The sequence below is a fragment of the Odontesthes bonariensis genome, chromosome 4 (assembly GCF_027942865.1).
Source record: "Odontesthes bonariensis isolate fOdoBon6 chromosome 4, fOdoBon6.hap1, whole genome shotgun sequence".
Classification (NCBI taxonomy): Eukaryota; Metazoa; Chordata; class Actinopteri; order Atheriniformes; family Atherinopsidae; genus Odontesthes; species Odontesthes bonariensis.
The window spans coordinates 8113963-8388207 of NC_134509.1; the positions used below are offsets into that span (position 1 = coordinate 8113963).

General features: G+C 40.6%; 3 protein-coding genes and 1 long non-coding RNA gene across 10 annotated transcripts; 3 read left to right on the plus strand and 1 right to left on the minus strand.

Annotated features, from left to right (window-relative positions):
* The first annotated feature begins 419 nt into the window (after positions 1-419).
* tyrp1b (tyrosinase-related protein 1b) lies at positions 420-5403 on the plus strand. The gene is made up of 9 exons (XM_075464375.1): positions 420-433; positions 1127-1485; positions 1668-1776; positions 2282-2495; positions 2836-3040; positions 4247-4414; positions 4686-4865; positions 4958-5104; positions 5183-5403. The coding sequence occupies exons 1-9, from the start codon at positions 420-422 to the stop codon at positions 5386-5388; spliced, it is 1602 nt and encodes a 533-aa protein (XP_075320490.1). The 3' UTR covers positions 5389-5403.
* A 4379-nt stretch (positions 5404-9782) lies between these two features.
* LOC142378359 (multiple PDZ domain protein) lies at positions 9783-71132 on the minus strand. 2 transcript variants are annotated; one of them, XM_075462770.1, is made up of 44 exons: positions 71047-71132; positions 70221-70311; positions 69439-69605; positions 66148-66375; positions 65911-65979; positions 65676-65798; positions 65381-65464; positions 62052-62159; positions 61831-61933; positions 61629-61720; positions 61219-61432; positions 60868-60942; positions 60144-60223; positions 59763-59909; positions 57991-58176; positions 57636-57797; positions 57062-57271; positions 52915-53082; positions 49844-49967; positions 46792-46990; positions 33657-33962; positions 32124-32282; positions 31175-31352; positions 30233-30343; positions 28959-29024; positions 28564-28635; positions 27989-28076; positions 27140-27348; positions 26781-26872; positions 26550-26673; positions 26308-26394; positions 23779-23853; positions 23333-23677; positions 23039-23122; positions 18950-19143; positions 15633-15780; positions 15461-15532; positions 15113-15209; positions 14948-14988; positions 13434-13556; positions 13008-13112; positions 11845-11948; positions 11606-11729; positions 9783-11189 (listed from the first exon to the last, which is right to left on the minus strand). In XM_075462770.1, exons 2-44 carry the CDS (start codon positions 70231-70233, stop codon positions 11043-11045), a joined length of 5703 nt encoding a protein of 1900 aa, XP_075318885.1. In that variant the 5' UTR covers positions 70234-70311; positions 71047-71132; the 3' UTR covers positions 9783-11042. The 2 variants fall into 2 exon arrangements, with proteins under 2 accessions (XP_075318885.1, XP_075318884.1); XM_075462769.1 differs by having other exon boundaries at positions 15113-15224.
* A 2010-nt stretch (positions 71133-73142) lies between these two features.
* On the plus strand, positions 73143-204777 carry adgrl3.1 (adhesion G protein-coupled receptor L3.1). 6 transcript variants are annotated; one of them, XM_075462777.1, is made up of 26 exons: positions 73143-73787; positions 89363-89443; positions 107443-107608; positions 115439-115652; positions 132259-132368; positions 141411-141425; positions 142541-143329; positions 157875-158285; positions 159483-159586; positions 160867-161052; positions 162366-162404; positions 169884-170067; positions 174511-174633; positions 174834-175039; positions 178344-178520; positions 179461-179670; positions 184190-184410; positions 187052-187118; positions 188247-188338; positions 192308-192476; positions 193696-193824; positions 194405-194498; positions 198896-199024; positions 200088-200105; positions 200754-201056; positions 202205-204777. In XM_075462777.1, exons 3-26 carry the CDS (start codon positions 107449-107451, stop codon positions 202846-202848), a joined length of 4794 nt encoding a protein of 1597 aa, XP_075318892.1. In that variant the 5' UTR covers positions 73143-73787; positions 89363-89443; positions 107443-107448; the 3' UTR covers positions 202849-204777. The 6 variants fall into 6 exon arrangements, with proteins under 6 accessions (XP_075318892.1, XP_075318887.1, XP_075318888.1 ...); XM_075462772.1 differs by lacking the exons at positions 73143-73787; positions 89363-89443; positions 107443-107608; ... (1 more) ...; positions 132259-132368; positions 141411-141425 and having other exon boundaries at positions 142550-143329; positions 193696-193875; XM_075462773.1 differs by lacking the exons at positions 73143-73787; positions 89363-89443; positions 107443-107608; ... (1 more) ...; positions 132259-132368; positions 141411-141425 and having other exon boundaries at positions 142550-143329; positions 193696-193875; positions 198986-199024.
* Positions 204778-213069: 8292 nt separating this feature from the next.
* LOC142378361 (uncharacterized) lies at positions 213070-228366 on the plus strand. Its single transcript, XR_012769605.1, has 4 exons — positions 213070-213467; positions 220161-227179; positions 227718-227903; positions 227989-228366. It is a non-coding gene; the product is annotated as an uncharacterized LOC142378361 (long non-coding RNA).
* Positions 228367-274245: the final 45879 nt, after the last annotated feature.

Sequence of the window (274245 nt, forward strand, 5' to 3'; positions counted from 1 at the left end):
CGCGTTTCTTTCTTCGTTCCTCTCGGTGTGGATTTGTCTTCAGTTTCCCTGTACAAATGAAGGAGAATTTTACTCCAGTCACCTGTTTGCCTCCCCACATGGCAAACCATCCGACCGTAACACAACATTTTCTTAAGTATAACTTAAGAATGAATCCCATCTCACTGTCTTTTCTGCAAGTGATCACACATGCCGCCGTCCTTTGAGCTATGATCACAAGGCATATGAGCGAATGTTTGAGAAAGCATTCAAGTACCCTCAAGTGTTGTGTAGCCCTCTGTGTGTGGCGCTGCATTTGTGCATTAGTGTGAACGTGCTTACACAAAGGTCCGGTCATGTGCTCGATTGCTATTTAAGACTGCAGAGGGAGATGGGCCGACTCTTTGGGGGGGCTACAGTTTTGCAAACAGAGGAGCAACATGCACAGTCAGAGGTAAGGGAGCACATTTATACTAATTATCTTTTACACAATGAGCTGCTAAAGCTCTTAAAGCTTAACATAAGACTGACTGCTTCAACAAATTTTACAAACAGTATGCAGCTATATTGACGTGAGAAGCCGTTTTCCTGCCAAGGCGCAAACAAGTTAAACATTTCTATGGCTGATTTTCTTTAGGTTTTTCTTATCACAGTTTCATTGTAATATATCGGCCTTGCTATATGATTGAGCTGTGACACTCCATTCATTCCTTTGACAAACTTTAAAAGGCATAATCTAGCTACAAAAAAAATGTATAGGAAATCATCATTTTAAATCTATTGTTAAAGCTTTTCTTGTAAGACACTTGTAAGAGTTGTGAGCTAATGGCTTTGTGAATCATGAATAATGTGCGGCATTGCCTCCAGGGGCTTCTAAGAAGTAAAGCTTAGGGGAAATAGTTTTGGAGGAACTGGCTTTAACAAAAGACTGCAACCACAACGAGTTTTCTTGAGTGTTTTATAAGTGTACATTGGCTGAGTATTGAACTTTTTTGTCTTCCTTTTACCAAACATGTTCTCGGAGGACTCAGGCCCCTCAAACATTAAAATTATGTTCTCAATGTCCAAAACTGTCTGTAGTATCCCTTATTCTCTCGGCTAAAATACCTAAAATACCTCGTTTCAAATTCTTCCCTGGTTGTGCTAGCATTTGGAGAGTGGGTCTCCTGGTGGTGACCTTTTGTGTCAGCCTATCGTTCGCTCAGTTCCCCCGGGAGTGCGTCACCGTCGAGGGGCTGCAGAGCGGACAGTGCTGTCCATCCCCTACAGGGGTGGCAGGGGATGAGTGTGGCTCCAGCACAGGAAGAGGGCAGTGTGTGGCCATCGCAGCCGACAGTCGGCGGCACGGAGCACAGTACCCGTACGCTGGGCGTGACGATAGAGAGAGGTGGCCGCTGAGATTTTTCAACCGCACCTGCCAGTGTAATGGGAATTTCAGTGGCTACAACTGTGGGCGATGCAGACATGGGCTGACCGGACCAAACTGCGATCAGAGACTCTCTGTGGGTAAGAGAACGGATGCTGTTTGGACCCTAAAATGTCAAAAAAACCTGTGATGTCTTCCTCCTGCTGTGCTCTTTAAGAGCGCACAGGTCTACATCATCCAGGAAAATGTCTGTGTTCAATTCTGATAACATTTTTTCTCTTTACACTCAAAACCACTCATTCTTTTGTTAACTTCACACTAGTAAGGAGGAATATCATGCAGATGAGCACAGCTGAGAAGCAGGCTTTTGTGAATGCTTTGGACCAAGCAAAGAGGACTGTTCACCCTGACCTAGTCATCTGTACAAGAAGGTACATAAGTATAACAACATAATGACATGAGTATTAATAATTCATTATAAGGCCTGATTTCAAAGGAGGGTAGATTTCTAACCAGCTGGTCTTTGTTCTTGCATTGACATCCAAGATTTACCAAAATATGTTTTAACTCTATTCGAGTTGAGGGGGGCGACAGAAAGCTTTGTGACACAGATAGGGATAAACCCATTCTTTTTATTTACTTTTTTGTTGATTGCCAGTTACGTCACATCATTTCTTGTGAAAGTCTTTTATATTAGCTGCAGGGTGTATGTGCAAATTAGGTAGGAGCAAAGGGACTTAAACTCTTGTAAGTAACACTAGGCCTACATAAATCTGTGAATAACCTCCTTACAAATCAGCTGAGGATAGCATCAGATTAATACCCCCCTTCACCTAAAATCAATCAGGGGGACTTTGGGGGATAGACTAATTGGCTAATTCTTGTCAGTGTCGAGAAAAAGACAAAAAAAGAGTGACATCCTTGCCTTGTCTGTAGGTACCAGGAGGTGCTTGGGCCTGACAACAACACCCCACAGTTTGAGAACATCACCTATTACAACTACTATGTTTGGAGCCACTACTACTCTGTCAGCAAGACGTACCTTGGCGTAGGCCAGGCAAGCTTTGGGGGCGTGGATTTCTCCCATGAGGGCCCAGGCTTCGTCACCTGGCATCGTTTCCATCTGCTGCAACTGGAGAGAGACATGCAGGTGAGAAAGATTTAAAGAAATGAAGGAGAAAGAGGAGGATTGGAACAGGAAAAGAGCGAGGGCATCGGGCCTCTGGGATGATAGAGTGAGGGGATAAACGAAAGGAAGGGATGGAAGCGTGTATGAATTTCTTTAAAAAACGGAGTGGGAAGTTATATAGCAGGAGAAAGGGGGAGCGAATAGTAACGACACAGATAAATTAAGAAGGGGGAAAGTGGCAAAAGATGTGATGAAAAATAGAAAGAGTTAAAAAAAAATAGTGGAATATAAGAAGGAAACCGATTAAAGTGCTTTCTTTCATAAAGTGCACATTTAATCAATCCATTCTTCGTCTGAGCAGGACATGCTGGGCGACCCCACTTTCGCCCTGCCCTACTGGAACTTCGCCATCGGAGGCAGCGACTGCGACATCTGCACCGATGACCTGCTGGGGGCCAGGAGCACATTTGATATGAACTCCATCAGCTCCAACTCTGTGTTCTCTCAGTGGAGGGTCATCTGCGAGAGTGTGGAGGACTACGACACTTTGGGCACAATCTGCAACAGTTACGACAGCTACACAAATACTCATTATACCTAACTGTTGAGTCGAGCAGCGCTGCTGATATACAACATTGTCTCAGCTGCATGAGAAAAAGAGGGCAAGGAGCTTGTAAGAAGACATGTAGAACATTAGCTGCTATAAATAATACCTCACAGCTGTTGTGCTCAATTCAATACTTCCTCGCCTATTAGTGCAGTTTGTTTGAAACTACTGGTTCTCTAGTCGTTAGACCTTGCCTTTTGGGTTGCTCTGCGTATCAGCTTCGCATTTACGTTTTTTTTTCTTTGGTCGGTGAGCTGAATTTTTCATTAAAGAACTTTGGAGCTTACAATAGATTTTCCAAGTGTAGATTCATAACGAGTTACAAGATTTAGAGTAGAATAAGGGGACTCTTATGCCGTAATGTGTTAATACTGCATAAGCTAGACAAGGTGATTAGATTTGTAGGGATCGGCTCTCATTCCACACTGGCACAAGATTAGTCTCAACCTTTCGCTTTTGTCTTCAAACATACCAAGTTCATGTAGCGCTTTCTTTTTGGCTTTGATTGTGGAGTAAGTCAGTAATTGTTTTAATTCAGTAACAAAATCACCTCAAGAGAGTTGCTTTCTTAATTCATTAGAGAAAACAGTTGTTTGATGACTGGTAGAACATTGAAGTGGCCAACATTTGATGGATCTGTCTAATTTTGCCTCTTGGAGAGTCATGACAGGTCTGGTATTTCCTGGGCTAACAAGCAACAGCTCCTTAAATGGGGTTTTGGGGGGTGGGGTGGGGGGTGGGGGGTTGCCTCATTTGTGCATCAACATTTGTGTTGAAGAAAAGAGTCTGGCAGTCTCCTGCTTTCTTTGATCTAAGGGAATAATCTTCAAACACAGAGACAAGTCGGTGATGTAGCCCCCCTGCTTGTGTGTAGGAGAGAAACCACAAAAAAAGAAAGATAGATCATGCATGCAAGAAAAAAAGAGAAAAACTTCAGTCACAAGGCTCCCACTTGCTACTGTTGACTCTTATTTAAAAATTGAACAACTTAAATGCCACCCTGTCATGTTTCAGACTGATCAAACCAGTCAGGGCTCCCACACAGAGTTAGAAAGTGTTTTACAATCATATTTTTTTGTGATTCTGAGTTCTGCTTTGTGTTGTTATGTTTCACTTAAGTCAGCTAGCATTACCTCTGACCCTGCATCCTGTCTTCATCAACAAGGTTCAGAGAGCAGTCCTATCAGGAGGAACCCAGCGGGAAACGTGGCACGGCCCATGGTGCAGAGGCTTCCTGAGCCCCAGGATGTGTTGGACTGTCTGGAGCTCAAGACCTTCGACACTCCTCCATATTACTCCACCTCCTCTGAGAGCTTCAGGAATACCATCGAAGGTGTGCAGCTATGTGTTGTTGTGGCAGTTTAACGGCATCCTCCATCAATCAAAATGGGAATTTTGAGACTCACTTGCTCAGAAAAATAAAGCTGCTCAAGTTCTGTGTGACAGTATAGATACAAACCCAAGCCAGGAACTCACACTCACTCAGTCATCCACCCACATGCACATATGGTACGCTCCGACACAGCATTTGCTGTTCCTAATTTTGGTAAATCTCAGTTTTCATGACTTTTTTTGTTTTATTTTTTGTGTCCTGTGTTTTCTAGGCTACAGTGCCCCCCAGGGGATGTATGACCCCGTCATCCGCAGCCTCCACAATCTGGCCCACCTCTTTCTCAATGGGACCGGTGGACAGACACACCTGTCACCCAATGATCCCATATTTGTCTTGCTGCACACCTTCACCGATGCAGTATTTGATGAGTGGCTCCGCAGGCACCAACCAGGTACACATAAGCTGATACACAAAGAGACAAGGCAACAGAATCCACTTAGAATGACGAATACATGGGTAACAACAATTATTCCCCTCCTGCAGGTGAAATCGTTTACCCTGAGGAGAACGCTCCAATTGGACACAACAGCAGGTTCAACATGGTTCCTTTTTGGCCTCCTGTCACCAATGCTGAGATGTTTGTGTCTGCCCCAGAAAGCCTTGGATACTCATATGAGGTCCAGTGGCCAGGTGAGCAGCACACATGCAAGCACACACTGAGAAAACTCATTGGCCCTTAATGACCCTCCCTCCTCTTTCCCTGTACAGCTCGTGCCTTCACATTGTCTGAGATCATAACTGTGGCTGTTGTTGTGGCGGTGGTGGTGGTAGCAGTGCTGGGCGGCGCCATTGCCTGCGTAGCGCGAGCTCGCACGTCCCGCTCGTCCGAGGCCCTGGAGCCCCTGCTGGGGGAAACTTTCCGAAGTTACTCAGAGGATGACAGGAGGCTGGACAAGTCCCAGTCTGTCGTCTGATCCCCAACCTTTCGAGAGCGAGGCCTTGACATTTTCATGCATTTGTTTCACCTTTTTTATTCACCAGTTTCCTCTAATAAAGTGAAACTGGTTTTAAACCCAGTACCTGTTGTGTTTTTGTCTGTATTTGCTATGCTCAGTCGGGCTGGCCGGGTTTAGAAGGTCTTTGGCAGCATCTATGGGGAATCAAACTGTAGCTTTGGGGTCAGACTAAACCGAGACTTTTAACAAATGGACAACCAGATGCTGAGAAACACTGTAAGAATACAATTTACGTCTCTTTTGCTCTGCCACAGATTGTTAATTTTCTAAAATTATAGTATACCCTCCTTTGCTGCCAACTACATCTTGCTACTATATTCATGCAGACTATGTTAATCTATCTGAAAGATAAATGGATAATGCCATACAGACACTTTAATGCCCCGTGTTCCCATTCCTTTGATTTTGTGCTTTAACTTGGCCTGTCATTATGTAAACAACAGACATGGCTGTAGAAACAGACCACAGACTGGTCTAATACAGGCCTTTTTAGCTGCAGGTGCAAATTTGTTTGTCCCAAGCCCGAGGCCATCTGGCAAATCACTCCACTTAATATTAATCTTCTAACCAGTGAGCCTGATTAAATCAGAACCAACCACGGCGTGTTCATAGCAGCACACACACACCCTCATGTGGATGTGATGCATTACTGCAAATGAAGCAAAGCAACTCAAATCCTTGTTTATTCACGGCCCATTTGAACGTTTGCAAAGGGAAAACTATGCGCTTAACTCCTTTTCGAGACAGCCGCTTCAACACTGAGCTGCCTCAGTCTGACATTTGTGATAGTTGGTTCTAAACACATATACTATCTCATGAATTCTTTTCAGTTCAAACCCACTAAGATATACAATAAACTTTAATAAAATCTTCAAAAAACTGCAACATTTGACAAATTGTTTTCAATTTTGTACAGCTTTATAGGACAATTGACTTGACAAAATGTTACATTTTGTCATTTCAATAGTTTAGGGAAATTGTTTCGTCTCATAAAAGTCATATTTAGCACCAACGCCAGATTCCGAAAGTGTTACCAACCAAAAACTTGGTAAATAGCTGCATGGTGTGCAGAATTGTTTTTAGGAAACTCAGTATTGAAGGGCTAAGGGTTAAGAAACTATCTACGGCAGTTGAACAGTATCTAAATCACTGCACCCATTTCGTGTTTTACAGGGTAATGTTCATCTGAGAGCTATAACATAGTGCAGTGTCTTAAGTGCACAAGTAAAATAAAAAATAGTAACAGGAAAAAAAACATGCTTTTGCTTCAGATTCTGCCTGAAAATACTGTGGGACCACCTGGCCCAGCGTAAATCTGCACAAAGGCGCACAGAATGCAATATTTATCATCCCATGTTGCATTTCTGGAGGCTCAAAGGCTGCCGAAGCATAAACATGTCCCCAGTAGTTTTCTTTGGGGATTTGGGATGCAGCTTCATTTAAATATTTCATTAGTACACATTGTGGCTTTCAATGACAGAGAGGGGCATCTCTTTTTAGACCGAGGCGGAAAAAGAAACGTGTGAACTGTGAACTATGGATTAGCACTTTTTAGTTTAGTGAGATAATTTAATAGCTGGTCTTTAAACTGCATTTAAAAAAAAAACACTATTTCAACGTCACATTCTTGTTAAATAAAAAAAGGTGATTTTAAAACTCCAAAACTGCAGGATGTGCAGTGGTTCTCAATCCTAACAGCATGACTGAGCATGATTATTATTTCCTGCTTCGGGCTACGACACTGAGCAAGATGAGCGACATGCTCACGTCTCTGTGCCAAGTTTCCAATCAGCCCTGCTCGTTTAATGGTGACAGCCCAGACTCAGTGTTGCTGAATGACATGGAGAGCACCTGAGTTCATAGCTGCAATTAAGTGTAAGCCCTCACTATGTACAGGAGTTACAGTGACTCTTCCTGTGGGGATATTTTTGTCTTCCTTAAACGGTAGCGGGATATTCAGACTCAGCACTGGACCGAATTACTTAGGATTGGCATTTTTGCAGCGCAGGAGGATATCTTGAAAAAGAGCCTCAAGGGAATGGATGGAGAAGAAGCAGATTCTTTTTTTCTTTTTTTTTTTTTTTGGATCCATCTAGAGTTGGCTGTTTTTTCTGAACCTCCAGGTTACACTGTAAAAGACCCAATCCTGTGGGTTTATTATTATGGATAGATGTGGCAGTAAAACACACACAGGCCATCGCTGCTCTCCTGAGAGAGAGGATCATTAGTGCCTTTCAGATGTACTTTTATGGAAAGTTACTGTACCTTATTTAAAGCTGCAGCATAAACTACACTGTAGCTTTTACAGCCACAGACAGTACTGTGTCCTGGGAAAAGCGGGTAAGAAAGGTTCTGTATTCCATATCCACCTAGAATAAATTAGAAAAAACAAAATACGTTCAGATGTTAAATAACTCCTCTAAGAAATGTATTTTATTATAATCAAAAAGCTACAATACTGTGTTACCATCCTAAAATGCACAAAAGCCTTTTGCCATTTCTCCATTTCTAAAACCCTCCTCATGCAAGCAGGCGAGCAATTGTTCATCTGGAGCAGGATAAACCGGATTGTGATGGCCGGATTTCAATAAAGCTTGCAATGTGAACAGATGGCTTTGATTAATGCAGACGCTCCAGACAGGATCTCCCGAGAAGCCTCCTATTTCCTAAATGAGACATTTGTGAGCAAACGCATTGTTTGTCAAGTTGTCGACAGTTTCACTGGTGGTTTAAGTGAAATTTAGCTGAATTAACAGGAAAAAAGTGCAAGGCTTTAGTCTCCCTCTTCTTTTTAGTTTGGAATATTTCTTTGTCCTAACTTTGGAGTTACTTCTTTATCTTTTTCTAGAAAGCTTTTTCGTCCGACTAATCCCTCCTCTTCGCTCCTCTGCACTCATTATTTGTAATTGCATAGCTCTGACTTCCCTGTCATTCCATGTGAAAATTACTTTATCCTATTACCTTGACTAAACCTGAGTGATTCTGGAAATGCATTAAACTTTGACAAAGACAGACAGAAAAGCTAGAAATGTAGCAACAATGAACATAACCACAACAATAAACCACGTCCTAGGTGAAATGCTGTTCACTAATGTGGAAATAGATTAACTGGCTGAGGCTGGGCTGTTTTTATAATCATTTTCATCTTTAAAACTTGACTATATTTAAGATACAGTACAGTGCAAAATTTGTATATTTTTCATATATATGTTTCCAGCAAAATGGGAAATAGGTGCAGAGATTTATTGAATAATGTACAAATATTCATGGAAATACAGTACATAAGGCAAAAACAGTTTGTACAACAATAACAAGCTTGAAAGTCAGTAGTTGGTGTCACCACCTCCATTGCTCATCACAGCCTGAACCCTTAGACAAGCTTTCTTATCATTTCTTTAGGCAGTCTTCAGGAATAGTTCTCCAGGCTTCTTGAAGGACATTTCAAAGCTCTTCTTTGGATGTTGGCTGCCTTTTGTTCTGTTCTTTGTCAAGGTGATCCCACACCGCTTCAATAATTTTGAGGTCCGGGCTCTGGGGAGGATTCATCACTCGTTAAGACCTGTTGCCACTGATTTTCAACCCAATTCTTGTGTCATATGGCATACCTTAGCCTTTTTCCCCTGTTTCTCTTCCTTAAAACGGGCTTCTTGACAACCACCCCTCCACGGAGGCTCCAGTGAACAGTAGATGGATCAACTGAAGGACTATTTACAGGACCATGTGCATTTGTGTCAGGCGTTTGATGGATTTTTTCTTGAGGACATCAATTTCTGATACTGGTCATCTGCTGCAATAGTTTTTCAGGTCTTCAACTTCCTGTTTTGTCTTCCACATGTCTAGCAGACTTTTTAAGGACACTATAGCATGGTGTACACCATGCTGAGACCATGCCACTAAATTTGTGTTTTTTGGGTTTTATCATAGATGTAACTAAAGAATGTGAACAATTTTGATGTCCGTGACAGGTTGCTGATAACAAAGTGCCTAAAGAAACAACTTATAAAAGTTTTTTTTGCTAAACTGTAGACACAACATTTCATCCAATAAGTTGGGTGCCTTTATACTGGAATGATTCATAGGTTATGCTTAAGTGGTTTAACAAGCAAATAAACAAGCAACACATTTCTCTGGGACAAATGAGTAAAAAAGCAGACAATGTCCAAAGAAAAACCTTGAAATACCTTCAGAAAGCAGGAGAACTATTACTTAAAACAACTTTAAAAGATTAGAAGAAAATCTGAGTCCTGGGAAGTAAAATATGATAAAGAACCGAGGGGTGGCTCAATACTTTTGCACAGTGCTGTATTTATTTTACAATGACATCATTTGTAGATGTATTACAGAAACAGGTTAAAAAGAAAAATGCAAATTTTCTGATTAAAAATTCTCCCAAATGAACAACATGATGACGACAACCTTAAGCCTTATAGAGCACATCTTTCCCTGAATATATTGTGTCTTATTGTAAAAATATGGAAGTAGGCCTGCCTGAGCCATCTCTAACATCTGGTTTAGGTTTGTAATGCTTAAAGTAAGGATGTGTTATTACTAGTTACTCATTTTTCTTACTTTTAACATGAAGTGACATCTCAAACATTTTTAAAAAAAACAGCGATTATTATCAATATTCCTTTCCTTCCTTAAATTTAGAATGAATTACCATGAAGAAAACAGCATGACAGTGTAAATAAATCCATATAAAACAGGTATCAGAAGCTTTCTAAATAAATAATGTACATGACACAGTTACAATACTTTCTCAGAGCAATAAGAAAACAGTTGCTCAAGTGTAAGACTATGAAAACACAACAAAGCAAGAAATCAGTTAATAGCTGATACTCAACAGCTGCTTTTAACAGATGTAACAAAATGCATGTTTACTACTCTATCTGCTTCACATAAGGGGGTCCTTATTGCTAATCATCAACACATCATGTAAGATAATTAATAATCAAGAGATCGTGACACATCTTTAATGATCAGAGCATGAGAATGTAAAGAAAAGTTAAACGGGCTGTTGAAGCAAATGTCCCCTAAAACCTTATTGCCACATAAAAGATTGGCAGAAGCACTTGGCATGTCTTTGGTCCTAGGAGTTTCTCACAGTATTTAACTCTGAATGAACAAAAGTTAAGGGACAGTGGAAATACTGCACATGTGACAATGTTTCTTGAGATATCGGGTCCATAATCATGCGGTCTGAGTTCAGCAGTTTACTCACGAGTTTGTTTGTGTGGACAAGAATGCACATTCATGCACGAGTATTAGAAAGAACCTATTACCTACTTTTGGTACTGATTTACTGATTTACTGATTTATGGGAGCATTTCTCGTGTTTTTGTTTTTTTTGACAGAATGTTTTGCTCCTTCATGAGAGTGGTATGAAGATTCATATCACGGAAGCAGATGACTTCCAATAAGACCTGCATGCACACACACCCGAGCCATCTTTGGAGTTAGAGGTAGCTTCCCAAAACTAAATACAGAACAATTGAAAACTTTTCGGAAAAACTGCTCTTTATTTTCCGCGCTTGTCTCGTCACGCCTGTGTGACGCCGTTTCACAAAAGGCGGTGATGCCCCCACAGAGCTTTTTTGGTAAGATGGAATGTCTCAGGAGAGCACGGTGAGCACAACGGTTCCTTTGGTCTTTTTCAGGATGTCCACAGCCTCAGCATGAGTCACGCCCTCCAGGCAGTGTCCATTCACAGCGATGATCTGATCGCCACGTTTCAGCCTGCCGTCCTCGATGGCTGCCCCCTGCAGGGTGCAAAGAGCCCGCCGTCAAGAACACGCCAGAGATCACAAAGGGTTTCAAACACTAAAATACATTCGGTATGACAAATGTAAAGAGAAGAAAACCTTAATGTCATCAGCTGGTTGCAGCCTAATAAAATGTTGTGTGTCTCAAAGAGTTCAGCAGGTTTTACAAACCATAAACAGGATAATATTGTAAAACTTTTGTGTCTCTTTTCTGAACACAATTAGGAGAACGCAAAGGGCGTCTGTGTTTGAGTTCAAAGACACACAGTGAAGATGGTAGTGAGGGCCGAATGCTGCCTGTTGGTGTGCTTTCATGGCTGATGATCTGTTTTCATCGGATCCAAAGCAAATGCAAAGATATGATGTTGAAAGTGAGAAGTCCCGAAAAGGAAACCTGGCAGATGTTTTCTCACCTTGCTGAAGATAGTTTTGATGTAGATCGGAAGGTCTCCGTGAGGGCTGCCAAACCCTCCTACAATGCTGAAGCCCAGGCCTGCCGAGCCTCTCTCCAGAGTGATGGTCTTATATGTGCGAGGACTGCGGGGAGCAGAATGCAAAACCATCAGTGCTTGTTACTGAATTTGCCTGCATGCATTTTTCTGCAGTAAAGGGAGCTGAGGTCTGTCTTTTTAGGGGGTGTTAAGATTCTCACCAGAGGTTGTTGTGAGAGCAGGTCTGGCTGTTGGGTTGGCCTGACGATGAAACATGCACACCGCTGTGATCCTGTGAGCTGCATCCGTCAGAATCTGCTGTCACCTGGTCACAGACACACAAACACACACAGAAATATGAAGAGTACAGTGGAGAAATGTTGTGCTCTTTCGATATTAATATCATCATCTATCAGGAAGGAGTCTGATTGGCTTCCTTCAGTCTACAGTGCATGACAACAACAATGACGAGTCAGTCTTGGAGTACATGAAGAAACAGATGGAGACAACGTAGATCCATAGAAGAATTGTGGCATATTCTTTATGATGCCCTCCTGCCAGGTTTATAAACATAGAAGAAGAAAAAAAATTGGACACAGTGTACCTGTAGGCAAAGTATATTCTTAGCAAACACTGATTGGATTTAGAGTGTGGTGTATCACTTTCAGCCCATGTTTTTTTGCCTAAAACATTAACAGAACTGAAGATAAGCCTTTTTACCCCTATTACCCCGATTTCTATCTCAGTTGAAATTAAGAACATTTGTTAAACAATCAGATATTCTTTTTCTGAAACACATTGTTTTACTTGCCCTAACAAGCCCAATTCCCAAAAAAGTGGGACGCCGTGTGAAATGTAACAAGATACTGAATGCATTGATTTGCAACCTCTCAACATATCAAATGCCGAAAGTAAGACATTAGTAAAATATTAAATTAACTAAATATTGACATTTTACTATGCAACAGGTTAATAACATGGTTGGGCAAAAAAAGAGCATCTTAAGGGGGCAGGGTCTCTCTGAAGTAAAGATGGGCAGAGGTTCAACAATCTGCAAAAAACTACATCTATAAATTGTGCAAATTACTCTCCATGACTAACTGACACACGAGTCCTGACAAGCATTTCATTTTCACCCCAGCGACACAAATCTATCTAGATGCTTATTGCATGATTACACAAGAGTTCTTGGACTTGTTTTCTATGCTCAATAATGTCTTGGTGAGTTTGCTAAAAGTAAAAATGACCTGGTGGAAGTGCGCTGGGACACATCACTGTCTTTCTTTGACAGTGCAGGGGAAAAATTTGCTGACCTTATCACACAGAAACTTTCTGCCTAACAGCCATCACGTACTGACTGCCGTATGTCTCAGTGTGACACTACCTGCAGACTGATGGCGCCGGTGGCGTTCCTCAGCAGGGCTCCAGCATGGTCATGAGTCATTCCCTCAGTGGGCACATCATTGATGCTGAGGATCCTGTCTCCTGTCTGAATGACACACGTGCACACACAAGCACACTTTTACTAATATATGCTTGTTCGGACACTGCATTAGATTTGATTGAATCTCTTTGCAGGTACTCTAACCTAGCTTACTGCCACTACAAAGACAGCTACGTCAAAATATTGCCCCAGAATATTCTCCCTTCTAACTGATATGCATCACAGCTAAAAGAGCTTCTTTTTTGCAAAAAAGAGAAGCAAATCAAAAGTGAACATTTAACTCTTAGTTCTAAATGCAAATGATGACAGAAGGTGAACTGCCATTATGAGATGAAGAATACAGTAATAAATCGTTGCAGCGCTCACCTGTAATTTACGAGTTTTGGCGGCCAGTCCATTGGTATCCATGGTAGCAATAAAAAGAGGTATGTTGCCATGGGGACTGCCCACTCCACCAGCTACACGGATGCCCAGGGAGTCACACGGATCCTGTGGCGATACCACAGATGCATTAAAGTCCTTGTTAGTTAACAACTGTGAGTCATACGGCACATTTTGCACATGATGTTATCATCTGAAGAAGCTCATAGAAAAATAAAGCTTTCATTTCTGTATCAAATCAAATCAAATCAAATTTATTTGTATAGCACATTTCATGTACAAACAGTTCAAAGTGCTTTACATAAAATAAAAGCATTGCAGCAGGGAGTGCAAGAAGCATTAAAAATACATAAAATAATATAAAGAGAAACAAATAAAATCATTTAAATGAATTTAAAATCAGGCAACAGTCTAGATAAGTTAAAAGATATTTCATGCATAGACACATGAGAAAAGAAATGTTTTTAACCTGGATTTAAAAATGTCTACATTTGGTGAAAATTTAATCTCCACTGGCAGTTTGTTCCACTTGTTTGCAGCATAACAGCTAAATGCTGCTTCTCCATGTTTAGTTTGGACTCTGGACTGGACCAGCTGACCTGAGTCCTTGGATCTTAAAACTGGTGTGATGTGTTCAGATCTCTTAGTCCGGGTTAAAACTCTAGCAGCAGCGTTCTGGATGAGCTGCAGATGTTTAATGCTCTTTTTGGGAAGTCCAAAAAGAGTGTACTCAATGTTACAGTTCTCAGAAACGTACCCTGTATGGCATGGAAAAAAGGCCAAGAAATACCGGACACCTTTGTTAAATACTAGAAGTACAAATCATCACAGGAAACTTTTTTATAAAATTGTATTTTTTTGGGGGGCCATGGTACAGGAAAACAAATAAGCTCAGCTGTTGGTAGGTAGGTTTGAGCTGCAGTGGAGAGGTGGCCCTGCAAAAGGAGTCTGGTTCGAAGCCTGGCTGTGACCTTTTTGTCTCGAGTTTGCATGTTCCCCCCTGTGCCCACGTGGGCACAAGTCAACAATCAGCTTCCGTGAACATCTGTCTCTCTTTGTCTTTTCAGTCTGTAAGACACCGACTGCACTGTCAGACCCCATCAACATTATTTTCAGCTTATTCAGCATGTTGAATCAGCCATGGGTCTATCAGAGAGAAAACACGCATAATTAACTGTTCAGCAGAGTTGGAGAATCCATGATTTCACCCAGGTAATGCGGTTTCTTCTCTTTTTTGTTGTTGTCTGATTTTTGTACACTTCTGTCACTAAAGACGCAAAGATTCTATTTTCAAGGCACAGTTAAAGCAAAATAAGCAATCGCTAGAACGTTCCTGCACCTCATTTCTTAGTGTGTGCGGTCCATTCAAGTAAGCAGGTTATCTTTAATTTGGAATTTGTCACATAAAAAGAGAAGAAAAAAGTTGTTGCACCGACAGTTTCTGTAACAAATCATGGGAAAGTAATGAAAGCAATTTTTGATACAGATTTTTGCCTTACCCTTTGCATTATTACTGTTCTGATGTCAGGGTCTTGAAGAGCTGCAGGAGGTAAAAGAAATGAAAATCATACTTTCTCCCCATAGAAAGTTGTCGGATTTAAAGATTTCAATCCAAATAGTGAGCAGGATTTATGCATTTCACATAAGTGAACGCCAGTGCTTACTGTAGCTCCCTGTTCTGTTATTGGTCTCCCTCTGGTGGCTAAAGGACACATCACATCCACTTGGGGGTGTCAGAGTGGAACAGTCAGAGTCTTCGCTCTGGATAAAACACAACTTAAAATATTCCTAAGTTCACAAAACACTTTTGTTAAAATGGTGCACGAGACTAATACCTGTTGTGCAGACTACAGTAAAGTGACTGAGCTCCAGAATTTAGGGCTGTCTTTCATCATAGTTTCATCATAGTTCAAATTAAAACATGATCATTTCTCCATCTGATAACCTCAGGCCTTTCTGTATTTTCTTCCCTGTCGCTGATAAGCTCCAGTCAGCCAAATCAAATCATTTACCTGACTCCGCTGTGAATACTGCACACCGGCTTTGAAACGAGCTACTTCCAGGTGGACTGCACCACTGCAACTCTGGGAGTGACACATTTCATATCAAGAGGAGGTCATAAAAAATGCACAACATGCCGCTTATTGGTGTGTGCTCTTTTGTATAAGTGTGAATGAGTCAGACCTGTAGAAGCTTCTGTGCATGCTCCTGCGTTGCTGCACGGACATCCTCCGCATTGATTGACAAAATTTGGTCACCAAGCAATAACCTGCCATCTGAATCTGCTACACCTCCTCTGATGATATCTGACACAAAGATGCCCGTGTCATTGCTGTCGGAAGAGAACAGAGGTAAAAAACGGTCAACCCAAGGTTAAAGAATACATTTGGTCAGCTGTGAGCAGGTTGTTTTTTTTGCATAACTTTGTAACACACCGTGCCAGAAAAATGATGCAAATGCTACTAGATGAAGAGCATGATAAAAGTAAGAACCCTTCAGATATTGGTGTCTCTGCCTTGAGCTCTGTAGGGTCTCCAGTTGGTGGACTGAAGGTGCACCTATTTTCATAAAGGAGGTACTGCTGAATTCCTTCAATTTAGTTCACGTAACCCCTTAAATGTGGATTCTAAAATTATTACCTGTCACAAATGTTTCACAATTTCACAAAAAAAAAAAAAAAGTCACAGCCAATTTTCTCTAAAAACAGAAAGACCAGTCATTAACTGAGCACATAGGGCCTTTGCCTCTGCGACATTCTGCAGAGTGACACAAGGACCAAAAACCTTGTATAACATAGCCAGCGAATTCAAATTTCCAGAGACCCTCCACCCATTGTAGTTAAATGCTGAGCTGCGTTCAGCCAGGAACTTGCTACGAGACAAGCCGGAAGTTCAGATTGAATCTTGAATTGAATTGAATCTTATATCCAGCCAATTTGAGGGTGATGCATAACAGGAACAAGACCACATTCACAGATCCAGAAGAGGCCCGTCTGTATGCAGAACGTCTCTTCGGTCAAGGAAACAGCTGAGACACGCACCTTAAAGCCCATCGCCTTCGAGAGTCGGTGAGGGCAGTAAATATCAATTAGATGGGAGACAGAGTGGACTGTCACCTATAGACTAATACATGTCTATAGGTGAAAAACATGATGTGAGCATAGAGTGAGTAAGTAACCTATAGCGTAAACACACTTAAGGGAACAATCTCTGTTTGATATAATTGCTGAATTTGAGATCTTGACATGATAGGGCTTTTTTTTCCTCTTTCTTTTTCTCCTCTTTGTTTGTATTTCTATAACTCAGAACATTTCCTTTTGGACAGTTACTTTGTTTTTTGTTTCCCCACCAGCTGGAATGCAGATTTCAATGGCAGCTTTACATGTTTTCCTGAATGAACAGGACATTACACACATGGGACTTTACTTTAAAGTTAAGATGTCAGGGCTACTAGTCACCGATGGGTGGGCGGGAAACTACGCAGGGCCATTTGGTGTGTCTGAATGAGTATAGGCCCTACAGTTTGGACTTTTATGTTGTGTTATGTTATGACTACTGACTTTGGAGTTTACATTTTCTTTCAGTGTATGCAATAGAAAATACTCAATCTTAATTTTGAAACCAAAATAGGTTTCGTTGCTGGATTTTACAACTGTAGTTACTAGGTGACTATATTTAAGGATCAACAGTTCAACCACAATTGGTTGCTACAGTTGGAGCTTATTCTCTGTTCAGAGGGTTCAGACTACACATTACTAGTAAAACTGACAATTTTCTGATCTTTTATGTGTATTAGTGTACTTAGGGTGGAACGGGAGTGGGAGGGGGAAGGGAAGTGAGTGGAGTGTCATTAAGTTCATGGTTACATATACCCAGCAGAGAGAACAGAAAGAGAGACCAGGAGATGCCTGTAATCAGCATATGTAATGCACAGCGAAATGCAAAAAGGTAAGCGGCGGGGGGGATAGCATTTTGCATATGGAATGTAAATTGTATTAATGAACCATTCAAAAGAGGCACAGTGCCTGCTTCATCTTAAATAACTGCTAGCTGACACACTTGTTGTTTTTTTTAACCAGAAACACATCTGAAGAAAGACTTACACTAAACTTGGGTGCAGGTGGATACAGATATACCACTTCAACTTTTCAGAGAAGGCTAGAGGAACGGCCAGTCTGATTCGTAGGGGAGACTGTAACTGTAACGACCCTCTCTGCTTATAAGCTGACACTCCCCACCATTTAATTCTGAACTGAAGAAGCCTGTCGGATAAGAAGTGAAAGGTCTTCAAGATCCAAAAAGAAGTCCAGTTGGCCTTATTCAAGCTCTTATGATCACCATGACCTGGATGACTGAGAATCTTCATCAACAAGATCACACATCCTGTCAACAAATGTGGTTTAGGTCTGGGAAGGTTGCAGCGAGCTTGAGGTTAACAGTGAGTTCTGAGAAAAATGGCATTGGTGGCTATTTGATTAATCTTTGACCCACTGACAGAAAACTGGCAAGTGTTATTCTTCAAATGCTGCATTAAATGCTGCATTAAATGCAGCGGTACTGGTTTGTCAGAGGCAAGCTGAGCACTATGACATAGCTGCTTTGCAAAGGTTAATTTATAACAAAGAACACATGCCACACATGTTACTTCACAAAGATCTCAGCTACAAAACATAGCTCACATTTACAGCTGCCTTTGGCGCACATTAAACCTTGAATGATGGCGTTGACTCAGGTTGAGTTTGGCTGCCTAAACTCAGTCACATATCCACCAGACATGGTCCAAATCTACATTTTCTTCGAGCCACTCCTCGGCATCACTACATTTGCCACAACCCATGTCAAAGCCGGCATATGACATTTGGGCCACATCTGGCTCATACAACACATTCTATAGAACAACTTAAATGCAGCTCATGACCTTTGGGCCAAAGTCTTCTCCAAATAACACTTACCAGTGCTGCGACGGAGCTGTAAGCGTCATAAATATCTCAGTTCAGGCACAAGTGTGTGTCATTTTAATTGATTGCACTTCACTCCATGACCTCACAGCGGATACAGAACAGCCACCTTTCTCACACACATCTTTGGGGATCTGTCTGAAATTAAATCATAACTTTAAGAGCTTTTTTTTTTTATTGATTTTTCAGTGATTTGGCTTATTATAATGACCAGACATTTATGAATCGATGATACTTTGCTGTGGTTCTCATACCAAAATCACGTTTGTGCTTTATTAACTTTTTTTTTTCTCATGCTCCCCAATTTCCGGGAGAAGATTTCCCCAGTGGCAATAATGTTTTTAATTTCCAAGACAATTTTGGCGATGAACCCTTTGAAAATCATTTGTTCGTTTATTAGTACATGAGTGTAAAATTAAAATCTGTCTTTGTGACACCAAATTTGCACACAATATTTGATAGTTTCCCATCTAAGCTGCACGGGGTTCAGCTGTGAGCCTAGCAAGCTGGAGGCTCGTCATTTGTCAGAGCATCATGACTGTACCTCTTCCCCACAGTGGTGAACCCCAGTCCCTCTCCAGGACGAGGCCTGAGCTCCAGACTGAAGACATCCCACAGATCCTCCTCCCTGTAGGCCTCCTGGTGCCTGAAGACACTCAGTTGAACCCGCTGGGTGGTGAGCCGCAACACAGCGATGGCCTCATCATGTGTGGCCTGCCGCAGGTCTATGCCATTTACCTTGGGAGTAATGAGAGTGAGATTAACGGTAGAAAGTTGTGTGCAGTGTTGTATAAGATTGTGTTAAAATGCATAGGCCTACATTTACGAGAGACGTTTATATTGTCTGTGAACTTTGAAACGAAAGAGACAGTTTTTAGTTGACAAACACAATGCTAATATTGCTCCTCCATGTAGCATTAATCGACATTCTTGACCCTGCGGGTGAGAGCTCCAGTAGAAGCCACAGAGCTTGCAAATAATTTCTGCACCTGTCACAGATATACAGTAGCTTACATACACTGTGTAAAAACACACGTAACCTTTTTTTTTTTTTCCAAAGTTTGACATGAAACCAGACTAAACATTTCCTGTTTTAGGTCAGTTAGGATTACCAGAAATATTTCTATTTGCTAAATGCCAGAATAACGAAACAGAGAATTTATTAGAGGATTTTTTTTATTCTAGTTTACAGACACTAAGATTACAATGCGCTTAAACAGTTTGGGAAAGCCCAGCCGATCATGGTGTCAAGGCTTTGAAAGCTTTTGATAGATTAGTTGAAAACATTTGAGTGTGTGACAACATGACAAAATCAACAGAAATCAGCCAAGATATCGGAAGGAGAAATGTCGACCTGCAAAACCTTTATCCTTGGGTACAATTTCCAGATGCCTGAAGGTGCCACATCACACAGCTCAGGAAGGAGACAGGTTATGTGTCCCTGAGATGAATGTGGTTTGGTGCGAAATGTGCGTATCAACCCCAGAACAAAAGCAAAATACGTTGTGAAGATGCTGGCTGAATCAGTTTTGCTGCAGGAGCGACTGGTGGACTTCACAAAATAGATGGCATTATGAGGAAAGAACATTATGTGGGAATATCAGCCAGGAAGTTAAAGCTTGGGCCCAAATGGGTCTTCCGAATGGACCACGACCCTAAGCATAGGCACAGCCAAATTATTCACAAAGTGGCTTAAGTCAGTGTTTTGGAGTTGCCATCACAAAGCCCTGATCTCAGTCCCATAAAAAAAAGTAATAATAATGAAGTAATAAAAAAAATTCTTTCTCTCATTATTCTAGCATTTGGCAAAGAGAAATCATTCTATTAATCCTAACTGACCTAAAGCAAGAGAAGTTCAGTCTGGTTTAATGTCACAGTTAAGTAAAGCAAATGCACAAGTTAATTTGTAGACGTGTAGAACTGCACAGCAACATTCCCACTGTAGACGGCACGACAGAAACTGACAAAAAGTGGCAGAGGACAATTCAGAGGATACAAAAGTGAGAAATGAATGTGAACTAGTTCATAGGACTGAGAGAACCTAGTTCAGAATTTCAAATGGTGAACCGTGAACATGAATGTGTTCAGTTCTAATCCAAGTGAGCTGAACTTGCACAACACTGGTTGTGTATATGGAAAATATTCAATCCTCAGTATCTTTTGATAATCACAAAAAAGAGGTACGTAGCTATCGGTACACAGAAATAAAAATATTTTTTAAGACTTTTCCCCAAATTTAGAATTTTATATCCAAATCAACTCATTTTAACAAGGGATTCTGAAAGCTACCAAAACAAATGTTTTAACAATGTTAAAAAGGCTAATAATGCAGTGCCACATGGTGCTGCTTTTGGTTTTAGTTTATATGTGAAAGACAAAAAAAGGGAAGTAAAGAAAGTCTTTACAACCTTCCTAAATAACAGACAAAGCAAAAACAGCTTTTGAAAGAGCTGTGCGCTCTCCACGCCTTCCCTGATTTATTTAATATCTTTGTCAGCTGGCACTAACAGGGATGAGCCCGCGTATGTCGCCTGTTGTAACAGGGTCAACAATGATCTGTCATACTGTCATTATGTACCGCTGAATTTTGATATTTTCCGTCTGGAACAAATGCTCTTTGAAATTACAGAAGATAAACACACACACACACACACACACACACACCTACTGCTGTTTGTAGGCCACGACGCATCCACTGTTATATTAAGTCAGCTCCCAGCTACCTACACCACAACTGTCATTCACTGACTGAAAGTCAATGTTTTGTCAAAGAACCCTCAGTCATGACAGCTCATGGTTTGCTGGATTTTATCACTCTTTCCAGGGATTCAAACAGAACGAGACTGAACTATAATTACATCCCAAATTTTATAATTTGTACTTGTATTTAACAGTCCCATGAGTCTACACTAATGAGAGTGAGACTGTCCACAGTCAAAGTCACTGCACTCATTGGCCAACTCCAACATGTTTAACTTGTACAGCTGATTACAGGAGGTGGAGCTCCTCCATTAGAATTGAAATACAGCTGTTGCACAGACACTACAGACTTTACTTTACTTTACCACTTTCACCTACCATACTCTAGTCTAAGACATCTTAAAGGGATAGTTTGCCTCTTTTGACATGAAGGTATATGACATCCCATATTAGCAATATCATTTATTAAGCCACCTGCCGATAGCTGCACCTGTACGGTGTTTGCTGCTCGGAAGCAGGGGACTGCTCGGTCTGCACTTCGGTCAGCACGGTTTACACAGCCCGTAGTGATACGAAGGTAGAGAGAAAATAGCGCCAAGCGATTGTGAGGTCTGACTTTTTCTGGATGAACGATTTTGTGCTGCAAATGTATTACTCTTTTGAACGCATATTGTTTTGAGAAGCAAAACGCTTTTTTTTTTGTGGCCCCAGCCAACTAGAAGGACTACCTTCGTCAACGTCAAAAACGAGGCTGGAACTCACTAATTAATTGACATTAGTTTGTAAAAATCTGTTTTCACTTTGACATGAAAGAAGCTTTTTTTTGCCAAATAAGCCAAATCATATTGACTATGATTTAAATTTCTAAAAGCAACAAACAGGAAAAACATCCAAGAAGAGTAAATACTTTTTTATAGGCATTGTATAAGCTTTATGATAACATTTACAGATGCTTTGTTCTTATATATAAATCCAGGTCTATGCATGGAATCTGCACGGTATCTTTTAATTTATCTAGACTGTTGCTTGTTTTTAATAATTTCGATTTCCATCCATCCATCCATCCATCCATCCATTTTCTATACCCACTGAATCCGTCGGTCGGGTCACGGGGGGGGGCTGGAGCCTATCCGAGCAGTCAATGGGCGAGAGGCGGGGAACACCCTGGACAGGCTGCCAGTTAATTTTGATTTCATTTTAATTATTTTATTTCTTTCTCTTTATATTCTTTTATGTATTTTTAATGCTTCTTCCACTCCCCGCTGCAATGCTTTTATTTTATGTAAAGCACTTAAAATTGTTTTGTATATGAAATGTGCTATACAAATAAATTTGACTTGACTTGACTATAGAGGGTTTTTTAATCTATTTTATAGAGTTTCGTAGATATATCTTTGTTCAAAAACCTAGCTTTTCCTGAAGCTTTCTATACTTGAAGTCACTGAAGTTTTTAACCTGCAGGTTGCACTTTAAAGCTTTCCACTAAAAACTTTTTATTTCTCAGCCTATGAACAAACTAGAAACACAAAATGAAAACTATTTGAGATGTTTAACCCTCAGCTCTCATGGTAAATGACTGACTTTGCCCTCGTGTTTCATGTCTAGGCTTTGCCTATGCTATGCTGATGTGCGTCGCTCCCGTCTCGAAGGGTAAAACAACACGTATATATCCCCAGGTTAGAATGGGTTCATTCTTTTTTTTTTAAATCCTTGATAGAATAGCGTGTTGAATTGCAAGCAAATAGTGCAGAAATTAAAAACAACACAGAACCTGAGTGATGGAACTATTATAGAATGTCTCCAATCAGAACAGGTCTTGAAAAATAAACACAATAAATATGGTAATAATAAAAATAAATGATCCATACTGTTTAAGTAAAAAATAATTCAGACTATATCTGAGTTTTTCGGTGTGTGTGCTTGTGTGTTATACCTCTAATATCTGGTCTCCAGCCTGCAGTCTTCCATCTTTCTGTGCTGCTCCTCCATCATTCACTTCATGGATTATTACTGCCCCCTGGTGTAAAATGCGGAAAAAAAACAGTCATCATTTCCATAATAAAAGAATATATTCACTATATTTCCTAACTTGAGGCTGAAAGACTTTCTTTTTTGGGGTTATCAAGGATGGATAAAACATTTGATGCCACACTGTGCACAAATAAAACAAATGAACTCTCACAAGAAGTGTTCACTGAAATTTCAGATATGACATTCCTGTTCTCACCAGCAGAGAGTCACATCCTCCGACAATGCTGAGGCCCAGGCCTACATTTTCTTTACAAATCTCTATGGTGGTTTCTCTTCCCGCAACCACTGGGCAGCTCAGGGGGTCAGAAGTTGTGGGATTGGCGCCTAGCCAATCAGAACGCTCCACCGAAGAGGACTGCGCGGTACTGAGAGATGAAGAGATGGGGGAGGAGACCCGAGGGAGGCGGGAGGGAGCAGCAGGGAGAGAGCATGGGTAGGAAAGTGATGAAGGGAGAGGTAGAGAAGAAGAGAAAGAGAGACTCTTGGACCGGCTGACGGAGAGCTTGACAGTGACCCGGTGCTTGAGAATCAAACTGGACACCTGAATACAAAGAGGGCAGGCGAGTCATAAATCATTAAGTCAGTTCAACCTTGGAGAGCAGATAGTGCAGCGTTTCTGTGTGTGTGCATATGCGTTTGAACCTTTTCCAGCGACAGTCCAGCCACAGGTTCATCACCCACTGCTAGGATTCTGTCTCCAACCTTTATCCTGCCGTCCTGTGAACAGGGACAAGAATAAAAATGTAAGATAGGCAAAATGGATGAAAGACAGATGGAGGGGAAGTTAGATTAAAAAAGTAAATCAAACACGCCCTCTGGACAAATATCTGCATAAGTGCTGCCTGGGGCCATACATGAAAGCTCATTAGCACATGATGACATCTCTGTTTCAGTGTTAATTTAGTGGAAATATTTCCAGATATATTAGTACACCATTGATATATCATTTTGATAGACAAGCTATTGCCGGTCAAAAAAACTCAGGCTTTACAGAATTGAAAAATTATTTAATCATGTGCAACCCATGTGCTGAAATAATTCCAGCAAGTAATCAAGTAATTCCAGAGATGAAAGTTAGGAGAGTTATGAGATCTTTGATAATGAAGCCTAAAATCATGGAACTGAAATTGTTCAAAGTTACATACACCCATCGTGGACTTGCATGTCATGGAAATGTTTGGCTGTGTGTGATTTTCAACCGGGTGGGGCAGAATGGTTTTAGGTCTGTTTCTTTCTTTTAGCCAGACTTTGCCTTTTGCTTTGTGGGTTTTCTTTCTGTATCCTAATTTACTTTGAGTTTTATTTTGAAAGCATTTCTTTCTCTGCGCAGCTTAATTTGATTTGTTTGCTGCCTTTGGGTCCCACCTGTGTAAAATGTAAATGAGAAAAGAATACATTTGAAAATCTCATAAACTAACAATTTCACAAAAAAACCCCCACAGAAAACACTTCAGTTGCTGAAAATTAGACATTTTTACAATAAAGTTGGGTGTAAGTGATACTAAATGCATGTTACAACTGATTAGGTTAATTTGCAACACGTCAATAAAAGGATTGGGTATAAAAAGAGCACCTTCGAGAAGCAGAGTCTCAGAGGTTCAGCTATCTGCAAAAAACTGCTACGAGAAATTATAGAGCAATTCCAGAATACTGGAGACATCTCTGTGTGCAAGGGACTGTGAAACACCACTGTCTTCTCTGGGCCACAGTTCATCTAAAATGGAGGCAAAATCGAAATTTTGTCAGCACTCAGTTCAATAGCCTGCATCTCTGATGGTTGGGGGTAATGATGCCTATGAACCTGTACATCTGGAAAGGCACCACTAATGCTGAAAGGTACATACAGGTTTCAGAGCAGCTTACGTTCCCATCCAGATTAGATTTCAGCAAAACAATGCTAAACCACATACATCCAGACCTCTCTTCAGCTAAAAACATTCAGAGCATCATGAAACTCAAAATATGGCAAAGAACACCCAGGACTGTTGAACAGCTAGAATTCTATATCAAACAAGAATGGGATAACATTCCAGCAAATGGTCTTCTCAGTTCCCTGACGTTCCCTGACTGTGGTTAAAAGAGGGTGGAATGCTAGACAGTGGTAAGCACAGCCCTGACTCTGTCCCTGTAATCTCCTTGTGACCCAGGATTTTTCCTTGTTCTCTGCCATGTCTTCTCAAACCCTTCTAATTTGTTCTTTTTTCTGAATCTCTGAATATCTGAGTCTAAATCCTGTTTTGCAAACCATGTTGCTTCAGATATACATTTGGATTTCTGTTCCCATCAATGCCTTTCGTTGGGTTTTATAGTTTAGGTTTGTTAAAGTTTCTTTATTTCTCCATCTGACTGGCTACATTTCCGCATTTTTTATTTTTCCAGGATTGACACCGTCAGGCTTAACTTAAATTTGCAGACGTACAAAGAGAAAGCCCTCTGAAGGGAAATTTGACGGTCAGATTAGAAAAGTTGTTGGGCCATAATGATCAAAGATATGTTTGAATAAGTACAGATGAGGTATTCAACCCCCCAAAAATCGATGTACCAACTTTTAATCATGGTGGTGGTAGCATCACTGTCTGGAGTTGTTTTGCTGCCAGTGGAACTGTACATTGTACAAAGTATCTCAGACTTCATCAGAATAACCTCAAACTGTCAGCCAGAGAAGCTGAAGCCCAATTTTATGTTCCACGAGAACAGTAAGCCCAAAAAGCCATCAAAAACTAGTTTTGAAATCGATAAAACAGGCTTATATCAAACTTTCAGAATGGACTGCCTATATTCCTGACCTCAACCCTTGTTAAAATTCACAGACAGCGCTTAAAAGTCAGGTTCATGCCAAAAGAGCAGCAATTCTGCCAAGAAGAGTTGATGGCTTCCAAGAGTAGTACATCTAGTAGTACAAGTAAAATTTTGACCATGAGTTAATACAGAAAAGAAAACAAAAACTTTGATGTTTTTATTTCTCTTTTGAAAATGTCTGTTGCAGAATCATCATGTCCCAGAAAAAGAACTGCTCAAAGAAATAACTGAAGCTCAGTATTGTCATGACATGGTTGAGGTGTAGTGCTGTGGGCTTCACGAAGTAATGAGATCTCTGTATGGACAACTTGTATATGCTATTGTAGAAGACGGTGAAGAGCAAGATCAAGTCATTCTGTGATGGTGCCCCACCTTACTGGCAGTGCCGTGCTGGATCAGGGACCTGACTACCACTCCTTCTTTGTCGTCGATGAGGCAAAGGCCCAGACCTACATGATCCTAGAGAGAGAGAGATGAGATAACCAATGCAGACAGCTAACCACACATTTGATTTCTTTACGTCCTGTGCTGGTGTCTGGTACAAGAGGTCTGACAATGGTTAAAGCCAAGACATGTTAAAACTAGACACTCTACCAGCGGTGAAGGTGTTGTACCTGAGGTAGGAAGATGTGCTCCACGTCTCTGGATAATCCCCCACCCTCTGCAGGCCCTGGCTGGGAGTCCACTGTGTCCTTACACTGCCTTCTCATTCCCTTGTCCATTTGACCCCCTTTATTTCTAATAAGACCACAAATAAAAAAAAAATCTTGATTGACTCATCAAGATCTTTATTATTTTCTTTTCAAGTTAGAGAATGTGCAAATAGCACATGACAGTCACGTTACCTGATCAGAATGATCTTGCATTTAGATGGAGTGTTGCTGATGATGGTGGAGGCATTTTGGTGGCTCCGGCCGTACAAAATCTGACCATTAATCTGAAAGAAGCATAATGTCAAGCACTTTCTCCTAAAAGAAAAGAAATCGTCTTCAACTTGTCTGTTTCATCATCTCTATTGTAGGGTTGCTTGTTTAAAAAAATAAAAAATACTCTACTCTAAATACTTCAAATGGTCATTTTTATGATAAATCTGCGGCAAATACACAATTCTTCTTGTGTTTTTAATGCCTCAAAATCACAATTACTGCTGATTTGTCTTATTTTCTATTGGTTTGTAAATCGTTCTGCTCCGTCTCCTTCTAACCTCCAACAGCTCATCCCCAACCTGTATCCTCCCATCCAAACCAGCAGGCCCTCGAGGGTCAACGTCTGCAATCTTGACACTCATGCGGGCCCTGGAGCTGTCCTTGTTGTCTGCAAGGCTGATTCCCAGACCGGGAGCAGCGGGGTCCTTCTCCAGCTCAATCATGTGGAGCTTTCCCGACAGACTGCCGTAGCGCTGAAGCATCTTTTCTAGGGGAGAGTTAACAAACAGGAGGTTGTTAGGAGGAGAAGCAGATGGGTCAACCAAAAGGTTTGGCATACCACGTGTAATGGCTGACACATGGAGACAAGTGGAGAAGTTTCACAAGCCGGAGGACAGCATGTGTGGTGCTGCTGCATTTTGCCTGACAGGGATGTCAGACTTGTTGAGGAAAAAAAGAACAATGTCTGTGCTTCAATTCAATTCACTTTTGTAGTATTTCATAAAGGAAAGACATTTAGCACATTATAGCACATTGGGTTGGTGATTAAAAGAAAGAAAAAAAGGCTGCTCACACTTAGTCTCCTGTCCTCATATATTCACAATTAGTGCAACTGTATACATAAAAAAACATGGATGTCACTTTGAATGTTATAACTGTAAGGTATCTTGGTCTGGCATGACATCTGTCTTTCTGTAAAGGATGGTTCTGGGATTTCTGTGCTCTAGGAGATCATTAAAGAAGCACTGAAGCTCAGTTCGACAAGCTTTGATGAAAGGTGCCACTTTGATACTTACGGTTCGTTTTCTCTCAGTTAGGAATCAAATGAATGTGTGAGTGTAAAGTTTCCTGAGCCTCTGGGCTTCGTAGGACCCCTATATATGTCTGTCTTTATGATGCACACTTACTCCTGCCGGTGTCGTCCCCATCTTCAACTGCCGTTGTGACATTCACGGGGCTTCTCCGATCCATTTTTTCGGATGTTGGCGAGGGTGCCTTGGGGAGAAGGTTTGCATTATTGAAAAGGCAGAGTTTGAGATGCCTCAGGGGTCCCTCAGGCCTGAGTAGAACGACCCCCGAGGCTTGTTCAGTGTGCTTGATGAGGCAGAGGCAAAAAAAAACCAAACCCCAAAACAAACTGACGAACTAGATGAATTAATGAACACGGTTTTAATGTCAGCTAAAAATAACATGAAAGATGACCAGAATCATGCATTATTTTGTAGCAAACTTACAAGTTCATGGGAAAATAACTTCAAAAGAATGCACTGTGTATTTAGAGTTATACATCTCCATCAAAGAGGAAAAAAAAACCCACAAAGGGTTTTTAACAAACAAGGTAGCTGCAAGGGGACTTTGAACTTCAGGGGTTCTATCTACAAATATGCACGTTAATTACTTTCGTTGCAAGTTGTTTGGGTGCAAATACAAGGCTGCTTTTAAGATGCTGCATACCTGTGGTAACACACAACAATGTACCAACCTTAAAGGGTGTGGGAGTGAAGGGGTTTGCAGGGGAGAGACTAAGGAAAAGACTGCTGAGAGTCTCTGGTTCCTAAAATCATGTAGGGGAAACACAGATATGGTTCTGCACACAATGCTTCCAAAACAGAAATCAAAATAACCCCCTTTCTTCAGCCTTTTTGGATTACTGTGTGGGTGTCAATGACTCATCAAGCTATATACAATACAGTGGATATATAGTCTCCATACACTACAGCCATGCACAGCCAAACCTCAAAGCATATTAAGTCTCTACACTTGAAAAGCAGTGGAAAAGGATCATTATCTCGAGGCTGGAGTATGCTCAACACCTCAGTAATTTCTCTGAAAACAAAAAAAAAACGTGGCAACACACTGAGGAACGAGCAGCATTACCTTGCTGTTGTGTGAGTTGGAAACCGATGTTGGAGTTAGTCTTTCATGATTGACGATAGTAGGAGACTGTTGGCAAAAAACACAAGACGCGGAGTAGACAGGTGAGACCTATGACCTTCAAACATGAAATACAATGTTGGTTATATTATCAGTCAAAGCTTTTTCGATTTCATTTGTTTTTCTTCCAAGTGGAAAAAGTGGTGAATTTTGACCCACTCCTATTGACGACGTTGCCCGTAGAGGTTTGTGGGCATTTGTTTAACCCCAGCTCTCTGAAGGTCCAACAGAAGCATTTTAATTAGGCTGAGCTCTGGACTTTGACTGAACCATTGCACCACCTTGATTCTTTTCTTTTTCAGCCATTGTGCTGTAGATTTGCTGCTTTGCTTGGAATCCCGCCGCAGCCATTGTGTTACACAATTGGTATCAGGGGTTTCTGCTGATACGCTGTTGGTTTTCACCAAACGTGTGTATTATGACCAAACACCTACACTCATGGCTTGTTTGTTCGCACAGAATTTTTCCCAGAAGGCTTGTGCTTTGTCTTGTGCGTCATTCTGCCACTTGAAGACCAACAAACGAGATGCTCGCACTTGCTTATGATTAGATAATTACGTACATCTGACTCTCACTCTCTTAATTCCTTCTGTAGCAATACACAGTGCTTCTGCATTTTGGCTTGGTTTTGTTATGACACAGTGTAATATTTTTCATGATGTTGTGATATGTAAAACCACAGGACTGAAAGCGGACCTGCTGTCTTTTTCACTTAACCATAATTGACCGGAAAGAATTCTGAGGCTGTAAATACACCTGCTGTTTCACCTCACGTTCACGTAAACAGCCGTCTTCATTTCGCCTGTGTAGTACACTTGTTACGCCAGATTACCAGAAGCTGCTTTACAGGATGTTAACAGAAGCACTCTGATAAACAGTGAACACGGATTCAATGAAAGAGCCTTTTTTGACCTTAAGATCACGACAGAAAAAGCAACAGCGGCGGCATCGTAGATCGTACGTAAGGCTCCTAGACTGAACACGGAGGGAGTAACTGACGATGAAAAACCTGGAAACATCAAAAGTAAGCCTTACACTCCCCCCCACCATATTGCAGCTTGCGTACACGTAAAGGTCATTTCTGAGGACGCACAGAACTGACACACCAAACGAACACAGGATCACACCAGGCAGCCATGATAAACACGCGTACGTGTCATTATCAGCTTAAGTCGACAGAGATGTTCGGTGTACAAGTTGTTTCTGAGATGCTGTACCTGAGACCCGTGCTGTCCGGCCTGCACCAGGAAGACCACAGAGTCTCCAGCCCTGCGAATGGCCTCGACTGCCTGCTCATGGCTCGCATCCCTTAGGTCCACACCACTCACCTTGGCCAAGAAGAAAGATATTACAACACATTGCAAATGCGGTCATTGTGGGTCAGGAAAACCTTTTCTCCCCAGAATGTTCGGCTGAAAAACTTGGTTTTATTTCTTTTCTGAAATTCTCTGAAAAATCATTGAATGCCAGGCATTTTCATTCACAGCACTCCCAAAGACAGCTATTGAGAAATGATAAGACATTTTTAGTTATTTTTTTTGGTCTGTGTTGAACGAAAAATGCTTAACAACTACAATAGAGTGACATGTTTTCCAGGCTTCATCTGCCCAGTGTGGGCAAGTCTGTGCTCACAGGAGCCTCAAATTTGGTCTTCTGCTGTTATAGCTTATTTGCCTCAAGCTTCTACATTTTGTGCATTCTGATTTCACTCTGCCCATTCCAGAGGGGAAAAAAATTGTTTTCTGAGTTAAAGTAGCCCTTTTTGTAATCTCAAACCAGCCTGACCTTTCTTGTCTGATCTTCCTGAGATCAGCAGCTTTACCACCTAGAATTGGCTCTTATTTTGTCCTCAAATCTAAAAAAAAGCACTTCAATGATTTTATTAATTGTACTTAATGTCAAATTAACAGTCCATCAAATTGAAATACAATAGAGATCAAAACCGGCACAAAATTGCTGTTGCAGCACACGTACATATATTACATACTAATGCAGCAAACACATACATTCCTCTTTGGCTTTTCAGTTCATGTGTTGTCTGCTCACGAACACTCACATTTGCACAAACACACCATTGTTTCCTTCCGTGTCTAATGCATGCGTCTCCATCTTTGTGTCTGCAACACACCATTACACACGTCACGTACAAACACACATACCTCTAGTATCCTGTCTCCAGTCCTGAGGGTGCCATTATGTGCTGCCGGGCTGTCGGGACTGATGTGCTTAATGAAGACACCCCTCATCATCTCTCCGCTGCTCAGTCTCCGGCCCATGCCTCTGCCTCCCATTATGCTGATGCCCAGGGACTGGCCTGGTGCTCGAGTCAGCCGCACTCTGAAACACACAGCAGGATGCATTTCACAAGTATCGTAGAGCTTGATGATCCTACTACAAGTACAGCCACAGTGATGAATGTGTGATCCAAATATTTCTGCAAAAATGCCCAAAATGGGAAAATGTATGCTTTTTTTTTTTTTTTTTTTTTCCTTTCAGTCTCCCACTTTCCACTGTTTAGTCGTGCTTATTGAATTTCTGGGATTAGGGCTAAACAACAGAATATTACAACCGCCAAGGAGCCACACAAAAGCTGTTTCTTTTTTTAGTGTGCAGGGCATATTATGAGATTTATGCAAGTGGGACGACGTCACAAATGCAGTAAATGCAAGCTGGGAAACTAGTCTCTTTCTCTGGACCTGCTCATGGGAAGTCTGTTGTGCTGCTCTACTCCTTATGTGGACATAATTTGGGCTGAGGCATAACTCAGTGACAGTGAGCCCCATCTGACCCAGTCTTGTCAAACAACTTTCCCCGTGACCAGTTTAGGGTAGGCATAAAACATACATGGTTAGATCTAAATATTAATGCATGCATTAGAGATTATCTCTAACAACCGAGAATAGTACCAACCCAGAATTTTGGTGAATCCTTAAAATACACGCTCACATCAACCAAAGGCTTCCCTGTACAAAACAACAGGTGAAGTGAGACTGGGCTGAGTACAGAGGTGTTGAAGGGCACCACAGACAGAGTTTGAAAACCCCTAGAAAACGAAAACTTAACCAAGTTTTCGTTTTATATTCAGTGAATATTAGTTTATTCACTCACCTTTTAGGTTGATCCCAATACACTGTGGCCTGAGAATGAAGCTCTTCATCTCGCTCTTCTTTACCATCCACCTTTACCTGCACTTCTGCCTCTTGCACAGCCTCTCTGCGTTTTTCCTCTTTCTTATTCTTTTGAGGTAAAGATTTTGGAATCTGCCAACTGTTGAGGTGAAAAAAAAAACCACACAGACAGGAGTAAATCATTTGGATTTAATGCGATACTGAGAGGAAATCCTTATGATTAATTGTCTACAAATGCTCAACGAAAACATTCTTCTGCTGCAGTCTCAGATGTGAGAATTTGCTGGTTTGAGCTGTTTTCTGTCATGCAAATTGAATGTTTATGTTAACTGTGGGCATTTTTAACTCTTTTCAAAAATGTTTTAATCCAGCATCATTAACTCTTGGTGTATATGATAATTATTAGTTGGAGCCTAAGCTCTCAAGGTTCAAGGTTTCAATTCTTGACACACAAGTTACTATGACCAACTTGTTTTGATGGGCCTCAAGACTATACATTTCTACATATATTCTGCCTGTGAGGTCCCAGTAAAATGGTGTCTTAAGGTTTACGTGTGCATGTGGGTGCGTTAAAGTATCTCTGTTTACAGTATATACAATATGTGTCAGTGTCAAAAAAAAAGCTGTAGAGAAGGAAAGACTTTTTCATGAATATGTTTAACGGTGGAGAGCTGTAATAAGCCCAAGGATGTGAGTGATAGCACTGCTATATGCACAGCAGGAGCCCATAGCCAGTAAATGTTCAGAAGAGGGCAGAACAAATGGCTCTACCAGGGGCTGAAAGAGAGTGGCCAGGAGAGGGATAGGATCCAGGCAGGGAGGAGAAGCAAAATGAGGGAAAGAGCTAAAGAACCGGGCGAGATGACAGAGGGTGAGATGAAAGACAGATGTAGTCACACACAGACAAAGAGATAGAGATGTGATTGAAAGATAAGAGAGACGAAAAGGCTGAGAGAAATGGGAGGGAGGGAGGGAGGAGAAAGGCAGAAGCATGAAGATGGAGTGAAAGTAGGGACAGACAGAAGCGAAACAATTCATTTTCGCTGACAGTCAGCACTGAGATCCATAAGCGAACAGCTAAATATAACCCAGAGATTCGACGCTGGGAGAAGCTTTTGACTTAACCACGGAGAAGAATGGAGAGGAGAAAAGAAGGACTGGAACAAAAACACACACGGTGCTGGCTGCATACTGAAACACAAAGTTTCCTCATGGATATGATTAATTAAAGGGACAGATAATAACTCAGATCATTGAGCTGCTGGGTAACTGAGTGAAGTGTTACAGCAAAGCAAAAAAAAAAAAAATCAAAAGCCTTCTTTCAACTCAGTAAAAATCTCAGAGGGTATAGCTATTCCACAGTGTGAATTCTCTACAGCAAACATCAATTTGTAATAAAGCTGGAGCCTCAAAGTCTAACAAACTCTTTGACAGCTTTATATTGCACTCTCGAGCCCAAGCAGGCATTAGGTGACCATAAATAACAAGCTGAAACCTTTGGCTCTTATAGTACCTTAAGTCTGAGGCTGGGGTGATCTTAGGAGCTATGGCTGGGCTTTTGAATGCAGCATTGAAAGAAGCAGAGGCCCTGACTGTGGGTGGATCTGGAGTTGGAGCTTTAAATTTCACTGAAGCAAACGGTCTGAGAGTGGATGAGGCTGGCGGACTGGAGGACCTGGCCGAAGTTGATGTAGGCTCAGGAGAAGGAGGTGGTAAGGTGGGCGAGGAGGAAGTGCTGTCTGTTGAGATGGAGGCCAGAGGGGGCAAACACAGACGGGTTCTGTGCTCATCCACCCGGTGAGCTGGTACATAGGTTATGCTGAAAGTGGGGGTGGGGTAAAAAAAAAACATTTTAAACGTTAATCACTTTTCTTTGTCCTCTTTTTGTAATTCTGAATCAAGCGAGAGAATAATGGTGAAGAAAGTAAACAATCTGTTTATTAGGCACTATTTGATCGGCTTTACCAAGGGTATTCTCCTGTTAGTTCGTATCATATGTGCCCTAAAAGTTGAGAGTTTTGTGACTGTCGAATGTCTTTTAAATTTCTGCATAAATAAGACCTAAACTGGATTTCTTCATTTACAAAAAAAGAACCAGCTACACAATTACACACAGGCTCCGAGGCTTAAAGACAAAAAAAACACGCTGAGGCTTTCAGAAGTTCAGTTTAAGAGCCTGCTGTTCAAACAAGTGGAGATGACATTGTTCAATGTTGTATTTTTTGTCACTTTGGAGCCTTCGAGCTAACCTCGCTCATAACGTTGGTATTATGCAACAGGTCACCAGCATGCTACACGGAACATTTGCTTCTAGCTACTTTACTTTCAAAACCTTTTTGTTCATTGATACTTATCTAAACTGTTGGTTGGTTTGGATTGTTGTCAGGGGTGAAAAAAAATGTTGACAGTACTGACGGCTGAGTTAGAGTTATTAACCAAAGAATGTTCTGGCGCTTAACTTTCTCTGTGAGAGATCACCATAGATGTAAGTATATCTGAATTCACTGCACTTCTCCAAATGACTTTAGCGGTGATGAATCATAAAGATATAAAATCAGGATTGAATCAAAATAGAGCATCAGTCTGGAAATGCTTAAAGCGACCACGACAGGTTGAGCCGTGTGACAAAAGAAACAGGAAAATATGTGGATGAGATCAGTTTTATTGGGAATTCAGTTGAATTTCCAAACTCTTATATTTTATTGTTAACGGAAAAATGGACTTTTGAAGCATGCGTGGAGTGTCGTATAAATGCAGGGATGATTAAAAGCCCAACACCATTATCTGCATGTGGTAGTTTGATTTTTCAGACACTTGGTTTTGTACAATTTCAGCTGGAGTAACACGTTTACATACATTTTGAAATTCTGGTTTCGGTCAAACCGTGCTCAGCGACCTGTCTGCACTCTTGAGCTTGTGTGCTGGTCTGTGTGTTTAAACCCAGCAGGCTCTGGAATCTGCAGGGAATCCTGTTGATTCCTGATTGTGTCGGTTGCGTCTTATCGCTGATTATGATTCCTTCCTGTATCGTGATTTTGCTCTGGTTTTTGATGTGGATATTATCCATCCTTCCACCCATTAATTTTCTATACCCACTTAATCCAATTCAGGGTTGTGGGGATGTTATTATTAGATGCGAGATACTTATGATGCAGCATCCTTTCTAACAACTGAGTTTACGCCCTCTAACAGAGGCATAACCCTTTATAGCCCTAGTGTCATAGTTAGGTCATTCAAAGCCGTTTTAATTAAAGGAGTGTAGCACCTAATGCCTGGGTGTAAACTACACTGCCAGCCTCATAATGAGTGGTAAAAGACCCTTTGCTTTCAGTATCTGGGATGAATATCCTTTGTGGCCAATATGCATTTTGGAGATGCACTGGAATGCCAGATAATCAAATGACACAATTAGGCAGGATTCCCCAATTCATGTTTCAGGGTTGATGCCTTAAATGGGTTGATGCTGTGCGATGCTCAATTGAATTGTTGCTCCATTGCTTCCCTTTGTTCAGGATTCTTGCTGTGGAAAGTTGAGGACAGTTACACTTTTTAAGCAGATGCCAGCCAATGAAATCGCTCAATTTAATATCCGTCTGAAGTTGTGACTTACAATCTCTACAGTTCCAGACATCAGTGATGCCCGGAGTTGACCGTTAACACGTTTCCACACAAATCCTGCCTTCAAGCTGCCCTTATACATCGGCCAGTACGCTAACATGCGCACACTGCCTCCAAGTTTTCTTCCCAGTAACTTCTCTTAAGTTCTGCCTATCAGCTTGGATTTTAGCCCATTGCTCTGAACATAACAGCTACAACTTTGGTATGTTGGTGGGTTTCCTCACATGAACTGCCTACCACAGGTCCTACCGTGACATTTCTATTTGTTTGGCATTTTGACGAGGCCGCTCCAAAACATAAACTTTATTCCTCTTCAACATTTTGAAGTCACACCACATGTTCGGCTCATGTTATCTTTCTTCAGGGCATACTTGCTGTTGAGATTCAGCATATTGAGATTCAGCATATTGAGATCACACATATTTGCATGTACATTTACATTAAATCAATTAGCAGGCACTTTTACCTAAAGGGACTTACAAGTGAAAAACAACTCATAACACATTAACAGTGAGGGATCCAGGTGGAAGTATTAAGTGCTAGATGAATTTTAAAAAGACAGAGTATAAGTAGGATAGGAAAAGAGGTGCAAAGTGAGTTTGGGTTAGGTGTGTTATGGTGTTAGATGTGTTAGGAAAGGAGGAACTCTGAGAACAGATGAGTATTTAAGAGATTCTTGATGGTGGAAATGGACGACTTATCTGATAGCATTTGGTAGCTTGTTCCACCAATGTGGAACAAAAACAAAAAATTGTGAATGGGGACAGTAATGCCAGATTATATACTTTAGAAGAACACATAGTTTGAGAAGGAGCATAAATCTGTACAAGTATAAATAGCTGGTTGCAGACCCTGAAGCCACTCTGTAGGAAAACGTTAGTGATTTGAAAATAATTTGGGTTGTCGCTGGAAGCCAGTAGAGGTCAATAAGCAGTGGGCTGGTATGTGCCCTTTCTGACTGATAAAAACGCAAAGCGCGATGCCATGCTCTGGGCCGTCCACAGGGGTTTTTACTGTGTATAACACTACTGCAAACAGAGCATTTCAGTTGTAGAAAAGAGAGATAACTACGGATTTCGTGAAGAGCTTAGTGGCTTTCTGAGCCAGATACAGTCAGATTTTATTTATTGTTTCCATCTTGCAAGATGCAAAGCCACATGACAGATTCAACATGTTTAGAAGACGATAACTTATCATCCAGTCATGTGCTGATGTTTTCCTTTGGACGGTTTCAGAGAGAAAAAGTTTCTAAACAGCAGAGTTTTGTTTTCTCTGAACACATCGCTTCCTTTTCAAACTTAAAAGTTTAAGGTTGGACTCGTCTGTCTAAAATTTATTTTCAGAACAGCACTCACTCACAAAGGAATGTTAAAAATAAGGGTAAGGCTATTTGCACCCCTGGTACAATTAGCACTGTATAAAGATTGTACCCTGGTGCAAATAGAAGTGAATGCTATTTGTACCCCGGTGCACTCAGCAATGTGTTCTATTGATACCCCGTCTGGTGCAATTAGAAGTGTATGCTATTTGTACCCCGGTGCAATTACACTGGCATATTGATCACATAATTCAATTTTAATGCAAAATCTGCAATGGAAATGCCTCTTTTATGATACTCGCATTCTCATTAACAGAGCTATGATCTACTTATTATAAGACATTTTTTACATGACCATGTAGAAGCTTTCTACTCAGAATTGCGCCTTGTCATGATGAGAAAGATTTAAATTCCTCAACCAATCTGTTATGTTAAACTCCATTTATTAAAATGGCCTTTGTGCTCACGAGCAAGGTGTTTTTGGTGGTAAAATTCACGGGGTGTGAAGAATCACAGATCTATAAAGAACCTTCTTTATAGATCAGTGGTGTGAATAGTGTAAGGCTATTGTACCAGGGGTGCTAATAGACATTCAGAATAATGTATGCTATTTACAGCAAAGTGTGCTATTTACACCCTGGTGCACTAGCTAATTGTTGCAATCAAAACTTCTGTTTGAGAACTGAATTGTTTTTCAAATTGCGCACCTTCTCTGCAGAGACGTTGGTATGCGCACTATCACTTCATCGGGCAAGAATCGAACCCTGGACTCCTGCATCTTTACCCAAATCGCTTACCACTACGCTAGTTGATCCTATAACATATCTGTGGTGTGCAGGTAACTTTATAGTTAATATGGCTGAACGTCATGATCGCGAAATTTCTAAAAACTAACAAACTGACGGTTGTAATGTGTTCACTGAACATCGATTATGAAAATAAAACACGTTTCCATCTAGTTTTTAATTGGAAGAGATATTAGTGCCGAAACCTTGCAGTATTCTTCACTTTCTGATGACAAAAAACGGATGTCCGCCATGTTTTTTTGTGCAAGCCAGCAGCTTTTATTTTGGTGTTACGTCACGGGGTGTGAATAGCTCAGCTGTGTGGCCAAGGCTATTTGTACCAGGGGTGCAAATAGACACTCCGTAAAAAAGAAAACCTCGCTCTACTTTGACCTTCAAAATTAAATGGTAACCGCAGAGGCTCCAATACTTTTGCCACTCAAAGATGCAAAGAAGATTTTGCTTAGAAAAAAAAAAAGGACCAAATATCGCATTTGCGTCTTATTCATTTGTGTTCTCTTCACTGACGTAAAAGATTTGCATGAAAATACGGGGATGTTTTTTTAAGGTCATATTTCTACAGAAATATAGACAATTAGAAAAAATCCACAATATGGATGTGCCCTCCTCCAACTAGAAAAATAAAAAAAAAAGATTTCTCACTTTAGATAGCCTGGGTCTGTTCATAAAATGATGCTAGTACAATATGTCAAGGACATTATCAAAGCCCCCTCGCACCCTCTGTTTCTCTTTTTGTTACATACAGCACAAATTCAGTATGAATGTGCTCAAAGAGTCAATTTCCCTGTTATGTTCGGGGTGCTGGATTGAATATGGAGCTGCTCTAAGCTGCTGCAACTGAACCTTGTGGACAGCCTGCCACGTCTCAAAAGAGGCAGTTTGATTGTGACGAAGCCCTCATCCTTCTTCGTGTCTCACTGCCAAAGCAACTCATCTGCCTCCACTTGCTCTTAGATAGTCTTAAGTGCTGTCAGAAGAAGGCAGAGCGGGAACTTGTGTGCGCAAAATGAGTGTTTGTGTGCACGTGCGCGTGTGCTGGAAGAAAGGATAAAACAAAAAAAAAAATCCATGAAAAAAAACGCTCCTTTATCTTTTTTTTATTACACTGTTCAAGGTGAGATGAGTGATGAATTATTCAGAGATATTTCCCATAGCAGGATTAAGGTGTTTTTGGAGGTTAGACCATTGACAGGCCGTGCATGCGTGTGTTAATGTGTGTATATGTGTGTCTTTAAAAGCAAGAGAGAGAAACACTGAGAGAAAGTTGAGTGGGCGTTTTGCAGGGCAGAGAGGTGGCGGAGGTGGAGCACATCCCCAGTCAGCCAAACAAGCCTTCTCAATGTGGAGCCATAACTGCTGATGTTAATACAAGTAATAATTTACCCACTTTCCCTTCAGGCAGCTTTTAAAAATGTCATCATATAATCTAAACATGACTGTAGCGCCTCAGTCAGCATCGAAAACAAGGCCGAAACGGACACAAGATCACTTATCGGTATGTGACAAAGTGAAAGTCATGTCACAGAGCACATATCTTTATTTATTATGGACACTCGTTCACTCATTATGCTCATTCTTGTCTGTACAGATCTGCATGGGTAGATCTAAAAATGTGAGTGGAATTCAATTAATCCTTCAGGAGTTGATTGATTTCCGCATTCCCAAAAGGTTTTTTCACTCAAAACTTATGGCGCTTGTGATTTCCAAGCGTAGATGTATTTAAACTATGACAGTACAAGTAGTGCACATAAGTGTAATATAAATAGCTGTTCTAAATAAGTGACTGGGATCTGTTTTGAATATGCCACTCATGTCCTATATCAAACCCCTGGGGTGTCTACAGTCGGGAGTGACTAGAAAAAGAAAAAAAGCACTGTGCTGGCATTGTTAATCGGAGGTTTTGGGTTACACGTTTGAAGAAAATCAATACAACCGTACAATTTTTTTTTTGCATCAAAAAATGATGAAATGCAACACATTCAAATTCTGTTTTATATTTCAACTGTATATGATATCATGTGCATCAATACAGCAAACACAAATGTTTGTGTCAAAATAGATATACATATATGTGGACAATTATACTGTTAAAATGTTTTAGAAATATACCACAAAATATGAAATTTTCTAATTCCTATTTTGGGTGCATAAGTTTGGCTAAACAACCCAATTTCACTGTAAAACATAAAAAGTTACAGAACACTGTACTAATGCCGGGGGACAAGAATCGTGCTCTTTTTTTTTTTTATATCCCTCGCCATTTTTACAATTATGTATTTCAATGAGAGGTTTTTTTTTTCCGACTGTGTATTTTTTAGATGGGGCAGGACTCGCCAATTGGAGAGCCAGGCAATATCTGAAATGGTAAACTCACTCCCCAGTTTGTGCTGAGAGTTCTGTGAAGAGGACTACATGGTGATGTCGTCATCACAATGAAAGAACGCTTTAGGACACTACGCGGCTTATTTTCTCCGTTTCGTGACTCGTGAATGACATGACTGCTGCTGCACCATTTAAGGCAACCAGGGCCGTTTCTTGCTATAGGCGAACTAGGCGAATGCTTAGGGCCCCCTAGCCACCAGGGGGCCCCAAAGCTGCATGTTCAGCCTCATCTAAGGAGAGTTAAAATGTCCTGTATTTATCTGTAGCTATCTCATGTATTTATTAAATCCTTTATGTTCTTAAAAAAAAAATAACGTAGGATATGAATAAAATAAACTGCAAAGATGAACTGTGGCGTTATTAGGTCATATTTGTTGGACAGCACTGTCACACATTGAGTCATAGACATAATATATAATAACACGTACAATGTCTATGCATTGAGTGGCGTAGCGGGCTACCAACAGGTATGACGGGAATGATTGACATCTATCCATCATTCCAGTCAGCGAGGAAAGTAAACAAGACGAACGCACATTCGCGTGGAAAAACGGAGGAAGAAAAACAGGCTGAGGATAAAGGTGAGGCATGTGTTGGGTGATGTTGGGTGATGTGGGCTGGATAGCTGGAGGTGTAACGTTTTGTGTGTTTATTTTTCCTGCTAGCTAGCCCCGGATAAATGTTATGTTGCTGGCTAGGATCTGTTCGTAATAAACTCTGCTTTAGTCTTTGCTTTATGAAAGTTTGCTTATAGAAAATGAATATGTCACATGTGAATGAGCAGTCTGTCCTGCCATGGGAATGACAGATTCTAGCAGGGAGGGAGGGCATGTTGTTGTCCTGCTCTGTCATTGTTCAGTGGAAGTTGTCTGATATTTGACATTATTTTAGCATTACTTAGGATTAATTTACTAACTTTGGTATTTATTTATTGGCCTCTAATTAGAAGTGTGCTACTGTTAATAATTTAAAAGTGATATATAAATATCAGGCATCATGTTGATTATTTTAGAATATTGTGGCAGTGGATCATCTTTCCTAGTTTTATTACTTTAACTAGTACAATGTGTAAATTAATAGTACAATTAATGCAGAAACTTCTTAAAAGTGACAACTTTGTAATTGGGTACAATCTTTAAAGGGGCGCTGTACATTACTTTATTTTTGAAAAACACTCAAAATCTGGGAGGAGGCTCCGGGGAAGACCCAGGATACGTTGGAGAGACACTAGCCCCTTTCACACTGAGGAAGAACCCGCGTTTAATTCGCGAATTTAGCGTGTCCGCTGTTCCTTTCACACTGACGACCCGGGCTGGCGTGTCAACTCGACTCGCCATTCGACCTGCGTCGGACCCTAGTCTTTTTGCCGAGCCGAGTTTGATGTGAAAGCAATTGACGCAGGATGGACGTGGGCGTGGCGTGACGTGAGGAATTTAAAAGACAGAATGGACAGCTGATTCAGAACAACAGCGACAGGTGAGGACAAGTTTCACTCAGTTTTACTTCAAGTTCGAGACATTTTTGAAGATGGCCAACTGGGGAGACAAGGAGGTCCGCGAGCTCCTCAGCCTCCGAGCAGAGGACGTTATTTACCGCCACATGTCGGGGACGGTGAAAGATGGACCTCTGCTGGAAGGGCTGGCGAGAAAGATGGGAGAGCGCGGTTTGGGGTGGAAGCCACTCTGCCAACCCCATTGCCATTCAGGGCAGCATGGAGCTCGCACCCGCTCCTCTTCCCACACCACCGTGCTCCACCATGTAGTGCTCTTGTATTCTCCGCATATGTTCTTCGGCGGCATCCCACGTTGTGACCATCCACACCCCGTAAAATAACATCTCCATGAACTGCAAATACAATTGCAAAAACAAGTCCTCAAGGTGTCCCGCCATCGTTGGTTTGAAAGATTTGATCCAGACAGGTGTATTTAACCCTACCTCCGACGCATGGCTTGTGCCTACGTCATTGTACACACCCAGCATTTCATGTGTTTCGTGTGACGCTCTGCCACTAGGCAACGCCCCCTGAACTCGGCTTCAGGCGACACAGGTCACCTAATATGCCAAGCTTTCACATTGCTCGAAGCGGCACGAAGTGGCAATTTGGACCCGCTAAGGTAGCGGGTCTCAGTGTGAAAGAGGCTACTGTCTCTCGGCTGGCCTGGGAATGCCTCGGGGTCCCCCCGGAAGAGCTAGAGGAAGTGGCCGGAGACAGGGACGTCTGGGTTTCTCTGCTCAAGCTTCTGCCCCCGCGACCCGATCCCTGCAGAAGCCGTAGATGATGGATGGATGGACTAAAAATCTGTTTTATTTAATGATTGTTTTTTCTTTGTATTATAGGTTTTTTTTAATTAGTTTAACTTGCCTGAGTGGTTCACCTTAACATGTTTAATTTTAACAGTAGCCTGTTTTGCTCAAGTGTAATAGATCTTAGTGTACCATCTAAAGGGTTAGGCATCTCTTCATTCCAGTTTGACAAACTAGGGGCCCCCAAACAGCATCTTGCTCAGGGCCCCCGCAAAGGTAGAAACGACCCTGGAAGCAACGAGTCAAAACCAGTGGGAATTTTGTTTCTTCTGGTGTTCCCAGCGCATTTCAGCTTTATTGTCCCAAATAAATAAACAAATGCTTAATGCCTTGAATCGGTTGCGCTCCTCTGCTTTGTTCACATCAATCTGTCACGGTATATGGTTTCAGATGTTATGTTTTGTTTGGTTCTTGCTCAACTCTGTTCTATGTTTACTGCGTTTTATCTGGTTTCACCTCCTCTGGTGGCCTGCCCTGGGTTTGTCTCGATTCTTCCCACCTGTGTCTCATCAGCCTGTGTGTGTATGCTTGTGGTCCAGTTGCGTTGCGCCCCCCCCCCCCCTTTAAGTCTTTCCATTTTCCCTGTCTGTCCAACCTGTTCATCTAATCAGTGCCTCCAGTCTGTCATGTTATTGTGTTCAGCTGTTGTCGAACTCCCTTCATTGTTCTTTAATTATACTCAAATTATTAATTAATTCATTATTCACTCATTTGTAAAGACCTGCCTGGGACTCACTGCACTATAAGTTATTTGGTAAGTTTTAATTCAAGTCTGCCTCCCATTTGATGCATTTGGTTCCTCAGCTTATCCTCACATCATAATGATAAATATTATCTTAGACAAGATACATCCTACTCCTACAAAAGCAACATTAATATATGCTTTAGATTGCTTAAAAAAACATATCTTCAAAAGGTCAACAGAAAGTAAGTGTTTTTTACAGGTTTTGCTACTTTATCCTCAGCCTTTTTTCCTTTGGTGCAATGCATTAAGGTCTATGTCTGCTGAGTTAGTGACCACTGGTGATTATACATTACTTTTCACATTGCAAATTTGGGGTACTTTGAGTACACCATCTCAGGTATATAAAAGCTACATTTGGACATCACTACAAAATGGTAATCTCACTATATCCACTAAGTAACGAGGAGTGACTCAGCACCAGAGAATGGAGATTTCTTACACAGGTGAGATGGTTAATTTTAAGAAAATCCATATTTTTGTTCACTCTAACCAAGTACTTTTTAATGCTCATCTTATCTGTGGGAGAAAGGGGTTCAATGAGCAGTGCCCGGTGAGACTGATAAGCGCAGCTGAAAGGCATTTTCAAATCAACCTTACACTCTTTAAATGTAGTAATGCGCTGAGGCTCAGGACAAAACCGCATGCCGTCCACACCAACATTGTTTGATGTCAGCCTGTGTATATTCTATGGACTATTTGTGGGTTTTGAGTGTGTATAAAAAGGAGAGCATGTACCTCCTCTGGCCCGGTACCAGTGGGGCACTCGGTATCATTGTGTTGTTTGACATTAGGTTTGCATAAACATGCTCATGGAAAACAAACCACAGGCTGTCTTGTGAATATCCAAGCAGAGAAAAACAACACAATATTAATGAAACTACTGCTACACTGACAAAATGTTTTGACTGTATTTCTATATATATTTGGTTATTTTGTGTCGACGTAAAGGAAAAAGGACAGTTTCAAGAGCTGCTGTAACTAAGGCTACATGCTTCATAGCCCAAAAGAGTTGGGCTATATGCAGCACACTTAAATTTCCCCAATGGTGTACTTTTAGTTGTGGAACACTGTTAACTTCTCAGCCTTTGTGGTCACGATCATGGCTGTGTAGAGGGTATGCCAGGGTACAGCCATTAGGAGCATAATGTTGATAGTGTAGATGCTAGCCAGCTAGCTAGTTAGCAAGGTAAAATGGCAGAATTTTAATGCTAACACCGATTACTTGTATTGTATGTTTGTTTGGTGTTTAACCTATTTTTAAACAAGAACCAATATTTTATTTCCAACCAATGGCATTTTATTTTGTTTTAGGAAATTTTTCACTATTTCATCTTTCTCTTAAAATGTTTGGGACATTTTCCTTTGTGACCTTTCAGTTCACAAAAGGAAATTCATCACCCCAACTGTCAGGAAATAAGTCATGTAGATACAGTAGGCGTGTGTTTCTAAAAAGATAAAATACACACAACTTTCATGAATTTCTGGTTTCATGAAACCAAAAATGGCAATGTATTTTCTTGGCGAGACAGCTACCTTGACTGTACTCAAATGTATTGATTTGTTCATAGTTTAATACTGATTTCATTATAAACAATAAGAGAGTAGTCAAACTCATAAGATAGAACAATACCATCCGCACTGATGAGAAAGCTGGGAGGACTTTGAAGATTTGATTCTTTTTTTTTGGTTTACATCTCTTATTCTGTTGTCACTTCTCTCTGTCATTGTAGGCCAATAACGTCTCATACATGTCTCTTTCGCCATTATGTTCGCCCTGGACAGGATCATGTGGACACACAGTTTGTGCAACACTGAGAGATCTGATCTGATAGTATTCTTGCATTATGATTACACTGCTGCACTTTACTTTCATTTGTGGTGGCTCTGCTTAACTTCAGCCTGGGTAGAGCTGGTTCAAGTGAAAACGTCTGTACCAGGCCTTAAAGCCGTTAACATCACAGGCTTTTATTTCAAAGCAGATAATTAGTCTTCCCATAGTCAGAGATTGGGCAGAGGCACTAATGGTGATGGCTCTGTTCTTGTCCCAACAAGCCATTTCACTGTAACTGAGACGTTTCAACAGATTTTTATCTATTTTTTTTTTCTAACATACGTGTCAATAAATCTTGGTTTTAACCTCTTCTTTCAAAATCAAATAGCAGTTTGGTATTTATGTGAATTATCTATTAATTACCAAAGTAATGAAAATATGAATGTGTTGCATTCAATATTAATTTAACTGCTAACACGTTGGTGTCTATCCAATTATTATCAAGTAACATTGCAGTGAAATTTTGAAATATCGCTTTAAAGATTTACAACGCATATAAAATTCACTGCCTCCTGGCCAGTGAATTCTCTAAGAAAATGAAATGAGTTTTAAAATGAGTTTAAAAAAAAAAAGAAGACTGTAAGGTATTTCCATCTGTCCTTAAACGTATGAACTCAATTGAGAGCAAAACTGAAGCACAACTTCAAAATGTCCATGAAACAACCTTCATGGAAATACCATTAAAGGCTTGACATTAACAGTCGCCCACACGCTCAGAGCAGCTCATGAACCAATCAAGGCCTGTTGTTCACTCTCCAAATCATTTAATTTCAAACACACAGTACAATTAAAATAAAAACAACAACAACTGGGCAGTAGGTATGCCTACCAAGGAAAATTACTTTATTTTATCAATTTTATCATTATTATTATTTTACTTGCATTTGAACCTTTATTTTAAGACCTGAGTGCTCGGGTTGCCACACATGCTGCGCTTCTACCAGTGGGATTCATCTGGACTTTCAAATGCAATTAAATGTGACCCATGATTTTAATAAGTGACAGCTTTTCTTTCGAAATGTGGTAGGTTAACTGCATTTTAATTTGCTAGTTTAGTCTCTTCTGCAAAGTGATTTATAGACTCCTGCCTTCCAAATGCTGCTGGCACAAACGCTGAAGTTCTATCAGTGCATTTGTATCTGCAAAGTTTACACAAACCGCCTGAGCCAGTCCTGTTAGAACGTACATCTTTCACTTTTTCAACACTAGATCACCTTCTGATTCCTAAACTTATCCTGATCAGAAATTTGGGACAATAGTGGCACAGGATGGGTCTGAATTACCTTTAATTTTTTATCTCTATCAACTCCTCGGTGTTACCAAGAGAACTGTTTCGTAAAATGATAGCAACTTCCTGGGAAGTAGAAGACCTCATTCTGAAGGGAAGTTCTGCGAGTGCATTTATGGAGTGGCATTACATCCAGTTGAGTTAAAGCTGCAAACACGAAGAACTACTGGTCATAGTTTGGGCCTATGGAGTGTGTTACCAGTAATTCTTTAGCATAGTTCCCACTTGACATGACTGATGTAGAGTGCTAATGTCGAGAATATTTATTTTCCAAGACTGAAACATTTTACAAATCATGAAAAAAACAATTGTTTTCAGCACAGAACTCTCCACATATTGTAACGCTGTGACCTCACCTTATTTCTGGCCCTGTGACAGAGTGTCTGCGGAGCATGGCTCTGGCCTGGGCACTGGTCAGGTTGGAGGTATGCTCTCTGTTGATGGCCAAGATGGCGTCCCCCACCCCCAGCCTGCCATCCTGGCAAACAGAGCTCCCCTGGACCACACTGCGCACCAGTATGCCTGAGCCGTCCTTGATAGCACTCACCGACATCCCTGCCAACACGCACACAAACACATAAAAACACACACACACACAAGCACATGAAAGCACAGATGAATCGAGGGTTGGCTAAGACCACTTTGATCGCAGGCCAGTCGCCCAAATAAACACCTGACAGTGGCAATAATCAGCGTAATCAAGACAGACACAAGGCAGATTAGCACACAGACCTGGCCACACACACGCTTGAGATTTGCACGCCATCGGCTTCCACAGTCACACTCACATAAGGTGCACGGACACGGTGGCGCATACTCACACCTACAGAGGACACAGGTGACTGGAGGGGTAACACATGCCCGTTGCACAAACACCTGACTTTGGCATTATCAATTTGCGCACTAGGTGGATTACGACACTTCATTAATGCAAACAGGCAGAGGTAGGTAAATCAGGCATCACACACGTGTGCACACCTCACGCACGTACAGACACTGCCGAAAGGGGAGGCTGTAACAAATTAGGCCGTCTGATCTAAGGTGGTGGCAAACAGCCTTGCTATCTAGTCACGATTCACATCCACAACACCATGGTTGTATATAATTTGAAGCTGGTCAAAGAAATGACTTTGTACTTATTTTTGGATCAAATAAACAGTTTATTGTTTTTTTTTTTCTGTTTTGTTTTTACATTCAAATTACAATACAATCATAGTGCCTGGAGTACAATCAACTTGAGACACAACCCCTGCCGCTTACAGGACAAACAGAGACATTTCAAAGGTAGAAATAAAGCTGATTGTTTCAAAGTCAAAAGTTGCTGAAGTTCTACAACACTACTATTAACTATTACACACTCTGCAAAAAGAATGCTTAAGTATAACTTATGGAAAGTTCCCATTGTTCTATTAAAATGAACTTTCTTAACAGTACCAAAGGCTTAAGTACAACAGGTTCACAACAACTGATTCGCAAAACCAGAGAATAAATAAAGACTATGTATGCTTCTTATTGTCATTTTGAGATGAGCACGGTAAGAAAGAAAATACCACATTTGAATTTTTTTTCTCTTAAAACCTGCTCTGAGAGACGTCCAGATTCTCTTGAACAAACCAACAATAAACTGAATTTCTTTGCCAAAACTGGACATTAAAATCATAGTCATTATAGAAACCTATTATATATGGAATCTAGTAGTAAGTGGAAGAAGTTGCAAAAATAAATATGGTACCACATTGTCATTCAAGCACTACGGATACGGACTGCGACTGTTACTGTGAGTAGTTAAGTAAGAAGGTAAATTTAGTGTCATAGGGGCATAAAGTTAAGATAAAAGATTCTGTTTAACATCTAACACAAGAATCATGTGCAATTTTTGTTTTGTATCAAATCTGAGTGTCAAAATGACAAATGGTGTCATGCAAAAATATGGGCATCCAAAGAGATTTGAGCTCCTAGATGATTTTGTTTCAAGTGTCAGACTTTTAAGATCAAGTGTGAAGGATGTGGTGACATCTAGTGGTATAAACTGCAGGTTGCAACTAAACAAATGGATTGATTACAAAAAGGGACGGACTGATCATGCTTTAAGCTTATGCTACAGTCAGTGGCACAGGGAGCATTTTAATGGTAGAGGGAGGAATGGACCGAATGAATTATAAGGAAATACTGGAACCTGTTCAAATGCTAAAGATGAAAAGAAGATATGTTCTCCAAATAACTCAACACAGAATGGACTACCTTGTGAGGCACAAGCTGGAAGATCTGCCATGTCCCTCACAGTCCCTCAACCTTAACAAAATTGAACATGTGTGGATACTTGAAAGAGCAGTACTTTTATGGCAGCTGGGCAAAGACACAGAGCCAGAAACCTTTCACAGGAAGAACGAGTAAAAATAACGAGGACAAGACGTGAAGGACCATTAGCTGTCAAAAAAAGGCATTTCTAAGTCTTTCTAAGGTTGGTACACAAACTTTTGTTTTGGGTCCCATTCCTTCTATTGATTTGAAAAAAAAAAAAAAAAAATGTTCAAGAGAGTAATAAGCGAATAAATTGACCTACCCCTTTGACAGTGACATTTTGCTGAGGGGTGCCCAAACTTTTGCAAGACACTTTTTGCATCACATCACAAATCTTCAAATTTAAAAAAAAAAAGAAAGCAATCCTAATCTGCTAACCCTCAAGATGTGAATTTTCAGAAGACCGTGCTTCATTTCAAATTTCAGCAAGGGGACCTAAACAGTTTCAAACAAATGAGAACCAAAGAATGCAGTGATACTGTGACCTTGATTTTCTCTACCACAAAAAAATTTACATAATTTCAAACTTTCTTTCTGTCTCTCACACTGACAGACACGCACGCACACACACACACACACACACAAGTACTGTGGCGCCTCACCCGAGCATGTTTCCAGAATACAAATGAGTTTGTTTACTTATGCTTTGCATAGTGCCTTTAGATAAAAGTGCAGCATTGCCTCGCACCCTGCCATTTTCCTGCCATGTTTCAACAGCCAAACATTTGACTTGCAGTTAAAACAGTTTATTCTCATCACTGGGGTATAAAAAGATATTTAGCTCAACAAACAACTTAATGCACCGTACAGTATATCCATGGGTTTCAATCGGACTTCTAGACATTCTGTCAAATTACTTTAAGCATTCATTCAGCCCCTTACTGTTTTCCCCACACAAATACTGTTCACAAACGTGCGCACACACACACACACACACAAACAAACACACACAGGTATCATCTCCTCTCTCAGGTAAGAGGAACACATTACGTCACCACTCCTCTTCAGGGCAGTCGTCATCACCCCATCCTATTAGTGTCATTATCGCCATGCCTGCGATGTACACACACCAAGACACCATCATCATGAGAAAGATGGAGAACATACCAAGGCTACGGTTGCCCCGGACAACAGTGATTGTCCTCTCAAAGCTTGTGCGAGGGGGCAGGGGTGGGGCTTGCTGGCCGTTGTCATCTTCCATGGCGCCGAAGCGATGGCGCAGCTGGTCTTCCTGAGAAAGAGACGACAATGGACGGAAGAGTGAGAGCCTGATGGTGGGGCGAGAAATTCACAAGTGAAACACAAGTTTAGAGTCGTGCTGGCGACTGTGAGTGGATTATCAGAATTGTTATGAGCGGTGCTCTGGGCTCGTACGCTAATACGGTAATAACAAAAAAGGGTGGATGTGCAAATGTAAATAAAAACAGAATGTATTCAAATCATTTGCACACTCTAAAAACAAAAAGATTTTTTTTAAATGGAGAACATTAATTTTTTTTCTCAAAACATATGCTAACTTTTAGCTAAATCTTATGCGAATGGCTCATCACTGAAGCTAGAACACAGGGAGAGAAAAGACTAAAAGTTGTGCAATGCCAGAAAAAACTGTGAAAAACACTGTTGAGCACCTCTCAATAAGGTCTAATGGTAACCTTATTGGGTTACCATTAGCCTTATATGGGTTTGAGCAAACAGTTAAACAAGTTCTATGGAGTATTTAAAACATTAAAAGAGTCAGAGGATTCAGAAATATCTCTGTAAGGGGCACGAGGGAAAACCAATACTTAATAGTGGTGGTATTCTGGCCCCCTGGCAGCACATGAAAAACTGACATGATTGAGTTGTGGAAAACCATTGTCACTGAACACAGTCCATCACGGCATCCACAGGTGAAACTGTACTGCGGTGGAGGAGAAAACCACCTTGACTCGAAATGACAAATTATTGTTGGAAATCATGGACACTGCATCATCTGGGCGGAAGAGGAGAGAAACCATCCAATTTCCTATTAGAGCATACATCAAAAGTCAACACCTGTGATAGAAAGTGGGCACATTTGTAGACATCGGCGAGGGCGGCATTAATGCTGACTAATGTAGAAAGGTTTCAAAGCAACATGTGCTGCCTTTAGGATGACTGATTTCAGGAAGACAATGTCAAATCCCGTTCAGCAGGGATTACTACAGCATGACTTCGAAGTCCAACAGATTGGGTGCTAAAATGGCCCCTACACAGGGGTCAAGTTGCCACCGTGGAAAAGTGATTTCAAGCGTGGCGCAAGAATATTATTCAAGGAAAGCAGGTACTTTATGAAGAAGAAGAAATCTCAGTTTTGACATTTGATGAATTTTGAAGTCAATATAGAGTTTAAATAGCAAATAAGTGCATTCTGATACATTTACATTTCACACAGCATCCCAACTTTTTAGGAAATGTCATTGGATGAGATATCAACGTTGATACATTATCGAACGCTAATGAGCAAAGTTTAAAATTTTCACCATCTTAGCTTACATGTCGGAATTCTGGTATGTGGCAGTTAGAAGCGAACACAAGTACAGCTGAGGATGATAGTGTTAGTTTTTACAAAGTTGACCTGCTGGTAGCTCTGGAGGAAAAGTCCCTGGCTCATCGGACTTATCATAACTTATCCTCTATGGACTTGAATATATGTTTCAGCTTAAATGGGAATCAACCCGACAGCTGCCAAGGCACCGTACATCACTCTGAACTACTGTCAACCTTATGGTGGTGCAAAATAGGCAAGTTAACAGGATTCATCCATAGTGTACTGTGATTTATTATTTTTTTTACAGAAAAGATAATGGAAATCCAACCAATATATATTACTACTGCTGATGTAATGCACCATAAAGGTAGGTTCAGCTACCATGAGACCAACAGTGAAATACAGGGAGGTGGTGTGCAAAATAAAAGGGATTTATATCATATATAGAAAATTAAGCAAGTTCTTGATGTCCAAAACTATCACTACAGCAATGATTCTGGTGAAACAAAAAAATCATGTCAGAACTATTCACTTTCTAGGACAGTTGTTCTCAAACCTTTTTCTGAGATGTCCCCATTCAGAATCCAAAAAAAGGTCTCTCCATATTTTTCTCCTGGTCATCTCCCCCTGCAGTGGCTCTACGCCTCTCAAGGAGGACCCTCCCCTTTGCTTGAGAAACATTACTAAGGTGAAGGCCTTTGGAGTGACTCTAAAATGTAAAACATGGAGAAAAGTAGACTTCTCATATCCCCTCGGGCACTAAATAAGGAAAAAGGGCAATGAGGAGATCTTTGAACTTTCACAGTGAGCACAAACAGCACCGAGGTTCTGAAACTTCCTCTGCAACAAGCTAGTTTTGGATGAGAACACCATGTGAGAGGCTCCACGCAGAACTTTTTGTCCGTGTGTCAGACCATGTGTCTTTGCAAGCAGTAAGTACTTTCAGACAGAAAATTGTTGGCAATTAAATTAAAAGCGAGTACAAAAAGTTAAGGTCGCAATTTAAGTCTCTGTCACAGAGCACTTTCTCTATACCTGAGCTGGTGATACTGATACAACCAGCCTCTTCACTCCCCACTAAAGAACGTGAACAAAGAGAACAGGCACTGACACGGTAATCTTCTTTAGAGCAGCTAAAATGGCTTCCCATAGAATCTCAGGTTTGCATGGCAATGAGGAATTCTTCCTCTGCAATAGACTGCACGATCTACACTACAGCAGTGTCACTGGCACTGTCACTGCAGAGATGTCTCCCTCTGAGTTTAAAGCCTTAAGCAACTGGTGATTTTACCAGAATTCTGAATGATGATGATGCAGGATTTGACGACGAAGGCAGATGATCTTTTGTACAGCTCAAGAACTTGATGGAACATTTTGAACGTACAGATTTGACTGTATTATATTTCTCGACTTATCTTCTGCACACACTATCCACAGAACAATTGGTGCCTCAAAACTCACGAGTAAATAGATAAATAAATCAACTGAACAATATCAAACCAATATCTGTTTTTTTTTTTATTGTATTTTTTTTATTTAAAATGATAATGCTGGTGTTTTTCAACCCATATATAAGTGACAAATACTTTACTCTCACATGAACCAGAGCTCTCTTCTTTTCTAACCACAAAAGGAAACAAGTGAGAAGGTTTTGTTTTGTATGACATACCACGTGACACGGCGAGGTGAGGCTGTTCTCTTCGGAGTTCCAAGTCGTGTTGATATTAGCCTCAGCTGGCTCCGCTAGCAGGCTGACCTGAGTGTGGCTGTCGGTGTCATCGCACGAGGCCCGTGTGCTCCTCTCTGAGATTGGCGTCAAGCCGCCACACAGTTCCAGCTGAGAATATAATAATATTCCAAAGATAAAGCCCGGGACATTGGGAGGAAAAAAAAAGGCTTGAAAAAAATGTCTATGTGGCTCAAAAATGAGTAAATTCACCCTGAAGCAAACAGGCTACAGCAGGTGACTGTAAATTAGACACCCTGCACTCCTCTCCCCCTCTCTCTCCATCTGTAGTGTGGTCGAGGATTGTGTTCATCTCTCAGCTACATTAAAAATGCAGAAGGCCTGTAACTGGATTCTATGTTCCTCGTTACCAAGCCACAGTCCACAACAAAAAGGAGAAGAAATACAACACCGTTCTAGAGGAAAAAATATATTTCAGTAATTATCTTGCATATCTTTGGAAATCTAATTCTCCTAATTGTGGTGTATTTAACAAAACACGAACCAAAACGCAGAAAGCTGAAAGCAGTGTGTGAAAAACACACTAAACACACCCTCACTGCTTCCATAGGATGGTAAGTAGCAGCCAGGTGTTCCTAATCAAAAGTTCTTGATTAATTGATCAATACCTCTAGGAGCAGTGAGCACCTCTGTAAAAGCAGAGGTTTTGGCAGTTTGCTGGTCTGCAGCATTCAGGTGTGCGTTGACACACTGTCAAGGAGGAAAGGCGCCTTCAGTGATCTTATGGAAGCAACTGTTGCTGCTCATCCATCTGGGAAGGGTTATAAGGCCATTTCAAAACTATTTGGCATCCATCAGTCTACAAAGAGAAAGATTATTCACAAGTGGAAAACATTCAAGACAGCTGCCAATCTTTCCAGGAGTGGACATCTTAGGAAAAATTCGAAGAACTATGGTTTTGTTGGAACTGAAAGCCTTTAAATCCTTTAAAAAGAACATGGCAGCACAGCTTAGGTTTGTGAAGTTGTATCTGAACAAACCACAAGACTTCTGGAAAATGGGCCTCATGCAAGAACATTTTCGTATTTTTATTCTAAATTTCTCTTACTTTTTTCGTAAGAAGGTCTCGTACGGACACGCCACGTCAGATTCAACAAACGCTCTTATCTTCGGAAAAAGTGTGTAAACGACCTGCGTAAATGGTGAATCCCACCTGTGCGTATATTATTGCATGTGCACGAGGATAGTAAATTTGCATACTCCACGCCCAAAATTATACCAATTAAGGCTGTGCTTCCTCTCTGCTGTGCCAGGAAGTGTTGAGTCATGAGAATGTCATCAAGGCGCAAAAAGAACAACTTTAGGAGCTCTGAGACTGAAGATCTGCTTTCATGGATCCAAAAAGGAAAATCTGTCATTTTAGCAGTGTCAGCAGTGGAATTACGGGACCTGCTAAAGTGAAGAAATGGGAAGCAATTATGAGTGCTGTTAATTGTCACCTGTAGTTCGTAATGTCACCGAAATAAAAAAGAAATGGTTTGATATGAAAATGGCTTTAAAAAAAAAAAACGTCTCGCCATGGCCAGCCGCTCCATGACTGCAACTAAAGCCGTGCAATCAGTTGTTGCCTCATCATGATGGCACTTTGATGGGGGGGTTAAAGCTGCAGTCGGCAGGTTTTCAAAATTGCGAGTCTAAAGTCGGAAAATTCGAACTGATACAACTTTCAGGTCCCTCCCCCAACCTCTAACAAGCTCCGAATCGCCCCCCAAACCCCTCCCCCTCTGTGGACGAGGTTGTGCACGTGAGTTCACACCAGTGTGAGCGCACACAAGCTGGGGCAGACTCACGCTCAGCAGCTTGTGCACAAGCTGTGATTGACAGGTAAGATTCCTCCACCCTAACTTGATTGGTTAAAAACAGCCGGGAGCGCTCGGTTTTTGCAAGCATGATTACAGGCTTCAGAGGGAGCTACAGATTTCGTTATTTTTCCTAAACAGCCTATTTAATATTCTACTTCCAGAATCCCATGACAGTTCAAGCTAATATGACTAAAAAAAAGTTGCCGACCGCAGCTATAATGAGGGGGGTCTTCTGGCGCCACACCTTCTGGTCTGCCTGGGCTGGTTCAGGTGGAGACCCTCATTCATGGCAATATTGTGCAAATCTGGCATGCCTTCTCTGGGCTATAGAGCAGTTTGCCCCCGCTGTATGGAGACACACCCACCTGGCCTTCAGAGTGCGCTCCACGACAGGAGCACGAGTGCTTTGATGTGTATATGTGTCTCGTGCTCCGATTATGATTGGCAGTCCAGCCACGGCATGAAAGTTCCTCTTAATGTGTACTTGTTGGACAGCGGTGTATGGGAATTTGATGTACCATGGGTGATAACCTGATGAGAGTTTTGATGACCAAGGGGAGCGCACGACTCACAGATGACGGGGACACCCCCGATCTGTCTCCAATCTCGCTCTGAAAGGTTCCCGTGGCCAAAAATCAAAGGGTGGTGAGGACCTGGACGTGTGGTGGAATTGGGTTTGATCTGCATGTTTTTCTCTGGAGTTGTGGCTCTAGCAAGCTGCATATATGCAGCAGCACAGTCCTTGGGAATCTTAATCGCGATGTCAGCCATTCGTCTGTCTCCACATGGATATCTACACATTCTCTTCCAAGAGCATGACGCACTAAGGCACCTAAAAGTAGAAAATCAGCCGCTGGTTACGCTTCCCATTGACCTTGTTATATACAGAGTCAAATGAACCTTCAATTTGTGCGTAATTCAAGTCAAACAGAATAATTTCAGCATCATTTTGGGGATAATGTATATATTTATTTATGTTCGCTTCAAAGTAATTAAATATACAATCCATTAGTCAAGCAAACTTGATTGGAATAACAGCGGAGTATTTTACGAATCTCCTACGACAGGTCTGGATCACTCGTGAATTCTGTTCGTACCTGAAAGAAAACGTAAAATACGAAAAGATTGGTGAATGCGCAAATTCTCTTAAATCATTCGTACGGACGATTTAAGAACAAATCTGTGCGTACGAACGGTTCTTGCATGAGGCCCAATGTTCTTTGGACAGTCGACATAAAAGTGGAGATGTTTGGTCATAATCCACGGCGTCATGTTTGGTGAAAACCAAACACAGCACATCAACCCAAATGCCTCATACCAACTGTCACGCATGGTGGTGAAGGGCTGATGATTTGGGCTTGCTTTGCAGCCACAGGACCTGGGCACCTTGCAGTCACTGAGTTGGCTGGGAACTCATCTGTTCAGCAAAGTTTTCAAATGTGAGGCCATCTCTCTGACAGCTAAAGCTTGGCTGATTTTGGATCATACGACAGGACAATGATACCAAACACAGCAGCAAATCTACAACAGAATGGCTGAAAAAGAAAGAATCAAGGTGTCGCAATGGTCCAGTCAAAGTCCAGACCTCAACCTAATTGAAATGCTCTGGTGGGAGAGAGCTGTGCACGAACGAATGCCTGAACACCTGAATGAACAGAAGCAATGCTGTAAAAAAGGGTGGTATAAAATTCTTCCAAAATGATGTGAGACTGATAACGTCACACATAAAATTATTGCTTCTAGTTATTGCTATTATGGATGGGTCTAAAAGCCATCCATTCATGAGGGGTATTTAGTTTATCCCACACTGCCTCTGCATTTGGCTCAGTTTTTGTTAAATAAAAAATGATAATGGGGTATAATGCATTATTCTTTCTGAGGTTGTGTTTATCTCGTTTTAAGACCTGATGAGGGGCAGATTGTTTATGTTCCGATATTTCAAGGCTATGACGAGAGAAGGTGTACTTCTCCTTTTCACATGATTGTCTTTGTTATAACTTTGTTTGAGAAGTTAATCACAAAAAGTACGATCATAATAACGCTAATCTCCATCTTTTGAAATTCCTTTTGAAGTCCCTTATGATGATGATGATGATGATGAAAATGCTTCGTAAGATGTGATAATGTAACTATTCTGTCATGATATAACATTGCTTTCTTTAGAGGTTTGCTTCTTGGACAGTGTTTTTCAGACGAGACTTCATGACATCCGAAAAAATACAAATGGTCTGATGAATATGCAAATATCTTAAATAAGCCTCACTTACTGGAAGGGGTTTGGCAACACCAATGCAGACAGGGCCATAACCAGTGGATTTTAGGACATGCACAGCATAATCCAGACTGGAGCCTTCCAGATCATTTTCGTTAACGAACATCAGTCGGTCACCAGGTAGAAGGCGGCCGTCTCGGTCTGCGATTCCTCCGGGCACCAAGGACCGGATTATCAGAACCGTTTTAGTGGCATCCTCTGGATCCTAGAGTTTAAGGTTGGAGAGAGTGTTAGTTTCATTTCAAATGTACACGGAAATTAAAGAGATAATAGAGAGATGAATGCAGGTTCAACAAGGCGATAAAAAGGCTAGTTAAACCCTCGGAAAGCAAATTGGTCATTTTTTTTGTGACTTAGAAGCTTTAATGTTGATGGTTGTTCAAGAGTGGACAAAAAGGTGAATTGATTCATTTTAAGCAGAATTTGACACTTTATAGTGTCAGCAGTTTTATAAAAAAAATATACCCAAATAGTTCATTCATACATTCATAGCATCCACTTCTCGATTTTCCTGGTGCTCACCCTACCTAACCCTAAACCCCAGTCTATTTCTATTTGTAGTCTCTGACCTGGTAGTCGAGGATACTGAAGCCCAGTCCCGAATCGCCTTTCTCCAGCTCGACCACTTGAGCCTCTTTCTCCCACATGGCCAGAGGAGGCGACATGGGGGGCACGCCGCGCTTTGTAATGTCCTCAGCTGTAGGACAGGGAATGACACAACCCTGGTCCAGCTGGGGCAAGCGGACAAATGAAAGAAGATGCATTCAAAAGAGGCGCGTCAGTGGCATTTTTGAGTCATTTTTAAGCGTAGATTATGTGTAAAAGTGTGACACGCAAAGTAAGTTTAGACTTTTGTCAGGCGAAGGATTTCCATGCTAATGCTTCACGTCTCCTGTTCATTGCTTGCTCGGTTTGCGCCCTCACCTTGTCATTAAATTCCGCCAGCAGATCCTTCAGGCTGAGACGAACATCGTCATCCTCTTCCTCATCGCTGTCAAGAACTGAAGGCGGCACAATGCGAGAGCATACGAGGTATACACACACTGGGAGCTCCTTCAGAATGCTGACAACCTCCTTATGTGTCGCTCCAATGAGAGGGATCCCATTCACCTGTCAAGAAGTTATGATATATCTTGTAAAATATAATATTTATAAACTATTTGTGTATTTAAAATATCTTAGATGTGTATTTATTGGTGACACTCGCTGCAACCCAGTCTAACTACAGGATGTGTGACAGCCAGGTTACTCCCCAAGTGTTTTGTTATTTTGTCAGTTGTTTTGGAAAGAGCAGGTAAGTTTCATGAGACGTGATGGCTGACCTGAACCACACACGTTTTACTTTCTTAACCCAACCGTATGTTTATGCCTGGACCTTACCATAGACTTTCAATCACCAATATCTTTATTTTCAATATGAGATATTTTACAAGGATGAGATAAAAAGGCAAAATTCCGCAAGGTCAAATCAATGACAAAGGATCCAATATTACTTCACAAAACAATGTAAAGGTAAATGAACACATCAGAGTCAAATGATAATTTCAAATAAACATAGTAGCATTTAGCTGTGCGCATTCACACCCAGAAAATATTTTTACTATAACACATACATTCCGACAGCCATGGATGGAAACATATCACAGTGAATTGGCAGATAAACTGCTCCTCCTCCTGAGCAACAGCACTTAATTTGTCCCCCCCCCCCCCCCGAGTCATCTGCCAATATATTACATGGAAGTTCTTATTCCAATTCACTTTTTACTTTCTGTAATTGTTTCACTCAGGTGGTATCTTGCATAATTTTCACAACTTTAATCACGAAGAAAAGGTGTTGGTCCCCGCAATCGCGTATTTCAAGCAAGTATTTTATTGAACTGAACCAAAAGGTGACAGGAATTTAGAAAATGTAGTCTCATGGGGCTTGAGAGCGTGGATTATTGTGACAGGACACCACTCATAAGTCCTTACAAATGTTTTTGGGCATGTTAAGAACGGCAGACATGCCTTATGTCATAGTTTCATGTACTGTAAAGCAACATTTTTTATTTTAAAGCCTTCAAAATGTAGTCCTTACACAATTTATGAGCCTTTGTGACGTGTCTACATTTTGTGCTGTGATGAAACGGTTATCACACATTCTGGAGTAAGACTGTTTCAATATATGAGTATTCAATGCTTTAAATCTGCCAAAGAGGCCTACATTTTTTATTTTGGGTGACATTTCAGGTTTGGGTATCGAGGAGTATTAAGTAGCCACTGTACATTGAGTCATTGCTAGAACAATTCAAGCTATAAGAATTGAACTATTTTGTGGGATTTAAGTACAAGTATCTGATCTGTTATCTGTCCATTTTTTTGCAAAATAAATAACAACACTGTGTAATATGTTATGTGTTAATGTTAGGAGGTTTGACAGAAATTTGGGGCGTAGGAGGGACCAAATTACTTTTAATTATGTCCTGATTTGTGAAACATTAGAGCTGAAAAAGGGTGTAGTTTCTTCTTCTCATAACTGTACAGTACGTGGCACAGTAATCGGTCCCACACAGCTCATATCTCAGTTCCTTTTATAAAGTAAATGACCTTCAAAGGGGTCACTTTCAAGAAGAGCTCGAATCCATATTTTAAGGTCAACTAGTGAAGGACGGGTTATAGAGCAGCTGATACAGTGGGGGAGACTGTATCAGAGTTACCTCCAATATCTGATCCCCGATAAAGATCTTGCCACTTTGGCCAACAGGCCCCTCAGGTAAAATGGAGCACAGATAGTGATGTCCTGCCCGAGCCTCCAGACTGATGCCCAGACCACTTGTCTCACTGAACCGCTCCAGCTGACACACCTAAAACAGACGGAACAAATGATAGGAAACAACAAAAAGACGAAGGTTTAGATGGTAAGAGATGCACAGAGGGAAGCCTTTAGTCTGTTTAAAAGAGTGCTTTTTATAATGTTGAATTATTAACATGATACAAGATTTAAACGTTTTTTGCATACATACAGTATTCGTATTTTAGCCTTGTTTTTTTTTTTGCATGGTAAAGTTAATGTTTATCTTCATCAAAGAGAGACCTACAGTCACTTCATATCGGGGTCCAACTGCATGCTGCCAACTCTTCCTCAGGTTTTCCTCTTCATCAGCAGTCAGTTTCACACCTATAGAATGTACACACATAAAATAATCATGCTCATACACACAAGTATATGAAATGATGCGCGCACACACACACACACACACACACACACACACACACACACACACACACACACACACAAATTAAGCCCCAGATGGTCCAATCAATAAAGAATGGGTCCTATATAAAAAACATCTCCTTGATTCTATTATAGCAAGAAGACAACATGACTCTCCTTGTGGCAAAGTAGAGTGTCAACACACAACCACTTACACAGGCACACACACACACTTACACACAGACACCGCAGGCAAACAGGCATGCATATTCACATCCACCATCTTGTGATTTCCTGGCAAAGTAATGTTTCCTCGTTCATCTATTAAAACCTCACAGCAATCAGGGCTTATTTTGACTGCGCTCTCTAATCAGGCCCAAAAATTCTTGTCTAAATACAGCCATATATGCAGGCAGGGTTGGAGAGAAATCATCTGGAATGAGCTGAATGAGTTGGATAAACACATGATTGCACAAAACTATAAATAGAGTCCCATCAAAGAGCATGGTTCACTGACACATCGCTGTTCCGTGATCCCAATCAGCATATCAGACAAAGTCCCATGATCCAGTTCTGCACTACTGTGCTGTATGGGAAGAGGAGCCTACCGTCTCTGGAATCGTGTCGCGGTCGTCTGCTGGCATATGCGGCTTGCCGGGAGATTTCACGCAGAGAGCAAATTCCTGGGAGATGGAGGAACGAGTTTGAGAGATGAATGCACAAACACACTTTTATTAAAGAAAAAAGAACAATGTGCAGGAAGGCAACAACAAAAAAGTCCAACACTGGCTCAAAGAAGCACAAAATCAGTCGTAGAGTCTGTCTGAACCAATACCCAAAAAATCGAATCTGTTATGGTTTATCCAAACAGTGGAGGATGCATAACTTTAAATCACTTCAAACCTCCCTGTATTACACCACTGTGCCAGTAGCAATGTCTCCTTGTCAGCGCAAAGCACCTGTCTCTTGAATCTTTTTGAGGCCAGCTTTGTTGGGGTTGCCAGCGTGGAAGCTGTGTGCGTGTCGGAGGGGCTTCAGAGGATGAAGTGGCGGCAGGATGTGACTCAGACAGGCAGCTTTTCTCAGCATCCTCAGCCTGACCAGGGGACCTGTCCTTCGGAGCACTTCCATGACACGCTGTTCACTGCAGCCCTGAAGGCTCACCTCATCTACCTGAGGGAGGAGACAAATGTAAGATCCAGACAAGATGGAAAGTAAAAACAACAGATGATGCTGGATGGTGATTTTAAAAAAAAATCTCCTTTAACAACTAAAATCAGAAGAACTGAACATATCTTTGAGATTTGTCATTTTAAATGTCTTCAGAGAATAAAATGTAAAAAAGCCATCTGTTTTTAGCAGAACTTACAGACAGGATGGTGTCTCCAATCTGCATGCGTCCATCTTGATCCACAGTACTGCCTTTCACAATGCCTTTTACCATCACACCGGCACTGTAGACTGAACAGATTCCAACAAACACACAGCTAATTGTGTAAATGTATAATTAATCATTTAATTCATTATCCAATAGTCAATTTTGCCCCAATTGAAACTTGTTAGCTCCATACCAGAGTTTAGGTCTCCTACATAGCTCGAGACGGTAAATCCCAGACCACGGCTGTTTTTAGTGAACTCCACACTGAACTCATAGTCATCGCTTGAGTCACTGAGCTGAAAAGGCAGAGAGAAACATTTTAGGCATGACAACAAACCTCCCTTACACGTCTAATAGCTCTTAATAGCAGATTATATCAAATATCATGCACATGCAGCACTCGCACAGACACACCTTGCCATCTGAGCTGTCCTGGCTGAGAACAGGAGAGGAAAGATGATTGTCCTTGGTAACATCCCTTGCAATAAGCAGTTTCACCTTGCTACCAGCATTTCGCAGCACCTGGGCCAGGTGGTCATTTGTGAACAGATGAAAAGGGATAGTATGGGAGCAGGAATACATAACATGAAAAATCTGTTGGCAGCCAGCGTTCCTGAAAAGACGTAAGCTGCTGGGATGTAATTGCATTCCACATTGATATTTAATGTTTGTTCTTAATTGATTTATTTTCAGTGTACAGCACTTTAGTTAACAGCAGGTGTTTTAAATGTGCTTTATGAATGAATTTGACTTGACCACTTAAATAGACCTCTCAAACCCCAAACAACCTGTTCAGGGAATGTTGGCTAAGGGAACTTCGCTTTCTAAAATTCCTCTATTTGGAACACCCTGCAATGTCACAAATGAAGACAGCGCTCTCTCCATGCCTTATGCTGGTTACCTAGTTACAGGAAACATCTCTTCCATTTGTTCTAGCTGTTATAACAACAAATGTTAACATGTTAACACTAACTTTCCACTGCAAAACAATGTTAGCTTAGCTTGCTAATAGGCTGGGTTTTATTGTTTAGAACATTTTTTTTTTTGGCAACTTGACCTCTTACATCTCATCAATAGCATTATTTACTAAAGTGTTTACTAAAGTGTTATCGGGTCTGCCAACTTTTGAGTTCAGCTTGGAGTGACAAAGATTGAGGTGTGCGCATGTGCGTACATGGCGGCCAGTGTTATGCCGAGAAGTGCATGAAGTGCATGCCTGCCGAGATATGCATCCCCATTCGCTGGAGCGCGCGTTAACCGGTTCAGGTGTGGATTATTACATTTATCCAATAAAGTAACAGTGATAAAATTGTAACGACCCAGAATAAAGTTAAAAGCACACAGTTGGCTTGTTTCCTCCTCTCCCTGTCAATCACTGGACCGCAGGTCATGTCACTCAGGTGTGGGCTGGTGGTTGGTGGAGAAGAGCAGGGCGCACCTTATTAACAGGCAAGGCAGGCAACTGCTTGGAGCCCCGAGCCACTAGGGGCCCCCGAGAGCTGAGGTGCATTCAATCAAAGATTGTCTAGTTACTTTATCTTTATTGTCTAGTTACTTTAGTCTCAAACAGTGGCGAACGTTCGTGGTGAACATGTTTTCTTTGAACAGTTAAATTTAAATGATTTTGTCAAAGATTGTCTAGTTAACATGTCTTTGGATCTGGAGGACATAGTATCAGCATTTGCACAAGCCAAGGCCCGTAAGCAGCATTTCTAAAAGCAGTGCAGACTGTAAATTGGGCTTATGAGGAACTTACTACTGTATATACTTTGTAAATATGTACTGTAAATATTTTGTACAAAGTTTATATTGGGTTTTCAAAGTAATTTGCGGTATTTTATTCAATTTTTGTTTTATTTTATTATTAGTCTATTTTAGTTATTTATTTATTCTTTACATGTATATTCTAAAAATAACAATGTTTTTCATGTTTGGAACATGTTTGGAATAAAAAGAGGTTTTATTTTGGACCTGTTGAAATTCGCATCTGTTAATTCAATCAGATAAACAAATTTATGATGTAGTTATATCATTCCATTCCAGACTCTCTTTGAAGCATGATCAGCAGGGGATGCATTTTTCGGTCTGCCGAAGTAAGGCATCCCCTGCTAGTCCCGCGAATGGGGATGCATTTCTCAGCATAACACCTGAGGAGGGTGAGGGCATAGGGTTGACGATCCCCTCAAGGCTCTTAACGCTTAATTATGTTTGTGTATAAAAGGTTCTAGAGGTGTTCCTACTATGTAGTGTGTCTTTTTCTACAGTTCCGAGTTCTTGTTCAGCTCTGTTTTCATTGTTAGCAGCAGGGATATTACACTAAGAACAAATTAGAGCTGGGTTTATGGTATATTGTATTTTACTAACGCTTTTTTTTTATGTGCGTTAATTAACCAACTCGTGACTCACTTGTTTCACAATGAATGTTTTTGAATGGTGAAAAACTATATCTTATCTACCCGAGCCTGCTCTTCCTCACCTGTCCAACTCTTATTACACCCCATCCGTCTGTTGCACTCTCCATCTCCTCTGTTCCCCTGTCCTCTTCTCCTCTCTCCACCCTCCAGCAACAATAATTCACTTAAATTATTTTCGGTCTTATGATTACTGTAGATCCTAGCTTGCTATTGCTTCTATTTATTTACCTATATTACGCACGTATTCATGATATCTTCTCTGATGGTGTCCCTTCTGCTGTTTGTTGTCGAGGCACCGTGCCGGAGAGCAAAATACGAATGTACCAGATATAGACAGTCTACTGCTTCTGTGACATAATTACAAATCGAACATTGTGATATCATTATTTCTGATGGGTTTAATACGTGGGTTGCAACAGATCTGTTATCAACATTCTATTGTTAGATCCGAGGCTGTTCAGAAAACATTTGTGGCTGCATCATCATTTGATTTGAATAATTAAAGCCGTCTGAACAGTTTTAAACCTGAGGACTGCTCCTGTCAAAAATTCAAGAAAGGGCCGTTAATTTATAAGAATGAAATGGAAAAATGCTGAGAAAGTTTCAGAGCACGGGAGCCACATTACCCTTTCCACAGAAACTCACACACACACACTCCAGTGAGCTGTCAGCGAGCAGATGCTGCAGCAACAGCTGACTGGCACATCTCTGATAAGTCAGCTACACCATTCCGCAGCGTTCTGCTCTGATAACTGGTGTCAGAAATCCAACAGTTGTTTACAGTGGATATCTCTCACTTTCACCTGATTGTTCTCAAAACCTCAAACTCGCACATAGTGCTACTCCGTCTTTACATGTGCCCCTTTTTTTTTTTTTTGCAATACAGTGTCATTAGTTATCAGTCATCAGTTTTTCACTGCACGAGAAGATTGATGCGTTCCGTGAGGAAATGAGGAATTGCGTGAGTCTCACGCTCAATGTGTAACCGCTGGCTGTTTCCCTCTTTTTATTTGGAACTCAGGCAAGCTGCAGCAGTTGATGGATAATCTTGCTTTTGAACTTAATTTGCAGTGATAAACCATTCTTCAGTTCTTCCCCACACTGGTTACAGTTCCTTTTGATTTTGAATTGAGTGTTTTTGCTGCTGAATATTACTTGTATTACTTAACATGGTTGATTCTATTTGGCAACCAGAACGCTGCACATATGTGAGATGGAATGATAACTGCTATGTGAGATTAAGTTGTTATTAATCGACGGTTTCTTTAAGCATCGTCCTTATGGGTAAAGACAAAAGGGTGGAAAACCTTTTTCTATGTAATCGCTCACCTGTGCCACCTGCTCGCTGTTCATGCCTGCCAGTTCTGTATCTCCAATGCGCAGGATCTGATCTCCACTACGCAGACGACTATCCTGAGAAACATCATATCAACAAACCGAAAAACTCAAAAACATTTAACATAAGCACAGCATTTCAGCGTATAGTATGTTTTAAGCCTTCCTTAATTAACTCAGGAAATGCCTTGAGATTTTTGCAGATCGAATTGCTTTCCTTATAGTGGAACTGTAGAACGGAAAAGCAATCAGTGAACTGTGATTGAGATTAATTCACAGGTAGATTTACCCTTCCAGCTGCTCCTCCAGGCAGAATGGTCTTGACCATGACACCTGTGCTCCTTCCTCCTATGATGCCAAAACCAAGTCCTTTCCCATCATTGATCAGCTCTATTATCTCCACATGACGCCTCTAACATGGCAGACGAAGGGAAACAGAAAATAGAAAGAATAAATAAACAAAGTAAACTAGTGCCTTTTAATGGTCTTTAATAGGAATACCACACGTGCAAAGCTTACTGTACCTCGTGTGCAATGGAAGAAAGGTTTCTCCCCATTGACATGGTGCGGGAGATTCGAGGGGGAGTGCAGTACTGAAAAATAAATGCAGCAAGTAAAGCAAAGCACACTTGAAATAAAATCTTCATGAGATCTATTGAAACACCTATTTGATGATAGTCAACTTGGCTTGATTTTAATCATGTACAGACAATCTTAAATGTAACATAATCTCTCCTTTATCATAGCTATTCTCTACATACCTGGAATTCCGTGTGAATGGAATTGTCAGGGTAGATGTCTGTGAGGGACAGCTCTCGTGAGCCTAGAGAGGAAAAGCTGCCCTCCCTCTGGAAGGGTCTGGCAGTGCTGGGCCGTTGGTTCTCCACAGCCCATGTGTATGAGTCACTGTGGCTCAGCATCTTTGAGCCCAGAGCTAAGCCCTGGCATGGGCCGCAGTTCATGGAAACAGACTTGGAGATTCCCTTCCCCTTGTTAGATCAAGGGAGCAGTAAGGAAAGCATAAATTAGACACGTGAAAAAGTGGGAACAGGGGAATGGAAGGGATGGATTAGGTCGTGGGAAAAAGGCAAGATAGAGAGTGGGGACTGAGGGATGCAGGGAAGGCAAAAGGAAAGACGGAGTGGGAGATGGGTGAGGTAAATGAAGAGATGGGAAAGGAGATTAATCAAAAAGTGGCGATATTCATTTAAAAAAATGAAATATGGAGTCATGGAGGAATGGCATGAAGTTGAGAGAGGAGTGGATGGAAATAGAAAGGATGGAGAAATTGAAAAGGAGACATTGTGAGACAAAAACATGTGAGAGGGAGAGCAGGGAGATGAGCATTAACAAAAAAAAACCAGAATGATACATTTAAAATGGAGCAGAAAGGAAAAAGATAAGTAGGAACACAGGGATCTGAGATAAAGACTTCTTTTTAGTTCCACAAAACTGTTACCCTTTGTCTGTTAAGCTCTTTCTGTTCCAAAGTTTTACAAAAAACGTTCAACGAGTTGCCAACTGTTTAAGCAGCCGACGCAGAATAAAATCATGCTATCAAAATAATCTAATGGGCAACTTCACTCTAGTTTGATTTGCCGTCATATTCTTGTTGCTATGGATGGGAAACCATTTGTTCATTTAAAAAATGCAAACTCTCTGTGTCAGTCCTTTAAAAAAATCCAGACCTTGGGCACAGTCCAGTGCCACATTTCCTGGGCTGCAAAGATGCTAAATGGCTGCAGGCTTGTGCAACATGGCTAATTTAATAAACGCTTGTGTGTGGAGGCTGTGGGTTATCTTATTAGAGTGCACAACATCGGGCAGTTACCAGGCTATGGTGCTCAGCACAAACGAGTAAGTTAAATGCCTAAACGGTGTCATACATTTCTCCCACAGTTGAAAGAAAATGTAAACCTTCTGCAGTTATCAGTGTTTCTGCATTGATCATTCAGAAAACATGGTCCAATCTTCAAGCAAACACTGTGTTGACTAAACCAACACAAACACACAGAAAAAAACTGTTATGCTTTTCATATGAAAATCATTCATAGAGCAGCCTGTTATCTTTTGAATTTATTCAATCGTAGACTCAAAAAAGCAACAACTGCTATCAGATGTTTAGCTGCATAAACAACGAGGAATTGTACACTTGTACAGAATTATACACTCCTGTTACAGAGCTACCACAGTTCGGTTTTGTTTGAGCAGCCCTATACAGATCATACCACAGCATCTAAATCCTCCTTCCATCGACGCCGCTCATTCACTCTTTTTCATATAGCAGACACATGTGAGTACTTAAAAAGATGCAGACATTTCTGAAAGTGTTTGCTCTTATCTCTGGTCTCTCCTGCAACAGCTTCAGGATTACTGGGCAATTGGCTCAGTCTTTGCAGGATACTCTCTTGTCTTGAGATTGCTCCAATTGTTCAGCTGTTAGATTCATAGATGCTTTTGCAACTTCTTCCAGCTTTGCACATTTCTGTAAATATTTCCTCAAAGGCCCAGAGAGAGCGGTTGTAATCGAGGCCTCCATTTGATAACATCAAGCATTGTAGTGATGGAATAGTCGAAGTCTTTGTAATTTTACATTGAGGAACAGTATTCTACAATTGCTTCACTATTTGCAGATGACTGAACCTCTGCCTTTCTCCACTTCTGAGAGGCTGCCTCTGTAAGGCGTTCTTTTCATGCCCAATCATTTTACTGATGTGCTCCCAATTCACCTGTTTAGTTGCAACATGTTCCTCCACCTGTTTCTTTTTAATGATAAAATGTCCCACTTTCATGGGAATAAAACATAGATTTATTAGATTTTGAAGCCATTGCATTGTGTTTTTATTTGCATTTGACACAGCGTCACAACTTTTTTGGATCTAGGGTTGTACATAAATTCTACCCCCTTTAACATGTACTTTTAACATGTAACCCTCCCGACCGGCATAAGACATCCCTTCCTGATTCTGTTCTTGCTGATAGTCTCTTTCTGTTCAAATGGAGATTTTCCTCACCACCCCATGTTCAGAAAGTGGGACAAAGAGAAAATTTGATCAGATCCGTTGGTTTTCTTTGCGGGTCAAGTTTTTATGGACCGGAATTTTACATCACATTTGATTGAATTGTATTATAAACAGATTGAATTAGATGGTATACAATTTGAATCTTATTGAAATTATGTTCCTTCTCTTTAAAGTGCATTAAGACGATTATAGTTGAGAATTAGCACTATAAACTGATTTGAATCTAATGAGCCCTCACCATTTGCGGGTGAGAGCAGCATAGTCTAAAGGTAAGCAACCAGCAATCTCTTGCACAAATGTTCAGTGTCACAAAGATCTGTGGATTAGCGCTTCCTGCTATGCCCTCCTTGCTCCTTATAAGCATTTGCAATCAAGTCAACTCTAGTCATCACGCAGCAACACACGGATATGTAAGGCATCAACGTGCTGACGCATCAAAACTTAAGCTGTATCTGAGTGGGGAACAGCATAAGGAAAATGTAGGAATTGTACAACTTTTGAGCCTCAATTGTGAAATCTATGTATTTCGTGTTCTGCCATGAGATTTCTATTAATACTTCTATGGAGAGCTCAGTGAACATGTCGAATATGTTCTTGTGCAACCCAGAGGTCCAAAAGGATCAGCAGGACACGCTCGGAGGTCCCGGGTTCGTGTTCCATTGTGTTAGACCTGCTTTGACGGCACAATGGTGCCCAACCTAATAGTAAGCAAGTGGTGTAAGTGTTATGGCTGACCTATATATATACATATTAGGCTTTATATGGGATCATAACTTTTGACAATCCTATCGATGATTTTTTTGCCGACTTCTTATCATGATACAAAGCCACCAAACCCCCACCCCCCTCCCATCCCCTTCTCCCTTCTGCCCTCCCACTCTATCTATCATACAGCTTTAGTGGTAAGCTTAGGTAAGCTGATTACTCATCCAGTTTGGTTCCTACATTCAGTATTTTGGGAATGATTCCAGCTCCTTCCTCATCAGTCAATATATACCAAACACCCACACACTAATGCTTGTGCTATACCTTTGGCGGGGGCTTCCGCTGAGCTTGCTGCAAGCTGAGTATGTGAAGGAACAAGGGGCTCTGCAGGACAGTCTTTAGCAGGGTTAGTTTCTCCTGAGTGGGGGCCTCCCCCCTCTCCTTCAATTTGGCTTGCAGCCTCTCCACAGCATCCAAGGCACACTGAGTATCTGCAGAGGAATTCATTGTCATTTGTGTGATTCAGAAACAGGCTTTTCTGCAGTTTGGCTTAGCATTCACATGCTGCGGCAGCTGCCGGCTGACCCTGACACAAAACTCCAACCTTGATGTTAAGCTATTAAATGTCACAACTTGTCAGTGGTAAAGTAAAGGAGCAGATAATGAAAAGAACTGTGTTTTGAGGTTATCAAGCAAACTGCTTCCACGTGAGTTCTTTAACATGTTGCCAAAGCAAAACGAACGAAGAAACACTTAGTTGTCTGTTGCACAACAGAGCAAAATCTGCATGCTGCATCTGTTCGTGTTATCCTCGTTCATTTAGCAGAATAGCAGCTAATGAGCGAGAGCCACAGCTTCTGTAATTGTATGTGGCAGACGGCTAAAGCCCTGTAAACTCTTCAACCCAAAGTTTTGAAAGGAGACTGAGTGCAGCGCCACCTGCACATGTAACTACTCTCTCCTGTCTTACTGAAGCAAGCATGTCTGACACTTTAATTGTAAGCCTCAGATGATGTCGGAGGCGGGGAGTCTTCCAAAGGCTACTGTGACATTTTTAAATGAAATTAAAGTGGCCTCTGCATTTGAGTGTGACTGAATGGACTTACCCATGATCTCCATTGCTGCCTGACAGAATGTTTGAGCCACTTGTGTTCTTTGTGATGTCTCAGTTAAGTGTCATACTTGTCTGTTTGGCTCCTGTGACGTGAATAAAAACAAAAGGTGCATGAATTGAAATGATACAGATTGTAAAAGGCCAACTGACGTTTTTGTGATAATGTCTTTGCAAAAGATTCTCCCTGGCAATACGTAGTGTGCCCCCTACCCTTGAATAATAATTACTGTACAAGGAATTATCTTACATCTGTTCGGCATGTATCATTTTACTCCTCCATCTTCTCCTCCAAGGCTTGTGCCATGCTTGCAAGCAAGCGCCTTGCTTGTCACCTAATGCTCTTTAGTGGGATTTACGTCTTCTCCAAAAGGCTTTATCAGCCAGGGATGGTAATTAACTGCGACACATGGCCTCCCCGACCATTCTGACTTGAGGGGGAAGCCTGTATAGCTTCAAAGCATGATACAAGTGACATGATTTGATTTGCAAAACGATGGCCTGGAAATGACAACGTCTCATCTGCAATCTAATTAGGATCAATTGATGGTCACCAGGGATATATGCCCTTCACGGCAGCCTAATGAAATCTATAAGTTCATTTCAAAGCGATGCTGACGGCTTCCTAATTTAAAAAAAGACAGATTATTTGTATATCTTAAGGGAAATCTTATGCAGAGCCATCACAGCAATCTTGTGTGCAATCTAAGAGGCATTCGGTTATTTTCCTCCCTCCCTCCCACAAACATGACCCGTTCATTTCAACTATATCACTATGACGACCGGACAGACAGCATTAGGTGCAGAGAGCTTCGTCTCACCTCCATTGCAGCACCGGCAGACGATCAACAGGTCCCTAAGCTCACACAGAACAGCCACCACCACCTCCAGTCCGCGGGGGAAAAAGTTACCTTTGCCGAATAGCAAGAATGACACTCACTGCTGATGGGACAAGTCATAACAGCTGACTGTGAGGCGCTGAAAGACATCGAGAAGGGACATGAGCACTTTATTCGCCGGCGCACGGTGCACTGCGCATGCCCCCCTCTGAGCGTCAAGAACAAAGAGCTCATCCCTTTGGACTGATGGAAAAAGAAGTGTTCCTCAGTAATCAGTGGAAATAAACACGCCCTGAAAATGATGCGCGTGAATTTAATCAGGACGCCCAGGTAAAGTTGTGAAGAAGCCTATGATTCCCTAAAATACCACAGCCTTCATCAAAAAAATATAATTTCAAGAATAATTTATTTTCTAACAAATGTGGGATTGCCTCGTAAAAAAGAGATATCAGGATACCGCACGAGTTATTAAAGCCGGGTTATCTATTTATTATGGGGCTGTAATGGATGTAGGCTGTTTATTTACTTAGGTTATGCATGTGCCCTTACAAGAAAGAGCCTACATATTCAATCACCTGGAAAATGAATGAATTAATAAATTTCCATGTTTAGACTTAATCTTCATAGTCTTTTATTCATCCAACATTTCTGCCTCATTGCTTTCATGCATTTGTAGTTTCCCCTCTCAGGTCAGAGCGCTATCAGGCAATGTGATTCAGTATGACCTGTTACACTCAGTCCATTTTTTCTTTCTTTCTGTTGGCCAATAGAAATCCGTTCATTTAATGACTTGTCATTCCAGGGAGCAATTGGAATAAATGACTGTGATTTAACTCAAGTAGCAGACACTACTCTGGGCTAATTTAGGCATTTATGGCTCAGCTACTCCACTGACAAGTGCTATGTGGGTCATACATGGCCCAAAGGTCAAGAGTTGGACCTAACTTTGATAATGGCATTGTTTGGGCCAAATGTGGCTCAAATGTCAACTGATATGGACATATGAGTAGTTTTTTCATACCTTTTCAAATGCATTTTTTTTAATAAGCAGTAAGGTCGTCAAGGGGGAACTGATTTGAAACATGCACAGTAGATAGAGACTAATAAATAACCTTTTTTGGGGGTTGTCTTTGTTTAGTTTCTTTTACTTTTGAATTAAATGTATAATAAAAAATAAATTTAAAAAAAGTTACAAGACAAAAGTTTACTATACACTACTAAAACACATTTAAAGCAACCCTGATTGGTTGAGAGTAACGTTAGCCGACCTTGACGCCATTTTGTTGGTGGTCACTTGTAATCCTGTAAAAAAAAAAAAAAAAAAACTAACACTTTAAGATGTTTCTTTGTCAGCTCCTGTTTGGTTACAGGCAGAAGCACCATTACTGTCAGAAGTCAAAGGTATTTGGGTGGGGATCAGAAAACGACCACGAGGGCTGAAATAAAATATACCATGTCATCCTCCTCGACGCCATTTTTACACTTGCACTTGCAACAGCTCCTACGACCGTTTCCATCGACTGTTCCTCGAACCAAATTATAGGTGATATCTAGATGAACATTAACTCGTGGGCTCTTTTTTAGGGTGCACAGTCTTCACAAACTCTGATGGCTAACCGTAGCCTAAAACCCCAAAAGAAAGCAGACTTGGTATCTGGTAGACATCCCTGGTTTATATAGTCACACTTGTTAGTCGACGCCAAATGTGGGCAATCGAAAACTTCACATGGGGCCCATATTTTGAAAATAAAATATTCTTGCTCTGTCTTGAGTTAGATGAAAATGAGCAACTGGAGTTGTTTCAAAGCAAGCCAAATCTTCAGCCAGTGTCACTCAGATCATGCAGCAAATCCCGAGTAAAAACTAAACTGAGCGTCCTAGAATGATGCCCTGTGATGTGGCTCTTAAACTTAAACTCGCCAACGGGTTTCGTAGCCCGTGTGTTTTCACACGGCAGGTGGAGCCCTCGGTCCAGATATTTAGGTGTGAAGTCCAGTTCCGTGTTTTCCACCAGATACCCCACTCCGTCTCTCCCTCTTTCACTTCCCGCATCCCCAAGGCAGGAATCATCACCCGCTCTCCAGCCCTCTACCCACCCTCTGCTCCCCGCCCGCTCGCGACGTAACGCTCCTCTCGCCGGGCTGCGCTCTGATCAACCGAGCGTTCACCGCGCCTCTAAATTGGTTTGTCATTTCTGACCCCTCTCTCTGTGTTGACCACGCTGATCTGCTTCGCTGCGCTCTGCGCCTGCAGACCCCAGCAGAAGTCAGTAAGAACATAAAGGCAGCCGTGATACACAGAGAGGCAGGCAGGAGGGAGTGGAGGACGGGGATACAGACAGACGGATAGAGAGGGAGAGAGATACGCCTCTGTCCTCCCCCAGCACTCCGCTGGGCTCACAGTGCGTTTGGACGGACGCGGAAACCTTCCTCCTCCTGCGCGAGCGCTGATCGGGATACTGATCACGCAGCTATTGGCTTATTAAACCCCTCAGCTTTATAAATATTCCTTCTCTCAGGAAGGATCGTGCTCGTCGTTTTGCGGCGGCAAAAATTAACTAAAGAGTCGGGAGTCGAGGCTCCTACCCGGCAAGTGAAAGATAACGACTGGGAAGATATTTTTGTGTTGCGGGGACTGTGTGAAAGAGCGCAAAAAAGGTTATTTCTGACTCCTCTCTGCGCTGGATGTGAACATACGCGCCGACAGCTCAGGCTGGAAGCACGGTAAGAAATCCGCTGTTTATTCCTTCACAAACAATGTAGATTATTATTTGAATTTTTTTTTAGGCATCACTGGTGAGCGTCGGTAAATCTCTCGGCTGTATATCAACCCGTGTCTCTCACTGAGGTGCTCTGCGGGCTACATGGCAGCGCTGACTTTGGTTCTCACGGATGCCTATGGGAATGTGGCCTGCGATTATCGCACTTAAGGGGCCGCCGAAACTGGCCTCAGCGGACGAGGATGGAAAATGGAAAACAGGCTCATAGAGATGATGGTCCAGCGGCTTGTGGCTGCATGGGCGTCATTTGGGTGTGAGGTGTCGCTGTAAGGCGAAGCATTAAGCAATGATACCTATTACCTCCACAGAACACAATCAATTCAATCTCATTATCCCATGACAGCCTCTCGGCCTAGGTGCACACGTTATTATTATTATAATAATTATTATTATTATCATTGTTAATCATACCGTGGCCGCGTGTATCTGCCTCACTGCAGGGCTCAGTGACAAATCACACGCTTTGGCGTGATGGATGACAGACTAAGAGTTCGCCTGGCTCCCCGGGTTTTTTTCGCTCCCAATTTTTATGCGGCTGTCATCCGAGTATGTGGGAATGCAGTCAGCTCATTTTGGGGCCGCTCTCGTTTTGTCAGCCGCAGTCTAAAAATCCGGAGTAAATCCAGCGGTCTCCGTAAGAAAAGCAGCGTCCAGCAGAACCGCGCACCCCAGGACACGTCAATCATGCGGATCCATGAGTGAAAGCCGTGGCTTTTATATACAGAAGAGGCATCCGAGGTGCTGGGTGACCTTGGTGTGAAACTGAAAACTATACTGAAGGTGGCACAGTCCAGCTGAAAACAGTGGCTTGGGCTTTTTGTGAGCGTAGAGATGCAAATAACCACAGTCAAATCCGCACTAATGATTGACCAAATCTAAACATTGTTCTCCCTTGCAAATAATTGCAGAATTCTGGCAATTGGAGCCCCCCTCTAATTGTCACTCTGCTGTCTGTATCTGCCCGGGTGGCTTTAGGCTGGCCTGTTTGAATCACTGTACCCTCAACATCCAAATGGCCCTCAACATTCTGTGCAAACTCTTTGTGTAGATCTCAGTATTCAGTGCATGTACGTTGGACTGGTTGACAATATGTTGGCTCAGTGCAGCAGCAAATAAAGGTGTCTCTAAGGAATCCACTGAGCAGGTGGGGAATGGTCAGTTTGGGCAGTCGATGCTATTGTCTACACTGGAGGAATTATAGGTTTGCTTTGCTGCCATTTTGGCCACAGCTGTTATCAAAACAAAAATGATGATAAAAACAAAAAACAGAGCTTTGTCTCAAAGAGGGATTTTACATCTATGGATGAGATGAGACATGTTCGTATCAAGTAAACCTTGGAAATTGAGATGATTGTTTTGTTTTGAAAATATGAAAAGAACAAAATCCCAAATACTGTATTTGTCTGTCACGTATATCTGATTTTTAAATCGTTTTTAAGCAGTGGAGAAATCAAGCCTCAATGATTTTTTTTGTCCAAATTTGCACCAGCTACAGGCAATCTTTTTTTTTTTAATCAATATCCCGACAGGCTCAGGTCGCCGCTCAAGAGTGAGCCACATGATGTTGGTCAGACATCTCACTGTGAATGCAGTGTTGTCAGAGAAAACGTAAATGGTTACGTACAGTAACGGCACTCTGATGTTTCGATGCCCCTGATGCTGTATAATGTTGCAACAGCAGCAATCAAGCTTTCGGCTTTCTGGAGGACTATCTGTCCTCCTTTAATGAGGTCACTGATTCCTTTCTGTTTCGATGCACTAGAAGAGCAAATATCCTTGCTGAGAAAAAAGAGAAGAAAAATAACCCCATATGAATTCAGATGGCTGTGCTAATTCGCATTGTTTTGCTTGAGTGAAAACCTAGCTGTCTTTGTTTGAAGCTGGTAATATAAAACGGGATTTGGTTTCAATTTGGAAGATTCCAATCGCAACATCAAACCATCTCAAACGGAAGGAGCTTTTTATTCAAACAAAGGACCATGCGTTTGGCATCTTGTGCAAACATCAAAACCTCAAGATAATGAAGATAAACCTTGGCAGACAACATGATACATTAGAGACATACAACATCAGAGAGTCACATGCGAGGATATTAAGACAAGCAGGCACATAATCAGTTTTGTAACAACTGCAGCTGCTTGTGACTGAGGTCGATTTGCATTGTCAAGGGTTATTAAAGAGTCGAACTTCAGCACTTGTGCAATCAGTTCTGTTTTCTGGGCACACAGAATCCAGGAATTGAATTCCCAAGAACTGTCTTAACAAATGTTTCTTGAAGAATTTGTAGCCTTCTGTCGAAATTGCTTGCATTTTTTCAGTGGAGAGCATTCTCTGGTGTGACAAATGCATACCACTGCATCGGCACAGAGAGACCAGTCAGCTGAGCGGCACACAAAAAAGTCTTCTCACTTGAGCTCTTTGTTGGTCCTGGTTCAGGATTGTCCACTTGAACGCTTACCACCACAGCTCTTTCAAAGACAATGTTGATAAGAATTCTTTAGATGAAGATATTGTTTTGAAGAGGTGGTTAATGTGTCTCTGACTAAACTATTTAAAATCAATTATGGTCAGTTGGCGGCGTGGCTTGTGTGCAATGCAATTTCAAGTACTGCATTATTGTTTGTGAGTTGTTAAAGGCCAAAACCATGAAGATGCTCTGAGATGCACTTGTGACTGGAATGTGATGGAAGGCCCTACATTGGTATATCCACATCCAGAGTGTAGGAGGACAAGGATGTTACCAGGATCTCACTGAACAATGAAAATAAATCCTCCTGGCGGCTCCATTGGTGGCAAGGCCTGATGCCTTGCGACATTTGAGGAAGATGAGGCATTATTGAGATGAGCCTTTTTACCTCAGGCCTCTTGTCGTAGGTTGCTCTAAACTAGACGTCACCAGCATTGAGGTTCTAAAGCTAGCTGAGTTACTGGATGGGGAGCGTCCATGGGTTTATTATCTCTGCTGTTTCACCCTCACTGTGACTGGGACCTCAGCCCTCATCCTCTGGGTGTTTACAGGTGCACTGCGAGGCATCCTGGATAGATCAGTGTGGCTCAGCCCCGACAGCCCACAAATATGAGCAATGGTGGCCTCCACGAGACTGGACCAGTTGCTCTTGTCCAGTAAGAAATTTCATGGCCGTCTGGCTGGCTGTTTGCTGTGGAGTCTTTTCAGCCCTTTCCGTCAGGGCCTTTCGTGGCTCTCTCCTCCCAGTGAGAGGGCCACATTCACTCTGTGTGCTCGTCTAATTGCCCTCCCATTGAGAGTAGGGGTGCAACGGATCAAAAATCTCACGGTTCGGATCGTTCCTCGGATCAGAGTCACGGATCGGATCATTTTTCGGATCAGCAAAAAAAAAAAAAAAAAAAAAAAAAGACAAATAAACATGTTTTGTCTTTTTGTTTATTAACACTTTTAAATTATTAAATTGAAATATATAAAATCAACTTAAAGTGCACAATTAACATCTTCTTTTCAACATAATCAAAGAAAAACAACTTAAAGTGCAACATAAAAACACACCGATAGCGTTTGTGATCGCTTTAGCCCGGTCAGATTGTGAAGGAAGGGGCTGCCTAAATGCCGCGGTTGTTCACCCGCTTTCGGTTTCACTCCTGTCAGTGAAACACCGGGGTGATGTCGCTGCAAAGTCTGCACCGAAGTCTAGCCTACTTTTATTTTCCATGCCCACTGTTCTACATGTTTTACGCTGAGGACAATAAATCACAAACGAGCCATAGGACTGTTTGCTTATTGAAGAGGGAACTGTTGTAGACTTTTACCCAGAGCGTGGAAAGTAGCTCTGTCCCTGGAAACTAGCAGGAATGGTAACGGCTGTGTGAGGACTGAACATGCGCACAATTTTTTTTTTTCATAAAGCAATCCGCGGATCATGTGTGTGCCGAACCGAAATAATTGATCCGAACGGATCACGGATCAATGATGATCCGTTGCACCACTAGAGATTGCTACCCAGAGTGGTTGCATCGCTGCAGCCATCTCCCTCCTTGGTTAAACACGATGCGAAGAAATGCCTAAAGCTCTGCTGAATGTCTTAATCTTTCAACTGGGTTCTGTTCACTGCTCTGCCTGACGCTGCTCTAATATCTTCATTCCTGGGGAAGAGAGCAGTAATGACAGTCTTTCAGTTTAGGGCAGAGGAGCTTGTACCTCAATTGTAAAACGTTTTTTCCTTGTGCCTTTAAAAAAAACAAAAAACTAAACAAAACCACATCAGTCATGCTAGAATTAATCTTTTTTTTTTCAAATAATAAAAGATTTTTCAGAATTTTTTCCATTGTTATGCATCTTAGAAGGTACTTGTTTGGAGTTTCACCCTGTTCACCAGTATGAGGGAAACACAACTCCATGTCCTCCCTACTAGCATATCTCCTCCACAGTCAGCGTCAGCCAATGACATTGCCCAGAGTTGAATGACTGGGACCATGCCTTTGAAGGGATTAGAGCACTTGGGGGGCTGTCCACATGCTCACTTTCCGATGGCACAGTTTTAGGGGTGGTGTGGTCACATCTATGAACATATCAGTTGCAATGTGAGGTCGGTGCTTCTTGCTCAAGGTAATCTTATTTGTGGATGAACTGGGGATGGAACCACCAACCTTCTGGGTGGAAGATAACCATTCCACCAGCTGCTCTATGTCATATGTGTTACTGTTTGGGGCAGCGGCGCTACATTTTCTACAAGTACTGTGTAGCTTACAAAATTTCAGCTTCCTATGTGGATTTTAGTACTATGCCAGTTTGTTGAGCATTGGTCATAAGTTATAGAGGGTGGCTGGTTGATTAGAAGCCTTTATTTAGGGGTCACTGTATAGCTCAACTGGTTAAGCTGGTGCCCCTGTAGTTACTCAACATAACTGGCCCAGGTTCAAGTCCCTCCCTGGGGTGCTTTGTTGCATGTCTTCCCCCACTCTCTCTGCTGTGAAATAAAGGCTGTAAAAATAAATAAAAAAACAAACCTCTATAGACTACATTTTGATCCATTGGAGTGTGCTGACACAAATGGATTTTCACTAAAACCGTCCTGTTGCTGGGTCTGACATCAACTTAATGGATAGGTGAGATACATGCTTTTTCTCTTCATGAATCTTGTTTGCAGTTTTAATCAGACTATGGGGAGATGACGTTACACCCGAAACCCGATTCTGAGGTTTATGAATTTTATGTTGCTAAAGCTACTGACTTTTTACCTTCTGCCTTTTGCTGATGAGGGCTCAAGGTGGGCTTAAGGTGGCTGAATTCATGCAGAATTCTCTCTTTCCTTGAGCCTCCATGAGCCTCTTTCCCGATTCTCCATCTGCTTGGACAAGACAAGGGGGCTGAGAAAAGCAACCAGCTTTCTATGAATGGGGATCCTTCCCAAAAAGAAACTCTATGTCCTGCCAATATCCATCACACTAGGTGGTGGATTGTATTATGGTGGTGCATCATCGCCAGGGACTGCGGCCTTCAGTGTGCTGTGAGCGCATTCTACCAGGGGTATGGCTACCTCATGGGCCTTGTTTTGGGGCTGTTTGTGTGCGGGGACTATGTGGAGCTGAAACTTCTCTCACCACTAGGTGAGGATTCTTAGCTGTGCAGAAGACTGGGATGGGCACGAGGTGTTGACCTTCCCGGCTCGATGTGTTATGGGCTTCGAAGCATGTGATTTGAGAGCAAGTTATATCCCCCATAGACAGACACTGAGCTAGGTGTAAAAGAGCATGTTTGGTTTTCGGAACCCTGGTTCTCATTGCACTGGTGAGCACAAGCATGCTTGAGAATACCTGGTGCAAGTCCAGGGGGAGTTGGATGATGATGAGAAAACTCATGGTTTGTCTCTTTACAAATGTGTCAGTAGCGCTCTGGTGGTTGGTCACGTCAGAGGACGCCTCCCAAAGTAAAAAATAATTCACTCAGCTTTCAGAAAACCAGGCTTACTCTGGTAACTGAATGCTCCTCGGATCCAGTTCTCTACTTAGTCAATTTATGCGTGGCAAGGCAAAGGTCAGTGCCAGGGAGCTTTGTAGATAAACTGAAGGTGGTGTTTGTTATGCCCATAGAGACAACCGGCCTTCCTGCATGAATAATTGTCACCTTTGTGGCTAAAGCTTTACAAAAAAAAATCATGAAATTATAATGTGTTTTAATGAAAATAGAGCTGTAGAAATTTCAGTGCTATTTCATAATGCAATGATGATTCACAATCCTAGTTTCAGCCTCTCTGAGTGCCAAGCTTAACCTAATTCAAAAGCCCTCTCCTGAACTAGATGACATCTCTCTCCCGCATTAAAATAATGAGCCCAGATTCTTGCCTGTCTTCCTCGTCCACCTAAAGTGCTCGGTCATGTGTTAACACATCCTTCCTCCTACCCTCTCCTCCGCTCAGAGAATAAGCCAGGCCTGCTGCATTTTGCACCATTGACTGAAGCTATGCGCTTCGTCCTCCTGTCTTTATGTGTGAAGCTCATGTGAGATATCATTCAACTCTATTAGTGGTTCACCATGCGGCAGGAGTATGCAGCTAGTTAATTATGCCAGGGAAAAGAGGAAACTAGCAGTCGACGACTAGCCGTCACATCTCAGGGCATTCACTGACTCATTGCTATTATGACTTTGACCAGAACTGTCTCAGAAGATAGATGTCTTGTTCTGCGAACATATAGATTTATTGGAAGGTTTTCTGCTAGAGCCACATCGCTATTTTGGCCATCTTTATTTTCTGTATGGTTTGAATGCTCATTGTTCACCTCCCTGCTAGCGTCAGGTGTGATGTAGTATTCATGGAGCGCCGAACGCACTTTTTAATTCCATTTTTCTACTTTCTTTAGAAGCTTATAAAAACGTTTTAATGGTTGTGTCTCAGTTTTCCAGAAATCCCTCAGGTTTTAGAAGGCATTTGCAAACAAAACCTTTGGTCTGAATGGGTTAAACAATTTCAGCTGAAGTTTGATACAAAATCATCTGATCACACACATGGTTGACTCTAACCCACGGGCTTTTAATTGTATCTAATAACTGGAGCTGAAATCTATAGTTGATCCACTTATTGGAGTATTGACCAGAGGGAATTAGTACTGCTTTAATACATTATAGGAGCAATTTTTTCAACAAACCATGCAAAGTATTAATTTGTTCCAGCACCTTAATTAGGGTGTCCGCTGCTTTCTATGGGATAATTGACAGTAAATTGATAGATTATTTTTATTAAGTTGGACAAAAGGAAAAAAAAGGCCCTTTAAGTTTACCGAGAGATCTCAACAGCATCTTAAAACTTTAACAGCATCTCCCCATTTTATGACACTTTTAGTCCCAGTTGGACATTAGATGAGTCACAGTTGCCGCAACATCAGGAAGGGCAGTGATCTGTGCTCAGGCTGAAATTCTTAGCTTGATTTATTTATTTATTTATTTTTTTTACTAAGCAAGGCAACTCGACGAGTCACCAGATGGACATGAGCAGAAAAATGGGTCAATGTGATAAACTAAACAAATATCATAAACTTGATATTTTGGAGTCATTTTCATAATAAGAATAAAATAACAAAGTAGTCACATGGAAAATGGAAGCATGCCCCTAAATTTATCGCATCTTAAATCCGTAAAAAGACTGAGGGATTCAGCATTAAACTACCGACTATTAAAATCACTTGACTGAAGTGAGCGACTGATTGAAGTTACTGTTTTAAGTAAAACAATCTCCTCTGAATGACCTCTGACATGGAAAAAAAAGTCTCTGCCTTGTCAATGAAATTTCAAACTATTGATTGGCCTCCGTAGCAAATTCAGCCTGAGAGCAGAGTACTGAATGCAAAAGAAGTCTCCCTGAACCCCACATTTTGATCGCAGGATGAAGGAAAACATACTGATAAAAACTAAAGTATGCCAGTCGCCATGCAAACAACTACTGGGCTTTTTGGAATTATGACCTCCGGACGAACAAATCAGTAACAGTGGACGTGTTTTGCCTTTGTTGTATCCTTGGAGAAAAGCATTACACCGACTGTGAAGCATGGTGTGGGAATATTAAGCTTCAGGGTTACACCGTGACCACAGGAATCTGGATAGCTTCAAAAAGTGCTTGATAGTAATAAATGATAAGGAGGCCATTCGTCCAACAGTTGAAATGTAACTGGAAGTGGACTTCTGAGCACGACAGGGATTCTCAGCGCACTAATATCAATCAAAGCCTTTTAACTGGAGTTGGCAATGCAAGCTTCTGAATCAGATGGTTTTGCTTACTTCCTCCATGGAAAAATAAAGCACCTTTTCCAAAAGAGGTTGGGATGCTGTGTAAAATCCAATTAATATCAATAATTTAATTACTTGCAAATCATTGTAACCATATATATATAAATATAATTTTGAAAAAGGTACAAAGACAACATAGTATATGCTGAAACCTTGTCTTGAAAAATAGGGAGAATTTCACAAGTGGAAAAAAGTTTTGGAATTCCATTCTCTGTGCGTCATATTATCATTAATAGGTTTGAAGAATCAGAAGGAATCTCTGTATTTATGGGACAAGGCTGTGGACCAATATTAATGGGATGTGGTCTTGGGGCCCTCGGGCAGCACTGCATAAAGATCAGGCACGATTCTGTCGGAATCATTGCTGATAGTTCTGTGGAATGAGAAGATTTTGAAAAAGTAATAAGAAAAGTGTTTTTTTTTTTAAATCATCTTTTTTTTTTCACAACAGTACCGATTGAAGTAGATGTTTGTTCTAATAAAATCTCTTGCTCTCTCAGTTGTTGGCTATCCCTCTTTCACAAAGACACAAACATTTGTCCTTCCAGTCTAACATCTCCTGACCACTCTTCTCTGTGCCCTTCACCTCCCTGCGCACCACTCTGAGCTGTCACCACTCAACACACACACGCACGCACACACACACACAAGCATTTCCTTATACTTATGCTCCAAAAACACATTGCAGCACACATAAACTACAGAGTAACATGTATGCACTCGTGTGGTTACACACACGCGGAACCTTGTACATTCACACTTGAACTTACGGCGATTTGCTTGCAGCTGTATATTTACAATAGTGACACACAAATTGCTATTAGGGAGCTGAATGGAGAATCAGTGTACAAAGGCAAAAGCGATCGTAAGAAGCTCACTCAAAGGTCTGCCGATGATTTTGTTCTCTGCAGGAAAGCATTAACAATAGCACTCATCCCCTCCTCCCAGCTCAGTCCATTTAAACAGTGTGTTTCTGTGTGTTTTATGTGTTAAGTCAGTCACCACTGTATTGATGGGAAATTCCTTGCTTTGTTGTTTGTCGCCTGACTATGGCTTGCTTAGACCTTGCCTGTTCGGAGAATGGGCTACATGGAAATGAGTCATACACAATGTGATGCAACACAGCGGATCAGATTTGAATTATGGGGCAATGAACAATGAGGTCATCACAGGGCTGCGGGCATAAATCTCTCCTTGCCGCGGTGTATAAGACAGCATTTCTTATCAATTAAGGAGGCTTTTGCAAGGTTTGAAAATGCCAGATTGTTTAAGGACTGTTTCAGCGATGCAAATGAAAGACAATATTAGATTACTTTATTGGATAAGACAATAGAAGGGGAATTCTGGTTTTATGAATAGTTTGTACTCCAATTACTTTAGTGGTTACGTCTTGTGGCACCTAACTATGACTGTAGATCATGTTTTCATGCTGTTGAATAGGTGTAGGTGTGCTTTTCAAGCATTTGCCTGCCTCTCAAATCCACTGTACTGCAATCCAGTGATATTTACCATATCCTTTCCCTCCTCAGCAGATTGTCCGCAATCAGCGTCTACTGTAATACCATCATCCCCTGGCCCCTCTTAAATTTCCTGCTTACTGGGCTTTTACTTTAACTGCATTATGTACATCTTCCACTGACTGTTCATCTGGTTCCCTTCAGCATAAACCAGGCTGAAAGATCTGACTTGAAGCACTTTGATGGGACTGGTCATTTGATGGCAAATTTGAAAGAATGATATTTTCATTTTTGGTGCCCGTTCAGTGGCACATCTGTGATCCTGACTGATATCGAATGGCAGTCTCATTCCAAGTCTTCGGGAGTGAGAATATGTGCCGGGAAGTATCGATCCGTAGCTCAGCTGTTGGTTTAGTACGATGGGCCGAAGGAGGGTGAAGATGACTAGATGGTATACTTCATGTAACAAAGAAATATTCAGATATAGTTGTCATCGATGGAAAGATCATTTAAGTTTACATCTTTTGTGTGCTCTGCATGTTTTCTTCCTTATTTCGCTAGAAAAGCTTCGTCTGGAGTGTAAAAGTAGTATCTTTCTCTGCCTAAGCTTAAATCTCCTTTGACTGGTTGGTCTCTCTGAGAGAGCTTTGTTCAAAACTTCTGGGTTACTTTTAGCACATTCAAAACGTGTGACTCTAACATATGCTGCGTGATTCAGAGTTTTTGAAATTCCAACTTGTTTCAGATGAAAGCACCAAGCCCCCTTTGGCATGCATTGGTCCCCGCCAATTTGTCTCTGAAGTATCTTTCACATTGTGTAATAAAGTCATTTTACCACCTCTGTGTTGTGCAAGGGAGCCTGATAGTGTCACACAAAGACGGATGACTACCACTCTGGCCCTTGGGCCAGCTGCAATAACTTACATGAGCCTCATGTCTGTTTTCTAACATTGTGAGAAACTCCATGTATGTTCTCCCTCAGTGTGCTTGCACTCTATCTGAAGTGGCTCTCAGAGATGGTGTGATAAATGAGATGACATCCATCACAGATGAGAGTGATGGTATTGGTCTAGGGCCTTAATTGCAGGGTAGAGTCAGACACGCCTTTGATGAATGATATTTAGTCTTTAAAAAACAATCTTTGTGTAAAAACAACGACTGTAAGCTATTTCTGAGGTTAAAATGATAGATGCTGTATATATCTGTCTTTTTTTTTCCCATTTGGTGTGTGCCCGCGCACCCATGTATTGTAATATCTCACTGTCCAAGCTTGAGAATAGCTGATTACTGTTCAGCGGTTCACAATAACTTGACAAATCAGCCGTTGTTACGTGTCATCATGCACACCTTCTTTTCCCCATTTTCGCTCCGTCTGTGTCTCGTTTTTGAGGATTTATGTGGGGCACATAGACAAGAGTCTTTAATTTTACGCCTGGGTGGACCATGCGCACTATTGCTCCATATTCCTCATGCTTTGATTGGAAGATTGGAAGCCAAAAGGGAGAGCTGTGGTTTTTACATGATCTTATAAGTGTCCCCGCCCTTTAAAAAGATGGCTTTGGATTTGCCATAAATCTCCACCAACAGGCATCAACACAATTTCTGCTGACTTATGGCACAATCTTTAATTTACAGCATAATTACAAAGGGTTATCCATAATAAAAAAAAAATAAAAAAACATCATGAAAGCAGAGAGTCATCCTAATTACACACAGAGAACTGATGAATTATGTGGGTGACGGGAAACATTCTCATAGAAAACATGATTGTTTTCCTGTGGGAAAGTTGACAGCCTCCATTCGTGTGAAAAACTTGTCCTTCTCATCAGGAAGATGTCGAGCCTAAAGACAGAAAGGAAAAAAAAAGAAGAACAACAACCCGTCTGTCCATTGTTTACTCAGGCTACGCCCATCACTGCCCAAAAACCCATTTGCCCAGTGCCTATCTTAAGTCGCATTGAAAGCTGCAAATGTTCATTGTCACTGCCCTCCTGCCTTCATCAAATGATATTAAAGTGTACCCTGTCTTCAAAATGGTGGTCAACTGCTTGCTAATGTAAGATCCACTGTATCAGGGGAGACCAGAAGGCAGTTTGGATGAATGTAGTAAAAATGGAGCCTTCTGTTGATATCAATGCAGAAATTATTCATGGGCTGATGTTGTGAACAAAAGCTCAGCAGCATCAGAAAAGAGATTTAGTGAAACTACCTCTTCCACTCCCAATACTATTGCAAGGCAAAAATCAGCTGCATTAGATCATTCTGCAAAATCTTATTCACAACACTGAATTGCAACATTTTTTAAACTCTTTTTTTTTCTATAATTATGGTCCAGAGTAACTACATTATTGTTAATGTTAGTAATACATGTGAAGGTCAAAAAGAATATTTAGCAACACCTGTATGGTTCTGTCTCTGTTTGTTCTCAAAATGTAACCAACAGCATTTCTTTTTTTGTCATTCTCCAGACATGAAACATTGAGATTAAAGGGGCTGCATAATACTCATAATAATAAACGGCCATAGAAGTTGTTTGTTCCTGCCCCTCAATAAGGCTCACAGTGGCGGTCCTGCTGGGTCCCGCCCTCCAGGCGGCAGAGGGGAAATGGACTCAAATGAGTGTTTCCACATCAGAGACGTCATTCTGGTGTCTTTTGTTTTAGAAGGGGGAGGGTGGATGCGGCAGTGAAGTGCCGCACTTTCAGCCACGGGCCTTAGTGTGATGTGACATCGAGGTTAACAACCTTTCTGTCAAAAGTATGCTTCCATCGTGGTCACCTTTTTTACACTTTATATACAGTTGTGCTCACGACCGGTAGAGGTTACCTTTTTCCTCATGCAAATTTATATCCTGTATCTGCCTGCATGAGCAAACACCACTTGGGCAGGTTACGCCGACGGTCACAATTTAATAAATCTGCATAAGCAATAAGGGGTAATACGAGTAAATTAAAGTCTGATTGTGGCTTTTACTTACTCTCTAATTCACAGTTCTGATGAGGAGCAGATTAAAATGTAATTTAAAAAAATATTTTTCAATTCCCTCTCTGTCCTGGTGATAAGGATAAGGAAACTTTATGTGATATCAGGAGACCCCAAGTTGCTGTTCAGTTTGGCTGAAATTACTGACTGACATTGGGGATGTTTTTTCCTTGTGGAAGTTTCAGAAAACAGTCATGGGTCGAAGGGATCACATTTCTCACTACATGCAATAACAGCAGTACAATCTGAGTTTTCCTAGCCCCTCTTTCCGACCCCAAAGAAGGAAACACGACTTCCTGTAATGGCTGTGAATGTGAGCGCCAGATATATGCTGCTCAAACTGAAAAAATTTCATTGTATTGACAAAGGATCCTGTGCTGATCTGTCTCTACTCGACAAAATATCTGATTTCATCCAGATGTTGTTTCACGGATATATTTCCTGGAAAGTTGTTGATTTGTGCCCTCCGACAGCTGAAACGAAATTTAGGATTTAATGAAGAATTCCTTTTCAGGGGGCTGAACAAAGAGGTAGTGCACTGCTGATGTGTGTAGGGCCCTTTTCAGTGGCTGCATCTTTGATCTCCTCTTGCCTCTCTCCCACTTGTTCGCGTAAACGAGTCCTAATGAAAATTCTCATTCCTTGCCACGTTCCACTGCTAACACAATCCTTGTCCTTCACTGCCTCTCCTCTGAATCAAAGCCCATTTCTGTTCCACCTTTCTTCCTCCGTGCCTTTGTCGCTGATCCCGATGTTGTTAACCAGTTCAGTGTGAACAAAGTATGCCGTTTTCTGAAGAAAACAAGGCTGTATTGGTGGGTAGCTTATCATTTGATTTATTTCTCACTAATTATCTGTTGCCTTTGGCGATGTTCCTGCATTGCAGAGCTCGCCTACATATATGACATTTAGCATTTATATTCATACACATGAGCATATACATGTACAGTACAGTAAAGCCATTTTTTCCTGCAGTCTCTGCCAAATAGAGAAACTGCTCGTGGCCTCCTGTGCAGGCTAATAGACCCAATTACTGCAAAACCCTACCCGAGAGCTCCACAGAGGTCCAGGCTCCGACGCTCTGTGCGGATGTGTGTGTGTGTGTGTGTTTGTATGTTCCACTTATTTTTTGTGTGCCTGTGAAAATCTTGCATGGCACACAGATAAAGACTCGAAGCAAATTCAAGGCCAAACTGATACAAGCCATTTCCTGGGCTTCATCAGCTTTCAAAAAAAAAAAACAGCAATGCACGCAACACGCACAAAAAACACACTGCAGTTGGCATGCCAACAGGTGCGCAGACATAAACTGTGTGCCGTGTCAACCACAGTGGAAATGCTTAGAATAGACATATTTTCACAAAAGAAATTCAAGATGCAGGAATGGTTACGGAAACGTACACATACTTCGTCTCTTCAGCTGTACTGTAGAAGAGCACAAGCCCGGTACCTTGAATACTGATACATTTTTGTACCTTCTAGTCTGGAACTTTGAACAGAGCCATGAACAGAACCATTCTGTAATCCCAAACACTGGCCTGTACCTTTTATGTTCTGGTGCAGATATGTATCCACTGGAAACAGCCATCGCACCCACAGATAATTTAGAACGCTGCGTCTTTAGCATCTTTTCATAGAAAGGAAAAGACTCTAAAATCGATCACCATAAAGAATTATCAAGATAACAGTTGAATAAGCAATCTGTTAGGATTGCTGCTTTACCGTATCTGCTTTTGCATTTTGTGGCCAAAAAACAGAGGAAAAAAAAAAGAGGAAAGAAAACAAGAAAAAGAAAAAAGGGAGAAAGAAATACTATAAGCATTGTGTGACCAAGTCCACATCAACACTGGTAGTTTTCGAAAACAGGTTTTTCCCCTAAAAATAAATATTCATATAAATATAAAAAAATATATATATATGTACAGTAAATGTATATATAGATATAGATATGTGTGTATGTGTATACAATTTTTTTGACAGGATTGATATATATATATATATATATATATATCTCATAACAGTTTACTGCACTTCAATTTATAGGCGAAGAAGTGAAGTCAAATGCAACAACATCACTGCTAGGTCACCATTGCCATGTAAACAGAGGGAATCGGAGCATTATTCTGACATTTCTCTGTGCGTTGACACTGATCTGTGAGATTAGACCTTATATGTCCTCATCGAGACCGTCTGATGGTGTGAAGAAGTGCTAGGAATGGAAAACAGAGGGGTTTTATTCAAGAGGGAGAACAATTTTGTACATATAAGTACACAGGGATGGAAGATGCAGAGAGATACAGAGGGAGATAGGGAAAGGAGAAATGACAGAAACAGAGAAAGATATGACACTCTAAATATGAATAACTGCCTTTCTGCATTCTACAAAGAGAGCTAACAATTTCCCTCGTTCCTGGCATTTGACAGTGAAATGTTACCCACATAAACCAGCTATCACGGCACAAGAGAGCTTTTTTTTGCTTTAAACTGCCAGCGAGCACTGAGATAGACTATTATAGACTTCGATACCCTGACACTTAAGAGGTCATTATGAGGCAGAGCAAACACGTGTGCATGGATACACGGGCATAGACCCATAAACACTAAACAAGCAATCAGAAGCCAAAGTGGCTTGTGAACTGTCTGGTTCTTGTGTTTGAGTGGGTTATGGCTGTTCACAATCTGGAGGGGGCCATTATTCACATGGCACCCCACACTCACTACATATTATAGCTATCTGTCTCTATTGTGAAAAATGACAGCGACTTCAGTTCAGTGAGCTTGAATAACCCCCAGTCTGTTCTTTCTCTTCCTCCTCTCTCATCTCCGCAGGTCTAGGACATCGAGCTGGCACTGAGATGTGATTCTCTGCGGTTTCATTTTACTTTGACAAAGGAAAGCACACAAAAGAAGGTGAGAATATGTGTGCAGAAGCTTATATACACACAAGCTTATTGTACAATGATCTTAAACATATTTAACCGGGGTTGTTGTTCAGAATGTATTCTTATTAACAGAAGGCATATTTAGGCCTTAGGGGTTAGCCACGCAAAAGCGCACACACACACACACCTGGTGTGCTGTTTTTGCCGACTCTACTGTTTGAATTATGCTTTTTTAGAGCCCAAATGCGACCCAGCATTCTCCCCAGAGATCTCGGGGCTCCATCTGTGCCAGGAAGTGCTCTAATTGGCCTGACAAATGTGTCCTCTGAAACTGCTAATCCAGTCTGATATGACCGCGCTTCAAAAGGAATAGGGAATGGCATGCAATATGCAGCGAATGCAGCAAGATGTGAAAATAGGAAATAACAGAATAGTGTAGAATTGGAAGTGTAGAGACAGCTTGTACTGTTCACCCCTCAGGAGCAAACAGAGTTTGAATTAATTGCGATCAGCACACTGTTCATTGAAGGCATCAGCAGGAGTTTAACCACAAACGCAGACCTTCATTTGCCCATGAAGCCACTCACCACAACTTATTTACAGTATATTTACAAGCTGAGCAGGACCTGTAAAATGTCGAATTTACGAGCTCCCTTTTAATTAGAAATACTGTCTCCTAGAGTTGGCTGATGAATTGCACATTCAATTTATTGGCAATGGAAAGAGTTTGCAGTTGTTGGATATTGACATGCCTGCTAGAGTATCAAGCTTGACATCCGTTTTTCACTAAGACGAGAAATATATTGCATCTTTGCCTTATAAAAAGCCAGAGGTCATGTTTTCATGTGCGATCTTATTCTATATTGATTGAAACGGCTGAGAGTAATGTGAATGCGGGTGCTCTCTCTTTCTACTGTATGATTTTTTTTTCTTTGTAGTTAGTTTTATCCGTTTTAATGGTGAAGGTCATTTCACTCGAGTTGCCCATTGCTAAGATAAAAAAAAAAAAAGAGATGAAAGATAGAAACAGGAAAATAATTGTGTGGGATTCATTTAAAAATATTAGTTGCGTAAATCTGAAGGCTTCTTCTGAGGTTATGTCACAGTGAACAATTTTACAGTTTTTTACAGACAATTTTTCAATGTGTCTTGATTCATTTCAGGATACAACTAACATGTGCTTTTGATGTTTGACCCACATGAATTTGATCGTCCATTTGAACGCACTTCCTCTCCTCTGTGTTTCCTTGACTCTCATGTGACTCTGAATGCTTGCTTTGAAATCTAATTTTGAGATATCAAGGCTGCATTTTGTCTTTATTTCACTGGAACAATGAGTGAAAAGAAAGAACAACAGGAAATGGGATATATCATTCTTCGTATGGGGGGGATGTGTTTCTTTCCCTAGGTGAAACAGGTGTTTCCTGCTCCACATGCACAAAGTCACAACCTTCATTTACCATATTACTAATGAGAGCTCAGACTGAAATACATTCCATATTGGTTTTATTGGTGAAACAATTATTACATGTGCAGTGAGTCACACACTTAGCACTCGTGCACGGACAGATAAGTGGACAAACAGTCTGCTGGACGTGGGGCACTTGTATAAAATATACTCTCTGTTGACACCATGGTTGACATTTCAAGTATTTGTACCGAAAAAACTAACACTAACACAGGGCCAAGCTTTTCAAAGAATAAATATGTATTTTTCTGATTTAAATGCTGAACTAACCATCATAAAGCATAATGATATCTAGAATTACAGCTGTGGAAGCAGTACTACAAATCGTCATATACACATGGATGTACAGGCACACACACACACATTTTCCTCTAACCTTAACCATATCAAACCATATCAAACCATATTGTCATAAAAACATCAAACAGTTGTGATAAACAACATAATACCTGGTGTGTACAAACACAAAATTAACTTAACTACTGCAATTTAACATCTAACCCTAACCTAATCCAAGCTGAGGTTGGGCCCAGCGGTTAAGTTCCAAAAAAATCTGTTAGATCTCACAAGTATGATAGGCTCCTGAGTTTTGAACCTAGCAAATATAGTAAAACAAGCCCACACACACATACACACTCCACCTCCTTGTTGCCACCCCCTTGAACATGGGCTTATTGTTTTACAAACTGACCTTTGCCTTGAGTTGAGAGGCCTTTGTCCTGAGACAATGGAGCCCATATTGTAAACCATGCCAGTCAATGGCGACTACACAGCTGCCGCAGAATGGGTGCAGATTGTCCAGGGTCCAAGTTGAAGGCTTAGAGGCAGGCACTTGTGGCAAGTGTGTGTTGTCTGTGCTGGCGTATTTTTGTCTGCACTGTTTGAGTCTGTGGGATGGAAGCCTGTTTTCGAGAGGCGGCAGATGGACCGGTGCAATTAGACTCAGCCTTCTTGTGTGTAGAAGTGTACTAGCGCACACAAACAGACACATGCAAACCCACACATCCACATGCAGTCAGTGCTGTGCATGATGCAGATGTCTCTGAAACACTAGACTTGACAGATGCTGTAATGGTGAGTTGAGTTCTATCTACTGGGGCTAAGTGATAAATCAATGTTATAGATTGTTGACGTTTATCAAGACGATGTCGACAGATTTTGTTGCCCTTCATGTGCATTACAATGAACGAGATTTATCAAAAAACTATTAGTGGGATTATTTTTACATCTAATTTATGTCTCCTTGTCAAATTAAAGGACTTAGTTGTCTTATCTTTTAGTAAATTATTGTTGATGGAATAAAACAGATCATTTCAATACATATTTCTGGGAGATTATTGTGGCAATTAGTCTCTATCCTTTCATATTTTGTTGGCAAGGTGATAAGTGGAGAGCTTATTTTGCAGGTGAAATAATTGGGAGAAAAATATTTTTTTCATTCTCTTTAGTCGCATCCATATTTCAACAAAAATGGGAACAGAACTGTGATAAAAGACCGCCTTTCCTCGAGCATCTCTGCGTATACCTTCAGCAATCATGTATCAAAGTGCAGTAACTGACAGGCACGGAGGAAGCAAACCTGTGACTGAAAGATCGGGGTTTAAAATCTTAGCAGCGTAGTCGCTGTTAAAATCTTGGCGCTTAAATCCCTTAACAAGTACCATCAGGGCTACGACCCACATGCACTTAACCTTTAACCTTTGCAGTGCGGCAGCTTCGTGCTCAGTAGTGCGATACTGTGCTGCACAGCTTCCAGGTGTGACAGTGTTAACGTGTGAATGTGATCCAGCTTTCTCTCCTCTCGCCTGCCTCCCCTCAGTCATTCATGCAAACATGAATGTGTTCTCTTTTCAGTCAATGAGTCAGATTAAATGAAGCTTATGATTTGATAGCTTACAAATATGTGTCATTTTCAGCTATTATTCCAGGTATGACTTTCAGCCATTTCATTGCAAATTTGTTGTGGTGCATCACTCGCAGTCAGGATGAATTCTGTTGGTCTCACTCTTGCTATCAAGTGGCTTTGTATCCTGTTGACTGTGCTGTAGATACCAGTCGTTCCCTTATGCTCTCTTCCTTTCCTCCTAAGATCGGCACATCAGGGAAACAAACACGCACGCGCACATAATGAACACACACAGCTGAAGGCTCATGCAAACACCTACACCAAAAGGCCTTACAAGAGCAAAGCATTGACACCTGAGTGCAGTGGTACAAGCCCCAGCACCCCATGTGCAACGCGCACTCACTCACACATGCACGAGCTTGACAGGAGGGAATAGCTCACAGAGATACTCTTTGTCAACAACTTGGAAAAAGCAGCTATTTCGGGCCACTCTATTCCAGGTAGGATAAGCCATCTTATTTGTGTGAAGAGCCTTTATGAGACAAAACAAGTCGTGACAGCTACTATTGCCCTTTCTTCCCCTCTGCGTCATCTCCACAGGCTGTGCACTCTGTTGTCTTCGCCCATTTGTTTGCGTAGAGTCTTGCTTGTGAACCTGCTCTAGTCATGTTGAGTAAATTGTGAATATAGATTCCCAACTGGCTTGGTGCAATGATGAGCAGATGCACTCACAGATGTTTTGCCTCTATGTGTCTGTTTACCAGTTCAAATATCCCAATTACATACTATAGAGGTTTGTTCATCTATTGAAGCAATCCAACGTAGATTCTAACAAGAACACTTTTAATGAAGTATTAAAAAGCTGAGTTACCTTCATTTTTGGTGGAAAAGTAAGATTTAGTTTTGGTAGCTATAGTAAATATCCCAGATTTTTCACTGTTCTCGTTGATACATCCTGCGTGTTGTTGTGCAAATATTTACGGAATGCTTTTGGGGTTTAGATTTTCATATTTCAAATTTACAAATAAAGGAGTTCTTTGTATACCACATCGAAGAAGAATAAACATGGTGAATGTGCTCCTTTGATGCATGATCAGTTATTGTAGGCGAAGATGTAAACTCCCTCGACGTCCATATGTAATCCTCACATTCAGTTCATGTTTTTGGAACTTGAATCTATCCAGAAATGCTATCCTTTTGAAAGGGAATCAATGTTCAAGACCTGAAGCTACAACCTGAATATGAGATCTAAGCAGCATAAAATGAATTTTTGATCAAAAATACTTCACACTAGCACAATTAAGCATTGATGAAACACAGGGTGAACATGGGTGACACACCCTGGATTTTTTAAATTTTATTTTGATTTTCCAACTCCATGAAAATAAACTATTTTCTAACTACAACTTCTTTACTTACTGTGATATTAAACCTGTTTTGAATTCTAAAACTTACTTCAAAGTCAAAGTACAGGAAGATATTTTTAATTTTGCACATCACAGAAAAATTGTGGTTTCAAAATCATGAGAAAATGAGCAGTGTTCAAAGTGTTTGTTTCAACAGAACCAGACTGCTTAGATATGAAATCACAAGAGCACACTGCAGATATGAAATATTATCACTTTCCAGCTGTGGAAGTTATCAACAATAAAAATTTAATCAAATTGTGCAGCTTAAGTCCTATTGGCGCAGATGTCCTGCTGAGGATTCAGCTGAGATATTGGCACAATATGAACATGCCAGTGGGGGACAGAGAGACTCGATACACCGGTCGCAATGGTGTACCAGTGTATTTATTAACCTGACCTCTCGAGTAAAATTTAGTGAAAAATAACAGGTGAAAAATTAGGCAGTTGTTGGCAGTGATCCTCAACCCCACACTGGTTCCAAAAAAAACCCCATCAATCCAGTAACCACTTACTCTTGAAACTTTGGTTCTATATGTAGGCGACTTCAGTAGTGTGCTGCTGACACTGCACAAATTTAATCCACAGTGTGTTTTTCCAGTAAGTGCGTGCACATACAGTTTTGTAACAATCACAGTACAAGATCCTTAACTATGCCATGAATCTACCGAGCATACATCTGATTATCGGAGCTGGTTGTAACCTGTCCAACATCTGCGGTGGTCTTGTTTTTCAAATTTGCTCTTCACAAAATTAATCCAGCTCTTCTTCTTCTCAATATTTTTCTGAAGTTCAGCTGGCTGCCCAAGTTCTGTAAATCCTGGCATTAAGGGAAGATGTATTTCCATAATGAAGGCAGAACAGTTAGCTCACTACTAACATCCACACAGGTGAATGAGATGGTTGTCTAAGGCTAATTCATTGTAGTAGGCGTATTTATAACAGTGGCAGGGTGAACTTTTGGTTACCTTAAATCCTACCTTAATATTACTGAACAAAACATTTATGAAAGTCTGCTGAACACTCCAACTGCACAATTCTGCAAAACATAGTTCTGAGTCTTTTAAAATGTTTTAAAAGAGTTATTTTTTAAAGGCGGGGTAGGGGATCTTTTTCTGGAACATTTTTTTACATATTGCTTGAAATACTCTTCACACTCCCATTGCAACCAATTAATTAAAAGTTTTGACACAAATATAAAATTTTTTAGTGGCCTCTAGAGCGTACAATCTAGGAAAAACAGTATCCAATCATTGTGAACGGACCGTTCACAATGATTGGATACTGATGCCGTCTATCAAACCGCAATCTGCTCACCCCTCCTTCCCCCTGTGCACGTACCCTGCTCCGTGAACGAATTACGCGTCCAGAAGCTTGGCAGGAAGCTAAACTAGAGCAGGCTTGGCTAGCACCTAGCATTATTAAACGTATAGTTAGCATATACTAAATACTAAATACTAAATACGGCAACGATCGATGCTTGCTGTCAGAACAGCGCTCGTGCACCTTCGTGCTCGTGCGCGTTCATGTACTCTAGAGGCGTGCCTTCGGGGGGAAAGTGAAGAAAAGGGTTGGGACTTTTTACCTGTGTATTTTCAAAATGCAGCTTCGCTGGACTCAAAATCCAGGATATCCTACCCTACCTTTAACACATGCAAAATGTTCCCTTGCTTTATTTTTATTTGAAGGACATCAAACCGTGCCATGGCAAAGTAACACGAACATACAGTAGTTAAAAGAAAAATATCACCGTGCTCTATCGTCTAACTCGGGTGAATTACTATTTTCAATACACATGCCTGCTCCAGGTTGTTGATTAGAACATATCAGCCCATCAGGGATATGAAAACTGCAATAAGATCCAGACCTCTGCCCTGTGTGATTTGAATATGAAATGATAAGATTATTGATTTTGGTTGTTTGGATCCCCCACCCCAGGTGATATTGTGGCAGTGCAATCACTGTAGCTGACATTTAGCACTGTGTTTACTTTTGCTGTCTCCATTGATTGCATCAAAATTGCCGCCCATACATCCTGCAGGAGCTCATTGTATCATTAGTTTTAGAGAAGTGATGGATAGAGCTTATCAGAAATGCGACAGTGGAGATCTTTGCCGGAGCAGCAAATAACCACTTTGCCCTCCAGTCACAGAATCATGGTTCTTGTGCGCTTGCATTTCAAATACCTTTGAATCTCGTTGTAAGGATGGCTGATGCCATTCATATGACTGTTGGTTAACACAGGTATGATAATATAGGAAAGATATTCATAGCGTTCTCCGTTAGAACTTAAATCCAGTGATATGGTAAACCATTTTATGTGTGAGCTGAAATCTAAAGTTCAACCCAGCAGGGAACAGTAATAAGCCTCGATTTTTATGTGTTAATGTTCCAGGTACATTTCTAGCACTGTATAACCACCGCTGTGCCTCCTCAATGCCAGTAAACTTTCAAGAAAATCTCTTGCTCAATTTAGATTTTCGAACTAAAAAATGCAACTAACGAAAGACATTATATGCTCATCGCTGTTCTGAGCAGCACTGCTGTCAAAGCAGCTCAAAAGAGGCTGTAATGTTTAATATCTTCTTTGTTAAGTCTGAGGAAGATTTCTCCATATGTACAGCAACCTGTTTATTTAAAAAAAAAAAAACTTTTTATACACAACTCAAGGTGACAATCTGCAAATGAATGTACTCTCCTCTTAGGTAGATTTATTTGCATTTCTAATGCCATTTTCTCAGCAGTTAGACAATTCAGCCTTAAGTGCCTCCTTTTATATTTATATACCAGTGTTGGTGCTTATGCATTATTAAATTATGAAGAGCCTGGTAAGCACCCCAGAAAGGCTTTTTTTAAAATAAATATTTAAGTACCCTGATATACACAGATCATATCTGCCCTGTACTGCAATGGCTGCAAATGTTTGGTCCTAATGCCCCACACAGAAATCATCTTTTCCCCAGCCAACTGAATCAAAGGGATCAACGAGAGTTTTTGAAGTTTGCTGATTCCGAACATTTTTTTTTTTTTGCATTTTTCAGGGAAAGTACCTTGATCTACCATGAGAGAAATGGGAGCAGAAGTCTCATTTTCTAGGTCTTTTGTATAAGGTTAGTTAGAAATGGAAATAGAAAACAATGGAGACAATAAACATTTCTAATCTTGTTTACCGAACAAAAGAGGGAAATGGGTTTGTTGGGCAGATGACAATGAAGACAGAGGAGGCAAAGAAAAAAGACGATAAGAAAAAGCAGCACAGATAAGATGTGTTTAAACCAGAGAAATAAACTGGATGGAAGACAGCAGTAGAAAATGAAACCAGAAGGAATTGTCCTGAACCAAAAAAATAAATGATAAATACGACGATAAAGCCCTACAACAAGAAAGGTGACAAAGATTTGAGCGTATCTTCCCACTAAACAAGCCTGGTCCTTTCATTAAGGTTTAAATCTAGGCCATGAGTGTCCTATCCTGCCTGTTTGCCTCCTCTTTAAAGTAGCATTATTCACTGCTGAGGTAGCTGTTCTTCATACTGTACGGGGCAAGTTTCTCTTCTCCTCTTCTCTTGCAAATACAATTGCACAGACACACACAAACCCTGCCTCTGCCTTTAAGGCATGGCTTTGACATATCCACTGTGACAGTACTGGGTTTAGAACACGGTGACAGAGTGGAAGAGAGGGAGATGGCGATGGGGGAGCGAGAAGGTGGTATGAAGGAGAAGACAGATGAATCAAAAGGGGAAAGCAAAAGAAGTGGCAGTGGAATCAACGTCAGTGCTTGTCTCATTGACATAAGTAAGTGTTTCAGGGGCAGTTTTGCAAACCAATAACTTCCCCTTATGGGTTACTCGGTTCCAGCTCCATGCAGGAGGCTGCATATTAATATACCTGTTTGACTGTGAAGGCTTGAAGATGTATGTATATGGCACAGTTACTTGTTTAGAGCATCCATTTATTGAGCAAAAATACAAATGTCCTTTGTCAGTTGCGAGGCACATTTTCACAATTCATGTATTCTTTTTTTTCCCTTTTTGGTCTTAGTTTTTTTTTTTTTACCACAATTCATGTATTCTTTTTTTTCCCTTTTTGGTCTTAGTTTTTTTTTTTACCACAATTCATGTATTCTTTTTTTCCCTTTTTGGTCTTAGTTTTTTTTTTTTTTTACCACAATTCATGTATTCTTTTTTTTCCCTTTTTGGTCTTAGTTTTTTTTTTACCACAATTCATGTATTCTTTTTTTCCCTTTTTGGTCTTAGTTTTTTTTTTACCACAATTCATGTATTCTTTTTTTCCCTTTTTGGTCTTAGTTTTTTTTTTTTTACCACAATTCATGTATTCTTTTTTTTCCCTTTTTGGTCTTAGTTTTTTTTTTTACCAGAAAAGTTAAGATATACCGGATCTCATCCAGGAGTCTTGGTCAAGCTAGCAGCACAATTTCACATTAAAAAAAAAAAAAAAACTATCCCACAATAACAAGGGATGCTTGAGGGTTTGTTCCTACAGTGTACAGAGTCTTGGAACCATCTCTATGCAGAATATTTTTTACAAAGATGAGTATTTTGGTCAATTTACCTGATATGCCAATATGAAATGGTAATAAAACAATATGCTTTACTGCTCCGACAACCTCAGTCAAATCAGATAGAACGTAAGCCATTTTCATACAGGAACTTTGGTCCGAACTTTTTCCAAGGTTGCTGTTCACCAAAGCACAGCAGGAGGCGTTCAGCTGGAGATGCACTCTCCCGGCTGGAAATGTTAGGAAGGAGGTTGTGGGGGATGGCTGTCAAGAGCACAAAGGAGGCAGCCTCTACAATTGTGCTGTGGAAATCGCTATGTTTTCTTTATAACACTTGAGAATAACAGATGAGGCCCCTAGTTGTGCTGATACGGGTACTGTATGTATCTGGGGGTATCCATGATGGCAAGGAGTGAGCAGGAAGCAGCATACAGACTAGTAGAAAGGACAACATTTCACCAGCACATACTAACTAGGCTAACTGGCATATCGGCAGGAAAAGCTCCAGAGTATTTGCTGGCACATTTATACACATTGCTTCATCCGATGATGTTCTGGAGATTTTACTAGGCAGCTGGGTGGAAAATTGCTCCAGAAAGTCTGGAGGTAATGTTGTGGACTTTTGCATTCCCTCACTGTCTCAAGAACTTTTCACGACTCCAGTGAATATGAGAAAAAGCTTTAAAACACTTTATCCATTTCAAATCTGGGGTGACATTTTATGCTTTCATTTTTCAAGCCAGATGTGAGGTGAGCATTCTGAATCTGAGAAATGAGAGGTTTTTGTGGGCAATTTTATGTGTTTAGAAAACCCCAGAAAGACAAAAAACATCAACGAGTCACACTCACTTTCACTTGATAACTGATCAGGGGTTTAAACCTGGTGTTGGCTACAAAGACTCTTTAACACCAGGGCTGACAATCTCCTGAACCGGTAATATGTCGTACTTTATGCTGGTTTTACTCTACTTATGCATGTTAACAATTTATATGCTGACATTCTTGCAGACAATGTTGACTTTTCACATGAAATGCAAATTGTTCAATGGGAGCATGCTTTCTTAGTCAGATAATTCTGTTACACTCAATTGTGACCAAGTGCTATTAGTCATGTTGTGGCCTTTGTAGGGAAGCATAATAGGGCCTATGTAAGTTTGATGCACATATACTCATGCATATTACATGAGTATACATACATATTACATTATGAAATTGAGCTTATTGAAACATTATCTGATGTCTAAAGGCTTTGTTTTATTAAATTGTGTTATAATATTTGATGCCACAGATAAACAGTGAGATAGAATATAAGTGCTTTATTAATTTGCTTTTGGCATTCTCACTGGCTCTACTCCGTCTCCATCCCTATGTCACTCCTGCCTAATTCCTCTTTCTTTTATCAGTTTTTCTGAGCTCTTTTCCTCCCTGACCTCCTCCAGGCATATCCTACTTCATCTTCTGCCCCCCCCCCCCCTTATCCTTCATCTTCTCTTCATTCCCCAACCATCCCCTCAACTCCACTTCTCCTCCTTTTTCGATTCTTCGTTGCATATCTCCACCTTAGCAAAATCTTGTCTCACGAGGGAGGCAGTGTGCACAGACTTGATTAGACTGGAGCATTAGAAAGTTCAGAGCACGGCAGAACAGAAAGTGGTGTCTAGCCGCCAGGCAGAGTGGAATCAAAACGGATGTGCCTTGCACACGAGGTCGTTTGGCGATGGATTTTCAGGGTGGTTTCAGTGCATCGGATTTCTGGGAGTGTCCTTAGAGCAGCCAGAGGCAGCCATGCAGAAACTGCAGTGGGCCGGTCAAAGCCAGAGCCTTCCCCAGATGTATAGCGTGTCTAACATAGAGGAAGAGAATGAGATGCTGACTCCAAAGCTTTGAACTATTTGGAGAGGAGATGATTTTAAAATGATATGTCATGTTAGAGACACATTTGTGCAGATGATAAACATTTTCTTTTCAGAGCAACAGAGGGAAATGGACTGATATGACAGTACAGCCTTTTTTTGAATATTTGTCTCATGCAAAATGCAAAGGGGACCAGATTCAGCCTGATCTGTGCTGCCATGTCCTATTATTCATCAGCATATCGTGTTAGAAAAAAGATGTTTGGACTAAATGGTAAAAAAGAAATGTGTACATTAATCTAAAGATTTAAGAAAAATGACCGAAAAAACAGCCTTTACAATACATAGAACACAATGTCACTAAATTGCCACCACCAATCTTCCCGGTGAGGACATTAAATGACCAAAACATGTCACACTGATGTGGGGGTGACCCATACCTTGAAGGCTACTCTGCAGCACTCTGCAGTTCTTTGCTGCTCAGCCGCACAAAGGATTTACAACCACTGTATGAAATAAATCGCCAGCCGGGCTACTTGTCTTCCAGGCACCGATGACAATTGTGCACATTCCTATAGTCAACCAGCCCCTCACCCACCTACTCACACACGTCTGCATGCATCAGTGTGTGCGTATGTGTGTGTGTACTGTACATCATTACATGAAAATTGCCAGTGGGAACAACCATACGGCTTTCTGGTTGCACCAGCTTGATATACACTTTCAAAATGAGAGACACTAGCTGACATGACTGTTTGTCTCGTTGAGTTTAGATTTGGCCAGAGTAAAACATGTGACACCAACTCATTATTAATTGTGATTTTAATGTGGTCCGAGGGGGGATTGTATCCGAGCTTCCCCATGCTCAAAACCTCCAGACACATGCAACAGTACAGAAACGTGTTGTGGTCGAGATGTCAAGACATTCACATTGTTTGGAGCAGACAGTTTCCCTCAGCCTCTGGACACACCGTGGGGCCACTTGCTGCCAATCAGCATTTCAGGCCTTCTACTGAAAATCGCTCATTATGGTTTGTGTACATGCTTGTTGTACATTGCTCTTCATATAAGTGTGCATAAGTTGTAATAGGTGTGCTGGTGTCTCCAATTATTGGCCACAGGCCAGTCTCCCACCAGCTTCCATCCTGGTCAATCATCTCCTGCTCAATGCTGCAAGATTAACAACCGGGCTTTGTGTGTATGTCTCTATGTGTGTGTCACATGCATGGTCACTCCAATCAAAATTCTTCCAGCTTGTCTACCTGCACTGATGATGATTTGCCACGCTGCTCCCACTCTCTTACCAACACCCCCCCCACACAGACACACACACAGGCATACACACAAAATCCATGGTGGTTAAACCTACCCTAGCAGGCCAACTGGAGGTAATTTACCATAGCTTGGCGGACACATGCCATTTTACTGAACATGGTGCATAGCCCCCCGAGCTTTGCTCTGCACTGACGTTTCCCTCCAGCAGAGCAAAGAACGAACAACTGAGGAGTCTAAAGAGAAGGAAGCAAAAAACAGGTGAAGAAAAACAAAGTGAAGCAAAATGGCAAGGTGAAGGAAAAAAAGCTGAGTGCTTTCCTTTGCAATTCTGGTACACTGAAAAACAAACTAGTCTGACTAAGTGCATGTACATGGTTGTAAATTTACATGAAACTTTTTTTTTTATGGAACACATCAATTGCCTTGTCTGACTGTGCTTTGTCAACACATATCTCAATAAAACAATTCTACAAATTGGAGGGTTTATCTTATGAGGATGCATTCAGTTTTCTTTCACCTCTGAAGAAACTCTTTTCTGCTTGTCTAATTTAGGAGAGTATGGAAATTCTGTGTCATAGCTTATTCTTTGCTTTTTGATGTTATTATTCTAACTACTGAAATGTAATGTCCTTGCTGCATTCTTTTTCGGCATATACACAGTATAGACTACAAATACAGCATGGACACATGTAAGAGTGTCTGCCTGCAGGCTGAGGTAGTAGGGCATCTGGTCTCCAAGTGATGAGCGTGTGTGTGTGTGTGTGTGCGTGTAAACTGGGGGGGATTGGGGTAACAGGTGCACGTGCGTGTGAGTGTGTGCGTGTGACGCATGTTGACAAGGTAGCCCAGACTGGTCAGCACTCATTAGCGAAAGAAAGAATCCCCGAATGAGAAGTGCTGTGACAGGCAGGACTCTCGTTAAGAGACTGCACACACACACACACACACGCGCACGCACACACACACACACACACACACACCCCCACATTTACAGACACATTGACTCAGGCTGCCTTGGTGAACAGAATGAGCCAGACATCAAGTAGTTCATGGATGCATGCAATATGGTGTGTGAGTGGTGCGACCTTGGCGACAGCGTTGTTAATGCCGACGCTGTAGGAAATGAAGATTCAGGGCAGAAATATATAGGACATAGAGTTCCTGTCACTTACACATGCATGACGACCAGGGAGTGGTCTGTTTTCTTCATTCTCTAAAGTACACAATGTGTGGGGACTTTTAATTGGAATAACTTTACTAACAAAATATAAATCACAAGTCTCTTGTGTCAAAGATATTGAAAATCTTATGTCCGTTTGGCAGCAAACTTTTCAAGGCAAAAAAGGATCAATTATTGTTAGATTTGGAATATTTTCAACAAAGATTAAACAGATATGACTGAAGTGGAGATGGATGGAAGCAGCAGATACATCTAAGGACATAAATCCAGCGACAGATATCAGTTTTAGTCTGGCTCTGCCCATTAGCTGATGTTGTGTTCTGTTGCTATCTACTTGGGTGTGGCTCCAAAGAGAAGAAATGTTGAGCTCATTTTTAAAAAATGTGCCCTTTTAAACTGAAAGTAGGTTCACAGGTTCACATGATGTCTGCCAGACCTTATGCGCACAATCTTTTGATGAATACAGAGTGTAAACACATCACATATGTTCTGATAATTAGCATAATTACTGGCTGTTTATTCGTAATATTCCAACCTATCAACAGATTAATATAATGAAAGGAAACAGGTTACAAAAACAAGGCACTGCTTGGGGCAGTCACCATTGTCTATTCATTATGGACTCTTTGGATGGAACGTATTTTTATGTCATTATCTGAGCATATGGGAGAATGCAGCCCTACTGAATTATGAACATAACTAGACTGATTTGACTTTGGATTAGTCCCGGACTGCTTCAGGCTAACACGTAACTATTGTCTGTGAAGTCACCATGAGCTCAGAGGAAATGAAAGGGTTAATTAACCAATGGGTGTGGTGGCGGTGGAGCATACGGGGTGATGGAATAGCTTTTGAATTATGAAACAGAGGAATGCTGTGACTGGTGGCGTCCGGCCATATGTTGCCGTGTGCCTCCTCTGTCTAGCTGGGGACAGCTGGTCAAATTGCTCATGTTCGACCGAGTTAGGGTCCAATCAATCAAAATGGGGCAGTTTGCGCAGTTGTTTAAGCGGCGGCAAGAATAATGCACAGGAGTGTGTTGTGAGTCTATCATTTTAGAGCCATTAGGGATTTGTCAGGAACTGTTAGCTGAAATGAAATCTCACTCCCATAGAATCGGGTACAAAAGCTTTTATTTAGGCAGCTGAATGTATTTGAATGTGCGGCGTTCAAGGTTATTTTTAAGAAAGCCTTAAAAGGGATGCTCTGAATCATGGAATTTGAAGCATTTGTGTGAAAAAGCTATGCTGTAAATATGACGCGTACATTTTATACAATTGATCAGTCATTTTCTTTTCACACCAAACTTGTTTGACAGAGATGAATTCAAAATAAAATCCTTTAAAACATTTTGTAACTGTACCTTACAATTCTTTTGTTCATTCCGACAATGACAACCGATCAACCAACCTTTAGAGAGCATGCGACCTCAAGTGGTCTTGAGCAACTGCATATGAGTTGTTGGTATCATCGTAAAAAGAATATATTTTGTATATATTTTTAGATTTAATTTTTAACCCTAGCCAAGTAATGTTGTCATCCAAACCCAAAGGACAAATTTGTTTCTGTAAAGTGTTATTTTTTATGTAAACCAAGAGAGTGAAGCCCGATTTATAGTCGTCCGGGAAAGGCTACGGAGAGCCACGGAGACCCTCCCCGAGACGCTCTTCGTCGCTTGCGTGCGTTGGCCAAAATTCCTATCTATCCGTCGAGGAGACGGAGACTCGCGGAGACCGGAAGGGTTGTGATTGGTCGGCTAACAACATAATTTCCGGAATCAGTTTTCCGGTTTAGCTCCTTTCTCTCACAACCACAACACCGCCATTTTTGAAAGAGTTTACTGTGTGCCGGTCAACATTTGATCAAAATTATTTGCATTTCAATATCAATGAGCTCCAACTCCAACAACAGTCTTTCTCTCTCTGTCGCCATCGTTCACTGTGAGGAGTGGAACGGAGCCGGAGGGTGAACAATTAATCAACGACTTTCACGATAGACGTCGCGAGATTAGGTCGTCTAGCTTAGCGACGCCTACTGATCGGGAGGTGAATTGCCTTGCGTATCCGACATCCCGACGGAGAACTTCGAAAGGTTTAGTAGCCTCTGTGTGACCACGGAGTCGGATTGACGGATAGCGACGGAGTAGCATACCGAGGCTTTGAAAAAAAAATGTTGCAGTTGTTGAAGGAGCTGCACACAATCACCACATCCACCTCTCTTCTTCCTCCATTAAAAAAAATGTATTACCGATGAAAAGAAAAACATGAGAATGACATTTGCTTCAATGTCGAAACACTCATGGAAGTTGTATTTGGCTCTTTCAGCCTAGAAGACACCCCTATGGGTTGTATTTAAGGGTATGCACAAACCTATTTGGATGTTTTGAATAGAGTCTCTGTTGGCCAAAAAAAGAGCTGGAAACATAGAAAACAATATTAGATTCATGGAAAAAGGACCCTAAGTTCAATTGCAAGATTTTATATCTATAAAGTTTTAAAGAGAAAAATAAAGGATGAGGGCTGTTCTGTGATCCAGAAGTAAAAGATTATGATCAAAGTTTATAAAAATGACCTGATTGGATAAAATGCTTTGACTTCTTTATGATGGAATGCAAATCAAATTGACCATACTGCTCAGACTCAGTTGAAATTAAGTTCAGCTTGAATTGTTATGATCATAATCTTAAATTAATTTTCAATTTCAAGGATTTATTTTTGACCTCCAAAAAAGAACCCCATCAATGAAGCTCTGGATGACTCCACAGCGCTTATCTTGCTGTGTGTCTTGGGTCTGTTCTCAGAGATTCAGATTCATGCCTGTAGGTATATCTGTCTGTCATGCCAATGTGAGGCTTTTGTCATTGACAGTGTTCAAAAGTGACGTTTGACACATGATGGATGTAAAAAAAATAAAATAAAAATAATATATATATATATTTTTAATATATATAATTATAGCTATTATAGAAATAACTTTGATATATATCAGATTTATTTCAAAGTTTCATTTGAATAAATGAAAAAACAAATATTGGTAACAGTACTTATCAAAAGTTTCTATGGGAGAGAGTTTGCCAAAGCAGTGATTTTCTTTCACAGCATGGCGTGATGGAGATAGTTCACTATTGTATTAGTCTCTGCTGGGCCAAAATGATATGGCCGCACTGATCAATAGTCTCTGTTACACATGATTTATTTCCCATGACTCTGGCTGTCTGCTTTGCTCCATCTGTCCCCAGCTCTTGCAAATTTCTGCTGCCTGTCTCTCTTAAAGTCACACACACGCACGCACACACACACGCACACACACACACACACACACACACACACACACACACACACACACACACACACACAAACTTGACATGCCTGTTTATTCAGAGCTAAGTCTGTCCTCCCCTGAGAACAGGGAACATTTAGGCACAAAATAGGGCTTCTGTTACCTTTGAACTATTCGCATGAAAAATTATGTTTATTCAAAAAACGAATAGGTTGATTATATAATGGCTGTGTGATGCTTTGGCCCCTTCTGCATACTTAAAAAATAATATCAACAAACAACTTCAGAAGAGGAAATGTGTAAATTTCCCTCTTTGTATCACGGAAAGGGTAAATTTGTGGGTGCAGGTAGAAGGTAATTGATTTATTTGTTTGGCTGAGTGAGTGGGCGAATGAGCCAGTGATTGAACAATGCTGGTCTGCTTAATATGTTCTGAAAAAAAAGGGAAGGGGAAACAAGGCTAACCAGCTCAACACTGCTGGAACTTATCTCAGAAACCATCATCTTATTAATTGTTTATCGCTGATGGACCATGAAATGAACAATTAGATCGGAACATCACTATATTTCACACTTTGATGTTGATGTGGAATAGTAAGTGAAGTGAATCCTGGTACGCATAGAGGCATCCTCATGCAAACTATAAGTAATCGGAATTTAGCATTTAGTGTTTCCATTTCCCTCGCAGATTTGTTGTGCATTGATTATCTGGCATATGATCTGTTGCGTTGTGAAATATGTGTTTGTAAAATCTGCCCAACAAGAATAGCGGTTGTTTTTGAGCTGCTCTACATTTTTCACCAGTGCAGTGTTATTCAAGCTGTATTGGATCTGTTAAGGAGCAGCTTTTGAATTCCTTTTGAATCAGTTTTAACGAATATATAATCACTCATGAATAAATACATTAGATTCACTTATATATTTTGATGCAGTTCAACAGCTTCTTTGAATTGTGTTTGCTCCATTTCATAAATTGAACACCAATGTACAAGAGACTGCTTTTTAATTTCTTAAAGTCTTGATAATTCATATTTTCGTTAATAATCAGAAAGATGATCTGTTGTTGAAGGGGAAAATATATATATATATCAAACTTTAGTGCATCTTGAACTGCAAGTAAATCCATTGGCCTAAATGAAGTGTCATAATGTGGCAGCCAAGTGAGCAACTCTTTTGTGACTGTGTGTGTCACTTTACAGGCCTGTATGGTGTCAGGAACACTGAGCTGTGAGAGAAACAGCTCACCACACGACTGTCCGGGCTCAGCAGGAAGTACCTCCACACACACTTCCAGGTCAAACTCAGACGTCATGTGGGCCAGATGCCTACTCTTCATCTCAACCTTGCTTGCTCCCATCGCCATTGGTAAGTTCACATTACTCATTCCTCAGTATTCCAATTACCTTGCGACTTAAATGTAACGATAATCACTGCCTTATTTTCACACTTAGCAGAACTTCTGCCTTAACAATAAAGATGTTCAGCGCCTTCTTTTATGTCACAATTGGACTAAAAGCTAAACTGAAACACACACAAAAAACGAAGCTGACCGTGTCGCCTAGATTTGTACATTTTTACGAGTACCAAACTGATTGGAGAAAATATGAAACAACATGAAACCTTGACATTTTTTTTCTAATGGAACATCATCGCCCTGCTGTGGTGTCTCTGAAGTGTAAAATACAACAACTTTGAACAAAACCTCAGCATTTCAGAAGACCAAACGAACAAACAAAAAGGAAAAAACAGAAAACACAATGACTAGAAAACAAAAAAAACCACGACAAACTTTCACAAAACACAATGTATATATATATATATATATGTAAATTCTGTAGTTTTCTGAACTATTTTGGGTGCTTTGCATAAATCTTCAGGCACTTAAGTTTATTTAACAAGCACCAATTTATCAGGAGGTTCTTTTCCACATATTTTTATCTAGTCAGAGGGCAAGAAAAAGTGATACCTCGAACTGAAGTCTGGTATTTCATGGCACTGCTTTGACTCCTCATCCGCCCCCACTTACCCAAGGACGTAAAAAGAAACACTGCAGCTGCGATTCCAATGAAACATTCACTCATTCGTTAATGCACATGTATCCTCTACCTTATTAATGTACACATAGTTAGGCTGCCCACACATGCACCAGTGGAGATGCAGTGCCAGTAGGTCATCTATATGTTCCCTGCTCTCCCCTGTGATAGTGAGCTTTGAAGACTCCAAGAGGGAGCTCTGGCCCACTTGGACTTAATCCTATTAATGGCTGCTGTCAATCACAATTTGGAACTTTGTACTTGCCCACATGCCTGGTGCCAGGCTTGCGCAGATGATATGCTTTAAACACTGAAATACTTTGGACTCACATGGACAGTTTCAGGCACACACAGGGAGTGCTCACAAGCAAGCAGCCACTGAGGGCTTTGCTTCAACACTGAGAGATGAGTCTCAGTCAAAAGCATTTGCATCAGTGTCTGAAGGATAAGTCGACATATGCAAATCATGGTGTTTATACTTGGAGGGATTTGCTGAAACAAAGACAGTTTAACTCTCTGGACACATGGAAAGCACTTCATCTTTCCCACTAAGCTGAGTGTTGTCATTATTACGGGATATTAGAGAGTTGTGAAAAAATAACCAAAAAAATAAAAATAAATAAATAAACAAATAAGTAAAAGTGACAGCAAAACATATTTTTGGGGGCTTTGAAGTGATCTGGTACAAGCAGTTTTACCAGAGTGGACTTGTTGAGCGGGTTGGGCCTTTAAAGTTGGTACAATTGCATTAATTTAAAAGAATGTGGAAAACATTTCACAATTTTTTTCATAAAGGGAAGTGCTGCTGCTGCTGCTAATAATAAACAAGAAATCAATCAAAAAATCAATAAGATACAATTTGCACAAGTTCATTATATTCATCATTGGATGAATATTTGTTAAAGCATCAGACAAGTATAGAGGGTGACCAATAGCATGATTTCATTAAAAACCGAGAAAATATGCATACATGACAATATTCAGTCTGGAAGTTGTCACAGGCATCCAAAAGGAAGATTGTCCCTGACAATCATCATGACATGTCAGCTTTGGTCTGCCCAACGAGTGTTTATTTGGTGGGCAGTTATATTCTAAAATCTATATTGGTAATTGGCTGTATGGACAGTTTTCACAGTGCATACTAAACAGTCTCAGTTCCCTTAAGCTTTTTGACATTTTTAGATTTGAGATTAATCTTAGCATGAATTAAATGTATTCTAAATCGACACATGATGTTCCAATTGACAAAGAAGCAATCGTTTTGTTCATTTATCAAGGCAAAATTTCAATGTGCCATGAAAATATGTGTAGAGACTTTCTGTCATAACAGTTGCAACTGAGCTTTGTTGCATCCTGCTTTGATCTTTGACGCGTGTGATGCCTCGACAACTTCACTGAAGTCCACCTGTGCACAGCTCAACTCATTAGACATAATTAAGAAGAGGCAAAGATCGACATAAGGCATCACGAATTATAGTGTGTGTCAGAGTGAAAACTAAACCAAAACTGGTGTGGAGAGAATTGTCTAGAGACCTGTGAGACAGGACTGTGTCGAGGTTTAGATCTGGAGAGGTACACGAGAACATTTCTGAGGCATTGAAAGTTGCAAAAAGCTCAGTCGCTCCCATCTCTCAACAGCCCAAGTTCTAAAAAAGTTGGGATCCTGTGTAAACAATAACAGGATGCAATAATTTAGAAATCCCATGAACAATACTTTATTAACAATGGAACACTGAAAACATAGTGAATATGAAAAGTTAGACACCCTCCAGGTTGCTGTAATTGCTAAATTTAAAAGACGAAATCTCTAATGGTATGGGGGTGCGTTACTATTGAACTGGCAACCTGCACATCTGGAAAGACATGAATGCTGAAAGGTATTTACATCTTTTAGAGCAACATTTGCTCCCATCCAGAAATAAAATGGAGGAAGTGTTAAGCACCAACATACTTCCTGAATCTGGCTGCCTAGCCAAACTGAGAAGAACAAGAAGAACAAATTATTCACAATGACATGTGTTGACATGTTTTGAGGGAACCAGTCAAGGAACATCCTATCATTAACAGCCCTACACTCAAGCACGGTGGTGGCAGCACAATTATGTACAGATATGTTTCTGTGACAGGGCAAAGCAGTTTTGAGCAATCTTGAATGTTCAGGATATCTTGCTGGAGTGAAAGTTTTCATTTTAAAAAGCAGCTGTCCCAAGGGTATGGCAAAACTTTCTGCTGGTATTGTATGATACCTTGTTTTGATTTTTATCTCTTGTCATAGAATGTATTGAAAAAAAAAGAAAGAATAACCTTTAGAATATCTTTTGCTCTTAAAAATGTGTATTTATTTATTTTACTCAGAGGACACATATGTCAGACTCCAGCACTGGCCAAATGCTTTGGCAGTTCAAGTGAGATATCACCTTTTAAATCTCTCTCTCCTTTCTCCTCTCACCCTCTCATTCTCCGTCTTTCTATCTATCCACTTCTTTCGCCACTCTCTTGTTCTTGGCCCAAATGTAGAAATCAATATCCTTTTGTTTCAGCCCCCTGAGGCAATGAGAGTGTCTGAATAAGATTGTCTGTACTATCAGCAGCTGCCAAGTTTCTGTCACCACTTACACAACTAATGACAGATGCATTAACATGCACTTACAGCTCAACATTATTAGATGTGGGCAAAGGCAGGGAGCTAAACATGGGAACATACTGTATGTGGCTGAGTGCATGTGCAAAAGGTGTGGCGTGACTGAACATTCTCATTTGCAAAAAGGGCAAATATACATAGAGGGAATTGTTTTTAGTCAGATTAAACACTGCGTTACTATAGGCGAGGCAGCTGATGTAAAAACATGAGCTAAAAGGTGACAGATGAGACAGGATTATGTGCCAGTCATGACATTTAGTTCTGCTTATGGTGGCAGTGTTTTTTAATTGACTTCACCTTGGCACTTTATTACCAAAAATTATCATTTTATGAATTGTTTGATGATTTCAAAAAAGTTTTCAAGAAATATTACTTCTATATTGGCCATATGGTTGGGATATGATTCAAGACCCATAAATGTAACTGACATCCCACCCTGGCACACCTTCATTATGACTAACTTAAACTTTAACACACAAGTGATGCCCAATTGACAATATTAGGGAGGTTTTGCTGATTTGCACCATGCAAAAAAAAAAAGTAAAATGCCATTTAGTTTTCACATTTGGATGGTTTCATCATGAAATTTGCCATAAAGCATTGGGCGATTAAGCTGCACCATTAATTTTGAAAAAAGAAACAAAACGCCGTTAAAAAATATTCTCAGGTGGCGAGGCTTATACACAGCATGAGCTGTCATGGAGCAATTCCTGTCTCAACTAAGTAAACTCAGCTCAGACATTCTGAAAAAGACCTCCTGCTTGCCTGGTGAATTTGGTTTGCTTTTTTCAACCCAGAATCTGACTCATTCCAGCTTGAAACGTGAACAGTGAGGGAACAAATTGACTCTTTCTCTTGAGCTCAAAAGAGTTTGAACTTGCCAGTCACCAGATTCAGCTTTATTTGTTACATGTACAGTCATGTGAAGAAGGAATTATACCTTCCATCAATGCAAAGGCTTTATGTAATAATAAGAGAAATTATCTATCCCATATTTCAAGATTTGGTAAATGCAACCACAGATAAATGCGGCTTGCTCAGTTCTTGGTTCTTTGAAAAGAACTCAGCCAAATTGAGGAAACTGTGTGAAAACAAAAAGTACACCCTCACTACTTCCAAAGAAATGAACAGAGTATGTAGCAGCCAGTGGTCGTTCCAGCAAGTTCCTAACCAAGGTGAGACTGTTCACTGTTCAGAGAAACTGCTAAAAGCCAAAGCGCTACATCTCAGACTCTACGGGCTTCAGTTAGCATGTTAAGTTTTAAAGTTTATGACAGTACAGTTAGAAAAAGACACAGTGGTGGAAGGGTGAAGATTTGGTCTTACTTTGCAGCCACAGGACCAGGGCACCTTGCAGTCGACCATGAAAACCTCTGTATACCAAAGTATTCTGGAGTCAAATGTTTGCCCATCTGTCTGAAGGCTAAAGCTTGGAAATTAGGTCATGCATCAGGACAATGATCCCAAGCACAGCAGCAGCAACAGAATGGCTGAAAAAAAGAAAAGAATCAAGTTAATTGAATGACCCAGTCAAAGTCCAGACCTCAACCTGATTGGAAAGCTGTGGCGGGACTTTAAGAGAGCTGTGAATAAACTAAATGCCTGCAAGCATCAACGAACTGAAGCTTCATTGTAAAAAGAGTGGGCCAAAATTCCTCCACAATGATGAGACTGGTAACATTATACAGAAAACAGTTACCTCAATTGAGTTGTTGTGCAGTTCAGTTATTGCTGCTAAAAGCAACAAGCTATTCAATCATGGACTGTACTTAGTTTTGTACATACTGCATCTACAGTTTGATTACAATGACACGGTGTAATAAGTCATGTGTTGTTATTCATCTAAAGATATATTAACCTAATTTTCTTTTCTTTTTTTTAATACTATATTTTGAAGTTTTCAGTTATGCACAGTACAACTCATTCCAGCAGGTAAAGTAGTATAAATAATAAATACTAACAAATAAGTAACAATAATAGTAATGATAATAATAATGATAATAATACTATCAATAATGATAGTAATAATAATAATAGTATTTAAGAAAATAAAGAAAATACATAGAATTATTATAATAAAAACAAAAAAATGCAATTATTACATTGTAATAGATGTGTCAAAGACATCTTAAACAATGTACCTGGACGTTATTATCAATTTATAATTGATAGTTCAAGGCTTACAGAGAGTCCACAGCTGTTAGGGGTAATGTTTCAACATACTGAATAAAAGGTTGCCAGATCTTTAAAAAGGTGTCATGTTTATTTTTCATGACGTGTGATTTTCTCTAAAGGTAAACAGGTCATCATTTCTGATATCCATTTCGATATAGAGAGCGATGAATCTGACTTCCAGGTTAACGCGATGCATTTTCTGGAAAGAAGTAAAAGCTATGTCAATACATTTCCTGGAACTCTGACTTCATTTGAAGTTTGTTACATTGCCCAAAAGACGGAGTCCTGGATGGTTCTAATCTGTTAACTGTGCTGCTGCAGCCTTTGCTAAGATGCTGTAATAAAATAAATATTTTTTTTCTTACCTCAGTATCACGTATCCTATTGACCTAAATAAAGGTCAATACAAATCAATAAAAATGTTATTATGGAATACAGACATACCCCTCCTTTAGATTTAGAGTGCAAATGTTTTTGTGCTTTTGTGTTATAAAGTCTGCTTTACGCCCAGTGGGTACACTGCAAGGCAACGCTAAAAGATATCTTATCCAAATCTTGTCTAGACAGCTTCCTCACAATACTTTGCATTGATCTCTTGCATGCTTCACTTAACTCTTTCTTTCATATATATTCCTCCTCACAAAGGCCGTCGTGATGCAGCCATTGAAAACTAGCAAACTAACACTTTAGTTAACAGATTGTTGCCCCAGTGCCCTAAGTAGCGAAGCTTACACACACAGAAACCAAAGATGCCCCTTAATTCTTCACCGACTCCGGAGACACACACACCCAATCTGAATGTGTGCTTAAGGTCTAATCATGGCCTACGGCGATGTTCCTACGTGTGTGCGCAAGTGTCTGTTCATCAAAGAGGACATTTTCAGTAAATGTCACTTATATATCAGTCCTATCTCTAAGCTATGGCCTGCCATTATCAGTGTTGTGCCCTCAGGTACCAGCACCGCACAGATATAGGCAACAATGGCTGTGAATTTCTTCCTTGAAATTCCACCACACTGAGCATTTGTATGCACGTGTGCCTCTGTGTGTGTGTAAGATGTGGTGAAGGGCAGTATTAAGTTGAGCCCGAGCAGAGTGTCATTGAGCTCATTCAGATTCTTTGCTGCATATGTGTCACCATGACGCTCCCCTAACGAATGAAAGAGCCAAGGGAGGCAGGAAAGGGTTTCTATGGTTACCGTCACAGGGAGAACGAGGAAGGTGGTGGTGCGGCTCGCTTTTTGGAGATGTTTTAGGCCTGTGTCTGTCGATTGTTGCGCGTGTTCATACACGCACATGTGAATATGCTTTCAGGAACTAATTTAAAAGGTTCTGACAGGTTAAAAGGTCTTAAAATGGAGGAGCAAGCTGTTTCAAAACTTTGCCTTGACACCAGTTTGGTCCGAATTTAATACATTGTATTGATTCAATAGTCAGAATTCATAATATGTATATTGCTCTGGATGTGGCACATATTCTCAGTTGAGTTTACTCAGGAGGAGCTAGCTGTTGACACACAGTATCTTGTATAACATTAGAAATAATACAGTCTACTTTAATATCAAAGAAAGGTTTAGGTGATGGAAAAAAAAAGAAAACTCATGTGAACACCTCAGCTAATAACCTATCTATCAGGGGATGTTGGTTGAGCCTCCCAGGGACTGCTGCTCTCAACAACAAAGAATAACAACATCCAAGCTACACCACAACAACCGAAATCCCTGGGAACATACAGCCCCACACCACCGACATCACACAACACTTTTACAGCAGCTCTGTATCATAGCTCGGTTTTCTGTGGGTGCCTTTTTCCACAGTCGAGTGGATGGCACACAAACAAAAATATCCACGAGTTCAGTAGCCTCATTGACAATGGAATTAATGAAATGTTTCCTATTTTACTGGAGTGGACGCATGCATCAAGCTTAATACTTCTGGGAATAATTGTGCATTGCCATCTTTGAGTAATCTCTGCAGCTCTAAGTGTCTGTTAAAATGGCCAGGCAATTATCCACTATCTGCAAAGATGTCCAAAACAGCTAATTACAAAGCAGTAATTACCTATTCGGTTCACTTGCGACAGTGGGCATGCCCTCGTGAAAAATCTACACTGATGCTGTTGTTTTCGTGTATTTGGGATAATCAAGTCTCTATGACAGGAGTACAAATAGAGTTTTGGTTAAAGACATTTTATTCTTGTACAATTTAAGCCTCTACTGCGCAGAGATACAAAGCAGCCCTACTAACAGATCTGGGTATTTTGGTGGTTCAAAAGCAAAAATGAACTGACTGTCATTAGAGCAAGTAGCAATCTTGTGATGCTAATGTGTCTTTTTGTGTGTCCAGTGTATGGCCGTGCCCCTATCCCCATGGCAGTTGTGCGCAGGGAGCTGTCTTGTGAGTCCTACCCTATCGAACTACGCTGTCCAGGCACAGATGTCATCATGATCGAGAGCGCCAACTACGGCCGCACTGATGACAAGATCTGCGACTCGGACCCGGCCCAGATGGAGAACACACGGTGCTACCTGCCGGATGCCTACAAGATCATGTCACTCAGGTCAGTCTTTGTGTGCATGTGTCTTTGTCTGAGTTTATAGGTCATCCTGGTCATGTGTCAAGCTCTGAATTGCCAACATGACAACCTGCTTTTAAGAAGATCACAGGAAACAACATCTTAAACACAACCCCTGCCAATCTTCGTGTGAAGGAATGGAGGACAAAAATTATAGTAAACCCAGAGAATCCAGTGTAACTAAGCCTCATACCTTGCAGTTCTGCCCCTCACACTTCCTGTACATGTACTATGGCACAATACCACAAAGCTGCAGGATGAAAGTGAGTCAGGTAACACCTACCCCGCACGCCTCTCCAGCGTGACTGCCTCCTTTCCTGACAGTGCTTTCGGGGTGCACAATGAGCGAGGGCGACGAATGCTTCACAGTTCATTATCAGTTTGTCACTGACTTAAATGCTCAGTTTTGATTTTTATTGCTTTTACAATTGCAGATGTTCATTTTATGTCTCTGGTGTTTCTTGTTATTAAAAATGACAAATGTGGCTTGATAAATACGGGTTAGGTGTCACAGTTATAGTAGCCAGCAATGGTCTGATTCCTATTCTTGTTTGGAAGGAGGATTATTAAATGAGTGTGTGTTTAATTGTAGCATATGTAAGTGAAATAGGAAACGGTCATGATGGTGAACTTGTATTTGCCACCGGTAAATTATCTTAGCAGTTTTGTGCAATAAATAACGCCTTACAAGAGTGTAGGAAAAACCATATTTACCCAGAAAAGTTTGTCACGTAAAGTAAGACAGTTATGACGGAAAGTGTTTTTTTTTTCCCTTTCAAGATGATTAATATGAAAAGTTTTCATAAAAAAATAAAAAAATGACAAAGCAATGAACAGAGAAAAAAAAACATCAAATTAAAAGTTGAGATTGAAAATTTCAATTTCAGCTTCATGTAATTTAAAGATCAAATTAAATTAAACTATATAAAGAACACCATCTGGTACCTAAATTATGAAAAATACAAGAGGTGTAAGTTTTCAGTGTTTTTGGAAATTCTGTGAAATTAAATACCTTGAAAAAAGGGATTTTTTTTTGCGGCCAAAGTAAACTGCCTATTAAAGGTGTCTCCTACAAACATATGCTCCTGTTTTTTGTCTTCTAAATTTGACATGAACCTGTGGCGAACGTCGAAAAGTTATTGCGTTGAAAACATAGAATAAAAGAAAGGGCAAAAACACCATTAAACTTCCCCATTCAATATTTAACATAAAATCTAATTTTTGTATAACAAGTCCTTAGGAATATTTCTGTTTGAAGATGCAGATAATGATAATAAAATGACAAAATAATAAAACCAGAGCTTTGTTTAGGATGTTGGAAGTAACATTTATTTTGTTTTTTTTAAGTGCATGGAAAAAAGGATATTTGCTCACTTTAAACAAAATAGGCAGAAATGCTGTTTTCATTGCACTTATTTGTTGAGGCACCAGATATAATAAACCTGTCTGATTCTGGCAGAACTCTGAATCTCCTTTCTGTAATTGAGTTTGTATTTTTGTTAACAGACAGGTGCACTCTTTCAGCTACACTTGAGTATCTTTTAATATTGTTTAAAGCACTAAAAGATTGCTTTCTTTTACAGCATTTGCACTGCTGGAAGTAGCCTGAAGTGTAGAGCTGGAATTGGTCTTTTGGTGTTTGGTTATCTGTGCTGGAAATAGCCTTTTTATTCCACTGTGCTCTCCACAAGGTACAGTGCTAACTTTTAGGGCAGGTATGTTGGTGATAACTAACTGGAAAAATATTAACAGGACAAAGATAGCAGTGATAAAGCAAGGCTATCTTAAATTAGAAAGTCTGAATATAAATAATTCATTCACGTCACCATTAGTATCAGGATTTTTCAGATCATGTGTTCCTCTGACTCTGAGTGCCTCTCCCTGCTGTCCCATTATTTCCTCTCTCGTCTTTCTTCTGTGTTTAATATTGCTGTCATCTTTCTGTCTTCTGCTCCGTTCTCTGTTTCTCTATCAGACCACCTGTCTCTGACATGTGGTGGAGTTGCGATTGAGGTTGCTTTGGCCCCTGGCTCGGTCTCTCTGAACGCTCTGTCTGCCGCAGCTTGTGTGGCCATTCTCCTCCAGCCGCTTCCATCCATTATTTATACGCAGGCACACGCGCACGCCCACACACACAGACACGCGCACACAAACGGCATGCCCCACACACAGCATACACTGCCCAGGGGCTCCACCAGACTTTAAGCTCCAATTAGCAGAGCCAGAGGCCAAACTTAATCTTGAGGGATCCTCTATGGAGGTGACTCAGCCCCGAAACAACTGTTTATCACATATATTTCAGGTGAGATTGTGTGTGTGTGTTGAGAGAGCCTGTGTGGTGAGACTTTACCTGGTGCCGCACAAGCATCAGTGTTAGTGCACATGCCGAATGCATGCATTTTTTGCAATTGTTTATTCACAGCGAAGGCTTTATTGGGGCTTTCGCACAGACTGACGAAGGCTTTTTGTGTATTCAACTTATGCTCACACAGTACTCACACACTCCCTCTTCTTCAGTCTGTTTCAGCCTTTATGGTTTCCAATCTATCATTCCCTCTATGTCTGTGTCGTCTCTGGCTTTCAAGCTCAGCTCAGCTGGTTGATAAAATCAGAACATGTTCTGCCTGCCCAGTGTTTCCTCGGTATCACATTCTCTTTGTTTTCCTCTCTACCACACTCCAAGGCCAAGGAATGTGTGGGTGCGTGTGTGTGTGTGTGTGTGTGTGTGTGTGTGTGTGTGTGTGTGTGCGTTTGTGAAAGCGTGCATGTTTCTGTGCGTATGTTTGTGTGTGTGAGCCCATACCACATAATTGGTCCTGATATCAAAGCCTCATATCTCCAGAGGGTCTCACAAGGCTTCTCAGGCAACCTAGAAAGGACCTGATACAGCTGCATTTCCCAGATTATCTCCCTATTGGGATACACTGGGTTGAAGAGGAAATGAAGCCGTGGCCATGAAAGTTATGCCTAATCTGTTTTAGTGATATACTGGCCTCAGTTCAGTGACTCACTTTGTTTTTATCAATGTTTTGAACCGAAGCACCATGATTTCAAAATGGCTACTGAAATTTTTTTCAAGGTCTTGCTGCTTACTCAACTTCCTTTTTTAATGTTTTATCTTCAATAATAAAGTCTCCCCGATTACATCCCATACGCTCATGAGTACACCCTCTTTTAATTCTGAGGTTTTACATGCACATCAGGACTTAGAAAAATATCATCCAATCCTCACATGGTCTGAAAGGAGACATATTATGCCCTTTCTTTTGCCACTAACTGACAAAATTTATTGAGGTCCGAATGAAATGTCGGTGAGATGATTTGGACAAAATAACACAACAGCTATTTTTTACATTTAAGGACACGGAGTGACCCACTTGACTCCACTCCATCCATCTCCCTCAGGGTCTGCCTCTGTTGAAACCGGTAATAATTGATAACCCTACGTTATTACGTGCTACAGCTCCAACTTCTAAGTGGTAGAAAATTAAAGAATCGGATTCCTCTTCAGATTTCCATGTCGGGATGTAAAGAGTTGTAGCTTTTGGGTTTTTTGCACTTTCCCTAAGCGTTACGCGTTCTGACCTTGGGCTGAACTTGATGGGACATCCACTGCTTGGAATATTGGCACCTCTCTCGAACGTTCTCCACTTGTGAATAATCTTTCTCACTGTAGAACGATGGACTCTGTATTCTTTGGAGATGGTCTTGTAATCCCTCTTGGATTGATGGGCAGCAACAATTGCGTCTCTAAGATCATTGCTGATGTCTTTCCTCCTTGGCATAGTGTTAACACACACTTAAATCTTTTGCTTTTAAACTTTTGCTTTGATAGAGGTGCTCACACTTACTGATGATCAGTTAATCAAGTACATTTCATTAGGAAAACCTTGCTGCTGTTTATAAAAATGTTTTTACTGTGTTTTCACGCACTTCTTCTGCTTTTGTGAAATAGATACTGATATGGTGTAATATGTCATGTTGCTGATCTGAGGCTGCATTTACCTGATTTTAAAACCTGATTCTTCTTCTTATGATCATCATTATTATGCTATGATACGCTAAAGCTTAGACATTAAAAAGGGTGTACCTTCTTTTTCACATGACAGTCAGTATATGATTAGATTGACTCTGTATTAAAGCAGCCGTTCACTTCTGCACGGGCAGAGTGCTGCGAGCCCAAATGTTGAAATAGTGATCTATTAGCATTAAATGACTTTATGGCGTCTACAGAGATGCTTCTCAATGCACTCCCTGCCCCTCACTGATACTTGAGTGCCTCATGAACCAAGTACCTTTCAGCTCACTCTCTCTCTCTCCCAATCTCCCTCTTAATCCCACACACATGAATACTTGAGGCTGAAAGTGTGGACAGCTCAGAGAATGTGTAGACAGTGCACACAGGCAAACACACTTTGTTTTGTTACCCCTGCCACCACTATCGTGATAGAAAATTACTTCTGGACTTCAAACAGACTTTCCCCCGTCACCTTTACACCGCCTCTGCCACCTTGTCACCTTGTTTGCCCTCTTCCTCCTTTCTCTCCCTTTCCCATCTTTCTCTCTGTTGCTCTTCTTCTCTGTCTCTTTCTGTTCCTCTCAAAGCAGTCCCGAAACACAAAGAGAAACTGCTTCAACAAGAAAAACACGGGAGGGGAGTTTTTCACCCCCCTAATCCTTGGTTCTCCCTCTCTCTCTTGCTTTCCGAAGTGTTAAACAGCAACATGCTTTATTTAGTATTATCCTATCTGTAACCCTCTTGATGCCTCAATTTTTTTTTGCCACTCCATTTCCAGTTTTCTTCTTCCCAATCCCCATTCCTCAAATTGCTTCTCACTCCACTATTTCTCACCCTCACTGTCACTTTTCCTTCCGCTCTCGCCATCTGGTTTCGCTTTCACCTCCTTTCCTGTTATTTCCAGACGCTTTTTTCGTTCCCCAACTCTGGGGATAGGTGGGGTTGAGGCTTAAGTGCATGGGCGTATGGACTGCAGCATGTTCCCTGTACTTCACTTTGTATTCTATATTTTGCCCATATATTGACCAAATGCACTCCGGTTGATAGCAAGAGAGAAATCTCAAGTCTCTAAGTGAAACGCTCAGTGGCCTGTAAGATCCTGCAGTTGGTGCATGATCACTGTAAACACACCACCAAACGCAGTAACCCTGTGATCGCGTTGACATGAATACACAAAAAGGCATGCATGCCCACTTGCTCTTCTGTCCACACACACTTTGACAGTTGCTAAGCTTGGTCAAGTTGTTCTGACAGGCTGCCTCTTTCGAAATGAGCCTCGGCCGTCAAAGTGCCAGGCTACTGTGCTCGTGTATGACAGCGTTTGTGCGTGTATGTACGGAGTACACACTTATATGGGTGCAGTTTTTAATGTACACATCCACACTTGTGTGCTTTCAACTGTGAGTGTGCATGTGTTAGTTAGCATGCACAAGCATTATTTGAACCATTCACTTGGGAGACTGCAAAGAAACCTCTGAAGTTCTTTTCCTCTGACTCTGAATTATAGAAAACCACTTGAATCACAGACTGCAGTCTAGTGTTAGCTGTGTGCTGCAGTCTAGCACTGTGTAACTAGTGAGCTATGTCATAAAGTGGAGCCCCGCTTCTAAGGCATATCTGTACTTCACCTGTCTTCTCCATTTGAGTCTAATCCATCTCTGTAATGAAAAAGGAATAGGAGAGAGGCAGAGCAGATAATGACACATAAATAAATGTTAAAAGCTGACATTAATCTCACGGTTTTGATGATTATTTCACCCCAATGACTTTAAGCACAAAAACAATATTATCCACTAAATTGAAGTTCTGGACTGTGTTTTGTATGTGTGATGTCTTGCAGAGGTGGACCCACCAGGATGTTAACAAGTGCATCTTGTTAGTGTAGCTCTCTCTGACTTTTTCTTTCTTCTTCACGCTTCCTCTATCTTTCCTCTATTAACTTTCCTGCTTCCCACTGAATGAGGTCATATCTAGAAATGTCCTACTTAGTGTGTGTGTGTGTGTGTGTGCACTGTGTGCGTTTGCGTGTGTGTAGTGCTGTATGCAAGTGCATGCGCGTGTGCTGCCACCCTCATATAGTCACCACGACTACACGAGATGCCCTGCGGCACCCTGGGGGCCCAACTGTCACCCTTGTTCACTGCAGTAATTAGAGCCCACACACACACACACACACACACACACACACACACACACAGACAGACAGACAGACAGACAGTTAGAAGTGAGGATAAACTTAAACATAGACTTTGGCAAACTAAAAACTTATATACACACAATTTCCTTCAGGTGTGTCACAGGAGGGAATTTACCCTGTAATCTTATCAATAATATTTTTACCTCTCATACTTCTGTTTCGTCTACCCACTCATGAACTAACATACATTCACCCTGACTGACAACCGCGCTGCTTCTTCAGAACCTCTGTATTTCCACATGTCAGAGTCTGACCCTGTCACCACGGCTCTGCTAACCTTAGTTATCATGCTTCACTGAGCAGCAAAGCTGCACGGCTGCCTGAGAAAGGCTTGAGACTGACCCAGACACCACACGCTCTCTCTGTCTCCCAAACACACACAAAGTGTGACACATCCAGAGACAAGAGCGTGAATCAGTGCCTTAGACATGCCGGTTTGTAGACAGTGATTGACTACCTGACTGACTTGATACTTTGACGCTGACACTGAAGTGCAAATCCAAACCGGGACGCAAGCTGCCCCCCCCCCCCTCTCAACTCTCCACTGCAAATGCACAACATCCTGAAGTCTTAGTGCTTCATCAGGTGAGGCTGACTAAATCCTACAAGTCAGCCTCTCGATATGGCGCTTGATGTTGATGCCGTCGTACTTGCTCCTCTGCTTCTCTGCCAATCACGGGGGACAACCCGGTGGCACGAGAAGCCGTAAATCTTTTAGTTTTCAGACAATTTTGAAGTCTGTGCGAGCAGGTTGCTTGATTTAAACGGGAAGGACGTAGGTGTTACCGCACATGGAGAAATCAGGCGTGAGGCAGCGAGTAACGCTGTGGAGATATCAGCAAAGGAATGTTTCTAGGTGGAACAAGGAGGAAGACTCCCCGAGTGTGTCCTGGAATTGGACGACGTGGAAGTTACCATGGTTACCGCTGGAGGAGGAGATGGGAGGAGAGGAGAGATGGTGGAGCTCAAAAGCTGTTCTTGGTTGTCAGCCTGCCAGGAAGATAGAGGGAAGAAGTGATTGTGTGTGTTATTTATGTGCCTTTGCAGTCTGGTCGGCTGGAAAGGCGTAGTTACTGCACGCCGAGCCATGTTGCGCGTTAATGGCACGAGTTTCTCTAGTTTCACTTGTCATTTCTGGATATGCGCTGTGAGGGGATAACACCCTGGCCTGTGTTTTTAACCTAACCCTCGCCATTTGATGTGTTATTTCAGCGGCGTGGATTGACATCTCCAGCAGCTGTGCTGAAATCAGATTGTGCCGTTACATGTTATCTTAACAATATCGCAGGCATTATGCAGAGTGCAGAGATGTACGCTCTGTTTTCCATTTGCATGCAAATGATCCTCTGTGTGCAGAGAAGAAGCTTCCCACTATGGTACCCGATTTTTGGAAAAAGACATAATACTCAGAAGTGTGTCAGTGATTGACTTCCCTGACCTGACCAAAGTCGGATGGATTGGGCCCAGAATCCAAATTTTGATATTTATGTTCACTTGACATGAGTGGTTTCCGATCATCTCTCTGTTATGACATTTTCTATCACTAACATCCTTCAAAATCAAGTTAATTTTGTATTCCACATGAGACTGACAATAAACAAGCGCTTGCTGGATGTTTGACCCGAGCTGCACACTGGACATGCAGTGTGCAGTATTCACAGTACATGTGCATACATGTTGCACAGTGTAGATCAGTGTGAAAAATAGGAGAGGGTGGCATCTTTCAGCCAAACATCCATAATGTAACACATTTCAAAGTCTTTTTCTCAGCAGGGAAAAATACATTATTTTACCTGCTATTTTACCTGCAGCTTGTCTGACAGGCTGCTCAGGAGCTGACAGGAACGCACTCAGGGACCTCGACAGGGTGCTGTTTGTGTGTATGTGCGGGAGCAGGACAAACAGTGAAACAGATCTGTCACTTCCTCATCACTGTGGTGTGGTGGTTCTGCTGCAGGATGTGATGCATCTGCTCCAGCACACCCCACGGAAGACATTTACACAGACTTTCACAAACACCTGAGTTTCGCTCGCTGTCCCTTCCTTCTGTCAGCCACAATCCCTGCATCAATCTTCAGCTCCTCGCTACATCCCTTCTTCATCTGCTCCCCTCCACAGCTTCTGCCCTTCCTCTTCTCCCTGTCCGCCATCCATTTCCATCACTCCAATTGTCCCTCTCCAAACATCCCCACTGTATATGTGTGTATAACCACATCAGGGGGCTAATAAAGCAGAAATGAGGCTAGTAGCAGAGGATTCTCATGTGTGGTGTGTGAGGCAGACTGAGCGCAGGGGCTTTTTATCCTGCAACAAGATCTAGCTGTGCTGTGACTGCCGTCAAATGGGTTTCCTGAGCTCCTGCAGGACATGAAGAACCCTGAGAAACCATCTTCCCCCCTTTTGTTATCCTCTTGTTGTTGTTTTTATGAAGCCTTTTATTTTCTGTTTTCCCAGTTGCTTAACTTTCACTGCAGTTTATCCCACAACGAATTGCAACAAAACAAAATGGCAGCAAACAGTGGACAAATAATCTGTTCTACATTCACACATTGTTTCAAATGTATTTTAATTAAAGAGCGGGTAAACATAGTCGTAAGGCAAAAATGCTAATGTGCTTGATAATTTCTTTCAGATCACTTTAGCCTGTTTGAAACATCCCCACGCATAACTCCATAGATAACTCCTCATCCTGACGTCAAACTGAAAGTACTGTTTTCAACAACTTACCTCACAGTGTGGGTGAAAAGAGGGAGAAGACAGTGACATTCACACATTGAGTCCATATTGCATGTTTCGAACATTGCACAACTCTCCGAGGGAGCTCAACCAAGAGATTTCTCAGGATTTTGAGCCATCGATGTTCCTGCTGGCGTGTGAAAAGATGCCAAAAGATGCTCACTAATGTAGTGATGAAACATGTTACAAAAGGGTCCAGGAGTTAGAACTTGTGTTATTTGAGTGTTTTGAAAGCAGGGTTGGATAAAGTAAGTAAGGGAATTGAGACTTTGGCCACCCGTGAATCACTCTTTATTTTTGCAAGAAGTGTTGATGCACATCCATGGCCAAGAGGACACCGTATGCAAAAGTCCATTCCTGTGGTCTGAGATTTCTACGAACCAAACTGCTGGACTTCCTGTGTGCTCCCTGTGCACATAAATGGGGTAAAATAAGATTATCACTAAGCTCCCCCTGTCTTTTTAAATGTTACTGAACTTAATGTATCACATTCCAACTATGGAGAGGGTAGATTTGTGCGTGTATACTCTGTTGAATAGCTGCTCCTTTTCCAGGAATTGGGTATATTTGGGCCACTTGATGAGTTCAAACAATGTAGAAACCCAGTTTGGAAATTAGGTTGCAGTTGCTTTGCAGGACCTTTGCGCTTTTGTTATTCCATGTGATATGTTTATGCTCACCTGGAACATAAACAAAAATCAAGGCAGTATCTAGACATAATGTAAAACTGACCATGCTAAAGTATTCAGCTAATAGCTCTTTGGGAATCTCCTTGTTGGTGCAAAATGACTATTTCATTCCTGTCAGACTCTTATCAATGAACAAATGAGGGGTCTTTTAAAATGGCCTCTTTGCTAAGTTGTCTGTTATGTGTAGACAACATTGATTCATCCCTTTAGTTTGGTGCCTTTTGTATGGTTAAATGATTCTTACATCAGTGTTAAGTGGCTTAAAAAAGCAACACAAAAACACAACAACAACAACAAAAAAGTCCTCTCAACTGGACTGAAAATGAGTGAAAAAGCAGCCAATGTCCAAAGAAAACTTTAAAAGACTGTTAGAAAGTTTGGAAACTATTGCTAAAGATTATTTGAAAAGATTACAAGAACTTCTGGCTCCTTGGAGGCAAAATATAAAGAAATGAGTGGTGACTTTTGTACAGTACTGTAAATCCAAATTAAGTGATCAAAAAACACACAACACACTCAAGTAATTCTGCAAAATTCTTCTTTACTTTTTACTTTAAAGCACCAAACGTACCCTACATTTTGCCTGTGCCAATCCCTTCTTCCACCCCAGGCTCACTAATTTCTTTCTTCAGAGATAATGCAGACTTCCAGACCAAAGTACCAGATTCCAGCTGCTTACTAATCATCCTGCGTCATCAGTGGCTACGATAACCTGTCTCTAAATACTGAACTTGTTCCAAATAAGACAATATTCCTAAATAATTTTTTTACATGACTTGTCTAGAGGATGTTCTATGTACTTTCCCCTCATTTCCCTTTCCCACATTGCATCCATCTGTTTCAGCCACTGTGCTGACTGGATTAGCCAAAGGTGTGTGTCATAGAGCAGCAAAATGCAGCAACAGCTCTGATCTGATGTAATGCTGGGATTAAAGTCTACGCATGTGTATATAATGCAACTGAGATCGGAACATTCCAGATAGCCTAATCTGATTATTGTTTAAACAAAACTGTGGCCCAAATGGCTCTGACAAACTCCACTGAATCAAATCCGTTCAAGATGAGACAAGCCCGATGCGCAGAGGTCCCACCCGGGGAGGTTAGTTGGGCATTTCAATTTGATTGGTTTTTGTCAACCAAACTATTTCATATATCTGATGACAATCCGTCAGACGCTCCAGAAAAGAACTTAAAGCAGATGGAATGTGGATGCTTGAACAGCTTGCATAGCTGTTAAGAAAAAAGTATTGTGAATCAGAACAGTCAGAACAACCCACAAAGAACAAGCAGGCAAAGCACCAGTGAAATGCTGCTGATGATGATGATGATGGGACTTATTTGACTGGTTTGACTTTTGGCAATATCAAAATACTCATTCAGTTAGAGATTGAAACAAGAAGGCTTTCTAAAAAAAAAAAAAAAAAACATTACAGAGCCATAAGGCAGATCCTTTTCTGGGTTTGATTGAACAAAAACTGCTAAAACAACAGGCCCCATTTATAACCTGCTGTAGCTGTTGTCTGCTTGAAAATGGCCTCACAATGTTATACTAATAAATGCAATCATTGTAACATTACCATTTTTATTCTTTTGTGCAGACAAAATAAGTCTCTTTAAATACATTTCTTATTGAAATAGCATGTAACAGGTTTTGGGTTCCCTTAGATTATTCCATATGTGTAACAGAGTCAGGGGGGGGGCATTTTATTGGATCAACGATCTATTAATATTTAGATAACGGAAGCATGGTGTACACAGCTGGTTCTGCTTATTTATTGTACTCAAAGTCTCAAGTGAGGGGATTTCCTGAGAAGAACCAAAATATATTTTCAGTGGTTAATTTTGTGTCAAAATGTCCTTGCATGAAAAATCCAAACCCCTGGAAAATTCTTGATTTAGATAGTGGGGCGTGAAGGAACAAATTCTTGGGTCAATTCTTCTTTTTCTTTTGCTTCCGTTCGGGCAATGCCCAGAAGTCATGTGTCCATGGCCCAACGGTTCAAAGCTGCTTGAAGCAATTTTAAACAGGTGGTTCTAATGTTGTGGCTCAGTGGGCAATTGAAGCTTTAGACATTCAGACTTAGATAATTGTGCTGGCCTTGTTTTCAAGATCAGTTCACATGACCATGTTCCTGTCTTGTCCATTTAAAGGCAGCACACGCGGTGCAGAGCGTTGATGATTGCCCAGTTTTGTTCTGGGATGTTTGTATTTATACACCAGTCAGCCATAACATTATAACCACTTGCTTAATATAGTTGCCAATAAAGCTCGCATCAAACAGAGTGTGGACGAAGAACATCTGAGTGCTGGGGAGTTTGGAGGCCGGCTGAATACCTCACACCCTTCAGACATCATTCCACTCAGTTTGTATGTGTTAAGCATGTTCACACACTGTTGAAGATGACTCTCAATGGGCTCAGGGATGATTTGACTATATTAAAATACCGATTGTAGAGGAGTTTGCTGAGCCTTTGTTTGTCACTCTCAGACACTTCTTTCAACTCATAAGGATTAGTTCCCAGCTCTCACTTGTTCTGTAATTATAGATCTTGAACACATCTGCATTTGAGCACAGTCACACGTGTGGGCTTTCGCGGGCACCAAACACACACACTCAAATATTTATTCTGTTTTACATCTGCTCGCAGACACATGCACATACTCCCACATATACATAAACATCACCACACATGCTTCCTTCGCCAGCATCAGCCTCATCAAATCAGTCAGTTATATTCATATGAAGGATTGAGACAGAGAGACAGAGTTGAAGTGAAGGGAGTTCTGCCGAACAAAGTGAAAAACATCAGAGGCGATAACAACAGCAGCACCCACTGCAACAGAGCTTTCTGTTTCCATGCCTGCCACAGCTCGGCTTTGTTAGTGAATGGTTTGTTTGTGCACAGTGTGTGTGTGTGTGTGTGTGTGTGTGTGTGTGTGTGTGCGTATGTGTGTGTGTGTTGCGCGTTGCAAGGAAGAAAAAACAGCGGGCAAAGCGGTATCCAGGCCACTGCTTTGTTTTGATGTGGTCATGCTAATTAAAAAAAAGAGAGCAAGAAAAACACGGTAGAAAATAAAGAGCCATTTCTGACGTTATGGAGAACGTGTACGGCTGTGTGCGAGCACATGCTCTGCATGTACAGAAATCACAGGGCCACAATGCAGAGGACACACAAACTGGAAGTTTTTTGCTGATGTTTTTATGTTTTGTGTGGCTGCTGGATAAACATGTTGGCAGAAAGGAAATGAGCAACATTTTTTAAAAAGAGAAGGAGATGGAGGGACTGGGGACACGAAGGAGTGTTTTTTTGGCTCTGACTCAGGCTACTGGCTCAGACAGCTTGGTGACGTCAGCGCAGGCTTTACTGAGGATGGAGGGATTGAGGGAGAAACAGAGGGAGGCTGGAGATGACACCCTGAGGGAGGCAGGGATGAGAAAAGTATTAAGGAGTGAGAGAGGAAAGAAAGAGAAAGAATGGAGGCGGCAATAAGAGGCCTACCACGTATATCTGGGTGTGACTTCAGAAACTGCAGCTAAGTGGGTTTAAGACAGATAAACAGACAGAAAAATGACAGTTGGAACTGGAGACAAAGAAGGAGGAACGGAAGGGAATAATTCTTAGGCGGGCCAGATAAAGACAAAGGCTAAAAAAAAAAAAAGGGGGGGAGGTTTATTATCTTGGCTTAGAGAGTGTGGGGAGAAGAAAAAGAGGCAGACAAAAATAGATTGAGAAGGAGTGATTGGGGAAATATACAGCGCACAAGGGATTATGTCAAATCTCTGCATTCTACCTTTTATTTAGTCAATAACCTTCAGTTCTTTATGGCTCAGCCATGAAACTGTTTTTGCAGTGTCATGAAGGAGGAATATGTGCACAAACGTACAAGCCGACAGCAAGTTCAAAGCTGAATTTATTATTTTTCTTTTAGCTAACCTGTCCCTGTAAATGAGAAGTCAACCCCATGACTTAGCATTTCCGGCTTGGAACTACCAACTAATTTCCACAACTGCGAATCATTTAATATTGATGGGTGGCAGCTAAGTTAATCAACAGTCTGATGGATCTACTTTAAAATGTGCAGCACGCTCTGTTACAATGGTTCTTATGGTAGATAGCGTAAGCTAGCCAATAGCACAGAATATCACAAAAAAAAGTGCACAGAGAGCTTAAATGAAGACAAAGCTGTATACTCTCAAATATGCTTTCTCTCATTTCATGGTTTTACCTGTGTTGAAGCTATTTCAAAGCTAACAGAGAAACATACCCAGCTACACTGATAAATCACATAACTATTCAATGCAGACTGGAGGTACAGTACTTCTGTTGGCAGATTTAGCTCATAACATGACCTCTTGGAGATGCTGGAGTGATACTGATGTTCAGAGACAATATAAAATAAGTCTTTAAAAAGTCCTTGATAATCTTGGGCAATATCTTTGTTAATATCCTGTATTATAGACTTCTATTGTGAGTACTAGCAAGGGGGTGGGGATCAGGAACAAGGTTTGCTTAGCATTAGCAACACAAATTCCGAATTTAAAGTATACCCATCATTAATAATAACTTTTTAATAAATGTTTTGATGTCATGTGGTTTCACTGCCCAGTTTGTTTGGGTTTTTGTATATCAGATGGATTATTTTTTTTCCCTTCTTCTTTAGTGATGAGGCACCAGTTTTACAAAGCCCCGAGGTCTTTGCACTGTCAGTGTTCAGGCTTAAAGTCTGGATGTGGATATAATTAATACTACACTTGTGCCTGTGGCAGTACTTTGAGCACACCATTATAAGTGAAACATTTAGCTCGGCTCACTTGTCTCTGGGTGTGATGACATCAAAAGCAGCAGACAGTTTTGAAGCTCGGAGATTTGTGCAGCCATTAAATGGCGTTTTGTGCTCTGATTCACTGCTGTCTCGCAGCTCGTCGTGTCCATTGGTGGGTGTTGTCAACAAAGTTGAGTCAGTGTCAGTTCTGTGCCCCCCTCAGTCCACAAGTTGCAGTGCTGACAGGTGACCGATGATGAAGGCACCGGGGCAAGAAATTAAAAAGCACAGAGGCGAGAAAAAAGAGGGAAGACAGGAGGGGCATGCGTTGTTATTAGAATATGACAGACATTGCAAAACATACACTTTTAACCTTTTAAACCCCAAGAACCCTTCACTTGATCACAGACAAACTGGTCGGCATTCTGCACCAATAAATGTCACAGTAAATGGTTTTGTGTAGCCAGCATTACAGTACGTCTCTGTGTTTTATGTGCGAGTATTGAGCAAAAAATTAAATAAGCTCTCATGCACAACACATTATGCAAATTGTAGTGTGATACTTTAAAAAAGGAGGTTTAGAATGCTCATTAAGAACGTCTCAATGGGAGAATCTGACTGTTTTTGCTGTTAATGTTGTCTGTTTGACAGGTGTTCACAGAGGGGAAAGACAGAGTAGTTGAACTAATTGAAAGGAAGTATTCAGAGCAGAAAAGATAGCTCATCAGCCATCTCAGAATAGCCCCTCATCTTTCGTGTACATAAGGTATTCTTCATTCATGTTATATCAATGATTCATTTAAACCAGGATGTACCATTGAGATAAAGTGGCAACTAAGAGTTAAGTAGCATTTTATGTTATTACATATATATGTCGTGATATGTACACACAGATGTCCGCCAACAGATCCCCTTTATTGTTTAATTACACCCACAAATAAATCTGTTGTATGCATTTCAATAGCTGCACTCCTGCTGTACATGCATGTAAACACATATGCTCGCAGGCCAAATAGACAGCGCGCCGCCTTACATAACTCATATTAATAAGAATGAAAAATACTTACATTTTGTGTGTCAGAGGAGAGGACCCCCCCTGATGATTAGAATTAATTATCTGGAGTCTGGGTCAAAATACTCTTAAAGACATAGGTTATTGTTCTTGCTGCTCACACACGCAGCAGGAGTGTCCTTGTGCTGCAGCTCTTCAGTATCCACCTCGTGTACAAGTGAACTCAACACATCCATTTATGTAATGTTCGATCCAGAAGTACCAGTGAGGACTTATTGTCTGCCACATTTACACCATAAATGATCCTTTAGCACAGATGACTCTTGAGTGTATGTACAGAAATATATCGGTGCATAAAATTGCGGGGGCCTGAGCAAAAGCGCAAGTCAAGCGAGGACATCCCCAATGTTCAGTTTGCTACCTCATTTTATTTATTCTTTTAAAATATCAATGTTTACTATATATTTTCAGCAGCTGAAAAGTAAAAAAGGAGAAGAAAAAAATCTCACTTATTTACACCTTTTTGTGTTTGATCGATCAAACTGCTGACTTTTTTCCACACATTTTTGCTCTCTTTCTTTCTATCAGTCTGTCAATCCACACAAGTTAAAAAAATAGGCGATTAAGCTCTCCGTTCATCAAAGACTGACAAGAAGAACATAAGAAAGAATAGACAAATGTGTATTGAATAGTGTTGGCACCATTATGCCCACTCAAACTCTAAATGAGCTATAGGTAGAAATGAACTGTTTTTCGTTCATCCTGTTTGTTTGTGCTGCAGTCATTAGACTTAAGTTTAAACAGGTTTAATTATCCAGATCATACTGTGTGGGTTGTATAGCTTCTTCATTTAGAAACATTGCTTGTCCTTGTGTAATCACAGTTTTCCACAGACCACGACTAATTACACATCTCTCCAGGATTGTTCCCCTATTTGAAAACATTACAAAGCCTCTACGGCTATATAAAAAGTTATCACACAATGTCACGATCCATGCGCTGTGTTGTCGAGTGCTTCAGTTCTAAGTGAAAATGATGCACTCTGATACAACAGTCCAGCAATAAATCCTGCCTTTATGATGGTTTGTGATGCTCAGTCTTCTTTGTTTCAGCAGCAGGGTCATTTTGGGAAATGGATGGAGATTTAACTCTTCCCTCGTCTTTTTTTTGTTAGATGCAACAACCGTACCCAGTGTGCAGTGGTGGCTGGCCCTGATGTCTTCCCTGATCCCTGCCCAGGCACATACAAATACCTGGAAGTCCAGTACGAGTGTGTTCCTTACAGTAAGTACGGCATAAGTTTATTTTGGCTGTAATGTCACCACCTGTCACCAGTAACTGAAATCAGCTAAATATTATGAATATGAATTAAATGTGTATGAAATCAGTGTTGAAGGAATTTGACTTTAAAGGGACAGTTCGCCTCTTTTGACATGATGCTGTATGAAATCCCATACTAGCAATATCATTTATGAACATTTTCTTACCCCCCGCTGCGTACTGTGAGCCGAGTTCCAGCCTTGTTTTGGCGTTGACGAAGGTAGTCCGGCTAGTTGGCTGGGGCCACAAAATTAAAGCGTTTTGCTTCACAAAAGAGTAATACATTTGGATCACAAAATCGTTCATCCAGAAAAAGTCAGACCTCACAAACTCTGTGATTGCCACCTGCCGATAGCCGCACCTGTTACGGTGTTTTCTGCTCGGAAGCAGGGGACTGCTCGGTCTGCACTTCGGTCTGCACAGCAGGCAGTGATACGAAGGGAGAGAAAATAGCGCCAAGCGATTGTGAGGTCTGACTTTTTCTGGAGAACGATTTTGTGATGCAAATGTATTACCCTTTTGAACGTATATTCTTTTGAGAAGCAAAACGCTTTATTTTTGAGGCCCCAGCCAACTAGCCGGACTACCTCCGTCAACGCCAAAACGAGGCTGGAACTCGGCTCACAGCACGCAGTGGGGGGTAAGAAAATGTTCATAAATAATATTTCTAGTATGGGATGTCATACAGCTTCATGTCAAAAGAGGCAAACTATCCCTTTAAGTATTTAGGAACCATTTGCTTTAAACTTAGAAAAGACATACAGTCTTAACAACAACAACATGCACATGGTAAATTGATGCCAGAGTAAGTCTACAGAGGGAAGTCATAAGGACTTTAGTGGCTGGGAAAGTTTGAGGGAGGAAGGATGAGAAAGACAAATGGGAGATGGCGGTATGACCTTTGACCTTGTGGTAACGACAAGGAGGGTGTATTCACTGGAGCTAACATGCATAAGACATGTCCACGAAATACTTCAGCAACTCTTTTTTTTTTTTACCAGCACAATTTCCCCCTAAATCTAGGTCACAGCTCACTGCATAATGAATGCAAAAGGGATCAGCATGGATATTTAGCAGATTAAAGAGACCTTTTTGTCCTTGATGTTTATTTTACATCACATTTCAGCTACGAGGGTTTATCTAAAGGCAGAGGTAAAATGCAGTGTTTTCCTTTTTTAAAGAGGAAGCTAAATCTGATGTGATTTCCCCCGATCATACGCTGCCACTATCTGGTTACTTTTCCATAACAGCAGGCTTTAAGATTGGCTCCAGTTCATTTGATTTCAGATGTCTAACACCTGCTGAGGTGTGAACATATACATATGTACAGCATCACTCAAAAGGTTGGACACAAACTATTTACACAAAATAAATGGGTGGTATGAAGTACTGTGCAAAAGCCTTGAAACACTCATTTCTTATTGCCTGAAAAACAGGAAATAAGGGCAGCCATTTGTACCAAAGCATGCCACAACATTGGTTCATACCTTAAGTAAGGAGGTGATTTTTTTGTGCTTGAATGATTCATAGGTTAGTGTTGAGTAGCTTAACAAAACCAAAAAACAACAAGGACTGGAGTGAAAGGGAGTTAAAAAGTTAAAAAGCAGCCAATGTCCAAAGTAAATTTTTCAGAAAGCCTGAAGAAGTATTGCTCAAGGCCACTTTAAAGGATTATAAGAAAGTCGGACTCTTTGAAAGCAAAGTATTAAAAAAAGAGGGGGTGCTCGGGACTTTTGTATGAAAACAGATATCAATGTGAAGTCAACAAGTAAAAGGTGATATGGAAAAAAATGACATTAAACATGTTGCATTTATGGGTGGAATAAAAGAGCCACTACACTGGGTCTGACTGTGGCACATTCCAAAAATGAAATGCCACATTGAGTGAGAATGAAAGTTGGAAAAAAGGAAATAAGAAAACAAAAAACAAACAGGGCTTTCTTTTGGCACTCTAAAGACCGGGATCACGACATCCAGGGCAAACCACCAAAGGTGACAGCATAACAGTCTGAGACTGGAGCGGAGCCTGGATCTTTACTGACAGCCCTGCAACTTGTTACAAATGTGTGTTTGATTGCCGGTTAGTAACACACACACACTTGTACATGTTGTGGAAGCATTTGCCAAGAAAAGACAGAATTAGGCATATCTTTGGTTGAACTTGAACATGTGACCACACTACTTCACACAGGATATTTTACACACCTCTCTGTTGCCGTGTTTCATTTGCTCTGAACATTGCTGTGGTGGAACAGCTGAAATTGAAAACAAAGAAAAAGGAAAGAAAAAAAGGCAATAATACACATACAATGTACAAAATTAAATGTATTTATTTATCTGTTGTCACGTTATCAGACTTAAGTGACTCAAATTCAATTTTTTCTGTTGGTATGACTCGTATCTGAATATTTTTCAGCACTTTAAAGACATAGAAATCCAAACATCAATTCTGATTTTCAAATCCAATTCTTTTGTCACTTCAGCATGTGATCCTAGATTGGATATATCCAATATGTGGCAATGCAACAAGAGTTAGGATGCTCATGTTGAATCTGATATGGCTCCATACCTAAATGCTTTGCTGAACGTTTTGTCACAACTAAAGCACCGCCAGCTACGCTTGTTGTTTTGATTGTTGACTGTCCAGTTTTATTCTTAATGAATCAGAATTGAATGATGTGGCTTGTAATGTAAACCCGGCGTTTTGATAGTTGAAAGCACTCTTGGCCAAACTTTTTTTTTGGGACACAAGAAGGGAAACTGTCTTCAGCTGTTTTCATATAGATCAGGGAAACATCTGCATCAGAGCATCTCACCTCTGGCTCTAAATATTATTTTTAGAATGTGTGCATCACATATGAGCCGACTGATTAAGAATATTTTTTACTTTATTTTGGGGGGAAAAAGTTCTCAAGTTCTGCGGAAACTATAGACAGTTTGTCAGTCTTCAGCCTTGGCACCATTGTACATGCAGACGGCCAAGGTGATCTCCCACACTGAAGCATTCAATTATGTCAGGCTAAACGGCTCTTGCCTGGCGTCTAGTATGACCAGAAGATTAAATAATAGGACTATCAGAGCCCTCTCTGGAGCAGATGGAAACACAACCTGATACCTGCTAAATGCCCCACCAGGCGCACACACACACTCCCACTGCACGCATATGCAGGCATCAAGAAAAGAGTGTGTACTGGTGTACTGTATCCTCTCAGAGACTGGTCGGCATGCTCTGTCTTTATTTTCACCCTTCTTGAAAGTGCAACGCGGCTTATTTCGTGGAGTCGCCACTTTAAAGAGGAGTGGCTTAAGATCAAAGGGAGGCGAGTGGCGTGCTGATCTGATAAACAATTGGTCAGTCAGAGATCACCCACCCACTATGCCACCGACCACCCCGTAAGTAACGTTTCTTCACACAGAAATAGACAGCATCTGATACAAAGTCGTTAAGGAGCTCAGCTAACAGAAGGAGGGACGTAGTGAAAAAGATGAAGCGAGGCTATAGAAAGGGACCGTGAAGGAGAGAGAGGGCTTTTGATAGTACATTACCATCTTCAGCCTGCTGTCTGAAGTGCTCAGGCCAGATCAGGTAGCACCGTGATACACAACCTGTCTCTTGTGGGTGTGTTTAGAGAAGTGCTTCACGAGAACATTTTGTATAAAGATTAAATAACACTCCCCACTTTTGTCGGCGGATATCAACCTTTACATGACACAACTCTTAACAGAGCCATCATTTCTCATTTTCCAAGTTGGCGCTTACACGGTATCAGATTTTCTCCATACGAGTGGCCAAAACCCTTCACGATAACGATATTATCGTGATATCAATACATAGCGACTTGTTTCCCTCTTTTTTTTTTTTTTTTTAATTGAATTGTGCTCAAACAGGAGGTTTCGAACAGTACACATAGAACAAAAACTCTGTTTCGCTTTACCAGCTTTGATCAACATCGTGATCATTAGGGAATTATCAACGCAATATCAATATTCCATTGTTTTATTATTGGCATATCACGACGCTCTGACTTGATATATTTCTGAAAACAAAGCTGTAATAATGTGTGTATGTTGCAGCACGCTTCCATTCAGGCTAGTGATGCAGCCTCCAGTGATCACACGGGACCGCTGACACAGCAGATCAATGCTGTCAACAGCATTGGTTTGAGATGTATTTTGTACGACATTAGTTGGTGAGATATCTCCAAAATGTTGCCATGAATCAAGATGATTCAGTAAACAAGGCTTGTTTTCTCAAATATGTGACAGCGTACTCAAACTCTGAAATGCATACAAGCACCAACTTTTAATACATCATTGTTACATTTGAAGGCGGTGTTTGACTTTAGCACCCTCAAATGACTGTAACATCAAGGGACGTCCATAAATCATGTCTCCCTCGACATTAAGCACACGAGCGGTGGCGTTGTTTGTTGAATGTAAACACCTGACCCCACCCCCACCACCACCTCCTAGCAATTATCTCTGAGGGCATGTGTTGCTAATCACAAACTGAAAGCATGGAAAGAATATGAGCTGAGCACCAGAGAGACACAACTTCATGCTGCAGATGTATTTTTCCTAAGAACTGCCATTCGAGTGGAAGTGGTACGCTCCCCATGACACAGATATTGTAAACAATTCTCAAAGTGGGTTGTAAAACAGGTAATTAAATTATGTACGGTTCAGTTTTCAGGGAAAGTTTGCTCCTCAATCTCCCCTCCTCCTTTATTCCCTCAGAATTTTTTGGCTCGCGCTAGCCTCGCCGCTCCTCATCTCTCCTCGTTGCGAGGCTTTTTCTTTTTTTTTGGCTGTTTTCCAAAGCTTACAATCAAGTGCTGTCACTCTCTCTCTGTGGTATGAGTGCGTGGCGGTCGTGTGCCAAACTAGCCAGCTAGCCTTTGCAGTAATTAGCCACCTGTGTATACAGTCTCATTGCACTGCGGGCATACTATAAATATCCATACATCCATTAACACACTGCCTTACAAAGTGCTTCACCAAGGCACCTCTTATACATGGAAAGATTTAATCTGAGCAAGGAGGATCTACACTGCAGAAAAAAAGGGAAGTTTGTGTCATCCCATTCATGTTCATCAATTAAGAACAGGCAGGGACACGTGGGCCTATGTGTATCCATTTCCTCATCTTCATTCAGTATACCCTGGCTCTCCCAATTGCTGTTATGAAGCAATTAGCAATTATTAATCAGAAAAGCTAGTGATATGTTATGCAATACCTATGCAGCTTATTTTAGACAATAGGACTTGGCTTGGTAGGAAAGCTAATTAAAAGATAAAATCACCTTCTCCTCTGTCCAATTAAAGACTTCTGTCAGATTGGACCCTTGGAATAACTTCATCATGATCACACAAGGAGAGCTGTGTGTGTGTGCGTCCGGGCTAGTTGTCGTGGAAACTTGCCGCGAGGATTCCTTCCTTGTGTGTGCCACGTCTGGTGTATGATAAGTTTATGTGGGCACATATGCAGGCGATTTTTGTGTTTCCCAGAGGGAGAGAGCTGGGGAAGGGAAGATGGGGAAGGGAACAAGGAGGCAGAAGGAGAGACGACGGAGCGACAGCTGAAGCAGAGATAGAGGGAAAGAGGTTAGACGAGGCCAGCAGACGCGGAACAGAGAGAACGAATTAACTGATAAAAGACACAGCCTGAGAGGTGGACGGGGTTTGGCTTGGGGGAAGTTGTGGAAATACAGAGGAGGTAATGGAGAGAATGAACAAGGAGAAAAAGCACAGGATGAAATAATGAAACAGAATGGCAGGTGAGGGTACGGGGACAAGGGGAAAGAACAGAATAATGGAGAAAGAAAGCAGAAAACGCCTCTGTCCAGAAATGACCTTGGGCTTTAGCCGGCTGTGCTGATTGGAGATCAGTGATAATCGCTGGTGAGGCTGCTGTCTCCACTCGTAGTCTGCAGAAACGTGCAGGGGAACGTGCCCGCGTGTCTCTCTTACACACCCTTTACACACACTCATGAGCACACACTGTCTTCTCCTCCTCGACGAACACCTTCTTAATAAACCATACATTTTCAATAAAAATGCTAATTATCTTTACACTGCAGCACAGCTGGGTTAACACTCCTTCTGAATGCATGTGTGTAGTGTAAGAGAACTAGAAAGAGAGCAGAATATAGGAGAAAGCATCCAAGGTACAGGGTTAGAGCTATTAATGTGAAGTTGAGAAGATTCAACAGCAGATTCTAATGAATAAGTTGATGATTTTAATGAATGTGAAACCAGAGAGGCAACACATCCTTATTATCCTGCTAGTGTTTCTAATATTCATTCAAAGCCTTGCTGGGAGATAATGAGCAAATCTTTTTCCCCTGCAGATACATAGGTCCCAGTGCAGTCCAGGTGATTTTGCAAATGATCTGTCAAAGATGCTTGATGGAAAAAAAAAAAAACATGCTGCTTTTTGTGCAGACTTCAGTTCTGAATAACATTAAGAGGGAGACTGACAGAAGATGCTTTGTTGTTGACATTCTCTGGAGAATAAGGACGTTTTCTTCTTCTTTCAGCCACACTCGCTGGCTAAATTAACAATGTTGGAGAAGACTTCTCATCTCTCAAATCATCTTGCATGCTTGAGCTACCCTTGACAAAACCTTGAGTTTTTAACAGAGGTTTTACTGACTCATATTCGCCTCGTCAAATCCTGCGCGCTGAAAAATGCACGTCTGTGATCATGAGAAACCTTGATTTCTTACCTTTCTCCTGGAGATTAAAAGAAAAGACACCCGAAAAAAAAAGGAAATCCAGCACTAAGCTCACCAGCTGAGACGTCCATTAATCTAGCGAAACACTGAGCAGCAGTACAAATTGAATGACATTTGTTTGACATTTTCTGTGCCATTTGGTTTACTTGTTGCTTCCACACTTTCATTTGAAATCTATTAGTTGCTGGCAACCTTGAACTCTACATGTTTTTGCTCTGTGTCTGAGATATGGGAGCATCAGGTAATGTGAAGGCCCTGTTGTTTTGGTGTCATCAATCCCTGTCCTCCCCACCGCTATTTGTCTCTTTATATTGTGTGTGTGTGCATGTTGTGTACGTACGTTTGTGCTTAGTCCACTGTTATCTGTCGCTCCATCGCGCACACCCCTCTGAATAGACAGCCTATCTGCTTTCTTTCCCAGCTTTCCTCACAGGGGAGCTGCTTCCTTGTGGTGAACCATTTTGTATCTTAACTTTTGACGGCACACACAAAACGCCTGTGCACACGCGCATGTACACACTTGTTTTAGGTTCTGAGTCGGACACGATCTCCTTCCAGAGATTGCTTATTTATCGGGAGTTGTGCTAAGCCGCACCAGTTACCATGCATTTTTCATGAGCCGAGGATTTAATGGTTGCTTGTGTGTGGGTGTGTGTGTTTGTGTGTGCACATCTTAGTGTGTTTCTGTTCGTCACATGTGTTGTGTTTGTCTTGTGGCTGGTGATGCGTTTTGGCTTTAATGTGCTGAAGAATTTATACACGTAGGTAGTTTGCAACATGTAGAGCACATGTGCTATATATAAACATGTGCCATACAGAAGTTCTATGAAATGTTTTTCCTTTGAGGACTTTGCCCTGCTGTCATCTCCTCTCCTCCTTTCTTCTCGCATCTCAGGGGACTAGTTCCATACAGCAGGTCTCTAACGGTCTTGAAAGACAGAAGGCCAGTGCCTGCAGGATAAGGTTTCTGCCACGTTCACATTCCACTCAGACCTCCAGGGACCGAGCAGGAATGAAATTCATATGTTTAAGAGGTTTCTGTGCACATTTCAATGAAGGATGTTTTGAAGCTGTAAGGGTAGCATTTTGTGTATAAAATTCCAGGATTCCATTTGACTAATGTGCAAAAAAAGGTTACACACTTGCTTGAGGTGGTTGGATTTGCCTGTTTAGAAGAAGACCTGGTGCGCATTAGGAGAAATTAGGGGCAATGGACCTGGCAAAGACTGCCGTAAATCACAAGCTTTCTCCAGTCTGAGCTGGTAAACACTCACTTCCCTGACATAATATCCCAGATATTCCCAGAAGAAGAGGTCTCTTGACAGCTGTTTTTTTTTAACCTCCTCAAGGTTAGTTACTGGTTAAGACAACTAATTTCTTCGACTAAATCAGAACCAACAGCAACGTAGCTTATAATGCCACCCTCAGGTGATACTACAAAGCTTTGTTTATTCGCTGTTTCTTTATTCACCTCTAATGGAACTCGAATGGAAACAGGTCTGATTCACAATTCTTTTTTTGCCTCAGATTTACCTAGTTGGTGAAAGGAATCACAATTATAGACAGGGAATTGGTCTTGGAGTTTATGCTAACCAGTGCATTCAGCTCACTGCTATGTCCACACACAGATGCTTGTACACTCATACCCAGTCACACACATTATACGGCGCACGCAAAGCATTAGCTCACCCACTGTGTATCAGAAAGCATTTAAATGTGGCCATTTTGACTGGTCCACTGAAATGCAATCCCATTGAACAAATCAGTCTTTTGGTTTTTTTTTGTTTTTCATTGCTATTAGCATACATTAAAGAGCTTATTATCTCAGGTCATTTTGCTTTGCTGTATTTTGTTCTGCACCAGGGGTAAGACCACCAGGGACACCATGAGCATGTGTGCGTTTGTGCATGCTGTGTTTGATCTTAGTATCCCTCTTTTTTTGTGTCTGTCTGTACACGTGCATCTCTGCTCCCACATATGTGCGTGCGCAACATATGTGAGATGCAATACTGTCAGAAAGCCTTCCTGTTTCACTGCAGTCTCCTCAGACGTTTATGTAATGTTATTACCAATCACACATGGAGAGCATCCTGGCACTCTCACAAGGTTAGGATGAAATATGAGGACGATTATGGAGATCCGAGATTGTATTATCATGATTTCCTTATTATTGCATCATTAATCTATTTTTGTCTCTTGTCTCTGTCTCTTTCTCTCCTTTGTTCTCTATCTTTTTTTTCTTCAAATCTTTTCGCTCATGGCTCATGCAGAAGTAGAACAAAAAGGTAAGTCTTTGACTCGAGCCCTCACTCATGCAAACATGCTACAAATCGGGGATTGGGCGTCACTTTCTGATGGCAGTGCTTGAAGCATTTTGTACTCTGTGGCAGCTTGACATCCCCTTCAAAGTCACTGCTGCTATATTAAGACAGCTTGCATATATAGAGGCAATTTAGAAACTCTGGTTCTCATTAGACACACTCTAGGGCCATATTATTCCATGGCATTGTGTAGAATGTCACTTAACAAACTCTCCATGGGTCGAGTACATTTCTATAATGAGCCAATGAACACAAAATTAAACTGACATTTAATATTTCAATACTTCCTTATGATATTAAGGTAATGCCAGATCTTTGAAAGCAAATGAATTTTCAATCAATATTCCGAAGCGTTTTGTGTGAAAATCTGGAATTTTATCATTGAGTTGAAGGGGAAAACCACCACGCACATCTGGCTTGTCTTTGTGTATCTGCTGTGCGGATGCGACGGCATTCCAGTTAAATTACAAAGGTTCCCATGATTGGTTGCAGTGGCTTTCCAGAATTTACTACATTTCCCACATCCCTCATAAAACATGACCTCAGTATTCCATGGCAGGAATACTGAGCCTGAAGTGGGAAAATGATTATGGTAACAACAGCAAAAACAGCAGAGGATAAAAGATGTGCTTGGCTCTACAGTTGGAGGTTACTGACAGAAATGGAAAGGGAGAGAAACGAAGAAAGAGCTGTGAAACTAATGAGGAACTGAGGAGGGAGGGAGGGAGATATGGGAATAGAGGGAAAGGGTGGAAGTAGAACAAAATGTGCCATTTTCTCTTCATCTCTTAACTGTGAGAGCAGGGTATTATCTGTTGAACAGAAGGCATGCTGTTGCTGTGCTTAAGAATGACAGTGACTATACAACATCCAAATCACAACACAGTACGCCTATCATGTCATCATCGTTCATTGGTAGTTAAGGTCAAGTTAGAACACTGTTATCCTATTCATGAACATTTATAAAAAGAAGCAAACCCACAGCAGGCACTGACAGAAACTCTGGAGAGAATAGCTGACATCTGACATCAGTGGGGTGAAGCGTATCTAATGTGAAAATGTTGTCATTTGTTTCGCAGTATTTCTGTGTCCTGGGATTCTGCGGGGAGTGTACCAAAGTGAGCATCTCTTTGAGTCAGACCACCAGTCCGGTGCATGGTGCAAAGACCCGATGCAAGCCTCCGATAAGATCTACTACATGCCCTGGACGCCATACCGCACCGACACACTGACAGAGTATTCGTCGAAGGAGGACTTCATCGCAGGCCGCCCCACCACCACATACAAACTGCCGCACCGCGTGGATGGGACTGGTTTTGTCGTCTACGACGGTGCGCTCTTCTTCAACAAAGAGCGCACCCGCAACATTGTAAAGTTTGATCTGCGCACACGCATCAAAAGCGGTGAGGCGATTATTGCCAACGCCAATTACCACGACACCTCGCCATACCGCTGGGGGGGCAAGTCGGACATCGACCTCGCCGTGGATGAGAACGGACTATGGGTGATCTATGCAACGGAGCAGAACAACGGGCGCATCGTGGTGAGCCAGCTCAACCCTTACACCCTGCGCATTGAGGGCTCCTGGGACACCAGCTACGACAAGCGCTCTGCATCCAACGCCTTCATGATCTGCGGAGTCCTGTATGTCGTCAAGACCGTCTATGAAGACGACGACAACGAAGGGACGGGGAACAAGATCGACTACATGTACAACACTGACAAGAGCAAGGAGATGACAGTTAACATACCATTCCCCAATTCCTACCAGTACATAGCAGCAGTGGATTACAACCCAAGAGACAACCTGCTGTACGTTTGGAATAACTACCACGTGGTCAAGTACTCGCTGGACTTTGGCAACAACGGTAAGTCCAGCCCAACAGCTCCTCCTCTACCTCTGTCTCTTATGGCGCTTTTCCACTAGCTCGCTTCGGCTCGGCTCGGTGCGCTATTGCGTGTTTCCACTAGCACGCAGTACCTGCAACTGGGACGATTTTCCGTATCACCTCAGCCCTGGTTCCAAGCGGGCCGAAGCGTTACTTAAACGTGACGTCAGCCAACTGCCTTCCACTGATTGGGCGATGAGTGTCGTCACTGGAAGCGTCATAACGCGGATAATAAAAGCTAGCATTAGCAACCGTTAGCTTACCTCCAAACGTCGTCTTTGATCTTGAGCGTCACACTGCTCTATGTATAACAAAACTCTCAGGTACTTTTCAATACTGTTTTGTCTGGCGGCCAGGAGTCTTCTCTGGCTCTCTTCTCTTGCCTTCTGTGCGACAAAAAGCCACAGGGTGAGCAGCAACACGCGCAGCCGTGTTACGACGACCCCGCCCACGTCGAGGAGGCACGAAGTGTAATGGAAACACAACCAAACCGAGCCGTACCGAGCTAGTGGAAAAGTGCCATTAGACATCATGCTTTGCAGCTAAGTGGATCATAAAGTTAGGGAGAAAAATTCTCTGGTTTGAGAACTTTCTTTTTTTAAATCTTCACATAAGATTTCTTTTGCTATTTATTTTAATGACAGAAACTAATCTCCCCCTGACGAATAATTCTAGCAAATGACTTGAAAAGGTGGAAAAAGAAGCATACCATCTGCACTGTCATGCTTGTCAATTAGGACTGTTCTCAAACAAACAAATAGTGATAATGAGTAAAAAAAAGACTCCACCACACTTTTACAGCTGTTCCATGACTCACCTGAAAATGTAGAGGTCAGTAGAGTTGCTGTTTGTTGAAATCAGACAGACATCTAAAGACTATCTGGATCTCTGCCTTTAGGGAAAAAAAAAAATCCCTAACTGTATTAATGCTGAGCCTCACATCCTCCTGCTTTTAAGTGCACCACTTGCCAGCTTTCTCTTTAGTTTCCACGACTGCTAAACAAATCACACTGCAATCTCTCTGAATGTAGCCAAGAGTATCTTGAGGTGGGAGGAACTACTATCCGAATGTGACTGAAGACTGCTTCAACCTGTTTGACACACATTTTGTGTTTTACTTTTGGCCCGTTTACTATGAATGAACCCACATATCAGTGCTAAAGCACAGCACACTCACACAACATACTGTGATACGTTATTTTCATATCAACAATAGATCTAATGACTACACATAGTGTGAGAGGTACTAAAAACTGCAAAGGGTTACGACTGGACAAAGATTTTAGGCCTGTATCCGCTCGTTGTTTCAGTTTGGTTCGCTCTCACTACTCTCATGACAAACTGTCAAGCCTTAGCTATTAGTCATAGTTTTTCTTTTTAGCAAAACAGCTTCGATAAACCAGCTGGACGCAAGTGTAGCTTCGAACTCCTTTGAGAACTGCAGATGTAATGCATCTCTGTGGTTAGTTTACGTCAGATGTCTGACAGATGGAAGTCAAAACTCTGCATGATTAAATACTCGGGGATGTAAGAAGGAAGTGCAGAAAATTTCAGGTGCTGGGACCATTTACAACAGGATGGTTATATATACCCAGAACCTACAGTGCTGAAAGGCTCGTAAATCAATTTTGTAGGTTGGCTCATTTGAATTAACAAATGATGTGGCTTTTCACCAGCACTACTGGGTCCATTTGAAGGAGCCAGGAATACTCTCGAACCTAGTGTAACTCACTTTAAACTCTAGCGTGAGGTGTTAGTCCAAGCTCACCTCCTTCTTTCCTTTGGATGAAAGGGCTTTGGCCCCTGGAGCCTGAAGGGCTATTTGCCCAGTGTAATTGCCTTTCAGCACCTTTCTATGGAGTGGTCAAGGCAGTCTGGCTGCGTGTCTTATTAAATGATGTCTGAATTAACGCATGCTCTTACATGCAGTTAGGAGACGCAGTACAAGAAATTACAGAGGGAGACAGCAATAAATTTAGTTTCTACCGACCAGTGTGTGTGTATGCGTGTGTGTGTGTGTAAAGGATTGCCAGGCTGTAAAAGTGTACTTAGGTGTTTGTTTACACATGCATGATGATGGATTTGCGCACGAGCTAATGTACTTTGCAGCATGAGTTTTTGTTTCTCAATTCATGAATGTTTATTTATGATGAGGATGTGATCACTCTCCTTGTGGAGCTGTGGGTATCTCGAGAGGCTCTAAAGAGGGGATCAATGGGGATTCAATGTGGAGAATGACCTCCAGTGCATAGCAAGAGGCCAGACTGCTAGCCAGTGGGGGATAAAGACATACAATCAATGACACACTGCTGTTTTGTGCTCATCTTCGCTCCGCTCCCTCACTCAATAAAGACAAGGAATAAATTAGCTACCTGAACTGCATGATTCTCTCATTCTTTGAAAAAAAATGAGGCAACCGATTGATATATTGACGTTTTCTTTTGTAACATGTTGACACATTTTTTTTGCCCTAAATGTTTAGTTTCACTGTCAAAGCTGTGGGCAAATTTTCTTTCCTTCACCTTTTCTCCGGGTCCTTTCAGGAAACAGAACAAGGAAAGGGGCCATCCGGAGGGTTTCCACTCATTACTGATGTAGCTTAATGCACACCCTGTTTTTGTTTCGGCTCATGTGGACTTCTAAAGATATGAAATGAGACAGGAAATGGGCCGTGGTCTAAGAGAGGGACGAGGTTGGCCACTGAGGAACGAAAGTAATTGTGGTACAACACAGAGGGCACCAATTACTTAGTTGTGTCTATCCAACTGGATAACAAAGGCGGATGGTTTTAAAGAGTTCACTCTGAGGCGCTCGAATTGTTTGATTTTAGAACACAGGAATATGGAGCACAGTTACTTGGGCGCACTCAAATGTGTGCTCACCATGTGTGAAAAGAGTACCCAAAAAACTGTATTTAAGTACGAGTAATGTTACTTGAGAGAAATTTAGCATTTAGTTGGTGCAACTGGGGTTTTAGTCACTGCCAATACAGATTTTTGTACAATTCTTACATTGATATATTGCTCAGTCTAATTGGGGTCAGTGTTTAACTTTCCGAGGATGTATTTCTCAAACTAATTAGCACCTATGCAACTGTCTGTGAGGAAACTGCTTGACTTCACAACAGTATCTTCTCTGCTACGATGTGCTGCAGACACTTCTGAGGGTCCTTAAAACAGCTGAGCCGCAGCTGTTCTGCTGGACGAACAAAGTAATGATGGCATTACCCAAAGCCTCTTGTTTTGCTTTATGTTCTGTAACAATCCCCCTCAACTAAAAATCAAGTCTTTGACTTTGTCAACTTGTTCATCTGATGTTTTTTTTTTTTTTTTGTTTATGTTACAAGAAATACCATGAACAAAATAAGACATCAGTGCCATGGCTGAGGATTTCTGCTTTCAATCAGCAGAGCACCACCAGCAGTCTCAGAAAGAAAAGATCAGACAGTCTGTATTTTCTACAGAAGATACTGTAAGATACAGAAGATACTGTTCTCCGGCAAGATAGTGGAGAAAAGTGTAAAAAGTATAAGTCTGAGTAGGGCTCTGGACACTGATCAAACTGCAAGAGTCACCAGCCTATCTGGCCAGAAGCTAGTTGACAATGTATTATACAAAGTGGTGAAAAGTCCATACATTGCCAAACTGATACTTAAGCTACTTTGTATAATTGAGCTTCTTCTTCTTCTCTGATTCATTTATTTATAGCTGGATTAGTATTAAAAGTGCTAGGAAGCAGGGCAGAGCTGGTGGGCGAAGACATGGGCGGAGTCAGATTGGCATATTCATAGGACTCCATTCAATGAATTCAATTCAATTCAATTCAATTCATTTTTATTTATATAGCGCCAAATACAACAAATGAATGAACAAATGAATGAGGAAAAAGGTATCAAGTCATGACTCTAGCATATTAAAGCCTTTTAAAAGATGTTTAATGGCAACAATCTTCACAATTTAGAGAAGCACAGTTGGGTGTTTTGGAGATTAATAACTATAATAATTAATAACTGCTGGAGTTGGATTTAAAAAAAAGAGCAAATAGCAGACAACACGTATGCCAAAACCAGTCTGTGTTAGGCCAATGTTGAGACCAAACAACTTATGCAATTTCAAGCCACATAAAGTGCAATTGGGCCACTTAGCAGTAAAATAAAGTCAGATAACACACAGGTGTAAAGAACAAACTCCCGAGTGGGTGTAATTACTTTCACATTCTCACATTAGCTCCTCTGATAGACCAGAATCCACCTGCTGACTACGCAACAGTGAGTAAAACAGACTCTCTGCTTGGTGCATTTTCTCAGATACCAGTTAATCACAGAGTGCTAGTGGAATGCTAACCATCACCTCCATGATGATGCCCCCTTTAATTTGTTGTTCAGTGTTTTCGTACAGTTCACAGTCACAGTCCAGTCGCGCTCACACTTGCTGACAGCCTACCCTGCCAGTGAACTCCCACATTAAACACACGCACCGTGTCTGTCGCAGAGTGGTGTCAGCCGAGCGTCCTCTGTAGGAGCTCTGCCCTCCAGCAGCCGCCGACAAACCACCAAGCTTCATCTCTCGTTGATTCAACCAGTCTCTCTCAATTTGTCTTTCCTTCTCGCAATTTTGATGTGAGTTTTGTTCTCTCACCCTGTTATGGTTTTCACTTGAAATGGGCTCAAGTGCAAAAATTCAGATCAATAAATTTAAGCAAAAGTTTTCAAAAGTGCTACCCTTTGCTTGTGTGCAAAAAGGGCTTGCCATCAAAAGGGTGAACAGCATCTTACAATGCCTCTATCAGTCGCTGTGCTCTAGTGGTGGTTGTTCCATGCAAGATAAAATTGTACACTGCAGAGAAATTAGAATTTTCCTTTTGTTTAGTTTAGAAAGAAGTGTAGCCCTCAATGTTTTAAGTATTTAAAGAAAGAACTGACCCTGGTTTTGAAAAATGTGTCTGGGCAATCTTTCTCCATATACTGTATATACATACCACAGGAGGTTTGTGTGAAGCATAAGAAGTGAAATGTAACTGGGATGGAAAAAATTAAGCAGGTTTAGTTAACCTTGGGCTAACAGATAGCATTAAGGCTTACTCTCATGTATTTTATCTCGTTCCAAATGCAGCGTGCAGCAGGAAATGATCTTTTTGAAGTGTGTCTGCTCCCTCCTTTGGTACTTGACAAGAAAGAGAGCTGCTTCTCTACATCTGCTGTTTGTGTTTTATTTTTTGACTGTTAAATCTCTATTCTTCCTACCGCTGATTCTCACACAAAAAAAACGTGCCTCACAATAGCAGGAATCTCAAAATTTCCTCTTTCCTTCTCATACATCTCTGGTTTTCACTAAGCGTTTTTTTTTCTCCCTGTTTTTGTCTCCGTCATGCTTATCTCCCGCCTAATCTGCCCTCCTTCTCCGCATGGAGTTCTTTCCCACATCACACAGGGCTATTTCATCGAGTGCCCTTAGATGTACAGTATATATTATACAGACCTAGTGCATGAATTTAAAGTCAGAGTCAAAGTCACTTGTCTCTGCATCAGCCCTTTCTTCCACCGCATGGTCCCAGAACACTCACTCATTCTCCGCTGTTTATGGAGCCGTTTCATCACGTCTTCTTACATGCATATTATAGAGGCCTGCCCTACGCAAGCAGCATGGCTCCAATGAAACATCTGAAAAATTTATCTCCTCTAGTCTGCCTTGCCACACTTTAGAAAGTTTTTCCAACAAAGTCACAAAATTATTCATGTTATCTGCATCTTCAGGGATGGGAGGGGCAAACAGGGCTAAAACTGAGAGCATACCAACTTGTATGCACTGCCTTTCCCATCCTTGGGTTTACTCTCTTCTCTGTATCTTTCGCTACCCTACTTCAACCTATTTTTTGTTGTTTCCTTTTGGTGGCAGCTCCAAAACGACACAGTCGAGCATTTACTATATTTTATGTTGTCCCAGTGTTGTCTCATTGTCCTTTAAAGTGACGCTCCTCGTAACCTTGCATTTTCTACAGAGCAGAAATTGCGTTCCTAAGTTGGTATGAAAAGAAAGCAATTACGAAAGTTTCCCGAGTAAAGCCTACGGGAACTTTTGCCCCGACATAACAAAACCCAGTGCATAAGAATGATAGCAATAATAATACACCTCATATGGCCCTTTTCAATGCAGTTATAGTCAAATTGAAATGTAAAAAAGGCTAAGACCAATTATACAGAGTATAAAAGAAATGTAGGAAAGACATTGACATTTAAGGCTATGTTTTGATAGGGCAGAACAATTCTATTTAAATTATAGCCCGGATGATAGAAATTCTGAAACTCAGTCAGCACAACTTTTTAGTGTTTAGACATAATTTGGTCATTAATATTCTTGTCCGAAGTCTGACTGTCTTCGAACAACTCTTTTTAACATGCACTTTTTTGATTCAAACCTTTTTCATGTCAGCCACTATTGGATTGTAAGCATCACCTCTGCCTTTATCTAAACAACTAAGGCAAGTTAAAACCCGATGCAAAATTATTTCAATACTTTCACACACATATATGTTTTATCCAGTGTCTAAGGGAAAAAACACATCTGCTGCCTGCTGCAGTTGTGTAGAAACCTTTGTATGCAACTCATTTCCCATTTTTCTCAGCTCACTTTTCGTACAGCGCTGTGCTAAACTACTCTAGTCTGTCAGTTTTGCTTTTAACAACAGCATGTACGAGGGGGAAAAGAAAAGATATTCAGATATCCAGCAGCAAGATTAAAAGCTTTTTCTGAAGAATTTTTTTTCTTGAATTTTGAATGCACTCTTCAGAGTCATACAGAGAAATGATTCTCTGTTGTAGCCAAAAAAAAAGCAAAACCCCTCTAACTGCTTTTCAAGCTGAATGCTTACTGCAGCTTCATGTTAAAAGTGGCAAAAATTACTTCATCAATCTTCATCAGAAAGTAGCCAAACACTGGAATTACAAGTCATTTGCTAAAAGTTACTGATGAATAGAAATGACCTTTGCTTGGCACAGAAATGTAAAGGTTGACCTTTGGACTCTTTATGGCCAAAATCACAGAGTCCCATTTCCTAAGGAAGTCAAGCACAGAGTAACTATTGTCTTTATCACCCCCTCCACCTGTTTTCTTTTTTACCCCCCGCCCTTTTCCTCTGTTCTCCTCTCCTTCACTCCTCTCCTTGGCAATGGATTGCAATCAAGCAGCAGCAGAGCAGGAAATGTTGAAAACAAGCTAAAGTGGAGAGAATAGCAGCAGTTAATGGGTGAAGTGGTGACCCTCTTTCACTAGATTGCTGATAAGACTAACCCTTAGCACATTTCTGGCTTGCCGACACAAGTTTGTATAGGTGTGTGTGTGTGTCAGTGTGTCAGTGTGCTTTCGGTCTGTGTCAAAATGAAGCCATGATTACTCAGTGTTTGTTTTGACAGTTTTGAAAAAGGGGAAATCTTTGAATTCAGAATCCTTTCCACTGCTTTGAAACTTGTTAGCCCATTAAACGGCTTCCTGGGGGCCTGTAGACATTCGTTGCCCATAGGTGCGGCGATGAAAACATTCTTGCTCCACTCTTGTGAATTAACAAGCAGCCCATTTGTTCTTAAATCCTGAAATATTTCTTTTTTGATCAGTGGCATTGGTTCTGAGTTTCATGTGCATATAAATGTGGCCACTCAACTTGTACCATGATAATACAATAACTGATGACTTACTGAATGACATAGATAAGATTGTAGGTTCTGTTTGGCTTGACTTTGGTACAGCTTTTAATTTAATTGGCCATGAATTCTTTTTAGGGGAAAAAATCCCTTCTTTCCAACACCGTGGCTCCAGTATTATAAAGGTTGTGAAATGGATGAAAGATTATTTGATTTATAGACTGCAGTAATTTGTGTACTTTAATTGAAGTTTTTCAGTAAAAAGGTTTGACTATGGGACACCCCAGGGTAGCTGCACGAGTCCTCAACTTTTTCGGTCAGCTAGGATTGACGTATGCTGATGATTCCACATTGTACAATCCTCAAGGAGTTCAAATGAGTAAATGATGCAGGGCAAAAGGAACAAGAATGTGTATCTAACTGGGTTACATGGGATTGGCTTCCATGCTCTTGCCATGTAGATAGAAAAACAACAGTAATTGGGAAGATTGACATTGTCAGGCAGTGGATTTTCTTTCCCAAACGTCCCACAAACAGTACATTTGTCTCATCATGAGTTCTCCCTGATGGTTTAAGTCAAGTGCAACCAAAAGAAAGTTGAGAAAATACTTCTGTGTAATTTCCAATTTTTCTTTTTTTTCTTTTTGTAGCATTTGTACCTTGACCAAGACTCAAAACATGCACTTGAAGATTTCATATGCCCCAGGTATATTACAGGTAATTTATGATCATGTTGCTATCCCTGTATCTGTTGCTATGCCGATACTGCTGTTCTGTTAAAGTTGCCCAGCTAACTGAAATTGTATCATCTTGGGTTTGTTAGTGGATGGCAAGATGTGAGAGTAGGCTGGGTTTGTTTAAATTGATTCAATAAACCATCTGCGGTGCATCTTATTTAACACTCACAGAGTCCAGGATGGTCAGTTTTTACCATTTTGAAATTCATGTAAACAGTAACTTCTAGTTCAGGACTATTCCTTAAAGAGTGTGTATTTTCATTTCAAAATGCTTCTATAGAAATGACTCAAAAGTCAGAGAAAATATCATTTCCACCTATTTCCACCATGCGTGGTCATACAGTCCCACACCAGATTTCACGCTATTGGCGTGATGAGAATTGGAACTTTTATTTTCTCTATGAAAAGAAGAGCGTATTGTTTTCTCTTGGGCTATTTTAATGTTCAAAATTGCTAGCAAACAGGCTTCCTGATTAGATTAAATTGGTTCATTAATATGCAGATATTTGTAGTCATTGCTGACTGTGGTTGAGAAGCCTTTTCACGGTGTCTGGAAGAAACGATAAGATGAGAATAATGACAGCTACAATGGTCTCCGAGATTCTTCAATATTTGGACAGCAAATATTCTGATGCGGGGGAATATGGGTGAGGTGGAGGGTGACAATGACCGTTATTTGGACGATGGGAATACTTCATCCTCACTGGAGAGTGACCTCAAACTCCAACTCAGAGAAAAAGAGGCTTTCATTATCATTATAGACTGATCGAGATATTCTGTTCATCGTTCCAGTTTTGGTGTTATTTTGTGATGTCAAAGATTTCAAAACTTAATACATATTCATATCTCAGTTGAGAAATTGCAGTTTTGGGAATAAAAATGTCAAAATGTGACAGCTTATGGCATATGTAGTCGAATTCTGGCACTTTCGAGTTCACTTTCGTATCTTAATGTGTGAAAACCAGGAAAAATACTTGATGGTCGTTTTCTCCTCCTGCAGAAAATGTACAGCAGATGGACACCTTCATAGTCTGAGCTGCTACCTTTTTATTGGGGATCTGACTGGATGGTATTTTGGCCTATTAATATGTGCAAACTAGGCAATCAGAAACAAAATAAAGAGGGTAATAAGAACTGATACAAGTTTAATGGGCAGAAAACATTCAGAGCTTTATAGCTAAATAAATGTAAAAGGCAGCTATCGAGTCGTTCAGGCTTGAATCAGACTCTGCCCACGATACAGCAGCCTTCTAAGCCGATAAATGCTGCCATACGACACAAAATGAACACACTGTGTCTTTAACGCCTTAGTCTACCCCCTCGCTCTCTCTTATTTGTCTTCTCCAACTGCATCCATCACCTGCTCTTCCACTTGCCCCCCTCTGCCTGTCTCCCTTTTTCCCAAATAGATTACGACACAGCCATGTCAGCAGAGACTGAACTCTGCTTCAGAAAGTTTGCCGCACCTGTTCTTTGCCTGCAGTGTGTCCTTATCAACTGGATGGCCCCGGCCAGACCCTCTGCGTGCAATTGGCCTCTGCACCACTCCTCCTCTGCCAAACAGCAGATGCCAAATTAAGCAGGCCATGCCAGGACAATAGAGTGGAAAGGGAAGCCCGCAGCCTTGCAGGAAGCAAATACAATGATGAGAGCAGCCAGCACAGCGGGCCACCGTGGCTGTATTCCCTCTTTAGATTTTACTGTTGAAATATAGAAAATGTGCAGGTGGAAAAATAGTTTGTAGGACATGGTAATAAAGTGGCGAGAAAAATTATGACTAGCCATTGGGTAACTTGCTGAAGGCAAGAACTCTAATAGGATTTTCTTGAATGCCCTCTGTGTATTCACACCAGTTATTTTCCCTGAATTTCACGTAGATATATCAGGTCTATAAAACCTGATGGTTCCCTTATGGAATGCAGAAAAAAAAACAATACAGAAAAATGAAAAGGGGTTTATCCTCTTAGCTTATTGCTTTGAACATGGGAACTTTCCCTGATTAAGAAAGAAGCATGTAATTGGTAAAGTTGCTGGAGGTGCCGCCAACTTCAGCAGAGGGATGATGTGATTGTGCAACCAGCAGGCAAGCCAACAGGGCTGAGCAGTCTGTATGTGAAGCATTAGCTGTGGAACAGGGTGGTGCCTGGCAGCCATTTTGAAGGAGGCTCTATTAGTCGAAGTTGTTTTTTATCTTAAAGCATCACTGCTTTGAAGAGCTTTTTTCTGTCTTATCAGCATTTTGTGTGCATGCTACTATCCAGCCTAGAAAGCTTTATGACCTCCAGTCAGATTATCCTTTTTTCTGTTATCCCTCCGGATCCAACTACTCTCTGCTGTTCAAGCTGACTTGTATATGTATATGTGTGTAGACGTAAGGAAGTAACTTATGAGCAAGCTATCATCGTTGCGCATTATAAGTAGAATAGACACTTGATCCCACTTCCGAGGAACTTCTGTCTTAGTTCAAATCCCTCCTCTCTCTGTTCCTGTTTCTTCCCTCGCTGTCTGTCTGTTTTTCTGACAGCGTCGCAACACTTGCCAGGGGAAGTTCGTTTTTCCCTCTCGTCTCTCCTGCCTGCCTTCTTCTACCTTTTGTGTTGTGGATTTATGATCCCTCTGTTTGCCGAGCCAGAAGTCAACAAGAGCGTTCGGGGCAGGAGTGCAGAGGCAGAACTAGGCAGCCTCACCAAAACAGAGAAACACTGCCACACACAGTCACATACGCATATAGACACACACATTTACAGGCTGTCAGTCTGCATGTTAGATGTGTTGGCATCCCGGGATGATTGAAAGCATCTATGTGGCCCCTCCAGTGTGGTGACAGATGCCATCTTCAGGAACAACTTAATGCAAGCCTGCTATTGTTCACGTTCCCCTGGGCTCACTACAGGTCAGGAAATAGAATAGAATAGAATAGAATAGAATAGAATAGAATAGAATGGAACGTTTGGATTTTCACTTTTCCAGATTTCTGTGCACTTCAAGCACTTTTCATTTATGTTAACTTAAAAGCTGAGCCTGGATGTGTGTTCTTGCCTTAGGAAACAGCTGCTGGCAACATTACCTCACCACAGGGTCTCAATATCAGCAGCTGATTGGCTGCCTTCCGTGGTATCACACAGGCTACCTCATCGGATGATGAATTACTCTGTTGTTTGCCATCTTTATTGTATAATTGTGTGATGATAAGATCGCATGTTTTATTGTTTCACAAACATATTATTAGCAGGATTAAAACCTTGAAATGAGAGGAGGGGATTCCTTTGTGAGGAAAGTCAAACATTAAGCATTAAGTCCTTCGTAGACCTTTAATTTTGCCATACTCTGATATATAATTGATACAATTTGCTGTAACATCGATCTCAAGCTCAATGCCTAGGCTTAAACAATAGAGTTAATGCTGTTGTTGGATCTTGCAGGGCAGGCAGCCAGCACAGCAGCAATGCAGTGTGTCTATAAAAGAAGTCAAATTTCTTACATTTCTGCAGTGCAGTGAAGGTTTTTCAGGCATTTTCCCGAATGTAAAGGCAGTGGATGTCTAAAACGTATTTGTATGAATATGTCACCCACAAAAATGCGCAGAGCATAGATACAGTGGAATCTCTCTTGTACTGCCTTGTTTTTTTTCTTCATCGGTTCTGGCAAGGAGCAAGATGTTTAGGTTAGCTGAGGCTGTCGAAGCGCATTTACCTGAGGCTTTCCAAGTTTAAATGCAGGGAGATATGTCAGTCCCCGTGAGTACAACCTAGCCTCCTTCTTTATAAATGTTTCATGAACGTGTTATGTCATGCTCCTGTAGTTCCCTACAGCCTTGAGTGATGCAAGTGATGAATTCATCACACTGCAAGACAAAGAGCTGCAAAAGAGCGAGCAAAGGAGGACAAAATAAAGACACAGGGGAGTGCATGAGAAGATGAACGGTGAACTTGAGAAATTCAGGATTTGATATCGGTTGGAGAAAGAATGTATCTGAAAGCGAAAGCCAAAGAAGGAAAAAAAAGAACTAAAAAAAATTGCAAGAAAAGAAGAGAAGAGGAGGGAACAGAGTTAGACATTCAGTGGCAGTGAAGTGCTGTGGCCCCTTGCCTGTGATGCTTGCAGACTTTTGTACTACCTCACCGGTAAGCTGCCGGCCGCTCTGTTTTCTGGCCTGTACTCAAATGACAGCAGACATCAACCTCAGACACACACATACACACACCATTACTCTTCTATTGTTGTGGCAGGGCCCCTAATGGAGCTTCCCATTTGAGTCCAGATAGGCACACACAGTCTCTGCTTCATGAGTACACACTCTCACACAAACCCGGCTAGATTGACAGCTTGTCCCTAGGCTGCGGCTGCCACGCATGATTGATGGCAACGTTCCACGGAGGATGCATGAGGCAGGGCAGCAGTGATTCAGGAATTGGAAGCGGCATAGTTTAGATGCAGAAGCACACAACGTATGGTATGTTGGATGGCTGTCGGTCAAGCAGTCGCACTGAAAAATGGAGAGAAGAGCATCACATTTAATTACACTGAAAATCAACAGGAAGGGACATTTTGAAGTTCACAGTAACTGAAATGAACACCCACTTTTTCTTACCCCCCGCACGCATACTCTACACCTTCTCGCACCTTCCCGTCAACCCCTAAGGAACGAGCAAGCAAAAAAACTTTTTCCCAAAACACTCCAGAAAAAAAAAAAACCTCATTATATGCATAACCCAGCGCATGCCTCCGAGAAATCTAATCTCTTCAGATTTAGCTCATACTGCTCAGACTGATGATACCCTAACAGCATGTAGTCCATATACAGTACACCAGAAACTTATATGAGATGTAATGAGGAAATTTATACAATTGCAGCCTTTTTCCAGACAAACATGCAGTCCCATTGGGAGTTGACAACAGTGTAACGCTTCGGTGGCAATGACCACCATGTAGTACATTGTGTAGCCGAAGGCACATCATGGAAAAAAAAAAAATAGTCCTGGTGCTTTTCACCTTTGCTGAAAATCATGAAATCAATCATTTTCAACATCAGGGTAGACTTTTAAGCTGCCATAAGGCAACTTCGTACCTTTTCTGGCAGAAAATTATGACTTTTTTTTTTTTTTACACCTCTAAGGCCTTCATATGAAAAAAAACCAAAAACAAACTCACAATTTGCCCCCATGTGGGTGTTTCCTCCCTTTTGAATCTCAGGTCCTCTATCAAAGGCCTGGGAGCTTGAGGGTTCTACGCTGGATCTTAGCTGTTCCTTGGACTCAGCTTCTTTGGACCGATTTCTCTGATGTTGTTCCCGGGATAAAACGTTACCTATATAGCTATCTATTTTTATATCTATCTATCTATAGATAGATAGATAGATAGATAGATGATGTCTAGCTTTGATACTAATAACAAATTCTACAGCAAAGGAAGGAAAAACTGAATGATCACAACACATGAATGGAAATTAATTATACCAATACACAGCAGGTAAAAAATGGCATTAACACTTGACAAACATGCTTTATTCCTCACTCTCTCCATCTTGACATCCATTCATTCTTTATATCTGTCCCTTAAACAGGGCCACTGTGAATAACTGAGCTGTTTTACAATGAAATATTGACAGTAAAAGACTGTACCATTATACATTTAAGTGCTTCCCGTGATGTCACGGTGTTATGAATCATGCATGACGCCGAAAGAATGTTTTTTCCACCAAGTTAGGCTGCAAGAACCACTGCTGTGTAGCAGTCCCTCGGGAAAGACTGGTAATCTTTCTCAGAGAAGACCAATCACTGGTCTTATTTAGGACTCAAGATTTAAATTGAAATGATCCCAATTCCCCCGTTTTGTTAGATTGCTGTCGACAAAATTGTTTAAAAAATTAGGATCTGACATGTTACTACTGTGACAAGGGATGAAACAGTTACATTTGGAAGTCATCAGAAATATGAGCTACTCGCTGTCACAGCCATTCAGTGCTGCATAAATGCATGCCTGCAGATGTGCTTGTGTTTGCAGTATATTATTTACACTTGTAAACTGCTGCTCACAACACTAAAGCAGAGGGTTGCTTGATCGCAGTTTTTATAATTCTGTTGGATTTTTCTTTTGGCTCTGTTTTTTTTTTATAATTCCGTCTTTTTCTTCTATGCTTTTTCTCACCTGCTAGATTACCGTCCACCTCCAATAATCCCACCCACCAGAGGAAGGGGTCCGATGGGTGGGGGAGGTTCCTCCTCTTCGTCAACCAGCCGCGCCACAACAACACGCTCTCCTCCCTACTACACCACCCCGAGGCCTCTCCTCACCACCTCCCCTGGCCAGCGGTACCGGACGACCACCACAGTCCGCCAGCCCATCTTGGTTCCTGCCGGAGGTTCGTCGACTGACAACAATCAGATTCCTGACACCATTCAGAAAGGTGGACGATCCCCTCCGGTGCAGCCCCCGCCAGCAGTCCCACAGCCCCCTGCCCTGCCTCCCCAAGACTTCTGCAGTCCGAGGCTAATGGCCGACATATCGTGGCCTCGGACACAGCAAGGCCAGATGGCCAAGCAGCCTTGCCCTGTCGGGACCCTAGGTAAGGAAGCTGTATGAGTAAATGGACAGCATAGAGTTTAATATCTTGACCACTTAGACACTAGGGCTGAGCAATTTTATCGATACTGCGATATATATCGATATTTTGTTTCCCGATAAAGTATCGATTTTTATTTATTTTTTATTTATTTATTTATTTTAAAGCTAATTTTATTGAAAAGTCAGACGTTCCAATTAGAAAAAACACAGAACATTAATATAATACAATACAATGCCAGGGGGTCACATTCTACAAAACAGTGATAAATTTAGTTCATAAAAATGTTATATAAAGTGCATAGCTCTTATGTTTGCTTTTGTTTGTCTGGCGGTGTTGTCCTTCCGCTTCAAAGGACGGGCCACCAGTCCAATCAGAGACAATTCATGTCAAATCACACTGTCCCTTTTTTTCAGAAAATAATGTAAGTGTATCGAATCATATCGAATCGTTGGCTGAATATCGTGTATCGTATCGTGAGATTCGTGTATCGCTACAGCCCTATTAGACACGCAAAAGTGTTTAATCCTTCAAGTGTTAACATTATTGTGTTATTTCCTCTTCTGCTTCTTTTTACAATGATTATTATTCTTATTCTTATTCATTTTATTCTTATTATTATTAGTCAAACTGCTAAAACAAACAAACAACAAAAACAGATTTACAACTGCAGTTATGTTGGAGGGGTTTCAAAAGTAATTACAACCCTTATCATGAATCAAAACCTTTTATTGTGCAAAAAAAGCTTATGAAGGCTTTTGTGTGTCCACACACCACAAATAGTGTGGGTTTTATGAGATGCATGCTGGGATGTGCTGCATTATCCCTCAAGAAACAACCTACTAACCCTGACAGATAAATGTGGATAAATCAACATATTTACATTTTAAAAAGGATCAGGAAATGCTGACCTGTGGAGACATTTAAAATGAAAATATCATTAGTTTTCATTTTTATTGGATGAAGAAGAGCTCGATCTGTGTGTGAAATTTCACAACACATCCTCTCAGCTAAAAATCCCACCGTTTTAATAAAATAGCTTTTGTGATAAAAAAATAAAAAAATATTCTCCCATCCTCCAGCTACCATTGTTGCACAGGCAGACTCTGCAAACACAAAATGCCAAGCAGCATGAGAGTCCTCGTGTCTCCTGATGAATGCCAACACTGTCTCAGCCTGTTTGCTTTGCTTGTCTTGCAGGCGTGGCTACTTACATGTGCGTGGCCCATTTGGGCTACTGGGATCCCCAAGGCCCTGACCTCAGCAACTGCACGTCACCTTGGGTCAACCACATCATGCAGAAAGTAAGTCTGAATGCTGCTGCTGGCCGTCATAGTTCCCACTGAGCCCCTGGATTAAGAGTGTGTGTTATGGATATAGCCCCGGAGCAGTTTTTCTCACTCGTGAAGAGGTTGAACCCACAGGGAAAGATTTAGGCCATGTCTCCATCCTTATTCCTTAACCTTAAGTCATGTTTGAGATCTGGCATAGCTGTAGGGAAATTGAAATATCCGATAAGGTCATTTTTTCTCAGTTTGCTGTTACTGTTATTTCAATTCCCCAGTGGACATCATGATAGGCTAATTGGCTAATAGGCTACAAAGAGAGAGAAGAAAAAAATCCTTGTTGCCCTGAGTATGGTGGCCGTGGGGTGAAAAACAGAAGAACTGGAGAAAGCAAACAAACAAAAGAAAAGAAGAATAAGAAAAATAAACTTTTCCCAGATTTTTATTTTTTTTTTCAACACTGGGAAGGTTTGATTATCCCTTATCTGTCTCTCTCTCGCCTATTTCCAAGTCATAAAGTTCTTGTTTGCCTTTCAAAGAAAGAAACAAAAAAATAAATCAGACAAACAACAAAGCTTCTCAGAAAACACAGTAGAAAAAAAACACCACAAAAGAACAGAACGCCCAGGAGAAATTTAAAAAAAGATTAAACACTTTGAATTAAATGGTATTTTTAGAAAATTTGGTGTTATCTAAAACAGTTTTTTCTTGTTCTGGTTTGTTCTGTTTTCTTATATGTTTTCTAATGTGTGTATTTTGAAGTGTGAGTATTCATCTTTTTCACATTTTCTTTAAAGTTCCATAATTTTTGACAGTTTGCGAATGAGCGTGAAGGCTTTTCGTCTTTCCTTTATGAGGCAAACACTGAACGTTATGTTGTGTTGGAATTGTTTCTCTAGAAGAAGTTTTTCATGTTTTCAAGATAACATTCACAAGTTACTGAACCCACAAAACTCAGCGCCCGGTGCAGTCACAGTTTTTTCTCCTCTTTACACCCCTCACATCACTCACCTTCGTTCCTTCCCATTTTTTTTTTGTCTCACTCCGTCTGTCCTTTGTCTTTGTCCTTCCTCTGCTGTGCTGTCATTTCTCCATCTGTCATTGCTGTTACTTTCCTTTCGCCTGTTGTGTTTTTTACTTCACACTCAAACTTTTTCTCCTTTCACTCCTCACCCCAACTAACTTTTCTTTCTTTCTTTCCTCTTTTTTTTTTTTTTTTTTTTTTTACTGTCATCCATCTCTTTCTGTTACTTTCACTTGTATCTTTCCCCCTCACTGCCATCCACTTTGGTTTGCAGCTTCGCTCGGGCGAGACGGCAGCAATTGTGGCCAGGGAGCTGGCAGAGCAGACCAAAGGGCTTCTGCGTCCTGGCGACGTGCCATCCACAGTGCGGGCCATGGCCCAACTGGTCGAGCTGCTGGACGTCCAGCTCAGGAACCTCACTCCTGGGGGCAAGGACAGCGCGGCCCGCAGCCTCACTAAGGTATGGCCTTAGGAAGCAAGGAATTGATGTACAAAGTGCGATTGAGTGAGATGAAGATTTGTTTTTTTACAGATACAGTTTGGATAGGCGTGCAACTTAAATGACAGGAAATAAGGAGAAAGAGGGGCAGAGGCCTTACAATCACTCTAAAGGGTTTTTGAAAGGTATTTGTGAAGAGTCTGATGAAGACGTAGACAGACAATAACACTGATATGATGAATAGCTGCTTTTAGGCATTATTTTATCCCCCTCTGCATGTGACTCTTAGTAATAAGTTTATCTAAATGTTGTTGGAGAAAGATAACTGCTTTTAGGATTTTGCAGGGTCAGCTCTTTTCAGATCGGGACCAAAACTTAATTTAACTCCGTCTCTGTTATTCTTATTGAAACATACAGCACAGATTTGATGTTATATCTCATTGAATTAGCTTAAGTCTTTGAGCTACAGCTAATAAGATGCTAAGAGGATCTCCTTTTACCACAGAAGTGGAGAGGAAGTTCTGTGCTTCCTTCAAATAGGCATTCAGTGTGTGAGTTTAATTAACTGGGATGGGTTGGCTGACTAACCCGACTCACCTGATGGTTTCTTACTCAGGGCCAAGTGGAAGTCCTCCGTAAAAATACTTTTGAAAAGGGCAGGCGCTTTCGAAAACTACTTTGCAAATAATTGGATTAAGCATTTGTCCATCAACATAAAGAGCAACGTTAAATCTAAATTGATCTATCCACTAACCCAGAGACAAGATTTTAAAATTAGCCATGGCTAGATGTCCTATATACATTTCAAGGTTATTATTTTTTTATGTGTCACAGTGCTTTTATGTGCTGTCCCTATCAATTGAAATGGAAATGCAATGAAAATCTACTAAGCTTTATATATGGAGTCAGCCATTATTATTAAGTGCCCCTCAGGAAATACACAAGAAAGGGTTATTTCTGATTTTAAAAATGTTACATGCAGTATGAATTTTATTGAGAAATAAACTAGTTTCTTATGCTAATTTTGTTAGAAAAATTAACATGGCCAATCACGCACGAGTGCCTTCGTAATTAATGCCATCTGTTTACTCGATAGTAGATTCAGAGTTAATCGGTAAGTCACTGTGGAAGAGAAAGGGGGTAGAAGGGAGAAGAGAAAGGCCGGAAAGACAAATACGGTTGAGGGAAATGAGGCAAAGCAAGGGAAATAACAATATAGTTTGGCCACCAAAGTGTTTCTTCACTCTGTTAATAAAGTGAGTGTGAATGCCATTGTGCTTGTGTGTGATTGAGAGGTGTTGCATTGCTAACAGCTTAATTGTTTGAATTTCCAGCTTCAGAAGAGAGAAAGGTCCTGCAGATTTTTCACACAGGTATTTCTTCCTGGTTTGGTCGATGACTTTGCCACGCCGTGTTTTTTTTTTTTTTCTTCTTCTTCTTTTTAACATTAAGCATGTTATCTGCAAAGCAAGCTTTTGTGTGTCTGTGTGCGCTACAACACGTTACAATGCTCTACATAGAATTTGAATTCTATGCCGCTGCAGTCGTCTTATGATTTTGCAACCCAACCCTTTGAGGAGCTCGGCCTATTTAGAGATCTGTCCTGGTCCTGATTTACAGTCTGAAACTTTAAGTCTCCTCAAAGGGATCGCTCATTTTCTTTTTCTCTCAACTTTATTTACAACCCCAGTTTTAAAAGAGTTGCGATGCTGTATAAAATGTAAATAAAAAAGGAATGCAATGACTTTCACATCACTTAATCCAATATTTTATTCACCATAGAAAATAGAAAGTATATCAGTTGTTAAAGGTGAGACATTTTACTGTTTCACGTAAAGATATCAGCTCATCTAAGAATTTGACGGCAGCAACACATCTCAGAAAAGTTGTGGCAGGGCCGTGTCTCCAGTTCCATAGGCATGAATGCACCCCGTGCCATCAGAGATGCAGGCTTCAGAACTGATAACAAGCTGAACTCCTCTTTTATTCTGGAGCATATGTTGTCCACAATTTCCAAAAAGAATTTCAAATTTCAATTCGTCTGACAACGGAACAATATTTCACTTGGCCTGGCCATTTTAAATGACCTTCGGCCCGGATCAGACAGCAGGATTTCCCAGATCATGTAAACATGTGTCTTCCTTTGCACGATAGAGCTTTACCCTGCGTCTGTGTTCACAAACAATGATTTCTGGAAATTTGCCTGAGTTCATTCCTTAATCTCCATGACAGAATTGTGCCTGTTAATAATGCAGTGGTGTCTGATGGCTCAAAAATCTTTTTTGGCCAGAGAGATGTCTCCAGACTCTTGTAATCTTTTGATGATTTTATGTAGTGTAGATGACAGAATATTCAAAGCCTTTGCAATTTTACATTGACAATCATCATTCTGAAATTACTCCACAATTTGTGGATGCAGGTTTTTTTTAAAGACTTTTTTAGCCTCTTCCCAACTTTTGAAATGCGTTGCTAAAGCTATAGAATATTGGTTTATGAGATTTGCAAATAACCACATTCTGATTTGAATTGCAGTTTAAACTCCATTCTAACTTTTTTTCGGAATTGGGGTTGTATTTATTTATTTATTTATTTTTTCTTTTCATTCAGAAATAAAATGACTGATGGGAGGCCATGATCAATAGAAATAATTGCTCATCTTATGATCAGTTCTGTTTGCAGCATTGCAATCAGGCTGGGCTGGAACCAAATGACTGGTTTTCCATCTCTATTCATTGAAATTCATTGAAGTGTGATGCGTATTTACAGCTTGGTCACGGGCCTCAGTGCCTTACAAAATAATACCACGACCAAATAACCCCAGAAATACTACTACTTGTGTTTGTGGCTCAATATTGTTCATTCTTTGTTCTGCTGGCCTGCTTGTATTGATGTTTGTCTCTGTTGACTGCAAAGCCTCACACATTAAACAGAGGATTGAGCACCATTTTGGCATGTTTCTGATCAGCTAAAATCACTACATTAAAGGACTCCAACATCCCCATTCATGTGCTGTAGATAGGCTGCAGAGATTCTGTCTGCACCCCTACAACACCCATACACACACACACACACACACACACACACACACACACACACACACACACACACACACACACACACACACACACACACACTTGATGGGGTTGCTCTTTTTCTACTGATGCAGGCTTTTCTCCGCTCTCTCCTGAAAAGTCTTAACGTCAGCACCAGTCAGCAATGTCACATCATAGAACATGGCTTAGGACTATATGCAAGCTGACACACACTCACACCCTCGCACGCACCACAACTATATGTTTTCAACAATGATCTTACCCTGCCACATCGGAACAATCCCACCGGCTTTTAGGGGGATGACTGCATTCACTGAGCTGGTTACAGGTTCACAGCCAAACTTTCTGCCACACACCTCAGGTACAGCAGGAGGCTTGGACTGATCGATTACATAATTAGCCCTAGTTACGTGAAACAAAATCATAACAACAGTCCTTTACTCTGCCAGATAGAAATGTGCATGATTAGGGATGTGGCGTGGTGCTGCCCTCTCCTCGTTAATTATCTGCAGCTCTAATTGCCAAGTGAAGAGAGTGGGCAGGAGGTTTGGGCTCTTAATAGAGACAAAAAATAATTGAATTCTCTCCCTCCTTTTCTCTCTCCTCCTCACACATCATCCCTCCTCCTCACTCACTCCCGTTTGGGGAACTGGGGACTCGTTTCATGTCTTCCAAATTGGCAATTTATTCACGATGAAGTTGGTGGTGTTGGAGAGGCTTTGATGCTTTACGGTGCACTGATGGAGGGAGGTAGTCTGCCAGGTAGAAGGGAGGAAGAGAAATAGGGAAGGGTGGACCAGAAATCAGAGAAATGAAGATGAGCGACAGAGAAACAATAATGTGGGCAGAGGGGAGACAGCGACGCTCAATGACAATGTTTAATTTGCCCTGTATATGTAGATAGCAGGTTGGAACATGGCATAGTGTGAATTTAAGGGCTGATTTAGCTGCAAAGTCATCTGTCAGAGACGACAACGCCAAATGATAGATAAGCCTGCCTCTGTGATGGAAACATTTTCAAAACATGCACTTTCTGATAGCTCAGCCAGGCAAGTAAATCCATTCTTTCCTCTACTTTCGCCCCTTCGCACACTTCTTACATCCCAACTCTGTCATTTTACACATTAGTGTGCACGAGTGTACACATACTGTACATCCATGCGCATGAGCTTGAGCGTGTGCCCGTGTTCCTCTCGCGCAGCTAGGAGTAGCAGACCGGCCCAACTCGAGTCTGTCTTGCCGCCGCTGTTTACGCTGGATTACCCCAACGCTTCAAAGCATTTCACTTCTGCCCCATTTACTGCTCTGTCTGTGTGTGTGTGTGCACACGCACGTGCGCGCCTTCCCTGCAATATGTAGGCTCACTTCGACACACACTTGCTAACTCACACTCTAACACAAACGACACCCTTATCTGTCTCTGCAGAGTCTCTTTCCTCTTTGAAGACCCCTAAAAAATAGAAAAAAAAACCTGTCTCTACTTTAGCCCTCAAGTCCTCATACTTGTGCGGATAGAAATGTCACCAATGGCACCAGCGCTTACTGACACTCCAACACACATGCCCACACAAACACATATATTCCACCTCCAACTTTTGGATGCAGAGATGTCTTGACCTCAAGGAAATCACACCCCTTCTTCTCTTTACCTATCTCTCTCCTCCGCAGGCCTAATCTCGGTGCCAGTGAATGGAATTTCAATGAAAAAGTTACATGGATGGGAAAACCCGAGATAGTTAAAAGTACTCTAAGAAGCAGTGGAAAGTTAAATGAGAGTAGAAAAGCAGGGTAATCTAGAACACATCAAAGAGACTGCTTGCGAGCAGCATCAGCAGAGTGAGCGAATGGAAACGAGCGCAACTGCTCTCAAATCTGCCGTGCAGAATATCTGCGGCACAGAATATCCTCCCCTCTGTCTGTTTCTGTTGCCTTGGTTGCTACTGTACAGCAAGTAGAGCAGAATGATGCACTACAATGCTTCTCCAAGCCTCTAGTGCACACCCCCAACTACAGGACACGGACACACTTAGTAGCGCACATGCATGTACACAATGTGCAACTCAACACTCAGCATTCATTTAGACCTGAAGCTAGGAGGCCTTCCTGGAAACATAACAGAGGAAAAAGAGACTTGCGCAATAATTATGATGAAAATAGTTTTTAAAAAGACATTAAGTTAAATAGTAAAAATCAGTTAGGAATAATTAGAATGATTAATATTTAAAGCGATTGAATTAACTAAAACGAGATCAGCTGGAAGTGGGAAATTAAAAATGTAAAACTCACCAACTGCCTTAGGGAAAAAATTGAGGTGAGCTTTAGACTGCTCTGCGTTGCAGGTGAACAGCAATAAACTAGATGTTAAAAGGATGATATCAAAAGAAAACAGATACCTTTGTTACATATTTTTGGAGGATGTTTAAAAATCAGTTACATAAAGAAAATTTTGCAAACAGCTTTCATACATTAAAACAATCACCAGTAATGCATTTTGCTTTATGATAAACAACATCAAGGCCGTTGAGGTTGAAATGCATGTATACAACATCACTGTTATCCTGATCAATTCCATAAGATGTCCAATTCCTTATATCTCATAAGACATGAGAACAATATATATACAGCCACATTATTTACATATTTATATAAATAAATGATTTGGCTGAGGGTTTCTTATTTGAATCAACAGAGCTCCACTTATAGTGTCAGATAGGGAAGGTCAGACAGTGTGTGGTCTACGTATGCTGCTGGGAGAATCAATCCTGACATCTTGTTTTGTGGGGCTTTTTGCATCATCTGGAACCAATGAAACGAAAAGCTAGAGCAAGCTAATAGAGAAGTTAGTACACGCTTGGGGGAAAAGACCGTTAAAAAGCGTGGCTGAGCAGGGAGCCGTGGCTTTCAGCCCGCAGCTGAGCTGAGAAAGCTGCAGGAGTTGCTGGTCAGGAGAACCAACAGCCTGCCTGAGTGGTATGGGAGCCGGCCGCCGGGCGAGCAGTGCAGTTCTAATACTGCAGAAAGCAATAGAGTTGCCATTCTGATACTTCCACTTGCATGCATCGTTGCATGATTTAATTCCCTCTTCTTGAGCGTCGAGCTTCTTCAGTTTGAACATTTACTGCTGAAATGAACCAACATTTGAAGTGTTAAACAGAGCATAGCATATACAAGTTAGATTAGATAGAACAGAAATCTATATAAAAAAAAAAAAAAGGTGTAGGGTCATGTCCCAAGCCAATTTAAGGTCATGGAAGGTTTTTTCCAATGCCAAAAAACGAAGAAAAGAAAAAGTTCTAATTGAAGGAACACAGATCACTTTTTAGAGAGTTAAAAACTGTTGGATACTAAACAAATACAAAAACCACTTTCTTATGAAGACAAAGTCCACACTTTTTGTTTATGATGTGTGTTCCCTCACCATTAGAAGAAATGACAGGTTTATAATAATCATTATTTTTGGTGATTATCATTCATTTAGTTTTGTCTACACTCAGAGCTAATTGATGATTAATAAGAGCAGTTTGTAAACTAGTAAAGCATGATTATAAGGATTTAACAACACAATAAACGACATCCGCATGACAATATTAAATGATATAATTACCATAAATTATATCAGAGCAATTATAAGTAGTTTCATGAATTATAATACTATTCAGCCTATTTTTGAAGCGGCGTAGTGATTCGATCAAGTGATATTTTACTGTACAATAGACAAGCTGCACAATTGATTAAAAAGTGTTTTTGAAAATACGCTTATGCAGCCAGCTGCAATTTCACTGGCATCAGACGAACCATACTTCTGTGAGTGAAGTCAACCTAATAAAGCACTGCTAACATCACAAGCAAAATTCCCTTTAACTACCTGAAAAGTACTTGATACTGGATTTAGATAAATTTTTTTTCTTCTTCAGATATGTTGCAAAACTAAACGCAAGCCAGTAACAGGAGTCACAAATACTTCTTGCAAGAGCCCAGGATTTGCTCCCTTCAGGTTAAAAAGTTCCGTGACAACTTCCTATTATACAAGACAAAAAAAGCAAAAAATCTCTCATTGGTTTCACCATTTGTGTTTCTTACTAGAAAAATACAATTAAAGTTTCTCCTGAAAGGGCATTGGAGCTTGTAGCCTGCTGTCAGAGCATTGAAAGGATGCCGGTGGAAAAAAGTTTGACGGTGTACGCAAATGGGTGCTTCACAAGAAGTAGATTAATTAGTTTTTGTTTACATGTGGTCCTCCCAAACTCATTTAATATGCATCCCCACTAATTAGCTGCTAGTGCTAAAAGAGGACATAATATCATCATATTAGCTTGTTGGCTAAGCATCAGCTTTTTCTGTGTGCTATTGTGTAACTACATGTGGATATCATACCCCCCAAATAAACAGGATTAGCTGTAATTCCAAAGGACAGCTGCATGTTTTGTAGCATCTCTTCAGTCAACACTTGTATGATTCATCATCTCGTGTGTCTTTATGCTTTGCCTTATCCGATGCACGCTTAGGTGCACACACCGTTTACTGCTGCTGTCTTCCCTCCTCCTCCTTTACCCTGAGTGACAGGGACCAAGCGGAAGTCAAACTGTGGATGTGTGAATGGCAATAAACTGACATCTCTCACTCTTCCTCTCTGCTCTTGCAATTCCCCATTGGAGACCCCCTCTGCTTGTATAATGGCACCTGTGTTACTTTTTCCACCCTCCCTTCCGCCCTCCTCAAGAGGGAGAGAGTAGCATTGAAAGATGAGTAAGAGATGAGGAAAGGGTGGGAGTGTGTCTGCATGAAGGGTGGTTTACAGAGCAGGATAAAATAAGGAGACAGAGGGGAGTGTGAGATGTGTGTGTTTGATAGCACCTGTATTCGCTTTTCTGCCTCTCTTGCTCCCAGTGGACGCCTGTCACCATGGACTCACTGGACTGTTTTATCGCTCTCCCATGCCCCCCCCCCCTTCACCAGCTCTCTTTTCTCTCTGTCTCTTTATCTCTCCCTGGTTCTTCGGAGATGTGTGTGTGTGTGTGTGTGTGTGTGTGTGTGTGTGTGTGTGTGTGTGGTGTTCATGTCTGAAAAGGAGGAGAAGAATTCTAAAGAGCATAAGGGAATGTGAGCTGGAGACAAAATCTGTATTGTTTCATGGAAAACATTTCATCTGCAGCATGGGAGCCAACCCGTCTCTTTTCGTTTTGGTCATTTTTTTTGGATTCGGAACTGCCCCGTGCGGCTGGATGTGAACCAGAAGACATTATCTGATGAAACCCTAAGTTCTTCTCACACCCTCAAGCGCAAACTTTCCAACTCAAAGATAAGACTGTTGTTTTAAAAACAGGCAAGAAAGAAAATAAGAAAAGCTGAGCCAGGTCTTGTGGTGTCAACACATGCTGATTGCAATCAAGTAATCAGCTTAGTTCGAATCTCAGAACATCTGTGATATCTTACATACAAAGAGAAAAAAGTGAATAATAAACATTGAAAAGTGGATAAGATCAGCTTTTTTAGATTAATATCTTCATCTTCTTTTTTTGCTTTCGTTGTCTGCATGGGAATGCCACATTTTCATCGCTTACTTTTTTTTTTTTTATTGTCTTGATTGCCATGATTTATCAACATGATAAATGAAAAGCTACTCAATCCTTACTGTCGCATTCCTTTGACTGCTGTCTGCAGTGGTTTCGGTGTTGCAAAATTGCTTGTATTATGAATAGATTTCCATTCATTGTCTCTTTAACATGACTGACTGGAAGTGTTAAAAGTGTTAGCATTGGCTTCAGCTACATGACCTCTGTGTCTTTTTTGCTGCTTCAGGCTATGGTGGAAACGGTAAATAATTTGCTGCATCCACGAGCCCAGTCTGCGTGGAAAGAGCTGCCCACCAGTGAGCAGCTGCACTCGGCTACCCTGCTCCTCGACACGGTGGAAACCGGCGCCTTTATGCTGGCTGACAACCTCCTGAAGACCGACACTGTGCAGGAGACCACTGACTATATCCGTGAGTACATTTTCAGCTTTCTTCCCCATGTGTCAGTTGCACCCTGCAACTGTCAAAAAGGCTGTTGAGTAAGGCACTGAACTTTAATTCGCTACAATGGATCAGAACTGTGGCCAACACCTGCATGTTGCACCAAAATAGAAAAAAGAAAAGCATCTGTACCGGTACATCCATCCTCTTGCTATACCTACGTTATCCATGCTAGGTCATCGTAGGCTGGAGCCTCTAAAATGGGACGATGTTTCCAGTCTATCACTGGGTTTACACAAAGAGTCAGCCAACCAATCATACACACTCATACCTACAGCCAATTTGGTGATACCAATCAACCCAACTAACCAGTGAAGCACAAACCAGGGACCTTCTTGCTGGGTGGAATCTGTGCGATACTTTCTGTCTCTCTGAAGCACTTAAGCATGTTTTTTTTTTTCAGGGAAAAATAGATATGTTGCACTGTATCCTAATGACAGATTGTAATGACAACATCTTTATGAAATTCATTCCAGCTTCTATACATTTTAGATGTAAATATGATAATAAACATTATAACAAATTATAAAAAATATTATAAATTCGGCTCATTTACATTGGAGTGCATGGACTTCTAGAACAGAAGTCTGTCCCGCAAAACCTGTTTGAAAGCATGTGTGTAACGATTTTCCATGCATACAGAATCTGATTGTTTTCATGTATCTCAGTCAGAATCAAAGACATCCGATTTAATGATGTAGCTGCTTCATTTTGCACGGCGCTGCAAGGTAATATGTTCGCAACACAAAAGGAACGGCCGCACTTATTTGGTTACATAAACGAGGGACAATGAATGAATGCTTTTATGAATGCAGTAACATAAGTCATCATGTTCAGTGTGTCTTTGCACTGTGTAATTTGAAGGCATCTGTACTCTAAAACACAGCGTGACTGAACACTAAAGAGTCACTAAAAACTGCTGCGTAATTGTCTTAATGACGAATAATTCTGAAATAAAGCAAATTTTCCTCAGCTTGAATGAAAATAAGACTGAGGTCACAATCTTGAACATTTATTGGCATGGGTGGTCTTGGCCATCTGCGTTCTTAGATTCACTCATCTGTGAAAAGTCTTGGGGTTTATTTTTGTGGTAATTTTAGATTTGACAAGCAGATTTCATCAGTTGTTTGGTCCAGCGTCTCTCATAGTCAAGGTAATGGCCTACCCCCCACATAAAGATTTAGAGAGGGCAATCTGTGCTTTTATAACATCTCATCTTGATAATTGCAATTCTTTGTATGTCGGTATAGACCTGTCACCACTAACATGCGACTGCTCGTCTCCCGACGGAGAAGAAAAAGAGAGAACACTTTACTCCTTCACTGTTTTCCCTACGCTGGCTTCTCATTCACAGGTTGATTTAAAACTTTCATTGTTGACCATTTAATCCCTCAATCAATGGACTACTCAAACTGCCTCATCTCTACACTCCAGCCAGTTGCTCACGGATGTACCCACAGTACATCTGGACCCAAAACTGAACACGATCGAGCCTTTGCAGTAGCCGTCCCCACCCATACAAAAGCCCCCCAAACAGTAAAATTGCTCTGTTTCTAAAAACCTTTTATCCGCTTTGGGCTTTTTTTCAAACTGAGAGTCCTGCGATACCTGCAGTTTTAATATATTTTACTACTTAGATATATTGTTTTATATTTGTTGGAATTGTGACATTCTTAGCTACTGGCTCAGACTGCTTTGACTGGCCAGCTAATTGATGAAAAATGGCAGTTTTTCATCAAGGCAACTACTTATTCTTTGTTTGAAGCGTGCCAAATTAGCAATGGTATTTGCAATATGCAAATATGTTTTATAACGATGTCGGTGAACAACCCAAGAAAGGCTGGGACTGCAAGCAATGTGTGTCAGGCTGTCCAAGTGAAGTCTTCACTGTGGGAGTGGATAACATCTATGTGACTGCGCAAACCGATAACATGCACAAAAATTTATAAAACATCTCAAGGAAAGGGAAATCCCCCCGTCCCGTTAGATGGAGGTCACAATAAAGATGTTTTTAAAGGGTCATATCCGCAGAGATCCTCATCTAACAAACTGCAGGCAACAATCTTGGCCTCGAGGCAGGCACGAGTTGTTTGCCAGAGACAATCATTTTTATTTACTTATTTATTTTTTCCATGTTTTCTTCTCTCTGCTCGTGGGCGGAATCAACAAATTAGAACAGTGCTAGTTATTATGCCATTGTGCACATCACTTTCCTCCTCTCTCCTTCACCTCTTTCCATCATCCCTTCCACTCTTTTCTCGCTCATCATCTCGTCTCATAACAGAGTTTTACTAGAGAGCTAAAGGCCTCTTTGCTTTTCATCGCTTTAGACGGTGATATAACTGTGAGCCATCATTTCATCTGCACCCAGAGAAGAACATTGAGCCCTCTTGTGTTTTCCTCGGTTATCCTGCTGTTTACTCCCCTTTTGATTTGATATTTAAAAATTTCCTCCGCGTGGCTCCCTTGCTACTGGGATTCAGCGTGCTACTCAGTCACAGATGAAAAGCCATGGAGGAGGAGCGGGGAAGAGAGGAAACTGAAGATGATAAGACAAGAAGAAGACTGGATGAGTGCATGTTTGAGGGTGATGGTGGCAGTAGAATGTCAAATGATGCTCTAAGGTTTTTCTTGTCTAATTTTGCTCACTTTCACATCGGAAAGCCATATTACAGCTACTTAAGTCACACAGCGTAGCAATAACATCACTGTAGTTTCAAACAAATTATACGGATCTATGAGATTCCTCACAGCCGGACCTCGTTATGTTCCTGATTAACTTTAAGGACAACTGTTTGGTGCAACAGCTGACATCCCACATTGTTCCAATTTACATAATTTCAGGCTTATATCTCCACCGACTTCGTTTTCTCCTGAATGCGGCACATATATGTAGTTACATAAACAGTCATCAAGATGTGGGTTACTGCATCTCAGAGGAACTTATAACGGGAAGTCGCCTTTTTTGCGGAAAATTTTGTCTCCACATTCCTCTTCTTTTTGTACTGTTAATCTTCCCCTCCAGCTAATCCAGTGGGAAGATCCACCATGATTATCTCTCGCCTGTATTCATAACCAGCCCCATACAGCCTGTCATATCTGTGTTTCTCCTCTTCCTTTCTCACTTCTGTCGCTCTCTTATTCCTCCTTCTCTACTGTCTTTCTCACACTTTTTAAGCACCCCCTCTACACACACACACACACACACACACTTTCTTTAACAAGCCCTTCATATGAGAGTGACAAGAATAAATTATTTGACACAATTCAGAGATGCTGGTGCAGCTACTGAAAGTGATATTATTGTGTAGGGTTGTGTGTGAGACTGTGAGGCGCAGTATAAGGCAGATGAATAAATAGTGTTATTATTAGAAGCAAAACAGTGATTTGAAGGGATAACGCAGCGGTAGCTGCGTGTTCATGTGATAACGATAATGATAAGTGTGTTTCTCCGGAGGAGGATTGTCGTGACAAGGATATTTTAATTAGATTAGACTCAGCGTGTTTTGATACCCCGCTGATGTTTGTAGGTATGGGTGCATGTGTATTTGTGTGTACCTAGCTTGAACGTTGAGTTTGAGTAATGTGGGACACTGAGCCAGCCTTTCCTTTTGCCATCACTGTCCGTGTTTGTGTCTGCGTGTTCGACTCTGCCTCTACTTCCTCTCCTTCTATACGTCAGTATCTCCAGCCTCAGAGCCCCATCTATTAAACTCAGTGCAAGACTGTAGTCTTTTTTCCATCTGTCTCCACTCCAGTCCTCTCCTTTCAACACATCTGCTCATTTTCAATCTCATCCATTCTGCTTCTCTGATTGCCCTCTTCTTTTTCTTTTTACCTTCTCCTCCCTGACTTCTTCAACTGCCTTTCCCTTTCACGTCTTACCCGCTTTTACCTCTTCATCCACTCTCATTTTTATCTGAGATGTCGTTGTGTTGTTTGCGTGATTAGGGAGCTGTTTTCCCCATGAGAGCAACAGTCTAAATCACAAAATCACTCAGTAGCACAAGATAGCGATACACCAAAGGTATAATTAGTCCTTAATTAGAAACTTTATCTAACACATTACACGGCTGTAATCGGGAATGTGCTAACAAACTTGGATTGTGAAATTAGATTCCTGCAATACAAGAGAGGCAGGATAGTCTACCTCAATGCGTTGCACCAGTTGCTTGGAAACATTGTTACCTATTTTAGTATAAAATTTCAGTTTACCGCATGTCAGTTTTTTTTTTTTGTTTGTTTTTTAATGTCGTTCTTCAGACAAAACTAGAAACAGCTTCAGGATGAAAGGCTGTGTTCTGCTGTGAAGCACTTAGTGAGAAAACATGGCTGATACAAGATTCTGAAAAGCAAATCTGATGTAATGTGCAAAGCAATGACTTGACATTAGGGTGCGTATGTGTGTTTCAGAGCTTGAGGTAGCCAGGCTGAGCACGGATGGCGACCTTGCAGACCTGACATTCCCTCAGTCAGAACAACATGGAAACTCCATCCAGCTGTCAGCCAGCACTCTCAAACAGCACGGCCGAAATGGTAAAAGACAAATCTCATATCCCCTTTGTCCCTCACGCTTACCGTGGAGTTCATGAACTTGGACTCTCTCTTCCTACCTGTCTAACCGACTTTCTTTAGATGGATTTTCTTTCTTTTTCCTCACGTCCACCATCTATTTCTGTAATAGTGGTTCATGGCAACAATTTTCAAGAGCACAGTCTCCATATGTCTTCTTACAGGTGAGATCAGGATGGCCTTTGTGCTGTACAGGAACTTGGGTTCCTACCTGCCCACGGAGAATGCCAGTGTCAGACTGAGCGGTGATGCAGTCTATCCGAATTACTCTGTTATCGTCAATTCCCCGGTCATCACGGCGTCCATTAACAAGGAGAGCAACAAGGTTTACCTGTCTGAGCCTGTGGTCTTCACTGTTAAACACCTGCAGGTAAGTAGACAGAGACAGAGTAGGCAGAGCTTTTAATCATACGTCTGTTCTCGAGCTTTCATTTTTCATTTATTGGCAAAAAGAATAAATTGAAAAAGACCAGAGTCTGATTTTGATATTTTCATTTTTATCTTTGACCATTTTTCATATCGTAACAGTTACTCGACAGAAATGTGGCTGGAATCCAAGTTCTTCTGCTGCAGGGGCCCTCCTCTGTCCTCCATATTAAAGAATAATGTACTTTTATCTAGTTAAGGAGATATTCTTTTTGAATATGAGAAGCACTTATGGGTAGTCAGTTTCTTACTGACAGTGGACAGCCGTCAGAGCGCTCTTAGTTTGAAGAATCTGGGAGGAATTCTGTCAGGTAGCTCACAGCTTCTCAGGAAGGGGCCACCAGAAGAGCTCGTTTTCACCATCTAGAACAACTCAAACGCGCCACATAGTAACGTTTATATAATGTCACTTTAGCCTCAGATGGTTGTTTATTTTGTCAGAATTAGCTCAACCGTGTTGCTCCGCATCAGTTGCATGCAGTGACTGCCCACCGTATCCTCCCGCCGATCGTCTTTGACTCACATTACGCCCAAGATTCGGTCTAATTCCAAAATACAAGATGGCAAAAATGAGTGAAAAGCCTGGAAAAGTACGCCATGATTCACAAAAATTTGATTTCATTTGTATCACTGTGGAAATGAGTACAGACAGATGGGAATGTCAACAAATGCGAGGAACTGTTGTTTTGGGGTTTTTTCCCTACAGATTTGCCTTATTCATTAATAGAACATAGGATTGTCTTTTATAAAATGGTGCTGATAATAAAAAATGATCACACGCGCAAAAGCATAAATGGCGTGGGCTACAAAATAATCCTGCATCTTCAGGTTATAAATCCTCCTGGAAATTTGCACACGTCTATCAGCCTCGTACTACTCCCAAGGAATGCCCAGATGTAATTACAAATGATCAGTGGAAAGCGCCTCCTGAATGTTGATGCACAGAAATGAACCTGCTGATCGGTGAATCTTTACTGTGAATCAATGCAACAGTAGACGGGAAAAAAACAAACTGACTTTTTCTGACACAGAAATCGAGACACTTACGAGCCAGGAAATTCTTGCTGTCCCTGGACACTCGCTCCACCCTAATGTCTCCATTAATGTAGTCCTCTCGCAGTGCCAGTGCATCCTTCATTCAGCATTACGCATGTGTGTCACTATAGTATTTATAGGCTATATTTACAGCCAACAGTCTGATTAATTAACACCCTGCAAAAATGACGACGGCAGTCAGTGCCATTCCCCCACACTGGGATATATCACTGACTGTCGTGAAAATGGGAGTTTGAGAGTCGGAACGCAACGGACAGAACAAACTAGGCACGCATTATTATTAGTCCTCATAATTGAAATATGGAGTGCAATGATTGTGCGAGAGCCATTGCCGGTTTTATTCGCAGGATTTACATGGCCTGTATACTCAGGCTGTGAAGATGTGCCAGGTAAGGTGACTGATGAAACCCCAGTGAGTGTTGGCAGCCTAGCGAAGCTTACAGTGCTCTTTATATGCATTGAAATCCCAATCATGTCCAAGGTAGTGATTTAACACAAAAAAACTAGATGAAAACTAGAGTCTTACTTGGCGGTAAAACTATATGCTCAAGATGTAGAACTACCGATAAACTGATTCCTTCATTCTAGAATATTTGTTTATTTACCTCCGTATTGTTGCAGTATAGTTAGAAATGATGAATAAATAAATGAATAAATCGTGTTGTTGTGTAGAGAGTTTGTCATTGTGTTGAACACCAGTTGATGATAGTTCCACTAATTAGCCTAATTTATATGGTGGGAATGAAAAGGATTCAATATATTAACACTCAATATTGGGGCAAATAGGATGTCAGAATGTCCTGAATCCTGCCACCCGCCACATCACGGCAGGATCTGAACATTGCAACAGCTGCAGTGCTCCACATCTGACCCCAAGAGTCAGAAGCAAGAGCTCAGTCTCTCCTCTGCACTCCAGTATTGGACAATGTGATGATGAGGAAGCGCTGAAGAAATAATGAGCAGAATTGAAATTGTGATTCCAGTTGACCTTTGTCTTTTACAGTTAAAAAGGTTAATATGGAATATCTATGGCTCACTGGCACAAGCCCAAATATTCCTGCTGGTTTCAATGTTTATGTTAATGTAGATTTAAGTAATGTGTGAAATGATATGTCAATAATGCCTGAGAGATTCTCATTGTCAGTTTCTGCAATATAGCCTCAGCTATGTGTGTCTGCAATGTTCCTATGCATAGGTCAGAGTTTCCATGCCAGTGCCAAAATTTATTCCTGTTGAGATAAATTTTTAAGATCCCGACATTTCCATGAGAAGTTGCATTCACCTCCAGGTCCCCTTTCTGCGATAATACAGCATTGAATGAGGCCCCTACCTTCGAATGAGTTGCAAATAGGACACTTGAGCTTGAATCAGATTCAAGACTCAGGTCTCGACTGCTGTAGGGCTTACTTACTGGAGCCTCGACTTAACTTGAAGATCTTTGTCTTGTTTTGACTCATTGCCAGCTTGAATATTGGATCATTTGCCTTTGCACTGAAAGCTCTCGGTCACGTCTTTGAAAAGAAAATGTTAAAAAATGCTGTGTCATCTACAGTCTGTGTTCAAAGGTCAGAATGTCTTGCGACAACGTTGCAATTTGCTTTTGAAGACTTTGAAGACAACTTTGACTTCCCCTTAATGACATAAGAAGGCATTTGCAATAACAGGCTGAATTCCATACCGTATCAATTAGGATGGTCAGCCTCGCAGTTTTACTTTGTGTTTATCATCCAACAAGAAAATGCGTATCCATTTGGCGACCCAGCTTGTTGACAGCAGATTCCTCACTTGCTCTTTTTGAGAGTATCTTTACAACGCACAACACGAGCCGCTCCTACACTCCCGATCCGCCCACAACAAGCACCGACGCTGCACTGTCACCTCCTGCCCTGGCTCAGTGTTTATTTGTTGCTGCACTCTTTGCGTTCTGTCCCTTCTGTTTGTTGTTTTGTTGCTGTGAGTGCTTGACTCCCTCTCAGTGTTTCTTCCTCCCCATCATTTTTCCACCGATCCCTCCCACCAGTTTCTCACTTTTTTTTTGGCTCTCCAACCACTCTGTGTTTCTACTTCCCACCTCCCCATGGCCAAGTATCTATTTTTTGCCATCGTGGTCCCCTGATCCTCCTGCTTTTTGTCTCTCAGCTTCGTCCTGCCTGTCTGGGTATCTCTTGATCACCCTCTCTCTGTTCCTCCAGCATTCGGAAAAGAATTTCAATCCCAACTGCTCCTTCTGGAGCTACTCCAAGCGCACCATGACGGGATTCTGGTCCACACAGGACTGTCGTCTTCTAGCCACCAATCGCACACACACCAGCTGCTCCTGCACCCACCTCACCAGCTTTGCGGTGCTCATGGCCCACGTGGAGGTCAAGGTATGTGTTCATTCTGCTGCGCCTGCCAGGAAAGGGAGGGGGAAAATATCAAGAGGTCAGTTATTCATCATTTGATTAGCAGTGGCTGGCAAGCTGTCAAACACTGAAGGAAGGCAAGGAAAGAGGAGTTGAAGACCAAAACATCTGTGAAACAGATTAGAGTCTCATCACACTTGGCTGGGAAAACTTTTGCACTTAATTTGTTAGGACAGTTGACATTAAACTATAAAATAAAATATTATGAGCAACAAACATTACTTTGTCAGGGCTCTGTTCTGCCAAAGCAGATACAGAACAAAGCACAAGATCACATTGAATGGTAAAATTGATATTTTGACTGTTAAGTGAGATCACTAATTTGGATATCCATTAGATATAGTGGGTGGATAAAAGCATAATCGTCCTGCCCTGTGTGGGATAAGCACTTTTTTGTCTCCCTCTTTTGGTACGCTGAGACCACGCCTCTCCTCACAAATCAGCTCTGGTGTCTCTGGATATTGTGCGACACCCATTCTCTTCCTCTGGGCCCGAGGATGTGTGTTACATCTAAAGGGGTCATGGTCAGAGCCGACTTGGCAGCCCTCTGTGAACACTGTGTGAGGTTTTGAGCAGTAGATCCATCACAGGAATGTTATGTTGAACATTGCTCTGCCTGCCAGGTTGCAGGACACTGATGGATAGAGCCAGCACACCTGTGCAACGCAGCATAACGCTGTGGCCCTGAACGCTCAGCGACACACAGCCAGACTCACATCAGTCAGAGGCGACTGCGGTGGGGAGAGAAGGAGTTGTCTGTCACTCTGTTTCATCTTAGACGAATATGACTCCTGTATGTTTAATGGCAAACCAAGGTTAAACGCGGTTATAGTTGCTGCATTTTTAAAGTGCTTTTAGAAGTGACTGACTTAAGCTTTCCTTTCTTTTCTTGTTCTCTTCGCAGAAAACAGACAGCATGCACGACGTGCTCCTGGATGTCATCACGTGGGTGGGCATCCTTTTATCACTGGTTTGCCTGCTGATCTGCATCTTCACCTTTTGCTTCTTCAGAGGGCTGCAGAGCGATCGCAACACCATTCACAAGAACCTCTGTATCAGCCTGTTCATCGCTGAGTCATTGTTTCTGGTTGGAATCAACAAGGCTGATCAGCCGGTAAGAAGGGTGGCGTTTTCTTTTTTGACGTGTGTCCAAATAATGCAGAATGTGTTCATCGGTATTCTTTTACGACAAGCCCATCTTTGGTAGAATGAGTAGGATAGAATACAAAATATTGATTTTGTTTTGTAGCCCTGACCACTGATCTTGCAAAATAATTTGCAAAATAAATTGTGACATGTTTACATTCTGCCAGCAGTTGCCCAAATTACAGCTATGTGAACAGGAGGCAGCAGATTTTGAATCTGTCGTTTTTGTGGTAAAAAGTCAAAAACTAACATTTTTCTTTGCAGCTGTCAAACAAAGCATGTCTTTGTATTCAAACCAGATTGGATTGTGCAACTTTTCTCTCATACACTCTTTGCTACATGTGCTCAACCCCCTGTTATCATACTGAGAAAAAGAGGCGACCACAAATTAACGGCATTAAACTTTACCAATTCATAAACGGTCGTACTGCATGAATGGCAAAGTAACTTTACTATGATGAATATGTAGCGGTCAAACACCTCAATTCCCAGTCACCACAAAAATTATTCACAATGCAAAGTGCACTTTACACAGACGCTGCCACATAATATATGAAATTATTATTAAGTGTTGGCTCAGATGACGTCATTGCTGTGCTACATTAGCTTCAGTCTCTCTTTTCTCACAGAATCCTGTTCGTTGTGTGGAGTATGTTAGTTAAAGCTTTTTCCCACAACAAAGTCTAAACTGAGGTAGATTTGAGAATGTAAGTTTAACCTGCATTTAGTACTTAAACTGAGACCTCAGACTGTACACATCAATGCTAAATGGTAGAATTACCTTGCAGGAAAAATGTGCTACAGGCCTCTGTGCTACATAGAAAATGGACTTTTATTGATTGACTAATATATATTGTGTTGTAAAAACTTTATGCTACACCAGCTGTAATTGCTAAGTACCACTGAGACAGAGCAGAGACAATTACATCACAATGTTTGTAATGTAGATGTTGCCAAAGTACTCATTTATTGTATAGGAATATGTCACCCAGGTAATCTGGAAATATTACTGAATACCATTCGGCAAACTGCTCACGAGCAAGATTTGGACCAAACAATACACACTGACATTCAGACCAAGATTGGGATTCATTTGAAATATTAGACAGTATTTCCTTTCATTCAGGATCAGCATAAAAAAAAAAAATATGTACAGGAATGGCCTATACCAGAGGTCACTAACAGCGGTCCGGGTCCGGACCCAGATGCCGTCCTATGCGGACCCAGACCTATAATCAATAGATTACTGAGGGATTCTACATTTGCGGCACTTCTATTTTAACCAGCACAGCTTTCCTAGTCTTTACGGTATTTGTTTAGCAGACCTTACAGACCAATTGCATGCGAGTTAAGCCATCCCACATGATGCTGCTCAGCCAATCAAATCTGTGTAAACAACAGCGTGGAACATCATAATATATATACAGTATATATAAAACCGCTATATATATCATAATATATTTATATATTATCATGTTCTGGACCTTCTCTTGAGGAAATTTTCTCTAACTGGACCTCTTAAAATTTTTGTTGAATACCCCTGGCCCATACCATTCTTTGTTGCAGCGACATTGAAGAAGCCTGTGACTGAACACACTTCATTGTTTGATCACCATGTTAATGAGTGTGTGCAGTGTCTTTTATGTTCAGCCGCTTTCGCAACATTCCTCCTTGCATAATCAGCTCCAGGGACTCCAGAGCAGTCCCCAGCACAGCCTTCTTCATCAGTTTGTTCAATTTCTTTGAGTCACTGGCTCTGATGCTGCTACGCCAACAGATGGCTGCAAAGCAGATTGCAATCTCCGCCACAGACATAGAGAAAGTCAACATCTTGCAGTAAATATTGAAGGACCCAAGCTTTCTCAAGTAGTACTATCGAAATAAAAAGTCCTGCCCCTGAATGTGTAGAGTGTTTGTGAAGCAATTTTTTAATGATGCCAGTGTAAAGCTTTGTCTTCAATAATGGGTGGCACTGTTCTGGCTCTACCACATGGTTGAAATTCTGTTTTGTGCAATCTGTGTTTGTCTACATTTGATATTTCAGTCGTGCTTCAGGACTTTAAACCTGACCCTAAGGCTACACTTGCACCCAAATATCATTACATAAAAGATACATTAGAGCATACACAGTTTAATTTCAAATTTTGTAAGACTCTTAAGGAATCTTCACCTTTGAAGTGGTTTGAATCAGGGCTTGTGTGGGGCTCCTGTGGGGACTGAAAGCTGCCCCCCCTTCCAACGTTTTCTCCCACACAGTATACAAGAACAGCCGCAGACTCCTGCTGTGTGTTTAGAGCAAAGATATTCCATATACAAATGAAAAGACAAAGCAATCTGATGGCGTGTGTCCCTTCCCACCGATGCATCTCTCTTTCTCTGAGTGTATGTGTTCGTTAGAGAGGGATCGTGTTTCTTTGTATGTTTTTGTGCATTCTGTTCGCCTGTTAATTACTGGTGACTATTTTTGACCCCCATTAACACCTTAGCTGTAGTCCTTAGCTCACAGCCGGTTAAGCCTGTTATTCCACAAGGAAAACTTAATGACTTCTGCATAAGCAGCCACTTTTTTTTTTTTACCTGTGTGGGTGCGCGCATGTGTGCACATCTTTGCCTGTATGTGGAAGCATCGCTGTGTGACCCTTAGAAATGGAAATGACTGACTCCCTCGCCCCCTAAACTCATTGTCTCTCAGACATTAGGTAATTGTCTCTAACTGCAAACTCCCCCATTATTGAACTCAGTTAAATCCTCCATTGAATGATTTAGGAGTGACTCCTTAGATTAGAACATTGCCATCACCTGATGGACAAAGTCTCCCCTCTGGTTTTTTTGTTGTTGTTTTTTTTCAACCTCTTTTTATAAGCACCATACCATATTTTTAGTCTTGATACTTCCTTTTCATTTCCCTACCTCTCATCTTTTGCCACTGTGTTTTTGTTTTCTTGTTATTTTCTCAAGTTTTCATCGCTTTCATCGTACAATTTAATATATTTTCACCTACAGTCGTTGTGAGCGTACCGTCACAAAGTTTAAACAAGTGGGTATACATGTAATCATTTGTATTTGATATGTTACAATTACTATATTCACAGGAAACTAAACTCTAAAACAGATACATATAATCAACATGTGCATTATGTTGATTATGTTGTATGTATCTATATTAAAGAATTCAGATGGGATTAAAGTACACATTCCAGTCTTTAATTTAGTCATTTTCATACATTTCAGTTTCATAATTCAGACATCACAGCAATTTCTATACATAGTCCCCCTCATTACATTCAAATCAAGTGACTGGCTTGGCCGTTCAAGAATTTTTCTATCTTTTTAGTTTTCCGAAGCTTTGGGCAACTGTGTTGCCTTGAAGATATCATCAATGAAGATAAGTGTGCCAGAACCTGTGGCAGCCATACATGCCCAAGCCATATCACCCCCACCACCATGTTTTCTATGGATCTTTGGGTAGTTCCTTTTCATCGCCACACTTTCTTCTTGCTATCACTCTGATACAGGCTAATCTTGGTCTCATCTGTCCATAACACCTTTTTCCAGAATTCTGTAGGCTTCTTTATGTACTTTTTGGCAAACTGTAATCTGGCCATCCTGTTTTTGTGGCTAACAGCTGGTTTGCATCTTGTAGTGTGGCCTCTGTATTTCTGTTCATGAAGTCTTCTGCAGATAGCTGTCTCTGACAAAGACACACCTGCCTCCTGAAGACTGTTCCTGATTTGTTGGACAGACATAATGAGGAATCTTCTGTCATCAATAGTGGAGGTCTTCATTTGCCTACCAGTCCCTTTGTGATTACAGTTTCGCCAGTGCATTCTTTCTTAATGATCTTCCAGAGAGCATATTTTGGTAATCCTAAGGTTTGACTGATGTCTTTAATGGTTTTGTTATTGTTTTTCAGCCTCATAATAGCTTCCTTGACTTTTATTGGCTTCTATTGGCTTCTCTCCTCGTGCTGAATAATGGCAACTAGAGAATCCAAATAGTAGAAGCAAGCCTAGATACCTTATCCCTGCACTAAGCAATGACACACACCTGAGTGAACAAAAAAAAAAAACCTGGGAAGCCAATTGTCCCAAACATTATGGTTCCCTGAAATGAGGTGGACTATGTACAAAGAGTGTTGTCATTTCTACTTGGCGGAACTGAGATGTGTGAAAATTAAAGTCTGGAATGTGTACTTTTATCAAATCTGAGTAGGGGGACGTCAAAGACAAATGGACTTTGTCCCAAACATTATGGACTCTCTGTGGGCTCTCAATCTCTTGTCTATCCAAGTATTGCCAAATTTGAAATCCCTCATATTTTCTTCCTGAATATGATAAATCCTTACTCGCTAAATCTGATAAATACCCTCATCGCCTGTGGCGTTTCATCAGTGCAAGTGTCTACCAGGTTAAACGTTTCCTGAGAATTTTTTGTGTGTGGGTTGTGTGTACGTGTAAGTCCCTTTAATCTTTTCTTTCTCCCACCAGATTGTCTGTGCAGTCTTTGCGGCCTTGCTCCACTTCTTCTTCTTGGCAGCGTTCACCTGGATGTTCCTGGAAGGGGTGCAGCTCTACATCATGCTGGTAGAGGTGTTTGAGAGCGAACACTCCAGGACTAAGTACTTCTACCTGGCAGGATATGGAGTGCCTGCTGTCATAGTGGCTGTCTCCGCTGCAGTGGACTACAGGAGCTACGGCACTGATAGAGTGTAAGGAAGGCGGCAAGGAGTGTGTTGCATGAAAGGAGGATGAATGGCAAGTGAGGAAAAAAAAAAAACAAGGAAAAAAAAAAAACAAGGAGTGCCTGCTGTCATTTTGGCTGCGTCTGCCACAGTGGACACTACAAGCTTTGGCACTTCTCAAGTGTCAATAACAGAGAGGCTGAGAGGGGAGAGAATCTGAAAGGGATGAAAAAGAGGAGGGAAGTATGTGGACAAGCAGGAGAGGAGGCACCATAGAGTGCCTGCATGAGTGAGGCAGCTATAATGTGTGAATATGGAAGGATTTAGCAGGCAGGAGAGAAGGAGGGGGGATGTGCAGCGGAGCAGACTGAGGGGGAAAAAGAGTGTGAGAATGGAAGGATTGGGAAGGGAGTGATGGAGTATTCTGTTAGGGTGTGCACACATCCGTACTGCTTCGCACTTGTGTGTGTTGAAACAAAACTGGCCTCTGCGGACGGAATGCATAGTATTGAAGGATGAGGACATATTTTAAAAGCACAAGGTCGCGTAGTCATGCACGCTCGACTTGTCCAACCCCAGACACTGCGTGACTCCAAGAGAAAAAGAAGTCATTCGTATGAGGCATATGCAAAATAAGCAACCTACAAACAAACAGGAGCGAACACAGTGCCCAGTCACACTTGAGTGGCACATCTACTCCATTCATGCTTTGACTATGAAAAGAGGCCACAGTTTTACTCATTACTGCATGTACATATTAGATACATAATGCGCATGTAATGTACGCGTTGCTCTCGACATGACATGACATGACCCGTAATCCATTCTGTGAAAATCCAAAGTGGACATTGACAATGTGGATGCGGCAGGAGAAAAATCTCTTTCCTCAGTTGCATATAAAAGAGCATCTCCCTACAGAATTTTTTTTTTTTTTAAATGACAGAAAGCTATAGCACCATTACATGATTCACATGCTCAAATGCTAACATTCGCTGCTTCTAGGACCTTCTGTAGTTCACACATTACAGCTCTCCACTATCTACACTTCAACTAATAGAGGTTTGAAGACAAGGGAGGGGTGGAATTTAGCTGTGTTTAACTATCAAGACACACCAATTCGCAGGCCACTTAGATCAATATTTCATTGCAGGGCAATCATTAAAACATGAGAGTCTGAATGCCAAGTTCTGGTTGAATAATCACACCGCATGTCATTATCCAACAAAGCATTGTAGAAGACTTGACACAGTGGGCTTAACACTTGAAAAATTAAGCTAAATGACATGGTATGTTTTTCTAGAATGAAGTACAGACTCTCACACGTATTTGATGTACATGATTGTCATTGTAAAACTGATTTTCTTCAGTAGTTTTTTGGTAATATTGCACGCAAATAGCTTTTAAATAGCTCTATGCCCCATGGCCCTCACTAATTTGAAATGTAATTGACAGAACTAGTTCCACTGCAAAGTACTTTTCATTAGAAGCGAGGCCTTTTAGGACTCATTTATCAGTCCGGCCTTTAAAATGACACTGCTTATCATTTTTGACATAACACATCGGGACAAAAACTTCTGAAAATATCATCTGCCATCCCTGCTGTGTCACCTTGTCACGCAACGCACCCCCGTTCCTCTGCCCGTTAGCCGGTGACAGAATCTCATTCACAGCCCATCATGAAGGTGGCTATGACTTAGCAAAAGGAGCCCTAATGGAGGATACTGTGACACAGTCAGGGACCTATAATGGAGGGCTCACTAATGTGTTGGAAATTGAAAGATTAATAATTCAAAAGCAGCTGGTCATGAATCAGTTGGCAATTTTGCTCCAATGGTTTCTCTCTGGCACCTTTCTCTGCCACCAGTTAGGCCTGACCTCAATGGAGGGCACTCTAGGACGTTTTTTTATTTTTTTTATTTCATTTCTTACCCTGTTTGGTGCCATTGATGACAGAAGTTTTGGTTAATACATTTTAGTATATAGCAGTATATCCTTTAGAACCAAGGCAGGCCTCAGGGTCAGAAATTGCCAGGCGTGTCTGTGTGTTTGTGTCCTACATGTGTGTTTGTGTGCATGAATTAGGCCCCTCCTCTGTCCTTTAACTTCGCAGCCATTCCCAGACTCCATAAATAGCCCTCTGAGGTCTACATCCATAACTCAGTATTTAAATGAACACGGTCATGTCATATTTTTGCGACCACAGGATGTGGCATATATCTGTGCCCTAAGGGGGAAGTAAAGGTTTATTTATCACACATGCTCATCCCTCGCTGTCTCCCCCTCTGTGGGTGATGTATGTTTGAGGTGCACACGTCATCTATTTTCCTCCAACCTGTAACACCTTTTGTACTGTTCTTCATCTCTTTCACTTTTTCATCCAGCCCAATTCCTTTTGTCCTCCCTCTGTTGAGAGGAGTTTGATATACTGTTTGTCTTGTAATGTACTTCTCTCTCCCCCCCCACCACCACCACCTCCCCTCCTGTGTGTGTCTGACCGTGATGCATGTCCTGTCCTGTAACGGTAAATCCTCGCTTGCCTACATTCATCTGAGACTGGAGTATGTTTTTAATCCCTGTGCGTCTTTTTTCCTCTCCTGTTTTTCTTCTCCGTGTTTCTCATGCATGATGTCTTTGTCTCCCCGTCTTACTCTTCATCTTCTGTCTCTAGGTGCTGGCTGCGGCTGGATACATACTTCATTTGGAGCTTTATAGGACCTGCTACACTCATCATTATGGTAAGATACGCACACACGTACATGCTCACACACCCTTGACATAGCTCTACACGTACAGAGAGAACGGCTGCTGCGTGTTCGTGCAGGAACACAGGGTTACATTAAGGTGTTAGATAATCTCCTACAAGTTTTTCCTGAGCTCCCCAGCAGTGTAAGTATAAGCACAAGGAAGTTTATATGTCAACTTAATAATCCCCACTCATGGATTAGCTCTCAAGTGGGCACATATTCCAACAACCTTGAAATCTTTGGAGGGGACATAGAGCACACACCGGTGTGTGTTACACAGATTATGAAGAACTCAGCAAACTAATGTTGCCATTGGGCACCTACTTTACAATCCAAGTTCTGTTTTTCCTCCTGGCCCAGCTGTTTGCCTGCGATGCCAATGGAGCCGTTGCTGGGGAAACACAAGCTGCCAGAGAGTTAGACTAATTTTCTCAGTCTTTTTTATAGAGCAATGCTGAATGAGTTTCAGCAGCCAGCAAACTGTTGTGAGGAGGGAGGAACAGACATTCTACCTTGAGTAAGTCAACATAGACAGAAATAAAGTGAGACAACCCGGCAGACTCACAGGCGGGAATAGAAAAAAGAAACCTAAAAAGCATTGTTGGATACAAAATGAAACAACGCGACATGTTCCCAGTTGCCTGTATGCCTGAGATGCTTTGTATTCAGTTTAGATATGTCAGACAGGTTAGCACTGATCTTGCAAGTGCTGCAAAGAGGGGAGCACAGTGGAGGAGAAACTGCTGCGTTACAGCCCGCACCCACTGGTGACAGCTTCTGAGACCCAGCAAAACAAGCCAGGCAGCGATTACTAAAGATCCCAATCTACACGTTATCAAGCCAGTCAAAAAGACAGCACCTTTAGAATTGGGTTTATTTTAACGATGATCATTAAAGAATGTATGGACCGCTGTCTTAACCCTGAAGCTCGAGTTGCTGTATTTTGAACCAATAAAAGGTTGTAGATTTTGGACTGATACCCCCAAACCAATTACAGCTGGAAGGGAAAAATAAAAGGATATGCACTCTTTTTGAGTCATTTGCAGCAATGACACTATCTTTATAAGTCTGATTACTGCAGAAAAATAACTTACATATGTGAATGTCTTTGTTTTTCAGCTAAATGTAATCTTCCTTGGTATTGCCCTCTATAAGATGTTCCATCACACAGCCATCCTTAAACCAGACTCTGGGTGTCTGGACAACATCAAGTAAGTTCCTCTGTTCATACCGTTTTGCCACCACACCGCTGTTCCAGGTGTTGACAGCAAGTGTGATTATGCATGTGGGTGTAAATTAGGCTGAAGGAAGAGTTGACACTTTGGGAAATATGCTGTCTTAAAATGTAATTCTTTTCAATCTTGCATTTTGATTTAAACGTATTTTGATTAATTAATTTGTTCATTTCTTTTTTACTGAGTTGGTCAACACAATTTTTCATGTCTGCTAGGATGACAAATATTAGCTTTCACTTGGAGTGAGATTTGGATCGAGAGAGTGAGGAGTGGATGGGTGATAGACAGCCTATCATAAGTTGTTTTCAACAAAAAAAATTATTTGGGTGGACTGGTCCTTTTGCAAAGCCAAGAAGAGGGAGTTGAGTTATTTTTTTTATGTTTATGTGTGGTAAATAAAACAACATCCCAAATAATGTATCAATAATCATTGGCCTAAATCAACAGAAAGTGTTGTTGACAGAATTGTTTATTAGTTTCACTGCAGTATCTTATGGCACAGTGAAAATATGAGGCTACTTATTGCCATATTTTGGTAGTTACTTTAATTATTAGAGACTTCCAATCGTTTATGGAGTTATGGAAAGCATCCATCTACACAAAAAATATACAAATTTTGGATTGAAGAAGGAAAAATGAAAGACTTAGAATAAACTTTTCATGAAAAATATCACCCGTGTAGCAGACAGATAAGACTTTTACTGTCTGTAAAATAACAGCTGTGGCGCAGTTCAAAAGTCAAGGTGTGAACAGCTGAAAATTTTTACTTTAAAATTGTGAGTCTGTGTGGGGCGATCTACCTGTCTGAAGTGAAGAAAAGTACAGAGTGTAATTTACCCTTAGGTCCTCGCCCATCTTGTCTCTGCCGCATAAGTGAGGACTAATTAACCCCATTAAACAGCATGTACTTCTTAAAGTCAGAGGAAAGACTGTCTAACAGCTAAAAGCAACAAATACAACTTGAGCTCCTGCTAATGGATTGTCAAACCTGAGTTTGATAATGATGAGTTCCTTTGAAAGATGTTACAGACAGGTCTGTGGCCATGCCTTCTGCCTCCAACAACTAAGACAGATATTAGTTTTGTTTTTATTGAAGTGGAGTTGTTCGAAGTACTTACTTGTAGTTAGTCTCTTTCTTCTTGTGGACAGTAGTCTAGATAAATATTTAGTATAAAACGACTCAAACTTCAAAAACCTAAAGCAGTTATTTTACCTGTTTCACTTTGATCTTAGACAATTATTTTCATTGGCACTAAATATTCTCAACCAAAGAATTTTGGGTTGCGTCGGCATTGCACAGTACTGTACAAGCAGTTGTTGACTGGTGAAGAACTTATAACACTTACGTGTCATAATTACTTCATACAGTCCTACATAAAAACAAAGCAAAACTAACAAACAAACAAAAAATATGAGCCTTTTAAGCACATGTCTTTAGGACAAAGTTTCATGTCAAACTTTTGTCTGTTTTACAAATTTGGGAAGTAGCTGGAACCAATAGACAGTTAGCTTAGCATAAGAACACTGGAGGCACAAAGAACTTGTGCTCTCATGGGGACTAATGTGCCATACTGCTGTTCTGCTGCATAATATTTCTTAGCAGCTGGAGAGATAATCCTTTATGCAATCTCAAATGTCACGCTTTGTATTTTTTCCTTCTATGGATTAAACAAAAGGATAATGGGTGTTTATTGAGCATTAGATTTTCTTGCCATTGGAGTAGAGCTAGTCATTTTGTTTTTATGCTAAGCTAACTAGCTTGTAACTCTAGCTTCATTCAGTTGCTATACTTGCATGAGAGTGGCACCAATCTTTTCATCCAGCTCTGAAGAAAGAAAATGAGCATGTTTCCCAAAATGTATAACTATTCCTTCAAATCTAATATCCAACAGTTTTTAATGTCACCATGTTGGATGAGGCACATTTCACCTTAATTTTGCATCATTTTGAGATATTACCCACTAAACTCATCTTAACATTGTTATCAGTCTTGTTCCTGATACCCACGCAACCCCTAGAGAATATTTTAATCAAATCTTAATTTCTATAGTACGGAGTTTCTGTCCAGCAACGAACTAACTAACTAAGATTTTGTCATTTCTTACTCCAACCCAACTCAACACAAAAAGTGTCATAATTCACACAATTTGTTATGGCTCGAAGCTCAATGACTTACTGTGCTCAGAATTTGTAATGTAAATCAGAAAATGACTCACTTGTTTCTTGAGGTATCATTTAGATATTATTGCCAATGTATCTTTCATGACAGCTGCTTAAGTAGAACTTAAAGGTAAAAGTGTTTAAAAAAAAATAAAGACAAAAGCTGATTTTTCCTTTTCTGTAGTTTAGGCGAATGTCATGAATAAGCCTGATGAAAGATGAAATTCAAAGGAAGATTTATAATTAAATGCTTTTGGGTCCTTCTTTTTCTTTGTAATGACTTTCCTTAGAGAGCACACTGAAGGCTGGCTAGATTTAAATCTATTTTACTTCATTAATCTTGTCTTAATGTGGTTCATTTGTTCATTAATCATCATCATTCTCTTTTTGTCTTGTTCTTTTTGTCTTATATTTGTTTTTCTTTCCTTTGTTTTCTTTGTCTCTTTAACCCCAAGCCATCATAAGTTATCTTTGTTGTGGATTGGCTCTGGTAAGGCCACTTTCCAATCAGCTGTTGTCGTCATACAGACAATTTGTTTGGTTTACTTGTCATCTTATTTGTCTATGCAAGTTGTTGAAAGTCTATGCATTAAACACTGAGCTGCCTTATAAAAGGGATTTCTTGTGCATTTGTGATTTCTTAGGTCTTAAAATCTAAAAGTCTATTGCACTTTTGATGTACTATAACTTAGCATGTGAATTCAGGGAAACAGCTGAGAGAACCTAAGACTCAAGAGAGCTTTGGAGGAAGAGGTGAAACGGTAGGAAAGAGAAAGACGAGTGTACCCTTTATTGAAGAGGGTCATCAGACAAGCTTTATTGGAGGTTCTGTCTCGCCTGAATGGTGCCACAGAGGGCAACGTCGAATCAATCACCTCAGTCTCACTCACTTACTCTCCTCCTCTGTCTCTCTTCCTCCTTCATGACTCTCCTAATATTCTACCCTCTGTGTTGTTCTCTCTCCATCCCTCCTCTTTCTTTCACTGTCTGCTTTCCTTGTTTCTATCCATTGCATTAGAGGTGAACACTGCCCAGTCAGCCAATCAAATTAATGGTCATCCTCTCAGCTGTGGCAGACCCAAAACTGTGACCTTTTGTAGGAAATGTCATTTGTAATGGCTGTAATGTCCCTCTACTTACTGCCCCGTGAAGCCAATCACATGGACGCATGCACACACAGGGACACATTTAAACACACATACATTCACACACAAACACTTAGGCAAGGACTTGCAAATGATATACATGCCTCAACATGACCACATTTCTTTGGCATTTGGCCTATGACTCATTCTTCATAGCCTTTATTTGAAATGGTGGTTCACAACCCTTAAAACTTTTTACTTTAGATATTAGATTACATTACACTGTTAATAGTCAAGATTGCACTAAGAGATTTCCAGACCCACTTCAGGCTGTGAAAATGTTTCTTTTACCTCCTGCCGGGTGTATGGGCTGATGAAGTTTGGCTGTATCTTGATAAAAGTGTAATGTAGAATATTTCCTTTTATAACCTCCCTTCCCTTCCCTTGAGATGAGATCTAAATGAGGAAATCCACCCTGACTAGTAAGGATATCATTCCTTTAAGCAAAACTCCCACTGTTTCTCCATCCCTTTCCCATAATGTCAGGGCTTTGAATGAACCTTATCTAATCCCTCTCTCCTGGTTCCATACCTATCAGCCTTGGATAGTTTTTCAAATCCCAGAGAAAAGACCAACTTTGCACGTTTGAATCTCAGTTGCAAAGAACAATAATTCATTTTCCTATTCTCTTCTTTCAAAGGTCTTGGGTGATCGGTGCCATAGCCCTGCTGTGTCTGCTGGGCCTAACCTGGGCTTTCGGCCTAATGTACATCAATGAGAGCACCGTGATCATGGCGTACCTGTTTACCATCTTCAACTCTTTGCAGGGCATGTTCATCTTCATCTTTCACTGCATCTTACAGAAAAAGGTGAGTCAGACAGACAAAGCTAGACAGAAATGTGCCGAATGGAGAAATACAAACGCTTATACAAGCTAGCAATTATTAGTAGTGACACCAAAAAATATCGGCAGAGCTGCCACTGGTTTGATCAGTCAGTTCAATCAGTTTTCCTCAGTTCTCATGCGTTTTCCTTCTATCGTCTGTCTTGCAGCAGGTAACAAATTGAGGTTCTTATCTTACAGCTTGACTTTCATTTTTCAGCAGCACAGAAAGCTTCTCGTCATCATAATACTCAGTTTTAATTACTCTAAATATTGGCCTCAGGGGAATGCAATAAATGTCTATTTGGATGTCTGACTGGTGGTGGTAACAGTAACACACCCCTGATGATTTCTATGATTTAGTCCTCCAGCCTCGCTAACACTACCCTTTTCTCTTAAAGACGTCTTTTGTGTATTATTTCTGGTAGATTGACCGAAAAACTCATTAGAAATTGTGAGCACAGATGTGTTACTTCTTATACATGAGTTATATGTGGCTTCCAAGAAGAGTCAAGACATCATGGGATATTTTTACAGGCTCTCCCACACATTGTCAGTGTCTGTGAGAACAGAAGAGGAGTAGAATATAGAAAGAGAATGCATCAAATGCTTAATGCCCTCATCTGGTTGCAGTGCTGCAGAGTTTTAAGTGTATGGCTGGTGAATAAGTGTATGTGCAGGTTAGGCTGTGGGATCAGCTATCCAGAGAAAAGTCCTCAGAACAGTGCAGAGGTTTTTTTTGGCCGCAGCCCAGCGCAGTTTCTCCCAAGATGCATGAAGCAACTCAGCACACAGCTGTTCAAACAGAGCATGTGGCAATACACGTCTGCCAGTCCAACTAGCTTGTTAAAAATCAATTACAGTCTTATTTGTTCTAACTTGATTGGGATCTAAGTGCAGATGTTGTGTGTTTACAAGTGCATCATATGTCTCCCTAAAGAATATGCCCATTTCAGATGGCTTTTAGGGTGAATGTTGACTGAGGAAAGTTTATGAAGTTAATCTTTTAATGTCTAAATTTCACGGGTTTAGTGTTTACTCAGGGAATTTGAGTAAAAAAGAAAGTTTGTTTTTTCATACTACATCACACTGAAAATATGCTTTAGTGTGCACAAGGTTAGGGCAGAACATCAGTCAATCCCTACTTTTTTTAATGTGCTTGTTCAACGGTCTTACGATTAAACGTCCCCCCCTCCCCCGCCCAGGTGCGCAAAGAGTACGGCAAATGTCTGCGCACTCACTGCTGCAGCGGCAAGAGCGTGGAGACATCCATCTCGTCCTCCAGTAAGACCACCACCTCGAGGACCCCGGGCCGCTACTCCACAGGCTCACAGGTGAGCTTACCTGCCTGCACACCTGGACGCTACAGCACAGCAGACTCTCAGGTGAGGCCAGAGCACGCCTTACGGGCTTTGGGGTTATCGCTACAAACGTTCAACTTGTTTGATTATTTATTATGGGAATATTTGATCCCTGAAAAATACATGCATCATCGAATTGAATGCCACAAATTTTTTGTTTGCAGACATACAGTGTAGATTCTATTTACTCATTTATTTAGTGAGCTGAAAGTTAGATATCCCAAACCCCGACTAACATGGGTACTGCTGCTGACATTCAAGTATACTAAGTGAGAATGACACTGACGCTTTATTATTATTATCATTATTCCCTGCCTGTTTCTTTCGTGTTTCTTTACTGCCTTCCCTGCACTAATTTGCCTTTCTTTTGCACATCATATTCCATATTTTCTTACCATATTTCTTTGTCCCCCCCACCATGTTCTAAACCCTTCCTTTCCATCCCTTTTCCCCATCATTATCCCTACCTACCTCCATCCTTTTGCCTTTGCCCATACTTTCTTTACCCTTTTCCCTGTCTCCTTCTCTCTTGCTTCTTTTCTCCTGCATATAGAGTCGCATCAGGAGGATGTGGAACGACACTGTGAGGAAACAGGAGTCCTCCTTCATCACTGGAGACATCAACAGCTCCGCTACGCTCAACCGAGGTAACCATTGGATACCTATCATTTGCGTCCACATCACTGTCACCATATCTACTGTGTTAATAGCAGGTTGCGCAGGCAGCATACGCTGTCATTTAGGAACACAGAGGAAGTGCAGTCTGCTGATAGTTGTGTCGTAATCTTGAAGAGTGGATGTTTAGGAGACTGAAATTTGTTAAGATGACTTACTTTTTAATCTCGTTTCAAAGGGTGACTTAAGAGGAAGCAGAGGCAGACTTGTCAGAAGTGAATCATCTGTCAGCTCTCTTAAGGTCCCACAAGAAGCATTTCAGATAGGTCGAGGTCTGGATTTTGACTGGACCATTGCAGCACCTTGATTCTTTTCTTTTTCAGCTATCCTGTTGTAGATTTGCTGCCATGTTTGGGTTTAATGTTCTGTTTCATGACCCAGTTTCAGCCAAGCTTTAGCTGTCAGACAGATGGCTGCACATTTACCTCTCGAATACTTTGGTATACAGAGGAGTTCATTGTCGATTCGGTGACTGCAAGGTGTGCACTTGCCAGGACGTCCACTCCTGGGAAGATTTACAACTGTCTTGAATATTTTCCACTTGTGAATAATCTTTCCCAGTGTAGATTGGTGGACTTTAAATTGTTTGGAAACAGTCTTATAACCCTTCCCAGGTTCAAGGGCAGCAACAATTGCTTCTCTAAGATCATTCCCGATGTCTTTATCTGAATGCTCCAGAGCAGCAAACTGCCCAAATTTCCGTTTTGATGGAGACGTTCACACCTGATGAGCCTTTGATTAGCAGCATCTGGCTGCTACTTACCTTCTTAATTCCTATGGAAGCTGTTTGAGTTTACTTAGTTTTTCACACATTATTTCTTTTCACTTTGGCTCATATTTAGTTAAATCTGCAATGACAGTTCATTTCACGTGTAGCTGATAATCTGAGTTTAGAGTTGCCTAATTTTAAGACCTGATAGGAATTAGAGGATTCTTCACGCTGGTTGGGATATGTAAAACCTTTGAACTGAAAGAGGGCCTGCTTTCCTATTCCTTTGACTGTAACTTAATGCTGAATAGCTTACACCACGACACACTAATAGAATTGTACAGTAGAATTTTGAGCTTAGTTCAATGCTTTTCTATTAATTTCATAACTGTCTTTTTACTTCGCTCCAGAGTAAGGCACTGTAATGGACTGTAGGAACAGAATCCAGAAGTATGACTGTGTGAGGGCTATTGTAATGAGGGTGTGGATACCCAAATGATCAGACAGTTTGACACACACACACACACACACACACACACTGGAATGTGTGCTGCCATTTGTTAGTTTCTAAGCTGAGAGGTGGCCCTCGCTTCCTTCAGGCCACTAATAAGCTGTTAGCATGACAGATTGATACTAAAGCAGGCACGGTGTATGTCAGCACTTGAATTATCACGCACTTAGTGAGGCAGGGCTTAAGAAACTCACACCTCTTTCCTCCCCCCGGACTTTTATAGTGTGTTGAACAGCGAGTAGATTTTCAAATGACTAGATACTGTGACATATTGAGTGAAAGTGGAATTACATTAAATGAATGCAATCAATTCAATTACTATTTTTTTTTAAAACGTGGTGTTAAAAATGTCCGCTGTCCTCTGCTGTCTCTCAAACGACACCATTTCCTCTTCTGAGAAATAGTTCTGTGGAACAACAGCAATGACGATAACATCAGTTGACACTGAGAGACGAGCAAATTTTTCCAGTCAAACACACTTGAGTAATGGCGGCAGCCGCTGACAATGACAGAATAAGACCTAAAGAAGGTAGTCATATTACTGGGGTGATATGGAAATGTGTGTCAAACACACATTGAAGAACTACACAACATATTGATTATATTGTCGAAAAAAAAATTGACACTCTGTCATAAACCATTTGTTTAGCTTGTCTCATTGTGGCATCAGTCACACAGACTCGCAGTCAGGTTGTTGAACCATTTTTTCAGACAGAACATTTTTCTGATGGTCTTTTTGAGCTCATCAGCTGTGACAGCTGTAATCCTGGGCTGTTCGACGGCTCCTTCGGTTCATTTCCGCAGGAAAGACATCAGCGTGCGTTAGAAACTTGATTTCAGGCATCGGGAGTCCATTTCCTTTAGTAGCAGCTTAACATCTTGCACAAACCTTCAGAAACCGCGTAGGTTAACTGTATTTAAAAATCACGCCGCAAATCGAAATGCAATGAAAACACTAATTGGCCAATGAACTCTTAAGGTAGATGGTAGCCTTGTCATGTCACATGACCGACGTACTTGTCAGTCACAGCACATAGCATTCAGCATTCACATTACACTGGCTGACTTGTTATTTCCATTTTATGCTGCTTTCTAATTCTACTGAATTGTATTTCTAAGATAAATGTTCTGCCTGTGAAAAAAGGTCTTATTACCTAATTTTCCATGCAATTATAACATAATAATACATTCAGTTCATATAGCGCTTTTCTAAACAAATGTTATAAAGTATTTCACAGAGCGACAGATAAAAAAAATGAAGCCACATAAAAACAACCGAAAACAAAGCAACACTATAATATATGATAACACTGTAGTGCAGCCATCCAATCAATTAAAAAAGAAACAATCTGGTAAAAACAGGAAAGGCTTCCTGTTAAAAGTATATTTTAAGAAGAGATTATGTGCCCAGGAAACATGTTGAGAAGGTAATGCGTGTGTGTGTGTGTGTGTGTGCCCTGCAGTGATGTGGTAAAAACAAAAATCTGGCCTGTCTGTCAGAAAGCTCTCCTATAAACCAGGAAACCACTGAGAAAACAAAACAATGCTATCTGTTCTAAATACTTCATTTTACTGACATTTTTTGCTTGATTCCAATACTTTAGGGATCACACACCTACAAGATGTAGTGATGACCACACACACACACTTTTTTTCTAAAAAACAACTGATTTATGTAATTTATATGTCTACATGTTAGGTCATTTTCCTGTTTTAGCATGTGTCACACTGAGGTGAGTCTCAGCCTCTAGTATTGTCCTTCCACTGTTAGCAGCATAGGTCTGTGATAATAGGCTTAAATTAGCTCAAATGATAAGATCCAGAGTTAGCAAGGTGGATGATGCAAATTTGATCCTTCCACGTGGTAATAATTGGTCCTTCCATGAGAATATGGACAAAGAAACACGCTGTACCAGTCGACAGTTTGAACTACTCAGTACTACATGTAAAGTATAGCTGTGGTAACAACATATTCCTACTGTACTTACTTCCAGGTCTTGAAGTTTTAAAAAAATTGTAACATTTTTTAACCCTGCCATGATCCAACATTAATTTGATTAGATTTTTTAAAATGAATTTTGCATTGGAGAAACACAATAACCAAAACACGCAATGCATTGCTCACCAGTAATTGACTAAACAACAGATTTGTGCATCATAAATGAATGTTTTACTTGTTTCCTTTCCAAATTTGGTCAACCTGCCAACAGTACATGTATGTTGTCACTTTTTATCAGTAGCATTTGTTTGCGTTTGTATTGTATTGTTACATCATAGAATTATTTGCAAAAAAATAAAGGAAAAAAAAAAAGCTGCCAGCTCATAGGTTAAAGAGAGTAAATTAATCTAATATTCTTTAAATTAGTACCTTATCAAAATAAGTGACAGCGGTCTTTCTAATATGAGATTCAGTTTGATATACAAAGAAAGAACAGAATTACACGTCTGATGCCGACAACCTGTGTATGAAACCACTGAGATGTTTTAGTGCCTCAGTTTGGCCTCCATGTTTTGATTCTGTAGGACACACGTAGGGTTAGGGGTCGTGTGCTGTTTGGGACACAGTAGAGTACAGCATGAGGTGAAGTGGATTAGACCTGTCATGGTCATTTGTCTTCAGATTTTTGTCTTAATGTGATCTTTCTCCTAGCAGGGGCGAGAAAATGTACTCTTTTTTTTTTGTGGCTCTTTTGTGCATCAACTATCCTGTAGTCATGCCTCTCTGCTCAAGCGTATAGAACTGCAGCACAGCCTGCTCTGAGCTGCGCTCATTGTCTCTGCCTTCCGTCCCCTTCCTCAGCCTGTACACAGTGACTACAAGAATGACTTGTCAAGCTTTTTCTCGGCTTTCTCCCTAAACTGTGTTTGCTTGTTTGACTCACTTGTCCTCTTCTCTCCCTCTTTCTTCCACACACTCGCTCTCCATCTCACTCTCCTTTCCTCTTTCTTTTTTTTTAAAATTCTTGCTTACTTCCACTCTGCGACGGCTACACGCTCCCTCCTGTTACCTCTATCTCCACTCTGCTTCTTTTTACTCTCGAGTGCTTCTCTCTTTTTCTCTCTTGACTTGGCTGTTCCTTTTCCTTTCTCCTCCTCTCTCGCCCCCGGCTGTCACTCTTCCTCTCTCTTTCTCTATCTGCCTGTACCAGGAGCCATGGCTAATCATCTTATAACTAATGCTCTCCTTCGTCCCCATGGTACTAACAACCCTTATAACACTCTCCTGGGGGACTCGGCAGTCTATAACAACCCAGCCGTGGGCATGTACAACACCCAAGGTGTGCCTGATGTTCCTATTATGAACGTTGTAAAAAGTTAGCTTGTAGTTTTTTTATTAGATTTGTTTTGCATGGGTATTTCATCTTAAAATGTTCACTCCTCTGATGAACCTTTATTACAGTTCCCAAGTGAGGTGAATCACATTCCAAGATGCATGGATAGAAAAATTTGTGTGTTTGTGTGCATGCTATTGGTTGCAGGCTGAAGATGTCTTTTATAAGCTACTTGGGAGCCATTTAGTTTTTATTCCGTTTTATTCATGTCATTTAATTTGCGTCATTCATAATTTTGCTTTGTGAGTGAGACTTTGGGTTTGTGTTGTTCATGAACTCGTGTTTTAAGTGGCATTTGTGAGGTATGCTTTTATGTTTTCATCTGTGTTAAAGAAAAGAGAAACCATATGATAGCAGTTAGTAAGCAATATATATACATATATATATACATATATATATATATATATGTATATATATATATATATATATATATATATATATATATATATATGTATATATATATATAAATTCCCACACCGATCAACCATAAGGCAACACCCACTACAAGGCAACAGCGCTCCTCTACAGTAGCAGCCTCCCCAAGCAGGACAGCAGAGGCATCTGCAAAAACTGCTAAAGAAGGGCTCAAAGAGCATGACTTCAAGTCTCAGGCTTTAATCCGACTTCCAAACTCACCAGATTCCTATCTGATGGGATCTGATGGCATCTCTGGAAAAGCAAGCCCAATCCACAAAAGATTCCCCCCCCTCACAACCCACAGGGCCCAAAGGATTTGTTGCTAACGCCCCACTAGCAAACACTTCAGGAAAACCCTTAAATGGTCTTAGTCCACGTCCTGACTTGTCAGAGCTGTGGAGGACCAACATGAGGAGAACCTACTCGGTGTTAGGTGGCCGGTCATAATGTTATGGCTGATTGGTGTATTTATAAACTTTACATGTATGTATAGTATGGTACTGATTTTGATTTGTTGCTGTGAAGTTGGTGAGCTGTGTAGGAACTCACCTGTGTGTCTTTTCTCTTTCTCCTCCGTCACGCTGTCCATCAGCGCCATACCGAGACACAAGTAAGAGCTAAACTGATTAAATTCATTCTTAACTCCTTCATCAACATCAACTTATTTTTTTTATCTTCCTTGCTTTTAAAGAAGCCTAACCAATTTTCTCAGTAAGTCTTTTTCAGTCCACCAAATGACTGGAGAAAATGAGCTGTGCTGTTGTATTGCTTAGTTTGGCACCATTTTAGATTCCTTCCCTAGAGAAGCTACTTTCACATTTAAGTCATATTTGAGATGTAACACATTTGACCTTAAAGTTACATGGTTAAAGTTATGATAATTCCTTTTGAGATTAATTAAGTATTTTTTCTTTCTTTTGTTTAATTTAATTTCAAAGTTCCTTGCAATATAATTACTGTAATTGGCGTATCGAAAACATTTTAACTATTTCAATTATTATTATCTACTTTTTATATTGCTGAAGTTTATGTTGTAACTGAGAAAATGAAGTACTCCTGAAGCCTCTCCTAAATAAATTATGGATGCATTTTTCCTCCACTTTTTCTCCCAAAAAATGATCATCTGCTTTTTAAATCCTCAACTCACGGCACATACTGTGATGTGAAGCAATAATTCAAATATTTTCCCTGAGAAATCATCATGTGGTTTATGGAAAAATCCTGATGATTCTTTTCTTTATTTTTTTTTTCCCCTCAGAGGGCATCCTGAACAACGCAAGAGACTCCAGTGTAATGGATACACTCCCTCTTAATGGCAACCATGCAAACAACTACAGCATGGCCAGCAGCGAGTACTTGAGTGACTGCGTTCAGATTCTAGATCGCAGCAGCGGCTATGGCACCCACAGCAACCACAAGGAGACAACCTTGGAGAAGAAGATCCTGAAAGAGCTGACCTCCAACTACATCCCACCTTACCTCAACAATCACGAGAGAGCCACAACAGAGCGCAGTCACAACCTGATGAACAAGCTGGTCAACAGCAGTATGGCCAACGGAGGTGACTTGTGGTTTAATTTCATTTCTAAGATTGACAATCACATGGAAAGGCTTTTTGTCTGGATACGCTGCTTTATAATCTAACTATAAAGATCTGAACTTGACAAATAGGGACAACAAAACATGTATTGGACTTTTTAGCCAGTTAGAAAACACAACCAATTAGATCAAAGAATCCAACATCCTACATAAATTCGAGTCTGTAAATACACTCCCCTTTAGATGTCCACATGGACAACTACAACCATGCAAACACACAGCAGTTTATTATCTATTATCTCAACTTGTGATGCTCTTGGAGGATGCAGTCCATACATGCGCAATCAATCGCCATCTATAGGTTTATTGTTGTGTGATTGAACATCGACAAAAAATTTAAATGTACACAGATGTTTGCACCCTACAAAGATCCCTGACCAAGACATGTGTCCCAATCCCAAGGTAGCCCTGAGGAAGGGCACCAAACTACTGACATTTACATAATTAAGTCTACTGAGACCAGAGCAGATTAGACTAGCACGAATACACAATTAGGAAGCAATATAAGCAACATTTTCATAAAGCATACTAAATTATGTGCAGCCAGCAATCAACAACTGGTAGAGATCATATATGCACAAAAACACAAAAAGGAAGTACTGGTAGTATTCGTCTCAAAGTGTGTAACACATAACCAAATGGGTGGAAATAACCCCTTTACTTTTGTTCATTTTATATTTTCTGACAGACTCGCCTGGCTTTGTGTTTTTACTGTAAAGTCCCGCTTTAATCGTCTGTTCTACGACATTTGTTAATTCAACCACTGTGGTGACACCAGCTGAGTACCAGTGCTGGTGTTAGTGTGGAACCTGCTGTTTATTTTTGGACTGGCCGCTTCCTCCCCCCACACAGTTAAGAACCACCCGATTCCATGAGATTTGTGTTGGGTCCTTTGGTACCAATGGGATCCCTATCCCAGTGCAGCCCTGTATACCGAAGGAGTCAAGAGATAATCTTCTGTCTGTACTTTACTTCAAGCAATGTCTTTTGGATTCCAAGAAATTTTATGTAATACATCCACATAGTAACAGCTGCACTGTTTCTTGTTACTAGCAATGCAGAAATCTGTATAATATGCAGTGCTTTATTATTCCTGCCTATTTCTTTCAGGGAGTCTGGCTGGGGGAAGCAGCAGCAGCAGTAGCAGTGGGGTTGGTGGGTGTGTGGGCAGCAGTAAAGAAGACAACAGTCCCATGGTGCTGGACAACCCTGCAGCCTTCCCCCATGAGGAGAACCTTGGTTTGGAGATTATCAGAGAGGAGTCCAATGCGCCCCTCCTCCCTCCACGGCCTCCTCCCCCAGACAGCCACCCCCCACCACCGCCCCCTCCTCACAGCTTCTCCCGACAGCGGCGCATTCCCCAGGAGCCCAGCGAGAGCTTCTTTCCCTTGCTGACCAGCGAACACACTGACGAGCACACGCATTCACCAAACCACAGAGACTCACTCTACACGAGCATGCCAGTGCTGACGGACCTCCCAGATGGGCAGATGAATGGTTTAACAGACGGAGAGGAAGACAGCTCTGGGGAGCTACAGCCCTGCAAGAGTGCCACCGCTCCAGAGCTGGATGACGTCTATTATAAAAGCATGCCAAACTTGGGCTCCAGGAATCACCTTCACGAGCTGCAAAGCTACTACCACATGGGCCGTGGTGGCAGTGATGGATATATGGTGTCTGGGAGTAAGGAGGAGTCCGACTCATCTCCCGAGGAGCCACCTGTGGACCCTTCTCACCTGGTTACCAGTCTATAGAGCCATTGAGACTTCTATCCCTCCTGAGCCCAAAATGAACCCTTTCAAAGTTCCAATTAAAACATTCTGTGTTGTTGACTGACAGAGTGAGCTGGCCCGTCCCTGGATTGATACACTGTGCGTGACTTTGACAATGGTTCATGACGACATGGTTGAGATATCACTGGTCAAATGAAAGGGGGGACTGATTGTATTGTCATAAATGGTGCAGACTGTGAGGGCGGCTCTTAAAGACACTTTGTAAGCATCAAACAGGAATGGAGTTTTAACTTGGAACAGGAACAGGACGGGGAGAGATTGTGCTTTTCTGAAATTCCAATTACTTTAATGTGGAATCTTGGACTGACCATAGCCCTGCAAGATCCCAATATGGACTTCTAGCAGATCCTAGCATATAGTCTCCACCACCACTACAAGGGCGAGGTTCCTGACCCTGGTTAATGGAGCTGCCTGTCTGTCTGTATGTGCGTCTCTGTCTAACTCTTAAAGACACCAACTTGGATAATATTTTCACCTATGAAGGGTAGAGCAGGATATTCAACTCTGGTGTTCACAATATAAACTGGGCCCCAAAGAAGCACCGCATACCTGCCAATTATGTGAAGGATGTATGATATATGCCCTCACTACCAATGAAAAAAAAAGAAAAGAAAAAAAAACTATAACATTTGGGATATCGAACAATACCCATGTAACGCCGATGTTCTGAACCCTTTTCCTGTTCGTATCTGCTAAACTGGAGTTGTGTCTGGGCTGGTGTAACATTCCTGCAAGTTGTAGTGACTACGGCTAACTGTGTATTTCACTGAAAACAAAGAAGGAAGATTACATTACATCTGACTGAAATGAAGAAAAAAAAAAAGAATGATTCTGTTTTTTCTCCTTTCTTCTGTAAAAGTTTTCAGTTTTCAAAGGACTATGAGGAAATCAGAAACTGTTTCTATGTATTGTACAGAATACAGATACAGATACAAATGTTGCATATGACTGAGGCTTTTTATTTTTGAACTTTCATTTGCAAACCTTTTGTCTGGGGGACTGTTTCTGAAATGTCACAATATTTCCTGGTCGGGTACCGACCATAGAAAGAGCAAGGAACAATCTTTCATGTCATTTTTTTTTTTTTTTCTTAAATACAGCTAAGCACTCTTTAATTAATATGCATATACCCTACACACACAACACTCTGGTCTTTTTTATAGCAGCACCACTGTCACATTTTGCAAATCAGTTGTTACTATATACTTTACCACTGTGTAGATTTAAAACTAAAGGTAAAGTGAAGTGGTTAAATGATGATCGATGTGGTAGAAAATGAAGGTGCTACGCTCCACTACGAGATATCAGACTTAGGGAATTACAGGAATTTTACGAGTGAAGTCGTCTCTGTTGCCAAATATTCAAACTGGCAGGACCTTGATGCAGTGGCTGATATCTTATTGTCAATCTCTAAGCTGTAACTATTGGAAAAAGGGAGGTTCTCATCTGTGAAATGCCATGATTCCACCATATCTGTGTACTGAACATGTGAAAACTCTGCACACAACAGCACTGTCTAATGTGGAAAGCCAATGTTTACTAATTTACAGGGGAAAAATTCTTAAGTGTATGAAGTGTAGTTTGCACATGTATTCCACAAAATCTCCCCCCATGTTCCCAAGAGAGAAATTATTTATTTATCTGTTTATTGGTTTAAAAACGGCAAAACAAGCCGGGAGGCACGAAAACTGGCTTTAGGCAGGAGTATATAAAGTGGCACTGGGTTTGTTTTTTTCTTTCTTTTCTTAAATTATTATGATCATGGTTATAATTACAATATTACTGATAATTATTTATTCTTTTTGTATGGGTTCCAAGTTGAATGATCTCATAACTAATATTTGTTGTAACAGTGAAAGTTGTTTGCCAACAAATAAATTACTGACATAGCTTTGTGGTTTTTCTGATTCTCGAGTGCTATTAGTTATTGTACTGACATTCACCTTAAAAACAGTGTTTTCATGTCAAAGATACGTTTACGGCAACTATATGTAACTGAGCAGACATTTTACAACAATCATCCTCTTTGCTTCTTCAGTAAAATCTTGCTTTTTTCAGTGAGTGTCAAAACAGCTTGTATCAGTAAAAAGCTTGTGAGTGCCTTAGCTGAGACTCTGATGCAAAACAAAATTGTATCAAACAACACATTTTGGAAGATTTCTTACCACCCTGGAGGCTTATATGCATGGATTAGTTTTCCATTTTACAATCCCAACACCAAAAAAGTTGGGATGCTGTCAAAAATGTAAACAAAAACAGAATGCAATGATTTACATATCTCAAAAGGCAATATTTAATTCATAATGGAACATAGAAAATATATCAAATGTTGAATGTGAAACATTTTACTATTTCATGAAAAACATGAGCTCATCTAGAATTTTATGGCAGCCACACAGAAGCCAGACACAGCCATGTTTATCTCTGTGTGGCATTCCCTCTTTTTTTAACAACAGTTTGTAAATGTTTGGGAACTCAGGAGACCAGTGGCTGGACCTTTGGGAGAGGAATGTTGTTGCTGCTTGTGAGTTGATGATGCACCAAATGTTTTTAGTTGGTAAAAGGTCTAGACAGCAGGCAGGGCAGTAGAGCACCCAGACTCGTGTACCACACAGCCAAGCTGTCATTGTGAATACAGTTTACAATTTAACATTTTCTTCCTGAAATATGCAAGACCTTCCCTGAAAAAGACAGCCGGCAGCATATGTTACTCCAAAACCTGTATTTACCTTTCAGCATTTAATGTGTCTGTCCAAATATGTAACTTGCTTGTGCCATAGACACTAATGCACCAATATACCATAAGAGATGCAGGATTTTGAACTGACTCATGATAGAAAGTCAGATGACCCCTCTCATCTTTTATTCTGAAGGATACTAGTTTTGATTCATCTGACCACATAGGAGTTTTCCACTTTGCCTTTGTCTATTTTAAAGGAACTTTGCCCTGTAGAGGAGGGCAGTGTTTCTGGTTCATGATAAGAGCTTTGACCTGCATTTGTGGATGGCATGAACTGTCCCTCCGTATAATTGCCACCTTAACCTGGTGGAGGGGTTGGAGTATCAGTCAGGTTCAGCCAGGTCAGGAAGCCACCTGCATGTGGGCCGTCACGCTAAAGAAGTGTCACACCACGGTGAGGTCAAGTGGGTTTTTGTCCCGTTTCCATGTCATGTCTCGTCATTTCCTGTTTTATTTTGAAAGATTAACTCTCCTCTCATTTGCTCTTGTGTGATTTTCGAATGAATGATTCCACCTGTTCCCTGTTAACCTTGTGTATAAGAGTCTGCGTCTCCCCTTCTCTTGTGCCATTGTGTCGTATTTGTCAGTCTCAACGTGCGTTCACTCTAGCCATTCCAAGTCCTTGTCACAGCCTCGATCCTTGCAACCTTAAGATTAAGATCAGATTTATTGTCATGCATACACACGAAATTTGTCCTCCGCTTTTAACCCATCCAGGTTGGCACCTGTTAACACACGCACATGCACATGCACAGGGTCACACACTCAGAGACAGATGCCAACCTGGAGCGGTGGGCAGCCACGAAGGGCCCGGGGAGCACAGAGGTACGGTGCCTTGCTCAAGGGCACCTCAGCCGTGACAAGGAGGTGGACTGACACCCCTCCAGCTATTCCCAGAGTGGGAATCGAACCGCCAACCTTCCGGTTATTGGACGACCAACTCTAACCACTGAGCCACGACTTTGCAAACAAAACAGAACATGACAAGCTTTACAAGATCCCTCCTTGCCTCTCCTGCTCTGATTCCCGTAATTGCTTCTGCTTGCCTCACCTGTACCCACTGATTGACGAACCGACAACTGAAAACTGCTAACTGGTAAAAAAAAACATGTGACCACCCAAGTGCGCCAAGAGCTCCCTAAAACCCAAGTATTTATGTGAAACGCCCATTTCCCAAACAAAAAATTAATTAAATTAATTACAAACCAATTTATCCTAAACAACTCAAATTAAACAAAAATACTAATTATCAACCAAAAACTAAGCAAATAATATAAAATGAATCTAAATTCTATGGCTTAACTAGAAATAAAGAAATAGCTCCTACAGATACCATAGTTTGCTAAGCTATAGATTAAGTTTCATAGCTCTTTTGTTTTTCCTCCAAGTGGAGTGATCCTTTGTTTCTTTAATATCTTTCATAGCATAGTGCCTCAGGATAGAATTTTAGTTTATTACGTACCATAGTGTTTTTGATTTTTTTTCCTCCGTAGCAGGAGTGATTTTGTGTTAATGATAAACTTTGATAGTCTTTTGTTTTTCCTCCTAGTAGTGGAGCAATTATTCTTTTGATATATTTCATAGCTATACCTCTTCCATTTTGGGAGAAGTATATATAGATCATTTTGATAGCCTGTGTTTGTTTCTCTCTTGGGAGAATTGAGCCTCTGCTCCTCAAATACAGCTTGCATTGGAAAACCTTATCCCTGCTTCTGCGTCCTGCGTTCCTGGGCCTGACAAGAAGGAAGCCTTTTTGGGATTGGTTGTCCGAGTGGTCACCTGAAGCAGGTGGCAGGTATCGAGTGGCTGAAAGGGCTCCAGCATTGGTGGCTGCTGAAGCTAAAAATTAGGTATGGGAAGAATTGGGGGAGACTATGGAGAAAGACTGGCAAACCATTCAACAACTCAGAAAGGGAAAGCAGGAGCCTTTCCAGGTTGTACTTGACCTGGGTGGAGAAATACTGACCCTAACTAAGGTTATTGTTTGGTAGTGTAAGGAGCACTTTAAGGATCTCCTCAATCTTGCTAGCATGTCCACCATTGAGGAATCAGAGTCTGAGGACTTGGGGCAAGACTCGTCCTTCACCTTGGCGGAAGTTGCTGAGGTAGTTAAAAAGCTCCCTGGCGGCAAAGCAACTTGGGTGAACAAGATTCCCCCTGAAAGGCTAATGGCTGTGGACATTGTGGGGCTGTCTTTGCTGACACGCCTCTTCAAAGTCACATGGAGGTCTGGGACAATGCCTGTGGAGTGCCAGACTGGGGTGGTGGGTCCCATTTTCAAGAAAAGGGACCAGAGAGTGTGTTCCAACTACAAGGGGATCACATTAATCAGCCTCCCCAGCAAAGTTTTCTCAGGGGTATTGGAGAGGAGGCTCCGACCGATTGTCGAACCTCAGATTGAGGAGAAGCAGTGTAGTTTTCGCCCAGATCATGGAACGGTGGACCAGATTTTTACCCTTGCTGATTCTGACCATCCAGTCGACATGTGTTTTGTAGAGTTGGAAAAGGCCATTGGGATTCTGCAGGGGAAGTCGAACTTGTTTAAAGTGCTTGTTGGACTCTGCCAGGGCTGCCCCTTGTCACCGATCATGGAGAGTGTCACTGGGGAGGGAGTTTGTCTCGGCTCAGCTCGGCTCGGCTCGGCTCGGCTCGCCTCGGCTCGGCAAGGCAAGGCAAGGCAAGGCAAGGCAAGGCAAGGCAAGGCAAGGCAAGGCAAGGCAAGGCAAGGCAAGGCAAGGCAAGGCATCTTTATTTATATAGCGCATTTCATACCACAGGCAACTCAATGTGCTTTACATAAAGACAAGCTTTATGCTGTTGCCTCTATTTCCCAGCCTCGGATAAATGGATGGATGGTGAACTGTGTTCACAGAGAATCATTTTTGCAAGTTCTCCTTTGCCCATGGAGTGATTTCCATGACAGATTCTTCTTTTTTAATGCAATGCATTCTGAAGGCGAAAAGATCATGATCATCCTTGATTTTTAGCCATTGCACTCAGAGATGTTTCCAGATTCTCAGAATCTCTTGATAATATTATGTACTGTAGATAATGGACTATTTAACAATTTCCCAAATCTACACTGAGTAACTGTGAAAAACTAAAATAATCCTAAACGATGTCGAAGAAAGCCAAATGAGATCAATGTAACTTGTGAAATTCAAACTAAGACACAAATGCATTTGAGTTATGGTAGTGGAAGTATAACTTTTAAACTGGTAGCAAACAAGTAATTATATATATATACATATATATATATAAGTAGATAAGGCTGTCATTTTTCAATCCACCAGCTCATTAAACTTTACTTTACTATGACACAAAGAATCTGTGTGACATTCTTCAGTTGTAGCCGACCACAGTTCAGCACGTATGATCGTCCACAGACTGCACACATCAAATGTAATGTCATAGCCAAGACCATTGAATGCTTTTATCAATTTGAAGCTGCCCATAGAAGAGGTTGTGTGTGTATTAGAAGGATGTTTGTGTGTGCAGACAGTCTTTATGATACATACTCTTAACATCTTTCATTGTTTCCAATGAAAGATGTTAGAGTTAGATTTTAGATTTCATTCTACTGGCACACAACACATGTAACAACCTTAACAAATAAACTAGATGGAGTTGAGAATGTAACAACGATAAGGACTAATAAAGGACTGATAAAAGATAAGGACTTTAAAGTTGAATTTCCTGATAGGATAATTATCTATCGCAACTTCCGCATTTGGCATTATTCTCCTAACGTGTAAATAAATGCCAAATTTTTCATTCTTCACTCTTTATCTAACAAAACGTTAAACAAAGTTCTATTAGAGCATTATCAGCTTATGTCTTTCTTGAGTTGTCTATTATAATGCAGATGAGGGACTGTTGTTAAAAGCAAAAAAGAAAAGGAAAAGGATTATAAAAGCACACCAGAAGATTTTCATGTTTGTTTTTCCACTTTTGTACAGTCAAATTTTTGTACAAAATTGACATGATTTCAAATTCTTACTTCCCATTTCTGAGGTACACTGAATGCAGTATAATGTCTGTGACAAGAAGAGTCAGTAACTACCGGCATGAATGAAAAGGAGCCAGACAACACTTTAGACAGAGTAAAGTAAAGTAAGTAAAGTAAAATTTATTTGTATAGTGCTTTTCACAGATAAAATCACAAAGTGCTTCACAGAGAAAAGGGCAGGATCAACAGCAGCATCAATGTTTAAAAAAAAAACAAAGCAAAACAAACAAACAAAAAAAAAAACAGTAGTTCTGACTAGTTTTAAAACAGCAAGTTATTCCTCATCCATGGCCTCATTTGAGTCAAGTGTTTGAAGTTGCCAGCTATAAGAAAAAAAATCTTCACAAATTAAGTCAGAAAGGTGATCATCGAATGATAATATGTTATAAGGTTGAGTTGGCTTTACATTGAAACGACGAGTGGAATTAATTTTAAAAGGGTTCCTTTTTACGGTTATAAAAATGAATATTATAAATAATACCAGTACTTATACTTTTATCGAAGTATATTTTTACCAAAGTTTAAGTGCTTCTATTTGAGTAAAGATAGCGTGTCCTTTTTCAACCTCTGTGAGGGATGGAAGACTGTCTTTGATGTACTCTGCCAGAGTACATCAAAGTAGTTGATGTACTACTGTAGTAGGCTATGTGAATTTGTGCTCAAAAAGATCTGTCCAGTATCATGCCAAAGCATTTAATACAGATATCAATCCACTGTGGGATAACATATCATTTTCATGTTTTACTTCACCACAGTGTGAAATACAGGCAACACAAACACATGATCCAGACATAACCACAAATTTGCTAGACTTACTAGATTGACATCTTGGCTGCCATGGTTACTGGAAAAAGAGCAGCATCAACCAGATCATCACCTGGACACAGCAGGACAGGTAAGAAAGCATTACAGGAAGGGAATATTTACAGCAAGACATGGCTACAGAAACAACTCAAACACCTTGCTAATAAGCTATTATACTATATGGGTAGATGGAGACTGCAGACAGAGAAGTAGCAGTGAAGGAGGGACTGCAGTGCTTATTAATAACAGGTAGCGTAATCCTGGAGAAGAGCCATCTCTGCACCCCAGATGTTGAACTGTTAGCTGTGAGTTCCTGTCCATGTTGTCTGTTGACGAAGTTCACCTGTGTTACCTGTGAACACAACAACTTCATCCATTCATAATGAATTTAGAAGATTTCTACCACACTTCTTTCTGCTACTCTTTAACTTTCTAAGTGTTTGTTTGCTGATTTTTATCCTATTTAATTTTGTTATCTATCTACAACAATAGCATGTCTTTGATCATTATTTATACTGCAGCAATACAACTTCCCTTTGCAGATTAAGCAGTAAATATGAATAAAGTACTGAACTGAGCCGACTTAAACTGAATTGATTAAAAGGTCAAATTCAAACATTTTTTAAAAATAATGCACAAAGAATCTTCAAATTAACTGTTACTTCAAACAATCAACCAATCTGAATGAACTTGAATAATAACAGTTAAAAAAGATAAAAAATAAAATCAAATTGAATATAATAAAAGCATCAAATACTGTTTAATAACCATTTAAAAACATTTGGAAACTTATTGAATGAATGCAATATATCAAAAATGGAATTTTAATATCACTTCACTTCACATCATACTTCAAACAAAACATTCCCTTTGGACAAAGTAAACTTAGATAAACACAAGTTTCAAACAATACTTTTAAAATTGAACGTATATAGTAGATGCATAAGTGAAATATCAAACAGGCTGTGATGGACTGGCGCCCTGTCCAGGGTGTACCCCGCCTCTCACTCATTGACTGCTGGGATAGGCTCCAGCCCCCCCCTGCGACCCGACCAATGGATTCAGCGGGTATAGAAAATGGATGAAACTAAAAAGGTTAGCTTTTGAATTACAAACTAATGTTATAGTACACAGTGTAACGTGCGGCAGCAGAGAAATACTTAGTGTAATTATGAAAAGTGTGATGATACAAAAGTCCTTCTGTTAGCTGTGTGATACGTAGAAAGTGATACATAGTGGGGAACTGGGAGGTTATTTTCAGGAAGTTAAAGCAAGAGGCGAAAAGAAAAAGAGCAAAGAGGACGGCTCCACAGCTTTGGATATCTTCAGGTTTGTTGCAAAAAAATATTCTTTCATGTCTACATGAGGCCAATATGGGAATAATCCATCAGCTATTATCTCAGTGTCTCAAGGGAGATGCTAAATCCTCACAGCAAGCCTTTCAGGACTTCCTGTATAGCCAGCAGATATCCGGATGATGGATATTTGGGCCAAGATTGTTAATGCCTCTTATGCTCTCAACATGGATTGTTTACCTGCATGCAGTGAAAGCCTGCTCCAATGGGATTAATCAATACTCCTCGAACAGCAAACTGATTTTAAATGAACTGCAAATGAAAACCATAAAGTATGAGCCCAAAAATGATGTCAGTTTTTGGTTGCAAATCCAATTTTTTCAACCTGTGAAATAAATTTGCCAGAATTTTTTTATCATTATTTTTTTAAAGTAAAATCTTCTTTCCTTTTTTTTTTGTTTTTACAGAAACAAATATTTTCTACATTTATGTTCTATTGGACCGTTTATTCTGCCCTCGGTTTGGCATGATACTGTGCTAAATTGTATGGAATAATCCATCCATTTTCTATACCCGTTTAATCCAGTTCAGGGTCGCAGGAGGGCTGGAGCCTATCCCGGCTGCCTTTGGGTAAGAGGCAGGGTACACTCTGTCTGGACAGGTCGCCAATCCATCACAGAGACAAAACAACCATGTGCGCTCACACTCACTCCTAGGGTCAATGTACAACCACTAATAACCCTGCCATTCATTTGTTCTCTCAGACTTCCTGTGAATTTTACTGTTGTTTCTAATCACATGATAATAATACAGATTTGTCTGCTGTTTTTTTTTTTGCTTCATCAGTCTGACGCAGGTCTCATATTCTCTGTACTGCCCTCAAAGCATCATCTGCTACCTTCAGCCCTATTTATAAAATGACCGTGCTACCGTAATTAGCTAGCTAAAAAAAGGTGTTCCTCACCAATCTGACCTTGTAGATGTAGCAGCAGAACTCTTATCTTGAAAGATAAGAGCTTGAATAAGGGCAACTTGGACTTCTTGGATCTTGAAGATGTTTCACCTCTCACCCGAAAGGCTTCTTCAGTTCAATGAACTGAACGTCTTCAAGATCAAAGACGAAGTCCAGTTGCCCTTATTCAAGCTCTTATTATTACCATGACCTGGACGACTGAGAATGTTCATCAACTCATATCTTTTCTGTCTTCCTTCCTCCACTCAGTGTTGCACAGCAATTCCTTTACGTCAACGTAACTCGCCGGATTGGATGCCTAGTTGTCGCCGTGTTGCTACTACAGTGGGTGTGTGGGGCGTGTAGAATGGCTCCGGGGGAAAGTAAATAACTTGTGATTTTAACCAACCGAAGTTTCTCCCTCTAAAAATGTGAGTTTTGGAGGGAAATTAATGTGTAGGCCTATAAATCGTTAGCAATGGAACATTATTTCATATTGTACCATGGATCCGGATCTGCGAGCGAGGACAGCTGCTGTGCTGCTGCGACACAGGAGATCACATGATCTACTGTCATTGGATAACGCACTCCGTCTGCCGTGGCAAATTTGCATAAAGTCCGTCCGAGCCCAACTTTTTGACGTGCCGCAGATCCGCCGCTCGCCGTGCCGGAATCCCAGCATGCTTTGCGAGCACGGCGACAACGATCGGCCGGATTTCATTGAAAATGAATTGAATGCGTTGGATACGGCTTGACGTGCCGGAATAGTGGACGCCTACCGTAAGTAGTGCACAAATACACACTCACCACTCCACTGAAATTATCACAATAGCAGTGTTCGAACTACGGGGGACTCGGGGGATCCGAGACCCCCTGAAACTGACACGAGACTCCCCCGAAAACATGATTTGGGAAATGTTGAGGGGTCTCTAAAATATTGGCAAAATGTGATTTCCCCTAATGAGTTATGATTGCAGACGCGATGCTTGTGGAGCCTGTGTGCGTAATTGGCATAAAGCTGTGCTGTCCGCCGCGTATGATTCTGCATAGCTCCTCACGTGTTTTCGAGATCCGCGCTCTGAGTCAAGCGCAAGCAAGCAACCAAAATGGACATGGTAGCAACTTTTTATTAAGAATGTGCCTGCCCACACATTGCCTGTACTGTTTTAGCAGTGAAAAAAAAAACGCAATTAAAGGACTTGCAAGCATCTTCATCTCCTTCCCTGGGCATAGAAGACTCTACGACATCAAGGAGGAGTTCTATAGGATTGCAGGTAAGAATTTTTTTTTTTTTTAAATTACTGTTACAATTACAATTTTAACATTCAGAGTAAGATACTCATTGCATCGTATTACAGGTTTCCCCAATGTCATTGGTGCAGTGGACTGCACACACATCAAAATAAAATCCCCCTCAGGTGGCCATGAGGGGGATTTTGTGAAGAGGAAAAACTTCCACAGCATCAATGTACAGGTGAACATGACTTTTGATAAAGTTAATTAATGAACACTGTACATTGCCTGTGATGTGCATTAATTGGTTTAACATCTTATCATTTCAGATGGTCTGCAATGCTGACTATTTGATCAATAATGTTGTGGCAAAGTGGCCCGGCTCGGTCCACGACTCCCGAGTGTTTCGGAACTCAGAGATCTATCGGCGCCCATCACAAGGTGAGCCACAGAACCTCTATTGATAACCACTTTTAACATCATGGCTGTGTTAAGACTGTCACTACTTATGAGGTTGTGATGGTAACATTTTGTATTCACAGGTGAATTCCTGGGTGTATTGCTGGGTGACAGAGGGTATGCCTGCCAGCCTTTTCTGCTCACTCCATTTGCAGACCCTCTGGAGGCACAACTGGCATACAACCATGCCCATGCCAGAACAAGGGCCCGGATCGAAATGACATTTGGCCTACTGAAGGCACGCTTTCTGTGTCTGACCCACCTGAGGGTCAGCCCAGACAGGGCATGTGATATCATTGTGGCCTGTGCTGTCCTCCACAATGTGGCCTGCCTGAGAAAGGAGAGGGCCCCCAGAGTGCCAGCTCTCATAGACTGGGACATTCCTGCCATCTTCCCGGATGACGACTGTGGTCAGCTGGTCAGAGACCAATATGTGTTAAATTATTTTAATTAATATGCATGTTGCTTTAAGTTGGGCCTGCAATGGCAGAGGAATTTTTGTTAGGTTTTTGTGCTGTATAGGCAAGGCAATTTTATTTGTATAGCCCATTTTTACAAACAGTTTGTCTCAAACTGCATGCTTTGATTCTGTGCTTTTTGTCTTGTAGAGCACTGTGTGACTTCAGTTTTGAAAGGAGCTGATGGTTTACTTGCTTTGATTCATCCTTGTTCAATAAAGGAACATCATGGTACTCTCTAATGTGTATTTATATTTATATGGTGATGTACTTTATGTGTAGTCTGTGGGAAACTAAATTATCTAGTGGTTCATCTAAAATCATCAGTTATCTAAAATGATTTCAATTAATGATCACAAATGTTTCAATAATGATAGTGGGTATGGTTAAATGTTTTAACAATATGTTCTAGGCAGTGGAATAAATATTGGTTTCCAATTGTGGCGACCGCTGACTGAGATAAGAATGAGATTAAATAGATCCTGGAACTTAGCCTGGTCTGGAGCAGGCTAGCTTCACAGAATAAATCTCCATGGTAACTTACGTCTGAACATATCCCACTTTTGTGCAACCGGATCACGGATAAATTGATCCAGGATAGCCAACATATCCCCGCTTAATCCCTTATCCTACTTTTGTGCAACGGGCCCCTGGTTTTTCTGTGTTTTGTTTATTTTTTTTTCCTTTCTGTTTATTTTTATATTTAGCATCATGAGTATGAAGCACTACTGCATTCAAATGCATGTACATAGATGTACATTAATGTTTCAGATGGAAAATTAAAAAAAAATGTATAACTCGTAGAAGACTTGATATTAGTGGTTGACAACCAATTTATCATCATTGTTATTAGTAGTAGTATTAATAATAATAACGCTTTATAATGAAAAGGCCATAAGCCCTTTTGTTCTTTTTTTTTTAAACAGTGTCACCACAAATCATTCTTGTCACTCAGTTGGGTATAATCTCTGCATGGTGTCTGTGTATCATCGAGTACTTTCACCATCTTTTATCCGCTTTGATCATGGATGTGGTTTAATGGAAAATAACAAAACAACAGGAGTTGAAAAATAATGAGAGAATCGGAAGGAAGAAAGAATAAAAGTGTAAGGCATGGGAGGAAAATTAAGTTTCTTTAAATGTATGTGAGTTTTCTTCAAAACTCAGTGAAAGATTCTCACTCCCATCTCTCTCCTGCTCCTTCTTTCCTCTACCACTAGCAGACTGATTAAATGAGCGTTGGGCTATGTGGGTCATATCTCTGCTGGAGTGCTCTGATCGGTTAGTGCTGCCTGGCTGTGTTATCTTCCGGCTCTCGGTTTCCCTCTTTCAAGGGAAGGCATTCAGTTATGTCTTACACGGTGACATGTCTCTAAGCTCAAAGACCAAAGTTCAGAAGACTGCGATGATGTGCTGGGGCATAAATTGGGGGAATCTGCTTGTTTATTGTATTTGTTTAGAATAAATTAATAATTTTGGTAAGCTTGGGGAATCTAAATGTGGAAACTGTAATGCACGGGCACTAGAAAGCTGATCGGAATAAGAAGTGCACAGTCAAATCGTTGCTGGAAAAGCACAAGTTCAGAAATGCTCTTTCAGATGTTCAGACTAAGCTGAGATTCAGCAACGTGAAAATTCGACATGTGCAAGTCAGGAAGAAGTTGTGATTAAAGACTGTTGAGGATATTCATCCGTATCCATCTGATGCATTTGGATCTAGTATTTGGTCAATAGTTCACGGTACAAAGACTTCTTGATTTAATGACACCTCGGAGTGTTCAGAAGAGGAAGTGAGTGAATTGTGTCTATTCAGGAGCTTCAGGTGTTTAATTACAGGTGGTCAGTGTGTTCTGTTCTCCCATAAAATCCACGAATACTTTGTGATGTATGTCACTTAATAATGCAGCAGAATCCAGTGTTTGCTGTGAATGTGAGTAAATGGCATGGAACCAAGCAGCCACCATTTTGAAAGCAGAATTGCAATTGGGTGTCTGTTAATGAAGACGACTGACATTTAAAGCGGAGTCTGAAGCTGATTACATGTTGAAAATCAGCCCATCCCCATACAGTGTGACATTTCAATATTTCCAACCCATTTCCCTCTTCTGCACTGTTAAGCACCACAAAGCACAGGAGGCATATTTCCAAGTTATTCCAGAATCTGCCGTGGCTCTCATGGAAGGGATTCCATGACCTCACATTCTAAAACTGCTGGAACATCACTGGATTTTTCTAATGTAAATGACACAATTTAAATGGTATCAACCAGAGATTACATGTACGACCATGCTACCATTCCTTAGCTTACTGGAAGTGTGCTGTGAAAGAATGATAATTAAGCTGCACCATATTGGATTCTGAATAACTGGCCATGCCCTGACACATTAGAAATTCATCAAAATGCACAGGAGACCCCCCACTGACCTTTGCTCGTATGTATGTTTGTATGTATGTATGTATGCATAGTGATCTCAAAGCCAACTCATCTGTGTCCAATGTCCAACCAATGTGGGGACAACACTCTTGATCACCATCTCTATACCTCAATTTTTTTATTTTTTTTTGTGAAGACTTAACAGGTACACATGGGGCACCCTGAATAATTCACTGTAATTGGCAAAAAGGGGGAAAATGACAGTCCTTTGCTGAGGAGTGACAGAGGTTGGGATGAATGGGGAAAGCAGTCGCCATCCATCCACTTGCTTTTTTTGAGGTCACATACACCCCCACGCATGTTTAATTGGCTTTGGGATGGCATGGATTCTGCTGCCTCTGCTGTGACTCACTATGCCTTTTCATGGAGGCTCAGCCACGGAGGTACTATTTTAGGAACACATAAGGAGCCCAGAAAACACTGACATTTAGACTATCTCTGGTATGGCTGGGAAAGGGATAGGGCTAGTCACCAGTGTATATGACAGATAGACATTGGGTTACTGCCAGTTTGCTTTTGTGGAGTGCTTGTACAGTAGGCCAGACCCATGTCAAATTGCTTTCTTACAGGGATCCATTTACCACTTTTGACATGATCTCATTTCACTTACAAAAGAGCTGATTCAATTTTCCCAAATGCACAAGTCCCTCATAATTCTAGCTTGACGATAGAAAAAAAGTTGACATGAGGAAATACTTTCAATTAGTAATTTATCTCCTCCACACAGGAGGTTTGGAAGTGCAAATGACAAAGATGTACTATGAATCCTCATTACATTCATGAACATTTTCCTGTTGCAAGGCGCTCGAGTGAATTTTAAACTTAGACGGTGATGTTCTTGTAATGCCGGTATCCCATACAAAAGAACTAATTTAGAAGTCTAACTATATCCCTGTGGTCAAAGATGGAACAAAACAGTCCAAAAAACTGTTCACACTGATGCCATGCAGGATCCCCAAGTCACTTGCATCTGGGTGAGGGAATAACTGAAGGTGGAGCAGCAGTGCTGTTGGTGTCAGCTTTAAGACACAGCTGTATGATGAAAATTTTGTAATGCACCTTGATGATTAATTGATTTAAAAGCAAACATTTTAAAGTAATGTCTTCTAGTTTAAATTATATGTAAATGGTGTCACATCGGGGACTAACAAAATTTTGATTAATCGGCCATGTTATATTCTCAGCCATGTCTACTTGTTACAAACAATGCACAAGAAGTTCTTGGTCAGCTACATCCAGGTGAGCAGGCTCACACTAAAGACATGCCTCATCTTAAAGAAAAATAAATACATTTCAAACTGAATCCTTGCTAACTTAATTACCTAATCCTATGTGACATTAAGTGTGGTCAAAAGTTCATTCATAATAACTAATAAAATGTTCGAGTGGACAGAAAAGCAGCTCTGGTTTTATCTTCCCAGGATAACGAGGCAGGCTGTCCACAAAAATACTTATTAAAAGGTTATTTGTCTGCAAAAGAAAAGCGGAAAAGAACTTGTTTTTCCATCTCTCCATTCTCTAGTGTACAACCAGTAGTCAGAGTGCCTGGATAGAAAACTCAAACTAAACTATGCCTTAGAAATGGGAAATGCACACCGAAAGAGGTGAAAAGCAAATGGACAGAAATAGGAGTCAAAGTTGGTGACTGAGCTGTAAGAAATCAGCTGAAAGAAATGGGATTTACATATAGAAAAGCTAGGCTGCACGGTGGAGTGGCTTTTCTCTGGGTACTCCGGCTTTCTTCCACATTCGAATAACCTGCATGCTAACCGATGATTGTAAATTGACCCTAGCAGTGAGTGTGAATATACATGGTTTGTCTCTCTGACCCCCTTGCAATCCTGGACAGAAAAGTGCAGTTATAAAAAAAAATGAATGAATGAATAAAAGGTCGAACTTTAGGTACACCTAATGGGTTGCAGTGTGCTGAAGAAAAGCAGTAATGGACTGTAAGAGGTCCTTTGAAACATGGGAAGATGACTGCCTCAAGAAAACAACCACATTTCCACAAGCGTTGGCCATGTGGTGACACAGGGCCGCTAAACACACTGAAAACTTTGGTGATACTGAGGTCATTTTTCTGGATGATAATGCATCTTGCCACAAAGCAAAAAGCAGTCAAATTTCAGCAAGACATACCAACTCAGCGACTTGGCCAGAAAACAGTCCAACTTTCAAGCTGATTGAAATGTATTGTGGCAATAGTACAGTGAAATAAAAAAGGGTCCATGACCAAGTCCTTCATGTTAAAGTTGGAACCTGACTGATGAAGAATATTGTTTTTTCATTAGCTATGTCAACGCTTCAATGAATTCAAGCTGTCATAAAAGCCAGAGGAGGTGCAATGAAATGGTAATAATCATTGCACAATTTTTCCCTTTACCTGATGTGAAAAATGCCTTAATTTAAAATGGTTTTACGGTATATCATTTTTGAGGTATGTTTTACAAAGCCAGAATTTTAGTGGTTAAATAAAACGTGACATATCTGTAATTGTCATATTATTATTATTGTTAATAATTAAGCAGCTAATTCAACATCCTCCAAGGGTGCTGATTTAATATGCTGTATTTTGACAAGGGTTGTAGAACTCCGACATACACAGAGGTATTAGTATCTTTTCTGAGCAATTAGATTAACAATTTCAACATTAACCCCAACTGTGTCGGTGTTACATCCACACAGCATGATTAAGCACACACTCGCATAAACACACAGACACAGCCATTGTCCGATATATTCTTACTTTGATGAGTTCATTGCTCGACAGCTGAGTGTGTGTGTGTTGAATAGAGATCTAGGGCACCTAAAATTCTCTCTGTAGAGGATTTTTACAAAGCTCAACAAGAAATCTAAACACAAAAAATAGTCTTTTCTTTTTGTTTTCAGGTAAAGAAGTAAGGAGCCTAAACATGCAGCCAAGATTCTCTTACCACCCAGGTCCTTCGTGATGTACTACAAAAGAAGCAGCATGATCCTGTGATTTGTTAATGTACTTTTGAATATAAGTGCAATGTGGGGCATATCTGTATTAGAGCAACCATAAGGGGTCTGTATCAAAAGATGAAAAAGAGACATAAACGAAGGCAGCCAAAAAATGAGATGATACCAAGCTACTTGGCAACAGAGCAATGAAAGAAGGAAGGTGTAAATGACACGCAGAGACAGAAAGCATGCGACAAACAGGAGGAGGGAAGATCAGCCTCTGTGCTTTCTCTCCACGCAACACCGCAGCCCAGACTGGTGTATCCCAGGGGCCCCGTCTCCCTTTTTCTTCTGATTAGTAATGAGGCACAGCTGCCTTATAGTGGACCCAGCAGGCGGGGCCTTGATTGTGGCTGCTTACTTAGGCTGTGGCAAGAAGTACCGGATTGAAATGTTGGTGGAAGAATGTGAGATTTTTTTATATATTTTTTTTTTTTAAATGGAGATTTCAATCATGGTTCTTATGATTCAGAGCAGAACTCGCCACTGTGCTAAGTACAATTCACAAGTCTCTCTGGCTTCTGTGTATTATGTTTTCATTGACTCTGAACACAGTGGTCTTGTTTTGTTCGCGAGTGCTATAAATGTGGCTGTGCTTCCTGGGTAATGTTTTGGTGAAGAGAGGAAGTGAATGGAGCTGAAAGTACAATTGTATTTTTCATTTGCTTACGTTTTATCCAAGAACTTAAAACAATAGATGGTGTTTTTGCTGACAGTGGCTCGTGTGCATGGTATGTTATTCTATTCTATTCTATTCTATTCTATTCCTGAGTGACAGGAGCCTTGTCATCACATCCTAATAATTCCTCCACGTCCTCTGATTGGGAGTTTTAAAATCCTTTGGTGAGAATCGTCTGGGGGGGGACTGTTTGCAAAGCTGCCTGTCTCACTTTATTCCATCCTGCTGGCATGAGAAACTTATTGCTTACTCTGATGCAGTCTTTCAGTACAAGTCAACATAGCTGAGATCACAAGAGGAGAATGGATACACAATGAACACGTTCTTCGGTGAGGTTGAAGCAAGAGGCGGATGAATGTGGTCGTTTTTGTTTATTTGTTTTTCTGCTTGGCCCCTCCTCCCCCACAGCGGTCCGCTTGACTGTCTGGGGGTGGCAGTCTACCTCGGTATATTTGGAGTCTCACGGCTGTTGTTGTTTGGTGATGAATCATGAATCCCCTTGTCATTCCCTTAAGGAGATGCTGGGTGCCAGTTACTATGGCTACAGGATATCTCGGCTTAGAGAAACACCTTGTGAGAAAATTTTGACCGTTAAGACTTATTTGTCACTAAAGCTTTCCTTGCTGGCCTTTGTCCTCTTGTGGATAAACCTTTTTATCAAGTTGAGGGTTCAAGTGCAAACCTGAGAGGCTCATATTTTAATTTTTCTGTTTTATTTATTCAATAAGGCCGCACTCAAAGTTTTTATCGGCACAGTTTAAAAAGTACAAGCTAAAATCAGTCCCAAAGTCTGAGCATGGAACATCGGCTGAATTTCATATTGTTGCAGGTTTCAAGGGGTTCTTGTGAGCTATAGTTGGCTCACATCAATCAGTGAATGCATGAATAATGATCACCTACACGAAACTCCTAAAAACAGCATTTGCCTCAGTAGTTTGTGCACAGCGTAGCAGATATATGGGGGCTGATTATTTGGTGCAAACATTTACAGGCACAAGTTTTCCTCCCGCATGCGTTAGCCTGTCGTTATTTACATAGATTGTAGATATTTCGAGTCAGCCTGTGAGCTGAGTTAGTATGAGACTATTGATAATAACCAATAGGTATTTGTGTGAGAAGGAGTTCTGTAAATGTTGGCGTTTACATAAGAAATTGCGGAGGCATCATCAAACATTCAGTCTGATTAAATTTCTTCTAGCATGATTATCTGCTCTGATGAATAAGGCTGATTGAAAGACTCTTAATTAATTTCCACAGAGGCTATGGGCAAAAAAAACCCTTAACAACACACATTGCACATGCAGCAACACACACGTTGGAACTATACGTCCCTCGCTGCTCTAAAAAGCGTGTCTGATTATCCAGACCTGGCTTAAGTGCGCTGTGTGAAAATAGGGTGCATTTTGATTGGCTTCCTGAAGTGCCTCTGCAGGAGCTGTATGCCCTGAGCCTCGCACCCCCTCAGCGAACAGGACAATGCATTGTAAACTACCGGGTCACCACATTTGTCAGTGAACTGAAACGGCTCATCTAAATTTAAAATGTAATTTAAAAGCCATTCAAATGTATAAGGTGCAATGCACCCTGCAATATTAACAATTTACCAACACGCTCGCAGCATGAATGTCAGTCACCTGGGAGAATTAGCCTGTGTGTCTTGTGGGATGAGGAGGGGCTATTTTGTGTGCATCTCCATATCTATGTAGATATTGGGTGAACTGCAGCCTTATTTTCCACTTGTTCAACATCCTCCTGAAATTTGTGCGATTTCTTACAACCCCGACTCTATGTTTTAGTAGATATTCAACCCTTCCATGCAGGCAAAGGATTAAAACCTGCATGTTGGATGTAGCCTTCAAGGACTCTCTATTATGTGTCTGCGGCCTCTTTTGAAATCACTGATGCATGAAGTGCACACTTACATGACAGAGAGGGTGAATTGGGGGGGTATATGTGCGCTGTGTGGAGGAATGAAGGCCCTTGCACTGTTCAAACAAAGGTTTCCACAGCAACCACATGTAACATTTATCTCCTTATTAAAATTTAGGGCTTAAGAACCTTGATTGCCCCTCTTTTTCATCCAGATGTTGACTTACACGTACACTGACAGTATGCACTCTTAACCCTCAGAAAGGGTATCTCAGCTTTTGATCTACGATTACTCTGCTTGGTGCTGTTACTTGTCGAGGGACAATAAAGCATCTCTCGAATGACTGAAAAGAGACTCTCAAGCGAGGATGGTGATGGTCGTTTTCTTTTCATTTCTAAGAAAGCCAGAAGGCAAAAAAAGGCTCTCAATAGGGCAAGCACTTTGTATTTCAACACAAGGATCGACCTGATTGCATTGATGAGTTTTATATATATATTTTTTTTTTACATTACTTCAGTAGTAAACTTTGTGTTGAATTGAATTTAACAAATTGAATTGGATCAAAGCTTGTAATATATTCCAATGTGTGAATTTTGTTCAACTTGAGGTTTAGAAATGTGTTTGGACAGCAGATGGAACAAAGCTGATTGTTTGAAAATTGGGTAAAATAACAGAAAGCAATTCAATTGAAAAAAAAATTGAAAAACTGAAAATAGATTGTAAACTTCTAAGCATACAGATTGCTTGTGAGTCATAATAATCCCCAGAGTTGGAATTGTTTTGTTTTTTTTGGCTTGTGTCCCACAACCACCAGAATTCTCACATGGCTTTCAATTCAGTTCAGGAGCTTTTCAGTGGTTGGTCCCACAACTTGCCCACATCAGCAGATTGACCTTATATCTTTGACTTCATCATGCACACTATGTTTCACCAAAACAATTTATCTGACTTAAACTGTCTCTGTAATGCTGGGGCACCTGTTGCTGTTCCACAGATTGTGGAAATGTCTTAAACATTGTGCCCAACTTTATTTTATTTTCACGTTTACTCTCGAAGGCTTTCTTTTTACAACTAGTCAAGACACCAGCGCTAATAGGAACCATTGTTGGCCAAGAATTCTATTCAATACAGACAGCTTTGGTTTCTGTTTTTCAACATGGAAACATGACAAAGAAAAAGGCTGGTCGAACAAGAAATGGGACAATTTATACAGTTTGAACATAGCTCCTGCAGTGGTTATCAGAAATTACAGATTTGTTTCTGTCTTCTATGCTGATTGGTAGAAGAACATGAATGTTGCTTCTGTTATCTCTCCATGATTCTTCTGCACGGTTAAAACCCGAAGTTCATTTTGTCCAATTTTGTGGAGGAAGATCTGTCTCATAATAGCCTCTCTATAGATTTCTTCCAAATTGGTCATCCCAACACAGTGGCATTTGGCTTAAAATGTACCTGTCTTTACAAGCACCCCTTTTCAAGTCCCTGTGTAATTCCTAAACTTTGGAAGACTTTAATAAGCATTCAAACGGTCTACAGCATTCAAACCCATGATATCAATGATGCTGTTGATGTTCTGGGTTTCCGGCAACCTTTTACGTGCAAAAACTTTCTGTGTGCTGCGTCCAGTCGGACTTATATGAACTTTATACCGCAGACAAAAAAAGTGAGGGAAGAAATAGGTAAGTAGTCAAAGTAGAGAAAGCAATGAAAGCGCAGCAGGGTCTTCAGCGCAGCAGTGACTCCATCACTCCCTGTCAAACAGGGCATGTGACCAGTGTAAGCCCCATTGGTGGTGCTGCTTTTACCAAGCAGGGTATATTAGTGTGAATCTGCAATCTGAAGAAGTGCTGAAAAATGTTCCACATTGTTATCATGCGTGCTTCACAATAGCAATTTGAACTTAGTAACCGGTCGTCACCATGCTTTCCATTCCTTGTTTTCTGGAAAAGGGCTGTTACTCTCGAAAACAAAGGTATCATAAACAGACCCTGATTGTAATTTTTGGCCTGAAAGTAAGACTCCAAGAAAAATACGTAGGCTATGACCATGAAAATAACTTTGTCCCTATTTAGCAAACGACACCAGTACTTTTTCAGCTCCAACAGGGGATTTGTGTTTACGCAAAACAGCGTAACTCTGGACCCAGATAAAGGTCTATAGACCTATAAACTCTCCTGGGATTAGAATGGCATCTCCTTCATTTAAACTGAGAATGTAGAGTGAGTCATCTCTGTTTCCGGCTTTATAGACTTTAAACACAGTGGTTTGCAAACATGGCCAAAAGAATAATTAGATCTGCCCTAAAACACTTGGTTTACCGCTCTGCTTGACTCGGTATGAACGACATGGAGCCTTCACTAGTCTAGAGATCAGGGGATAGTTTTCTGCGATAATGATGCCGCCGTTGATATGATTGATCCAACTTTATTTTCTTTCATCAACAGACTAATTTGGTACCAAACTTGGAGATGTGTAACAGGGAAATTCCTCATTCCTCAGCTCATATTTCTGATGCTAACATCTTTCAGAGATATATTATTTTTATCAGTCAGCTTCATGTCTGACTGAGCATCCTTGTCACATTCTGTAAGAGTTACAGCGGCAATCCTGCAGGTTGGATGTTGTACTTTTTTTTTTTCACATTCAAAGGCATAAGTCTTAACTGCATACAATAACATTTGGCACATGATCAGCTTTTAAGAGGTTTGTGTACATTATATGTTAAATCAGTACTTGACAGGTACTGCTTTGTAATTCCCCTTTTCTCGGCAAGCGATTTGTGCTACATTAAGTCTGTATGAAACACATAAGAGGGAAGGAGACGATAAAACAAGTTGACATAAAAAATGTTTTTCTACATCCGAGTGAAAGCTTACAAGAAGTCAGCTGTAGTCCTTTGTCACATCACCTGTTTTTACAGATTTGAACCTCTCATAATGATACCAATGGTATCGTGTTCACAACCATAGCGCATTAGAGTCAAAATGACCTCTCTTGGCTAAATGACAAGTTATCGTGCGAAAAGTGCAAGAATTGTTATCCATCCCAAGTCTGTGGTGGCCTTCAAAGAATGAGAAAACTCAAATTTCAGGAAATCAGACAACTATGCCCTAATACACTGTGCCATACTGCAAGCTGCATTCAAAGATATCTCTGAAGAGAACGGTCTTGTCGGCATCCAAGTAAAATTACAGCAGATTTGGAAATTTAGGCGAAATTTCTTCCTTCCCAAAATGTGCTCATTGGTTGTATGTTCAGGCAGGTGCATAATTATAGAATGCTGTCATGGATCATATTTAAGGTTTGAACAACCCATACTTGAATTAGGTACACCTATATGTAGAACATCATCCATGCAGAAACATGCAGAAACATGCCATCACTGCCTTCTTTTAGCAATTTCTGTACAATTGAGTACATCTCTAAACAAAAGGACCTGCTACTAAAAAGAGCAACAAGCTTGTTGCTTGAATAAAGAATGATGGGAAACAGCAGTTTGCCTATTTTACAAGCTTAAACGTTCTCCTTGATCACGCTTGGTAAGCAGTGGGTGGAAATTTTCTTTCAGGGGATAAGCTCACCCAAATTCATTAGTAGAGGACTCTCTGCCAAGTCTAACTGTGTATCCATTTACAATGCATTTGACTTCAATATGTCTGACTAAAATGGAGCGTAGCTAAAGTGACAAGGTTCGAGGAGGGTATTTTCAAACGGGCAATATAATATTTAACCTGCTGTGTATTTGTGTGAGCAGCAGCAATTCACACTAACACAAACACAGCCAGAACCCAAAGCAAAACTTTAGCTCATAAATCTCACAGTTGCAGGAGTTCTAATTAAAGATGCATAAAGTTGTGCACGCCATGATATTCGGTTCCAACGCAGTTTCAAAAATTTGCCAAAATTGGCCTGAAGGAGTGCTTGGCTTCATCAGGTGAAAGTCTTTATCCGGAGGAGTTACATACAGCTGTCAACAAGGGCACCCTATAAAAAAAAACACTGAAATAAGAAACATTTCTATCGACACATGCATGCTCTGCCATCATTGCGGTATTAATGCAGTGAAGCTCAATGCCTTGTTTCCTCCACATACACACTGTTGGGAATTGTGGTCAAAAAATTCAACCTTCAAACCAGGAAATCTGAGGACGTTGCTTCCTGTGGTCTGTGAGTCATTCAGGTGCCTTTGAGTGAAATCCCAGCAGGCTGTCCTGTGCATATAGAGAGGAACCATGTCTTTTCTCTCCAGCAGGAGGGCCAGCTCAGTTGCTCTTTGAGGCTGGCAGACTGCTGCATCTCTTCTCTACTCCAACCCCTCCCCATGAGAGAGGACACCACAGCGCTGACCCCTAGTTGTTCTGATCAAGTTTTATGGTGAGAATATTTTGCTGTTGAGTTGATGTTCGTTATATTTAGGAGTATCGGGTAACCTTACTATTCAAATTACATTACCGAATGACTTCCATTAAAATGTTATTAGTTATGTTACTTGCTGAGAAAAATGAACTTGTTTGAGTACTTATGTTACCAAATTCGAATACTTTTTTTGCAATTGCCTCTGCACTTTAGTTATACTTTCAGAGAATATCTTTCTATGGCTTACTCTGTGGTGTTGTTGCCTCCCTTTACTTTAGTTTCCTTTCCCTTTTCCCCTGTGTTTCCTCTCCTGTCGGTCTCTGTTTTCTCCTTGGTGTGGCGGTCAGCTGGGTGGCAACTGCTCATTCACCTGGTCATTACATCCCAGCCTCTTAAATACTTCGGACTGCTCCTCACTCACTGCCAGTTTGTGGTACTCAGCAGGGCTAACCTTTAGTCTTGTGTTTAGCGAAGACTTTCTTTGTCCCATTTTTCATCTTTCTTCTTCTCTCCCCTGGTTGACTTGCTTGGATATTTTGTCCTTTGCTCTTCTCAGGATTGTGACCACTGAAGTCTGTTCTACTCACTGGCTTTTACCCACCTGAATGACTTACAGCTGGCCTCTCTGCCTCAGAATCTTGCACTAAGACTCTGAGCAACTTACCACTTCAGAAATCCCTTTTGGCAGAGAAATAACCACCATGCCAGGAAAATCCAGGAGAGGTTGTTCATGCCTACTCGGGTCAGTTGACTGTACTTTACTTGCTCTGAAATCCCAAGAATAAATTACCTGGTGAATTGGACACTGACCTGTCACCCTTCTACAGAGCCCCTGTCACCAGTGGCGATTTGGCCTCTCCAGCCTGAAAATACTTACCTCCGTCTTGTGAATAAACCTTTTGAAACTACTTACTTTGAGTCAGTCTCTGCTTAAGGGTTCGGTTTCTCTGAAACCATAACAGGTATATATATTTTGAGGCTTTTGCGGAAGCGTGTTGACGTTTTGAAAGGCGCAATATCCCTTGAATGGCACTTTATTAATGATTTTGTAAAACAAATAAAGCATTTGTGGCTATGGCCTAAAACATTAGAATTCTATCAATGCACTTACAAAAAGATGCCAACTCTTTTTTTAACACATAACCAGTTAATTAATTTCCCCCAGAGCAGCAGCTTTAGTTGAGTTGAAAGCTAGCCACAGTTGTTTTGGAGCCATAACGTCACTTTTGTGGAGCTTAGCTTAACATGCGGTGGCTTCTTTAAATCTGAAGCACGGTCTGATGTGTAAACTGCTGAATGCGTAGCTCTTCCATCTGTAGCACTGTCATTTTGTAATTTTTTATTTCAATAAAATGTTTTGGCAACCACAGATTTGGTTATTTTTTTGAAAAGCATTAGTTATATCCATGACTATATTTAGGAAGCATCTGCCACTTTGTTGTCTCTCCCCTTGACATACAACCATCTCAGCAATAGGAGTGGAAAAACAGAGCAACAGGTGAGCCTCTTGTTTGGACACTTCATTGAATTTGATAAGGTCAGTGACCAGTGGGCGGTCTGTGCAACATGAGTTAGATTGCTCAACTGGTGACAAGAGTTTTTATTTTTTTTTTATTTTATATGCTGCCCATTATTGTACTTAGTAAGAAAATCAGAATGGGGCAAAATTGGAATTGAAATTCTCTTACAAAAGTATTGAAAGTACTGCAACCAACATACACATCACAAAACTTCAAAGCCAATACCAATATTTCAATAAGCTACTAGTTGGCCTGACAAGAATGACATTTTTTGGAAAGAAGAAGAAAAAAAGAGGCAAGTCAAAATGCTGCTCCCACAGCAGAGAAGTTGCTCAACAAACGCTCCTAATTACAAACCACGGTGAGCAAAAAAAGGAAAACACAAGTTTCTTTTTTAGGTGGTCATAAAGCGACATCACTCTATTGCTTGGACTTTTGTCCCTATATACCTAGCCCCTCTGAACTACTTGATGGGGTTGCAGTCACCCTGGAAACCGTCACCCGCAAATTTTTATGATGTCAACCCCGGGCTGCTTCTCTGTGAAAAAAGCAGACATTTATACCTTCCAAGTCAGTTTGACAGGTGTCTGATAATAAGACAACATCATCAACTCGCTGTTCTGTGTAAAAACAGCCGCAGCTGGTGCCTGAGTGCTCTAAAGGCATCACTGTGTGGGAATAGAAACCTGTTGGTTTTCACAAGCATATTGGGACAGCTTGTTTTTTATCTTTACAAAAGGTCAAATTTTCTAATAAAAATTACCAGACTCTACTGGATCAATACAAGCCTCTGTTCTTGGAAGGGGAAACAAGTGCAGCTGTAAAGTTAACTTTCTAAAAGTCTAAATTGAGACAACATTTACTGTGGGAATCATGCTCAGCTGCTGTTCACATGGAACTCATGACAAATGATATTGTCTTATTTTATATCTCTTTTGAAAAAATATCAAGCCGATATACCGACCAGTCGAGAGGAGAAACATCAGACTACCTCCTCTCTTTCTTTTCCCATCTGCATCTGTTTCTTTTCCTGTGACCTACAGATTGCATGTTTTGCATGGTTACTGTATCTATGATGGCCATTTTTAAACTCTTTGCTTTACAGTGTGGCTGTTAAGAACAGCTAAAACCTTTGACTAATGTGGCTGGATGAACATTGGACAGACCAGCTTGTCTGGCCATCAGTCTTGTTTTTTTCAAATGTTACGAATGACATCTTAATTTTATTTTATTTGTTTTGTAGTCACCATTTTACTCCTTGTCATAGGTCTCTTCAGTTTACTTCTTCCCCCACAGTAAAATGTTTATTAATGGGGAGGCTTCCCTCTCCAAAGAGACCTGAAGCCCATTGAGCTATTACACTGCATATTATGCTATACAGATGAGTGTAATTGGACTTGCAGGTGTTGATAGGTAATTTTAATAAGCTGTGTTCACGATGAAACCATTGTTCCATCCATTAATGTGAGTCACCTTTCTGCTAGTGTCTTTAATGAGGTAGCGTGGGGAGACAATAGCCTGAAGGGAAGATCTCATTACGACAGCTTATACAACAATGCTGCTGTTGACTTTAATTTGGAGACCTATGGTTCCTCATAGAGGCCTTTGTCACAAAACAATCACTTAACTATGACATGGGTTCCTGTTCAGATTATAAAAAAAAAAAGAGGAGCTTAAGTATGGAGTCAGTTGAGCCTTAATTGTGCCATCACCGAAGGCCACAGCGGCAACTTTCACACTTACGGATGTATACTGTGGAAAATATAGAAATCTTATTATTTGCAAACATTTCTGCATCCCACACAAAGCCTGAGCTGGATGCACACAACACTAACACACACACACAAACACCCTACAGCCTCAAAAGCACATAGTATCAACCCAGAATCTGCAGAATGATTGATGGCTCTCAGATCTGCTGCGCTAAGCTTCAAATATTTATCACAGACTCTTGTGTTCTCTCATCTACTGCCACGCGTTCATCGACCCAGTGCCCCTGCTGTCACTCGTGTGTGTGGGTGTGTGTGTGTGTGTGTGTGTGTGTGTTGTGTGCGTGCGAATGTGTTTGTGTTGACTTTTGTCACGACGATCATGTTTTTAAGATAGTCTCAAGTTGCTGATTTGCCGTCGGTCACTTTATCTTTTCTTTTTCCTTGTTTATTTGTAAGTTGTTTTTTTGTTGGTTTTTAAGTAGTGTTTTTCCAAATTTTATTCAAATGTTAACCATCAATTACTTGTTTATTTGGGGGTGTAGGATTAACAGAAGGAATCAGAAGCACATTGTTCTCACAGGATTGGACAGGATTATTTTTGACGTTTAGTTTGTAGACTGCATTCAGTTGCCCGAGCACTCTTTGCAGATTTTCATTATACCTAAAGTTTTATTATATTCCAAAAATTCAAAGTCTATATATAGTTCTATCTATATATATCTTCCACACACCTGTACCTTCAGCTTATGGCTGCTCCCAATCATGCCCCATTACTCTGATATCGTACCCTATCGTTTCACTTATAAATCCATATAGAATGACAAGTGGCGTCATTCTTTACCTTAACCCATATATAACTATACTGTGTAACAAGTACTGTGCGATGGAACCCAAAACTAAACTGTGTGGAGATTAATGATAGTATACAAGGGAAATAACATATCTAATCATTTCTAATTTGATTGAGCACAGACTTATATTGTCATCATCAAAGGAGATTTTGTTTTGGAGGAGATAATATCTTAAAATCTGCATTTGGTTCAACTGTCAATCCTGCCACACATGATTTTAGGCTAAGTTCTAGGAAGGACAATGTTTTTTCCCCATGGGTCAATTTCTCTTACGGTTATACATATACAACTGTTGATGGTATTTTTTAAGGAAACTTGAAGCTGGAGCAAAAGGACCAAGCCTGTTGTTCCTAAACATAGGCAGACTGAGGCCTGACGGGCGCAACTGAAATTCACTAAATAGGGAATGGAAAAGACCGATTGAGCCTCTTTAAAGGTCCTACTTTGCAATAAGGGGGATGAATTTGTAAATTCGCCTGCAGTTTTGTTGCACATTTTGACCACACTCTGCAAGTGGTTTTTGCTTTAGAGGGTGAGAAACCAATACCAACTGATAGATAAATTCTACTTTATTAATTCCAAAGGATATTTTTCTTTAATTAATGATCTTTTCTTTCATCATCTTATTATCATCTGCGGCTATTATGAACGACCTCCAGTACCTTTCTGTTCCCTTGCGGCAGAGCTGAAGAAGCCTCTGATTGAATGCGCTCCATTATCTCATTACTGTTATGTAGTGTCACGCCCACGGGACTCTGCCCATGTTTTTAGTTTTATGTTTTAGGTTACGTTTTGGTTTTCAGTTCTTGTTTTTAGTCTTGTCATTGTTTTTCCCCTCACTCTGGTCATTAGTTAATTCACTGCACCTGTTAGTCATTGTCACCAGCTGCACTCACTCTCCAATCACTCCCAGCCCTCTATTTAGTTTCCAGTCTCCCCTGTCAGTTTGTCAGATCCTTACGTTCCTACCCATGTTATCCGTCTTCACCACTCATGCCTCACTATGTCATCTTTTGACGTTAAGTATTTTGAATCCGGCTCAGCCGCGCTTTTGTTTGAACTTTTTTCTTTTTTTTTGTGAAATAAATCAAGTTTGCTTTTTTGAAAGTCCGCATCCGTGTCCTACCTCACCACCCCACCCTGACATGTAGAGGGTGGGCAGTGTTGTCCATTATGTTAATCAACTTGCAAAGCCTTCTTCTTTGGGCTCCAGAGCAGTCCTTAGTACAGCCAGCCTTAACAGTTTATTCAGTTTCTTTGAGTCAATCCTTCTGATGCTGCTGCCCCATTAGATGGATGCAGATTGCACTCTCCACAACGGACTTATGGAAGATATGCAGCAACAATATTGAATATGAACAAAACATTAATAACACATTTTCATAAAAGAATTATCCACGTTGAAACTGCATAGTTTTCAAAAGAAATACATTCGCTGATGAGCATTTTTACATACAGCCAAAATTTGTGCTGCTGCATCACCGTAACAGCCTGATTGTCAATCTTTACGGGGAGACGACTGTAGGACTCTTCCTAAAATCAATCGGAATCTCTTTTTTTTTTTTTTTTTTTTGGATGCATTTACATTTGGAGGTGCTTCGAACACCAGTCAGTGAATCCTGATGATACCAGGCCGTCATCAGAGTCGTCATCACTGAGGAGAGACAAAATCACATGATTATCAGCAAACTTAAGAACACTGGGATTGGCAGTCATTAGCACTTGGAACATAAAAAAGAGTTGAAACCTTAAGGCAATCAAGTTTTTTTTGTTTGTTTGTTTTTTTTAAAAAGACCACTGAATTAAATGTGTTTTCATTTTCTTTTTCAATCAACACAATCTAGTCTTACTGTCACTTCAATGCTGTTGGAAAAACAAGCTCTACAGAAGTATTCGGGTGTTTTGAATAGCTATACATTACTACACGGCGATGTAAGTACCTGTTTAAGTGTAAAATTGGTAAAAGTATTTTGGAGCTGCTCTGAGAGCGTTCTGGTTCTCCCCACATGATACTTTTGTTTTGTTTTTGTTTTGACAAGTTGTGCCACACTGGAAACATGAAATGCATTACATCTTTGACTTCCTTTTTTATTTTTGGATGTCTCACATTTTGTGGAATAGGATGTAAGCAAATATCAGTTATGTGTATACATTTGTCTGGAGTGCATTATGATTGAATTCATGTTTGGAGTCCGATTTAAACTCCATGGAGAAAAAGTCTTGTGTGTCCTGTTACCAGCCTTTGCTTTCAGTCTGGCTTAAGCGGGGGGAAGTAAACACACCGCTGTTGCCTGTCTAATAATTTTTCTGTTGTTTACAAGTCAGTAACGGCTCAGTAAGATCAAACTTATGTATCAAGTCTGCTTGAGCCAGAGAGCTCAGACCACCCAGTGTGATCAGTATTTGCATGTCTTTGGAGTCAGTTTATATTGAATTTATGTCATATTAGATGTTATATAGATGATGGGGTTTGCTTAATCATGTGTTGTGATCACAGACTAATCGATGCCAAAAATATGACATCAAGCAAAAATTATAAATTTGCCTTGAAGTATGAGTTATTTGTATTTTGTTGCTCTGTTCAGTCCAATGCAGAAATGCCTGAAAGTGCAACAGTCTCCAAACAGACCAAGACCAAAACCACATAATCCCAAACTTGACTTCAAAAGTAAAGTTCAGAAACTACTGGGTGATTTGAGCTTTTCCATTTTTGAGCAGATGCCATTCTTAAGTCTTTGGTTTCAAGACGGAGGCCGGCGGGTTGGATGGTACAGCTAAGCACTGTGCCTTTAACCACAGGCCCTTGTGAGACACGAGATCCAAGACAACATACGTTCCACCAATAACACCACCACACTTAAAACACTTTTGTCAGTTCACGGTTAGGTGTAGGCAATAATATTTTGTGGTTTGGGTTACAATCACTGTAAGGGCTAAAAAAGACTCTTTCTACAACCTGACTGTACCATAATGCACACCATTATTACCTCTAACATGTTTAAGCAGTCGCATATTCTTTGGCCACATTTACCTGCATGAACAAATACCACACGTCCCGCATGTTTTGGGGAGGAGGAGAGTTTTTGTTATGGTGGCTTTTACAACCAATCAGGTGCACATTAACTGCACACAGATTGATGTGTGGTCCCTTCATGTTTCCTTCACCTGTGGTTATACTCCTACATGCACCAAATGAATAAATGCTTGTTAAATAAAAAAATCTAAATTTATTATGTCTTCACATCGCTCTTAATTCATAGTCAGCTGCATGATGTGTGCATTAAATAACTTAGTGTATTTACCACTGCTGCATTCACTGCACAGTGAGCTTCTCTGGCATACATCAGAACGCTTCTGTGTGTGTGTGTGTGTGTGTGTGTGTGTGTGTGTGTGTGTGTGTGTGTGTGTGTGTGAGTATAGCATGTGCCCAGCATGAGGTTTTTTTTCAGTGTTTTTGCTGCAGAGTTACGTTTTGGGTCCTGGTGGAGGCCTGCGGGTCCAACATCTGCTCGCTGCTGGTGGGAGATGAGCAGAAAACCCTTTAGTCTGCAGACCGTTTCCTATCTTTCACCCATCACACCGCTGCACTTCACATCTTTTTATCCTATCTCCCTTTCCTGCTTCCCTCCTGTAATCCTCCTCACTCCGTTATCCAGCGCTGTCCTTCAAGTTCTGTTCTTTCCTTTTATCTCCACCTTGCTCACGCACCTTGCTTCTGCACAAAAACAGCTCAGATACACTATTTTTTTCCAACCAAGTCAAGGAGATATGAAAATTAGGAAGTAGAATTATAAAGACAACCTGCTTCATGGCTCTAAATTCTCCACGAATGTTCCAGGGATTTCTTCAAACTTTATTGTAAATGCTAGCAAAGAAGTTCTACATTTTTATTGGGAATAAATCCAGTACTGTAACCACAGGAAGCTCAAGGATTCCTTTGAAATAAGATTTCTAACATATTTAACACAGTATGTAAACTTGTAAAAATGTTATGAACAAACAACACTGCTTAGACCATCGTGAGTTTGCACCTTTTCCATTTCCCTTGGAAATGGAAGAGACACGTGAAGACGTGCCAGTTTTAGTGAGGAAAGCAAATGGAGCACATCATAAGAGCAAAAACATCATTTTGGATGCAATGAAAAATGAACAAGCTGGTGAAAGACAAAAGCAGAGGTACTGATGACATATGTTCTCGATGGCAGGGCCACCAACACAAATGCAGCTGCAAATAGAAGATTCTTAATTTCCTGTAATGTGAACACAGCATGTTTGGTAATTACTGTAAAAACAGATTCTTTGGAAGTCACATGTCATGAGTTTGGAACTTGCTTTGAACCCCTTTGAGCTTGATATTCTGTGCCCATCTGACCACTGTTGTTTTTTTTGTTCACTGTTTCTTGACCAATCCAACAAGATCTGACACATTAAGTGTCAATGAGCATTTTTACATGAAACTAGAAAAAAAAACTAAGGTTTGTTAGTCAGACCAAAATCTGACACCTGTTAAAAACTGTCATAATTCCGCATGAATTACATAAAGAGCTGTTGCATATGGGATTATTCATTTATCTTAATTCAACGGATATTTGATTTGTAATGACAGAATGCTATAGAACACTGGACAAAACTACTGGCAGAGCAGCAGTAGCCCATTTCTTTCACAAGTGAACTGCTATAACTGGTGCAAACCAGTCCCGCCTGGACAAACTGGTGAAAAAGGCTGGTTCTGTTGTAGGCAGAAGGCTGGACCCTCTCAGTGCTGTGGTGGAGCAACGGATGAGGAGGAAATTGTATTCTGTTTTGGAGAACAATAAAGATCCTCTCCACAGCATCCTGGCAGGACAGAGGAGCAGCTGCACTGAGAGGCTGCAGGACTGAGAGGTTCAGAAGGTCCTTTGTTCCCACAACCATAAGGCTTTTTAACAGTGACTGCTGAGTTCTTCTCAAATTGATTGATTTAAAAAATAATAATAATTTAGTCATTTATTATTATTATTATTATTATTAGTTAGTAATAGTATTTTTATTAGAATTGGTATTATTAATGTTATTGTTAATATACAATCATTGTAAATATTAATACTTTTTTTAGCTACTTGACTAATTTGAATTTCCCCCATTGGGGGATGAATAAAGTATTTTTCTACTTCTATTTCTATTTTCTATTTCTATAACTACTGATGAGAATTTTTTTTTATGAGCAAAGGAAACAAGTTTCAACTTCCCATTTCCCAGGAACAGCAAATGCAGCATGATTTAAAGTTGGGTTGAGATGAAGACAGGGATTGCTGTATAATTCTACTCAAAGTGGGTACTCTGACATAACAGATCCCTTCAAATCTGAAAGCGTCACTAGAGACAGTCCTGAAGAAAATGACAATGTTTGTCTTTGTGTGACTACAAAAAACCTAAATCTATGCTCTCAAGCACAGAAAAATGGGATTTTATTCATCATATGTCCCCATAATAAACCATAACCCACATGCTTGTGTGAGCATCTCAAAGAAAGTATGAACAGGCCAACAGTGCAGGTGGCCATTATAAAGAAAACTCCATGTAAATTAGACTTTTGCCAACTTCAGTGTTATCCACCCACAGATTCAGTCTATGTCACACCTTAAGTTAGAAAGCCCACCAACACATACAAAGCAACACCTCAGCCTTGAAAAAGTCACTCCTACAGACACCATGGATCTCAGCAGGTACATGTGCAATAAAGAAAGTGAAATCTTAAACATTAATTCCATCCACCCATTTTCTACCTGCTTAATCCAACTGTAGGGTCACGGGGGGGCTGGAGGTTATCCCAGCCGTCATTGGGCGAGAGGCAGGGTACACCATCACAGAGACAACAGCCGCACACACGCTCACACTCACTCCTAGGGGCAGTTTAAATACAACAATTAACCTAACATGCATGTTTTTCGATGGTGGGAGGAAGCCAGTCAGAGAACCCACACATTCACGGGAAGAACATGCAACATCACACAGCCGGGAATTTAACCCTTATGCTGTGAGCCGATGGTGCTAACCACCACACCACCTTGCAGCCCCCCTCAGGAAAGTATTTTCAAAAAATGCAAAGAAAGGTTTTATATTGCTTTTGTCTAAGTGACAGCATTAAAGGGTGAAAAGGGAACACAAATACACGCACATTTGGGAAGCAACACGACACAATATAAGAAAATATTTTTGTTACGAGGAATATTTTCCTGCCTTTCCCCCCCCCCCCCTCCACCTACCTCTATCTCTCTCTTTTGTTCCTGTTTTTGAAGTATGACAGAGTCATCGTTCCATTTGGTAATCTGCAAATCATTCACTTGTTGTTGCACTTTCAGCAATGTAAAGATTTCTTTGCCAACTTGAAAAGCATCACATTCACACTTTCACATACACGAATGGCGAAACAGGAAAGAGATTTGGAACCTAAGTGATGCAGAAGTGAATCCCACACTGGGCGGAAATGGAATAAGTTGCTCTTAAATGGCAGTAATGGTGCATATAGCTGCTTGTTGACCCATCCAGAGACACAGCAGGGGGAATCCTTTTACAGCAACACCACTAAGGACTGAATTATGCATTTCTCTTACAGTATGAGGTAGACTTTCTATAGCTTTCCACAAAATGCTTGTGCTCCTGACCTAACATGCATGAGGTATTTTGCAATCCAGCGTGCAGATTGTCAGTATAGACTGTCGTGTAGTGGAGCCACAAGTTCTGAATGTTTCGTCTTTTATTTCCATTACAATGTACAATACAGTATAGTTCAACTGGGCACAGTTTTCCCCTGTGTCTCTGAAAAGAGTGTCCCCTCAATGTGAGCCGTTTATCATTGTGTGAAGCTGCAAGAGACAACTTCTTCTTCGTTTTATTATGTTACATTGATTTAGCAGACACTTTTATCCAAAGCAACACACAAGTGAGGAGCACAGAAAAGCACAGAGTGCTCACCGAACTGAGTGAGTTTGCAGTAGTGAGTTTGTCTGTGACACTTTCAAACAGTTTCACAGAACAAGAGAGTGTCTCTTTGCTGAAGAGATGACGTTAACGTCCACAGTATCAGTGTGGCTCACCTGAAAATGCAGGAAGAAAATCCTGCCACTCACCTTACAGGGAGAGATCCCAACAAAAACAATCTGAAAGAGCAACTGCCAGGTGGAAGACACAGCTGACTGATCAGTCAGTTATTTTTCACACATGCACCGCTTCCATTAATCTGGTGCCAACCAAACATGTCACCATAGCCCCCTTTAACTCTTTTTAAAACTGTTTTGAATACGCTGAATAATGGTACATACACTGGTCTGCATTACATTTAAAAGAGCACACCCAATTTCCAGAAATAGACCAAATGATAAAGTAGAATTATCACTTTAAAAAAAATCAAAATCAAAATCAAAAAGCTGCATGATGAAAAAGTCATTTTATGGCACAACTGTTGTGTTAAATTCACACTGAGTGAACTTATCTAAGAAAGTCTTCTGGTCAATATTGTGCCAATACCTGTCTATGACATAAAACCAGTCACTTGAATATTACAGCCAGCGACACAGATTCAAAAGAAGCGGTTATAGAAAATGAATGGATGGATGAAAGGAAAGATGAATGGGTAAGCACAACTCAATCATTTTGATGCATCTGCAATAAGTGGTGCAGTTACCCAAAGACGTTTTTATTAGGAACTTAATTTAAGTAAAACTGTCCATCTCCGTCAAATGTGCAGCACTGTTCAACTGTCCACAGCCACTCCTCATTATTTCACTTATAGCCAGAAAGGCAGGAATTTATATAGACATGTGAAAACATAAATGGAAATACAATACAGAAGCCAATACAAGAGTTTGTATAATTCTAACGAGCTTAAAAGTCAATGTTTAGCATAACCACCTTTATTATTCAGCACAGCCTGAACCCTCTTAGAAAAGCTTTCTTGGAATTTCTTTCATTAGTCTTCAGGAATAGTTCTTCAGGCTTCATGAAGGACCTTTCAAAGCTCTTCTTTGGATGCCGGCCGCCTTTTGATCCGTTCTCTGTAAAGATGATCCCACACTGCTTCAATAATGTTGATGTTCGGGCTCTGGGGAGGATTCATCCGTCCATTAGAGCTGATGCCACTGATTTTCAGTCCACTTGACTTGTGTCATTTGGCATTCCTCAACCTATTATACCTGTTTCCCTTCCCTAAGAATGGCCTCTTGACAGCCAGCCTTCCATGGAGACAATTTCTGATGAGGCTTAAGGTTCAGATGCATCTCTCAGGTCCTGTGTCAGAAAAAACCCCACTAAATCCAGGAAAGATCAGAGGACCGTCACTTTTGGACACTTTTCAAATGCTGTAGATTTGTTTTGTTTTGTGTATTTCAGCTCTGCCACTTCTTCGTTCTTCCTCCACTTGTCCAGTTTCTGAGAACACACTGCTCACCATGCTGAAGTATGGCAAAATTTTTAGCTGACAGTAAAATATTAAATAATCCCAAGTTGGTGCAAAAATATTTTTCTTTGTCTGTCAAACTGTGTTATTTTTGGCTTTTCATAACTGTAACTAAAAAAAAGTTGAAACAAATTATGTCTTTGCAAGAGGTTGCTGGTGTCAAAGTGCCCAAAGATGCAATTTGAATCTGCTTGAATGATTCGTAGGTTAGTGTTAAAGGGGAAGTTTTGGTTTTTTTAAACCTGGACCTTATTTCTGGCATAAAATACGTTCATCTTATCTGTCTATCTGGCGCGCGTCGATGAAGTCATGCCACTAGACCCGTGTGTAGAAAGCCCCCATAAGCCCCCCGATAGCCCCGGACAACAACAACACGGCAGCTATGAGCTAACAGTGCAATAGTACACGTTCATTCATTCATTCGGCTTAAAGTATTGGAGAAATAAAGACAGATTCCTTATTTAGAGGCTGTATTGTCAATGCCCTGTTCTCTCCCGTTATATGGATACACGCGGATCTCGAGTGATCTAAATATCTTCCGAAGGACGCCCACTTTCACCAAACTGTTATCGGTGAGTAGATGAACATATTTTATGCCAGAAATAAGGTCCAGGTTTAAAAACAAATAATGACTTCCCCTTTAAGTGGCTTTACAAAATGATAATAAAAAAAACATTCATCACTTTCTATCTATCTATCCCACTATCCCTCAAGACCCTTTTAAAAGATTAAAAGAAAGTCCCTGAAAACAAAATATGAAGAACTTAAGATTTTTATAGACTTTTATCTAACTATGTAAGCATTGAAAATCTTTTTTCATGCAAAACCAAACACCTGTAGATATATTAGAAGTAATAGTACCCATATTAACACAACTCAGACTGAAATTGAATACAGTTGATGAATTGTAGATAATTATTAATCATTCATTTGTCTGTGAAACGTTCAGTGAAAGCTGTGCAGCTGCAAATGATCCGTCGTGTTTTTGTTGACTTTCGGCCCAAATTTCAACCAATCCAGTGAAAAATAAGCGACCGGCGTCAGTGCAGAGCAGCCAAACTTTAATTCCACATTCATAACTTAAAAAAAGCATTTGGAGTACAGCTTTGGGATCATGTTAAATCTAATAAATCTATGACATATGCTTCGAGGTTCAGCTGGCATGCAGTGACCCACGTATAAAAAGCAGGTTGCACGTTCCAAGATTATGTGCGGTTCATTTAAAAACGGCTTATATCATTTTAGATCCAAAGAGCATTCCGTGTATATCAGTGACTTTTCTTTAATTTTGGCTGACACCATGCTGGCTTCCCACACATTTTTGATGGCATGACATTAATTAATGATCCTGCTCTTGTAGATCTTCCAAATTTATTGAACTTGATGCATCATATTTCGATGATTAGGTGGTTATCTGGAATGCCAAACTCACTTCTTTCTAATAACGGTGTACAAGAACACCATTTTGGTCATGATAACCACGTATTTTTGAGGACACTGAATGTAAAAGGAATACGAATTTCCTCTCAAATTTCCACTGGAATGTCAAAACTGGGGCTATGGACATCAAGCCACAATTCAGCCCATTGTTTTAAGATTCTCTGTATGCTAATAATAACTCCATTTATGACTAATGAAGCATGCAATGTGTACCATTATATAGACACACGCACAAACACATTTGGTATAACCTACACAGATGGCTACATGCAAACCTGTCTCCCTTTTCATTTTATCAATCCCTCCTGCCTCTGTTTGTCATACGATCTATACGTCTCCTTTTCTCTCGCTATATCCCTTCCATGCATCCCTCTTAGACACCTAGATAGTAACACTCACTTACTCCCACGGTGAGTTATCTGTACTACGCCACATGAATTTACTGCATAGTCAAAGCTAGGAGGAGGGAGGACAGTCAAAGAGGATGCAGGTAAGAAGGATTCAACGCCTACAGTACAAGCAAACAGAAAGACACCAGCACAGGCTGAGATATTGACACCCACATTCCATCTGCCACATAAGAACCTTCCACACTTTATTATTTTTTTATAATCTGGAGGTTAACTTTTGCTGACCAAACAAGCACACACCAATACATGTTTTTTTGTTTTTTTTCTTGAAAGAAAAAAGTTTAATTATTAAAGTATTGCTATTGTTTCTCTCACAGCATTCAGTATGCACTGATAAGACAAGATTATGCAAAACTCATGGTCTGATTTATACCACAGCCTTGGGGTCACGCAGTGGAAACAGAGAAAAGCTAAATATATAATTCCGCCAATATCTAGTTTACATAAATCTGCCTGCATACAAGCTGGTAATTTACGTGGTGACCCGAAAGAAGAACGTGCTGAGAATGCTGGAACGGTTTCTGCAGCAGCAGCCAGTGTTCATCACAGCTCACTTCGAGTGTGGAGGAATGAAAGTACAGTATCCCTGCACTTCAGAGTGCCCAGAATGTCCACAAAAGACGTGGTGAAAACTTTTAAGCCAATGAAAGCCATCACACTGATAATGTGAGAGGTGAAGTCCCCAAATATACAACATCATTGCATCTCTCCGTGCACAGCAGATGGAGAAGATGAGAGATCAGCTGTCCTCCATAACTTCACAGTGCTATATGCAGCTTGACTTAAAGGTACGCTTATAGTACTTAACCTGTGTGTGGTAGCCTTTAGTTATGATAAATACACTCAAATAAATTGAGTTTTCTTTGTAAAAACAGAAAATACATTGCTAGGGTTTCCCAGCAATGGCTAACTTGAAACTCCAATGCTTGGATATTTTTTCTAGTTTTTAGAATATTTGCATATACATAGACAGAGTGGGTCTACCACTCTGAGTCCGTACTTCCATTTTCATCCATCTTCTTAACCTGCTTTAGCCTGTTCAGCATCACTGGAAGCTGGAGCCCATCTTACACTGGATAAGATTATTGGGAAAGTGTGCTCCATTCCATCAAAGGAATAATACAAAGAGACAGACAATTAAAAAACACACAACTGTTAGAATGACTAATTAACTCAAAATGGATGTTTCTGGACTGTAGTAGGAAGCCGGAGCACCCAGAGAAAACCCACACACATTACATAAAATCACAACGGAAACAATTAAAGGGATTCTCTGGCTCCTGTAATAAAAATTGATTTTAAATCAATTTAACATTCAGCATTGGGGCACAGATTAATTTATTGGGTTTAATGGGCTTGTTTCACTAATTTGGCTTAAACCCAAAATGTTCTGAGAGCATTTGTATGGAATGATGCAGGTACTGGGGAAAACACCAGTTAAAACCTTAATAACAGCTAGCAGTGACATGTTATCCTCACATCACTCACTGTTGCTATGGGTGTATGTGTCTGTGTGAATACTCATCTGGGGAAACTGCCTATGCCCCACCCATGGTGAAAGTTACACAGAAAGTAATGTCTCAGTCAATGAGTTCCAAGGTGGGATATTCAAAGCAATCAGCAGAAATGTGATTAAAATTTTCATGAAGCAGCATGAAAATAATGGTTGCTGCAGGAGTCCGGAATTGACACACACAAGGTCTACAAAGGGCTTGTTGGTTTTTCATGTTTTCAGGATGAAATCAAAGCTCCTCCTACATGCTTGCAAGGACTTTCAGAACTTTGCACTCAAGTTCATCAAGTCCTCCACACCGCTCCTGTAAGCGCTGCACCCGATTCTTAAAATGGCTGTAAAAAAAAACCCTGGTGAACATGCACGTTAAAATGTTGGTGATAATCTTATGAGAAAAAAAAAACATAAACACAACAGTAAGTTAGTCAAATTATTATTGCAATTCTGAATGAATTTTATGAGAAGATTTAGGCCCAGTCCAATTTCTTAGTGTTACTCTTCCCATTAAAGTCATGTGTCCTTCAAATGGGACACCCATTTGCAAAGATTAAAATAAAAAACCTAAATATATTGTTTGGCAGAAGTTGACTTGAGAATTTGGCAGGTTTTTGCTCCTTGGCTGCCCCTGAAGTTGTGGGATGTAACACCGCTGTCATAAGAACAAATCTTCATCTGAGCCCTTCTTATGGACAGCTATACACGTGAATTGTTACCATGCTGAAAAGCCCAACAAAGACAACATCAGACGCTAGCAAAAATGTCAAGTTATGATGATGGATAATGTTAAAGGACGTAACAAGAACAAGACTGCATACCTTTTATTTACTATGATATATTATACTATATACTGTGATGAACAGTTATTTCTGACTTACATTTGTAATGGAAGATGAATACATGAATTGTCTTAACTTAATACATAGGAAAGTTTTATAAGTTTCTTGTTGCATTTGTGAAATCAATGTGTGGGCAACATAATATGTATTGTACATATTACTATGCTATGTAATGCAATATTTTTTGGCCTGAAATTTGCAAAAACTGACAAAACATTTTTACCCAAGAAGAATTTATTTGCAAAATGAGGTGACTTCATCTGTGAGAAAGTGACGATCATGATAAGGTTCTTTTTTTTTAAATTCTATTCACAGCAGCAAAAGTGTGTTGTTATTTAGTTGTTGGCATGTGATGTGGTACCATAAAGTAAAATGATGTTTGTGAAAGGTGGTACGTCAGCCCACTGTCTCTCCAGGGCAGTTCCAGGTCGGGGAATAACACAGGATGTACTTCAAAATGAGTCAGAAGCATGTAGTTTCAAGCTTCACATACCTCTCTAGTGTTGCTTTAACATGGGGGGAGGGGGGGTCTGAGCAGAGGGGCTGTGTTGTTGTGCATTACACGGCACGTACAGCCTATGAATATATTTAAGGCTGCAAAGTTACAGTTTATTATGAGCATTTATTTTCCAGTCTTACAGTTCTGACACTGGTTCAGAATGAAAACTGTGGTCTAAAAGATTTAGTTTGTGCGTCTTTAGTCAGCAGAGACTACGTGTTTTATTGGATACAAAATGGTTAACTCACAAAGTTTTCCCTCAAGATGAAGGTGGGGATGCAATTTAATGTCTGGTAAGTATATGCTTGATTACAGCTGTCCACATGCAATCTGATCACTCAGCATGCATGACAATACCAGTTATAAATGTAATTTGCTCTAAAGGAATGGTAATACAACATGTGTGTGTGAATGAGAAGCCCGAGTAGAAAGTGGAAGCAGTTTAACAAGTCTGGGGTGTGTTTGATGAAGAAGAGGAACAGTGGGAATGAGGTCAGGCAGGAAGAACAATGATGAATGAAAGAAAAGCAGCACACACACCATTAATTATTAAAGTCCTGAAATGGGGGAATAAAGCAAAAAACTAAATTTATCAGAGTTTTTCACAAAGTGTATATTTATAATAGCATTCATATGCCTGGCTGTTGGAAATGAAGTAATTTAGGCAAAAATGACTTTTTTGCCTCGCCAGTAGATTACATTCTCGCCTGCTGTTCTGACTCAAGTCTCCTCCAGACAAAAGCACTGAATGATGCTGTTGACTCACTCATGTACAAGATTTTTCTTTTTTTCTTGTTAAAACAGACTCTGCTTAGCACAATGAATAAACATGGGTAGTGGAGAGAACAATGAGCTGAAGTTGAAAAAATTAAAACTGAAACTGTTAAAGGTTTTCTGTTCGTCAAGAGTCACTTCTTCACCTCAAACCAAGCAACAATATGAGGCATAATTCCATCTCTGAGTTCCCTGTAGAATTTACAAATAATCAACATAATCCAATGTTGTTTGTGCTGGTGTGTGTGCCCCCATGTTTTAAGTGGACGCGAGTGACTGTGAGCGCACTTTTCTCATTACTTGTGATCCACTCTGTGAGAGACCCCACAGGTTGACTGCTTTTTATTGCACTCCTCTTTTTAACTGTCTTACAAACACTCATACACGAATGTGCTCAATCACACATATGACGGCCATAGCTGACTCTAATACACCTGCTTACTTTACCACTTCCCACACACATGCACGCACACGCAAAGGCACACAAACTGGTAAACACTCCCTCCACTTCCAAACAGCTCAAGCAACTGAAAACTAAGTTCCCACGAGAGCAGCAGTGGGGGGGGAGACAAAGAAAGAGAGATTAGATGAAAGTGAGATAAAATAAGACCACAAAAATTTCACTGTGCCGGCGTCTTCTCTTATTTTTTCTCCTCTCCCTTGTTTAGTCTCCTACTTCAGAGGTCTTCAACAGGGGGTCCGCGACCCCCAGGGGGTCCGCGGAGGTACTGCAGGGGGGTCGCGAAATCTTTGGTTATACGATTTTTTTTAAATTAAAAAAAAAAAGAAATTTTTTTTTTTTTTTCAAACAGTTTTTTCTCACAAATTGTGTGCAAACGTGTGCCATCTGAGGATTCATTGTCCCATCTACATGCATGTTTAAAGATAAAATCTGTGGATTATTTGAATAGCTCAGTGTTGTATGCAAGATGTTTGTTTATAAATGGCAGTGGCACGGCCACCCTGTACCTTGCACATGTTTAAAATAAAAACATGAATATACTAACCTGTGTATTATTTGAATAGCTTAGTATTGAATGTACAATAACAGAGTAGCTATGTTGATACACGGCACTAGGCCCCGTTAAATATAAAACACAATTGTATGCCAAATAAATAGTAGGGGGGTCCCTGCTCCAACTCTCCATCAGTTTGGGGGTCCCTGGCCTGAAAAACGTTGAAGACCCCTGTCCTACTTCATACTTTCGTCTAACGACTACTTTATTCGAGAACATGCTATTTTCATCATTCCTTGTTGCCCTTTCAACTTTACCTTTTCCATCTCATCCTTCATGCATCAGGTTACAAAAATAGAAAATGGAACCAACATGGCCACACAGAGAAAGCTTTTCTATAGCTAGGTGTCATCCACTTTGTCTGCCACTATGGCCGGCTACTCTGTAATGCTTATACGTGTGTGTGTGTGTGTGTGTGTGTGTGTGTGTGTGTGTGCGTGTGTGTGTGCGTGTGTGTAGCCACTACAGCGCACATGCTAGCCTGCCTGTTCGCTTCGTTGGCTGCCAAACAGTAAGATTTGCTCTCTGAGCATGGACGTTTTCCCTTGCCAGAACACTTTGTCCTAGTTTCCCACTGAGAAACTCTTGACTGTTACTCCAAACAACTTTATTGTCTAACTTTGAGGAAATTCATTTTTTATCTCGCAGAACAACAAGAGATATCTTTACAAGACTAAACAACCAAACAATAATTGGAAACATCTAAGTGCTCTGTGTTATAAAAGCGAGGTGAGAAATATATGAAACCATCTAAGACCTATCTTAATGTCATATAAAAGAAAGTATGACTGTGTCCAGGAGTTAGATTTAATTGATTAATAGTATGTGGGAAACCATTTCCCTTTTCTTTGCTCAAGGTACTCAAGACATAAAAGCAATGATTGACTCTATTGAATCTTTGATCGTATGATTTTCACGAGTCGCTTGAGCAGCTGCTTTGTCATTGTGACTTCATGATGGGAGTTGTTTACTGCCTGAGGTGTCTGTGTTTAAATGATGCCAGATCTCGTGTCTACAGGGGACAAATAAGGCACGAGGCGTTACTTCCCTATAGATAGAGAAGCTCTCAGAAGCACTCAACATAAACGCTGCTGTGGTTATGGGGCTGTCTGCAAGGCCTGTAATTATGATAGGCTTCAGTCCATACAAATCCCATCCTCTGACATGCTTTATCTCGCTCTCACACACTTCTCTACCTCACACTGGTGTTATAGTCTCAACACCTCTCAGTTTTGGTGTTGACGTCATTTGGATAAGAATATATTTTCAACAGCTTGACCCAGTAGGGGGTGTAACAATATGTTTATTTGTCCCAAATTCTTAACTATTTTTCCACAGACAGATAAGGATATTTGATAAAATCATCATTAAAATTGTTGGTCATCGAAACCAAATGATGAATCAGTAATTAATTACCAAGCAGAATTGTCACTCTTGAGTGTCTGTGTTTGTGTCTACAGAGCAGATAGTGAAGGGCTGAATTCCAGCACTGGCAATCACAAGCAGTTATCATCACCATAGACAATTACAAATGGCTTATTCTTGAACTATAATATTATTTATGAAACTTAGACAATAGTTTATTAAAGGATTGTTTATTAGGGATGGCTGCTACCATCCGAACGCTATATACAACACAAAGGTATGAGGGAAAATAGAACTATTTTTTTGTTGTGAAGCATTGAGAGTGAATTCAGCCGTCCCATGGAATGAGAAAGGAAACTTCTTTGCAATCTCACGGTATAGCAACAAATACCTCTGTAACACTGCTAAATAGAAGCACTGAAGATTCTGTGTGTGGGGTAAGGATTACTTCTGGGTATCTTGCTTCTCCTTCTCTAAAACCAATAATCAGTTTTTATCACATTTACAGTCCAGGTGAAGCTACTATGTTGAGCTGTATTTACTAGCAGCCGACGGGCATTTTCCTTTACCAAAGGGAAACGTTTTAATAGAACAGGTTAGCTGTAGTATGTTAGTAAAGCTGATATCACTTACTGTATCATCTCCTTCTAAAATGTTTCTCCAACTGAATTCTAAATCACAGACGTTCGAATACTGTACCGTTTGAGCCGTAGTATTTTGATATAACCGCTTTTAATAGCAGAAAAAAAAACTTGAAACGAAGCAGAGATTGAATGTTTGCAATAGAATACTTGAAACATGATTGACAAAAAAGCAAACTAACATCCTTTGCAAACATCTTGGACTGGTCATGGCCCTCAGACTTGGAGGTGGTTATTTTCATCCTGGCTGCTTCACACTCGGCTGCAAATCGCCCCAGTGCCTGCTGGAGGTCTCCAGTTGATGAACCCAACAGGACACCATGTGCAAAGATCAGGGAGCTAAGGTGTTAGGAAGCTAATTAGCCATTACCTTCATGATAAAAACAGTTCAGCTGTTTTGCATGCACCATGTACAATAAGTTCACTTTCCTTTCTTCGTAATGGTTGTTCATAATGGACCAAGCAAACTGGCTCTAGAAGGAACCCTCACGATTTTAAAGGTAGAAAAAAAAGTTTGATGTGTCAATAGAGTATGAGAAAGCAATACCTACGACGTGCTATATAGAACAAGCCTGCATACTAAGCAACTGATATATTTAACTGAGAGACTTTCAAGGCAGTTTGGGTTTTCCTATAATACCATATCAGAATATGTTGATGTCTGTATGCTGCTATGAGCACACCTACTGTTTAGTGTAAATGTCGGCAAATGTATCCTTCCAGTTAACTGGCCACATCTCCTCTATTTGCTTCGTTGATAAAAGACATTGGAAGTAAAATAATTATGGATTACAAATACTTTGCTTTTGAAGAACCAAGTATCACACAGTAAGAAAAAAAAATGGAAGAAATCCTGTATAGAGAAAAGGATTCATCAAACTGCCATCAGTTAATCGTTTTATAATTGATGGCAGTCCTCTGAATTGAATAGCGAGGTGCCTGGAGATCCCCACCGCTTTCTAACCAGCACAGTCGGACATTATATTGTGTCACTAAAGACCATGCTTCCAACAGGGCAGTATTTTGCCTTTGTGAGCAGATCAAATCAGATTTAGTTTGGAGCATACTGTGAGTTTAATAACATTAGCAATTTGTGCATATTGCTCAGGATTAGAATTATCGGACACTCGGGCAACTCGATAAATTCTTTGTTGCATCAGCTGCCTTTTTTCTTTTCGAAAGAAATTAAACACAGCATAAAGTACGGTTATTGGAGAACTGTTGGAGTTCCATATGATTTCATGAAAAAAGTCCTTGACTGTAATCCCTGAAAATTGACTAGTGAGATGATCAGATGACATGATCACTGTCAAGCTGTTCCCGCTCAGGAAAGTATCTATTTATTGACAATAAAGATGTCATAAAATGACACACAATAAACAGTGTACAAGCAGTCATAATAGAAGCTACTATATATCAGCCAGGTGCAGCGGGACACTTTGGTTTTCAATATATGACCTTATTTACAGCAGCTGCACCTTCTTTCAGGTGTGCGATTGTGACAATAAGGATGAACTTGACTGACCCTATAAAAAATTAGCCCGAACCTGAGTCAGCAATAACGGCATCAGCTGTCCCAACACTCATCCAAAGCCGTGTGCCCCACACAAACACACATGCCCTCAGAAACACACTCTGATAAACTGCATATGCAGCAAAGAAAGAGACAATTCTATATGCGACTATTCGTCCTCCATACTCCCGCCATCCCTGCACCTGACCTTCGGCGTTATTATTGAGCCTTCTCCATTCCTGACACTCGCAGCTCTTCCCTGAAGAAAGCAATTCATCCATTTTCCAATAACTTACCACCCTAGGCAATTATGTCTGTTTCTCTGCCACCTCTCTGCTTCTCAATAAAGTGCTCATAAATGGGGAGGGCAAAGATGTGAATCAAGGAAGTGATTTTGAAAAGATTGCTGGGTGTGTGAGGAAATGAGACAGTGAGAGCGTGTGTCTGCCAGAGAGTGAGAGTGATGGTTCCGTTAAGAGATGCGTGAAGATAGCAAAAGTGATATTAAAAAGTAGGAGTTAAAGGAGAGAACGTGCGGCGGATTGGTTGGCAGAAGCTGTGAATTTGACATGTCTGAAGCATCAAAGCCGTGTGCAGCTCAGCAGGGTTCAGACACTGGACTGAAACAATGCACAGAGCAGAAAATGGCTTGATTAAATGAACCATAACTGCATTAGAGCACCTGATTTACCAATAAACATGCAATGTAACTGTTTATTTAAGTTGTTCTGAATAATAATAGCTTAGGTATTTTTAAACTATCAAATATCTCATCACAGGCCGATAACACGGGCAAAACTACAAACATATATCAATTCATCTGAGGCTAATCCAGTTTTACTGGGAATTAAAGAAAGACAAATTGTTGTGAATTCTATATTATGATCGAGGATGACTCAGAGTGACATAATAAACTAAACTGCCCGCTGCTGACATTATTCACAAACTGTAAAATGTTCATGTTACAGCTATCATTTAGCAGGTAGTTTTAATCAGAGCAACTTGCCAAAAATCTTTAAATATATTTACATTGCAATTATGAATGACAACATATGACACTTATTAGTTTGAGGCGTGTTGTGTAAATAAGATTGTTATCTGAAGGACTTCCAGCCACAATGATGTGCCTGATATTACCTTATGTAGCATTTACCGGTTAGGACTTGTTTAGTTTTTTTAAGCTTCGTCTTTACACATTAATATATCGGATTAACAAAAAGTCAAGTAAAAGGCTCCTTTGGCCTGCATTCAGATAGATAAACTTTGGACAGTTCTGTGCATAAACAAGCACTGATACACTCATTATTAAATCTCTCGATGACAAAAACAGTAACTCCTCAGATATCATTGATCAGTTTCAGATGACAGCTGACACGTTTTATAATAAATTCAATAGGAGACCTGTCATCTGCCGGTATTAAAGCTGACAACAGTGTGTCAGATGACCAAGGTTGATTCTATTCAGGACCGGTTTGTTTAGCTTCAATGTCCCTTTGGAGCAATTTTCTTTAACGAAGGCCAGTGAAAAAATGATAGAATTGATCAGTGCTTTGTTATAACCTAGAAATTTGCTGATAAAATGAACCAAGTTTTGAAGTGATCAAGTTAATTGTCTCTCCAAAATGACCTCTTTCCTGTTTCAGGGCAAGAACCAACAACACCAAAAACACAACAAAGACCAGCCTACATTCAAGTTGTTACACATGTTTTTTTTAAGGGATGCAGCAGTTGTTAATCTATCTATCTGCATCCCTGATATTTGCCTGCTTTAAACTCAGATACCCAAACCCTATTATACAATCATTGGAGGTTTTTCCTTCTTATTCACACTCAGCACCTAATTTTGTTCAACAAACTGTGAGTGTGCAGGACACGAGGAGGATGCCGACTGGTGCACCTTTCACCAGTTAGTGGGCATCAGAAGAGTGCTGGAGCTGAGTCTCACAGGGTTTTTTTTTTTTCCCCCTCCTACTCTGACAGCGGCACGACTTGCCTTGCACCCCAGAAAGACTAATAATACTTCCCACAATTGAGACATCACACCTGCCTACACCGCACACAGCCAAGAGAGTGACAAGGAGAAAGCAAGACAGAGGGAGAAAGGGAGGGAATGGAATCTGTGGTACTAATTTTGGAACAGGAGATAAGTCAGTTTTTACCGTCATCATTTGCTCTAATGAACACCTTGTCTGTGACAGAGGGTTAAACATTTGTGAGCTAAACACTTTTCATCAGGGTGTTAACGTTCTCTACCTGCTGATAGATTTCAATCAGCTGAAAAATATCACATTTACATTTCGACTCAACACTTGGGCGTAAATTAATAAACGCTTGGGAACTGAGATACACTTTAAAAGAAAGGCTCGAACAACTATTTTCATACAAGTTTCATGTAGCTTTATTTTTGTCCCCTGTCCTTCACGCACGCATAGACACACACACACACACACACACACGCACACCCTCTCATTACTTTCCTGCAGCCTCCATACACTCATCCATTGACGCCAAAGTGCCGGGTGATTGCGGGAATGGTGCCGAGTTGATATTTTAAACATTGCGTGTCTTTCTATCTGCATGTTGATCTGTTTTTCAGTGGAGCGTTTCATACACACTCTTTAAAAGCCTCTATATATACACACGCATGTCAAATCCTCAGGGGTGAATCAGCCGTTGCTGCCACGTCTTCTGAAGGATCTGCGGCTGCATGTGCTTGAAGTGCTGCAGCAGCTTCAATAAAGAGGGATGAAGGGGAGAGTGGGAGGCGGTAGGAACGCTGGACAAAGGCAATCATCTCCTCATAATGACTATTAAATCTCACCCAAAATGGAAGAGAGCCTGATCCTCCTTATTTTGCCTCTGAGGCTAGAACACCAACTTCACAATGATTGTGTTCATTATGCAACAGTATGCACCGATCCATTCCCAATTCTCCGGGTAATCTAAATACCGCGGGCTTTAGTCATCTCAGGCCTGTGTTGCAATTGATACTCTTACAGCATAAAAATGACTTGAAACTTCACTAAATCAATATTTGATGTCATGGTAGCAGAAGGGCTTCAGGGATAAGTAGACTTACTTTAGCTACTTTGGGTCCAAAAGAACAGACCAGTCCAGAGAGTGAAGGATGCCACTCAGAGCAACAAACTCTGATTGTTTCAGTTTTCAGCCCACAAACTCTTATCAGCCTAGCTTGTGGCTTCAGTGAGCACTGGCCGCTCTGTTATACTTGTGCAGCTCGAAATGGCAAAGTTAGCAACCAGATAACAGGGTACAAGCTGGGGAATATGTCCGGCCAAAGAGAGGTATAGTACTTTTTTTTCTTAGTAATTGGTGTAAACAGCTGTGAAGGAGTGTGAATATTGGACTTACATTTATCAGGTAGACAGAAAAAAAATGCTCCAAATGAGTGTTGATGGTGCCAGGATGCCCTAACGACTTAAAGGTAATGATGTCAAATTGTGTTTACACCTTGTTCTTCTACCCCTGTTTAGCTAAGAAAATCAATCAATGCAGTGTAAGAGGACACTAAATAATATATGACTTTTATGTTTATATATATATAAACTAAACAGAGCAGGTAAAACAACAATCAAGAGGCCAACAGAATACAAACAGTGTGAGAAGCAGCATGAGACGTCCAGAAACACAATAATGCAGATCACAAGTACATTATCATCCTTGACAATGCGATTTGTTTTCTGTTCTTCTGAGATACAAATCTGATGATGTCCCTCAAGAAGGAATACTCGGACATAGGGGATGAGGGATAATTCACTGCATTGTACATTTCTGTTCTACATTCTGCGCACTGTAATCAAAACCTCTTAATTATTTGACAATGCCTTTGATGATCTGCAACTGGCGAATGAAATGACAGTGCAGTAAACAAAACCAGAAGATTTCAGTGGCAATAAATAATGAAAATACTTTTTTCTGACTTAGATATAAGAACAAACAAACATGTTTTGCCTTTTCTGGTAAACGGGCAGGCCTCATGCTGAAATCCAGCCTTCCTCTTATGATTAGAATGTATGCTTAAATGGGAATGTTGTATATTTGCAGTGTATTACAATAATTTTCTACTTTAAGTGCAATTGTTGCCAAATGCATTGTCAAACATGCTGCTGCTTCACCGTAGTTCCCAAAGTGAATGGCCTTCGTTATCCATAACGCAGCCTGTTAAGCTACCATGTTTGCCTCATTAGTGAAGATGATGAGAGGGAAAACATATAAAGTATTTGTATCAGATTATAGTTCATCATCCAATTTGTTTTCCACTTTGGTCTGGGAGACACTCATAAAAAGGGAAGAGGATTATGAGAGAGGCTGGGAAATGAATGTGTACCAGCTGATATCTGGGGAATTCCTGAAAAAAATTAGCCACACATTTATACACGCAGACGAATATTTATGCACACACACACACACACACACACACACAAACACTCAGGCAAATGGCTGACCCTATGTGTTCCCACGACATGTGTTACTTCAGAGTCCAGTTGGTTGAGTGGAAAAGCCACAATGATGCAAACTGGAACATAAGAGGAGTACAAATAAACATGACTGGCCCAGAACAGAAATAGATGAGGACATATGAGTGGCTTTAGTGAAACTGTGGCAACTTTACAAGCAAGTAGTCGCCAGTACTTTTAATGCTGTCACACTGCAGATGACAAAATCATTCTTACTAAACAGCTAAATCTGTCATTCAAAAAAAGGGATGAAATTCTCAATATGTTTCCCCACAATAGCTGTCTTTCTGTTTGACACATGCCATGCAACAGCTTGAGTCTGTAAGACTCTGCATCATTCATTCATTCAATCATTTTCCACTTTGAGTCTTTCTCAGCTACCTTCCTGCTGAAAGGCAGCATGATCCCTGGACTGGTCATTGGTCCATCACAGAAAAAAGCATTATGAAAGGAAAAATACAACTTAACACTTAAACTGTTGAGCAACTTGGATCCTAAAGTAAATCAAAACTGGGAAAACAAATTGTTGTTCGAATTTGTTCAAAAGTACAACGGTCTGTCTTTTTTTCGTTCCCAAACACTAAGAGAGTGCTCTTGAATGGTAACAAACGGTAGTGACTTTTGAAAATGTTTCAAAATGCCGGCATCGAGTTTAAGATGAGCAGATATTTTTCAGAGTGAATATCTTGTCTCTTCTGCTTTCAATAAAATGCAGACTCTCACAAAAGCAAATTGTTGTAATTATAATAGAAATTTGATGAGTAAGCACCTGATTTTTGTTAATGTAACGGAATTCTAAAGAATTAAGATTGTCATTTACACTTAATCCCCCATGTGACATGTCAAAATGCATGGGCCTCACAGGAACGGGACACACCCAAGCTTTTATCTGCGCGCGTTGTATCAGTACATCAGTTTATTGTTGGCTTTGCTCTTTAATGAATTGACTTTGAAGACGAATTGTGAAACATGTGGGCTATTTCCTCTATGTGGATGATTCGCTTTAAACATTTCCATAGAAACCATTGCTGCATTGTGATATTGGTTTCTTTGATTATTGAAAAATATAAGAAACAAAGATCATTTATTCCCCTGGTAAACCATGAAAATGGTGGCGTCTTCAATGCTAATGTGGCAGTTGCCTTGTGGTGGGAGTTTTGTTGCTGTAATAATGTCGCCTTTTTTTTTCCAGTTTGAGAGAATTCAACCAACATCATTATAGCATCAGCCCATGAGTAAAGCAACCCCCTCATTTTGCCATTATCACGGAAACTGTTTTATAAACTGCTCTTTGGCTTTATTTTTGTGACCCCCCCACTATCAGTGCCACCAGTGCTCGCAGTCTCACACAGAGTATGAATCTAAAAGCTGAAAATATGCACGTTTTTTATCTGGATGTGGAAAAGACACACATTGTAATGTGCTGTTGCAAGTAATACCTTACAAACACACCTCAGGTGCCTCTCAGTTTGAGACGCAGAGCTACTGCACGACTTGAATCGTTCTATTATTCTGGCTGAAATTTAGTGAAAGCTATATTTCTGTGTGTTGGCTAAAGGGAAAATCAATTTTGTATTATACGTGTAATTCTGGACAGCTTAATGACTGTTTGTGACACAAACAATTCTCTCAGATAGAAACCAGGCAAAACAGCATGGGAGGAGACAAAAAGACAAAAAAAGCAGTGAAGGAATACATCAAACTCTTTTTTTTTCTTTATTCTTTCCCAGCTGTCAAAAGTATGTCACTTCAGTGTACAAAGGAAAATGTATCATAAAGCAATGTTTGACACAAAAGTTGTATGTTTGTCATTTGCAATGATGGTCAACAGTTTTCAAGCAAGCGCTGTCGCACTGCTAATTGTTTACTTTCTACTGTTTATTCCCTTTTTCAAGCCGTAAAGGAATAGATGAGGACCAACTGGTGACAGACTGTAGGCGGACAATGCGCGCCCGGATCCAGCACCGTGCAGCTCTCAGTTTTGTTTTCACCCACATTAGTCACAGAGGAAAAGGAATACATTTGAGTCAAGACATAAATGGGGATTCATGGAGCCAGGTCTGTAGAGTGCAGATGAATTTGACAATGTTTTATACAACTGTGAACTAATTATTTCATTGCAGGGTCACTTCCGTTTCACAAAGAAATAAAAAATAAAATCTAGTAAATGAATAGTGGCAGGATCAGAAAAACTAGGCCACCATTCCCCTAATAAACTAATACTCGTCCACTAATGTGTAGCTAGTCTTTTGAGTTTCCTCTAACTTCAGGAGCGGTTCATGAACGTAAATCACGATTTCGATATATCGGTTTATCAAAATCTATTTGGAAAATTTCGTGGTAAGCCAATGTTGCTTTGAAGAGTCTGCAGACTGCTGTGAACGGCGGGTATTAAAGATGCAGTAAGAGACTGCAGAATGGGAAGGAGAAGAGAGAGTTACACACCAGCAGGCAGCACGCTTTGTTGTCCGCACACACGTGCAAACATCAGAGGAAATGACACGTTTGAAAGGCTTAATAGTGCAGATTATCATGGCACACACGTCAACAAGCACACGCGTGTGGGCACACATTATGGGCCCACGCCTCAGGAGTTGGCCCTTCTGTGACATTTGGAAAGGGCAGGAGCGGCATCACTCATACACTAATACACACTTTTTGACCTCCACACCATCAGGTGTCGGCACAGCCCCCCCATTCGGGAGTTCAATACTCAGATTAACATCAGGAATCCGGATTAGCTTGCCCCTGCAGGGTTTGGACAGCACACACTCGTTTCACCTGGCTGTCCCACAGCCCATGGGAGCCACCCACAGAGCCACACACACTAACACATCCCTATATGTGGTATTGGCAAACAAGGAGTGTGTGCCAGTGTATCAACCGTATAATAGTTGTATGACACATGAGGATAAGGGTTAATAAAACACCTGACCCAGCAACAGAAGAGTAATTATAGTCACTTAAAGTACTTACATGTAGAACAATGTAAGTATGTTTTGAAGAGGACATACTGAAACGGCTTTAACTACTGATATCCATTAATTAGGAGGCGGAATGATACAATAATGCTGTTTATCGTCTCGTATTTCTAAGTCTATAGGGCTCAATCTGTCACATTATTTTTTGCTATAAAGTTAAGAATAGTTGGGAAACTGCATCAGTAACAAAACTCTCCCCCATCCCTGACTGCCTGTGCAGTCTTACATAACGATGCCTCATGAGCCACCTCACAGCAAGAGAGTTTGCTCAGTATCGTTAAGAGGCATTTCTTCCATCTTTCAAAGTGCCAGATTTAGCAGCGGATTCCAGGCTTGACCAACGCACTTCTCACCAGTCAGTCAAAATCAGATAATTGATTTCTTTGATGCAAGGTTTGAAGAAAGGCCAAGCTAAAAAAGCATCTGAACAAAGCTGCAGACTATTCGACTGATTTAGCGCATGACAGCGTGTCAGACCTCTATGTCTCCTCTCTTAGAGATGCTTTGTCCCATGATCTCTCCTATTTATATTTAACAAGGAAATCTGGATGCCTCTGCAGCCATGGTGTGCTTTTCATTCCGAAAGGTTAGAAGATGAGCTGTAGCTCTGAGACTCAGATCAACACAGCAGGCTTGGCTGTTTTCATCTCCTCTGTCTGTCTGAGCAACTGCAGCTCCTCTGCTTCGATGAGTCACTCACTGGAATGCAACAGGAAATCGTGCGTTTCTACTGCCACCTTGTGTTTGCTGTAATTTTTAATGTTAGATTCCAAAAATGAAGGCAGATGAACAGCATTGGTAATTAGTCTTTACATGTTTTCTAAAAAGGTGCCACTAAGAAACAAACTTTAAAAAATAATCTCTGCTAAAATGGAATTTTTCATATGTTTACAAAAGAAAACATGTAATGGAAGTTAAGTTCACAACAGTTGGTCCCCTCCTAGCAGCAGCAAATGTGAGCTCGCTGGCAAGGGTCTCGACCAAAAAAAAGAGAGAAAACAAAAAAACAAAAAAAACCTGGTCTGGTATGGAATTCAGAAAATAAAACCTTAAGTGGTCTTTGATACAAAAAAGCAACAGCTTCCCACTGAAGTCAACTGTATGAAATATACAGTATGTTTCAAAACTAAAAGTTTTGAAACTTCCTCCACCACCAGCCTCCCCAACCTCCTTGTTTCGACTTTGTTGGTCATACATAAAACAGGGATTTCTCAGGCTGGTTTGTGGCTCAGAAACACTACAGCCTTTGATAAAACATCAGTATTTGATGTCCTGGGAAGTGAGAGGAGGTAGAGACAGCTGCATAAACTTTATAAATGAAAAAATAATTATTAATAATAATTAATAATAAAAAATAATAATGAAATTTTAAAAAATTAATTATAAAATTTAAAAAAATCCCCCATTGGGGGATGAATAAAGTATTTTTCTATTCTATTCTATTCTAAACTGCATGTATATTGAATTTCTAACCTATTCTTTTCCTCTTTTCAAAGTAAAATGTATTTTGTTTAACCTCTACTAAATAAATGAAAAGTAATAATCATATGTAAAACAAAATCATATTTAGGTATGTCTTCATATAATACCCTTGGGGACAAATAATTTGATATATACGGAAACATAACTTACAATACTAGTGCTGACTTGTCGTGGACAGTATCTGACGCTCGTCCCTTAGGATTTTCAAGAGTCCAAAGGGTTCAACTCAGAAGCACATCAACCTGAGAAAGACACAGAGAGAAAGCAATGGATCATTTTTGTTCGTGAGCTTTTTTTTGTGGGTGTGTGCACATGAGATACTTTCAATTCTGAAACATTGAACTGTCAGTGAAGCCCAGACATGCTGACAGGTGGTGCACACAGGCTTTCTCATACCTTTGTAATTGAAAGCTGTCACTCTGGGACTTTTTCCTCCACAGGGATTTGCACTTGGCTACGGCTCCAGGACTTCTCAGCTCATTGATATTACCCCCCACCTCTGACTCTCTGTTACTGAAGTACATCCTACACCCCTCCGGATGCCTCCCTTGTAAATTCCCACAGTGCACACCTGCAAATAAATTCCTCAACTGTAAAAAAAAAACAAAAAAAAAAAACTAAACACTGCACCTCTGCAGATTAATAATGAGAGCATGGGTGACTCCTGAAATTAATATTTCAGTCTCCAGTTCACTCGAGACTGACAGCATCAATCTAATTGGCAGTTGTTATACTTTGCCTTGCTCCGGTTGTTGTGGCTTGAAAGTAATGGTTAAGTGGAGACAGCTGAAACTGAACCGCTTTTATTTCGTGACAAGTCTCACAATTTTTTTTATATCAAAAGCTTCTCCCTCCCTACTTGATGTTCTGCCTTGGCAATGACAAAATAATAAGGAATAACCTTATTTACAACCTAGGAGGAGGGGGGGGGGTTAATGCAATCTGCAAATTGTTCGTTGTCTATGTTAATTGAATAATTACATTAAAGAACACAACAAACAGACAAAGAAAAACAAACAGACTGTTAAAGGGGAAAAAGGCTGAGAGGATTTCATTGTCTGAAAGAGTGGCTTGGACTGATCTACATGCTTTTCCAGCAAGTGAGCCTCAGTGGAATTATAGGATCATGTAACCAGTTCTCAGCCCAAAGTTGCCACAGACTGTCACGAGTCCACTGCATCACTGTTGAACTCAGAGGGTACCTTTACTTTGTGCAGGGCTTTCTGAGCTGGTAACGTAACAGACTCGGGAAAACAACACCATGGAAATATGAAACATCTCGGCAAAGATTTTCACAATAAAGTGTGTTTTATTGTGCATTTTAATGCCAAAATAAGTATAGACACTCATGATTTTCATGACAGGAAACTTCCTGTCAGATATCTTTCCCCGTTCAAACCTCCCTGTGTGGTCATTGTTATTTGTTGATGACCCAGCACTGTAGAATTATGTTTTCCTGTTGAGATTTACTATTGGCGCACCAGTGTGTCATTTGTCACCGCAGAAGGATAACTGGCAATATGCAGCTGAAGCCCAGTTCCCTGTGCGTGATGACAAACAGGTATCCCGAGCACTGAAACCTGACTCGAGAGGCTCTTGACAAAGCGAAGGTATTTGACAAGTTGGGAATGAGAATGTGTTGGCTCATTCAGACAGCAGGACCAGGGTATGAGGTAGGGAGTGGCAGAGGAAATCTTGTACTTACTGAGCTCCACAACATAGCACCTTATCAAGAGGGAGAAAGAACAATAATTGACAGACAGGAAGGTGACTTTAGGTATATGGTTTCACATAACTAAGATGTACTATTTTTGAGTTATTGTGGTAGCAGAAGGGTTGTGCATATGGCAGTCTGAAGCAGGATTGCTGACTCTGGGAAAATGTCTTGATTGTGGAATCCCATTTGTGTTTCCATTCCTGATTCAAAAGGTCCAGCAGCACTGTCAAAGCAAAAGTCCGGCTGCATGTTCTGCCAAAAGAATTATGAGTGGGCAGACGGCAGTGAGGATGCTGGCATCATGGATGAGACAGATAGCACGACAGAGCAAGAACCATTCCTTGTATGGATCAGCTAAGACAAGATGGTGGGTGGGAAAGTGAGTTATTGGACTGTTTCTGTGCTGATAAATAAAACATGTAGCTAAAAGACAAAATCTGTTCTTTTTGTGTATTTGTTCTTTTGCCCATTTTTCTTCTTTTCAAATATCTTACGACCCAGTGTTCTTTGTGATATATTCCATAAGTGCAGCTGACACCCAGAAGATTGGTCCGAACGTTTTGGGATCGGTGACTATTTAACATCCAAATCACAAATGCATGCTCCATACATCCACTTGGCTTAAACTTCTATGTATTCAACAGTTTTTTTTTACTCTACTCAAGGTCCTCATGAGTTCACGTGAAATCATTACTTTAGAAGAGCTGGAACGGTGCTTCTAATTTTAGAAATGTATTTCAAAAGCTCATTTTTTATGTTCTGTACTTGCATTAAAGCCTCCCCGGACCCTGACTCCGACACAAGTGCTTTCTCAAAAGAATGGGCTGTCCAGGAAATTCTTGGGCCATCTTTTTTCTTCCCCCATTTATGGGTGGACAGGGTTAGTGGCCTATATGAATGGGTTAATGTGCAGTTGTTCAGTATGTTATCAATGCATTGTACGCTCAGTGACACTTTTAATTTATTTTTCATATAGATATCACTGAAAACTATCTCAAGTTCAAATGTAGGGCAACTGGTTTGATCAAGCATGACAAAAATCTTCAACCAGGAAAGGTTCTTTTACTAAAAATTCCTCTACCCTGAAATGTATTTAACCTTGTAGCACCCACAGTTGCAGATGTGCAACAAGCTTTTTATTTATTTACATTATTTATTTAAATTATATTTTTATTTATATTTTTATTTACATTACATTATTTGATTTTTTTTAAATTTACATACATTATTTACATTAATGTGTAATATTTTTTTACATTACATTTTATGTGCCGACAGTTGTCACAGCAATCATTTTCTTGGGTCAGTGAATTACACTCTGCTTTGCGGTGGTCTGTTCTAGTTCGTTCTGGTCTCGTTTGGTGTGGTCTGCTTTGTCCACCTTTCACAGCGGTAATGGGAGATCAGGTCTCCAAATTGTATTATTATGATTATTTTTTTGCATTTTTTTATTAGCTTCATGTGCACATTTTTTTATTTACATTACATTTTTATTTACATTACATTTTTTGCATTTTATATGTGCTTCACTTTTACACAACATAGATCTGTGAAATCTGTTTGATTTGTTGTCGAATGGAAAGTTTATGATGGTCACGTTCCGCACTTTGTATTAAGAATCTTCAATAAAGGTCTATTATATACATTTTATTGTGGTAGCAGCAGTTACTGGTGAACTTTCACTATACTTTTTTTGCCAAACGATCTGCAGAGAATGACTTGGTTTTGTGAACAAAATTAATCAGGAAAGCCCACAGTTGCAAATATGCAACATTGCCTAAAATGATCAAAAATAGCCCAATTCCAAAAATTTCAAAAATATTGGTTTATTCCCACCCAAAAAGATGCAAAAAAAGCCAAAATGATTTTTTTCAACGATTATTCATATGCTTGGGTGCTACAAGGTTAATATAAAAGGTAATAAAAAGTATTATTAGTATTAGTATTATTTGTATTATCTTATTTTTGTTGTGTTAACCTGGAACAAACAACAAAACAATATATATTCTACTTAAAGTATTAAACCACATGAAGAAACTTACAATGCCAAAAAGAGAAAAAAAGGAAGAAAAATAAAACATAATTATTTCCATCCATCCATCCATCCATTTTCTATACCTTCTTAATTCAATTTAGGGTCGCAGGGGGGCTGGAGCCTATCCCAGCTGATATTATGTGAGAGGTGGGGTACGCCCTGGACAGGTCTAAAACATAATTATTTGGCATCTTCGATCAATGATGGAAACAGTGCAGAATAGTATAGAAAAGATTGTTTCTTCTCCAAAATGTATTGAAATAATATCAGCAATAGAATGTAATTATTTCAGAAGGAAGCAAAAATTCGGAGCAGATAGAGGACGGTGAGCCACAAAGGAGGCAAAAAAAGAGACACACGTTGAGCATCCAGATGAGTCAGGGGAAGACAACATTTGACCTTCCAAGTAGAAAGAAAGCAACACATTCTAACAGGTTCCGAACAGTGAACTTCAGAAAGCCTCGTCATAGAAGCAGATGAGTCAGTGGAAGATGGTGTGGAACCTTCTTTCCAAAAATAACAGAGATAATGAACTTCCAAAACCAAATACACATGTGTATGTGTGTGTGTGTGTGTGTGTGTGTGTGTGTGTGTGTGTGTGTGTGTGTGTATATATATTTAACAATTGTTTCAAAGATGGAATTCCGAATTAATGGATGTGATACATTTATGTACATCTTTACACCTGAAAGCCTGCAACGTCGTCCATAACAAGGTCTGTGTTTATGTTACAATGTGTTTGATTCACTTGGGTTTGGTTTCACACTGAATAGCTTGGGACACATACTTGTGCACTGTTGTTAAGTGTTTGATCTCTAACATTATAGATAAGATAACATTGATTTGATTAGGTACCATGTATTTCTGTGTCAGGGAGAGAAAACATTTTATTGAATGGAGAAAAATAATTGAACGGGATCCTTTTAAATTAGGAGGAGTAGCCCGCAGCACCAATTCCAAATATGCAATATTTAAGGTTAGTTTGAATTTGCCAAATAAACGTCCACATCGTACGAAATGGGGACCAATGCTGACAAGCAAGGAGAGTATTATAAAGAGGGGGGGGGATTATAAAGGCTTGTGCCAGAAATATGAAATAAACCTGGTCTCCTTTCAGTAGATGCTCTTTCCGGTTATGGCAGAAAATGCGCTGTAACTTCCTGTGAATGGTAAGAAAGTCTGAACAATCCTTAAATTGTTTTCATTGTAAATTGTTTGCTGTTTGGATGATGGTCCAGGGTATTTTTCAGATATTATTTTGGTCCGAATCAAACTGGAAAGTCCGACACAAAAAGGGAGATGTGAAAACACCCTTAATATGAAACATGAAAAACACGTTTTTGCTTTTAATTCAAAGATTTTGAAAGCAAAGAGAAGTTTCTTTTCCCCGTACAGTCTATAGTCCTAATTTTAACTGTGTTGATGAACACTGAGTTGATAAAAGAGTTGATCACAGGGCCGGGTAGAGCCGATCAGCTTGGGTTTCTTTTAAGCTTCGTCTCTTGCTGTACTTCCACTTCCTCCACCACATCCACGAGCATCAGACGATGCCAAGGACCAGAGGCCTTTCTCAAAGCTGACTTGTGTTAGAAAAAAATTCCTCTTGTAAGTTATGAAGATCATCGCATGAATCAATTAACATAGGGGAGAAAAAGAACAACCAGCATTAACTATTCATGTATTTGGATAACTGGGAATATATCACAAAAAGTGGATGTTTGAATCCAACGGAACATTTTCTTTCCATATGATTTTATTTAGTATATATTATAAATGCTTTTGATTTGTTTTTACTTATCTAGATGGGCGAGAAAACAGCACAGAACAGAGAAGGCATGAATCACTGTCATGTCCAATTTTCATCTTTTTTCTTTCTTTCTGGAGTAGGAAAAGCTTTCAGACTCCCATCTGGGTAAAAGACGACTGTGCTCCATACAAATGTCAACTCATAGTAAATTACCGAGTGCTCATAATAAGATAAGAGCCCATTAGCAGGAGGTCCTAGACATAAGTCCATGTATGTTGAAAACTCCTTTTGCATTTCTATGAATTGAATTTACTGTATCTTTTTAATTCAAATTTGTTTGGAACAAATAATCACCAAAGAGGAGATGAAAACAACATCTGAAGATTCCTGTCAGTGTGATGGTCCATGCATTCTGACGTGGGATTCTTCTGGTTTTAAATCATGTTTCAATTTTGTTACCATTCCTTTTGTGAAATTTTTATTTCCATGTCCTGTGCTCTTTTTTCTCTTTTTTTTTATATACAATTGGGAAAGATGAAAAAATAGTGATGTGGCAACAATTTTTTTTCCTGGTAGTCAGGAGGGGCTTTTTCTTGTGTGCATTCTGTTTAGTTTTTGCTTCCTGTTCTTGTTTCTCACCAGGTTTCAGTTGCTGACTGCCACACATCTGTGTTATGTCAATCATTACCTCTTTAAGTATTTATACATCAGGGTTTTATTTATTCATCTATCTATTTGTTGCAAGTTTGTTCTTGCTTGTCTTTGTGATTTCTGCTTCATACCAAGTCAAATGTGGTGTCTTTCTGTTTCTGTTCCACAGTTTTTACTTTTAGATTCCCTGCCTGTGCAGTGCTACATTCATATATTGGACACATTAAGTCATATCATAGCAGAAGTGCTCTGTTTATAATTAGTTCACGGTACACTAGTCACTTACAAGGGGCCAATACTCACATTGTGCTCCCTCTCTGCACAGATTTGTTTTTACTTACATGTCTTGTCATGTAACTTTAAGTCAATTTACTTTTAATTAAGTCTGGGCCATTATGCAGAATTCATTTGTGTGTAAAGGTGATGCTTGGTCTTACGGGTCACAAATCAAAAAATGGCTGCTTCTCATGGAGGAACAAAAATATGCTTTCTTGTCAAAGAAAACGATTGTCTTCTTTCTTTTGCAAACTTGAGACATGAGCTTCCGAGCATTGGAAACAGAGCTTGCCAGCTATTTCTTCAACTCCGCAGGAGAGGAGGAAACAAAGCTCTGCGAATGAATTTTTTGAGGCCTGAGAGTCCTGTGGCGAAAAAAATCAGTATCACAGTCACGGATCTTTTCTCTCGTTCTCACCCCACATGTAAGAAAAATCACTTAGTGGTAGTTGTACAGTTAGGGTTTTGTTTTGAGAAATTCTCACGTGTTCCAACTAAAATCAAGTTGTATGTATGAAACCTGCTTATTTTAGTTGCAACACCAAAAACTAAGTATTAAAAAAAAACCTGGATGTATTTCAGTGGCACACTTCATCACATACTAAGTCTGAATTGAAATTTTAGTGGAGACTGACGGGATTAATGTTGCTTACATTAGCGAAACCAAATTAAATTAACAACTAAATATGACAACTATATTGCATATTGTGGGAAAAACTGCATTTATTTTCTTGTGTAGGATGTGAACGATGACACAAATGTTATACGCACTGCTTTAATGAAAAGAAAAATCACATAAAGGTGAAAGTAACAAGTAAGCTAACAGCCTACTTTATTTAACTCATATGCAGAGGTCTGTTTGTGCCCAATTGAGAAGTGGTATCTTGCCTCTGGCGGTTGAAACTGGACGTTTCCATGCAATCCCAGAGGAGAACAGAAAGTGTCACCTGTGTGACTTAAATGAGGTGGAAAATGAGATGCATTTTGTGTTTTACTGTCCTTTTTACCATGAAGTTAGACTTAAGCTCTTCCTTAAATTGACCTTGGAATGTCATGATTTATTTTCTATGTCCGATGAGTGCAGACTTACATATTTGTTTAGCGAGAAGGTGTTTTATTTAGCCCAATATGTGTTGGAAGCTTACCAACAGCGCAGGAGCGCGCTTTATGTTTGAGTGGGGTTGTTGTTTACTGAGGACTGTATACGCTGGATTATCAATTATGAAGATGTTCTTTTGACTATTGCTTTTTGTTGTTTGTGGTGTGTCTTGTAAGCCCATGCGGGCTGGGCACCTTTTTGGTGTATGACACCGTTTAATAAAATAAACAAAACAAACAAACAAACAAACAAACATATGAGCTTCCACTAACAGTGGGCAGCAATAAAAGGCTGGAAAACATGATACACCATCATATATGACAGCCTTGGTTTTGATTCAACATCTCCTTCTGTTAATCATTTTCCAACTGACACCTAAGAGCTTTTAGTATTTTGATGTGAACAAAGTTACCTAGAAGGATGAGTTCTGCATTACCTCCCGAAGAGATGACGATGGTGACTACAGCGGTGCTCTGATAGGAAAGAAGTTGGGGGTCTTCATGCTTCAAGCACAAGTCAAGCTCACTATCCTTCTTTTTTCACTATCAGCTTTTCAAATATTAATAACAACAAATAATTCATCATAAGACGTTTCAGTGAATCCAAGTGAAACAAACTGAGGGAATAAATTCATCCATCCATTTCCTACAGCAGCTTAATCCAATTTAGGGTGGCAGAGGTGCTGGAGCCTATCCCAGCTGTCATCGGGCGAGAGGCAGGGTACACCATGGACAGGTCGCCGGTCCATCACAGGGCAAAATGAGACAAACAACCATTCACACTCACTGCTACAATTTTGAGACACCAATTAACCTAACATGAATGTTTTTGGATGATGGGAGGAAGCCGGAGTACCCGGGGAGAACCCACTCATACACGGGAAGAACATGCATGTGTTAGCTTGATGTTGATAAAACACATCGACTACAAATCATTTTATCAAAGCCTTTTTTGCATATATAAAGAGGAGCTTAGGTCTGTTCTGTTAAAGTCAGAATTGAAATGCGTTGTTGTTAAAACTACTCAACACTACAATTATGTTATTAAAGCATGGAGAGTTAAGAAGAAAAAAAGATGAATTCAAACACATATCGGAGCCCTTTTTCATATGTAGGATCATTTAGGATATTACATATGTTTTTTTCTGCCATACATGTGTTTGCACCCCTTATACACTATAAAAACGCAAATGTAAAATAACAGTAAAAAGCAGCAACACCAATATTTAACTGTTAGAGTGGATTTACTACATCATTACGTTCTGTCACTGCGTTTCGGCTCACAATATATAAACACAGGATAACAGTAGGTTTTCTGTCATTTTAGTGTAAACATCACAGCATCTACCAACATTGTTTAGATTAGATAATAAGATAAGCTTTTATATATATTTTAGATTTCAAACTATCAAAGAATTGAGTAAAAAAAAAAATCAAAATAAAGGCAAAAGGTCACTATAATGTTGCTACAAGGAACACATTTACAATTAAATATCAATTCAATAACTCCTGAGCTTCATACTGTAACCGTGCCCTTTATCACTTTGTGGTTTGAAACCAGCTCGTTTGTAGATACGTCTATAAAGGATCAACTTTTTTCTTTTTTCTGCTTCTCAATTTTGGGTTTACTCGTCCACAGACTGACAAATCAAACGTATCTCTTTGTGTAACAATGGGCCTCTCAACAATCCAAGGACTCATTATGCTCACAGTATCTGTTAGTGAGAGTGGGCAGAGCCTGCTTTTCAGAAAATGCTTCAAATGCCTATAAATTTCAGTTATCTGTAGCATTCACATTTGAGCGATGTGAATTTAACAGTACCCCACAATTAACATGAAATACAAAAAGACAGTGGTGTAGATTTACCATAAATTTACAGCCACTTGGTACGCTGTACCTCAAACCAAAAATTTTAAAACCTCAAGTCTGCCTGAAGTTGATACTTGTGACCTAAATATATATAAATGTAATCTATCCATGTTGCTTGACTAAAAACTTAATCATTGATTTAGAATGGACGTAAAATTACTCAAAGCACACAACGCAATGATGTGAATTATTGAAGATTATTTCCCCTCAATACAGGGAGTGGTATAAATGCATCATATTGGATGTTATTACACTTTATGAATTCCTGTATTACAGAAGTGTCACATCTTACTTTCATCATTAAATACCTAAAAAAAAAAAAAAATCATGACAATGTCCATTTTAATTCTTCGAAGCATCATCAGCACATTCAAAGCATCACTGCAGAAACAAGCAATCTTTTGCTCTTTGGCTCCCCCTACAGTTGTGGGCTGTAACGCCCCTGACGTAAAAGCAAACCTCCGTGTGAGCCCTGCACATCCACACCTATACTCGTGAATTTGTTGTTATGCTTTAGAGGCTGACAAAAGACACAATCAGAAGCCGCCAAACACGTCAAGAGATAAGGAACAAAACAAAACAAGTTCAATATTCCAGTTTATATGTAATATAGTTTGGGTTTTCTGATTTATGTTTTGAAGGACCTGAATGTGGTGTATGTGTGTAATCTATGCATGTCATATGTAACACACATTCTATCTGTTAGTATGTGGCACTGAAATGTATACAGAGAACATTTTGAAAGGCTTTAAAATTCTATGATTTTGGTCTGAAATTTGCAAAAACTGAAAGGTTCTGCATGAGAAGAACTTATTCCCATGTTAGTCTGAAACAGAACTGATGTGCTAACTGAGGCCTCATCTGTAAGGCAACATGTGATAACAACAAAGAAATAACTTAAATTTTATAACATAACATGGACAAACCCACTGGAGGAGGATCGGGCACACCCCACCTGAGGAGCAGCATGCGCCCACAGGGAAGACGGCATACTAACAAACAATAAAGTAGGGTGGGGGGTGCAGGGAAAACAGACAACAAATTCCACAACTCCTAACAGAAAGAGCCAAGGAAATCAAACATGACAGAACAAGAGAGCTAATAACTTTTCACTTACAATAGCAACAATAAAGCTAACTCTGCATTTTGTTTTTTTCTCTGAGATCTCTCCGGCAGTGAAAATCCATCCGGAAGTTTATTCTTGTCCCATGTCTTGCTCTTCTTCCTCATTTCCTTTCATTCTTGGATATACTTGCTGTTCTTATTTTTTTTTCCTTTGGAACTTTACTTGTAATGACAACAGTATCTTTTTCTTTTTAAACTTTATTGATTATAATGAAAGTGTATTTTTGCCTACAAGTAGCTGCTGACGCATGACTTGGTACCACGAAATCGAAGCTCTGAAATGTAGTATGTGTTTATGGTATCTATCTCAGTGCTCCAAGGCAGTGTCGGGCCTGAGAATGTGAATTACAAAGGCTGGTGTACTTCAAAACAACTCAAGTCAGAAGCACATAGTTTTGAGGTCCAAAGCCTCTCTTGAGTTGGTTGAAAGAAACACTGATTAAACTCATGCACAGCTGATGTTAGATTTGCATGATTTGCTGACTCCTTTGCTTGTCCTTCCTTTGTTCACCAGCTCATCATTACATTATCAGTAACTTTAAGCTGCTTTAAAGTATATTTGTCAAATCACTTTCTCCAAACCAGGAATGTGTATGTTTACCACTCTCTGATTTACACTGGACATTTGATAAAAATGCAGATTTTTATTTTGGGCACATAGAACAAAGAACCTACACATACCGAGTTTGTCCCGAGTATTGTTGGTCAAGGATGGAGAAAATTTGCGTAATGATACATGAGTACAAACAGTCTCTCACACACACGCCAGAGATCACACTGATATGTTCTAAAGCTCTTGATAGGGAGGTACAGAAACAGATGGAGGATAGTCTTTGAAGACAATATGGGGTGTAAATGGAAATATTCTGCAAATGTTATAAACTTGCACACACACACACACTCCTACTCAAATGTTTATATGTGTGTAGAGTTGCTAATAATATACTTTATGTTCCAATGCGTTGTGGGGTGTGCATTTAAGGAACTGAGGGTGCAATTTTTTTTCTTTTTTCTTTTTTTTTCATGGTAAGAAAATACTTGAAGAAAGTGTCCTCCAATTCAATATTCATAGCAATGGCTCGACATGAAAATGTTTTGTATAAGTTCCCTTTTCAAAGCATGTTTTCTGTCAAATCTGATTCAACCGGCCTCCAGTCTTGATGCTGCAGATGCATTTTTTTTTTTTTTTTTTAATAAAATCAAATGTTGTGCAAAAGTACTTCAGATCTGAACCAAAGCATTCAGTGTCTTTAATCTGACAGAAAACTGAAAGAGACACGCACAGCGAACACAGAAATCCAGTGGTATAAAGGGCTGATGAACTTTGCTCCACAAAGCGACTGAATTCACAAAGAAAAGCCTCTGACGGCATCTTCAAGCCAATCAAACTAAAAGCGAAAGCAATGAAACACTTAATGTTAACATCTGAGGAGTTCTGAGGTTGAAACGACTTCCTCTTCAATTTCTTGGATAAAACAAAGAAACTTTCTGGATTTTGCTTTCTGTCTGCACGTGAGAGCTCGTGCATGCAAAGCAGTTGAGCATATACTTGGAAGAAATGTTTTCTATTCCCTTTCTTCAACTTGAGCTGAATGCCAGCCCTGTTCTACGACACACACCTTGCTGCTGCTGGGTGCTTATCTGTCTTTTTTATCTTTGGCGACTGGGTAAAACCGTGGTCCTATCTCACTTCTTCTCTCACGCTATTACCCAGTGGTGTAGGCTGCCTTCCCTCCTCAGTCAGCAAAGTCCAACCTCAGTAAGATGAAGAGATGCAGCTGCCCAAATGATTTGAGCTGCGATTCACCAGCGTCAGTCTCCCATACAGCACGTGCAGACAAGTGAGATTAAAACATGTTTATTGATCAATGGACAATAGAGTTTTTAGGGCAGTCATGGCTGAAGGTGCAACGTTTGAATAGAATTGCAGTCAGCTCCTTGAGAGAGCGGATTTCCTCCTTGAAAGATGCCTGAGGATAGCAATGGGCTTAAAGATACTACAAGCCCAAAGAACTTGTCCAGACACTCTAGAGGGGCAGAGTTTTCACCAGTGCAATCACAGTGATAGCTGACACCGTTCAGCCATAACATTATGACCTCTGACAGGTGAAGTTATAACATTGACTATCTTGCTCCATTGCCAGCTGGTAGTGGGTGGGATATATAAAGCAACAAGTGAACATTCTGTCTGTGAAGGTAATGTGTTGTAAACAGAAAAATGGACAAGTGTAAGGATTTAAGTGCCTTTGACAAGAGGCACATTGGGATGGTTAGATTGCTGGGTCATAGCATCTCCACAACAGCAGCTCCTCTGGGATGTTCCGGGTCTGCGGACAGGTGAAAACTGGCGAAACGTAACAGGGTCATGGGTGGCCAAGGCTCATTAATGCATATGATGAATAAATCAAATCAAATCAAATTTATTTATATAGCACATTTCATGTACAAACAATTCAAAGTGCTTCACATAAAATAAAAGCATTGCAGCAGGGAGTGTAAGAAGCATTAAAAATACATAAAAGAATATAAAGAGAAACAAGTAAAATAATTTAAATGAATTTAAAAACAAGCAACAGTCTAGATAAGTTAAAAGATATTTCATGCATAGACACATGAGAACAGAAATGTCTTTAACCTGGATTTAAAAATGTCTACATTTGGTGAAAGTTTAATCTCCACTGGCAGTTTGTTCCACTTGTTTGCAGCGTAACAGCTGAATAAAGCCTGGCCCGTGTCATCTGATTTGATAGAAAAGCTTCCGTAGCTCCGATTGCTGAAAAAAGGTTGTTTTGTATGCAGCTGCGCAGACACAGACCAGTCAAGAGTGCCCACGCCGGCCCATATTAATTTGACACTCACCACCTACTTAAACATTGTTGCTAACAAGGTACACCCCCTCATGAGAATGGTATTCCCTAATGGCAGCAGCCTCTTTCAGCAAGATAATGTGCCCTGTGACTGCAAAAATTGTTCAAGAATGGCTTGACAAGCTCCAGTTTGAGATGCTGACTTGGAATCCAATTGAGCATCTGTGGGCTGTGCTGCTGAGGTGGGAGGCCCCCTCTCAACTTACAGGACTCAAAGGATCCGCTACTGAGGGCTTGGTACCAAATACATTTTTGAGAAGTCTTAAAACTCCAAAACCTTTATGGTTTTATGTTTTACATAGTATTTAGCTGCATTGTATTTGCAGTTGTAACAACAAATAGACTCAAAAAGTCCTGTAATTGTTTGGTGTGGCATTGATTGAAAATCACTGATCAAGTTGCCACAATGACAAAACCATTCGTACTGAGCTAGGGGATATATGAGGGTATTTACATATTTGTTTAGTTTTTAATTATAATGCCTTATGCTTTAAACATGAAACCACAATAAGCTGTTCAAATGTTCAAATAAACATCTGAATACTCTTCAAAATCGGATCATAACTACATTGTAAGCACACTCAGTGTTTGTTCCAATGGTAGAGCCTCCCCATGCTTATCTTTAAAGTACTTCATTCACCAATTTGAGAACGATGATTTCAAGTAGTCTTTTACCAAAAATATTCCCCATGCTTATCTTTAAAGTACTTTAAAGTACTTCATTCACCAATTTGAGAATGATGATTTCAAGTAGTCTTTTACCAAAAATATTCTGTCGGCTTCAATTTTTCCGACCGTAAACATTCTGAAACAGTTAAAAAGTAGTTAATTCTGTTCTTTTCAGGACAACTCTGAGGCAACGTCTCCCATTTGTCTAGTTGAAGTAGTAGCCTCAACGAGCCACTAGGTGGTAATGTTGAGCGATTTTCTCTCTGAGGATAACTCGGTCACCTGTGACGTCAAAAGGTTACACTGACTTACACAGACTTACACAAAGATACAAAATGTGGTTGAGTTTGGAATAAAAAAAAAACCTCATCAAACATAAAGTTTATTTTCATATTGTGTTTTGTAAATCTGATATTTAACTCTTTTTTTCCCCCCTACTGCCTACTTTAGGGGAAGAAAAGTTGGGATCAGGCTGTGCGCAATTTACCATGTGAGACACTGTATCCGCAACATTGTGATCATAGCTAACCCACTCTTCCCTGTAGAATGCATGTTTAACTTCTACCCACAGATTTTTGATGATGGTGTTAAAATTGGCTTTGTTCTTAGACATTATGAAGGAAATAAGTCTCAGTACTTTTCCATTATGACCTAAAGTGAGCCAGGAGTAGAAAGACAAAACAATTAGGAAAGCCTGGGAAAGCAAGGGCAGATTCACACACACACATTATTTGGGTTAGTGTGCATATCCAATCACATATGATCAACAAGGGATCCACCGTGGGAAACTATCAGACATATATACGAATTGTAACCGGAAATCAGGGCCAGTCTGACAGACTTCCTGCGGGAGCTCTGTTCCACTGAGCCCAGCGCTGATATGCTTTGATGTGTGACTACCAATAAACACTTCATTTTCACTTGAATTACTTCGGTCCGTTCTTGAGCCTCCTACTAAAAGAACCGAATCTAACAATGGTCAAAGGACCGTGGTGACTTTTCTAAAAGCTTAAGCTTGTCTATGATGAAGCACTTTATGGTGGAGTTTGAGGTCTGCTTCAGATCTCTGTGTTGTTATGGAGGCCTACCTCTTCTCCCTTGTTTCATGATGAACTGCATTTCCATCCATTGTCACCAAACGTTTGCTGATATTTAGTGGTATTACACCCATGTGTCCACCTGTGTTATCTTAGCCCTCACGCAGCTCCTGTACAGCGATGAGGTGGATTTGGCTCCCTTTTTTCCCCAGCAGATATAATGTTTTATTGTAAAACATTCTTGGTCTTTTTTGACCTTTGTTGAAGACATGGACGCTGACAGCATTGCAAAATAATTATTGTCTGTAACTTTATTTCTCTTGTTGTTTTTTTAAAAAAAAAAATTTTTTTATGGTGGTCTGGCTGTATAATGTGTAATATGTTTGTTCTTTGTCTGGCGCGGGTGGGGATGGGAGGGGTGAATGGGGGAAGTTTTTGTTTTGCTCACTCAGTGTTGTTTGTTTGTTTGCATGTTATGTTTATCTTGTCTACTATTTGAAAATTCAATAAAAAGACCTTGATCAAAA

What these genes read in the sequence shown, in the direction of transcription:
- LOC142378359 (XM_075462769.1), bottom strand. An exon ending in CTGGAGGAGCAGCTGGAAGG is followed by an intron (nt 65,465 to 65,675) that starts GTAAATCTACCT and finishes GATGTTTCTCAG; the next exon opens with GATAGTCGTCTGCGTAGTGG. An exon ending in TAACAGAACAGGGAGCTACA is followed by an intron (nt 14,989 to 15,112) that starts GTAAGCACTGGC and finishes TACCTCCTGCAG; the next exon opens with CTCTTCAAGACCCTGACATC.
- tyrp1b (XM_075464375.1), top strand. An exon ending in CGATCAGAGACTCTCTGTGG is followed by an intron (nt 1,486 to 1,667) that starts GTAAGAGAACGG and finishes ACTTCACACTAG; the next exon opens with TAAGGAGGAATATCATGCAG. An exon ending in CTTCAGGAATACCATCGAAG is followed by an intron (nt 4,415 to 4,685) that starts GTGTGCAGCTAT and finishes TGTGTTTTCTAG; the next exon opens with GCTACAGTGCCCCCCAGGGG.
- adgrl3.1 (XM_075462777.1), top strand. Translation starts at nt 107,449, where the DNA reads ATGGTGTCAGGAACACTGAGCTGTGAGAGAAACAGCTCACCACACGAC. An exon ending in CCTGCAGATTTTTCACACAG is followed by an intron (nt 162,405 to 169,883) that starts GTATTTCTTCCT and finishes TTGCTGCTTCAG; the next exon opens with GCTATGGTGGAAACGGTAAA. An exon ending in CTGCTACACTCATCATTATG is followed by an intron (nt 187,119 to 188,246) that starts GTAAGATACGCA and finishes TTTGTTTTTCAG; the next exon opens with CTAAATGTAATCTTCCTTGG.